Below are 262438 nucleotides of genomic sequence, written 5' to 3'. Positions count from 1 at the left end.
CAATGTCTAGGAAAAAACCCTCTTCCACACACCCCTGCCCTGGGGGACAGGGGCCTCCACAGAGGCAGGGTAGTGCTGAAGGATACCAGTGGCTGTCTGACCGTGTGTGAAGATCAAATCCTTCACTCAGGTCTGGCGTGCAGCTCAGAAGTGGAGCACTTGCCTAGTACATGTGAGCCCTGGGGTTCTTCTGTCTCCAGCACTGCAGCAAATAAATATCTAAAAACCAACTCGTCTGCCAGCTGGGACCTTGAACAAGTCATGCTTCCGTTTTCTCAGCTGAGAAATGGGCTGCTGTGGGTATCAGTGACTGTGTATGTCTAGCCATGGCCCTTGTGCCTGGCTCATGGGAAGCTTTATGTCAGGAGTGTTCATTCTAGTGTTGTTGTGGACTCTGAGACTGTCATTATTGATAATGCTTATGGTCTAGAAGCCCGAGGCTCTGGGGCTAGGTGCTGCTGTTGGCGGGTGCACCCTGACTCATGGGTGACCTTCCCTCACAGGGATGACAGGGCCCCACTCAGCAGCTCCCCTTCCTAGGGCACAGGCCTCGGGTATTGTCTGTCTCCAATGGGAGAAAGTCCGTCTGACAGGAGCCCCAGCTGAGCAGCCCCACATCAGCTGGGGAGCCCCCTCTGCCCCCAGGGTGAAGAGCAGGCTCATCTGTCAGCCGCCCACCAGGCCTCCTCCAAGCCAGGTCTAGAGACTTAAGGAGAGCAGACACAGCCTGCCCTGCTCAGGGCCCCGGGGTGGAGGAGTGCCAGGAGGGAGCAGCTGGGGAGACCTAGTCTTGGCCCTAGAGCAGGCCTCCTGGAGGGACCAGCGACTTGGTCCAGTTTGAAGACAGAGCAGGGCATTCACCAGGAGAAGGAGGAGGGAGTTCTTTGGGCAGGGAACAGCATGGGCAAAGCCTTGGGCAGGCTGGTGCTGGCGAGCCCAAGGCCCCAGAGCGGCTGGAGAAGTGAGAGGGAAGGGAGATGGAGCCCAAACCCTACCTCCAGGTTGAGACCAACTCTCAGGGCTCAGGCCTGGCAGGGCCATCCTGAAAGGGTGGGATGGCAAGTCCCTGTTGGTCTGGACCCCAAGGACCCCTATAGAAGGAAAGGGATCACTGCCCTCCCTACAGCAGGAGTCCCCCTGGTCTGATCTGCACTCTCCACAAATTCGGCCCTTAGAAAACAAGGTCCTTATCTCATTGTCTGGCCCAGCCCTTCTGCTGGGAAGTAGGGGGTGGGGAGCAGGGGCCTCTGTGGGAAGGAAGGGAGGTGGATGGGCTGGAGCAGCCATGCAGCTCTCAGGGGAGCTGGGAGACAAAAGAGTGGGTCCCAGGCATCTCCTAGCCACAGCCGAACCACAGAGTGGCCTCTTGTTTGAAGGTCCTTCCCTGTTTGCAGAACCTTCTGGCTGGCAGTCTCCCTGCTTGCAGGCTTGGGCAAGGGACAGGGCAAGGAGGCAGAGTAATCCTTCCCTGGACAGAGGACAGGGGACAGAACAGCTTCCATCTGCCAGGTCCTCCTGGTCCCCAGGGCACCCACACCAGCCTCACTGTGGCCCAGTGGGGCCTACAGTGTGAAAGGAGCAGCAAGGGTGGATTGTCGTGGGGGAAGGCAGGGGCCTGTGGCTTCCGTGAGGCCTACTGGGGAGGGCTTCCCAGGAGGCCACCTGGGCTCCTGTGGGTGTGTGTATGTGAATGTGTGTGGCGTGCATATCTGTGGGTTCATACGTGTGGGTTGTGTATATGTGCATGAATGTGGGTGTGTTATATGTGTGTGCATGGCATACATGTGTGTATCCCTCTATGTGTGTGTGTGTGTGTTTGTGTGTGTGTGTGTGTGTGTGTCCCTGGCTGCACCTGAGATCTGAGTCAGGTTCTGGTGGCAGTGCTTTTGCTCTGTGCTGACCCCTTCCCCTGTCTCTGTAACTCTGTCCTGTCTTCAGTTCTCAGCAGGAAAATTCCCACCACCAGGTCGAGGGGTCGCCTCCTGCCCCCATGCACCAGCTGTCCCCTTCTCTCCCCACAGCCAATGCTTGGCCAGGCCTCCTTGGGCTCTTGCTGGCCCAGCAGGTTCCTGGCCTCAGGGACTGGCCCTGAAGCCCAGCCCACTCCTGCCACTGTTTCTACCCCTTGAAGTTCCATGCTGTCCCGGGGCCCTGGCCTGTGACATTTCTGTCCCACAGGTCTGCTAGCCTTTCCTCCACACATGGGTCTCTGAACCTGCATTCCTTCTACCCAGAAACCCCTTCTCAGGCTTCAGGTCTCTGAGAGGGCTCTTCTTCCAGGAAGCTCCTGGCCCCAGCCCAGCAGGGGAGGGAGGTGGCCCACCTGGGGAGGCCTGCCGCTCCTTTGATTCCCACTGATGGGACACAGCTGTTGTGGGTTTACTCCGTGAGCTCCAGGCACACAGGGGCCCAGGGCTTCCATCCTTGAACACAGGGCCTGGCTCCAGGATGTGGTAACCATCAGCTGAGTGGTTGACAAGGGAGGGACACAGCGTCTGACATCCCTGACCCTGGGGGCCCTGCAGCATGAGTGGAGAACTGGTGCAGGCCCTGCTTTGGAGGAAGGTTGGGGACCTTGCAGTTGCTCCCTCGCTGGCCGTCTCAACCTGTTCATCAGTCCCAGGGCTGGGGGAGACGGCCCGGGCTCAAGGAGCCTCAAGATAGGAGTCCCCTGGCTCTTCTGGCACCTGCACAGGCGGCCCTGGCTCTGGGGTATGGGCACGCGCAGGCATAGGCGCATGTGCGCGCGCGCACACACACACACACACACACACACACACTCTCACAGGCTGAGTTCAGTGTGCATATTCCTGTAAGGCTGCTGGCAGGAAGTGAGCGGCAGGAGGCTGCTGCTGGGAACCGGGGGCTGGCCCTGTGGAGATAAGGAGGCAGCAGATGGAGCTGGAGATAGCGGGTCCTGGTAAACAGGGCCAGGGAAATGTCCTTTCCATCCCATCCCCTTGGCTCTGAGCCCTCTATAGGGTGCTGGCCTGCACCCAGACCTGATAGCCTGTGAGTCTGGGGACACTGTCTGTACCACTAGCATCACTTCCAGCCTGGGAGACTGGCAGGAGGGCAGGGCGCTGGGCCTGGGGGCATGGCTGGGCATGGCGGTGGCATGTGCTGGTGCATGTGGGGGCCACCCCATGTCAAAGCCATCTGTGCTTTGGGAGGGTGGGAGGGGAAAGGACTGGAGCTCCCCAAGCCCCTGCATCTCCCCGCTGGTCAGGGAAGACTGACAGCAGGTCAGAGCGTCTGCCTTGCGCCACCTGGGGAAGTCCACAGAGAGGTGCTCTAAAGCTGGGGGGACCGCAGGGGGCGAGCAGCTGGGCACAGAGCAGGCAGACTACAGACTGGTCACAGCGGGCTTCTGCTCATGGAGCTGGGGAGCCCCTGCCCCGCTAAGGATGATGACCCCCACCCCATCTGCTGGCAGCAGTGAACTCCAGGCACTGGGCCTGGGCCGGGGAGAGCGCCAGATCCCAGAGTTCTGCACAAACACACTTGTTATTCTTTCTAAATTATGAGATGCAGCACTCCTACAGAAAAGTGCAGGAAGCATTTTTGTACGGTGTTACAAATAAATATAAATATCAGATGAGCTCCTACACGGTGGCCACTCATATCAAGAATAGACCAGGGCCGGGGTTCCAGAAACTTCCCATCCAACCCTCCCTCTGCCAGAGTAGCTGCTTGCTCTGATGGACATTCCCTGCCTTTGTATGGCTCTGCCCCCTGTCTGCATCCCCTTGTGTGTGTGGAGTGTGGCTGGCTTTGAACTCTCTGGGAGCGTGGATTCTTTTAGGTCTGGCTTCTCTGAGCAGACACTACTTCCCCAAGAGCCATCTGCCAGGGCTGAAGTTACTGCTTTGCCACCACATGTACCTTTCCACTGTTGTTTGTGACACTCTATTTCTCCATTCTCTGGGCTGTGTCTACACTGGCTCTTTACAAACAATGCAGCCAGGAGCATTCTTTTTGTTTGTTTTTTTTTTTTATTTTTGTTTTTTGGTACTAGAGATTGAACCCAAGGCCACCTAACCACTGAGCCACATCCCCAGCTCTTTTTATTTTTTATTTGGAGACAGAGTCTCGCTAAGTTGCTTAGGACCTCACTAAATTGCTGAGACTGACCTTGAACTTGCGATCCTCCTGCCTCAGCCTCCCAAATTGCTGGGATTACAGGAGTGCACCACCACACTTGGCCACGTTCTTATTCCTGATTCCTGGGCTCAGGTGCCTCAGCTTCTGCAGGGCACAAGCCTGGGGGTAGAACTGGTGTCACAGGACACCTTGTGAGCCATTTCCCAAGGGTGGTAATGATCTCCTCTCCCACTTCCCCACTGCATGTCTATCTCAGCAACACTTAGCATTGTCAGACTCCTCAGCTTGAGCCATCCTGGTGAGTGTGTGGTCCTTGTTTGTGAAAACCTGTTCATGTCATATCTCTCCTCTCTCCTGTCTTCTCTCTCTGAGGCTGGCCTTGAACTTGCGATCCTCCTGCCTCAGGCTCCAGAGTTACAGGGATTACAGGCATGTGCCAGGGCCTGGCATCTTATTGACAGGCCAGACTGAAATCTGCTTATCCTCACTGCTCACCGCCGCTGGGCTTTGTCTTTTGGCTTCTCCAGCAAGAATAGGAAGCCTTCCTCTCATGTAGTCACAGTGAGCGTGCCCCTGCTCTGTGATCCGAGTCTTGTGAAGGTCGTTCTCCCCACCTCAAGGTCATGGTGATTCTCTCCTGCGTCGTCTCCTGCGCTGGGGAACGTGTGCCCAACACATGGAAGAGCCGTTGCTTGCCCACCTGACACTTCACTGTTGAAGTCTGGCAGCACAGGAGGCAACCCTCTGTTCTGTGCTGCCCTGGTTCAGGCTGGGGTCACGGGGTCAGGGTGGGGATCAAGGGCGGACAGTTGAGGTCGGTCTGAAGAAGCGTCAGAGGCAACAGGGGTCCAGGGAACCAGGGATACCATGACGACACCACCACCAAAGAGCACTCAGAGGTGGCCTCTGGTCGGCCTGGGAGGAGGGCAGGGCCCAGGAAGCCTGTATATGACGGCACTGCCCTGGGCCCTCCTCCCAAGAGGCTGGAGCTCTGCATACTGGGATTGGAGCAACTGGTCAGGCGCCCACACTTTGGGGTCCAGGGATGTAGCCACAGGGAGCTGTAGGCTTTGAGGGCCTGAGGGGTGGGGTGGGGCTGGGGGGCAGATTTGGAGCCTAGGAGCCCAGTCTGAAGGCCTGAGAGCAGGGTGGGCGGAGCAGGTAGAACCCTGGGAAACCCTCTGGGACCACTGCCCCCGGCTCCCCCTGAGCTGCTGGGAAGCAGCCAGCTTCCAGGAACCTGGGCTTTGTGGGGGGGGGGGGAGCAGAGAAGACTTGAGGGAGCCCTGCAAACCCCAGAGCTGGGTCCCTGACTCAAGGGCCTCCCTGGGGGGCTGGGAGGCTGTGATGTGCATGGATCCTGGGGACAGGGACCTGGGAACTGAGTCCCAGGGGTTCCTGCAAAGCTCTGGAACGGACTGAAACCCAGGGAGTGTCTAAGCCCCCTGTCCAGGGCCCAGGCTCCAGCTGAGTCCAGGGCATACAGGAGTCCCTGCACCTCGCCCCACCTGCCCCGCCCCACAGCCTCAGGCCTGCTGCTGTCGGCTGGGGCCTGTGCTCAGTTTGACATTATTTACCGCCGCAGTTTCCTCCTCCTTCCAGTAACTTGTCCTCCAACTTCAGGCAGCTTCTGATTAGGCAGCAAGACCTCTAATCTCTCTCGGATCTCGTTTACCGGCATCAGGGCTCTTGCTTCCTGTTACTGGGCCTGGACCCAGGCACAAGGGTCAGCTCCCTGCCTGCCTATGCCCTTGCCCGTGAGGGGCCCCTGTTCTGGCCCTTCAGCCCGCTGGTCAGGAGGACGGAGGGTCAGATGCTGGCATGGCCTGCGGCAGCCATCTAAGGGTAGATGCAGTTCCACCGGCACTGGGCCAGTGCTGGGCACAGGGGACTGAGGGTGAGTGGGCCACAAGCTCGAGGCCCAGCTCGGGAAAGTGCCTGCTTGGCAGAGTACCCGCGGACAGCACCCTTCCCCTGAGGCCCTCCCCTTCACCCCCTGCTGCTCCTGCAGCCACAGGGCCAGAGTCTTTGTGGGAAAGAACAAGGAAGGTGCCCGAGACAGACATGAGTGGGATTCCTGTGGACAGAAGCCAAGGCTTTGGCTCTGCCCTGGAGATGCAGAATTCCAGGACTCGATCACCTGTCACCCTGGGTGGGCTTCCCTGACTACTGCAGTAGGGTCCTGGCATCTCAGTGACAAGGGGTGTGGACAGGAAGGGTGCCCAGCCCACTGAGGGCCTGAATCCCTGGACGGGCAGTTTCCCGACAGGGAATACAGGTGGTTCCCGACTTAGGAGTTCAGCTTAGGACTTTGGACTTTGCTGTGGTGTGAAAGCACTGGGTAAGAACTGCACTTTGAATTTTACCTTTTCCTAGACTAGCAGTAGGGATGCACACTCTCTTGAGATGCTGGGCAGCGGCAGGGGCTTGAGATGGTGAGAGGAAACCACGGACACCCCAGTGACGCGGTTCCCCTGTGAAGCTCCTTGGACAGAGTGTGTCTGACTCCCAACATTTCTGATCTATGAGGGGCACCACGACCCATTGTAAACCCGGGGGCACTCACGGCGGCTCCGGTGTGCAACCCCGGGGGTGCCCTCCAGCCGCTGGCTCTCTGCTCAGAGAGGCTCTCCGGCTCCAGAGCCAGGATCCAAACCTCAGTTACCCAGCTCTGCAGAGCGTCCTTCCACATCCCAACCCATCTGTCATCCCGTCCCCGCAGGCAGTTCTAGATTATCTTCCCTGGAAGTCCTGCAGGGATGGACCATGCCAGTGTTGGGGGACATCCGGGACATCCCAGGCCTGACCCCAGCAGCCAAAGAACAGCTGAGACCAGGAGAAGAACATCTGCCATCGTGGCGGAGTTTGGGAGGGGACCTCTGGGAAGAAGGAAGGTTGGAACTCGAGGGGCCAGGACCTGCCACGGTGGGGAAGCACAAGGGGTGTCTCCTTCACAGTGTTCTCCAAAACCGGGACGCACAGGGTGGTCCAAGGGGGTGGAGAGGAGTCTACACCTGGTAGCTATCCCTTTTCAAAGGCCTATCTTTTGCGAATAGTTTACAATACAAGTAATCTATACGTACAGCCATGGAAACTTGGGATCTTTAAATAGCTATGCATGTGTTGTCTGTCTGTCTGTAATTTAGTAGCAGGGATGGAACCCAGGGGTGTTTTACCACTGAGCTAAATCCCAGCTCTTTTTATTTTTTCATTTTTAGACAAGCTCTCCCTAACTTGCCCAGGCTGGCCTTGAACTTGGGTCCTCCTGCCTCAGCCTCCTGAGCTTGCTGGATGACAGGTGTGCACCCCACACCTGGTTTGGGTGTGTGTTTCTTGTTGGCAGATGCATGATCCAAACTGTGAAGGCCTGCAGGTTGCTGTTTCCTGGCTCTAGGTTTCTTATCCTGAGCAGCTGCCCACTGAGCTTGCTGTCCAGGGGCAGAGGGAAGGAAGGCCCCTCTCTCAGGAGCCTGGAGGGCTGCCTGGAGGGGGAAGTCCCCAGATGGCTTGACGGAGGGTCAGGTGGAGATGAGGGCATAGAGGTACCATGGATACGTGTCCCCACTGGGAGGAGGGAGAAGTCGGGGCCCTGGGGTGTGAGAGAGGGGCAGCCTAGGGTGCAACTTCTGACCAGGACGCCAAGAGTCCCTTACTGTGGGACAACATGCAGAACCAGCTGTAGCCTGACCCCTCCACCAGCCCAGGGACCCCTTTGGGAAGTTCATCTTTGGAGAGCTGGATTCCATGGACACACACTGTCCCACTCCTGCCAGGGCCCAGAATGTAGATGGTGCTGCCGAGCCTTCCTGACCTGGTGGGCCGTGGAACAAGACAGCAGCAATCCTGGGAGTTCAGGCGCACACCTCGTGTGCCGGGTGAACCGCGGCTGGGGAGGGAGGGCCCGGCCCTCACGGGAGGCTGTGGGCCCTCAGGGTCTTGCCCACCCTTCGGGTGCTAGGGTTGGGATGTTTTGTTTCAGGCCAGGGCAGGATCTTGGACAGACAGCCAGGAGCCAGTATGGCTGGGACCATGACCCCTATTTTACTGGTGAGAAAACTGAGGTCAGGGAGGTAGAGTAACTTGCCAGTAAGCAGCACAGCCCAGATTGGAGCCCATGCTTCAGAGATCCCTGCAGGACCCCTGTGACTGCGAGGGCCCCGGTGCAGAGCCAGGAGGAGGCAGAGCCAGAGGACTGGAGGCAAGCGCAGCCCTCTTTCTCTTCTGCACCTGGAGAAGTCCCATCTAGTTTCCAGCCTCTTCCTCCAGGAAGCCTCCCACTGCAGACCCACCCCTCAGGCAAGATACAACTCCCCTTCCTTTTGTTTTTATTTTGGTACTGGGGATTTAATCCAGGGGCACTTTACCACCCAGCTACATCCCCAGTCCTTTTTTTTTTTTTTAAGTTTTTATTCCAAGATAGGGTCTTGTTAAGTTGCTTAGGGCCTCACTAAATTGCTGTGGCTCACCTCAAACTTAGGATCCTCCAGTCTCAGCCTCCTGAGCACTGGGATTACAGGTGAATGCCATTGGGCCTGACTAACACTCCCCCTTCTTCCTGCCTCCTTGCACCTGCTTACCTTGGAGCAACCTCTGGTCACTTGCCAGAGTCCCTCACTGGGCTTCTGGGTCCTGAGGGCAGAAACTGTGTTTCTTCTCATTTGGGGATCCCTGACAGCATGGGCATTCCGAAAATACCTGAATAAGTGTGATGAAAAATCTGCCCGCAGAGAGTTGGGAGGAGCTCCCTTGAGAAGATGGGCAGGGAGCGTGGAGGGAAGAAGAGGATGGACCCGCAGGGGGCACGCTGGACCACCAGGGGCGGCTCCAGCAAGCCCTGGGACAGTGGGTGCGACAGAGGACCATGAACAGGCAGAACGTGGGATTAGACACTGCTGTCAGCAGGACCCTGCCATGTCCTGGAGCAGGGACATGACAGAGCAAGACTTCCCCCGGCAGGGGCAATCTGGTGCTGACCGCTGACTCCTGCGGTGCTGTGCCCTCATCAAGAGCACAGGACAGCCGTGCCGTGCCGGAGCCTGGAGTTGAGTGTTTATTTGACAGTGCTTACTGGGAACCAACTGGCTGCCTAGGGGCTGTCCGGTGTTGGCTGCAGCAAACCCTGTGGGGGCTGGGCCTGGGGCTGGGCCTGGGGCTGGGCCTGGGTGCCTGAGGCTACCTCAGGTTGGTGCCAGCGTCCTCCGCCCCACCCCTGGGCTGGAAGTCCCTCGGCCACCCTCTATATGCGCTCTCTAGGCCATGCGGGGAGGCAGGCCCCTGTCGCTGGGGAGGACCCGCGCCTCCTCCCCAGGAGCAGGTCGGTGAGGTGGGCCTTAGCAGCCCCGCCCCGGACCACAGTGAGGCGCAGTTCCCGGAATGGGGGTTTTAAACTTTTTGTTGTTGCTGTTGGCGAGTGTGCATGTGGTCTTAATTATTTATACGCAGCACTTATCTCCCCCAAATGTTTTATCGGGCTTCGGCAGACCCGAGAGCGGGAGCGCGGGGCGGGGAGCAGCGGGTGCGGGAGCGACCCCCAGTCAGCCCCGTGGCCAGGACCCGTGGTGAGCGCAGGTTGACTCCGCACCGCGGCCTTGGGAGGCCGCACCTGGGCCCCGGTCACCAGTGCCTCGGTCGCGGGAGTCAGCACGGGGCAGGTTTAGTCCTCTCTCCGGCTCTGGTCTGCGCAGACACAGCCGGTAGGGGGCGCCATGGCCAGAGGCCAGTGCTCGGGGTGCGTCCCTAGGGAACCGGTCCTTCGTGTGCAGCCGCACGTATCAGCAAGAGGCCTAAGACCGGCCGGCTCTTTTCTGGCAGGAGTGGCAAGGAGAGATCGGGGGACTTTGGCATCCTGCGTCCATCGATTTCCCTAGCATCACCTAGTCTCATTTTAGTGACCACTTCCTGGAGACAGGAGTGGCCTTCTCCCGTGCCCATTTGGTAGATGAGGAAACCAACATTCAGAGGCGTTGCCCGTCTGAGGATCTCCAGCAGGGCAGGGGTTGGCGTTCAGGGGCTTTCAGGGATGGGTGGTCATTCCAGGCAACTTCTCAAGAAGCTGAGCACAGTGGACTCTCCCCCGTCACTGCACACCCCCTCCCTGCCTCGTCCCCGCGTTTGGGCACCGCCCCCTGGAGATTCCTGGAAGTGTCTTCCGGACACGGTCACTGACACACACACACACACACACACACACACACACAGGCCTGACCCTCCCACCAGCCTGCCTGGTTTGCAGGGGCCCAAGTCCAGCCTGGGCCTCTCCTGGCAGGGTCTGCTCTGGTGCGTACCATGCACACTTGGCCACGTGCCTGGGTCCCATGCGCCCCACACCCAGTAAGCCTCAGGGGTCCGCGGCTGAATCAGCTGCTCTAGTGGGGTGTTGCAGGAGGTCCAGCCTGGGGGAGCCCACAACCGACAGGGCGCTGGGCAGGGCGACCCCAGGTGCGGACAGCGGGCGTTGGGGTTTGGAGGTGCACCTGAGTCTCTGGTCCTCGTCCCTCACCCCTTCCCGGGCATCTAGAGACCCGGGTCTCGCTCCCTGGGAGGGCTGTGCGTGCTGCTGGGGTGGGAAAGAACTTGCTCCTTGGCTGCCACCTGACCCCTCACCCCAGACCCTCGGGTGGGTCAGGCCGGGGCGGGACTCGGGCGGCATCGGCTGAACTTCACCCAGGCCGCGAGCCCAGCGCGGAGGGAAAGCTCTCCAGGAGGGAGACTCCCGCGGGCCCCGGCGGCCTGGTAATGGGTTCATCGATTGACAGCTCGGTGTAGGGGCTCCGATGGGGGCGGGGCGGCCGAGCCAGGGGCCCAGCCCTGGGGAGCCCTTACCGGGCGGCCGGGCGGGGAGAGCGGCGAGGATCCCCTGGAGGCCTGCGTAGGGTCCCCCGGGCGCCCACGGCCTGCCGGGCCCCCTGGGGCCCCTGGAAGAATTGGTTCCCACTAGCCAACCTGTTCCCACAGCCAGAAGTTGCCATGGTGACCCCCTCCCACCTTCGGCTACAGCTTTTCCAGTAAAACCACTGCAGAAATCCATACTTCCCGACAGGCACGCCCCCGGCCCCCCACCCCCATCGCGGTCGGGAGCGCCGAGTTAACCCTGCGCATGCCGGCCGCGGCTAGTTTGGGGGAGACAGGGGAGCCCCACTGGCGCTGGGGACCTTGGGCAGGAGAGAAGGTGGTCAGGGGACCAGGCCGCCTGCCCAGTCCCTCCGGGCTGTGGCCAAGGGACTTTAGCAACTCCAGGAAGTTGGAGGGGAGAATGGAAGCCGGCTGCACTCCTGCCTGGGAGGAGGCCTTGCTGGGGCGCACAGAGCCTGGGCTCCAGCCTCAGGGAGGAAGAGCAGCGACCCACCGCAGTCTGTGGGGCAGGTGCTGCCCAGCCTGGCCGGGGGCTGCCCAGACTCCCCTGCTCCTCCTTTGCCCCTCCTGCCCAGTTGTCCCCCTTTCCTGGGGGCGGAGTAGACCATGGCCGGGACCTGTGCCCTGGTGGGCCACTCAGGGTTCCCTGTCCTCCCTGACAGGACCTGGGCTGCTCACAAGCCTGGGCAAGAGGCTCCTGGAAGGTGGGATCCCACTGGCCCCCAGGGACAGGCTGCCAGGCTGTCAGGGGAGGGGCCCCTGGGGACACAGAGCAGCCCAGGCGGCTCAGTGCTACTGCGGGTGGAGAGGGGTGTGCTCTAATTGCTTTCTCTGTAGCCAGGATGAATAATTGAGAGGTCTTTGAAGAGAATTAATTAGCTGCTTATTGACTGTAAATGCTTTGCTGAGATGATAAAGGAAGGCGGGTGGCCTGTGGGGTCCAGTTGGGGCACCACTACACATGTTATTCACAGTTCCCTCCGCATGACCTGAGGCTCAGCCTTGGCTTGGCCCCTGGCCCCTGGTCCCGTGGGGAGGGAGGAGCGGGCTGCACCCTGGTCTGGCACCCTGCTGTAGTTCTGCCTGGACTTCTGTTTGGGGACCAGCATCCCTGTTCCCTGCTCAGCCACAGCCTGCTCCATCTATCTTCCAAGAGGCAAGATTGGGCTCCCCGCCCCTAAGGAGTGAGTGGTACAGGACCTGTGTCACCTTTGCCAGACCTTGCCCCAGTAGGTCAGGCTCAAGTCCAGAGGCCTGGCTCTGGCAGGATCCCGGAATCTCAGAGACAGGCAGTCACTCCTGGGGACTCCATCAGTTCCACCCACCTATTGTGCCCCTACTCGTTTGGGGGAACTCAGGAATGACAGGAGAATAAGCAAGCGTTCTGCCCCCCTACCCTGGGCTGGGGGATGGGGTGTGTAAACACCCTGTCTTGGTGGGAGAGGGGTCTGCAGACAGGGCTGGCCGTCTGGACAGGAAGCACTGCCTTGCCGTGGTGGGTGCTAATAATACCAGCCGCTTCTGTCCCCACAGCTCTTCCTCCCTGCCAAGCCCAGCTCTAAGCCTGTCACATGAGCTAACCGGTGGATCCTTCCACCAACCCCCTGTGGACCCCGTGAAGTCAGGCAGGTGGACATGTCTCCAAGCTGGGGCTACAGAGCACCTGGGTCAGGGTTTGTTGAATGAATGAGTGAGCGAGGGAAGGAGTGGGAGAGAGGAAGGCAAGGGCAAGGCTGGGCGCACCCACCTCCTCACCTGGCTCGAGGACCCAGGCTCTGAAGGTCTGCCAGTCCCAAGGAGCGGCAGCATGGAAGTCATGGGGGACTTGGGCCCTGTGGAGGTGGTCCTGAGGGCCATGCTCAAGGTCAGCCCCTGCCTGAGAGAGCGCAGAAACCCCAGGCCTTAGCGGTGGGCGCAGGGGCTAGGGAGGGAATCCTCGCCCAGGAGCCAGTTAGTGACCATTGTCCCCGAGAGCCCTGACGTGGCCCGGGCTGCGACCACTGCACAGGGGGCATAGAGGCCGTGAGGGGTCCGAGGTGTGTGGAGGAAGGGGGATGGAACCACAGTGGAGGGGCAGAGGGAGGGAGCACCGTGCTGGCCTCCTGGCCCCCAGGGTACTCAGGACACCGGCGCTCTGCTCACCCCTCCCTGCTGGTGCTCCAGGTCACTGCACCCGGACCCAGGGAGGGCCGTGGCAGCAGGCTTCCTTGCCCCGTCGGGCTCAGTCGAGCTCGGGCACTGCAGGCGTGGGAGGTGGAGAACAGTCGGGTGCTTATCCCCCCGCCCCTCCCTCCACGACCCACGTTCCTTGGGGGCTAGCCCTCTCCCTGCCTCTCTTCCCAGGTGGCGGTCAGCATCGTGGGCACTCCACGTACCCTGTCCCCAGAGGTCCCGGTGCTCCTATGAGACGGGTCATCACATGCCTGCCTTGGTTCACGGCTGGACTTAAACAGCTACCCCGAGTCGCCAAGTTAATAAACGTCAGGAGGGAGGATCAAACCCATGTCTGCCAGACTCCATGTGGCAGCAGACAGATGCCCGTTGCTGGCCCCTGGGGGCTGCTCCTTCCCTCCCTCTGCACACTTAAGTGGGAACGGACAGGCTCCTCTCCTGTGGGCCTCTGTCTGGCTTCAGAAGTCGGAACTGGAGCTGAGGGAGGGAGGCCAGCCTCTCCAGGTGGTGACTCTAGGCACACAGAGCCTGGGAGTGTTGCAGCCACAGGAGGCACGGACCGGGAGCAGAGGGGGTCTTGTTCCCGAGGTGGGCGAGCCTAGAACTGAAGCCCGGCTTCCTTCCCTCCCTGCATTCCATCTGTCCTGATGGTGCTTGGTGTCCACTTATCTTCCCTCCTCTGGAGGAATCCCCAGAGAGCCGGGAGGCAAGACTCCTGCTCCCTCTGCCCGCTAACTCATGGGCACGTCACCAAAGTGACCAAGCAGATGCTTGCTTCTACCTTGATATATTTGGGGTCTGAAACATCTCCAAAGGCTCGTGTATTGCAGCTTGGTCCCAAGCTGATGGCTCCATTAGGAGGTGGTGGAAATTTTAGGAGGCAGGGCCTAGTTGGAGGAAGTGGGCCACTGGGGGCGTGTCCATGAAGGATATATCTTATAGCTGGCACCTTGCAGCTACCATGGGGTGAGCAGCTCTGCTGCCCCAGGCACTCCCTGTCAGAATGCTCTGTCTTGTCATAGGCTTACAGCAATGGACCACTGACCACAGATTGAGACTTCTGCAACCAAGCCAAAATGAATCTTTCCTCTTTTAAGTAGTTTTCTCAGGTATTTCGTCACAGGAACGAACTAGTACAACCTGAATTTTCAAATCTTGAGTAGAAATGCCAATAATTTAGGGACTAGAGGTACAGCTTGGTGATAGAGTTGTGTTTACCATGTGCAAGGGTGTGGATTCACTTTGTGAATTAGGAGTATTCACAGGGGCTGTGGCAGCAACTCTGAGTGACAATGAAGGTCCAGCAGTGATATCATATTTAGGTCATTCTGGGCTAATTAATATACACTAAATTCTTTTTTCTGCCCAAGTCAACTACAGAATGCCTGTCATTTGCAATACTGACTAGTGACTTCCCTTGGATTCCATGTGAAACTTCCTGTATCAGTCAGCTATTGCCATGATTAGGCTGCATAACAAACATAGCTTTTCCAAAAGGGAGTGAAGAGCAGAATTTAGTCCAATCCCCTCTTTTTTTTTTTTAAACTCTTTTATATTTATTTTTTTAGTCATAGGTGGACACAATATCTTTATTTTATTTTTATGTGGTGCTGAGGATAGAACCCAGTGCCTGTGAGATGAGTGCTATTCCTCTGAGCCACAATCCCAGCCCTCCTTTTTTCTTTTTAATTTTATCATGAAAATATTTTAATAGGCAGAAGAGCTTTTTGAATTCACATAGAACATTGCCTGGATTTCACAATTATTCATGTTATCCCATATTTTTTAATCAGTCTTTTTTTATCCTGGTAAAGTATCTTAAACTTTGTCTATCATGGTAAGATAAACATAACAAAATTTACCATTCTAACCATTTTCAAGTGTACAACAGTAAGTAATTCACACTGTTGAACAACAGTCCATGCATAGCCCGAACATCCTCATCTTCCACACCTGCGACTCTGTCCCCAGTGAGGCGGACTGTCCCCTCTGAGCTCTCTTCACCTGGTGACCACTCTTCTACTTTCTGTTTTATGAGTCTGGCTGCTTGGAGGACCTCCGGTAAGAGGACTCGCACAGTGTCTTTTTCCCGTAGCCACTGGCTTGTTTTGAACAGCATGTCTTCCAGGGTCCCTCCACGTCTTAGTGGACGTCTGGATGTCCTTTCCTTTCTAAGGCTGAATAAAATGCCATGGTGTGGCTGCCCCGTGTGCTGTGTGTCCACCCTCTGTTGATGGACACTGCTTACATGGCCTTGGGCTGTCGTAGATCATGCTGCCGGGGGGTGGCACTCAGCTGTACCTGCCTTAGCTCTTTCTGCTGGGACTGGCCCTGTGGCAATCCTGTGTCTCCCACAGACTCCCCTCTGCCCTCCAGGGCTGGGGCCTGCCCCCCCTCACAGACAGGCTGTTTTGTTTTGCTCTTGAGGTCCCAGCAGCCGGGTGCCAGCGATGGGTTCCTGTGGTTTTGATTTGCAAGTCAGCCTCCTCTTGACCTTGGCGGGTCACAGGGTTTCTGTTTCTCGTAACTGGTACTAGTCAGTGTGGCTGCGCGGCAGGCGCAGATCTGAGGATAGCAGCTGTGGCTTAGGACAAGTCTGTTTCTCTCTGTCCCAGCCCAGGTGGGGGCTCGCGAGACTCTCCTCCCTCTGGGGACCCGGCAGGTGGCTAATCTGACATCTGGACCTGGAGTTTAAGATGGCTCTGCTGGTCACTGCTCAGCCCCCAGGAGGGAGGCCAGGGCCAGGATGGGGCCCAGGGACGGTTCCTCAGCACACCTTCGGGAGGGTCATGCCCACCGCAGAGGGGCTGTGACAGCCAGTCCCTGGCCGGGCAGCTGCACTCCTTCATGCTTCAGTCTCAGAGGAGCCTGGTGGGGGGCCGGCCAGCAGTCCTCTCACAGGACACAGAAGCTCCGGCTGCAGACCAGCGTGGGGTCTTCACTCCCGCCTGCCCCTCCGGCTCCCAGGAGGAGTGAGGACCCACGGCTCAGAGTGGGCCCTCGGTGGAGGGAGACTGTGGCAGGGGTGTGCCTGGAGACCCTCCTCCTGAGGCCCACGTGGCTCTGGGTGGCTGCACCAGGGGGCAGGGGGACAAAGTTGGTGCTGGGCCCTGCCTGGCCTGTGAGCAGGTGCTGGGCGTTTGCATTTCTCTTTGGACATCTTTGTCCCCCTGGAGGGAAGAGCTGCCCTGTCAGGAGGAGAGTAGCCCCTGACAAACCAGGCTTTGGTGGCCCCTTTCCATCAAGGAGGTGTCCTCTGGCTCAGAAGGCTGCAGGGCAGTGTTGGTGGTCAGTAGAGTGACCACGGCCACAACCCTCACAAGCCACTGGGAACGCCAGCTCTGGAGAACTTGGGGCCCAGTTCCTCGGGCCTGAGTCCAGGCCTGCCCCCGGACTTTCAGCAGAGCTTGGAGGCTTTTCTGTCGTGCCCATTCCCCACCTCCAGTGTCTGGGCCCCGACCCCTACAGCGACCACCATGACCTGGACCTTCAGTGGGCTCCCGGGGTGGAGACAGCAGCCCCTCTGCTCTCTCTGGGGTTACCTGTGATCCTGCAGTGGGTGGCCTGTGGTTGAGGTGGGTGGCTGGACCAGCCCCGGCTGACCCTGGGGCTGGCAGGGGCAGAGCAGGGCCACCCTTCTTTTCCCTTCTGTTCATGAAGTGTGTGCGCTTTTGTGCCAGGTCCTGTTCTGGGTGCTGGGGACACAACAGTGAGCCACTCCAGAGGTGGGGTTCTTTGGAGCTTGCGAGATTGGGGGTCGGGCAGGTGGCTGGCCAATAGCACAGGGACTCAGACCACAGTGCTGCCGAGTGACTGCGTCTTGGTTTCCTCTGTTGTTGTGACAAATTGCCACCAGCTTCAAAGGTTAACACAGCACACATTTATCATCACCTCAGGTTGCTGGGGCTCCGGAGCCCAGCAGGGTCTCCCTGCACTAAAATCAGGCTTCAGCAGGGCTGGTCCCTGGGCCCCCATCCTCCCGCCTCCTTGGCTTGCCCGTTTCTGGAGGCCGCCTGCGTTCCTTGGCTTGTGGCCCCTTCTTGCCTCTCCCAGGTAGGAGAGAGGGCAGGAAGACAATAGGTCAAGGAGACGGGAGGGAAAGGAGGTGGTCACCTCGTGTGAGAAGCTGAAGCCTTTCCTGCCTCTTCTCCCCAGGCCTGTCAATCCCAACCTGCTGGGAAGTCTGCAGACGTTCGTTCCCTCACGACCTTAAAGTTACTGGAAATCCACTTCTTATGAAAATCGCCCGAGGCCCATAACATAGGGTGCCATCCTCCGGTATCTACTGATCCGATAATGGAGATGACTTCAAAGATCCTGAGAAGAGCAACCACCAGTGACCACCAGGGTGATGCCCACCCCTCTCCGTTTCCTTGAAAGAGGAGGCCGAGACCCCAGCGCCGTCTCACTCTCCCGATGGCCGGCACCCTCCTTGGACGGGGACTGTGTCCCAGTAAATCCCCGCTGGGCCCTTCCTGACGTGCCTGGAATTCCGTCTTTTCCTTCCTCTCTCTGCAGCTCTAGGGATGGAACCCGGGGGGCACCTAACACATCCAGAGCTTTTCGTTTTTATTTTGAATCAGGGTCTCCCCATGTCCCCCAGGCTGGTCTTGAATTCTCAATCTTCCTGTTGCAGCTTCCCGAGTTGCTGGGATTACAGGGTGGGCCATTGTGCCCAGCTTGGAATTCTTCCCTGTGTCATGTGTCAAGGACCCCGTTGTCCTGAGTTGAGGGACATCTCCATAACTTCCTCTGACCCTGTCCAGTGACATGCAGACCAGGACTGCAGTATCTCCCTGTCCCCTCTGCCTGACCTCTGCCTCCGTCCTCTTCTCTAAGGACACCCGTGCCTGCACTGAGCCCACACTGAAAACCCAGAACACCTCCCCATCAAGATCCTTTTGAAAAAAGGTAAAATTAAAAAAAAAAAATTTTAATTGCAGAGACTGAACCCAGGGCCTTGCACACACCGGGCTCTCCCATCCTGCTCTGTCCCCAGCCCAAGACCTTATTCATCACAGTGGCCCAGTCCCTTAGTCGTGGAGGGGACTGTGGGGCCATCCGTCTGCCTCTCGCGGTTCTAGGGAGAAGTCCCAGGAGTGGGGAGACTGAGTAGGTTGGGGGTGCAGGAGGGAGGTGACCCTAAGTCGTAGGTTCTTGGTGGGGCGGGGTCTTCAGGGGGAGGGAGGGAGGTTTTGGTCAGGCTCAGCCCTCAGGGTCCCCTCCCCTCCCCCTCCCCCGCCTCTCTCTGTTCTTCTTCCACTGACCTTTCTGAGACTCTGCCCTGTGCCAACAGAGGGAGAACCCTTACCTGGCCCTCGTGTTGTCCTGAGAGCACAGGACCCCCGTGACATGCCTGTGGTGGGGACCGGGCTGTCTGACCCCAGCCACCTCTGGGGTCTGGTGGTGAGTGGGAGGAGGGGGCCGCGTCTTGTGGAGGGCAGTGCTGCTCTCCCATCCTGGCCCCCAGGGCCTGGGACCTAACGGAAAGTTCTTAGGATGCGCTTGAGCATGAAGCTGGCAGCTCTGGAAGCCGCTGCCCACTTCCCAAACCTCAATTCCCAGCCCCGAAGGGCCGCCTCTCCTGGGCTGGCTGTCCTCAGCTCCCCTCGGGCAGGGCCCGCCTGAGTCCTGCGCTCCAGGGCCTCCACACCAGCTCCCCAACCAGCCCAGCGGGAGCAGGGGCAGGCGTGTGCCCGCCCCTCTCTGGGTCCCCGTGCCCCACAGGACAGGAGTGCTGCTGGTGCTCCCAAACGCTGTTAGAGTAAGTGAACGTGGGCCCACAGACACGGCTGGCTCTGGGTTGGCAGGTCAGGAGCTGATCAGAGAGGGGAAGCCCCAGCGGCTCCCACCCCCACCTAGCCTCCTGACACCCGTGTCCTGGGGACCCTGGAGGGTCTCGGTTTCCACCACGGGGCTCCAGCCCTCTGGAGGGCTAATAGGCTGGACAAGTCCACCTACCAGCTTCCCTGGGATCCTGCCCCAGCCTGGCCCTGCCTGTGGAGGAACCCTCCAGCTCTGGACGCCAGGTCCCCTCAGTCGGGCTGAGGGGGCTGGAAGGTTGGGAAGGCCCAGCACACTCTGCAGGGGCCCTGAGATGATGGGCCCCCCCGGGGTTGGGTCATGGAGGTCAGAGTGGACAGGTGGCCCGCCCAGAGGTACCTGCCAGGGTCATGTGGGCACTGCCAGCTCACTGCATGGAAAGACCTGTCCCTTCCCTCTGCCCCAGACTGGAATGCTGATGTGGGGAGGAGGGCCCCAATATTCGGCAGCCCTGGACAGGCCAGTTGGGGACAGAGAGCATATTGGAAAGGCTGACTTCTTGCCCCAAAGGGCCACTGTGGCACCCAAGATAGGGCTTCCTCACTTCTGGGAAGGAGTCCCTTCAGCCCCCCCCCCCGCTGTCTCCGACTGTGGGTCCAGGGAGACTTCAGTGAAGCCTGCTCCTGCGCCTGAGCCCGCGCGGGGGCAGGGCCCAGGATGCTGCAGCCGCCAGGCCAGGCTGTCTCCTGGCTTCTTGGACCCTTCTCAGCCAGCACGTGGACAGATTCATGTCCCCTTTCACAGGAAAGGACACTGAGACTCACAGGCTGAGCCACTTCCCAACAGGCCTAGGTGCCATCTGCCCTGGGCTGAGGGAGGCTGGCTGTGGCCCCCACTCCCACCTCCTCCCCTGCACCCCACTTGGAGTCTTGCTCCTCCCCCAGGATCTGGCAAGACTGGGTTTTAGGGCAGGGGTTGGTCATGGAGGAGGCCCTTCCCCCAGGAAGCCCAGGCAGCAGGAGGGCCCTGAGACAGAAGGGCAGAGCTAGCTGGGCATCGGTGCCTCCCTTGCCCACCCCCAGGGCCTCAGGAGGCCACCTGGAACAGGAGCAGGGGTGGGGCCAGGCTGGGCCTGCAGGAGCTGTGGAGGCCGCTGGGGAAGGGACTTACCAGCAGGCAGCTCTGCAGGACCCCAGGAGGCTTCCTCACTTCCAGGAACACAGAAGGGTGGGGGAGGCGCTGCCCGGGGTGCCAGCTGTGCCTGAGCCAGCCCCAGCCCCACCCCTCAGTGCCTCCCACCTGCTGGCTCTCTCCCCAGCACCCCCAGCCCCCTCCCCTTGCAGCCCAGGCCTTGACACCTCTTCTCCCAAAGGGCCTGAGGAGCTGGGCTGATGCAGCTCAGATGCAGAACTGCTGGGGGCCCTCGCACAGCTGGACAGCACAGCAGGCCAATGGTCACTGCCGGCAGGGTTGGTGCGGCCCACAGAGGGGCTGGGGACACCTAATGCCCCCTTCCCAACCTGGCTGCCAGCCCAGACCCCTTTCCAGCTGTCATGAGCATCTGCTGACTGCAGCCTGCTGGCCGGGGTTGTGGCCCAGCCGCCCTGTTGGCTGGTTGGGGGTGGGGAAGCTGCACCCCACTTGCCTGGGTCCTCCAGAGGTCAATCCGGAGTACTGACGGGGCCTCTGGCCTCCATGCTGGGGGCAGGGCGGCCATCTAAGGTGACATCCCCACCCTCCCCCCTGGCTCCTCTCACTGCTGCCACCCAGGGTGGAGGGTGCACTCCAGGGTGTGGGTGGCATGTGTCCCCAACCCCAACCACTTAGATGCAGGGAGCAGGGGCCTGGGCTGGGAGAGGCCTTTGGGCAGGTCCTGGGCCTGCAGGGTGGCCCTGCCTTTCCCAGAAGAAGGATGAGCACATCTGGGGAGTGAAGCCCCCGTCCCCACCCTCTGAGCCAGGACCCCACCCTGCCCTGGCCTCTGCCAGACTCCAAGGTCCCCCAGGGAGGACATCAGCTGTGGGAGGTCAACCCTGCAGGCCCAGGACCTGCCCAAAGGGCTGCAGAAGAAGGCATTTCTCTGATTTCCATGGGCTCCAAGCTCCTGCAGCAAGAGGAGGGGCTAGAGGGACTGCAGGTGGGACCTGGGGGCAAGAGCAACGGTCTTTAAACTCCTACTAGGGGCGTGGACTAGTTGAGTTTATGTAAAGTACATTAGTGAAGTCCCACCCCAACCAGTTAGGGAGGATGAGGAGGATGAGGAGGATGAGGAAGAAGGAGGCTTCAGAGGATTAATTCCCATGGAGAGGTAAAAGCTGAGAGAGCTGCACCTCAGACATGCACAGAAAGGAGAGATGGCGCATGGCAAACCCTACTGGTTCATCTACTCACTCATCCATCCACCTATTCATCCATTCATCCATGCATCATTCATTGGTCCATCCATCCATCATCCATCATCCATCCATCATCCACCCATCACCCATCCACCCATCCATCCATCATCCATCCATCCATCCACCCATCCATCCATCCATCCACCCACCCACCCACCCATCCATCATCCATCCATCACCCATCCACCCATCCATCCATCATCCATCCATCACCCATCCATCCATCCATCCACCCATCCATCCACCCACCCACCCACCCATCCACCCAGTACTTACTTGGCACAAAATCCTTGGCTGGTGCCTGTGATGGGCAGATGCTGTTCTGGGGTCTAAGGTAACAGTGCAGACAAGAGGCCTGCTCACTGGACCTGGAGCCCCCATGGCGGGAGAGCAGAAATGCCGAAGACTCGCTGCCAGAGCAGGAAGAAGGAAGGCGGATGGTGGCAGGTGAGGGCGGGAAGGGTGGCAGCATACACCTGTGGAGGTGAGACTGGAGCCAGCATGGGGAGGTGGAGAGGGGCGAGGCGCAGGGGCGGGCCTCTGGCTGTGCAGGGCCTCTGGTGCTTCCTGAGTGAAGAGGCTGCCGAGGGCCCTGTGGGCGGCCCAGGAGCTGGAGAGGTGATGGGAGGAGTGGGAGACCCTGGCGGGGCTCTGGCCACGGCAGGCCGGGGGGGTGCTGGGAAGTGGTTGGCTTCCAGGTGTGTTTTGGGAATACCGTCACATTTCCATCTTATTTGCATGAAAGGAAGACAATCACCCGTGTGTTCTGTGTTTAGGGACAGGAGCCTGTGGTCACCTGAAAAGGGAGGTGGGAGGTGGTGGGGGAGGACAGAGAGGAGCGTCCCCGGGGCTCTGTGCAGACCCAGAGCTCGCCTGTTCTCCTTCAGTGCTGCAGAGCGACCCTCCCTTGGCCACCACGGGCACCAAGTGACCCCTTGGGGTGGGGCTGTGGTGGGCTCGAGAGGTTGCTGCAGAAGCCATCACCCCCGGCTGGGCCGTGGGGGAGGCCCCTGTTCGGCCGACTCCCCCCGGAGAGCCTCCCTGACCTCCTGGGTCCTTACCTGGTGCTGGGGGGGAGGCCACCCAGCTCTGAGGGGGACTATTTTTGGCAGCTGCAGACAGTCGTTTGCCACTGGGCCCAGTGAATAGTGGGCCATCAAAGCAGGATCATGCAACTTTCACTTCAAGATGAGTCCTTGTTTGAAAGTCCCGAGGCGGAGTTTCTGGGGTCACGGGGAGGCTGGCCAGGAAGCCAGGCCTCCCGCAGAGCAGGGACGCCCCAAAGGCCCAGCCTCCCCAGTTCTGCACTGCAGCGGCCCTGACTGGAAGGCCCTCTGCAAACCTCTGCCTGGCCTCCCCTGCGGACAGGGGGAGAATTTGGACTCTGCAGTTCCCAGGGCCTCTCCTTCGCCTGTGAGGCCCAGGGCCAGCCTTCCACCCCCTTCACACCATCGTGATCCCAGCCCGGCCTCCCGTCACCGTCCAGAGCCTCAGCTGCACTGTGGGCCCCCATCTCGGGAGCCAACACCCAGGCAGCCCCACTGAACAGTGTGCACCAAGGCTGTGCAGCACCCGGGACCCCTTTCCCCTCCTCCTTCAAAGTCCTGATACAGGGTTTGATCTGGAGTGTCCCCGAGGTCCAGTATTAAAGGCTTGGTCCCCAGCGTGGTGCTCCTGGGAGGCTATGGAAGCTTTAAAAGGTGGACCTGGTGGGAAGTCTTCTGGTCCCTGGGGCGGTGGCGGGGGGACAACACCAGCACCTTCCTTTCCCTTTTCCTTTCTTTTTCTTTTTCTTTCTTGCATTCTGGCCATGACTGAAGCAGCATTGCTCCACCTCACATTCTAAAACTATGAGACAAAATAAAATAAACCTTTTCACTCTATAACTTGATGATCTCCGGAGTTTGTTACAGTAATTGAAAGCTGACTAACACACTTGGGGATGTGGTTAAGCTAACTGAGACCACGAGTGCCCTGCCTAGCTGTCTCTGAGCCTGGGAATGTTCCCCAGAGTCCAAGCGGCTCCTCGCTCTGAGTCCTCCTACAGGAGTGGGAGGTTCACCCTGGTCCCTCAGGCCTGCCCAATGTTGCCAAATCTAACAAAACCAACCAACCAATCTAAAACCAAGACACCTAGTCAAATTTGAATTTCAGATAAGCAATGAATAAAGTGTTTAGCATAAGTATGTCCCACTGAAAGAACTTACTCGTTGTCTATCCGAAATTTAAATTTAGCGGAGTATAGTACATTTTGTGGGGCCATCCTAGTCCTGCCCTCCCTGGTTTCCCATTTTTGGGGGGTACCAGGGACTGAGCTCAGAGGCACTTGACCACTGAGCCACATCCCCAGCCCTATTTCCTATTTTATTTAGAGACGGGGTCTCACTGAGTTGTGCCCCACTGTTGCTGAGGCTGGCTTTGAACTCACGATCTTCCTGCCTCAGCCTCCAGAGCCACTGGGAATAGAAGTGTGTGTCACGTGCCTGGCCGAGTTCCCATTTATGAGAACTGCTCTTCTGTCCCAGGTGTGGATGGGACATCTGCTTCTCCCAGATGAGGAGGAGTGTTGATCCTTTCATCTCTCCTGGGCCGGCGGTTCCTCTTCCTCCCACGTCTCCTCGCTATCGTCTGCAGCAGGTTATTCTCTGTCTATGCGGCAGTTCACTTTCCTGGGAACAGGGTGGTTGGAAATGTAACTTCAGAGGTGAGGGTGCAGGTCAGTGGCAGGGCGTTTGCCAGGATGCCAGGGGCCCTGGGTTCAATCCTTCGTCCTACAAAAGAAAAAAAAAAAAACTACAAAGGGAATTATTTGCTTTATTTGTGTCCTCATCAGCCACACAGATGGACTCCCAATAATCCCACTTCAGTTTTTGAGAACTACCTGAGTGTTTTGGAGTTCCTGACACCACCTATTTATGTTCCCCGGGACGGGACCCCTCTGCAGCCGTGAATGGAATGGTCACTCATGTCCTGGGCCTAGCAGGGACATTGATCGTCCACAATCCCGCTGGGGTGGGCTCGTGGGTTCTTGATACTTCACAGTTATTATTGCAGTTAAATTGATACAGAATTACGACAGTATTCAGCTACTAATGGGATTATGGTTCTTGTTTGTGTGTGTTTTAAAGCCATGGAAATAAAATTTGCTTCTAACAATACAGTTGCAATTTTCTGTCCCTAAAACTGACCGTAAATAATGAGCGTAATAACAGAATGCCTGTAAACACACTGGACATCTTTCTCGGAAAAAGTGGGCTCCCCGCTTTCACCCTGACGGGACCAGTGGCAGGGCCCAGCCTAGGAGTCGGGGTTCCTGGGCCGACTTCAAAAGGGTGAAGTAACTTCCGGACAGGCCACCGGAGAGCAAGTTACTTAACCCTCCAGAGCCTCCGCAGTCTGTGACCGACTTGGAAGCCTGGACCTGAGTAGGGAAAGATGGTGGCTGCCATGGTGCCCCCCGTAGATGGTCCCCGTGTCCATCAGCGGGGGCCGCAGCCCAGGTGGCTCCCAACAGCAGAGAGGATTGTCCCACGGATCTGGGGGCAAAGCCTGGAATCCAGGTGTCCTCAGCACTGCGTCCTCTGTGGCTCCAGGAGTTGGGGGCTCCTTCCTGCCTCTTCCAGCGCCTGGTGGCCCCGTGGCCCTCACTCGTGGCCACCTCACTGAGGTCTCTGCCTCTGACCCCAGGTCGGCCTCTCTGGGTGTCCCTCAGCTCTGCTGTCTCCTAAAGGGAACACCCGGGATGTAGGGCCACCCGATCCATCTGCTCTCACTTCAAGACCCTTAACTTGGTTACATCAACAAAGGCCCTGGTCAGGGGTCTGGGGGCCAAGTCAGCCCTCTGTGGCAGCTGGAAGGTGACGCGGAAAAGTCAAGAAGCACAAGCCCCCGGAGGGGACCCACAGGAGATGCCCACAGGGCCCGTCTGCCTCCTGTGGGGCACCGGGGACACTGATAGAGCCTGGACATCTACTGCCCAGTCCCAGGCCTGCTCGCTGGGCCGGAAGAGCTGGTGCTGGACACTTCTCAGAGGGGCCTCGGGATAGGCGTGGCAAGGCAGGGACCATTCCTCCCCCAGGGGCTCCGTGTCCTGACCCCCCCCCCCCATCCAGCGCCTTCTCGAGTCAGCGTTGACTGGGGAGAGGGACAGAATCCTCTGCCTCTTTCCTTGAGCTTGCTTTGTGCTGCCCCCACGTCCACCACGAAGTGAAGAGTGTCGCAACCCTGGAACCAGAAAGACCACTGCGGGCACGTTAGGCAATCTCAGGAGGGACGGCCAGGGAGGGAGGCGCGGCGGTGGCCGCGGAGCACAGAGGAAGCAGGACAGGGAGGCCGCAGTGGCCGCAGGGGGGTCGCCTGGACGGAGCCCCACTGATGGGGACACACCAAGGTAAAGGCAGAGACGCAGCTAGAGTGGCCACCCTAAGGGCTGTATGTGAACCCCGTGTTCAGCTCCCAGCTGGGCGTGGTGGGCGCTGCCAGGGGTGGAGCCGGTGGGTGTGGAGCTGGGATTTGAACCCGGTGCCTTCAACCTCCTGCTGCACTGGGACCCTGGGAGGCAGGTGCTGAGTGACCAGTCAGCAGCCGTGGACGGGAAAGGACCCGGAACTGCTGCGGGCTGAATCGTGTCCCCCAAATGCCTGTGTTCGAGCCCTGAACCCCTGTGGGATGCTAGGAGCTGGGACCACGGGGAGGTGACGGAGTTTAGATGGGGTCGTGAGGGTGGGGCCCTCGGGATGGGGTCAGGGTCCTTCTAAGAAAGACCCAGAGAGCTCAGTGCCCCTCTGTCCTCCCTGTGAGCACCTGGCAAGGAAGCACCTCATGCGCCCAACTCACTGGGTCCCCAACCTTGGACTCCAGCCTCCAAAACTGGGAGAAGTGAGAGTCTGCTGTTCACACCTTGACAGAGCCACTGACTCCGACAGGGGCCTCGGCAGGCCCGTCCCCTATCTGGACCGCACACTCTCCTCTGGAGAGAGGAGTGGGCCAGGTCTGGGGGCCAGTGTTCCAGGAGGACGCCACCCGGGAACCTCTTCCCCCAGGAGGCTCAGTCTGACATCCCGCACCGTGGGCCGGTGGCAGTGTTTAAGGGACAGGGCGTCTGGTTGGGAAGATGGGGTTCTGGAGATGGACGACTGTGATGTTTGCATGTCAACATGAGTGAGCTTAAGGCCACCGGGCAGGACAATTAAAAATGGCTAAAATGGCAAATTTCTGTTCTGTGTATTTACTACGGTTGTTTAAAAATAAAACAGAACATGGACTCTGACAGGCCCACCTGGACGCAGCCCCCCGGCTGCCAGGACTTGTGGCAGCTGTAGGGCAACAGGTGCCACCCAGGCTTCTCTCCAGGCAGCCTGGGGCAGGACGTCCGCTCCGCAGGGAGTGGGGGTCCTCAGTGCAGGCCCTGACGTTCCCCCTGAGCCACACCCAGTGTGCGTATTGCAGAGGGTGGCAGAATCTGGGGTGCTTACTGCACGGGGTCCCGGGGCTCACCGCAGCCCTCCCAGCTGTGTCTGGGGGCCGGGGACCTGTTTTCCAGTCCCAAGGGTGCCACAGGGAGCCCAGGAAGCTTCCAGCCTGGCCCATCTCCAATGCCGCTTGTTAGAATGTAGGTTTCCTGGCTTCCCCCACCTGCGTCCCCTGAACTGGCCGTGGAGGAGCCCCTGGAATCTAGTGTTAGGAAGTGCTGGACATTCCTGCCGTCCCTCCCTGGCCACTTGCCCTGCACGTGGGACACAGCTGAGACTCCCCCCACCCCGCCACTGCACAAGCTGCCTGGGGTTGCCAGCACTTCCGCCCCCACCCCGGCTGCCCTTCTTCCCCGCCTGTGTCCTGCACCGGGCTGCAGGCCTTCCTGGCCCTCCCCGCAGCCCCGGCCAGCCCCTGTCCACCAGGACTCTCAGCTCTTGGGGCTCCAGTCATCTCTGTGGTTTGAGCCTCTGGTTTGGGCTGCCGCAAGCAAGCATCCAGCTCCTGCTGCTCAGGAGTGAGGGGACAAAGGCAGGCGTCCAGGTGCCGCGCAGGGCTGGGGGGACCCCTGGGACGGTGCTGCTGCCCTGGGAGGAGCTCCCCTTGCTGGCTCCCCAGGGTGAGTGGACGGCGGCACGGGGGAGCCACTCCGTGCCTGGGCCGCTAGAGGGCGACCTTGGCAGCTCAGCCCCAGGTTGACGCTTGGCTGAGGCCACAGAAGCCACAGCAGCACCAGGGCTGAGGTGGGTGTGTGCACACGCGCCTTCCTGTCCTGCTGGGCAGGGGGCCGGCCGGGCCCTGCACACACTGCCCGGTGGCCTGGCTTTCTGGGGTGGAGATAACTTGCCAGAACCGTAAGGCCAGGCCAGAGCTAGGATTTGAACCCAAGAAGGGGGAGCCGCTGTGCTGAGGAGCTCTGCGCCCTGGGAGGAGGGGCCACCTGCGCACAGCCAGGGCCTCGGAGGCAGCCTACCTGGGGGTTACAGATGTGTGTCCTCAGGTTCCTTCTCCTCTCTGGCCTCACTTTGTCCTCTGTAAGACAGACCCAATGGCACCTATCACTCCCAGGCCACTTAGAGGCTGAACTGAGACACGCTACAGAAAGAGAGGCAGACTCCAGGGCCTTTTAGGAGCCTGGGCCCGCAGCCACAGGGCCTTTGCATATGTCGTGTGTATGTCAAGGTGCCCGTCACAGAGTTCTTGCTCCCTTTTCCATGCCCATTTCTCCTTTTTCTTCCCTGCTGCAGGGCCAGCTTCAGGGACAGGGGCCCATGGCAGCACTCGATGGCCACACTCAGAAGGAGCCCAGGCTGTGTTGGATGGTCCCCCATCATCACTGTCTGGAAGGTCAGTGCTGGACAATGGGCCCCCATTTTCATTCTCCGCCATGTGCTGAAGGTGTCACAGCAGGGCCCACCACAGGTCTGTCCCAGCCTATCCCACGTCACCAGGGCAGCAGGCAAGGAGCTGCCCGCCTGGGGAAGGAGCCTAGGGGCTGGATGGGCACAGCCGCTGGTGCCAACTCAGAGGGGACAGACAGACCCTCTCCTTCCTCAGGCACCTGCTCGTTTGGCCTCTTGGTCACTCGTTACCCCTAAATAGTGCTGAAGGTCGCAGACCTCTGCGGTTCCCATGCGTCCACCCAGATGGTCGGCAGGATCCCCGAGGCAGGGGCCTCACCCAGGCTGCTCAGCCCCCTCCAACCTGGGCCCCTGCACCCCGTCCTCCTGGGCTGTGGGCGCTCCGAGCACACTTCCTGGACCCCGTCTAAGGGCTGCACCCTGGGAGGGAATCCTTGCACCTCAGAGCAGGAGCCCTTGTCCCCGGCACCCCCCCAGGGACCATCCACTCCTCCATCAGTGGACATTACAGGTGACGGCCCGAGTGGGGGTAGTGGGGGGTGACCTCCAGTTGGCATTTCTCATCCTCGATTCCAGGCTCCGGACTGGCTGATGTGCCCAACCGAGGTGAATGGCCTCTGGGGCAGGCCCTGTTCTGGGAATGGGCTGTGTCCTGGCCAGCAGGGAGGCCAGGGCCAGAGGTGGCTGAACCTCTTCAGGGTCCATCCTGGGTTCACCAAGCTCTCTCCAGGCGGGGACACTATCGCCAGTTACCAGACATATCAAGGTGGCCTGAGAAGGCACCTGGGAAGGATGGCACGGGCTGGTTCCTGCACCTCGTGTCCACCCCCCTGGTCCAGCTGCCTTCCTCCCACCTAGCTCACCCTGGAGACCTCCACTCCTGGCTGCCAGAGCTTGCCACAGCGAGTGTCCACGGGCCTTGGGGCAGCTGCTCTGCATCAGCCCTGAGCAGCCTGCCCGATCCGCCCTGTGCCAGCCTCACCCTCTTCTCTGACCCCTGGCTCAGGGGTCCAAGCGCGGCCTCCTGGGAGCTCGCCCGCTGCTTGTTCCCTTCCCTGACGCGGCCTCTCCCTCCAGGGAACAGTGAGTTGGGCCGCTGCTCTCAGAAGGGCTATTTCCTTGTTGCTGAGACACTTCGCTCCCGACCTGCCCCTGATCCTGCTGGGTGCCTGGGCTCGGCGCCCCTGGACCGGGCTCCTGGACAGTAGGCCGGCTCTCGCCTGTCTCCAGCTTTCTCCTTCCTTCTTGTCCGCTGCGATCGGTTATTAGCAGCCATTCTGGGGGCGCGTGCCGCTGCCGTGGCCAGCTCCGAGCTTCCAAGGTGGCCTTCGGGGCTCTCTCAGGCCATCTCCTGGGGGGACACTTGTACTTTCTTCCCCCCATCCACTCCCCCCAACCACAGCGGCAGGGTGAGCCTGGACTGAGGCCCATCTGCATGCTGACCCCCCTGGCCACCATCCCACAGGACACGTGTCCCACCCTGGGCCACAAACCCTTCAGGTGAAGGTAGTGGTTTTCTGCTGGACGTGGACCCAGAGGCACATGGGGCTGAGCAAGGGCAGCCGGGGACCCTGAGGCAGAGCCTGCCCGGGTTGGAGCAGGTCCCTGGAGGCCGGGTTTCCTCCTGTGTCCCTGGAGGCCGGGATGGTCTGGTCTCCTCCTTCTCTCCCAGCAGAAGAGGCTGCCCAGGACCCCTCAGGAGCAGGGGAGGCCCCTCCATGAGTAAGCCGGCTCACTGGTCTGCTTCACTCGCCAAGCAGAGCCTTCCGCGGACACAGCGCCCTACCTGGCTGGGCTTCCCCCGGGGCCAGACACAGAGGCCCACACCGTGGAGACGGTCCCCTGATGTCTGGAACATTCTGCCTCAAGAGAGACTGACCACCCCTTCCTTCTTGTGTTTCTGCCCTCTCCACCCTCGGGCCTCCTCGGCCTGTTACCCTGGGGCTCACGGCGCTCGAGCCCTGACCACGCGCTCTGCTGTCCCTGCCCAGGAAGACCTCCCCGAGCCCTGGTTTTCAGGAGGTTCCTGTCAGCCTCCTCTGGAGTCCATACACAGTTGTCCTGCTTGATGCTGACCAGGCCTCCATGCCCTGGCAGGGGCTGCGCTGCGCACCGCACCGTGTCTCGAGGGGTCCCCCGGATGCGCCAGGGGCCGGAGGCCTGGCAGGGGTCTGTCCATGAGCAGTGAGTGAGACAGGAAAGGGAACTGGCCACCAAGTCGGAGGAGCTGTCGGCCGGTGGGCGCTGAGCCCTCGCCCTCCCCTGGCTGGTGGGACTCTGCTGGGGACAGGAAGTCCTCGGGCCCGAGAGGCTGAAGGGCCAGGCCTGGGCTCTGCTGGGGACCACAGCCATTGCTGAGGTCTGAATGTCCACATGCGGGAACCTGAGTCCCCACCGTCACGGGTCGGTGGTGTTTGAAGGTGGCCTTTGGGAGGTAACTGGGCTGGATGAGGTCCCGGGGTGGCCCAGGAGGTATTAGCGGCTTTATGAGAGGACAAGAGGCCTGAGACGGCACGGCTTGCTCCGTCTTGCCCCGTGGGAGGCCACATCAGGTGCCGGGCCCTGCTCTTGGACCTCGCAGCTCCAGGACCCTGAGCCAAACACACACTTCTCGAGAAAGCACGAGACACCACAGCCCGCAGGAAGGGTCTTACTGTTAAAATGGAGAGACCATCCCAGAAAGCAGGCCCGTGCAGGCTCCTGGCCTGGAATCCCAGCCAAGGACCCAGACAACGCTGCCCTGACTGTGCCAGGCCCCCGGGGCCCGGTGAATACTGTGGCAGGGGATGAAAGGGAGGTGGTCGCTTCCGGGTACCCTGAGTCGCAACCATCTGCAGAGTGAAGGCTGCTCTGTGTGGCTTTGAGGTGGCCCAGGGACACAGAGTCACCACCTTCGCAGGCCTGGGTTATCAGGCTCACCGGAGCGGCTTAGGTGTCAGAAGAACTCCCAAAATGATCTGCAGGTGTCCCGCCAGGGGCTTGGGGGATGGGCCAACACGGGAGTCGTGATTTTAGATGGACGCTCCCCAGGCCCTGTGTTAGCTAGGAGGTCCCGTGGTTAAGCCTCAGGGAGGGATGACAGCTTGCATTTATTTATTTATTGGTGCTGGAAATTGAACCCAGAGGCATTTAACCCCGGAGTCACATCCCCAGCTCTTTTTATTTCGAGACAGGGTCTCACTAAATTGCTGAGGCTGGCCTTGAACTTGTGATCCTCATACCCCAGCCTCCCAAATTGTTGGTATGCCACCTGGGGATATATTTATTTTCTTTTCTTTCGGTTTTCAGTGCTGGGGATAGAGTCCTGGGCTTCACCCATGCTAGGCACTCTACCACTGAGGTGCCTCCCAACACTTTAATTTATTTCAGAGGCAGGGTCTCCCTCAATTACCAAGGTTGGCCTCCAATTGCGATCTTCCTGCCTGAGCCTCAGCTGGGATTACAAGCACGTGCCACCACACCCACCAAGCACCTAGGGTGATTATTATTTCTAATTCAAGTCACTGAATCTCCCTTTCAAGTTACAAAACCCTCCTTACACGTTAAAAAATCCAAGTGATACAGAAAAGAAAGAGTCCTCTCCCACCGCTGGGCTGTGAGTGCTCTGGAGAAGGAGCTAGATTCCAGCTGGGCCTGGAGACCAACCGGAGGGTCTTCTTGGAGCCCTGAGCAAGCAGCACAGCCCAAACCTGCCCTCCCAGCCCCACCTCTGCTGAGGTGGACGCCTCCGCAGGGGCTCCCAGGCTTCCTGGGTAGGTCCTGAGTGTCTCACTCACCTGGCCCCAGGGCACTAGGGGGTCAACCAACCACAGAGCCCCTGGGGCTCTCCAGGTGCCTGGCCACAGGCTGGGGACTCAGAGCAAAGCCCTGGCCAGCCCTGCCGCCCTCTTTCATTGTTCTCCTGTGGGCTCAAGGCTGACAGGCCCTCCTCCCGGTCCGCTGCAGTCTGGTGCTCAGAGGGCAGGGTGAGGAGGCAGGGCCTCGGGAGGCAGTTAGGTCACCGGGACTCGCACTGTTTCCAGGATGGGAACATTCCGCAAGTGGGTGAAGCCTCAGAAGGCCACGGTGGCCACGCAGGGTTCCCAGCTGCTGGGGAGACGGAGGCAGGAGGACCCCAAGTTCCAGGCCAGCCTGGGCAACGTAGTGAGACCCTGTCTCCAAAAATAAGGGCTGGGATGTGGCTCAGCGGTAGAGCAGCCCTGGGTTCAATGCCCAGTATCCAAAATAAAAAGAGGGGTCACGAGAATAAAATTTCTTCTTTGAGGAGTTTGGTTACCAAGGAGAGCTTGAGGGCTGCGAGCGGAGGTCTCAGGCACCCAGGAAGGGTTTTGAGATGGAGATGGTCCAGCATGTTTGCCTGGTGGCCTGGCCAGCTGTGCAGCCCAGAGGGAGAAATCCAGGAGTGGCCCTGACAGGGAAGGGGTGATCCAGGGGCCCAGAGGACCTGTGAGGAGGGAGCCAGCACATGGCGGACACAGCAGGAGGTGCTGCGGGTGTCGGCTGGTGGGGAGCTGGGTGGGCGGGAGGTGGTGGTGGGAACCTGGGTTGGTGGGAACTGGGTGGTGGGAGCTGGGTGGTGGCTGGATGGTGTGAGTGAGTGGTGGAGGTGAGTGGTGCGAGCTGGGTGGTGGGAGCTGGGTGGAGGGAGGTGGGAGGTGGTTGGAAGGAGGTGGGAGGTGGGGAGCTGAGTGGTTAGGAGCTGAGTGGTTAGGAGGTGGGAGGTGGGAGATGGGTGGTGAGAGGTGGGTGGTGGGAGGTGGGTGGTGGGAGGTGGGAGGTGGGAGGTGGGGAGGTGGGTGGTGGGAGATGGGTGGTGGGAGGTGGGGAGGTGGGTGGTGGGAGGTGGGAGGTAGGAGGTGGGTGGTGGGAGGTGGGAAGTAGGAGGTGGGGAGGTGGGTGGTGGAGGTGGGTGGTGGGAGGTGGGTGGTGGGAGGTAGGAGGTGGGGAGGTGAGTGGTTGGAGATGGGTGGTGGGAGGTGGGGAGGTGGGTGGTGGGAGGTGGGAGGTAGGAGGTGGGGAGGTGGGTGGTGGGAGATGGGTGGTGGGGGGGAGGGGGTGGTGGGAGGTGGGAGGTAGGAGGTGGGAGGTGGGTGGTGGAGGTGGGTGGTGGGAGGTAGGAGGTGGGGAGGTGGGTGGTGGGAGATAGGTGGTGGGAGGTGGGGAGGTGAGTGATGGGAGCTGGGTGGTGGGGAGGTGGGTGGTGGGAGCTGGGTGGTGAGTGGTGGGAGCTGGGTGGTGGGGAGCTGAGTGGTTAGGAGGTGAGTGGTGGGAGGTGGGAGGTGGGCCGTAGGGAGCTGAGTGGTTAGGAGTGGTGGAAGCTGGGTGGTGGGAGCTGGGTGGTGGGGAGGTGGGTGGTGGGAGCTGGGTGGTGGGTGGTGGGAGCTGGGTGGTGGGGAGCTGAGTGGTTAGGAGGTGAGTGGTGGGAGGTGGGAGGTGGGCGGTGGGGAGCTGAGTGGTTAGGAGGTGAGTGGTGGAAGCTGGGTGGTGGGAGGCTGGTTGGTGGGGAGGTGAGTGGTTAGGAGGTGAGTGGTTAGGAGGTGAGTGATGGGAGGTGGGTGGAGGGGTTGGGTGGAGGGAAGTGGGAGGTGGGTGGAGGAGCTGGGTGGTGGGAGGTGGGAGGTGGACGGTGGGAGCTGAGTGGTTAGGAGGTGAGTGGTTAGGAGGTGAGTGATGGGAGGTGGGTGGTGGGAGGTGGGTGGTAGGAGCTGAGTGGTTAGGAGGTGAGTGGTGGGAGGTGGTGGTGGGCGGTGGGGAGGCTGTGGCAGGTGGTAGGCATGGCTGTGGTTTTATATTCCTCAGGGATGAAGGGGCAGGGCCGTGTGGGGAGAGAACATGTCTGCAGGTGGGGGATGGTCACAGGGAGTGAGTTGGTGAGGGAGCAGACATGGAAAGGAATGGGACTCCTGGGGACCTATGGGCCCCAGGTCTATGGGTCAGCCCCGTCAGCAGCCTTAGGCTCTCCCCAAGACAGGTCCAGCTGCTCAGGTGCTGAGGGAGCCCCAGAGGGGCTAGGTCCACCCAGGAAGCACAGCAGTGCTGGCTGTCCCCTGAGCCCAGTGGATCCCTGCAGCTGCCTTGACCTTGCTGGTTAAGGACTGTGAAACTGGTATCTGTCCAGCAGTGGAGTGGACAGCCAGTGCTTGGAACCAGCTGGTCACTGTGGGCCATCAGCACTCACCTGATGGTCCCAGGCATTAGCATCATGCTGGGCCCTGGCTCTGGCTCCAGCTGTCATCAATGCCAGGGCTCCTGGTGGCCCTACCCCCTCCAGAGGCAGGGGGAGCGGGGCTTCTCCTGACTGCGGGCTGCCTGGAGCAGGCAGGAGCTGGGTTCCAAGGACGCCCCCAGCCCCTCACTCCTGCTAGGAGGGTCTTCAACGAACCGTGGGTACTAGTCACCTCTCTCACCAGGCTGGGTCCAGGATGCCGGGATGAACAGCTTCTAGATGATCAGCTCTCTTCCACCGATGATGCGCCCAGGCCTGAGCCCTGGGGCCCTGCTTCTCTCTCTCTCTCTCTCTCTCTCTCTCTCTCTTTCTCTCTCGGCTGGAGATTGAACCCAAGAGCACTTTCCCACTGAGATACACCCCCAGCCCTTTTTGGACAAGGTTTTATGAAGTTGCTGAAGCTGGCTTTGAACTTGCAATTCTCCTGCCTCAGCTCCCAAGTCTCGGGATTACAGGTGTGCACCACTGCACCTGCCCCACTTCAATGTGGGGCATGTTCCAGAAACAGCTGGCTTAGCTATTGACAGTGCTGTTTTGGAACTTCTGTAGAGCCTCTGCCAACGGGGTTGCAAGGCAGCATTCCCGGGGGCTGGGGCCCAGGATCTGTCATTCACCCACTTGCCCGTCGAGCATGCCGAGCGGGGAAGCCTGGTGGATATTTGTAAGTGGTGCTAAAGTCCCCTGAGCCCTCCTGGCTGGTAAGGGAGAAAGGAGGAGGCACGGTGTGAAGAAGACCTTAGCACACAAAAAGTCCACAGTAGATAGAGGAGGACTCCTAACTATCAGGAAGACAGAAGACCCAGACAGAGGGGCAGAAGACTGGAACAGGCACTTTGCAAAAGAGGGTCCTCCAGGGGCCAGTAGCACATAAAAAGGGGCTCATGAATTATGGAGTGTGAAGATAAGGAGCAACCGGAGCTCCCGCCTGTGGGGACAGGATACACCGCTCTCAGACACTGTCAAAGCTGCTGTACAGCCCAACGTGCCTGGGTGGTGATGCGGGATTCGGCTCCGAGGTGTGTACCCAGCAGAAGCTGCACATTCGCCAGAAGTCATGTTCTAGAATGTTCACTGCGACGCTGTCTGGGACAGCCCAATGTGGAAATGGCCCGGGGATCCCTGAAGAGGGAAAGGATGGGCAGAAACCTGTTGGCGTGCACAGCGAGAGAGCAACACAGAGCTGCAGGCACCATGAAGGGACCCAGGCCCCAGAGTGTCCCGCGTGATGTCACCAGCAGAGAAAGGTGTGTTAGCGTCTGTAAACAAGTCAGGATGGCGCCTGGCATTTTGCCAGAGGGGAGTGGTTTGTGAAGTAAGGCCAGCCAGCCATGAAGTGTGGAGATTTCTTATTGGTTGGCTGCTGTATCTAGTTTATGTTAATTAGATAAGCTGTGTGGAATGTATATATACCCCTCCGGTCCTACAATAGACGGCTCCCACTCCTGCTGTATCAATGTACACAAGTTGTTCGTCACCCCCCCCCCCTCTCCCTTTATTTTGCTGCAGCCGGACTGCGGCAAAGGTGCAAACGCAGGGAAACCACGGAGTTAGCAGCCGGGGCGATGCACCTGCGGAAGTTTGCCAGAGGGCTTCGGGTGCTGGCCACGTCCTGCCATGACCTGGGTGCAACCACATGGGACATTACGTTTGTTTCCTGTAGGTGTATTTCAATTAAAACACACACACACACACACACACACACACACACACAAACATCTTCCCTTTGCGCGAGCTCCGGTGGCAAGAGGAATGCTGGCCTTGAACCTGCTCCACACAGCCCTTGCAGTGAGCCACGTGCAGCCCCTCTGGTGTCACCTGATTCACAGACACTGCCCTCCTGTGCTGGTCCTCGGCTCAGGAGAAAGCTCCTTCCCCACAGCAGCAGCACCCCACCCCGCCCTGCTCCGGCTCCTCCCTTCTTGGCACCCAGGTTCCGTCAGCAGTGAAACCCATCGGCTCTGCCTTCCCAGCACCCACAGCGCCCCCCCACACACACCCGTCACACCTCTGCCCTGCCCACCTGGCTTCCCTGCCTCCACTCCCAACAGGGATGGGGGCAGTGACCAGGCTCTCCTGGCCACCCCGCACTTGCCCCTGAGCTCACGTGGGATGTGTGGGAAGGGCCAGCCCCGCCCCCGTCCTGGCCTCACCACCTGGCCTCCAGCCTGGCCCAGCTCAGGTGGCCTCTCCTCTGCCCGCAGCCCCCGCCCCTCGCCTCAGGCAGGTGGCAGCTGAGGCCCCTGAGGGCACCATCCCTCTCCCCGCACCTCCCCAGCCCCACCTCAGACACCCTCAGCACCTCCACTGGGGACCCCACGGGGACCACTCCCAGACCATCAGTCAGGCTGGGCCCTGCAGGGCTGGGGTGAGGCCCCGAACTTGTTTCCCAAAATAGGCGTGGAGGCCACCGAGTCAGGAAACCATTTATTTTTTCAGAGGTCCTTGAATTCAATCCCCAGGACCCAAATAAATGGACAAATGAAAATTAAAATGATGTTTCTTTTTTTATTTTTTTCCAAAAAAGTAGAATGTCAAGTTGGGGCTGTAGCTCAGTGGCAGAGTGAGGCACCGGTTGGATCCTCAGCACCACATAAAAAAGAAGAATATTAATAATTTGTGTCCATCTACAACTAAAAAAGTTGTTTTTTTTTTTAAGTAGAATGTGGTGGGGGGGCTGGAGTTGTGGCTCAGCCGTAGAGCACTTGTCTCACACGTGCTGGGCACTGGGTTCAATTCTCAGCACCACATATAAATAAATGAATAAAATAAAGGTCCATCAACACTAAAAAATATTTTTTAAAAAAGTAGAATGTCATTCAGTGATCTAGACTTTTCTCTCTCTCTCTCTCTCTCTCTCTCTCTCTCTCTCTCTCTCTCTGTCTCTCTCTCTCTCTCTCTCTTTCTCTCTTGGTGGTTGTTGTACCAGGGATTGAACTCAGGGCACTTGACCACTGAGCCACATCCCCAGCTCATGTTTTATTTTTTATTTTGAGGCAGGGTCTCGCTGAGTTGCTGGGATCGCAGGTGTGTGCCCCCATGCAGGCCTGCGATCTTCACTTTTTCTGCGGCTTTGTGTTTTCTGTGTTTCTACAAGGAGCACGTAATACTTACGCAATTCAGATAAAGCACCATTTCAGCCGGGCAGGGTGGTGCAATCCCAGCAACTTGGGAGGCTCAGGCAGGAGGCAGGAGAATTGCAAATTCAAGGCCAGCCTTAGCAACTTAGTGAGACCCTGTTTCAAAATAAAAAATAGAAAGGGCTGGGGATGTGGGTACTTAATCCTGGGTTCAATCCCTAGTACCAAAAAAAAAAAAAAAAAGAGCATATTTTCAAAGTCAAACTCTTTGCTTCAATATTTGCCCTTCTGGAAAAGTGCCCCACAGAAAAGATCCTAAACCCCAGAAAAGAATTGTACAGGGACCAAAGATGACAGGGAGCAGATCTGAGGGTCCCCAAGAGGGCTGTCTGGAGCCACCCTCTGCTGTCGTTTGGATGTGAGATGCCCCTAGCCTCCTGTTAATGCCGGAATGTTTGGAGGAGGAATGGTTGGACTGTGAGAGCTGTGACCTAATTAGTCCACCGGAGTTTGAAGGGACTCACCGGTGGTGCCTGAGGGCAGTTGGGGTGAGGCTGGAGGAGAGGGGTCACTGGGGTGTGCCCCGGAAGCGGGCATCTGTTCCATCTTTTCCTGCAGTTCCTGGGGCCCCTCCCTCCTTCTCCCCCCCCCTCCGCCCCTGCCTCCCAGATGCCAGGAGCTGAGCATCTTTGTCCCCCACATCCTTCTGCGTGATGTTCTACCTCGCTCAGCCAGAGCGATGGTGGTGGTCCCCTGTGGACGGAACCCCTGGAACTGGGAGCCCAAATCAGCTTTCCCTCTGAGTGCTCCCTGCCAGGCATTTGGGTCTCAGTGGTGAAAAGCTGGCCACCGCCCTCCCTGCTGGGAGGCCGAGGCCCCAGGGCTTGGGAGGTCAGCTAAAAACAGTGGTGCCCGGCTGGTCTGCACAGGCACCGTCCCCATCTGCTCTGTGTTGGCGGGACACTGTCCTCTGTGCTTTTCTTCCTGAGAACGTCTGCTCTTAGCCCTCTTACCCCGTTCCAGATGAGGCCTGGACTCCCTCCGCACAGGAAACCCTGCCTCAGCAGGCTGAGCCCCTGTGGTGCGGCCTGCCCAGCCTGGCCTCACTAACGGAGCCCTGGGTCCAGCGGGGAACGCCGTGGGTCTAAGCCGACCCCCAGTTCTTTCACGAGTCAGGTCTCCGGTGACTGTGTGACCCAGTCTTTGGTGGACTTCTGAGAAGTTCAAGAAGAAATCCGATTTGCTTGCATATCATTGCTTCTTGCTCTTGAGGGGCGATGTCTGGAGCTGTGGCAGTTGTTTTATGCCCAGGAAGAGCATGGACCTGTTTCCCTGGATGCAGGGTTTTCAGCACGAGAACTGAGAAATCCAGGGCAAGCAGAACGGTTGGTCAGCCCGAACTGGTGGCCTGGGAACCCAGAGAGGGACTGGGCCCTGGCCAACCACCCAACCTCCAGATGTTTTCTACACAGCAGTGGATGTCCTCATGGTGAAGGTCTCTGTTCTGTCCCTTGAAGCTAAAGTCACAGCTCTGACGGCTGCTCACTCCCTTCCTTTTCCACCTCTTGCTTTCATGCTTTCCAGTCACTGTGTCCCTGTCCCCATATCTGCTGAGTTCACCCAGCCATCAGCCTGGCTAGTGGGCCTCCTTCCCATGGCTGCAGACCGTCTCCCCTGCTGGGGCCAGTGTGCTGCCTCCCCCTCCCCCTCCCCCTCCTCTCCCCTCCTTCCTCCTCCTCTACCTCCCTCCTCCCCCTCCCCTCCATCCTCCCCCTCCTCTCCCTCCTCCTCCTCTACCTCCCTCCTCTCCTCCCTCTCCCCTTCCTCCTCCCCTCCCTCCTCCCCCTCCCCTCCTTCCTCCTCCTCTACCTCCCTCCTCTCCTCCCTCTCCCCTTCCTCCTCCCCTCCCTCCTCCCCCTCCCCTCCTTCCTCCTCCTCTACCTCCCTCCTCTCCTCCCCCTCCCCTTCCTCCTCCCCTCCCTCCTCCCCCTCCCCTCCCTCCTCCACCTCTACCTCCCTCCTCCTCCTCCTCTTCTTCCCTCCTCCCCCTCTCCTCCCTCCTCCTCCTCTTCACCTACCCTCCCCCTCCTACTTTACCTTCCTCCTCCCCCTCCCCTCCCTCCTCCTTCTGCTCCTCATCCTCCTCCTCCTCTACCTCCCTCCTTCTCCTGCTCTTCATCCTTCTCCCTCTCCCCTCTCTCCTCCTCTACCTCCCTCCTCCCCCTCCCCCTCCTCCTCCTGCTCCTCCTCCTCCTTCCCCTCTCCTACTTCCCTCCTCCTCCTCCCCCTCCCTTCCCCCTCCTCCTCCCCCTATCTTCCCCCTCCTCCTCCTCCCCCTCCCCTCCCTCCTCCTCCTCTACCTCTTCCCCTCCCTCCTCCTCCTCCTCCTCCTCCCCCTCTCTCCTCCCCTCCTCCTCCTCCTAGATGTTTCCGAGCTCTGCCTGCAGCTGTGACTGCTGGGCTCCCTGCTTTTCTTCTGGCCTCCCTGCCCAGCCTCCCTGCCCGGCCTCCCTGGTCCAGAAATCTTGACGCCCTGGAGGAAGTGGCCAGTGTGGCCTTCTCCATCTCGCCCTCCTCACAGTCCAGTGGGCCGCACAGCAAGCAGCCCACAGACTTGGTTTGACCAATAAACCCGAGCCGGTGTCTCCCCTGGACCAGGCAGTGAGGTCAGGCCAGACCCGACCCCTTCACTCTGCACCCGCGGGCTCACGTCACCCTCGCCCATGTCTGACAGGGACCCAGGGCTGCCCCAGCTCTGGACTGGCCCGTCCTCTCTGCGTCCTGTGGCTGACTCAGCCCTTACCCGTCCTGCCCCAGGCCCTCTTATGGGAGAGCCCCGCAGGTGGTGGCCCTGGTGGTGGCCCTTCTCCTGGCCCCACTGGGGCTCCAGGCTCTTCAAGCCCTTCCGTCCTGGGGCCTACCTTGTTTACGGCTCACTGTCCCCTCTCTGGACCTCTGTCTCCTCCTCTGGCCTGAGGGGACTCACCTAGAAACTACTGAAACTGCTCTGGCTAGACAGGGACAGGGTGTAGCCTCCTGTGACATGCTCCCTGGACCACACAGTGGGCAGGGAAGGGGAGAGGGCGAGAGGAGAAGAGAGCCGCACTGTCTTGGGCCCAGGCTGGCAGGAGTCCTGAGCCGGGGTCTGGGTCAGGCCGGCCCAGCCGGCTTCCTGGGGCAGCAGCCCTCTCCTAGAGGGTCGATGCCAGGGTACCCGGGGCCCGGAGGCAATGGCTCAGCCTCGCGGGAAGGGAGCCAGTGGGCTTCCAGGAAGGGAGGCTGAGATACCCCTTCCCGTCATGTCCCTGAGAGGACAGGGATCCAGTTCCCTGGTCCTGCTGCCCTGGGGTGGGGGTGGTGACCCTGAGGGCCCTGCAGCAGCTGTGCAGGGCCGGGCACTTCTGGAGGCTGGAGCCTGGGGCTGGGCATCCATTGGACGAGGCCCCTGGCCGGTGGGCTTGGCCAGGGCAGGGCGGGCGCATTACTGGAAGCCAGGCCGGCTGCCTGTCTCTCTGCCAAGCTGCCCACTGCATTCCTGGGCCTCGTATTTCCAGGCAGTCTCTGGGATGGGCCCAGGCCTGGCCTGCCCTGAGCCTGGGTGCCATGTTTGGGGGTCACTTGAGCTGTTGCTTGGGCTAGCGGCTGGGACAGGGGACAGGGCTGCAGGATGATCCAGAGGGAGCTGGGCTCCTCTTCCCTGGCTGTCCCAGGAGCTCAGGTGACGGGGGCTGTGTGTGAGCTCCCGGGTGTGCGGGGTGTGCTCACAGGTGTGCAGGCACAGGTACCGCGTCTCCCGGGAGGCATGGAGGAGCATGGGCGGGGGTGCCCATCTTCTCTGTGGGCTGCCCTGGGGTGGATGGGCTCTGCGTGACTGCCCACCCAGCCCGTCCAGAGGGCCTGTCCCAGGACAGTCGAGGGTCTCAGGTTCCAGCACAGTGGCTGTCCGCAGCCCAGCCGAGCCCCTTCCCCTGCCCAGGACAGGGCCTGCAGGGCCAGCCAGCAGCCTGCTCCATGCACTCTGGACATGGGCACCAAGGTCAGTGCCTGGGGGTTTCTTTTTGTTGTTGTTGATACTCTGGATTGAGCCCAGAGCTGCTCCACCACTGAGCCACATGCCCAGCCTTTTTATTTTTTATTTTGAGACAGGGTCTCACTAAGTTGCTGAGGCTGGCCTTGAACTTGATCCTCCTGCCTCAGCCTCCTGAGTCTGAGTCGCTGGGATTACAGGTGTGACCACTGCACCTGGGTCATTTAATTTTTTTATTGTGCTAAAACACACGTAAGGTGTCCTTCCTAGCCATTGTAGGTGCCCAGTGCTGTGGAGCCACCATCATGCCCACCCCCAGACACCTTCATCTTCCCAAGCTGAAACTGTCCCCATTAAACAATGCCGGGTCCCCTCCCCAGTCACTAGCGACCCAGCTCCCCGTTCCATCTCTGTGAAGTAGACTGCTCCAGGACTGCCTGTGCGTGGAACTCACAGGTGCCTGGCCAACTGCACACAATGGGGTGTCCTCCAGTCCAACCTGCTGCAGCATGGAACGTCCTTCCCGGACAATGCTCCCTGGCAGGGAGGTGCCCGTGCAGGGGCCCCCTGATTCTTGGTTCTTGGTTCCTGGTCTGGAGACGTGGGTGCGGGGTGCTGGGCAGTCCCTGTGGTGCTTCTGAGGTTGCTGTTTCGCTCTGGACGCTGGCAATGGAACCCGGGTGGTGGCCCTGCGCTAGCCCCGGCTCCAGTCCCTGCGTTTAAATGAGGCCAGGGTCTCCCCAGAGGTCAGCCTTGGAGCTGGGTGCTGGGCCCCTGACCAGCAGGAGGGGTGACCTCTCACCCCTGGACCCGGGGCTGTGAGAGGCTGGATGAAGCAGGACACGCGGGGCTCGGGTGCGGGGAGGGCCGTGGATGGCAGCAGCAGTCCCCTCGGGCTCTGTCGGGCGACTCCACTGTGTCGCCTCTGCACCTCTACCATTCCCAGGGCTCCCCACCTGGCCTTCCCGATCCCCTCAGGGTGGACAGGTCTGCCGAGCTCCTGGAGTCACCCGGAGCTCTGGGCCAGCCCGCTCCCCTTCTGCTCACTCTGCCCTCCCCCGAAGCACAAGGGTCTTCCCTCAGGACCCTGACGGGGCCTCCCGGGCCTTTGGCAGAGGGAGAGTCAAGCGTCCAGCTAGCTTCAGGGCACCTGCTACCCCCTGCTCACCTGGGACCTCCCTCTGCCGCCAGGTCAGGCCCCCAAGAGGGAGACAGGAGGAAGGTTCCAGAAGCCTGGGCCAGATCAATGGACGGAAGGCTGGCCGCCAGCAAGCTGGGCAGCAGCCTCAGGGCTGGGTCCTGAGTGGCTCTGAGCAGGGTTTCCAGGCCTGGCCAGCCCTCAGGCCCACGCCCTTCCTGCTGGACGCCGAAACCTCCCCAGACCCTTCCCTCCCTTCTCCTCTCCTGGCTCTGAGCTCAGCTGGGAGGAAGCCCTGGGTGCAGGGGCATTGGTGGCCCCTCTCCTAGTGGTCCAGGGCGCTCCGCTCGAGCCTCAGTCTCCTCACCTGGACAACGTGGGTGGGCGGCACCCAGGGCAGGGTCATCCCAGGCCCACGGGAGGACGGGAGAAGCCTGGCCAACAGCAGCCCGCCAGCGAGCCAGGTGGCTTCCTGTCCCCTCCCCATTCCCGGCCCGACCAGAGGGAGTGGGTCAGCTTCACCACAGCAGGGAGGGGAGACCAAGGCTGGGACAGGGGGAAACCAGACAAACCCGCAGGGGCCAGCGGCCTGCAGAGGTCTGCCCGGCTCCGCCCCCTTCTGCAGGCTCCTGTGTGGAGGGATCCTGTGGGGGGGCTCCCGCGGATCCGCCCACCCACCCCCCTTCCTGCAGACCATGTGCGTCCATCCGTCCAGCGCGTCCATCCTTCCAGCCAGCCCTGCCTTCCTGCTGGTGGTGGGTTGGAAGGGCCCTGTGCCTCCCCACCTAGCCAGCAGCTGGTGGGGAGGCACAGGGACCAGACTCAATGCACATCAGGAGGCAGTGCGGGCCCTTCCCCAGGGCAGGCCCCTCACTGACCCACGAGGACCATGGACTGTGGGGGGGCGTAGGGACGCGTGTTCTAGAGCCTGGCATGCCCTGGCCCAGGGCTGGGTGGACAGCAGGGCTGGGCTCCAGTGCTCTCCAACCTGGTCATCCCTGATCCACTCTCAGGCCGCGGGGTGCTCTGAGGACTTCCCGGTCCCCACCTCCTTCCACAGCCCTCTTCAAGCCCCACCAGCCTTTTGTCCCCACTCCTGTCCCTTGTATGGTGGCCTGTCTCCCAGATGGCCCTGTGACCTTGCCTCTAGTGTGCATGCCTGGGACATGGGCCCTGGCTGCTCTGTGTGACTTTGAGGCTCTGCCATCTTGGTCTGCGGCTCCCTTGCTGTGGGGAAAGCCGGTCACCACTGCCCACGGGGGTCTAAGCCACTCTTGGACAGCCTCGGGTGGAGAAGAGCTGAGGCCGCCAGGCGACATCTCGGAGCCCCCTCGCGGGCAGGGCCTCAGGCCTCCCAATGAAAGCTGCCCCGCCAGCCTCCCATTACAGCCTCCCCAGCAACCCCAGGCTGGCACCACCAGCCAAACCACTCCCGGGTTCTGACCCATGTGATTAATAAACCTCCAAGTCTCGGGGTGCATTGTAATGCAGCCAGAGGATCCTGTGAGCCTCGGGAGGGGTGCCCTGTTTCTGTGGAGGATACCTGGCCTCAGTGTCCTCTGTCACCTCCCCTCGGACGCCTCAGCCTCCCCGCGGTGTGGCTTCCATGCTGTGGAACCCATGGGCCCAGATCCAGGACCTAGCGCCCGGTAACCACCTGGCAGCCCCTGGGCGGGAGCCGGGGCCTGCTCAACCCCACCCACGTGGCCTGGTCCTGGTGGGCAGTGTTCTCATCTGAAGCTCGACCAAGGAGGCCTCTGCTCCACACCCTCCAGTCACCGAGAGCCCCAGGTGCCGGCTACCAGTGGCCGGGCCACTGGGCTCCGAGGGCCACACATCACCTCCCGGGCGCCCCCAGCACAGCTGCTGTCTTGGTGGAGCCAGTGAAGCTCTTGGGCCACTCCGGGCTGCCGAGGGGACCCGGGGCCACGTGGCCTGCTCCAGGTTGTGGGTCCATCCCCTGCCGTGGCCCACTGCTCAGAGTCCTGGCTCTGTCCACGCTCACAGAGGGGGTCACGCAGGCTGGTGTCCTGGTGGCACCCTGGGGCTCTGCCACAGTCCTGCTGGCCCTGCAGGGAACCGCTCTGTGCCCGTGATCTGGGGGCTCGGCTCCTTCCAGCCCGCCGTCAGCCAGGCCCAGGTGGTATGCCCCACGCCCTGCGGCCCCTGGTGTGAGCTATGCTCACGGGTGGGGCCGACTCAGCTCTAACCCAGCTCCTGTGTGTACTCCACACACCACCTGGGCTCGCCAAGTGGGGACCCAGCAAGGGGCTTGGATTTATTACCTCCCGGTCATTCAGCCAGGGGCAGGCAGAGCCCTACAGGGTCAGCTGATTGGCTATTAGTCAGGACTGTTTGAAGCCAATCAAAACTGGCTGAAGCCATGAGAAGGGGTTGTTTTTCTGGTCACGTGACACACACGGGATTAGATCTGAGCCTCAGGCACAGTCAGATCCACATCCGCCTGGGTTGGGCTTGGAAACTGCTCTCTTCCACCTTCCAGGGGAGCTTGCCTCTGCCTTCTGGTGCCAAAATGGCGGCAGGCTGCTCAAGGGGAAGCTCCAGACTGCTGGTCTGGGGTTGCCTGGTCTCACCCCGAGCAGGACCAGTCAGTTCCTCCACTAAGGCAGGTGACCAAGGAAGGGGACTGCTGAGCAGGAAAAGGAATGGCTGGTCATTCTGGGGGCAGAGCCCGGGCCTGTGCAGTAGCCTTCGGGAGGCCACTGGGTCATGAGGGCTGCTCTCGCGGGAATGGGACCGAGGCCTCAGCCCCCTCTTGTGCCCTCCATCCCCCGTCATGTGGGGACACAGCTCCTGTCTCCTCGGAGCACACCACCAGGCGGGGAAGCGGACAGCAGCCTCCCTAGACCCTGAACCTGCCAGCCTCTTGGCCCTGGGCTGGCTGCCTCCGGAGCTGCGGGCAATAGTGACTGTGGCTAAATCACCGCCTCAGAGGCTTTGTTACAGCAGCACACAGGGCCTGGGACTGACCAGCCAGAGGACAGGTGGAGGAGCTGACAGCCAGCTGATAACCAGCGAGATACTGAGACACTGAGGGTTGGGTGTGTGTGTGTGTGTTGCTGGGGAGGGAAGAACCCAGGGCCTCCCACATGCTGGGTAAGCACTCTACCACTGCGCTACATCCTCAGACTGTTTTTAAACTTTTTTAAAAAAGTTGTGCATGGACACAATACCTTTATTTTATTTATTTATTTATTTTTAATGTGGTGCTGAGAATCAATCCCAGGGCCTCACACCTGCGAGGCAAGTGCTCTACCATTGAGCCCCAGCCCCAGCCTAACGCCTTTTCAAAATTTACTTTGAGACGGGGCCGTGCTGCAGCTGGCCTTCAATTTGTGATCCTCCTGCCTTAGACTCCCAAGTAGCTGGGATTACAGGTGTGTGCCACCACACCCACTGATACTGAGCATGTTTATGCCCTTCTAGACACAGAATCAAGAGCAGAAGCAGCTTCCACCTAATGTAATGAAGATTTTCCCCAAATACACATTACCTTCATCCTCAAAAAACAAAACAAAACAAAACAAAAACCTTGATTCTTCTCCATCACTCCTCTTTTGAGCGGAAATCCCACCAGACTAAATGATAAACTCACCCACCTCCAATACACCCAGGGCCCCCCGAGGCACAGCTGCTCTGGTATCATTCACACTCTAGACTTTACAACAGTGCCCTCTTGGAGTTGTTCAGTGTGCAGCCTGCCCAACACCACACGGTATCCCTGAGTCACATACTTTGTGTAGAAGAGTAAGGAAAGGGCTGGGGATGTGGCTCAAGCGGTAGTGCGCTAGCCTGGCATGCATGCGGGCCCAGGTTCGATCCTCAGCACCACATACAAACAAAGATGTTGTATCCGCCGATAACTAAAAAAAATAAATATTAAGGTTCTCTCACTCTCTCTTTTCTTTTTCTTTTTCTTTTTTTTTTTTTTTAAAAAAAAGAAGCGTAAGGAAAGGAAAGATAAGGGATGTAGCTCAGTGGAGAGCCTGCTTTTTGCAGGCACAAGCCCCTGTGTTCAGTCCTCAGCGCTGCAAAAAGGAAGGGGAAGAGGAGGAAATTAGTTGAGAGAAATAAAAATTGAGCAGAATACAGAAGGCCATGGTCCCCTGGTTCTGGGGAAACCTAGTCTGAACCGGCCCCTCCTCCAGCCCCCCCTGCAGGTCCTAAGAGGGGAGAGGGCCCTACCCTGGAGGTAGGTTGAGCTGCTCACACACGGGCCACCAGAGCGGGGAAGCAGGGCTCAGGGGCAAGAGCCACCAGTCCCTCCAGCTGCTCCCAATACACTTCTGGGTGAGGAAGGCCCACAGTGGAGGGCAGTGGGCGTGGCTACCACAGGGCAAGGCCAAGACCCTGCCATTTGGACCTGCTCACCTTCTGCACTGTGGGCACACGGACACCGACCCAGGAAAGGAACCACGTACACCAAACACACCCGGAAGAGTCCAGTAGAGCCCAGCCATCTGAACAAGGCTGTGGGCTCCATCCAGGTCAGCATGCCGGCTGTCACGTTGTGCTAGTTTTGGAGAAAGCTACCACTGCTGTGAACTGAGCCTCGTGTGCGTGAAATCTGTCATTCTTTTCTTTTTATGGTACTGGGATTTGACCCCAGGGCCTCTTGCATGCGCAGCATACACTCTGCCACTGAGCCCGTCCTGTCTCTGTGTTACTTTTCACAACTACACATGGACCCACAATTCTTTTGATAAGAATTTCAGTGGAGCAGGGCACAGCAGTGCACGCCTATAATCCCAGGGGCTCGGGAGATTAAGGCAGGAGGATCGCGGGTTCAAATGCAGCCTCAGCAAAAAGCAAGGCGCTAAGCAATTCAGTGAGACCCTGTCTGTAAATAAAATACAAAGTAGGACTAGGGAGGTGGCTCAGTGGTCAAGTGCCTCCAATGCCCCTGAATTCAATCCCCCGTTCCAAAAAAAAAAGACTTTCAGTGGGAAAAATCATATCCAACGCTGAAGTCCTGCTTAGGGGCTGCTCCCGGGCCCTCCTGACAGCCCAGGTTGGTCCTGGGGCCACCGTCTGCTGCACCTGGGTGCTCTGCAGAGGCAGGACTAGCCACAGAATGAACACAGGAAGGGGCATGCTCGGGGGTGCAGGAGGGCTCTCCCTCAGGACCTTGGAGCAGGACAGCCTCAGGGAGAGCCTGGCCACACGCCTGAGACCTGGGTCCCCCTCAAGGGAACCCTGCCTGGTAGCCAGCACCACCGAGAGCCTCCAGTTCCCACATTCCCACTCGGGTCCCCACATCTTCAGACACCGAGGTGGGTGCTGGGTCCACGGTGCTTCTCAGGGGGTCTTATTCCAAACGCTCCAGAATGTCCCCAAGCACTCGTCGCACCTTTTTCTTCCTCCTGATGCTGCCCCAGGTGTTGGTATCGCCTGTCCCCCTGGGCAAGGATGGGACAGCTGGCCTGCACCTGTCTGGTGAGGCCGGAGGGATATCCAGCATGCTGGGGCTGGCGGGCAACCCCTCAGGTTGTAGGGCCCTGGGGCACCCACCAAGGCTGCCTGCCCTGGGCTGTCCCCTGGGATCCTCCATCCCTGCCCCGAGGAGGAGGACCCTAAGCCCAGAGGGGCAAGGGGCAGGTTTTCTCCCAGAACTCTGGTTCTCCCTCCTCCAGAGAGCAGAGAGCACCTTCGCCAGCCCCTAGGGGAGGGGGGGGGGACCCAGCAGGACAGGGCACCCGTGACTCTGCCACCTCCTCCATGAGAATGCCCCTCTGGCTGGGCTGCAGGTAGGGGCTGCAGGAGGGCTGAGCCCAGTTAACCGCCGCAGGGGGAAGGCCGGTGGCCACCTCCACCTGCCCCCGAGGGATCAGACCTCCCGGGCTGGAGGTGCTACTCCTGCACCTTCCCAAGGGCACCCCCTCCCTGTCCGCCTCTCACTCCTCCCCTCCCTCTCCCCACTTGGGAGAAGTCAGGAGTTAGGGCTGAGGACTGGGGGCAGGGTCCTGGAGCTGGGGAGTCCCTGTTGGCAGGCGGCCTTAGCACTGAGTGGGGCACCCCGACTGGGGCACTTCCCTGCTCCGGCTTCTTTTAGGAGCTCCTTCGCCCATCACCTGAATCCCCACCAGACAGCTGGGGCGGGGCAGACGCTCTCTCAACAGTTCTAGGGACAGAAGAGGTGGCGGTTCCAATTCCAAACCCAGGCCTTTGCAGTCTGACCCTAAGAGCCAGGACTTGGGGGTGGTCTAGAGGCAGGGTCCCCATGCCCCACGATGCCCCTCACAGCCCTTGGAGAGGACTGCCCGGGGGTGACCTGTGCCATAGAACCCGGGCCTGGCGAGGGGGGGCGCGGTGCCCTGCAGGCCCGAGGGCTCCGCCTGGGCCCAGCCCCCGCAGGAGGCGAGCGCGGAGCCGGGGTGGCGGCGCGGGCGCGCATTGATTGCTGGTGTAGACGCAGCCGCGGCGGCGCGGCCCGGGGGCTCTGCGCGCCCGCGCCCGGCCGGGCTGTCGGGAACTCGGCCGGGCTCGGCTCGCTCGCGCTTACTGGAAACGTGCTCCGGCGAGGAGAGGCTGGGTGGCTGCAGCCCGGGGCCGCCCTTGGCGGAGGGCAGGGCCGGACTGGGCACCCGGGCGCCTGCGGGCTGCCCTGGGCGCGTGCCACCTCTGGGGACCGTGCCGCGGTGGGGCGCCCCAGGCCTCCCAGCGTCGCGCTCCCCCCCGGTGGGCGGGAGGGATAGGGAGCTGGGGTTGGCCGGGGAATCCGTGGGGCGGGTTGTCCGCGGCTCCAAAGGGAGCCGCCTCCCTTCCCGGTAGCCTCGAAGCCACGCGGGGGAAGGTGGCGCTGCGCCAAGGCCAGGCGGAGGCGAGAGCCCGGCCCGCAGCCACGCCCTGCCCAGGGTGCAGGTGGCCCCAGCAGGGAATGGTGCTGGGGGTGGGCTGACTCCGGACCTGGGAAGAACCTTCTGCAGGCTGCCTCCCGATCCGAGCAAGGGGCCTGCACGCCTGCAGTCACAAAACGTTTATTGAGCACCTACTGCACCCGGTGCTCTGGGAGCAGCAGGACGCTGAGGGGCGGTTTCTCCCTTTCAGGAAAATGTTTCAGAGCACGTATATTTATTTATTTATAAAGCATAGGCACTTTATTACTGGGTTTATATATTATGTATCCATAAAACTTGAAATTTAAAGAGGATGAGATAAAAAATAGAAATCGAGTCGTGTTTCTTTCCATGTGCCAAGGAGCTGCCTTTCATCCCATCTTGGAGACCTGGGTTCAATTACTGGAGAAAACACCCCCTCCTATTGTGTTTCTATCATCCTACCCGCCCCACAAGCCCAAGGCATAAGGTAGCTGAGAGCAGAAAGTAGTGGGAGGTCCTCCGAGATCTGGGTTCAAGTCTTGCATTGGCTGTTTACTGGTCCAGTGACCTTGGGCCTCTCTGAGCCTCAGTTTCTTCTGCAAGATGGAAGGAGGCACATCTCTCATGCTTGGCAGAGGGACAGGCCATGGGGCTGGCTGGCTCTGGGGGTGACCTGGCGCTGTTGCTGCCCAGTCAACCTGAATGGCACACCCCAAAGGGCCAGGCGGAGTCCTACAGTGGTCATGCCCTTCCAGAAAGAGAGCCCCTTTGTTGTGGCGTGGACAGGGCGGTTGATCAAGTCTGTGTCATGTGCCTGGAGCGCTGCTGGAGGGGGCCTTCCAGGAAGAATTATCAAGAGAGAAGAGCCAGTCAGTCAGTCAGTCGGTTAACAAACGACCAGAGTCAACTCTGCCAGGTGCTGTTTCAGGTAGTGCAGCCAAGAAGCTCCCTTAGGAGCCTGAGGTCGCTTGCAGCCCAGGGTGTCCCCATCAAAGACATGGCATTGTCTCCAAAGACCACCGGGGTCATCCTCAGGCCAGGAATAAGGGGCCCTGGGAACGGGGGAGGCCCTGGCCCAAGCAAGGCCCATAGCCAGGTGGTCACCCCCTGAGGTGTGGTCCCCCCTGGGTGGAGAGTGACTCAGGCCCCGCCCAGCCTCCCGCTGCCTGGGTTTGGTTTGTTTAAGAACAAATTAGTCACAGAGCAGGCAGCTTTCCCGAAAATAAACCGAGAATCCCCAGGAAACAGGGAAAATTGAAGGCAGGCGGGTGAGTCAGCACGTGCGGCCCCCAGGGCTCCGCTTTCCAAACTGCTCCCCCCCCCCTCCTGCTCTCCTCGGCCTCCTGTCCTCTGGGCACCCCTCCCGCTCGCTCCACCCTCCTCTCCCTGCTCCCCTGCTCCCTGGCCCCTTCCCGCCACAGCTGCATTCATTCATCTGTCCTGCAGTGTATGCAGGGCACCCATGGGGCCAGGCCCTGGTGCCAGTGGGCAGAAGAGGGAGGCAGAGAGCCCGGCTCCTCCCGGACCCCCTCCCAGGGCACACACAACCCAAGGGGTGTCACCAGCTGACCACGCCCTGGGCCCTTGCCCCCACCCCCACGCCCACCCTGGGGAAGCAGAGCTCAGGCCCAGAGGATGGTGCTGAGGCCTCCACCAGCTCCTGTGGCCCCTCCCAGGCCACAGCACAGGCCATGGGCTCCAGGGGGCCTTTCTCTGGAACTGGCCCTCTGCTGCCCAGAGCAGGGCCTAAGCGGGGTGAAGCTGGAGACCCTTGTGAGTCTGAGAGCTCTGAAGTCCTTCCCTCTGCGAACCTCTTGTGGGAGAGGCCAGACCCTGCTTTGGGGAGGACTCCAGCCTTCCCATTGACACCCAGATACTGGAGGTCAGCAGGGGAGGTTGTGGGTAGCTCCGTTCTGGGAACCTGGCTTCTCAGCTGCCCATGGCCGGAGCAGGTGGGACCCCTCCTGTCCCGGCTACTCCCTGAGGGGCTGTACCTCTCCTGCCAGGGCCTCCTTCAGCCACCCCCCCATCTGTCCAGCTAGAGGCCATGCTCTGCCACTCTCCCTGGGACCCCCAGACCTCTCACTTCCCAGACCCCTCAGGAGCCAGGGGAGGTGGCCCAGGCCTAGGTCACAGGGCTGGGCTGGGGTCTTCTGTCTCCGGTCACTGTCCAATCTCTGTCTGCAGCTCTCCATGAATAATTTAGTTGTTCGAATTACAGTAAAGAGCTTCAGCTTCCCTTCCCAAATCGTTAAGAGCTGATATAAGACGCCCCAGTTCCTTCTGAGGAAAGTCCCTTTCCCAGCGAAACTGAGCCCTGTGGGTGGGGATTTCTCCCCCTCCACCCCCACCCCAATCATCAACCAATATCCAATACTAGTAGGCAATTGGTATTAAACAAAAAAATGTTGCCTTGAAATATGGATTGAAGCACTAGTGGCCAGCGTTCAGAGAGGGACGCAGAGCTGTCCTGCAGAGAGCCTTGAGGGCGCTCCTGGTGACCCCAGGTGATAACTGCAGGTCCCTGGGGGAGGCCTGGACCTGGGCAGGAGCCTGGTGAAGCTGACCATAGAGGAGCAGTGGGAGCCAGTGTGCGGGGTGCACACGTGTGGGTCGTGCGGCCCAGGAGCGGGCACCGTATGAGGCTGCACACGCGAGTGCCAGGGATGTGCGTGTGTGTAGGAGCTCGGGCACCTGGGGGCGCGGCTGGAACACGTGGGCCGCTCCGAGGGGGGGCTTGCAGAGCAGGATCGGCTCCCTCCGGAGCGGAGAGCGGTGGGGTGAGGACTCTGGGTGGGGCTAGGCTGGGCCTCCCGGTCAGGTGATTTGCAGGCAGGGAGCGAGGGGAGGAGCTTCGGGAGGTTCAGAGAGGGAGGACCGGAGGGAAAGGGCCCGGTGGGGACTTGGCTGGAAGATTCAGTGAGGAGGGAGGCCACACCCAGGGGCTGCAGGATAGGGATCCTGGAGCCATGGTCGATGGAGGCCCTGCACCCCTGGGTGTGGGAGCCCAGAGTCAGCTGTGGAGGAGGGGCCAGGTCCCGACTCTCAGCCCCCCAGCACCTGGAGAGCCCCTGCAGTCTAGGCCATCCGAGGGGCGCTGGGGCTGAGCGGCAGTCTCAGCCTCTGCAGGTGTGGCCCAGAGGAGGCCGAGGGAGGAAGGAGGGAGCCTCCGGAGGCACCGCTGGCTGGAGGCTCAGCCTCCGCTGTGAGGCAGGAGGCCTGGCTCCCGCAGGCTCACCCACTGGCTGAGCAGTCTGTTCTCTGAGCCAGGCCTGGCAGGAACGGGTGTGGTTTCCCATGACCTGTCCCCGCCCCAGAGCTACTGAACCTGCCCGGCACACCTGCTCACTGACTGTACCTGAGCAGGCCCCACTGGCCTCCCACAGCCACTCAGGTGTCCTTCATGTCTGCCCATCCTCCCAACAGGACTCCAAGAGAAGGGCCCCCAACACCCTGCAGGCACACACTCAAGGCCCAAGAGAGCAAGGCCCCCTCAGGCCTTCTGTCCTCCAGGTTGCCACCAGATCCACATCCACACCCTGCCTCTGTTTCTAGTGTCCTTCTAACTGACCCAGATACCCCAGGGGGTGATCCTGGGGGCAAGTCTTCGGGCAGCTCAGAGAAGAAAGTGCAGGCCCAGCTGTGTGGGGTGAAGGAGGGGCTGGGAGGGAGCAGTGTGCATTGGCCTGCCCACAGGAATTTGCCCAGCTAGACAGTAGGATTCGCCTGTGAAGCCCAGGTGTCCCCACCCCCAGAGCCTCCCACAGCAACCCTGTGGGAAGAGCTCCTCCCCCTCACAGAGGCCATGTGGGGCTCAGCTGTGACCCCGGCACCCCTCAACCAGACGTGGGCCTGCCTGGGTCCCCGGGGACCTGCCCTGTCTTCTGTGTCAGCATCTTGCAGCTTCCGCTGCAGGAGCAGAGGCCGCAGAAGGACCCTGCGGTCCAGTCAGGACAGCAGCCCCTGGTAACCCCATCCTTCCCTCCCCAAGCCCATCCTGGCTCCTGGGGGGAAACCAGGCCCCATAGAAGAGGAGAGTTCCTCCATTTCCTTGGAAATAATGGGAAACACCCTGTCTCGGAGCCCTCAAAGCTCCTCTGTGGCTTCTGGCTTCCTGGGATAAGCAGATGGGACACTCTGGTCCCCATGTTCCCTCCTCTCCTTCCCCTGCTGGGGAGGCTTGGGCAGGGTGGTACCTGGCTGGTGGCAACCAAGCAGAGCCCACCTGCCCTCCACGTCTGCCCTCCTGTGGGTGAGAATGACAAGGGCTCTCTGTGGTGTCAGTATTTGGTGGCCTCTGCAGCCCCCCGCCCACTCCCACAGGATACCTCCCCATCTCTGCTGGGTGGCACCTTGAATTTCATATCATTGTAACATGTCATGAAATATCCTTTTCTTTTTGATTTGTTTTCTAACCATTTGAAGCTGTCAAAACCACTGGGCACGGTAGCACACGCCTGTAATCCCAGCGCCACGGGAGACGGAGGCAGGAGAATCCTAAGTTCAAATCCAGCCTCGGCAACTTAGTGAGGCGCTAAGCAACTCAGGGAGACCCTGTCTCTACATAAAATACAAAATAGGGCTGGGGTGTGGCTCGGTGGTCCAGTGCCCCGAGTTCAGTCCCCGGTACCAAAAAATAAATCAATAAAAATGTAAAAACTGCTCTTTGTTTATGGACAGAAGAAAAGCAGGCAGCCGGTGGGATTCAGCCTGAGGGCCCTGGCTTGCTGAGGCCTGGTCCAGGCTGCTTCCTGGGTGAACTCCTCTCAAGGAACAGAGAAGCACCCCCTTGACCGGGTGAGCACAGCGCATAGACCTCATGCCCGCACCGCCGCTTCCCGGTCTGCAGCCTGGCTGGAGTCTGCACACGCCTTCCAGGCAGGGCAGCTGTCCGTTAAACTCGTGCTTCCTCTGCGATGTCTCCTTGATCTTCACAACCTCTGGCAAGGCATCGTTCCTGTCCTCATTGAATAGAGGAGGTAGCAGGAGCCCAGAGAGACTAAGTAACCTGCCCAAGGTCACCCAGCTAGCTGACACACAGGCAGGAATCCAGACTGTGCACACACGATGCCTCTTTCCCCAAAGGCAGCCCTGGTGCTGGGCCTCCATGTGGGGCACTAGGCCTCCAGCGGACATGGCCAGGGTCAGAGAAGCCCAGCCTGCCTCCACCCAGAGGTGCAAGGGCTCCTTCTGTGGATTGATGTTGTTTGTCCTTCATTTCCAGGGCTAGCTTTGGGCCGATGGCCTCCTGGGCTTGGCTCCTGCCTTCTCAGCAATCCAGATGCAGAGCTGATCTGGCGGTTCTGGACCCAGATTCTGCAGCTGCCCACCCCTCCTCCAGCCGTCCATCTGAACCTAAGGCAGGAACAACTGTGTCCACCGCCCCCACCCTGCCTCCAGCTGAGGACACGTCCCCACTGTCCACCGCCTCCGCTCACCGGCTCCACTTAGCCTTCAGCCAGGCCCTTCTTCGCCAAGCGCTGTTCTCCCCATAGGTCTGAGGGGACAGCCACCCTGACACCTTCCCGCTCCCCACGTCAGCCTGGGAATTGGGCCGCTCCTGGGCGGGCCGGGCTGCATAAACATGTGGTTCCGCTGTGGTCTGCCTTCCCATGTGGGGTGTCTGGGGAGGCTTCTGAGGTTGGAGGTGGGAGGCAGCTCCTCCTCTGCACTCACAGGCAGTGACCCCGGCCCAGCGCTGCCCCTGCCACTCAGCCCTCCCTTCTAGCGCTTTCCCATAGAACATCCTGGCTCCAGGGATTCCCATCACCTCGCAGAGTTCAGAGTCCATGGGAAGCTCCCTCCTCCCCGTTCCTGGTGCCCTGGAGGAAGGGGAGGAGAATCTGGGGGTCTGGTGGGGGGCGAGGGAGCAGGGAATCAGGGGAGGTCAGGGTGGGGGTGGCCACAAGGGCAGCATCCAGTAGCACACAGCACAGCCTGGAGGCAAGGAAGTGACAAGTCACCAAGACCTGTGTCATCCAGGGGTTCCAGGAGGCTCTGCCCAGCCACAGGAAGACCACGGGGGCTGTGCTGGGGCAGCCAGTGCAGAGAAGTTCCAAGATGTGGCTCCTCTCCTCTGTCTCCCCACCCCCACCCCCGATGGCAGCCAGCTTCCGAGGGTCTCCAGAGAAAGCTGGGCCTCCCCCCAGGGGCGGAAGCAGCCCTCTGCTGTTAGGCCCAGAAAGATGGTGGACAGGGCTTGGAGGCCAGGGGCAGGGGCAATGTTGAACCCCCAAGAAGCAAGGAGGGAAGAAAGAAAGGAGGGAGGAAAGAGGAGGACGGGAGAGAAGGAGAGAAGAGACGGGAGGGAGGGGAAGGAGGGCAGCTGCGCTGGGCTCAGCGTGGGCAGTGCCTGGCACCTGCAGGGCGCTGGGCTCTGACCTCAGCTCCCCATTAAAAATGAATAAACGAACGACATAACGGCATCTGTCCATCCACAACTACCAAAAGAGTCATAAAAAAAAGATGGAAGGAAGCAGCGGGAGAGGCGGTGGGCCCCCTGGGCGTTTGCCCCCTCCCCTCTCTCCCCTGCTCTCCCCGGGATGCCCCTGCTCTTCCTCGGGTGCTTAGTTATCTCCTTGCCATCTCCCGGCTCTGGCCCTGGATCCAGTGGGAGAGGCCGCCTCTTGCCCCAGCCCGTTGCCCCGGAGACACCCCTTTGTTAGACACCAGCATCTGGAAAGGTCAGACCGTTTTCGTGGGTCAGGCCCAGTCCCTCCCTTTTTTCCCCTTCTCCTTTTTCAATTCCAGTTGATTCTGCCCAAGTCCCAAACTTCCTCTGTCTCCATGGGGACGGAGGAGGGCCTTCTCTCTTTTTCCATCCCAAACATCTGTCTCCATAAACAGTTGTGCGCTGGCTTGGGGCACCTCCTCCTTCTGGCTGGGGCTCCGGAGGAAATGCTTTGTTTATCTGGAGGGGTTCGTTTCCTCGCTCCTCTTGGGGTTGGCCCGTGCTGGATGGCTGCAGCCCTGGACACTGGGAGCCCTGGGCACGTGGCCAGTGCTCTGCTCCTCTGCTGCCGGTGCCCAGTCGTCTGGTAGATCTCAGCTCCACTTTGCTGGTCGGGCTGTATTACACATGCTGCTTAACCTCTCTGAGCCTGCTTCCTCCTCCTGGGTGGGCATTCTAACTGTGCCTCTTTCCTGGATTTGTCCAGCAGGTAAAGAGGCGACCTGCGCAGGTGCCAGGTGTAAGAGCTGGGCTCTCATCAGAATGCTCCTTGTGCCCCTGGGGACTGTGGGTGGTCAGACTCAGGGAGGTTGCTTGGTCCAGGACTGTCCAGGGGCTTGTTGGTGGGGACAAGACTCCACCCCAAGAGGCAAGCCCACCCATTCTGAGAACCGTCAGGACCCCCATCTGAGTCCCAGGACTTTGGATTGCAAGCTAAAGGAGTGAGGGGCCTTCCTTCCCGGCTTGAAGCATCTTTGTTCTATTTCAGGGAAGAAGGTGGGGTAACTAAGAACGTTAGTGGGGGTTTGCTGGGAGCCAAGGATGGGAGTATGTGATGTAGGATAGTCAGGGAGCCAGGGACAGGGACCCTGTGACTCATCCCTGCCTCCCTGGCTGGTGGAATTGGCCACAAGAAGATCACAGGACTGGCCCAGCCCCAGCCCTGGCCCATCCACTGCAGGAGCCTGCTGTGGGCCACCTGACCCAAATGCCAGCACCACTCCCAAGGGCCTCCCATACGGACATCCCCGTCCAAGTCCTAGGCCAGCGCCCTCCCCTAGGTCCTCAGCCCCTGTGTGGGTCAAAGAAAGAGATCAAACTCCCCCATCCCCACCCCCGTTCCCAGATGACCAAAGAGGAGTTCTTAGAAACGTCCATGAACATCTGAGCTGGACGGAGCCCCGGCTCTGGAGCAGGAAGAGGTGCTTCCGAGTCCAGCTCCAGGATTCCTGGCCGACCTTGGGCGGGTTCGTCTTGGAGACTCGCTGAGATCATCTGTGGAATGGAAAGCAGAGTTACGGTCCCAGCTGGGGACTAGTCGCTCGTGGTGGTAACTCTGGTTATGGTGCCCCACAAAGTGCTGGGGGAGCCCCGCGAGCCGCTCCCCACCCCTCCCATGGCGGCTGTGCCCAGGGAGCTGGTGCAAGCAGGGAGGCTCCGGGTGAGCCTGGACCTGCCTTTCTGGGGTGACAGCCTGTGCTTGTGAGGACCCACAGCAGCTGGGCAGGGGCAGCCCTCCAAGGAGCATGCCACCACACCCCCTCCCTCTGGCCCAGACCCCCACACACAATAGGAAGAGAGGGCAGGGTTGGCTGGACCGGACTAGGGAGCGGGAGATGGGGCAGCAGGCTGGACTGTGGTGTGGGAGCCCAGGGCTCCCGTGGACTTGACTTACACAAATCAAATGATTATTGTTTTCTTTCAGCGCCAGGCCTCGTGCGTGCTGGGTAAGGCAAGCTCTGCCACTGAGTGCCCCCAGCCCCCACGTTCACGAATGGAAAATGGAATCCTAGGAATATCCAGGAGACTGCGGAGGTTAAACCAAGCCAGGGCCCCTTTTGGAGTGTGGGGCCCCAAGTGACAGGCCTGTCCCTGTGTCTCTAAGATGACTGATTGCTGTCCCCTTAGTGTCTCCTAAGAGAGGAATAAACTGGGTTTAAGCAGGGATGCCAGGAAGAGGGGAGGGTTCATCCTCGGTTCTCAGCTCCCATTAGCCAAAGTCCAGCCTACCAGGTGTGGCCAGGTGAGCCCCACGGGGCTGGCCGGGCAGGGGAAGCCAGAGCATCTGGGGTGCTGACACACTGTACTTTGCTTGAGCCTGGCCACTCGCTGTGACCCCGTAGGCCAGCCCTTGTGTTTAGGAAACACACTGAGTTCTGTGGGGTAAAGAGACCTGTCTGTGACTTACACTCAAATGTCAGAGGTGAACACATGGGCGGGGGGCAGGGAGGGAGGAGAAACACAGCCGTGGGAAGATGTCCGCTCTGGGGAATCTGTGCAAAGGGTGTCCGGGAACTCTTCGTAGTATTTTTGCATAAGACTGATATTTTTAAAAATAAAAGTGGGTTTCCTTCTAAGTTTTTTTTTTTTTTTTTTTTTTTTTTTAAGAGTATGATATGAGCTGGGCGCAGTGTCACATGCCAGAGGCTCAGGAGGCTGAGACAAGAGGAGGATCGCGAGTTCAAAGCCAGCCTCAGCAATGGCGAGGTGTTAGGCAGCTCAGGGAGACCCTGTCTCTAACAAAATACAGAACAGGGCTGGGGGGGGCTCAGGGGTCGAGTGCCCCTGAGTTCAATCCCTGGTACCAAAAACACCAAAAGAATATGACACAGTTATTGTTCTGGGGAATAATATCATCAAGAGCCAGACCTTCGGTGGGTGGGCAGGTGGGTGGGTGTCTCCTGGAGGCTCCAGGTCCCGCAGGAGGGACCACAGCCCCAGGGCAGGGAGCAGAGTCCCCCAGGGCCAGCAGGTCCCAGCTTTCCGGCCTTGTGGCCAGTCTTTCCCTTTGGGGGGCTGGTGACTCAGCCACGGGTTCCATGTGGCAGGAAGTGGGTACAGTGACTCATGGGGTGGCCCGGCACCCTCCCTCCTGGAGGCCGGGATCGCTGCTGAGGCCTCAGGCCACAGAAGGCCCCTCAGAGAGGGGGTTCTGCGCCCAGAACAGCCCCACAGCGCTGCGGAGGGAGGGCGGCCTGGTCACTGCTGGACCTTCCTCGTGCTGGGGCAGCCAGCTGTGCCCACGGCCCGCAGAGATCTCCAGCCACACGTGGGCATGCACTCTGGGCTGGACGCTCCCTGGGATTCCTCACTGGCTGCCGCCAGTTCTCTGACCTGCTGGCTGCCCCAGCTGGGAGCCGCCACCAGCCTGGTAGCCGCATGCAGAGCTCCGCAGGCCCAGTACCTGTGACGCCTCACCCTCCAGTGTCCGCCTGCCTTGCGGACCTGCTCAGGCTCCTCCGCCACCTCGCAGGCAGGCGCAGTGGTGAACGAGGGCCACCTTGGAGAGCAGGCTTTGTCCTTCCTCCAACAGGTCCTGGCCACTCCAGCTTTCTTTGAATCCTAGGAGCATGGAGGGCTGGGATGTTCACTTTAAAGCTAGGCCATGCTCACACTCATGGGGGCGAAGGTCCCGTGCTCCTGTGTCCAGGGCCTCGTCCTCATCACAGAGGGAATCTGAGGCTCGGGGAGTCTAAGGAGCTTGCCCGAGACCACGGGGCTCCAGGAGGTGAAGTCGGGATTTGAACTCAGGCCTTCCTGACTCCAGGCTGCCCTGCCCTCATCCCGTCTGTGCCTGCCTGGAGCCACGGTGCTGGACGGGGAGTCCAGCGGGTCAGCCAGGAGGGTGGCTCCTCGGCAGGAGGCTCTGACATGTCAGGTGTGAGGGAAGGGACTCAGGACACAGCACCCGCCCTCTGAGCCAGGGCACCTTCCTAGCCCTGTCCCTGGCCTCCCACCTTGGTTCCCTCCCCAGCTGCCGGGCAGCCCCCACCTCAGCCACCTCTCTCCCTGGGCTCCAGTTTCCTCTTCTGTTCACAACGTTCCCACTCCTGTGTGCGTGCCTTAGTGCCTTCGTTCCTCTTTCTCCCTCAGTTCCCTTTCTGTCCCCTCTCCTCCCCCTTCCCTGGCCCCCTCCTCCCCGCGTTGCCATCAGGCTGAAGTCACAGTCCCCAGGGAGCAGAGCCTCCCTCCAGGCCTTCCAGGTGCCTCCACTCACAGGCAGGAGCAGGATAGGGGCCAAGTGACCTACTTGCTTGTCACCTCCCACTTCCTCTGTGCAAACCCAGGGGTGGGTGGGGTGCTTCCAGGAAGTTGGAGGGAGCCTGGGAGCCTGGAGTCCGGGGATTCCATGGTGCCTCCCATGGTCCTGAGTTCCACGTGGACGGCCTGTGGTCTGCAGGGACTCCTGTTGTCTGCTGGGTGTGGTGATACCGGGGTCTCTTTGAGGGCTGGACAGGATGGTGCTCTGAATATCCGGCAGTCGGGGACTATCAATGAGTGGAGTTTCTCCTTTCCTTCCTTGCATTGAGTTAAAATCTGCCTCCTGGAAACTTCTCTCCCCTGTCCTTTGATCTGGGTGGAGCCCATCTTCCTAACCAGCCAACTGTCCCTTGATGGTCAGCTAGCTGGTAGAACCCCTTGTCTGAGTCCATTTGTTTTTTGTTGTTACCATAACAAAACACCTGAAGCAGTTCACTTTATAGAGAAAAGAGGCTCATTTTTGGCTTTTGGTTTTAGAGGCCAAGGGCAAAGTGTTGCATCTAGGGCTGGCCTTCTTGCTGGCGGAGTCTGAGGTGGCTCAGGGCCTCACACGGGGAGAGATGGGAGCTCCTGCGTGTGTCTTCCTATGTGTTTTGGTCTCTTTCCCATCTCCTCCTCTCATAAGGCCACCAGGATGCAATCATCTCTGGAGACTTACCACCACATGGACATTGGTCACTTATCAATGGCTTTTGTTTGGTTTCTGATAACCTTTCTTTCTGCTGTGATCTCGGTGGACTGTTGGGCAGGCTACCTCTCGCTTTCCTGTAGGCCACTTTTCTCGTGCCTTCCACGGCTGTCCTGGGAGGCCTAATGTTTGGGGAGCGTGGGGACATTCTATCCCCTGTGCAGCTCTGTGGTCTCACAGTCCCATCAAAGAAAGGAGCTACTTTGGCCTGTGTTGCTAATGATAAGCATAATTTCTTTTTCCTGGAGAAAAGGATATTCTATCTTTCTATATTCTTTTTATTAAAACTTCAAAATACAAAGAAGTGAAAAATCATTTGAAAACATTCTAAATCCCTCCATGCAGAGATTCAAACATTGGGCATAAACTATGTATACCAAAAGCTCATAAAAATGCCTCTTTCACTACTTATGTGTTGTGCATGTCTTCACATGTGAAGGAATAAATGCACAGCTAAACATGCTGTTTCCCATCAGCTAGGTGGTGTTCCAACACACACATATCCCAGCCAATGGATCCTAGAGTACTGGACCTATTTTTGCCTCTATAAACATTGTTATGTATACCTGCCAGAAACAGGTTTAGTTCAGCTGGGTGTAGTGGTGATACTAGTCACTCGGGAGGCTGAGGCAGGAGGATCGCAAGTTCAAGGCCAGCCTCTGCAACTTAGCAAGACCCTACCTCCAAAAAAAGAAAGAAGAAAAAAAAAAAAGAAAGAGAGAAAGTCCATTTCCTTCTCTGAAATGCATACAGTTGTTACTGTCTGCCCTTCTCCAAACATCTGCAGTTCACCCTCCCTTGGATGCCCTGGCACTTTTAATCTGTGCTTCGCTGGTAAACATATTTTCCATTGCAATAATTTTATCCTGTCATTTTCCTGCCTGTAGCCACTGAGATCACATAGGGAAAAGTCTACCCGACTTCAGCTTTCACCCTCACCCCTTGAAAAACAAACAAAAAAAAAGAAACAAGTAACAACAAAAAAACCTCAAAAAAGTAAAAAAAGATTAAAACAACAACAACACCCCCTGCACCCTGCACACCCCCTGCCCCCCGCGAGGCTCCGTAAACACCCTGGCGGAGGGAGGGCATGAATAAAGGAATCTGCTCAACGATCCGCTGCAGTTTCCTGGAGATGGGCTCACACTCGTGTCCAGCTCCGGGGTCTGGTTTCTGCCCTCCTTCTGAATCCCTGTCTGGGTCTCAGGGATGACTGGGAACACGCGGTTCCGGCTCCGTCCTGGGCGTGCTCACCCTGCCCACCTGGGCTGACCAGGGCCTCCCAGCCCACCTGGAAGCCCTTCCTGCCCTGTGTTGGACTTCAGCACCCTCTTGGCCTCCCCTGCCCCGCTTCCTTCTGAGTCTGAGAGGGCAAGGAGGGAACAGCTGTGCATTTCCTGGGGCTCTTAGAAGTGACAGGGAGAGTGGCCCCTTGACTTGCTTTCTGCTTCCTTGTAGGAGGGCGCCACAGCACCCCCACCGCCTGTCCCGTCCCCACACTGCCAGCTTTGGGGAAAATGACAGACTTTAGGACACACCAGTACACAGTAGGTGTTCAATAAAGGCCATCTCCATTCTCTCTCTCTCTCTCTCTCTCTCTCTTTCTCTCTAGGTACTGGGGATTGAACTCGGGGCACTCAGCCACTGAGTTGCATTTTCTTTAGAGACAGGGTCTCACTGAGCTGCTTAGTGCCTCGCCATTGCTGAGGCTGGCCTTGAACTCTCCATCCTCCTCCTGCCTCAGCCTCCTGGGCCTCTGGGATTACAGGCGTGCCCCCTGCACCAGGCCCACCTCCACTCTCTCTGACCTCCTGTCATCGGGCATGATTCGGCCTTCTAAGAGCTGGACATGTGCTGGACTCCCTGTGGGCCTGCCTGCGACCTTCTGCATCCTCTGTCTCCTTAGAGGTTACATGAGAAGCTGAAGTGTAGCCCCTCCATCCCAGGTTCAAGGCTCCCTCCCCTCCCTCTTCTCTCCTGGTGGCTTGAGCTGTTCCCTAGAGGACACCAGTTCCCTTCTTGGGGATCTCTGCGTCCATGGTTTGAACTGCGGGTCTTTTCTCCCAGTTCTCTCATTTTCACGGGCAGACCTATAGTTTTGTTTTATTTTTTCCAGAGTTCCCCGAACTTTTTGAAAAAAAATTCCCCTCAAGTCCAAGATGCCCGTCTAACAATTTCCAGAATCTCTCTCCTGAAGGAACTCACCTGTGTGAAAGGCAGCCAGGATGAGGTTCCTCCCCGGGAGCTGAGACCACCGACTCACTGAGGGGAAGACGGCCTGGTCCCCTCTGCCAACCAGGTCTCACAGAGCGCCAGGACCCTCAGGGACCCCTCAGCAGAGCAGTGGACCGAAACCCACCCAAGCAGAAGCCTGGCCTCCGAGGACTGACTCTGCCAGGAACCAGGGCACAGGCCTGTAATCCCAGCCACTCAGGAGGCTGAGGCAGGAGGATCAGCCCCTGCCACCCAGCAAGACCTTATCTCAAAACGAAATGAACATAAATACACTAATGGGCTGGGGAAGAGCTCAGAGAGTGCTAGAGAGCCCCTGGTTCATCCCCAGCATGGAAAAGAATCAACAGGCAAGGAAAGACAGGCAGCCCAGCTGGACACAGGACTCGGGCTGGGCCAGGGAAAGGATGCAGGACACCCCATCGGCCCCCAAGAGCTTGGCCTCGAGGATCCTAGTGTTTACCCTCCAAAGACAGAGAAAGATGGAGCTGGGAGGCGGGGCAGGGGGGCAGTTGGGACAGTTTGGGTTTATTTAAAGAAATTTAAAACCGTGTTGTCTTCCTGTTTCTTCATCGGGTCTCAGTAGTTTCCAGTCATCCCATTGATTAAACAAATGTGTATTAAGAAAGAAAAGCCCAGGCCAAGCCTACTGTGTGCCCGGCTGCCACACACAGTGAGGCCTCTCTCAGGAGGCTGAGCCTTACCCCTGGAGAAGGTACCAAATGGGGCAGACGCCAAGGTCGGAGGGCAAATGCCCAGGCTTCACAGCGGGGGCCACCCCAAGCTCCACGCAAGGGGCTCAAAGTTGGGTAATCAAGAGTGGAAATTGCTGGAAAAACCCTAATACCCTGTTGCAACATTCTAGGAAAGCGAACCGTCTATTGAATAAGAGTGAATCACCCAGGGGAGGCGAGGGGCAGTCGACATTGGCCAAGCTGGTCATCCCCACCCTTTGGCTCCCCAGTAAGGTCCAGAGGCCCTCTGGGGCCCTGCGGAGGAGGGATGAACTTCTACCAGAATCCAGACACATGCAAATGGCCCCATGGGCCCTGGAGGAAGTTACCAGATGGGGGAGCACTGGGCAGCTCAGTGCTCATGTCCAAAAAGCAGAAGCGAGAGTGGGTGAGATTCCCCAGGCCCTCCCCTCCCCTCCCTTCTCACTGGACTCCACTCCCCGGGTGGCCCTGGTCCCTTCCCTGTCAGAAATGAGGCCTCTGACTTTACCCAATTACCCAAGTCTGCAAGATACCCATCGTGAAAGGAAACAGCCTGGTGAGCTCCCTTGCTGCCCCTGGACTGCGGAACAGATCTGGGGGCCCCTGGGGGCTGGAGGGCAGATGAGGGGGAGGGGGAGGCTCCTCCCTGCTGAGCCCCACGTGGAGTAAGTCAGGAGTGGGCGGTGAACCTGGGGTCTTCCCCAGCTCTCTTTGGGGTTGGTTAGCATCCTCCTTCAGTAGATGAACTGATGGCACCTCAGTGGGCAAGCAGTGACCCTAGGACCTGACTCAGTCTGGCTACAGGGGTGGCGGCCAGCTGGCTTCCCAGGCCCGGACTCTGAGCCCCCAAAGAACAGGCAGATGCTCGTCTTTTAGGAAAGGAAGACACACCTGTCATATTCCAGGTGCACTTGGGGCCTCCTATCAGACCCTCACCTGATAAGTTCTGCCCTAGCTGCTGGGTTTTGATGGAGCCATTCTATATTTCCAGTAACTTCCACCTTAATTAATCGCCCATTGATTCCCCTTTCACTTACAAGCAAGTGTGAGGCTCCAGCTTCTCTGTCAGGAAGCAAACTATCTATTGATGAATGAGTCAAAGCCGGGCTGTTGCTCATTCACCCAGGAGGGTGTTGGTGCATCTGGGTTTTCCCTCACCTGTTCCAGCGAGCCCCGAAAGATGGGAGGAAAAGCCCTGGGGAGAAAGTGGTTTCCTGGCTCTTCCAGGCCCCGTATTTGAACCACACTTCTCCCTCCCTCTCTCTCTCTCTCTGGCTCCTCTCCTGAGATTTCCATCCCATGCCAGGTTTGGGTGACCATGGCCAGACTTTTTAAAATCCATATTCTACAGTGCTGTGTATCCTTTTTAGTGCACTCCTCACTTTTATTTATTTTCACTGAGGACAACTGGACATTCAGTATGTCAGGACGTTCACAAGCATCACTGCAATGATTGACAAGACAAAGAAAGGAAGCTATGGGCATAAACTGCCCAGGGTGGAGGACAGAGGTGCCAGGCAAGCAAGCTAAGGCTCCAAGGGACCTTCTGTGGGCCAGCAGGGGAAAGGGGGGTGCTGGCTTCCACACTCTGGACCCATCCCTCTGGACCCCAGGCTCTTCATTTGAAGAACAGGAGAATGGGCTCACAGGATGGCCCCGGGGTTCTGGTGCCAGTGCCTAGTGCAGCAGTCCGGCAACATGAAGCCTGACCTGAGGACTCAGCAGTGTGGTAATGAGATCCAGCTGACCGGTACTAACACTCCAGTACAAGAAGCATGGGGCAAAGCCAGGTGACCCAGGTGAGGCACCTGGCAGACAGTGGGTGGGTAAATGGGACCTTCCACTCTCTGAGCATCTGGGAGACCCTCTGCTCTGGAGGGAGTGATCTGGTTTAGGTAATGGTCGCAACTTGCATTCTGATGGCATTACATGTAATTTGTCCCCCTGTGACCACTGATATGAGGCAGACTGTAAATATTCTACTGGTTCTTAGATGGGAAAGAGTGATCAGGAAGGGTCCAGCAAGTGGTCCTCAGGCGATGGAGTGAACCCAAGGGGACCCAGGTCACCTGTGCAGGGCTACCCATAGAAGTGGTCACTTCCTCTAGTGGGAGAAGGGGCCAAGAGGGTAGCTAAAACCCACAACAAGAGTCTGCTGGACAGGATGTCCAAAGACCCCAAGGGGCTGGGGATTGGTGTCCTAAAGTGATCCTAATGTGACCGTTTAGAAGCTTTCATCCAATGACCATCTCAGGGGCACTCATTCTGGAAAGGGGCCCTGGAGATTCAACACTGAACTACAGGGACACAAGGGGAAGGGAATTAGGAAGGGCCTGCAAATAGGACATTTGTGGGCAAAGGCTGTGTCCCCCAAACAGAGGGGGCGTAAGGGCAGAGAGGCCCAGGAGGAGGGAAGCAGTTCTAATGGGCTCTAGTTACTCTGCGTGATCAGCACCAGAGAACGTTCCCGGCCTAGGCAAGGACCTGGGCCCAGCCAAGAAGGGGAGGGAGCTGGGCGCGGCCTGGGAGGAAGGTGGGGTGGTGGGGAAACAGGGGAGCCCTGCCCTAGCGTGCCCTCTGTCCCGGGCACGCACCCTGCCGGGAAGCCCTGGGGTCGCAGCTGCTCTGGCGGCCTGGCCCAGAATAGCCTCCTTCCGGGCAGGGCTGCCCCGGCCGGCCCGCAGCGCCAGCTCCCGAAATAGGTCGCCGCCTGGCCAGGCTGTGAGAGGGGCCGCCCTGGCTTCAGGGCGCACAGGACAGGGACCTGGGCGCACGGACCAGAGGGGGCTGCAGGGCGCAGTCCGGGACTGGACGCGGGGCCCCGGGTGGGGGTGGTTCTGAGGCGGGGACCTGGGCAAAGGGTGGGCACGGGGTCGCAGAGAGGGGGGGGTGCGGGTGGGGGCCCCGGCTCCGGGAGCGCGGCGCAAGCCCGCGGGGCGGGGGCGAGGGGCGGGGACTGGGGAGGCGCGGCGGACCACGGGGGCCAGGGGCGGGGCGTCGGGGTGCGAGGGGCGCGGGCCGCGGGCCGGGATCCCGGGCGCGGGGCCATCCCGAGGCGGCTAGAGCCGAGCGCTGAGCTCATGGCCCGAGAGCAAGCCCGTGGGGCGGCAGGGCTGATGGAAGCCCTGAGGAATGCACAGCTGGCGGCGCGGTCGGGCGTGCGCGTGTTCCCTTTCCTCTTTAAATGTTGCTGGGCGAGCAAGCCACAGCGCCACGGTTGTCATGGCCACGGACCAGGCAGGGGTCCAAAGCTTGCAGGTCAGCGGTCACCGGCTGACCACCTGTCTCAGCCAACACAGGCGACCGGTGAATACCGGGGCTGGGGGTGGAGACCTTCAGGGTCTGGCCCCCAAAGGACACCCCCATTGCCTGATGAAATTCTCAGCCCTGCTTCCTCCTCTCCCTCATTCAGATGCAGTCCTGGGGCCTGGTGGTCGTGAGACTCCAAGAGATGGGCAGAAGTGACTGCAGCTCGCCAAACTATTGACCTAAGCAGACAGAGGTTGAGGGGAACCCTCAAGGGTGCTGACCTCACCTCCTGCCCATCACAGCTACCACCTCCTCGCCTTCCCTCCACCAGCCTCTGTCCTCCTTAACCTCCCCCAGCTCAGTTTTCTCAGCAGTTAGCCAGGGATCCATCACAGCTGTCCAGGCAAGTCTGGTGCCCTGCACCCTGTGGATATGGTGCTCCCTCCCGTGTCCCCACCCTCCTTCCCTCACAATGCAGCCTGGAGGGAGATAGGCTGCCCCCTCACTGCCTGGCCCCTTGCTGGGGTTGTGGGTGCAGCGACATCCCTGCCAGAGCCCTCCCTCTGGGTTACCTTGAGCCCCCTCACTGAGGAGGATGGTCCACTTGCCAGAACCTGCAGAGATCCCCAGCTGAGGTCCAAGAACAGGCAGGGCAGGTGCCTGGCTGGAGTGGGGCAGCCTCTCCCGGGGTTAGCTGCAGCTCCAGCTGCCCTCTCCAACCTGGGCAGGTAGATCCCGAGGACCTTGACTAGGCCCAGGTCCTGGCCTCGGCGGGGAACATTCTCTCCCAGTCCCAGTGCCCACCCTTTGCTCTGGAGATTGCTGCAAAAACCATCCTGCCCTGGGGGTGGGATTAGGAGGACTGGCCTGGGAAGGTCTCCTGAGGCCCCTTCTCTTGCTCTGAGGACCAGGGCTAGGGGACAGGGGAAAAGCAGGACCTCCTGTAAAGAAGGGTGGGTGTGATTTCCCATAACTTCCTGGCCTAAGGCCTGGTGGTCTGGCAGTTGGGCAGGTGAGCCAGAGAGGCCCTGAGTACAGGGAGGTCTCAGGGAGAATGTGGCATTGCCAGGACCCAATATATGTGTCCCAGGGAGTGGACGGGGGTGGGTGCTGTCGCTGATTTCCCAGTGAGGTGAGTGCAGACAGATGGGCTGCCTGGAAGTACCCACTGTGTCCCTAAGCAGGTCAGGTCACTTCTTAAATGCCAGATCATAGGCAAGGAAAAATAAACAGATACAAAGGCTGTGCAGGCGCTCAGTCTCTTCCAGAGGCCTCAGGGTGGCTGGGGTTGACCGAGCACTCAGTAGGTTCTGGGCATTTAGGGTATTCATTCACTGAACTTCACCACCCCCAACTTATTATGCCCATGATACAGATGGGGAGCTCATTTAGAGACCTGCTTAGGTCTCCTTGGTACAAGAAGGCAAACTGGGGTGGAAACCCAGCTCTTAGCTACCGCTCCATCTGGCCTCCTAAGTGTGGGAACCAATGTGGCCCAGCTGACCACCAGGTGCCTGCTCCCTCCGCCTCAGGCACAGCAAGCTGCCTGTCAGTACTCAGCTGACTTCCTGTCCCTGGAAGAGCAGCTGTGGGTATGCTGGGGCAGGGCGGTCCCCTTCCTGTGGTTCAGGTGAGGGTGTAACCCCGTGACCTCTTGGCATCCTCTGTCTCTCCTTTCCCAGGCTCTGTAGTCAGACCTTGGTACCCCCAGCCACCTCCAGGCCAGGTGTTTGTCCAGAGTGCTCAGCTAGTGGTGGGGGCAGAGTGGGAAGGGAGAGGCCTGGTTGAGGAAGGCTTGGGGGACCCAAGGACCATACTTTGTCTATCAAAGACCACATGGAGGGCTCTCTGTCCAGCATAAGTGTGCATTGGTGGAGTGTGCCATGGAAAGCCTCTTCTGCTGTCCACAGCCTGGTCATCTGGATTGGACAGGCGCACCGGAGGGAGAGGCCGGCACCATTAGCTCCTCTACCTCACTGTCAGATTCTCCAGGGCTGTGGACAGAGCTGGCCGACTGCTGGCCAGCCCCTTTTCCCTAGGTGGCATGGCCAAGGAAGTGTGGCGCTGTCTGTATTTCCTGTGCTCAATTCCAAAGCTCCACCTCCCTGTGGAGGCTCCGACTAAGCCTTCTAGAGGACAGTGTTCCTGTGAGGGGTCATCTGAGGCTGCTGAGACCAAAGTGCTTCACCAGAAAAAAGCAGGAAGTGCCTCTGCAGCTCCGTGAGGCAATGTCTAAGCAGCACCAGGCTGGGCGAGGTGGGCTGCAGGTGTGCCCCTCTCAGCCTGCAGCTGGCTGGGCCATCGGCTGGCTCCATCCTTGTGTCTTCTCAGCCTGTCCTGGGTGCCCAAGGTGCCTTTAGTGGAGGGTAAAGGGACATTTTATTTTCTCTGCCCAAGAGGGAGGAGGAGCATATTTCCCAGGTTCTTCCTGGAAGAAAAAAAAAAAAATTTTCTTTTTTTTTTTTTTTTCCTTTTTAGACAGAGATAATCCTCACTATGTTGCTCAGGCAGGCCCCAAACTCCTGTGCTCCAGTCTCCTCCTGTCTTAGCCTCCAGGCTAACTGGGCTAACTGGGAGCTACAAGCATGCACTACCACACCTGTTCTTTTTTTTTTTTTTTTCACTGTTGGAAATTGAACCCAGGGCTTTGCATATGCTAGGCAAGTGCTCTACCGCTGACTGTCCCCAGCCAAAAAAAAAAAAAAATTCTTAATATGGATCCCACAGGACCACTGTAGTAGGTTAAAAAATATCCCTTCCTCCAAAATCATGTCTATAAGGAACTGTAAATGTGACCTTATTTGGAAATAGGGTCTTTGCAGATGTAATTAAGTTAAGATGAGGTCATACTGGATTAATATGGGCCCTAAGCCAATGATCGATGCTCTGATAGGAAGAATGAAATTTGGACACGGACACAGAAAGCCATGACATTGGAATGATATGTCTACAAGCCAATGTCCCTTCAAAACTTCCAGTAGCCTCCAAAAACTGGAAGAGTCAAGGAAAGAGTCTTCCCTACAGCCCTGGAGATAGTGTAGCCATGCAATACCTTGATTTTTGACTTCTGACCTCCAGACTGTGAGAGAATAAATCTCTATTGTCTTAAGCCATTGGGTCTGTGGCAGTCCCAGGACACAGATACAACCATCAAGCAGAGGACTGGTGAAGAACCCAAGGAGGAAATGTATCAAGCCCATAAAGAAAAGACTTTGAAGACCCCAGGGAGAGAACAGGAAGGAGTGCTTCCCCAACTTCCTCCTCTCACCTGGCAGGAAACCATGGACCAAGTGGCAAGCCTGGGAAGAAGTGGTCACTATCCTCCTAGGGAGGGTGTGAGCTTGGTTGGAGGGGGAATGGGAGGGGAGGGGCCAGGAACTTGCTGAGTCCGTGGGAGACTCTGTTTACAATAATGAGCTCCTGCTGGGGCTATCTCAGAGGTGTGAATTCAGACCAAGGCAGGGTGCTCAGGGACATGCCCAAGGTCATCCACCATAAGCAGTGATGTGGGAGGCCAGCCTTTCTCTTTTTTTAAAATATTTATTTATTTTTCGAGGGATACAACATCTTTGTTTGTATATGGTGCTGAGGATTGAACCCGGGCCTAACGCATGCCAGGCAAGCGCGCTACCGCTTGAGCCACATCCCCAGCCCAAGGCCCAGTCTTTCTGACCACCCAAAGCTCACTCCACTTCTGCCACCTACCCTCTGCTAGTCCAGGGCTCCCCCACCCCCCCATGACCAGGGCCTCAGTGGCGTTGGGCTGAGAGTCAGAATAAGCACCTGGCCAGAGGCAGAGGCACTGGAGCCCATGGCTGGGCTTGGGATCTCAGCTCTACTCTAAGTCACCTGATTTGGGGCAAGTTAAACTACATCCCTGTTTCAGTTTTCTCCACTGGAAAAAAAAATGGGAACAATATTAGTACCTAACTCATGGAGCTACTGGAGAATTCAATGAGTTAATATGTTTCTAGTGCTTGGCACTTGGGAAGCTCAGCTATAAAAATGTTTGTGAAATCAATAAAGCATGCTGGGTTAGGAGCAAGAAGAGGGCTGTGGCAGGGCAATCTGTCTTCCTCCGAGGGCCAGGGGGAGACCAAGGATAACAGCGCCTCACTTTGTCCTCATCTGTTTCCAATGGAACCCTCCAGAGACCAGCAAGGAGGCGTCCAAGCCTGAGCTGCTGAGTTCTGCCTACATCCTGAACAAGCTGACTCAGTTGCTTCAATCCTGCCTCTAAGGTCAAGGCCACCTTTTGATCCTGGCCTGGGCAGCTTTCTCCTGCCGGAGAGCTGGGACCCCAGCCACGGCCTTGAATCCTGGTTGCCATCACTGCCTTGCTCACAGCAGGAACCTAGACCGGGGTGATTCACAATCACTCATGGCCCGTGGAAAGACAACGTGCAGGGCATATCCCGGGGAGAGCTGTCCCTCACCTTCACACACTTGGAATGTGCCAGCGAGCAGCAGCTTGTGTACCCTGTGTGCCTCCGGGAAGTTCTCCAGTCATCTCTGGCCACTTCCCCATCTTTCTGTTGGGGGCCTGCAGCCTCCACCCAGCATCTGGCTATAACTGGCTCTCCTCCAGGTGACTCTCCTGTCAGCGCAGAGCCTGGCCTGATGGCCCCAGGGCCTTGCTGTTCTTCCCCACTCAGGACTGTCAGACTCAGTCCCCATCCTGTGTGGGCACCAGGTCTTTGCAGCAGCTGGGCCCCTTGGCTGACCTTCTAGCTCCTTCTCTTAGACTGGAGAGGCCTGGAAGAGGGCCCAAGGGAGGGTCCCGGCTGTGCTCCTGGGCTCCTCCCTTCCACTCCAGGGCTCTGGTTGGAGCCTGCTCAGGGTCCATACTGAATTCTCAGCCAAACCCTGGCCCTGTGATGGCCTGAGGAGTCCAATGGGGAAGCCCCGACATCCAGGGCAGCATTCCAGGGCCATTGACTGCCCCTCCCCCCGCCTTGGGCAATGTGGGCTGGACAGACTTCCTGCCAGACCCCCTTGCCTACTTTCACCAGGTGCCAAGGGACACTGAAAGGGCAGTGAATAGCTGGAGGACCACTCTTGGAAGCCAGCCTGCCTCCCGCCCTGTGCTGGCTCTTCTTCCTCCAGCCTCCTTTTCACAGGAACCTAGGACAGGAAGGAACTTAGAGGTCCCCTCCTCCACTCCCCACCCCTTTTCCAGAAAGGATAGTTTGCAGTGATTTGCAGTTCTCTGAGGCTTCGAGCAAAGCCCTGGACGTTAGGTTGGCCAGAGGTCTTGCTGGGGTTCCCATGGGGACTGTATCCATTGGGGCACCAGCCAGGACATCTGAGGCTCCCCCCACGGGGAGGTGGTCTGACTTAGTGCTTCCTGCAATCATTTAGGCTCTGGGTGGGCAGCAGGGTTGTACAGGATTGTTCACAGGTCTGCCCAGGGCTCTGGTGAGAGCTATCATTTGGCTTGGGAGCTGCTAAGTGGAGGCAATGGGTGGGCATGGGTGGTGGGGCTGTCCCATACAGGTGCAGCAGCAGCAAAAAGGTGCCAGAACAGAGTCAGGGGACAGGTTCCAGTTTCCTCTATAATTATTTATCTGTGATTGGAGACAGGCCTGAGCCCCTCTCCACCTTGGTCTCTCCTCTGGAGAAGGTAGTGTACCTAATTTTACTTTCCCTCCTTCCCTCGGAGGCAGGGAAGGCTGATGGAATTAAGTAACCTAAGCTGTTTTCTTTGCAGTGCTGGGGATGGAACCCAGAGCCTTCCACATTCTAGGCAAGCACTCTGCCACTGAGCCCCATCCCCAACCCTTAAAATGCATTTAAAAAAAGAAAAGCTAGCAGGTGGGTTATAGCTCAGTGGTAGAGCACTTGCCTGGCATATGTAAGACCCTGCTTGATCCCCAGCACTTCATTAAAAAGAACCAAAGTGTCATATATGCAAACATATGGCATTAAAATTTTTCTTAAAATCCTGATCACCTCTGGAAGTAAAAGTTGGATTGAAATGTGACATTTAGGGCTGGGGATGTAGCTCAAGCGGTAGCGCCTGGCATGTGTGCAGCCCAGGTTTGATCCTCAGCACCACATACAAACAAGGATGTTGTGTCTGCTGAAAACTAAAAAATAAATATTAAAAAAAAATTCTTGGGCTGGGGATGTGGCTCAAGCGGTAGCACGCTCGCCTGGCATGCATGCGGCCCGGGTTCGATCCTCAGCACCACATACAAACAAAGATGTTGTGTCCACCAAAAACTAAAAAAGAAAATAAATATTAAAATTCTCAAAAAAAATTCTCTCTCTCTCTCTTTAAAGAAAATATGACATTTTAATTTTTTTTTTTTTTGGTGGGGGGTAACTAAGGATTATATCCAGGCTACTCAACCACTGAGCTGTATTTTTGAGATGGGTACCAAAACGATGTTTACGTTATTGAGACTAGCCTTGAACTTGCAATCCTCCTGCCTCAGCCTCTGAATTCAATGGGATTACAGGCCTATGCCACTTGCCCAGCAATCAATGATTTTTTTAAAAAATTTTTAATTTGTTCTAATTAGTTATGTGTGACAGTAGAATGCATTTTCACACATTGTGCACAAAGGAAGCCCAACCTCTCCTTCTTCTGGTTGTACATGGTCAATGATGTGTTTTTTGTTTGTTTTGGGGGGTACCAGGGATTGAACCCTGAGGCACTCAATCACCAAGCCACATCCCCAGTCCTATTTTATATTTTATTTAGAGACAGAGTCTCACTGAGTTGCTTAGCACCTCGATTTTGCTGGCTTTGAGCTCATGATCCTCCTGTCTCAGACTCCAAGCTGCTGGCATCAATGATGTTTTGATAACTTCTAACATCCCAGTTTTGCCTCCAGTACTAGGAATTGAACCAATTTTTCCTCTGAACTATATCAGAACTTTGTTGTTGCTGTTTTGTTTTGTTAGATAGAACCCTGCTAAGTTGCTGACGGTAGACTTGAATTTGCAATCCTCCTGCTTCAGCCTCCCAGTTCGATGGGATTACAGGTGTGTGCCACCATACCTGGCTAGAAGCCTCAATATTTGCTGGGCACAGTGGCACACAATTATCACCCCACCAGTTTGGAAGGCTGAGGCAGGAAAAGCACAAGAAGAAAGAGAGGAGTGGGGGGTGCAGAAAGAAAGAAAAAGGAAGGGAGGAAGGAAGAAAAAAAAGTAGTCCATTATTTAAAGAGCACTTCTTCCATACAGCCACAGAACAGGCGTTGGGTGACTTTCCCTAGGAACCACCCATTCTGCTGGATTTTCTGAAGAACATAAGAAAGCAAAAGATGTGTCAGGCATGGTGGCACACACCTGTAATCTCAGTGGTTTGGGAGGCTGAGGCAGGAGGATGGCAAGTTCAAAGCCAGCCTCAGCAACTTAGCTGGGCCCTAAACAACTTAGCGAGACTCTGTCTCTAAATAAGAAATAAAAAGGACTGGGGATGTGGCTCAGGGGTTGAATGTTTCTACTAAGTTTATACCTGGTATCAAAAACAAAAACAAAAAACAGCAACAAAAAAGAAATAAAAAGTAGGAAAAATAGGACATATAAGTCCTGGTGCAGAGCAGGCATTATTCAATAAATAAGTTTCTTCACTCTGAGAGTTCACAGTCCAGTTTGGAAACACAATAATGGGACCAAGGAATAGGGGAGTAAATAGTGTGGCTATCTATATGAGATGCTCCTGGAGGAAGAAAGGTCCTGAGGTCTGCAGGGAGGCGGGACCAGAGGCGAGGGAAGGACTGGCTGGGCAGGTGGGATATCCCCAGATGGGCTCACAGGTAGGCAGAGGAGGGTATGTGTTGTGAGGGGTGGGAAGACAGCCCTGATGGGGACAAGTGTGTCTCCCAGTGCAGAGGGGCGGAGGAGTGGAAGAGGCTTCCGTGGTGGCTGGAGCCCGAGGGTCTGGACGCCCCGCTTGGTGGAAAGCACCAAGGAGAACCAGCATCCATCCTCATGATGTGACATGAAGGCAGTGTTTTTAGAAGAGTCTGGCATGAATGTGTCTGATGGGGATGGACCAATTTTCATGAAGTTCCCCAGAGTTTCCCTTTCCCAGGCCATATCCCCATTCATTCCGATATGTAGAAAGCCTGATCTTTCCATCCTGTGAAAGGGACACCTGCTGTTGAGCTCACAGTCTCCCTTTCTGGGAAGCCACTCTCAGTCATTTCCTTCTGGGCACCCCCAGCTGTACCCTGTAAACGGTTTTATTTTTATACCCATTCCTTTTTAGGATACTTCTCAGTTTTCAGTCTGGTTCCCCTTTCACACTGTGAGACTCTGGAAGTCTCGGGCATGTATCCTGGTTGTCATTGCTCTCCAACACCAGGCACAGTGGCCAGAACAGTGTTCCCATCATTACTGATGACATTATGTGTGCTGGTCAGGCACTGCTGATGCTTCCTAACTGGGACCACCGCAGTACCCCCAACTCAACCTCACTCACAGAGGTGGAATCAGAGGCAGCACCCGCTGGAGTTGTGCAGCACGGCACAGTCCAGGTCCTCATGGACTTTCTATTTCACACCTATACTTTCAATATCTTCCACATTATTGATACTACAGAATATTTTCTCTATGAAAAGATCCTATCACTGATGATTTGGGGGAGGGGAGGGGATCGAGAGGAAACACATTTTCTTGTGTAATGTACAAAATGAACTTGCACTCTGGAGCTTTTCTTTTTAAGTCTCCGTGTTCCTAAGGCCCAGCCTGAATATTGCTATGAAGAACAGCAGGCAGGGGGTCAGCGCAGACAGCCCCTAGTGTCGAATACGGATCTCTCAGCTTCTTTTTGGAAAAGAGCCTGGGGCTCTGGTCTCTCTGAAAGCTGCCTTCCAGGCTGCTGCTGCTGTTGCTTAAGGCTGCGCTGCAAACGGAGCACTCAGGAGTGGGAAGTCCAGAGTTCTCCCTGCTTCTGGGAACAGACCCATCCCCCTCCCGGCACTAGCTTCCACAGCCAGCCCTCATGACAGTGGGTCAGGCTCACCCAAGGATTTCACAAACGCCTGGCCTGTTCCCAGCACAGCACAGCTGGGAGGCCTCAGTGCTGGGGGAAGAAGCACCATCCTCCACCCTGGCCCCACTGTCCTTGGGCCCAGGGCCTCCAGGCCCTCCAGGCCCTCCAGGGCCTCCAGGGCTGGAGCCCAGGGAGAAGGGCTGCACTTGCCTGGGCTTGCCATGCAGCACTGAGGGCGGCAGGCGTCAACTCCAGGCCTTCCCTCCCTGTAGATTTCCCAGCTCTGCTTAGTCAGGGTTCAGGAGGAAATTCCGTGACCAGGAAGAGAGGAGAATCCAGGCTTGCCAGGCCCCACAGGCAGCAGCAGGTGGTCCTAGAGTCACCTGGAGAGGAGTCAGTTATTCATATTCCAGGTCTCCCCTCAGGTGTCTGATTCAGAAGAGCTGGAGCTGGAGTCCAGGAATCAGTAATTTCCTCCTCACCCTAAGAGATCAGCTATGGGTGGATGTTGGTGCTTTCAGGGGGCTTGGGGACAGACAGGTGTAGTCACTGGACAAAGAAAAGGGGCCAGTGGAAAGAGCCCTGGATTCTAAGTTAGAACCTTCATCTCTCCCTCTAGCCCTATGATCCTGAAAGAATTGTCCTTGAATTTGGGCCTCAGTTTATCCATCTCTAAAGTGGATGTGTTCTGACCTGAGGATAGAAGGACCCACAGTTCTAGTTCGCCAGAATTTCAAGGCGAACCCTCGCACCCTGGGAAAAGCTAGTTACCCTACCTGAGGGTGGGGCAAAATCCGGCATGTGCCATGTACTACAAACGTGATTTGATGATGCTTCTCCCTGACACAATCGTATTTATTTTATTTACATATCTACTATTTTCTTGCTGGTCCCTCCCACTCACCTCCTGCGAGGTCCTGGGAGCCAGGCCCAGTGGCACCTGGCCTTGTCCGGACCCTGAGTCCACCACAGTCCGGGACACACAGGAGCTGTCAACCCATATTTGCTGAATGAGTGGGGACGAGGATGGTGGGCCTCCAAGGACAGGATCCCTGGATGGAGATGGGGGTGGGCTTGCTCCTCTGGCCTGGACAGGGGTCCCGGGTCCCCGGACAAGAAAAGCTGATCCTCTTGCCGCCGGGAGGAGATGCGGCCTTCAGAGCAGCTGCCGGGGTCAGTGACCCCCGGGACCCACGGCGAGCTCCCTCCTGCCCCCGCCCAGGGAGGTGCGCCTGGCAGCCTCGCGGCCGAATTTCCTGGCACTCGGCTGAGAATAAACAGCGCTCAGCGCCTGTAATCCCGTTGCCCCGGCGACGGCGCTCCGCGGGCGGGGGCGTGGCGGGGGCGTGGCGTGGCGGGGGCGTGGCCTGCCGTGCGCACGCTCCGCGGGGCGCTGCACAGCTCGCGGTGCCACCCCCAGCGCTCCGCGCGGACATTCTTCGCATAGCTCCGCCAGGGCTCCCGCGGTGTCCGGGAAGTGACTCTTCCTGGCAGAGGGCTGCTCGGAGCGACGCGCCCGCCCGCCCGGCGGCCGCCTAAACGGAGGGGGTGGGGCGGGGCGCGGGAAGGGGGCTCCCCAGCCTGGGACTAGGCTCACCCGCTGCTTCCTGGGGACCCGGTCCCCTGGGCACGTCTTTCCCCACGCTGCCCGGTGCTCCAGGGGCCCGAGTCCCACACCTCCACAGGCTGGTGTCTGCCTGCACTCCCTGTTGACTGCTCCTCCTCTGCCTGGTACCCATGCGGTGCCCCCTCTCAAACATCTGTCCTCATTCCTTAGGCTGGGACACTTCGTGCGGGCTTATTTTCCATCGCTGGCTTTCCTGTCCGTGGCCTCTTCCCTCCTTCCCTCCCCCTAGGCAGGCCTTAGATTTCCCATTCTTGGCTCCAAGTCATCTCGGGAGGCCTTGCCCAAAAACAGCACCACCAGAGTGGATGGGGCCTCTTGGGGTGGATTATTAGCACAAGAGCAGGGTATGGGGCACAGGGCAGAGACTAGTCATCTCCCCGCTGTCCTTTGGCGAGGGACACCAGCTGTGCCATGGAATACCTACTCAAGCCACAGGGGATTGTCCCACCCCATGCCCTGCAGGCACTCAGTGCATCTTGGAATCAGGAGTACTCCTCCTCTGGCAACCAGGACAAAGGAACCCCATCAGTCTTTTGGAAAATGGGTGTCTTCCCCTGAAAGGATTGAGAAGCACAGGAGTTGTGTAACAGGAGTGGGACAAAGGAGGGAAGAAAGGAAGAAGCTGCTGACCCACAGATCCACCAAAGGGAGAGATGTGGCCACTAGCTTGCTGTGTGAATTTGAGCAGGTTGTTTCCCATCTCTGGGCCTCAGTTTCCTTGACATAAAGATAGGAGCCATCTGTGATATGAAATGGAGAGACAGAGAAGGCTGGGGTGGGCAGTGAGCTGTGGGTAGGGAAGTGAGTTGGATGTCTTCCTGGCTCTGCACTTACCCCAAGCCAAGGTTCACCATCCAGGAGGTAGGAGAGGGAGTTGCTTCCCCCAGACAGAGAAGGCCAAGTTCTTTTGCTAGTGTCCTTCGAACACAGGCACCCTGGCCAAGGATAGGGGCAAGGTACACCCTGGTTTCCTCAGTTCCAAAGGGACTGTTTGAGTAGAAGGACCATTCTCTGCAGCAGGAGACAGGTGATGGTCAGTCAGCTCTAGTGCAAGGAAGAGCTGCCAGAGGTTTTCCCAGAGTCTGTATTCCTGGGGGGAGGGGAGGGTGGCTGCCCACTGGGTCCCCTCATCTGAACTCTGCTCTGGAAACATCTCTCTACTTGAGTCTGCAGCCTCAGTTACTGAGCTGATGGTCTCTCTGTTGTGGGGCCCACGTATTCTGTCCACTCAGTGGTCTCATGCCTGGCCTGGCCCCTTCTAGTCACTTTAGGTCATTTTCTCCAAAAGTTCAGGAAATGGGAAAGAAAAATGACTTTGTTTATTTACTCTCTCAGTTGCCTTTTGGACACTGATTCCTGGAGCAGCTTATCGCGTTGGCTTGGTAGCGGGGTTGGGGGGAATCTGTGCTGGGGGCCTTGGGACCAGGAAGAGGCCCTGGTATTTTGTTTCAGGCATCTGAAACTCAGATAAGGAGATGGAGCCCCAAATATAATGATAACACTCTTCACCCAGCTGTCACCCAGCTGTCGGGTCTGGGGAGTTAGAGAAGGAAGCAAGGGAGGAGAAAATATCACAGAGGTGTTCCCACCCCAGTACTGGGGACTGTAGAAGTGCTCTATCACTGAGCCACATCCCCAGCCCTTTTTATTTTTAGACAGGGTCTTGCTGAGTTGCCCAGGCTGGCCCTGAACTTGTGATCCTCCTGCCTCAGCGTCCTAAGTAGCTTGGATTATAGGTGCATTCTACCTTACTGGTTTCATTTTTTTTTTTTCTTTTTTTTAGCAGAACACTGGTGCTGAAACCCTAGAATGTGCGTGTTTGTGTTGAGGGATGCTAACCTCTTGTATTTTTAAGGAGTACTTACTTGAGAGCAACCATGGGCATATACTTAGTATATTGGGAGGCAGAGAGGTCACCGGCTTTGAAAATCAAATGCTCCTGGGTTCCATTGCTGTTGTCCTCACATTCCCAGGCGCTGTGTCCTTGGGCAAGTTGGTTAACCTTCCTGAACCTGACTCTGGCCTCACTCAGTTAACAAATATTTACTGAACACCTATCTAGGCACCAGAAGTGACCAGACAAGTCCTGCTCGCACAGCACAGTTGGGTCTGAGAATACCCCCTGTGCTCTACGGGTGCTTGGGAGAGTCCACCCACGTAGCCTCCAAGTGCCTAGGGTGTGGGAGGTACTAAAGATGAGTGAGTAGAAGGCTGCTATTTCTGGGAGGTGCCTGGCTCTGTAGGGGCCCCTAGGAATGTGGGAGGTTGGAGGTATTGGGAACAGTGGCCAGGAAGCTCTTGAATACCTGGTTCTAGTCCCACCTGCACACAAGGGTCTCATCTGGATCACCCTCCCTACCTCCTGTGAACCTGGTGGTACAGAGGTTGGAGGTCAAGGGTCACTGCCAGGACCTCACATCTGGGCATTCTTGGAACACCTCCCTGCCAAGAAGCCTGAGAGCCTCTAATAGCTTGGAGACTCTGAGGGCTCTGACCACAGCTCAGCTTGCTCCCTGCAGGCTCTTTGAAGAGCTTCCTTCGAACTTGCTTTGCATATTCTGGTCAGATCTGAATCAGACTAGCAGGAATTACCCCTCTCAGTAACAGTCTAAGTGCTGCCTTAGCTTGTCAGTGACACACAGGGGCAGGCACACTGACGTGAAGGCACATTTGATTTCACCACAAGGAGCACCTCAGCAGGGATGGGGCACAGCCAGCCCCCTCTGTGGTTCCCTCCCTCTCCTCTGAGTGTGGGTGTGGGTGAAAGAGAAAGCAAGGCATGGTAGGGGTGCTGGGAGAAAAACGCTCAAAGTATGTTTTTCATTAAAAAATAGTGCTCTTTATTATAAATTACTGAAATGTTTCTTTTCTGAGTATAAATATAAATATGTGCAAAGTTTGACTTGGATTGGGATTTGGTTGAGTTCTTCAAGCATCTCCTAACAGCCTCGAAGGCCTGAGTGGGGAGGGGCAAGGACTGGAGGTGGAATCTTTATAAAAGACAGAGTGATCGAGGCAGATTGTAAACATTATTAAAAAACAACAACAAAAAAAGGAAAAAATGACCCCAAAGCACAACTGCCCCGCCCAGCCCAAATACCTGACACAGAAAACTTTTATGTTTAGTTTCCCCCCCAAAAAGAACAGTTCCAGGTTAATTCCGTCGCTGCTACATTCCTGTAAGTTGTCACTGATCAGTGCGCCAGCAGAGCCAGAGCAGTTGGAGTGGCAGGCGCCTGGATGACTTCCTGCCCACCCCACCCCAAGTGAGGAGGGAGGGCTGTGCAGGGCCCGGAGGACGTGGGACCTGGTGGCTCTGCTCTGACCACGAGGTGCCTATGGCTGGCCAACACCAACTGGGCTTCTGGTCTTCTAGCGCTCAGCTGGGAGGCATGGGTCTCCCACCCCCCACCCACTGATCCTGACCAGTGGCTGGCTGGGTGCCCTCCAGCGAATCCCTGGGCCTCTCTGCCTGGATGGCCCAGTGTGTGGCCCAGCATTTAAGGCGAATCTCTTGGCCAGACAGGAGGCATAAAGTTGAATCCCCCATCTTCTCTAGGGGGGGATGGGGTCAGAGATGGCCCATCTCTACCACCATCCCCTAGGTGCTGAAGTCACAGCATGGGCAGGAAAAGGAGACAACCGACCAGCCCATCCATCCTCTCCAAATGCCACTTCCTCCTTATAACAGGGAAGGGCCCTGGGCTCTGGGGCACAAGATGGCTCCCTTCAGGTCACCCCTTGCCTTTCTCCCCAGAGCCAGGGAGTGGAGCATGCAGCCACCCCCCTCACCTGGACTGGCCATTTCCGTGGCCAGCCCGCAGCTCTGGGGCCCCTCAGGCTGCCCTCTCCCTTCCATCCTTTCCAAGGCCCTTCACCTCGCTCAGGTTTAAACCAAATCAGAGCGCAAACAAGTTCCGCTGGAAAGTAAGTTTGAAGATTCCGAGGCAGTTCTTATAAGTTCAACTCTCTGGAGGCATCCCCTGTTGGGAAGCAGCGGAGAGTAGTGCAGGAAGGGGAGAGAAGAGAATCCACTGGTCATTGCTATTGTCCCACCTGGCCAGCTGGCTCCTCCAAAAGCTGGACTGGGGAAGGGGAGCCCAGGTGGCACTCCCCACCCTCAAACATATTCCCAGTCCGCAGGCCCCATTCTGCAGGGGGGAGGGCCACAGGGAGGGGCCTGTCCTCCTGACTCCAGAGCAACAGGACTCTCCTTCGGCTGGATTTTTGTGCTTGTGCCATGTGCCACAGAGAAGAGGGGACCCAAGCCCCTCTCCGGACCCCTGCCCTGTGCTCTTTATAGCGGGGCATCATACTGGTCCAGGAACTCCCGAATAGGCCCAGGCAGCTGGGTTACTTTCTCATAGGAGTCCAGGTGTCCATTGACCGTCTTCCGACAGAGATGCTGAAGGGTGGCCACGTTAGAGGAGAGAGGCCGGCTCAACACCAGAGGGATCTTCTCGCCCCCTGAGTAGATGTAATAGGCTCTCCTGGGGGGGCTCCCTGGGAGGGTCTGGGCAGGCTGAGTTGGCGGCTCCGGGCCCTCTGGGACCTCGGAGGAGGGCGAGGAGGAAGGTTCAGCGGGTGGAGAGGGGCAGGAGGGGGTACCCGGAGGCGGCATGTAGTGGTGCACCAGCTTGAGCACGCAGTCGAAACGGGGCACCGGCTGCGTGCTCCGGGGGTCGCTCTGCAGTGAGAAGCTGCCGCCCTCGCACTGGATGCGCAGGTTCTTGGTTCCAGACTGGGTCTTGACGCTGAGCGTGAAGAAGTGACGCTGGTCCGAGCTGTCGCGGATGAGGAAGGTGCCGGCGGGCTCGGCGCTGAGCAGCAGGTTCGCCTCGCCACCAGTCACGGCGCTCCAGTAGAAACCACTCTCCTGCAGCTTACGCACTGCGTTCACCACCAGCTGGTACTCGCTCTTGGAGCTGAAGGTCTTGAGGCGCAGGCTGGTGTCCAGGGGGCGGCTCATCCCGGCGGCGGGAAACTTGCTGTGGGTGACCATGGCGCACGGAGCCAGCGTGGATCTGCTTGGTGGCGGCTGCAGCTGCTTGGCGGCCTCCGCGCAGCGGCCGCTACCGCATCCCGGGGGGCTGCAGAAAGGAAGGCGCGCGCCTTGTGAGTGCCCGGAACCCTCCAGCGCGCCTGGCCAGCCCTGGCTCCCTGCCTCTACCGAGCGGCTGGGACACTCACTACCGAGGCCCTCGCTGCGACCCAGCACCCCCTGGAGCCCGCCCAGACTCTGCTTCAGGAGTGGGGGCGGCCCCAGGCAGCCCCCTCCCCAGCAGCACACTGGGAGAACGCTGAGTGGAAAACTCTCGCGCGGAAGTTGAATCTCCAGGAGCGCGACCGGGGTGGGAAACGAGAGCAGAGCCCCCGGGACGTTCCGGGCGCCGCGCAGTCCGGTGGCCCCGGCCAGCAAGGACCCAGGGAGAAACCCGAGGAATGGGAGTAGGGAGGGGAGAGAAGCCCGAGGGCCCCAGCCTGAGTATTCCGGGAACCTGGGATCTCCGGCTTTCATTCGCTCTGCCCCCTACTTCGTCCCCTCCCTGCCGGGAATGACCCGAGAAGGGGAGGGGAAACCGGGAAAAGCTCCCGGGACTAAGAGAAGCCCCCACCTTCGCCACACGGCGCCCCTCCTGCCTACCTGGTCCTGAACCGAAGTCTCTGGCCTCGGGGCTGCGCCTTCTACGGTCCCCAAGGCACAGCGGAGGCGCGGCGGCCAGCGGTGGCCCGCGCTGCGCCCAGATGTTGGCTGTCGTGAAGTCCACAAAAGGGCCCTCGCGCGTGCGTCCCTCGGACTTCGCCGTCCCCGGGTTCGACCTAGCAGGGACGAGGCGAGGGGCCCCGGCGAGAGCTGGGCCGGGCGGGCGGCTTGCAGGGCCGGAGCGGCAGCGGCGGCGCGGGGAGTCGGAGTCGGAGCCGCCGCGAAGGCCGCGCTCGCGGGTATATACGCGGCGGCCGCGCCCCGCCCCCTTGGATTCCAGGAACTGCGCGACCGGTCTTCTTGTAATGTTTAGTCACTACTCGCAGCAATGAAAGGCTGCGCGCGGAGGGCGAGGGAGGGGCCGCGGGCGGCCGAGGGCGGGCCTCGAGCAGGGGCAAGGACCGGCCGAGACGCACCGAGACAAAGCGCGACGCGAGGCGGCCAGGGCGGCCGGCGGGCGCGGCGCCAGCCCCGGCGGCGCGTTCCTGGCAGCGGCCCCTCCCCCGCGCGCGCTCCGCCCCCAACTTCTCATTCACACTTTCCCCCCCCCACCCCCTCCCTTCTAAGAAGGCCAGTTTCTGGCAGAGGCGGGGGCGCCGCTCCCGGAGCGCGGGCAGTTCTAGGAGGCCGACCCGAAGAGGCTCCTAGCACCCCTTCCCTTTTTCTTGGACCCTGCGGGGACACCCCCTCGCCCCCACCGAACCGAGCCGGATTACAGTCCCAGGCTGCCGGAGCCAGCCCAAAGGGAAGTGGGGCCATCCCGCAGCCAGGCCGCGGGGCTGGCGTCTGACTTGGAAGTTGGTGGTGGGGAACATGCGACAGTCACCTGTGGGCAGGTCCCAAGACTAGAACGGGAGTCCCAGGGGTGGAGGCGAGCAGCCTGTAAAACAGCTGCTCGGCCACGGCCCATCGGCCCACTGCCAGGTTCTTTGTTGACACTGATATGGGTGCTGGCCTCCCCGCTCCCCCACAAACAAACAAACAAAACACAAAACAACTGCTTTCCAACAGCATCTGGGTCTCTCCATCTGCGTATATGGCGAGGGTCGGGCCAGGTGCTGGGGGAGCAGAAAGGGGAACGATGGTCCCAACCCGCGCCCGCGCCCGTGTCCGCCAGAGGGCGCCCTGGAGTCTCTTCGGGGGAGAGGAGTTTGTACACATCCCAAACCTTGGGGACAGCGGGACCAGATCGCCCAGGAGCTGGAGTGAGGGACAGAGAAGAGGGGAATTCACACAGAGACTGCAGTCAGACCTGGGAATAAAAGTCCAGCAGGAGAGAATTTCCAGAAAGCTGTTGTCCTGGGCTCAGCCCACTGCCAGTTAGCCAGCTCGCCTAGCCTGTGACCTCCCTTGCCTGGGGGGTGGGGGGGGGCAGTATCTGAACTCTCCCTGGAGAGTGAGAAGAGCTGCCGATTGAGGTGAAAGGTTAATTTGCTCTTGGTCACATTGGCACTGATGAAGTGCCAACTTTATGAAGGATGGAAAGTTTTGCAACCTGTCCCCAAACAGGCTGCAGGGTTCTGGAGCCACTGAGAGCCAGCTAAGTGGCATATACATCAGCACCCCTCAGGGCACGGAGGCAGTGAGCCTTGGGCCCTACCCTCTTCTCAGATCTCATAGTTCGAGGATAATGAACTGGTGAAAGGGAGGGCAGAGGTGCCCAGGGCACAGGCACAGTAGCTTGGGAGCATGGAAGGGAGAGCTGGCACCTTGTCGTCACTGTCTTGGCCACTGTGTCTTCCATCTGAACTCTGACCTCTTTCCCCAGATGTTGGAGGACTGAGTGAGATTTGGCCAGAACACAGCCTCTCCGGGCTTCAGTTTTGCCATCTGTAAATAGGAATAAAGACGACCTCCTATCAGAGATCTGAGATGTAAAGAAGTTAAAACAGATTATGTATGTCAAAGTGTGTCCGGTTCTCCCTTCCGTCTCTTAGGAGAGCAGTAGCTGGAGAAATCCTGTTTCCTCTGCAAAGGGGAAACAGTGCATTCCACATGCTTCACAGACACCAGGCTCCAAGGGGTAGGTGTGTGCAGGCACTGAGCATGCGAGAGACTCCCCCACTGCCTTCAGATACCTACAGGCTTCCCAAATGTATTTGTCCTCTCTGTACAATCAGTTCATTCTGTCTCCTTTTGGTACAGGGGATTGAATCCAGGGCTTTGCCAATGCTAGGTTAATTGCTCTGCCATGCAAGCTCCATTCCCGGCCTTTTTTATTTTTATTTCAAGGCAGGGTCTCACAAAGTTGCCCAGCCTGGCTTTGAACTTATAGTCCTCTTGCCTTGGCCTCCTAAGTCTCTGGACAATCCATTCATTCTTGTTCTCATTATGTGACTGCTATGACCACGCTCCTGCGCTGAGCACTGTGGAGGACAAGGAGGACTCACAAAGAAGAGCAGTTAATGGATGGGAAAGTGCTTTGTAAATCATAATGCTCCGACACAGGTCAAGTTCATTCATCCCTTCCACAAGCTCCTTGAGTGCCTTCCTTTGCCAGGCACTGGGTGAAGTGCTGGGAAGACAGCCTGCTGGGTGAATCCTGCAGGGAGTGGAGGCCACAGGCAGGACCCCTTCTCTCCAGGCTCAGTGCTTTGAGAAAGGGATGGCTGCATTTGCCCTTCTGTGAGACTGATGGTACTTGGGGTGGAGTGAGGGCATTGGAAAAGGGAAATAAAGAGGAAGAAACTTCCCTGAGGTTCCGGGAATCCCTAGTGGGAGAGGCCCACCTCTCTGAGGCAGGTAAGTCCTAATGCAGCTGTGTGGTACTCAAGGGAGGCTGGGCTCTGCAGCGGGTGCGGGCAGCATGGGCTGCGTGGCCAGTCAGGAGCTCAGAGTGGGCCCAAGAGAGCAGGGATGATTTGAAGAGGAGAGGTAGGCTCCCTGAGGGACTGTGGCTGGAAAAGATCAGGACAGGAGTTGGGAAGCGGGGCTGGGCTCCCTGCAGGCTGTCTCAGGAAACTGAACTGTGATCCAGGCTCCACTACCCAGTAGCTGTGTGACTTTAAGCAATTTAGTCCACCAGCTGGGCCTCGGTTTCCTTATTTGTGAAATGGGCTGATGAGAGCAACTACTTCATCGTATTGTTGTGAGGACTAATTGAACTAATACATACAAAGTGCTGAGGACCGTACCTTGCACCTAGGAAGCACTTCATTCATGTGAACTATCACTTTTTGTTTGTTTTTAGTTCTGGGGATCAAACCCAGAGCCCCAAGCTTGCTAAGCATGAGCTCTACCACGGGCTGTACCCCAGTCCAACTATCACTGTTTCAAAAGCACTGGGAAGCCAGGTGTCCTGGTGCACACCTGTAATCCTAGCAACTTGGGAGACTCAGGCAGGAGTATGGCAGTTTAAGGCTGGCCTCAGCAATTTAGATCCTGTCTCAAAATAAAAATGTATTTAAAAATGGGGAGTCTGGGATGTAACTCAGTGGTAAAGCAACCCTGGGTTCAATCCCCAGCATGAATGGGGAGCACTGAGGCCTCCTGGACAGAGGAGGAAGGCGGGGGCTCCTGGGGTATGGATGTGGTTGGGAGCTGCTGTGTGCTTTCGGAACTAAACAATCCCATAAGAAGCAATCAACAAACTTGCTTGTCATCCGAGGTCAGCCTACTGCCACGCTTTCCTTTGGCTCTCTGATTTCTCCATGGCTTCAGGATGAACTCAAGCTCCTCGGTGGAGTGTGTACCCCAGGCTGTCTCCTCCATGCCAGGCTGTCTCTGTGAGGGACTGTGTCCCTCAGGCCTGGGTCATCCGCACCTTTGCTCTCATTGGAGTGGAAGAACCCCATGCACTGGCTGATTGCTACATTCCTTTAAGATGGGGCAGACCCTCAGTTGAATCTTCCAGGGTGGCTCTTTCCACACGGCTCAAAATGTTTTGACTACTTGTCCAGTGAAAATCTTGAGGAAGCCGACTATATTTGATTTATTTCTTTGGAACCTGCTATGTAGAAAGTGCTCAAGGAACCTTTAAGCCAGGGACTGATACAGTCTATTTTCATTGTTTTTAGGTGCCCAACCTGCCTTCTTCTAGGGTCGCTCTTGGTTGCTGCTGCGAGACTCAGGCGTTGCTCCCAGATGGGCTCGAGGGTGTGGGTTCTGGGAAGCACCCAGGGTAGTCGTTGGAGATCCTTAGGCCTGCTAATCGGAAGACAAACATGTTGGAAAAGTGGGAGGAGACACTTGGGCCAGTGCACAGCACATTTCCAGGAAGTCACTTCCAGGCAAGGACCCGAGCAGAGAGCGACCCAGGAACATGCTTCTGTCCCTTTATCTGCCGGGTGGCTCAAGGGGAGAGAGCACTACCCGGGTCCAGCCCCTCGGCTCCACCCAGCTGTTTTCCCGTCTAAGGGATTTAGGAGACTCTGGTCTTTTCCTAATCTCTCCATTTGCAGAACTTCTGTGAGGTCAGAATCCCATTTCCAGGCAAAGGTGCTTGCTCATAAAGATAATCATTCACGGTGGAGGGGAAGTACACAGTGGTTTCAGCAGCCTGTGGGGCTCTACTCACTCCTGGTATGTGACAAATGCTAAGCACTTCCCCAAACCTCACAGATGGGAAGGAACCCTGGCGCCCATGGGGGTTGCAGGAAGCAATGGCACAGCCTGTGACAGGGGTGCCACATGAGCTTCCCAGGGGTGACTGTCTTGTCTGTGGCCTCATCTGTCGCTGGGGTAGGGACGGGGGTAGGCCTCAGACCACCACATTGCTAAGTGCCAAGCCCAAGGGCTACTTGTCTCCAAGGCTGTTGGGCTTTGTATGGCACCAGGGGGTGGCCCGGGTGTGACTGCCCTGTGGCCTGACATTGGTACAGTGCTTCAACTGTATGCCAGTTGGCTACGCCCGGGGATGCCCTGGAAGGGGGAGCACACTCTGGCCTCCTCCCCTCTGGAGTTCTAGTCTGGAGTTGGTGGGGGCACTCCTGTCTCTCCTTGGTTCTGACTGGCTGGCGGGGGTCCTGCCTTCCTCTGCTCCCTGCTGCTCCACTGAGGCTCCCTGCTCAGGCAGCCTGGGGCTGGCTTTCACCTTCGCCCTCTCCTCACCTGCTGCAGGGCTATGGCCAGGATGACTGTGGTGGCCAAGATGACCTTTCCCTTGCAGGGGGAGAGGATCGTGGGTCACAGACCAGGTTGACCCTGATCTCTCCCTTTCCTGCTTCAAACAATCCCAAGGGGCGGGCTGCGGGAGGCTGGGACAATGGCCCGCCGCCGGGAAACGGTCTTCCAGTTCGCAGGCTTTTGTTCCCGCCGGGAGGGGCCTGGAGCTAATGAAAAGGTTTGCGGCTCGGGTGTCTCCCAGCGCAGTGGAGGAGTCCTTTCCAGCCTGACATTCCAGGCCCAGCCGGCCTCTGGCATTTCCCAGAAAACTGCTGAGGAGTGGAGGGGAAAGAAAACACTTGGCCATCCCCCACCGGCCCACCCTGTTTCCCTTCCTGGTGCCCTGTGGGGATTGGGCTGGCCTGAGTGTCAGGACCCTGCTCTGGTTGGTGCCCTTGCCCTACTGACAGAGGGGACAGAGGGGGTGCTCGGGTGAGTGAGAGGGGGTGACCTGAGGAGCTGCAGAGAGATGAAGTGGGCAGGGAGGGAGGGATTTCTTCCGCCTGTGGCAGAGGAATCCACATCTGGTCCCAGCTCTGAGTTGGGGGCAGGGGTGCGGAGAGTTAGCTTCCAGTCAGTTCTCTCCCCTGACCCCAGACCAACAAACCCTGCTCTGTCTGGGGCTGGGGTGGGAAGACTTTCTATTTGTCCAGAAGCGGGGTCCAAGCCTGTGCCAGCTCTTGAGACAGACACAACGGTGGCGGTGGCGTGGTTCTGGGAAACCAGTGGTGCGCTATCTGGGTAGCAATGCAAATGAGTCTGGCTTGGGGCCACAGTTGAAGTGGCAGTGCCCAGGAAGGAAAGCCCCACCCAGGAGGGGCTGAGAAGGTGAGGCCTACCCTGGGTCACACCTCAGGATGCTCTGGGCCCCAGGTGGCTTGGGAGGTGCCAGGGATGACAGGGACCAGGTGGACACAGCTCTCTGGCCTGTTCTACCTTGAAATGTCTGTGCTGGCTGCTGGGCCATGAGAAGGTCATCTGCATTTTGATTGTTTGTTGGTGGTGCTGGGGATTGAACCCAGGGCCTGGAGCACAGGAGGCAAGCACTCTACCACTACTGCATGAGCCATATCCCCAGCCTTCACCATCTGCATTTTGAAGCACTCATTGGTATGCGCATCGCTGCCCACTGATTCTTTTTTTTTAAAAAAAAAAAACTTAAATTTTTAAAATTTATTTATTTTTATGTGGCGCTGAGGATCGAACCCAGGGCCTCACACATGAAAGGGGAGCGCTCTACCTCTGAGCCATAACCCCAGCCCTCCCACTGATTCTTAAACAAGTTCAAAGGTCCCAAACCAGCCTCTGCTGTGGAGAAGTGAGTCAGAGGAATGGGGGCTAGGATCTCTGTCAAGGACAGGGAGGAGAGAATTTAGGGGTTGACCTTGACCTTGGTGTACCTCTTTTCATGCCTTTCTTCCCCTCTTGTCCATGCTGCACAAACGGGGCCTCCCTGGGTGTTGTTCAGTGCCTTAATCTAAGGTGCATCCCAGAGTTTTTATAAGCCCCCAACTCCCCTCCGGTAATCACAAAGATCCCGGGAGGAGGCTGGAGTCATTTCTTGCCTCTGCAGCACTTACTTTACAATTATTCTTTCCTTCCTTCCTTGCATGATGTTTATTGAGCACCTACTATGTGTCTAGGTGCCAGAAATCGACCAGTCTGGTTCCTCATGAAGCTTCAATTCTTTCTGGAAGAACCAGATTCTTTCACAATCGATGACTGGAGTCATTCATTTTGGCCATGTTAAGTATAATGAAGAAGAGCCAGAGGGCTGGGGATACAGCTCAGTTAGAGTGCTTGCCTGAGTGCACAAGGCCCTGGGTTTGATCCCAGCACCTCACACAAAAAATAAGACATGCCAGAGCTGTGGGAGCCTGCTGTGGATTACCTCATCTGCTGGGGGGGCGTCTGGGGGGATTCAAGAGAAATGACAGAGGTGGACTGATGGGAAGCTGAGGCCCAGAGAGACCCTGGCCTGGGCCCAGTCTCCCAGATGTGCCTGGCACTTGGGCTGCTTACCTGGCTCTCCGGCTTCCCTAGGACACTGGCTCCTCTGTCCTCTCTCCTCGTTACTTGAGTGCACATTACGAGAGGAGGACTCAGAGCTGGTAGAACCAGGGAAAGCCTGCTGGGGACAGGCCTGCTACCAGCTCCAGAGTGCCCAGGGCTCTGCTGCCCAGTGTGCTCCAAATACTCTGCTTCTGTCTCCCTCCCACCAATGAGGGCCTTGACTTCCTGCTTCCAAGCTCAGGCGGAGGCAGCCTGGACCCGAGATGAGAAGGTTCTTCTTCATTCTACCTGTGGGAGGTGGGTCAAGCACTTCTGGAGCTTTGTCCACTGAAAATGCAGTTTGTGAATTGGCAAAACAACCTCATGTGTCCACCTTCAAAAGGCACATCCCAGTGGCCAGGAGCTTCCTCTACTGTTCCCTGTCTTCCTACCTGAGGCACCTGGGACCCCCCCCCCCGCTTTTTTTTAATAAAAGCAGAAGATGCCAATAAAGTACTGAACCACAGGCTGAATCCAGCCCATAAATGTATTGGCTGGTAGGCCCATACAGAATTATTTTTTTATCCATTTACTTATTTATTTGGTACCAAGGATTGAATTCAGGGACACTTGACCACTGAGCCACATCCTTAGTCCTATTTTTTTTTTTTTGCATTTTATTTAGAGACAGGGTCTCACTGAATTGTTCAGCATCTCACTTTTTGCTGAGGCTGGCTTTAAACTCGCTCCTGTTTTCAGCCTTCTGAGCCTGTGGGATTTCAGCTATGTGCCTCTGAGCCTGGCTCTTTTTAGGTTTTAGTTTTGAGGCAGGGTCTCACTAAATTTCCCAGGCTGGCCTTGAACTTGTGATCCTCCTGCCTCAGGCTCCTGGGTTGCTGGGATTACCGGTGTGTGCCTCTGCACCTGACCCATGCAAAGTCTTCAAAGAGGCTCAGAGGAAGAGCATTTGCCTGGCATGGAGAAGGCCCCCAGTTCCATCTCCAGGGCTGAAAAAAGAACAGAATTTAAAATAATTTTTGAGACAACACTTAAGATCTGGAAATGTCACACCACACCTGAAACTGGGTTTCCTCTGGAAACACTGGACGCTGTCTCGGCAGTGGGCCTGCCTTCTGCTTCTTCCTGTTGGCCCTTTAGATGGGGCCTGGGCTCTCAAGCTCAGCACAGCCCCCACCAGCCTGCCCTTCCCTTCCTCACCTGCCCAGGAGCTGCAGAAATTGGGGCTCAGCCTGGCCTCAGCCTTCCCTAGGTGAAAGGACATGACTTTGGGGGGTTTCTTTGGAGTCGCTCTCCTAAATTCCCAGTCACTATCCTAAATTCTGCAAATCAGTCAGGCTTGGGCCCAAGCAAGAGATCAGATCTTATTCCACCTGCTCAAGCCTGGTTGAATTTGGCCTGGTCTCAAGCCAGATTGTCCTGGGGAGGGGGGGGGGGTGGAACACACTTGCTTCAGCTTCACTGCGGAGGCTGGGCTGTGAAAAGCCAGGAAAGATGGTGGCCAAATGGGCTTTGGCAGGGGAGCCCCCCAGTCACCTGCCCTAGCTCCCCGAGCTGGGCCTGGGGAGCCTGGGATTCCCTGGGACATAACTGGCTGCGAGTTTCCCCACGCTCTAGGCTGCTGCATCACGAGGACTGCAGCTCCTAGCTGGGGTGGCGCTGGCTGCTTGCCACGCCACAAGAGGCTGAGATTCCCCTGAAACCAAGAGCTGCACTTATCCTGACGTTGACAGAGAAACAAACCAGGATGCTCTGCCCGGGAGGCATTTCCAGAAATTTGGGCTCTGGCTTCTTGTTGATCAATGCCAGAAAGTCCTGGTCTTCTTTGTGGTGAGGGAGCCATTGAGCAATAGGTGTTTTGTTTTGCTGATGACAAGATTTTGATATTGAGAAGTTAAAATGTTAAGTGGGAGAATCTAGCCTGGATCCCCACTCCTACCCAGGGAGGCTGCTGATCTGGGCGTCCGTGCTGGGCACATTTCTTCTTTGGAACCTCTGGCTCCTCTGGACCTCTGTCTAGCTCCAAAGGACTCAGGCTTCTGGTGCCAAAAGACCCAATCTCTTGTAGTTTTAGGGCCATACAGACCTGACAGGGCCCATGTCAGGTATGCGGTAACAGCCGCAGGGTGAGCAGACTGCTTTTGTGAATCCAGTGTTATAATGAATGCAGCCAGGTTCGTGGCTGCTTTTACAGAGTTGGTAGTTCTTCTGGCCTAAAGAGTGTACAATATTTTCTATTGGGCCCTTTAAGAAATGCATGGTGACTGGTCCCAGTGGCTGGGGAGGCTGAGACATGAGGATCGCAAGTTCAAGGCCAGCCTCAGGAACTTAGGGAGGGCCTAAGCATCTTAGTGAGATACTGTCTCAAAATAAAACCCAAAGAACTGGGGATGTGTCTGAGAGAGGGAGGGAGAGAAATAGAAGACCTTTGTAGGGGCAGGTGGCATTATTCTAGAACTCAGAAGAATGAGAAGAGCTGGGGAAGGGTCCTCCTGAGCAGAGGGGAAGGACAGACGTAAATAAAGATCCTGTGGAGTTTGAGGTAGCAAGAAAAGGCCAGGAGGGCTCCGTGCATTGCGCACATCTGCAACCCCAGCCGCCTGGGAGGCTAAGACAGGTGAGTCTCGAGTTCAAAGCCAGCCTCAGCAAGAGCGAGGCACTAAGCAACTGTCTTTAAATATAATACAAAATAGGGCTGGGGATGTGGTTCAGTGGTCGAGTGCTCCTGAGTTCAATCCCCGATACGATACCAGAAATATAAACAAATAAATAAAGAAAGAAGGCCAGGCCGGCACTGACCAAGGGAGGGATGGAGGAGAGGCAGGCAGTGGCCCCAGGCAGGCTTCAGCCCATGTGTGGTGCCCAACAGCAGGTGAGCCCCGGGTTGCATTGACCTCAAGGGCTCTGTTCCTGGAGGCAGGCGGGCGGGATGGGGGCTGCTCAGCTTCTTCTTCCCCCTTATTATTTTTGCAGTGCTGGAGATGGGACAGTGCCTTACCTATGCCTTCTGCTTAGCACGTGCTCACCACAGAGCTACAGCCCCTCTGTGTGTGTGTGCGTGCGTACACACACGCGCACACCAGGTTATTAAAAAGAGGCACCTATCTGGGCAGAGTGGCAAGTTCAAGGCCAGCCTAGGCAACTTAGTGAGACCCTGTATCAGAATAAAAAAGGGCTGGAGGTATAGCTCAGTGGTAGAGTGTTTGTCTCACAGACACAATGTCCTGGGCTCAATCCCAATACTGAGGGGGTGGGGAGAGAAAGACACCTGGTCAACCTCAAATACCAAGCTCCTCCTGTTACCTCACCTGCCCTCCTCATCATCTTGGTACTACAAAAATATATAGACATGTCTCTTAGTTTAAAAGTGCTAAGTGTTCTATAAATCAGGGATTCCCAAACTTGATTACACATTGGAATAGTGGGCTTTTTTTTTTTTTTTTTTTGGTACTGGGGATTGAACCCAGGGGCACTTAAGCACTGAGCCACATCCCTACCCTTTTTTTTTTTTTTATATATATATTATTTAGAGATAGAGTGTCGCTGAATTGCTAAGTGCCTCCCTAGCCTCGGCTTCCTGAGCTGCTGGGATTACAAGTGTGCACCACTGTGCCCAGCAGCCCCAGCCCTTCATGTTTTATTTTGCGACAGGGTCTTGCTAAATTACTCAGGGCCTTGCTAATTTGCTGATGCTGGCCTTGAACTTGTGATCCTCCTGCCTCAGCCTCCTGAGAGTTGCTGGGATTACAAAAGAGGGCATTTGTGCACAGCTGAAAAAGAAGCTTGGAGAAGGATTCATCAAGTTGGTCTAATAACACAGAAAGGTCAAGCAATGCTAGAGAGGTCTCAGTAGAACAAGAAATAAAGAGAGAAAACACAGGCCATTCTCTACATTTTCATGGTGCATCAAAGCTGTTGTGCCACAACTTGATCCTTGTGGGAAGAATTACTATCAAACTCACTCAGGTGGTGTTGGCGAAGACTTACCCCTCCTGTGGCATGCTGCCCCCACTTGTGAGTTCCCTGGCACTTGATCTTCCTTCCTCTCGAATTTACCAGCAGCCCTGTGTTGGGGAGATACCCTGCTCACAACAAGTGTTCGGGGGTGCCTTCCTCTGGTCTTGGCATGATTTTCTGTCCAGGGAGTGAATCACAGACAGTGAGGCAGGGTCCCTGGGTTCAGGACCTCCTGGGCTTCCTGCCTGGGAGAGCAGCCTGCTCTTGGGGCAGCGGCCCATCACTCCTGACGTCAAATCTGCTTCAATGAATGGGTTTCCTTTTCCGTTTGGGAACTCAAAGTAACTGTCATCCGTCCCATCAACCTCTCCTTCTCACCCGGGTACCTCCTGTTTGGGAAGGAGCTAGCTGGAATAACGAGAAGGTGGTGGGTGGGGGCAGGAGAATGGGCAGGACTCTGTGGATGGGCCCCCCTGGTTGCGGGGCGGTGGGGGGGAGTGTCAGAAGAAGATGTCTCCTCATCGGGGTCCTCAAGGTGTGCAGCCAGAGCCCTCATCAGTGGCAGTAGTATCTGCCCCAGATCATGAGCCCTCCGTAGCTTTGGGACACAAGAATGCTCCCAGGCAGGCTCTCTGGCCCCTTGTTATCTGGGAGAGTCTTATCTCCTCAACTAACAAGTTGATTAGCCCAGGTGAGAACCTCCCCATAGAAAGAATGTGTGTGCTGTCACCCTGTAAATGGAAGCATTTAAAGATTGCTTAATTTCCAGAAGCCATTGTTTAAGATTTTTGCAAGTTCCTGGACGAAGTCAGGGTGGCTTCCCTCTAGTTGTGGCTCAGCCAGTTTCCGAACAGCCTTGAAGGCCAGGGGCTCTCGGCATGTGGCTTCAGGAGGGACTGTGCCACTCCCCGTTGTTTATCCTTCATGTAAACAGGGATGAGTACAACTTGCCATGCCGTCAATCTCACTGTCTGTTTCTGCAACTTATTTTAGATTGGAAATTCCCAGAGAGATGGTGCTCTGCTTTCAATACCTCACACAGCAAAGAACCACACACAAGAAGCAGCTTTGAGCTCTTTTCAGGATGGGTAGGCGGTTAGGGTGCTCCTGAGGTCCACATGGTGCTCTCTCCTGAGTGGGATGGTGCGGCCATGCGGAAGATGCTTAGGAGTGCCTGCCGGGCACTGTGCAAAGAGGAAACATGCAGTGGATGGTCTCATCCTAGTTACTGGAAGTTAGGAAATTTCATGATTCACCATTTCTTTCTATTTTCTTTTCTTTGGTGATACTTTGGATGGAATCCAGGGCTTCATGCATGCTAGGCAAGCACTATATTCCTGGCCCTTTAAATTTTTTCTTTTATTATTTTTAAAATTAACCAATTATCATTATTTTTTAAAATTTATTTTTTAGTTGTAGTTGGACACTATACCTTTATTTATTTTTATGTGGTGCTGAGGATCGAACCCAGGGCCCCGCATGTGCGAGGCAAGCATTCCACCGCTGAGCCATAACCCCAGCCCCTCATTATTATTATATATTTTTTTGGGGTACTGGGAATGGAACCCAGGGGCACTTCACCACTGAACTACATCCCGAGCCCTTTTAAAATTTTGAGACAGGGTCTCACTAATTTGCTTAGGGCTTTGCTAAATAGCTGAGGCTGGCCTGGAATTTTCGATCCTCCTGCCTTAGCCTCTAGAGTTGCTGGGATTACAAACATGTGCCACTGTGCCTACTTAATAATTTCTTAATAATTTTCCATTTCTTTTCTTTTTTTTTTTTGTGATGCCAGGGATTGAACCCAGGGCCTTGTGCATATGAAGCAAGCACTCTACCAACTGAGCTATGTCCCCAGCCCCTAATTCACCATTTCTAACTTGGAAAAGTTGAATCAAATTCCACCTAGTGTTTGTAAAACTATATAAACTGGAAAGAAAATGAAAATCAATCTGAGATACTCATTTGATTGCAAAAGAATTTAGGAAGTCCTAAACAGCATCAAATAGTTGACATTAATATTTTGGTGTATTTCATATTGTAGTATCTTTGTCTCTCTCAATTTTTAAAAAAATATTTATTTTTTTTTTTTAGTTTTAGGTGGACACAATATCTTTATTTTACATTTATGTGGTGCTGAGGATCGAACCCAGTGCCTCGTGCATGCTAGGTGAGCCCTCTACCACTGAGTCACGATCCCAGCCCAATCTCTCTCAATTTTTAATGAAATTAGATAGTTTCTATGCTACTCGTGGGTAACTGGTTTTTACACATCATGTCACCAGATATTCCTCTGGAACATCACTTTTCATGGAGGTATGGCCTTCCAATGTACCGATGTGCCACTGTGAATTTAACCCCCCCACTCCGCCACTGTAGATGGCTTCCATGACCATATCATAAAAAACACTGAGGTGAACATTCTTGTGGGAATGTGTAATTAACTTCCTTGGGATGATCTGGATGTTGTTTTCAGTGTGATCATATCATTTAATTCTCACAGCACCCTTGGGATAAGTAGGATATGATTACATTTTACAGCTTTTCCAGTTTCCAAGTCCAGCCTTCCTGGATGCTAGCCAGGATTACAGAGCAGAGCTCCCCTCTCCTGCCTTTCAGAGATCTGCAAGCTTTTCCTTTCCTTTGGCAGTGCTGGGGATTGAATTGAGGACTAGGTAAATTCTTTACCACTGACCTATACCCCTGAGCCTCCTCCTACTTAAAATTAGCTGTAGAAAGTGTTCATGGCTTGGGAGGCATGGTGATGAGGCATGATCCCAGTCACCTGGGAGACTGAGGAAGAAGGATCACGAATTCAAAGCCAGCCTCAGCAAAAATGAGGCTCTAAGCAAACTCGGTGAGGCCCTGTCTCCAAATAAAATACAAAATAGGGATGTGGCTCAGTGGTCGAGCGCCCGAGTTCAATCCCCAGTACCAAAAATAAATAAATAAATAAAATAAAATAAAAAGAAAAAAGCCAGCCTTAGCAATTTAGTGAGATCCCTGTCACAAAATATTAAAAAGTGCCGGGGACGTGCTCCAGTGGTGGTTAAGCACCCCTGTGTACCCTGTACCAAAAAAAAAAAAAAAAGTGTTGGTGGCTCATAGGCTTGTGCTGTTTCCGTTTACTGAGGTGCAAACCTGTGCACTTCCAGGCGCCAGGGCTGACCAGGGGACTGGTCACATTAGGAGGGCGGAGGACACCCTATTTATCTCACAGAGGTTTTGTTCCGTCCGCTCAGGTGCAGCCTGACGCTGACCACGACCGTCCGCGGGGAGTCGGCCCCGGTCCCGGGTGGGCGGCTTGGAGGGTCAGCGTCGAACAAGACCAGCGCCTCGGGGGCGCGCACGAGCCCGCCCGCCCGCTCAAGTGCAGCCCGACAGGACCACGCGGCTCCGCGGACAGCCGGCCGGGCCCACCGAGCGCGGGCGGCCCCACGCCTGCGCCCTTCTCCCGGGCTACCGCGGACTCCCGCGCCTGCGCGCTGCCGCCGTGTCCGCGCTCGTGTTTCCAATAAAGTTCGCGCGCGCCGGAAGCGGAAGCGGCGAGTCTCCATGGCGGCGGCGGCGGCGGGGCCGGTGTTCTGGAGGCGGCTGCTGGGTCTGCTGCCGGGCCGGCCCGGGCTGGCCGCGCTCCTGGGGCGCCTGTCCGACCGCCTGGGCAGGAGCCGGGACCGCCGGCGCAGGTGAGGGCGGCCCCCGCCGCGGCCGCGAGCCCTGGAGGCGTCGCTGGGTGCGCTTCGGGCGCCGGCGAGCTGCGGGCCGCGGGCAGAGCCTGGCGGGGGCCGGGGAGCGCGTGGACGGCCCGGTCCGGGTCCCCTGTGGGCCCGGGACGTCTGTGCCTTACGCCGCCGAGGGCCGGCGTGGCGGGAGTGAATCAGCCGGGCCCGCCCGCGGCGGGCGCGCGGCCCTCGCAGCCCGGCTCGAGAGGCTGTTGGGCAATCCTGAGTCAGTGGCGCTCGGGCGAGGGAAGAGGAACCGCCGAGAGCCCTGTCACGCTGTTCAAGGGCCTGCGCTCTGGAAAAGTACTCGAGTGAGTTGTGTCAGTGGTGAAAGAGGCTCGTGGTCTTGGAGAGCAGACACTGGCCAAGAAGGCGCCGGCCTGAGAGGCCTGCTGCTGTCGCTGCTGTTGAAGGAAGGGAAAGGTGATTCTCCTGTGTGCAAATGGATTTCTTATTAGGGACATTTAGCCCTTATGCTCGATCCCCAAGAAAAGGTCTTCCAACTGCATCCTGTAGTTGAGGTTGCACTGTCTTAGGCGGCCCTAGGCTGAGATGGGGCCTCCTTGCTTGTGGGACAGAGACCCGGGTTTCAGTTATGTTCTGATTCTGGGTATGGAGGGGAGCTTGTTCTTATTGAGTAACTGCAAGATTTTCAGCAAAAACTGAAGTTTGATTTAGGGGAACTCTTAGGTGATAGAATCAAGGCAGGAAGGAACTCTTGGAAGCCTACTGATCAGAAGGGCCCAGGTTTCACAATAAGACACCCCCTACCTCCCCACACTCCAGGGGGAGCTGGAGTGTAGAAGAGGTAGTAGCCTCTGTATTTTCCGTAATTGATGCTTAGCCAGAGACCTGTCATTCCATTGGGTCGTGAAGTCAGATGATTTGTCTAGCCCCTGGCATCCAATTACTGAGAAGTTTAGTTTAAAGTTTCAAAACATGTTCTACCATCAAAGACAGGCTGTTTAGGTAGGCCCCTTTGTTATGCCCTTTCATATGTTCAAACTGTGAAAACCGTGTTATTAATCTATGTTGTCTTTGGAACTTATTACTTGGGGCAGTTTCTACAAATTGTTTTAAAAAATATATATAGTTGTAGATGGATACAATGCCTTTTATTTTAATGTGTTGCTGAGGATTGAAGCCAGTGCCTTCCACATGCAAGGCGAGTACTCTATCACTGAGCTACAGGCCCAGCCCCTACAAGTTTTTTTTTTGTTTTTTTTTTTTTTTAAAGAGAGGGAGAGAGAGAATTTCAATATTTATTTATTTATTTTTTAGTTATCGGCGGACACAACATCTTTGTTTTTTGTATGTGGTGCTGAGGATCGAACCCGGGCCGCACGCATGCTAGGCGAGCGTGCTACCGCTTGAGCCACATCCCCAGCCCCCCTGCAAGTTGTTTTTAAAAAGGGATTTCTCTTGAGAGAGAGAGAGAGAGAAAGAGTGTGTGTGTGTGTGTGTGTGTGTGTGTGTGTATGTGTATGTATGTGTGTATTGAGAGGCAGAGCAGGTACGGGTAGAGTCTAAATTAGTTGACTTCCCAAAGTTTTTTGTAACTAGTGTCAATGGGATGTAGTTTGTGTGGCTCCATATTTCTTCATGATTAAGTTGGGAGGGATCCAGTTGTTTCTCTGAGTCAACAATTTAATCAAAAGCTCAGTTTCTTGGGCATTAAGACAGAAGTTCTTGTTTTATACTCCTTGGAAATAATACCTATGGTAGAATTGAGGATAAATACTTTGACCAGTGTTGAGTGATACTGTAGGTTTTTGACCTGTCCTTTGCCTTGTATGGTTTGCAGATTTCTTTTTCTTTTTTCTTTTGGTACTGGGGAGAAGACTCAGGGGTACTTAACTGAGCCATATCCCCACCCCTTTTTGAAACTTTTTTTTTTCCCCAACCCCCCTTAAAACTTTTTTATGTTGAGATTGGGTCTCACTAAGTTGCTGAGGCTGACATTGAACTTGTAGTCTTCCTGCCTAGCCTCTCTGCTTGACTGGGATTACTGGTGTGTGCCACCCTGCTAGGGCTTGCAGACTTTTTTTTCTGGCTCTTTGTGGCCTGGGTGTTTGGAGTTATTCATGTCTGTCATGGCCACTCACCCACTGTTGGCTGCTGACTTTCATTTCTTCTCCATTGTTCTGCTGCACCTCCCAATTCCTCATTCCCCAAATGATGTGGTTTCTTGTAACTTTCTGATCATTGATTCATTGATAATAGTTCTGTGTAGTCATGAGCTCAAGTTATTTTAGATTTCAGCTTGCCAGTCTGACTCAACATTGGGGGTGGGGGTGCTGGTGCATCCTTGTGGCTAGCAAGAGGAACAGTGCTCGTTGCTTTTACTGCCGTGGTTTCCTTTCAGGCTTAGAAATGGCTGTAGAGACCGAGAACTCTACTTAAGGTCATTTCTAATTAGTGATCTCGAAATACTGTTATTTCCTCTTAAGCAAGCATCTGACTCATTACCATTAGGGAACTCTGGATAATTCATTTATTTGTCATGTGTACAGAGCACTGCTGTGCTAGGTACCAGGGGAAGCAATGGTAAAGATATAGCCCTGCCTTCAAGATGGCCAAACCCATGAACAGTGACAGGAAAGTAAGGTAGAAGGGCATGGTGGTACCTTGAGGCTCCTGGAGGCCACGGAAAGCTTCCTGGTGCTGTGATTGAGCTGTTTTGAAGGAGGAGCAGGAGTAGGCAAGGTGAAGAAGAGGGGGAGTGAGTGTTCAAAGAAGGAGTGCAGTGGCAGGCAGTTCCCAAGATTCCATACTCAGTGTCATTTCTAGGAGCTGATGTGAGAACTCTGTAGGCAAGAGGAGAGGACTAGAAGCCAGCCAGCCCTCTGGGCCAAAAGACCCAGGAGGCAAGTTCTATCTCTCAAGTATGATTTCTTTTGCTCATGGTCCAGACCTGAGTGGTCAGGGTTCATGAAGTCAGGAGCAGTGGGAGTAAAAGAGGGTTGGATTTAGTCAGCACTGCTTAGGGGTGTAGGGGATGCTTTAGTGACTGTGGATGGTGGCACTTCATTGAAACAGGGAGTAAGAAAGAGGGCCAGGCCGGGTGAGGTGGCACATGCCTGTAATCCCAGCAGTTTGGGAGGCTGAGGCAGGAGGATCACAAGTTCAAAGCCAGCATAAGCAACTCAGTGAGACCCTGTCTCTAAATAAAATACAAAAAATACAAAAGGCCTGGGGATGTGGCTCAGTAGTTAAGTACCCCTGGGTTCAATCCCTGGTACCAGTTTAAAAAAAAATAATAGGACTAGGTTTGGGGATGGTGAAAAGGTCATTTGGGGCCCATTAATTAGTATCCAGGTGCCTGAGATGGAGATGTTCAGTGGGCTGTGGGAGAACTGAGAACCGGAGCTCAGGGGAGGGAGAGGGAGATGGGAGATAGCTTCAGATAGTTGGAGTCATTGGCTATACTGAATGAACTCCTTGTTTGGAGTAGGTGAGACCTACTGGGAAATGGGTCAGGAGGCCCTCGTTTCTAATTTTTTTCTTTTTTTGGTACTAGGGATTGAACCCAGAGGCACTTAACCATTGAACCATATCCCCGGCCCCTTTTGTATTTTATTTAGAGAAAGGATCTCACTAAGTTGCTTGCCTCTTGAGCCACTGGGATTACAGGCATGTGCCACTGTGCTTAGTCCCAATTCCTAATCTTGACCTTGCTGGCATATATGGAAATATTTTCTCTTTGACCTTTTTCCTCCCCCTTCCCCTTTTAACTGATTTTAGTGTGAACTACATGTGCAATAAAGTCTTTTTTTTTTCCCTGTGGTGTTGGGAATTGAACCCAGGGCCTTGTGCACATGAAGTAAGCACTTTACCAACTGAGCTACATCCCTATCTCTGCAATAAAGTCTTTATTTTTGAATGTAAATCCCATTTTCTCTATTCTACATTCATGAGTGAGTGTGTGTGTATGTGTATGTTGGAGCTGGTGGGGCTTCCTCACCAGTTGTAATGGGAAACAGGTAACCAGTGTACAGTTCTTTTTTTTAATGTGGTTTTGAGGATCGAACCTAGTACCTCACACGTGCTAGGCTGCCCCAGCCCCCAGTGGATACTTCTTTAATTAGGTTTTATTACTGTGAAATTGGCAAGTCCTAGTCAGTTGTTTAACTTGTCAGTAGTTTGTTTTCTAAGGAATCACCAGATTTTCCAAAATTACTTTTGAATTTTCTGATGTTGGGATGCAGTCCTCTGTTATGTATTAAGAGTTTGGATTAGGGCTGGGAGTGTAGCTCAGTGGTAGAGTACTTGCCTCGAACAGGTGAGGCACTGGGTCTGATCCTCAGCACCACATAAAAACAAACGAATAAATAAATATATTGTGTCCATCTACAACTGAAAAAATATTTAAAAAAAGAGTTCAGATAAACCCACTCTTGGTTTACTTATAGCAGAAGAATGGATAGAACAGGGATAATTTGGAATCAAAACATCATTTTCTCAGTAATTCAAATTAGTATTTTTGTTTTTGTTTGTTTGTTCCTGGGGATTGAACCCAAGGGTGCTTTACCATTGAACTACACCGCCAACCCTTTTTAATTTATTTTGAGACAGGGTCTTAATTGCTCAGGGCCTCACTAAATTGCTAAGGCTCACCTGGAACTTGTGATTCTCTTGCCTCAGCCTCCTAAGTGGCTGGGATTACAGATGTGTGCTACCACACCCTGCCCAAATAATTCAGATTTGATCTTGCTGTGCATTGGAGTAAGCTTAGTAGTTGGCTGACTTTCTCAGCTGTAGCTTCATTAAGTTATTATTGACATGAGTGTCCCTGAGCATTGTAGCTGGACTGAATTAGGCCCAGTCAGTTGTGTAGGCTAGGCAGATGGAAGACAGCCGGGATTAAAATGTTCTGATAGGTAATCCTCTTGTAAATAGCGTGATCTGATTAATGTAAAGGAGTCAGTTCACTACTGCGTGTAGTCAGCCTGGCTGCAGCCCTTTGGAGTCGCAGAACATGTGACTGGTTCTACTTGGGCACTTTGATGTGCTGGGTGCACTTGGCTACCCTGGGGCGTATTGTGAGTTATAAATATATTTTAGATCTTTGGGCCCCCAGTGGAATGGACTTCCTTTGGCTGAGCCAGGAGGAGAGTCATCTGGTCAGCCTGTAGCCCAGTGCTGGCAGCCCTGGCCTCTCACGCTGCCTTGCTGGGGGAGTTCAGCAGGCCATCGGTCTTTGGTAACCTACGGGAATCCACATCATTTCCCTTACTTGGGTTCAGGTCTTGCGTTAGTCAGGCAGGGCTGCCCGATGCTAGGGTTGCAGGAAGTACGGGACCTTGGTGTAGTTTTTCAAGTCCTTCTCAGGAAGTGTTATGACTGTTGCTTGTTTCTCATCAGTTCACTTTTTATGTTTAAATGCGTATGGACGAGGTGGGGGTGGGGTTTTCTTAAAAAGTAGTTTCTGAAAATACAGCAGTCCAGAGAGTTCGGTTTCTGTTAAAGACTTCTTTCTTTTTATGTCGTTTTGTACAGATTTGGATGGGATCCAAGCCACAGAGTTTGTCCCACGAATCTTATGGTTTCAGCAGAGCTTGTGGACCCTTAGAGCATGACTCTGAGCTCACTCAGTGGGATGCTTACCTAAAGCCCCATGTGGGGGCAGGGAATACGACCCCTGACTGTCATGGGCTTGTGAGTGGGTCTGAAGACAGTCTTCCAGCTTCACTGTATTCTTTGTTCAAAAACCTACATGTCCTCTTTGGAAAAGACCCTGAGAAATAAGCCTACAACTTGTGTTCCTTTGGTAGTGGGTGCCATTAGGTACTGCAGTTCCATGGGAAGCAGACGTGTGTCCCAAGGTGTACGTCTAGGGCTCAGTGAACCTCCAGGCACATCATTGCACATCTAGAAAAGAGACTAGTTGTGCCAGTGTTTTTCCATGAGACACATGCAGCTTTAGAATGTTTGGTGAGATGAGAAACCCATTTCCTCAGAGAAGGGACAGACATTTTTTCCTGTTTTCCCAGAGGCTTTTGTAAACAGGTGTACTCCATAGCCTCTAGCTGCACAGATTATCCTGAACTCAAGTCTCACTGCTGTCTCCAGGCTTCTCTTAGGGGGTGTTAAGGGAGTGTGTTGTCTTCCTGATGGGCCAGGCAGACTTTACTATCCTCGCTTGGTGGCTGCCCCCATCCAGGAGCTGAGGGATAAGGGCTGTGTACTTGCTTCAGGTGGCTGAGATGTGGGTTTTCCTGGAGACAGAGGGAACTTGGTGTACCGCTCCCTTCAGACTCATCATGTCCACTCGCCAAGGCCCTGTCTGGGTGAAGAAATGGATTCCCAGATAGGGGGATTTATCTGCATTGTTCACGGGAAGCCTTGAATCACATGACTGAACCTTTACACAGGCAGGTGTCCTGTGGGCATGGCTGAGATGGGTGATTCACAGGTGCTGTTTTACCTTTAGGATTCTAGGCAAAGATTGCTTTGTGTTGTTTGTCTGACTTGGTTGTTGTTGAGGTTTACAGGTTGAAGCTACCAGAAGCTGGTGCAGCTTCTGGCCATGGCACCTGGAAGGACCACCTGCTCTTGCCCTGTCCTCCGCGTGCCCCCATCATTCCAGAGAAAAGGAGTGGTCCTTCAGAGAGGCAAGACTGTTAGTCTTGCTATCTGGTGCCTCTGTACCACTTCCTCCTTCTGATAACTAGAATGGGTACTAGATGGTATCTAGAAAGAGAAGACATGGCGGGGGCAGTTCTATATGTGGAAGTCTTGTGTGTGCACTGGTTTAGTTCTCTAAATGGTGACTGTGACACTGGTTTAGTTCTCTAAATGGTGACTAAGACGCAAAGCTTGCCTATTTTGGTGACCACAGCTTCTGCCTCCTCAAATCTCTCAGGACTTAGTTTTTGGTGGGATGTGGTTTCTCAGTAATCCTCCTGGTGTGAGGGGAAATGCATGTGCAGGTGGTCGGCTGAGACTGGAATTACTGTGCATTGGGGCTGCTGCTAGCCTGGGAAAATTCCCAGGAGTTGCCTGTGGGAAGCCAGGAACCTCCTGGGTTCTGATTGAGGTGAGAGGAAAGAACCAGGCCCCTGACAGGCCCTGGAGAAGCTCGTCCTGCAGGCTCAAGAGGAGTCATCTGCCTAGCTGATGCACTTCACTTGGATTTTGAGTGTCACCTGTCCAGGTGGATGTCCTTGGTGTGTGGTGTGGGACTCTTTACAAGACACTTGCTCCCTTTCAGAGCACCTTCCTCTTTGGGGGAATAAAATGGGTGCTTGAAGGCTGAGCCTCCTCCACAGTGAATAGGTGAAACCTAATTGGCTTCCAGCTTCTTCTCCTCTCTAACAAAAATAAACCTGTCAGTACACAGATTAAACAGGAAGCCAACACAAAAAGGCCTTCAACAACTCTTGGACCCAGGCCCTTGTGGAACATTCCCAGGGAGCACTGCCTGGCGGGGAAGAGACCTGCCTGGGCTAGCCAGCCCTTGGGCACTGAGGCTCCTGCTGCCGGGTGCCTGCAGGGGCAGTACTCTTGCTGGCTGTTGGAGATGGTGGTGGACCCTGACACCTGCCTGAGCTCTGTGTGCGCGTATGTGCTCTGGACTGGCTGTTGAAGTGCTCCCTGGTTTTCTGCTGGGAAAACATCCTTGCTTGGAACCTCCTTCCCTCGTGGTCCCTGTTTGAATTCTGCTGGTTTTTCAAGGCCTGGTCGGGGCAGGCTACTGTGAAGCCTCACCAGTAGCTGCTGGCAGCCCTGGCTTCCCTCTTGATCCCTTGAATCATACATTCCACTCACCATGTATTTTGACATTTAATTAATTTTAGTGTCTTTTTTTTTTTTTTTTTTTTTTTTGGTACCAGGGATTTAACTATTACTAATAAACCACATCCCCAGCCCTTTTTATTTTTGAGATAGGGTCTCACTAAATTGCTTAGGGCCTTGCTAAGTTGCTGAAGCTAGCTTGGTCTTGTGATCCTTTTGCCTCAGCCTCTGGAGTTGCTGGGATTACAGGCGTGTGCCACTATGTCTGGCTAATTTTAGCATTTCTGCTTGTGTTGTTCTTAGGTGATTCCAGGTGTATAAGCTAATGGGCCACTGTGACTGTGGAGGTGGAGACTGTTGAGCTCTTCGCGTGCAGTGCATCTCTGCAGTATGTGGCAGGTGTTCTCTGGAGGGCTGGGATTAGGCTTGCACTGTTGCTCACCTCTTCTCTGTGCCTGGGCCAAGGAGTGTGTCCTCTCTTTCCTCTCTAGGAGTTGGTGTGCATCTCTCAGCCCATGTGGAGGCTGTGTGATGCCAGACCACTTGGTGTGGAGTGGCACAAGTGGAGACCTGGCCCTTTCCTGGGTGGTCTGAAAGGTGGGAAGAAGAGCTGTGAGGCAGGGGTGTGCTGATCTTATGCTACTGTGCATTGCTACTGCAAATATATCACATTTCATTCATTAGATTTTAAGCCCCATTGGGGGCTTCAAATTGTTGTTACAAGCTTTCCCATTGTTTCATAGTCTTCTGTTGGGTCATGGGAGCCTTCCTTCTGCTCTCAGGCCTGGCAGGTGTGTGGCCCATATTTTGGGAAGTTGAGGCAGCTTATTTTTGAGCTGATGACAGTAATGTCGCCCTCCCCCAGACCATGGGGGAGAACTGCTGTTTTCCCACCTCTGCAGTGGGTCACCGAGGTCTGTTCCAGTCTTCTCAGGATCTAGAGAGCCGGCACCTTCCTGCATTGACAAAAGTTTTCTTAGCGGTGAGTTGGCCCTGATAGACTGGTGGGATTTCTGGGAAGCACAGCTGTGGGCCATCTGGCATCTGTGCAGGGCCATTAGGAACCCTGGAAGATTCAGTGCCTTATCATGAAGCAAGCAAGTGAAGTCATCTTCCTGGAATTCGTGGCCATTCAAGCCTTGGGGTGTTTGAGCATCTTTTCCCCAGAGTCCCTTTGGAGGTCACAGGCTGAAGAGGATTTTCCTGCTGCTGTTTGTAGGACTGGGATTCAAAACAGGGTGGGATTTGTGTAGGACTCTGGGTGTTCAGGACAGCAGATTTGTAGCTCCATGAGCAACCCCAGTTCTTCCATCTCAGCCCAGGGGAGTGTGGAGTCTGTGCCGGAGGGGCAGTTGGCTCAAGATGGGCATAACCTCCAGGGAGGATGTGTCTGCTGGTGAAGTGGCCTTTGTCATCATGGCCAGCATCTCTTGAGATAGGCCCCCTTTCCTAACCTTTTTCTGCCCCAACCTTTCTCTCCAAATCTGAGTTTTAAAGAGAAACACATATTTTTCTGAGTCCTTCCTGAACAGAAATTCTTGAGTTGTGGGCTGGGGTTGTGGTTGTAACCCTCAGACTTCCATTAGGCTAACCCTTTTAGGTATCTTTTGGCAAATTTTCTTTTCCTTTTTTTGGTGTTGGGGATTGAACCCAGGAGTGCTGTACTACTGAGCTATACCCTCAGTCCTTTTTCTTTTTTATTTTGAGATAGGGTCTTGCTAAATTGCCCAGGCTGGCCTTGAATTTGTGAGTTTGCAGAGCTTCATCTGCACTCACCTTTTTTTTTTGGTACCCGGGATTGAACTCAGGGGCACTCGACCACTGAGCCACATCCACAGCCCTATTTTGTATTTTATTAGAGACAGGGTCTCTCTGAGTTGTTTAGCGCCTCGCCATTGCTGAGGCTGGCTTTGAACTCGCTATTCTCCTTCTTCAGCCTCCTGAGCTGCACCACTGTGCCGCTGCGCCACTGTGCCCGATTATTTAAGCTTTCATTCTGCATTGTCTCCTTTTAGCGTCCCTCCACTCTGCCTCTCAATCTCCTTCCACACTACTGATCTTCCCTATAACTTCATGTTGTCCTTTCCTCCCCCTTTCCTTTATTTTACTCTAGTTTCCACATATGAGAGAAAACATTCCAACCTTTGAATCTCTGAGTTTGGTTTATTTCATTTAGCATATTTTCCATTTGCATCCAATTAATGGCAAATGCTATAATTTTATTCTTTTTATGGTTGAGTAGAACTCCATTATATATATGTACCACAATTTCTTAATTCATTCAGCTATTGACAGGCACCAGGGTTGATTTCATAATTTAGTTATTATCAGTTGTGCTGTTGTAAACATTTAAGAGGCTGTATTGCTATCGTATGCTGATTTTAGATCTTTTGGGAGCATACCAAGGAGTGAGATAGCTGGTCATATGGTGTTTCCATCCCTAGTGTTTTGAGGAATCTCCAAATGCCTTCCAGAGTGGTTGTACTGATCTGCTGTCCCAATCTCAGGGTACAAGTGTACCTTTCTCCCACATCCTCACCAGTATTTGTTATTGTTTGTATTCTTACTCATTGTCATTCTGACTGGAGTAAGATGAAATCTCCAGGGGTTTTTGAGAAGAGTAATCCTTTTGTGTTGTGTTTTCCACCAGGTCACCATGGCTGCTGTTGGCTCCCTTGCTATCTCCAGCTGTCCCCCAGGCCACCTCCCCACCTTGCTGCCTGTGTCCAGAAGGTGTGCACCGGTTTCAGTGGATCAGAAGCCTGGTTCCAGAGTTCGGTGTCTGTAGCTCTCATGTCAGGGTGCTGTCCTCCCCAGCAGAGTTCTTCCAGCTCATGAAGGTGGGTCGTTTCTGAAGGACCCAGAAGGGACAGAAGTTGGAGTTGGGGCCCTCAGGGAATCAGGTTGGGTGAGTCCTCGGTACCCTCCATTCTAGAAGCTTCTTAGGCTATTCAGCCTAGCCTGTTGGGCTTCAGTCTAAGGTGGTTGAGTGGAGCTGCAAGCAGAAGTCTCCCTGCACGGCCAGCGTCTCTAAGTAGGGAGCATTGAGGACAGGGCACATGCTGACTCTTGAGGACTCGCTGATCCCCTTGTTGTTTTGTGGTGCAGATGTGGGCCACTCCTAGGGAGTTTAGTGAGGCTGTGCAGACCCACGGCACGCCTCTGCTAGGTAGCTGGGAGGCCTGTGCTCAGTGGACCCCTGCCTTTGGAAATGTCTTCACGCACAGTATTGTTGTCTTGGTAGATGTCACAATAAGGAGACCTAGGGTGGGGTCTGGTGTGTGGCCGGTGGCCAGTGCCCATTCAGCAAAGAGGCATTTCAAGATAACTGGGAAGGGCTGGGATTGTGGCTCAGTGGTAGAGCACTTGCCTAGCATGTGTGAGGCACTGGATTCAATTCTCAGCACCACATATAAATAAAATAAAGGTATTATGTCCATCTACAATTTAAAAAAAAAAGACCGCTGGGAAACTTGGACACCTGGTTTTAGGTCTCACAGGCCTCAGGGTTCTCTGGGACTCTGAGGTCTGTGCTTTTCCTTTCCTGTTAGTGATGTTATCTTTGCCTTTTGAGTAACTTTCAACATGTTACTCAGGTTTACATGCTGCATTTAGTTATTCATGGTTGAACCACTAATTGGAATGAAGTAATTCAATACTAATGAATGTTTAACAACATGAACTTTGTGAGTTCATATCAGCAATGATGCTAGAATACAGATCTGGTGGACCAGGCAGACAGGAGATTGCTGAGGGTCATAGGAGACAGAGGTGGAGATGCAGCTTGGTGAGGCAGTGGGTGCTCATTCCCCTGAAGGTCTACCCATTTCCTCTCCTTTTGCCCTCTTGTTGCATTGGTCCACACTTAAAGCTTCATTTCTAGGTGGCTCATTCCAGAAAGCTTTCTTTGTGATGCCCTGAGCAGGTCCTCTGGTTCTCCCTCTGCTTTGCTGCACTACCTGTCCCCATCCTGTGCACTGTTGCTTGTGTGGAGTGATGTGCAGTGTGGTCTTGGTTCTCTCCTTGCCTTGAAGAAACAGGTTTTTCTATGATGGTTCTTCTTGGTGTTCTGATTGACTCTCAGCGAATGGCTTACTGTGATTCCCCTGGCCAGGAGGCTGGGCCATGCTGTGCCTCTGCCTGTGGCTGCAGAGCCCAGGAAGGGGAAGAGGGGCATGGCCCAGGAGGTTGAAAAGAAGCCGAGGCCTCTGGACTGGATCGTGGGCAGGTTCTTCTGGCTTGCATCACATGGAGTAGCGTGCGTTTTTTTCCTGAGGCAGACAATAGGGAGGGGGGACAGCAGTGGTTTCTGCCTGGTCCTCATGCCTTCCTTATAGCCAGGTTGTCTTGTGGGACCTGGTGACCTATAGCAGAAAGGTATGCTTTGGTTGCCTGAGCCAAATGGACTTAGACATTATTTGCTTCCCTTTCTTTCTTTTTTCTTTTTCTTTTTTTGGTAACAAGAATTGAACCCAGGGGCACTTAACCACTGAGCCACATCCCCAGCCCTTTTAATTTTTTGAGACTTGGTCTCCCTAAGTTGCTAAGAGCCTTACTAGGTTTTTGAGGCCATCTTTGAACTTGCGATCTTCCTGCCTCAGCCTCCAGAGCCTCTGGGATTATAGGAGTGCGCCACCACATCTGGCTGTTTCTTTTTATTATGATCCTTATAAGCATCTATATTAATAGGTAGCAAAATAAAGGAAATCGCAACCTTGGGGTGTTTTTTTTTTTTTTTTTTTTTTTAATTGTGCCTATGCCTTTCCTAGTGCTGCGTTCATGCATCTGTATAGTACAGAAACCCAACCTCCTGTGTGGGTGATGCGGGCTGGGGGTGACAGGAGAGGGCATGAGCTGTGCTATATACATTCCTCCCTTTTACCTTGCTCTTGTGTTTCCCCTGGTTAACGTTTTGCAGCATTGCTGTTTTTTCTGTCCTTGCCACTACCTTTGGGGCAGGGCTGCCTGGAGTTTTGGAGGCAGGGTCTGTTCTTCTGGGCTGGAGCAGAATCCAGGGAGCGTGCACTGGTTTGGGGGAATCTTGGTGGCATGTTGTCTTTGAGTGTGAGTTTGTTCTGTTTCTGTGTTTGTGTACCTGTCTATATTTTGAAAGTGATACCTGTTCATTGGAACAGCTCAGCTATGCAGGTGGTGAGTAGAAAGCATATAGGTTTCACCTATATCCCTCTTCCTTCCACTCCTTATGGCACATATTCTCCACATTCTTGCAGGTACATAAGTACATGCACATGTGTACAGCTGTGTGCACAGGGTTGGGCATAGGCAGGTGGGAAAATAGTTTGCATTCTGCTCAGTAATTTGCTTTTGCATCTCAGCAATCTATTGTGGACATTCTAGACATTCACACTGTTGGGAACAGATCTCCTTCATTCCCCCCCCCCCCACACATTTTTTTATTGGTGCATTATAGTTGAACACACTGATGGCATGTTTGTACATGCACACGATATATGATATCTTTCATTCTTTTCTCATTCTTTTTTTTATTGGGCGGGGGGAGCTCTTGAGGATTGGCTCCAGGGACACTTTGTTACTGAAATTTACCCCTAGCCCTTTTTATTTTTTATTCTGAGACAGGTCTCACTAAGTTGCTGAGGCTGGCCTTGAACTTGTGATCTCCTGACCTCAGCTTCTGAGCTGCTGGGGTTATAGGCATGGTCATATACTCAATCCTCCTTCATTCTTTTTAATTTTTTAGTTGTAGATGAATATCATACCTTTATTTATTTATTCATTTATTTATTTATTTTTATGTGGTGCTGTGGATTGAACCCAGTGTCTTAGACATGCTAGGCAAGTGCTCTACCATTGAGCCACAATCCCAGCCCTGCTTCATTCTTTTTAATGGTTGCCTTGCATTTTATAGTTGGGTTAGACTTAGGGTTGTGCCTAACTTTACAGGTTTGAGAATTCTGTGTTGAGGATTGTGGGTCCTTATTTGGTAGGTCACAATATATGGTGGGTTTTTTGTTTGTTTTGTTTTGTTTTTTTTTTGAGACAGGGTCTTGCACCTTGAACTCATGCACCTTGAACTCTTCTTACCTCAGCCTCTGAGGTGTGTGCCATCACACCTGGAACTGTATATGTTTTAGTGGAGACATGGGGTAACTCAGCTTGGAGTGTGATTTGCCTCTAAGGTCAAAGGAACATATTTTTCTTGGTGAACTATGAAAATGCTGATTGTGAATTTTGAATGGTTTCTTTTCTCTCAGGGGCAGATAAAAGTAGCCAAGAGGCGGGTCGTGATGGCATCTCTCTACCTGGGGACAGGTCCTTTGGAGCAAGAGCTGGTAAGGTTTATGGGGAGGTGGTCCTTGAGTATCACAGTCCTGAGAGGTGGGTTGGTGCTGTCTTAGTTTCTGTCACAGCAGCTCTTGTTCCTGTTGCTACAGAAGTTGTTTGAGTCAGGAGGGTGTGAGGGGGCTTGAGGAGGCCTAATCAGGGCTGGCCAGTGTCCTCCTCCTGCTCAGGGCTCTTGCTTCTCTGTCTACCAGTTGAGAGCTGCTGGCCAAATCTGGTCCACCACCTGCTTTGGTTGTGGCCTTTGAGCTAAGAATGGCTTCTACATTTTCAAATGATTGGAATAAACCAAAGAAGACTGTTTATTTTTGGCTTATTTAAAGTCTACTAAATTCACATTCTGTGTTCATCAGTTAAGTTTTATTGGAGCACAGCCATGCTCATTGTGCACCCTTCATGGTTACTTCAGTGCAGCAGCAACACAACAGAATGGTTTTGACAGAGGCCATCTGTCACAACTGTGTGGCCCTTTTCAGAAAATATTTTCTGACCTTGTACTGCACAAATGAACCCAAGTGCAGGTCGAGCTGCTGGGTGTACCTAGGCTGGTGTCAGATACCAGGTAGGAGCCAAACACATTCCACCTGGACTCCTGGCATGCTGCACTTGTCACTCAGGCAGGTGGGAATGGGCAGGAGCTGGAAGCCATCCACAGGGTGCTGCTTATGGCAGGTCCAGTATAGGCCGGCAGCCTCTGAGATGGAATTGATGGAACTATGAATGAGGTTATACATGTGTCCTGGGTTGGGGTCGCTTTCTGCTCAGAGGGAGGGGAATGACTCATTGCCTTGGATTGTCCTTGTTCAGAAACTCAGAGATGGGAGCTGAGCAGTGTGTAAGGTCGGATGGGAGTGTGGCAGAGGGAAGGTGGGTCAGGCCTGGCTCTTCTTCCCTGCTTCTGAGGAAGGAGTCTTCTCCTCTTGCCAGGTCACCCTCTTAGCTACAATCTCGGGAGGGCTGTTTGTTCTCATGGGGTAGGAATGAATTGTCCTGGCCATAGAGGAGGGCCAGTGGGCAGCTTGTCTTGGATTCATTCATTCAGCAAATATTTACTGAGCATGCTCCATAAGTAGACCTGTATTTGTTGTGTGTCTGTGAGGACTGTCTGTTGAAACCTGTGTGGGAGATGGTGTCTCAGAGTGTCCCTGAGTGGCCAGGCCAGGCTGCTGAGCAGCATGCCTCTGGCCTTTGTCTCCTGGGGCTCATGTTGGAGCAGCACCGGGCTGTTTTTGATTGTCCCAAGGCCTTGCCCTGAAGTGCTTTCCCAGCAGTGGCTCCCGAGTTCTGGTGGAGTGTGTGCATGTTCAGGAAGGGCATGAGGGTGTGTGCTCACCAGGTGATGAGCTGTTTTAAATGCACAAATATCCTTTTGGTCTTGTTTCTGTTCCTTTGGGTTCTTTTCCCCTGATAGGTGGATTGCCTGGAAAGTACTTTAGAAGAGTCTCTGCAAGCAAAATTTCCATCTGACCTCAAGGTCTCCATTCTCCTGGATTTCACCCGGGGCTCAAGAGGTAGGTTGCACACTTAGCCTTTTCTCTTCCTCTCCCACAGTCTTGGTTTGAGGAGTTACACTGTCACCTCTCCTGGTTCCAGGCAGAGACAAGGCCCAGAACTGCCTCCTTTTCCTAGTCAGGATTCTTTCTCTATCAGGTGACTGAACCCAGCTCTAAACAACTTAGGCAAAAAGTATTTTTTTTTTTTTGCTGGGGATGACGCCTGTAATCCCAGGGTCTCAGGAGACTGAGGCAGGAGGATTGCAAGTTTGAGACCATCCTAGGCAATTTAGTGAGACTGGGCATGTAGCTCAGTGGTAGAACAGCCCTGCGTTCAATCCCTAGTACTGCTTCCCTCCCAAGCAATTTTTTTTTTTTTTTCTTTTCCTCTCTTGTGCCTGACCTCTTTGTGTGCCTCATAATTTGGGGCTTGGATTTATCCCCAAGATGCATCTCCTGGCCCTGCTTTCTTTGGGCTTGCTTCCTTCTCAGAGTCTGTGTGGTGGTCTCTGGTGGCTAAGGCCCTGTGCCCATGGCACCTTGGCCATCATTCTTAGGCTCTGTGTAGTGATCTCTGTGGCTGAGGCCCTGTGCCCAGAACCCCTTTGCTATTAGAAGAAAGTCTCCTTCCTTGACATTCAGGCCAAAACCCCTGAGTGGCTGCCATGGACTGTGGCCCCAGCCCCCAATTAATTGTCATCCTAGGCCTGGAGTGGGCTGAGTGGCTCAACCCAGGCTTGTATGTTCTCTTGGGGACCTTGGGTGAGAGTTCAAGGCAAGTCGTCTTTACCCAGAGCAGGAAGGCTGAGAGTGAGCTGGGTGGTACCTTCCAGAGGAAGTTGAGTACACTTACCAGCAGGAGGGGAAGTGGGTGTCAGGTAGCAAAAACAGTGGATGGCGGCTGTGCAGAGCATGCAGTCCTGCTCGAGGCTGGCCAGAGTCCTCAGGCTGGAAGCAGTGCCTATTGGTGTGGCTGGTTCAAATAAGCAGCCCAGGGGAAGTGAGGCCCATCTGAGAGGTGGTTCCTCCCTGGCAGGTGGGATGTCTCTCCTGGTTTTAGTCACCCACCATTCTCTCTGCTCCCCTCCTGTCTAGGCAAAAAGAACTCTCGCACAATGTTGCTTCCACTCCTGCAGAGGTTTCCAGAACAAGTGCGCGTTTCCCTCTTCCACACGCCCGACCTCCGTGGGCTTCTCCGGCTCCTTGTCCCCGAGCGCTTCAATGAGACCATTGGCCTCCAGCACATCAAAGTATACCTCTTTGATAACAGTGTCATCTTGAGCGGGTGAGTCTGACCTGTCAGCTTCTCCTTAGTGCTGTGGGCTGGGAGTCAGTGGGACAAGGAGGAAGGATAGCTGTCCATTCAAGTCTCAGAGGCCCTACTGTGTCACCTGCAGACACTTCTGTGGCCCTGCTGGAGCCCCTGAAGGTTGCTTGGAAAGCAGCCAGAATTTACTGGGTACTTGTGTGCTCTGGTCACTGTGCTAACCCCCTGCTGTGTGCCACATCACTTATTTCTCACCATGACCCTGTGAAGTTCTCCTTGGTTTATACCTGGAAAAACAGGTCAGAGAGGACAAGTGACTTGTCAGGCAAGGAAGACCTAAGGTGAACCAGCCAGGTAGAAGTCCACATGCGTTTGATCCTCACAGGGACCTGGTAGATGGTCCCATCTAATTCAGCTCTTCTCAGCCAGATGGTTAGCTCCTTGGAGTGGGGGTGGAGTTGGCAGTTTGTTTTGTGTCCCCTGGTGCTAGTCCTTCCCTGGTCTCCTGCTGTTTATTAAATGACTGCTCTTGTTACTTCCTGACTCGAGTTTGTCACTCCTCTCCTGAGGCCTGGGTCACCCAGTCATGCTGATGTACACTCTTACCTGAGTCCTCACCTGCTTCTTCCTTCCTGTAGTGCAAACCTGAGTGACTCCTACTTCACCAACCGCCAGGACCGCTACGTGTTCTTGCAGGACTGTGCAGAGATTGCCGACTTCTTCACGGAACTGGTGGATGCAGTGGGAGATGTGTCCCTACAGCTGCAGGGGGACAACACGGTGCAGGTGGTGGACGGAATGGTGCATCCTTACAAAGGTAGGGCCTGGCTCTGTGCTCCTTGGCTGTGGGGTGCAGAGCAGGGAACACACCTAGGTGGCTTTGCTTCAGGCACAGGAGAGAGGGTGGCAGGGCTGCATTCTGCCTCTGTCTCAAGCCAGATAGGTGTGACTCACCGGCTGAAGGTCATGCTCTGAAGGTGAGACCTGGTTGGAGAAGATGGGAGTGTGGGCTTGGGCTTGTGGGCCCATGCGGGTCAGCCAGGAGCCTGCCCTGCCCTTAAAGGAAGAAGCAGCTTAGCAATTGCCTTTCTCAGCTCATTCCCCTAATCTCCTATCACAGAGGCCTTGTGGCTCTCACTCCATTGAGGTCTGTGGGCTCTCCCCTTGCCTGGAAAGTGCAAGGGGAGAGCTCTCAGCTCTGCTTGCTGGAGGCAGGCAAGTCCTGGCACAGCTTTCCTGGGCATTTGCATTCCTATGATTCCTGTGGCTCTGGCTTCTTGTGGATTTTTAAAGGGCAGCTGCTGAGTTTGCAACCATGTTCACAAGTTGGGGACAACTTGGGGAAGGAGTTAAACACCGACTTTGTAAGAAGAGCTCTCCATGTCCTGTAGTCCAAAGATGGAAGCATCTGAGTGGACCTCCTGGTGGGAGTCCTGCCTTATGCCAGGGGAGGCATGGCCCTCCAGCTAGGCTGCAATTTGTGCCACTGCCCTGTGTGTTACCAGCGGAGGCTTAGTTATTGCCACTAGCCTTTGAATTTCATCAATAAAAACTTGACGTCAATCTGTTTCTTATTATATGAATACCCACACATTAGCCTCAATTTTGTCTTTTGGTCCACAAAGCGTAAAATATGTACATTTGGCCCCTGAAGAAAATGTTTGCAGATGGCTGGTCCATTTTGGTAGGCCAGTCTTGACTGAGAAAGCAACTGTCCTCAGGGGCAGAGCATGCACAGATGTGCTTAGCAGCTTGCTTGCGCCTTCCTGACCATGCAGCCCTTGTGGCAGTGTGCACTGTGCCTGCTCCCCCGATCCAGGCAGTCACTGGCAGCAACAGGATGGATCCCTCCATAGGATGTTCCTTTTCTGTTTGTTAATACAGCTTAGAAAGGCACTCAAGTGTCTGTCCCTGTCCTCTCGGTCTGTGTGAGCAAGTATGAATGACCACTACGGCCATCCTTCTCTGTTGGCTTTCCTTCCCAGCAGCCTTGTCAGAGCCTCGCTGTCTCAGACTCTTCAGAGAATTAATATTGGACAGTGTTCTCCATTTTTGTATTTTCATTCTATTGACTTCTGGTCTTTTTCCCTGTGGTGTAGTTTTATTCTGTTTTCCCCATACTTCTTGGGCAGCTCATTATCATTCAGTCTTTGCTTGTCTAATAATAGCTCTTGTAGTGTATTGTTCCATCTAGTTGTCTGCCCAGTCACTTGCCACCATTGTCCTCTCATAGAGGATAGTTGCTCCCTATACAGCCCAGAGCCTGCCCTCAGAGGATTCCGTGTGTGTCACCACTGGTGGTTAATTATGCTTATGCTTCTCTGCACGCTTGTCATGGTGTGTGCCCACTCTGTTTTAGCTATACTGATTTGGCTTTATATACACAAACTTTCTCATGAAGTTCGCATATGTATTGAACACCAGTCACAGATATAGCTCATGTGCCTGTTCATAGTGGATTGTTCTCCAGAAACTCCCCTCGGCCCTTCCCCAGGTGTTATTCCCCATGGTAACCACTGTCCTGATTTGTCACCCCAAATTCATCTTCTCTGATTTTGAGCTTTTTGCAATTGGAGATCATATAGATGTTCCCTTTAATTTCTATTTGTGGGCAAGGTCCTTATTCTGGGCAGCTGTATCCTTGGAGGAGTCTTGCTCAGGGTTTCATGCCTGGAGCTCACTCAGTACATGTTCTGGCTGGACATGTGTTGCACACCTGTAATCCTAGTGGTCTGGGAGGCTGAGGCAGGAGGATTGCAAGTATAAGGCCAGCTGAGGCAACTTAGTGAGACCCTCTCCCAAATAAATAAAAAGTTGGAGACATAGCTCAGGGGAAGAGCACTTCTGGGTTTAATCCCCAGTACCAGAGGAAAAAGAGGCATGTGTTCTGCTTGCACATCTTTGCATGCCTGTCACATGCTGTGGCTGAGCCAGCAGAGTCCTGACTCCTCATTTCTCCTCCTCTTCCTCTTGTCTCCCTCTAGGTGACCGGGCTGCATACTGCAGGGCCGCCAATAAGCGGGTCATGGATGTGATCCACTCCGCCCGGACTCGCCAGCAGATGCTGCATGCCCAGACCTTCCACAGGGACTCCTTACTGACACAGGAGGAGGCAGCAGCTGCTGGTGATCGCAGACCAACACCCGACACCTGGATTTATCCATTGATACAGATGAAGCCCTTTGAGATCCAGATTGATGAGATTGTCACAGAGACCCTGCTGACTGAGGCTGAGCGAGGTGCTAGGGTCTACCTTACAACGGGCTACTTCAATCTGACCCAGGCCTACATGGACCTGGTCTTGGGCACACGGGCAGAGTACCAGATCCTGCTGGCCTCTCCAGAGGTGAATGGCTTCTTTGGAGCCAAGGGGGTGGCAGGTGCCATCCCTGCAGCCTATGTGCACATTGAGCGGCAGTTCTATAGCGAGGTGTGCAGCCTGGGGCAGCAGGAGCGGGTTCAGCTACAGGAATACTGGAGGAGGGGCTGGACGTTCCATGCCAAAGGTATGTGGTGGCTGGCCTCAGGATTGCTCCAACACGGGGGAGGCTTTTGGTGGTGGGGAGCGGCACACTCTTGGCGTTCTGTTCTGGCAGGGACTGGGGTAGCTGTACTGTGCTGGCCCCTGTGGAACACCAGCCATGCCTGTGGCATTCCATCCTTTCTCCCATGGTGCTCATGGTGCCCTCCCAGGCCCAGTGGGGTGGTCTTGGGTTCTGGGGAGGTGAGGGTTAAAATACTCAAGTCAATTTTTTGGCAAGGGGAGTACTAGGGATTGAACCCTGCGCACTTTACCACTGAACTCCATCCCCAGCCTTTTTAATTTTTTTATTTTGAGACAGGGTTTCACTTAAGTTGTTTAGGGTGCCTTGAACTTTCAATCCTCCTGTTTCAGCCTCCCGAGTTGCTGGGATTACAGACGTGTGCTACTTCAAGCAAATGTTAGTTGTGGGAAATCTCTTTCTTTTACACACCAAAGACTAACAAATGGAAACCATTTTGGTGACTCTTGTAAAAAATGCAGTACATGTAATCTCAGACAGGGACTGAATATGACTTAGTCACATCTCATCATGATGCTTCTGCTTGTTGGCAGAGCAATGATCATCAGGGATCTTGGGTTTGCCATCAACATCCTTTTTCTTTTTTTTTTAAATATTTATTTTTTAGTTTTCGGCGGACACAACATCTTTGTTTGTATGCGGTGCTGAGGATCGAACCCGGGCCGCACGCATGCCAGGCGAGCGCGCTACCGCTTGAGCCACATCCCCAGCCCAATATCCTTTTTCTTTCTTTTTCTCACCATTTCTTCTTCGTTTTCTCCAGTGTGCCAGTCTCCACCTTTTTCTCCCTGTAACTCAGAAAATGGAACCAGTATTCTTCAGTGTTTAGTTCTTATTGATGAATGTCCCATATACTTAACATCTAGGTGGGAAGTGAGTTCTAGTCCAGATCAGTTTTTTATTGTGATCCCTCTCAGGTATCTAGTAACACAGCCCAAGTGGGGGCATATTCTTATGTGTACCTTTTTGAACTGTGATGAATTACATTTAAAACCTCAAGCTTATTGGGCACGGTGGCACACTTCTGTAATTCCATTGGCTCTGGAGGCTGAAGCAAGAGGATCTAGATTCTAAGCCAGCCTCAGCAACTTAGCAAGGCCATAAACAACTGATTGAGACCCTGTCTCTAGACAAAATATGAAGAACGGGCTGGGGATGTGGCTCAGCAGTTAAGTGTCCCTGGGTTCAATCCCCAGTGTTAAGAAAAACCTCAAGCTTATGGTACAGCCCTGTAAATCTCAGCTACTTGGAAGGTCAAGGCAGGAGAATCACATGTTTGAGGTCAACCTCAGCAACTTAGACCCTGTCTGAAAAAAAGGGGTGCAGAGGCAGGGCTGGGCTTGTAGCTCAGTTGTCCAGCATGTGTGAGGCCCTGGGTTTGATCCCCAGGACTGAAAAGACCAAAATTCTTGTGTTTAGCAGTGGGCTTGCCCTTTGACTCCTGGGCGTTGTGAGTATGCCTACCTCTAGAGTGCTGACCTGAGAGTTTAAGAGGAATGGACAGTCCTAGGGACTTGGGCTGGGAATTCCATATGTGGCTCTTCTGGCTTCTCTTTGGGCAGTCCTGAGGCCTCTTTTGCTCACCCTGGCTATTTTGCCCATCCTTAATCTTTTAGAAGAGCTGAGCTAGGGAGGATGGTGCTGTTGCTTTGGCCTCTTTCTTGGGTGCCATGCATATGCCTGTGTCATCGAAGACATCTTTAAATTCCTAGGTCAAACCCTTTTTTCAATCTCCTAAAACTAGCATTTTCAGTGTGGATACATTTTAAGAAGCACTAACATTTAGGCCATCTGAGACCTGAGTCTAGCTTTCTGGGTGAACCTACCCTGGTTATTTATTTATTTATTTGCAGAGCTGGGGGTTGACTCCAGGGTCTTATACATGCTAGGCAGGTGCTTAGCTCCTAACTGCAGCCCCAGCCCTTAACTTGGTGTGTTTATTCCCTTATACCTAGGAGATTTTGCTGCCCAGCCTTAGAAAACATGGTGAGGCTCCTGGCTTGTCCACACTGGCCCCATTGTGTTTTGAGGCCCCACACCTGCCTAGGCAGGTGGCATTGCTTGCTGTGGGAAGTGACTGCCCCATTGTACTGTTGGACTCATCCTAGCATGTCATGGACGGAACTAGCCTGGCGGTCAGGTGTCTCAGGATGGGTAGGGCCGGCAGGGAGGTGTGTGGAAAGTATTTTCAGGTTGGCCTTGTTCCTTCTGGGAATCAACAGTGCCCTGGGGTGGGGCATCAGAGGAAGAGCTGAGCAGCTGGGAGAAGCTTTGAGCTTTGAAGAGGTACCAGGGTGTAGCCCCAGGCCCAGGCTGAGGCACAGCTGTGCAGCGCTCTTCAGCTGCCCTAGCTCCACTTGCAGGAATTGTGGTACTTCAAAGGTACTAGGGAGTCGCCACAGGCGTACCAGTGCAGCTCTGAGGAAGAGACCTCTGCTCCAGGTCTCTTCCTTGGAGCTGCACTGGTACGCCTGTGGCGATTCTCTAGTACCTTTGAAGCAGAAGTACCCAACTGGCTTTTCCAGTGTGCCTCACCTTTTCCCGGATTATGTGCTCCTATTGCTCCCTCCCTTCTATGCTGGTATGGGTGGGGCTCTGCCCTCTGGGAGCACAGAGCTGGTGGGGAGGCATGGAGATCCCAGGGCACATGTGGGTGTGTGTATGGCAGAGGTGGGTGGGTGGGGGGCAGATGGTGCATGGAGGAAGTTCTTGTGAGCAGAGCATCCTTAAGCCAGGAGCTAGTCACTCCATGCTGAAGTGCAAGGCCAGTGTCCCTCCTTGCTTGGTGGCTATGATCCATAGTGGGGTCTCAGTAGCCCTTTCTGGCTCACTTGTTAATGGTCGTTTCCCTAAAGCAGCCTGTGTCAGGAGAGGGTTGTGGTTGTGGATTTGGATTGCTGGTGCGCTGGACCATTTTCTGTAAGGCTCATGCTAGGTACAAGTTGCGGGCCTGTTTGAACCCCAGGAAGTTTCGATCACTGTGTAGCCAGTACCACAATTCCTTTACCCAATTCTCCTGTGGGACGGGCCTGATCTGATCTTGTCTTTTCCTGCTCCCAGAAGCCTTGGAGAGTGAGCCCGGGGCACTAGATTCCAGATCCCTACACACTGGCAGCATCCCTGGGAATCAGACCACAGGAAACTTGGAGGACTGTGTGTTGGACTGCTGATGGCCCTGTAAGGGTGGCTCTGCAGGGAAGGTGGGTTTGGTTCCTGCCCTGGGGAAGCCTGAAGGCGAGGCTGGGACAGACAGTCTTCTGTGGGAAATGACCACACTGGTTAAATGGTGCCAGTGGGTTTCAGTGCAGCTTGATGGCAGGAAATCCAAAGGTCTTTAGTATTTTGTGTTATCAGATGTTGCTGGGAACATCCAGCAGTTGCTCAGATGCCTTGTTGGAGAGATCCTTGTGTGGTGACTAGTGGTGGAAGCGGTATTTATTCTGTTCCCCAGCCCGACTAGAGGTTTACCTCACTTGCAGACTTTGCTCATTTCTTATTTATTTATTTATTTTTTAGCAGTGAGGATTGAACCCAAGACCTGATACATGCTAGGCAAGCATTCTACCACTGAGCTACATCCCCAGCCCTTTTTATATTTTATTTTGAGACAGGTTCTTCCTAAGTTACTGTGTGAGACTGGCCTTGAAGCTGTCATCCTGCCTCAGCCACCTGAGCCCCTGGGATCACAGGCGTGCACCGCTGTGCCCAGGAGCACACTTCACTGGTTTCTTAATAGACTTCAGTTTTGTGGCATATTTTAGTAAACTAGCCAGAGGTGCCTTCTATTTAACATCATGCCCTAGAGACTCCTTTTGCAATATGGATTATCTGTTTAGTCTTGTGTTTCACTTTTGCAAAGGACACCTCTTCAGAAGATCTGGTGTCAGTGTGCTTTAGTATAGACGTTACCGCATGTTGTGCCCTGGACCCTGGTTCTTGGTTCAGTTTTACCCTGGGTAGAAGCTGAAGGAATGGTTCAATTTCCTTTCTGTCAAGTAGGGTGATGGCACTGAATCAACAGGAGAGCAGCGTGGCAGGATGCACATTGACTTTCTTTAGCATGACCAGTGGCACAAGCCAGGAGGGATGCCTCTGGGGTCATGAGACTGGTGCTGTGTTGACATCGAAGGCCTGGGCTAGGAGTGGCTCTGTTAGCTCAGAGCAGATGATTGACAGTTGGACAAAAGTCTCGTTCTCTAGGTGTGGGGTCTCTGGCTTTGTTACCTGTACACATGGGGGTATGTTCTGATAAGTCCATTTTAAGTTGAAGATAATGTAAGTTGAAAGTAACATAAGGAAAATACTGTGAGTTGAAAACACTTGATGCACTTAACCTGCTGACCTCCCAGCTGAGCCCCAGGAACACAGTGGAGTGCCAGTGGTCCCTCATCACTCGAGCCTGTGGGAGCTGCAGCGTGATGCTGCCACCCAGCATCACCAGAATGTATACCTGTACCTCGTATTGCTCCCCTGGAAGAATAAAAAATTGGAGTTTTTCAGTGGTAGAGCACTTGCCTGGTATGTATGAGGCCCTAGGTTCCATTCCTAACACCACACACAAAAAAAATGAAAAATAAGACAAATCAAGTTCCATGGAGTGCGTCGTCTTGCCCACCTTCTTCAAGTTGCTGCCTTGTTGGGAACCATTGGGAGTTGGTCTGTGGAGTTCTGCTGCTGCTCTCCCTGCCTCTGGGTGGTGAAGGACAGCTTGAAGCCAGAGGCCTTCACCTGCAACTCTTGGGTCCCCAAAATGGGAGTCCTCAGGAGCTCCCCTTGGTGTGCGGCTGGGCAGCCCTCCATGTTAGTAGCGGGCTGCCGGCTGCTCCTATGACTCATGGTTTGCCAGTTTCCTGTTGCCTGGCCCTCATTCCTTGCCCTGTAGGTGTGGCAGGACGAGGTTCTGGGAGCCAGGGTAGAATCTGGACTCTGCCCAGAGGCTACTTTAGATGCTGCAGCAGACTCATCTGATTGGGCCCCGGGCCCACCTGCCCCCCCAGCCTGGTCCCTGAAGAGCACTGGGGTGGGGAGGAGAGCCCAGCTGCCTGCCATTTTCAGCCTGTAAGTGTAGTGTGCCACATGCTGGAGACTCACCCTTGAGGTCTGTGACAGCCCACAGTTTCAGCATAGGCTGAGTGTGAGGTTTCAAGCTGTGTTCCAGCCTGTTGGCTTCCTGTCCTGGAGGGGTGAGGCCAGAGCAGCGCTCACACTCAACTCCGGCTTCTTGCTGAGAGCGTGAAATAGGCCAACCATGTCCCAACCCTGTCTTGAGAGCCAGCAGCCCTTTCAACAGGGACCATGCCCACACTGTGCACCTAGGTGCAGGATCTATGTGTGGGCTGAGCTCTGGGCTTGCATTTTAGGGGAGGATCGGAAAATGAGTTTATTGAGTTTAGATCAATGACTTCATTTGTCCTGGATTCAGTACTCTACGTTAACAACACCATGTGTGTGGCCAGGGTGGAGCAGGGCCATAGGATTGAGAGATTTCTGGCTCCTGCTGACAGCGGAATCTGTTAATGATTGTGAGAATTTCACTATTTTTATTGTCTTCCTGATAGGCTGATTGACATGGTGCCCACAAGTGAACTGATGGTGAGAGCCAGAAGCCCCACCCTGTGTGCCTTTGCGGCAGTGGGAAGGCTCTCACCTGGAACCCTTCCGGGGTGCTCCGGCTTAGGGCTGTGCTGGTGTATACTGTCGCCTCAGGCTGAGGTGCACGGGAGGAGTTTCAGAGAGTTGTTCTGACACCAGAGCCAGCAGGTGCTTCTCCCTGGAGCGGAGGCCAGGGTGACTTTTTTCTCCTTGTTTTTTACCAGGGCCTGATTGCAGACTACTGTAGGGGCCTGCAGGGGGGATGCGTACATGTGGGTTTCTGGGCAAGATCCTGAGAGAATGCCCCTGACCTAAAGTATCCTTGAGCTTCTGCTTCCGAACCTTACTTAATCTAATCTTTTGTTGGAAGAATCATCGTTACTCATTTTATTCAAACAGATATTTATTGAGGTCCTACCATGTATCGTACATCATTCAAGGCAGTGGAAGTAGCTCACTGGGCCAAGAGGGACTTCTTGTCTCCCGGGGCTTTCAGTCTAATTGGAAGCAGGAGAGCAGAGGAGTTCGTACCAATACATGTCAGGTGAACAAGAACAAGTTAGGAGAAGGGATCCAGGCTGACGGGCCTAAGAGCCAGGGAGGGCCCCTCTGAGGACCTGACATTTGGGCAGAGCCTAAGTGAAGAGAGAGATAGAGTGGCCCACATCTGCCTTGGGCAGGAGCCACCCAGGCAGGGGGCGGACAATAAAGCCCTATGGGCTTCCTAGGCTTGCAGAACTGCATGGGCTAGGATGGGGCCTGTGCCATCCTGCAGGAGGTGTCTAGGGCCTCTGCAGGAGACAGAAAAGTGCTGTGAACTGGCTTTTGCATCAGATGGACAAGGTGACTGTTGAGAAGGGTAGAGGCTGGTGTCACTTTTTCTGAGAAGGAGGCCCAGAGCTGGGCAGCAGCAGGGGCCTTTGACTTGAGTCCAGCTCTGTCCTCATGTGGCCTTCCACTCACGTGCTTTCTGCTGGGCTTCAGGCGGTCATGGCTGCCTTGGCCTCCCCTGCTCCCTAGGGTCCCAGGTCTGTAGTCCTCCTCTGCCTTGTGAATAGCCTGCACCCCAGTCTGCTCCTGAAGTCACTTTCTCCATAGCAGGGTGCTTCTCCCTACTTCCTGCTGCAGTTCCTGCTGGTTCCTGGAATGGTAGAGATGTTGGGCCCAAAGGTCAGGCCCTGGGGTGAGGAGCTGGGGCTTGATAACATTTTATGGCCCTGCGCCGGAAGCATGTTTCCCGACAGCAAGTCCCTGCGTCTTCCCTGTGCACGCACAGCCAGCATCCTGAGCTGCAGGCCTGACAGGAGCAAAGGAGATGAAACTGCACTTCAGGGGTTTTCTTGATTTCCCCACCCGCTGGAAATTTCCCAGCTGTTCTCAGGGTGCAGACCAGTGATGAACTTGCCTGCCTGGAAGAGTTCAGATGGAGGGAGACCGCTTTCCCAGCAGGGCTCCCTGGGACACAGGTGCCCTGTGCCACCTCTGGTAGTGTGGGCAGTGTCCCTCCTTGGTAGTGCTTTTCACTGTCTCAGTGGATCTCACCAGTGGGGACCAGGCTTGCCATTTTTCTTTTCTTTTGTGGCACTGGGGATTGAATCCAGGGCCTCACATATGCTAGGCAAGTGCTTTACCACTGAGCTGTACCCCAGCCCTTTATATTTTATTTAGGACAGGGTGTCGCTAAGTTGCTGAGGCTGTCCTTGAATTTCGGTCTTCCTGCCTCAGCCTCCTGAGTCACTGGGATTACAGGTGTCCCAGTGTTTATAAGAGGCTGCTGTTGTCATGAGAAGAGTAGGGACTAGCTTCAGCAGGTGGGAGGAATCTCTTGTCTTGGGGCTGAGGCTGCTGGAGTTTCTACCCTGTGTCTCATCTCTCCCAGCTCCAAACTCTGGGAGGGTTGGCGGTGGGGTAAGGCATGTGCATGTGAAGAGCGGCCAGTGCAGAGAACAGCCTTCCCTTAGACCCCAAAGAGGGGCCAGCCTGCCCTGCCTGTGGCCTCTTGAATTATCTGCACAGCCTGAGGCCCCATTGATGAAGTGGGTACAAGGCAAGCAAGTGGCTTTGATGTGGCCCTCTGTAAGGGAGGGGACGAGCCCATTACAGGAACAGGCGGCAGGGCCTCGTCACCTCTTACCCAAGCTGTTCTTGGAAATGCTCCTGCTCTGAGTGAGAATTAGGAAATGGTCTTCTATTTTGGGAACGTGGTGTGTGTTGCAGACTGCCAGCTATGGTCATGCAGGTCTCGGGCCTTTAAGAGCATCCTATTGGTGGAGGAGACGTGGTGGGAAGTTGATCCCGTGCAGTTGCCCACAGGGGCCTACAAGCACGTGGTAACACACTGGGCTGGGTTTTCTGGTGTGAGTGAGGGTGCGGTGAGGAGGAAAGTGTGGAGGCTATGCTGAATCCGTGCTGCCTGGAAGAAGAGGATGTTTTGAGCAGCACACGTCCTTGGGAGGTCAGGTTTTGGGAATCTTCTGTTAGGAGTAGGGTTTTTGGGGGCTGAATTGTGAAAGCAGGTCCTGGGATTTGGGAGGTTATAGAATGAGGACCTGCCTGGTTGTCTTGGACGACAGGTCAGGATTCTGAGAGAGCCCATGACCTTTCTTACAGAAATGTCTCCAGGGTATGGTCAGACACACAGTCTTCCTGCTGATCCTTGACCCATCTGCTAGCAAAAAATGGGAACCAGTGTCTCTCTGAGAGAGACAGAAACTTGCAGGGCCCTCAGGTCCTCTCCTTTGTTGGCCCAGATGGACTTTGCTGGGTGCATTCGAAAGGGAAGTCCTTGAGCCCCACTGCCAGTGAGAGCAGAGGTCTGGCCTGGAGCCCCTCTGGGCTTCCTGGCTTTCTGGTGTGTTAACAGCTTGAAATAGGGAGGCTGGGTAAGGGAGACTGTGTGTCCCCTGTCTGGAGGCAGGAAGGGCGGCTGTGTGTCCTCAGGCAGGCCTGCTCTTTCTTACCCAGTGCCTTGTCTCTCCTTGGTGACAGCACAGTTGGCTGGCCCAAGCAGGGGGATGCTGTTCCTTACCTGCTGCTTCCCGTGCCTCTTCCCTTGCCTCTTGCCCTGGGGTTGGGGATAGCAGCTGCTGCCTGTGCGGGCCTGAGCTTCACCGGCAACTTTTGGCAGGCCCAGAGATGGCAGAGGCAGTTCACAGAGCTGGGATTGAAGCCCTGCTCTCCCTGGGGCACAATTGTGGGCAGCCTGTGAGAGCTAACCTTAGGCCAGCCTTGCTGGGTTCCCCCAAGGAACCCAGCTGCTCATCCTGTGTGGGACCCAAGGCCATAGCACAGAGTGGTGGGGAGTGCAGAGCAGCATTGGCTGGGGTGTCTGTTGCGCCTCAGCACAGGGTGTGGGGGTGGACCTCCTGGCCACCTCTCGACCAGAGAGCCTGGCCAGCTGCTTTTCTCTTAGGTTGACACAGTGCGTGGTGTGGATGTTGGCAGATTCTATGCTCATTTTCTGTCTGCCCATTTCCTTTTCCCTGCAGGCCTCTGGCTGTACCTGGCAGGGAGCAGCCTGCCCTGTCTCACGCTGATTGGCTCTCCTAATTTTGGGTACAGGTCAGTTCACCGGGACCTGGAGGCCCAGATCGCCATCGTGACAGAGAGCCGATCCCTGCAGCAGCAGCTCCACCAGGTTGGTTGAAGCAGTGGGATTCCTGGGTGTGAGGGGGGTGCGGCTGGTACCCAGCCTGGCCCAGGTCACTGGACTGCTCCAGCTGTCTCCTGCCATTGTCTGCCGAGGCAGTGAGACTAGGACTGAGAAAGACTCTTGAGTTCCCCCAGGTCTGCAGTGAGCGGGTAGTGGGGCCTCTCTGAGACCTGCGCCAGAGAAGCCTTGGAAGATCAGGCCCTTGGTCTTGCAGCTGCGGGGCTATATGGACTCGTGTCTTGGGGACTTGTCCTATACTGTTCAGAAGGCCTACCTCTTCGAAGAACAAGGGAAGCTCTTTAAGGGCCAGAAGTGGATTTGGCCTTCTCTAGATGGTAGCAGTGTTTTGTTTTCTCTTTAGATAACTACGTAACCAAGAATTCACGTATGATTTTACATAGACTTTAGTATTTGGTCACCGACAACAATATTGATGGACTTTTGAAAAGGAAGCACAGGCCCCATATGGGTGCGGCCTGCAGGGCTTTGGGTTCTTGAGGGTGTGAGCCTTTCCATGGGCAGCATCAGCTTCCCCTCCTGAGTCACAGGTGTGCAGAAACGTGCTGTAGGCCAGGCTTTGACCTACAGCGTTCACTGCAGCGTTGGGAAGTGCTGCTGAGCTCTTGGATGGGGAGGAGGTGCTGCCTCGTTCCCTGGGCTCCTCCTGCAGTCTCCTGTCTGTGGAAGAGCAGGCCTGGGTGGCCCTGGGACACTGGATTTATCCAGCAGCTTTCTTCTTGCAGGGAGACATAGCAAGCTGTGGAAGAATCCCCCACAAGCTGAGAGATTCCATTGTAAGGGGGCAGCCACTGGCCTCAGATCCCAGCTTATAGGAAAGACAGACTGCAGCTCTTATCCCCGGGATCTCCTGGACTCTGGCCTCTAGGGCAGAGAGAACTGTGTGCACAGACGGCCCAACTATAGAGTTGTTAGTGATTTTGGCTTGGGGTGGGGACGAGTTGTGTGGGGAATCTGGGTTGACTTGAGAAGTAAGTGCCCCAGGCCTGTGCCCAGGGTCTTGGTACTGACCGTTCCCCACTTCCTGAGTCAGGGAACTCAACCCACATCCTGGATCTTGAGAAAAGCTGGGCCAGTTGTGGTTGGGAGCTGCTTTCTCAAATAACATATTTGGGATATTTTCTTCCCAAACCTGAGTCTCAGGGGCTTTGGATTGTGGGAGGGTGGTAAGAGATTGATTCTATGCTTGTGAATTGCAGAAATGCATTTCTAGATTATTCTGCCGGTCTGCCTCTGTGCCAGGACTACAGTGCCTGGTCCTCGAGCGCCAAGTGCTACTGGGGCTGTGCAGCCACACACCAGAAAGTCCCTGCAGCCCCAGCAGCTTGGGTCTGTGCTCTTAGCGGCTGCTGCTGTAGTTCTGCTGGGACACAGGGAAGGGCCCTGGCCAGGTCAGGTGGAGCTCTGGGAATGGGAGATGTCTTTATCAGAATCCGAAGTCCCTCCCTTCACTTAGTGCATACAATAAAAGTGGAAAGCTTCCTGGCTTTGTTCAGAGAACAGTTTTCCACTTGTGACCAAGAAATACTCCCTCGAAAAGCATTGTGACCCCGGCCAGCTGACTTCCTTCTCCATCCCTGTTGTGGAGTCTGAGGACACGGAGGTTGTGCTGGTAATCTCATCGCAGCCTTGGCTGGCTGTTCACTGAGAATGCAGGGCTGCAGTTGCAGATCCGCCCCTGAGACCAGAGCTGACTCCTCCGGCAGGCACTTCCCACCAGGGATTTGGAGCTCAGCAGCAGCAATTGGGAGGCCATAGAATTAGGCTCCCATGTTTGTGACATCTGGAGCTGGGGTAGAACAGCAGCTGAGGGTCTGCGCGCATGGATGTGGCCTCAGGGTGTGCTTCATGACCAGGGCAGCGAGCACAGCCAAGAGGGAGCAGCCGGAAGTGCAGCTGCCGACACCCGAGGTGACCTGGTCTTCCCTCACACAGCGTCCCTCTTGTGTGGCCCTGCATTTGTGGGACTGTGTGCCTGGTCATCCTGACAGGAGCCTCTGGATGGTGTGGACGCAGGCACAGCCTGGAATTCCTAGATAAGGTGCTTGGTCTTGAGGCTCAGTCAGGAGAGGACAGCACCTAAGGGCACATGGCTTAAGAAAGAAAGCCTCCACACACTCGGAGGCAAAGCCTGTGCACGTGTTTCAGACGTGAAAGTAATAAACATTTTGTATAAAAATTAAGAAAAATTAGAAGAAACTAGCCTTTGGTCAGAGCTCCTCATTCCCTTTCATTCTGTGTATGCGTGGAAAGGCGTAACATTTTTTTTTAAAAGGAATTAGGATTACTGCTGGCCCTTCAAACCCACAGGTTTTGAATTCAAGGATTCAACCACCCATGGATCAAAATGGATGGAAAATAATTCCGTCTGTACTGAACATGTGCAGATTTCCCCCAAACAATACAGTGTGGAAAATATTTATACATAGCCAGTACCTTAAATACTACAGGTAAGGTGGAATTCAGAAGTCCCCCATGGGACGTGTCCACGCAGGCTGTGCATTTAGTGCCAGGGACATGAGCATGTTCAGGGTTTGGTGTCTGTGGGGTCCTGGAGCCTGTTTCCCAAGAGTGCCAGGCATATACCCCCACACCCGGCTCCTTCTGTCAGGTGTGCTGCGTGTTCTGCCCTGTTATTAAGCATCCTGGGATGTGCTTGTCTCTTGGTGAATGCTGTCTTGCTGTGTGGATATATTGGTAAGGAGCTTGGGGCGTGTCAGTGGTTTCCAGTCTTTCCTGTCATGGTGCACTGTGATAAGTGTCTGTGTGCAGACATCCTAGTGCTTGGTTCTGGGTGCACAGTTGCTGTTGTGGGAGAAGCTTGCAAGTGGAACGTTTAAGGCTCTTGATACCTGTTGCCAGATTGCCTTCCAGAGAGGTGACTCAGTGCCCCTTTCCACAGCAGTCCATGCCAGCCAGGATAATGACATCAAAAGATGACTTTTTTATACCAATTCGATGGAAAACTTATGTAAAAGGCATTTTTTTCTTGGTGGTGCTGGAATTGAGTGAGGGTGCTCTGCACTGTGTGCCAGGCACTTACTCTGCCCCCTGGGCTGCCTGGCCCAGGGCCTTGTCGTTGTGACAGTGAGTTTTTTTTTTTTTTTTTTGCTGTTCCTTTTAGTCATTCATGACAGTAGGTCTGTTTTGACGTATTCACACAATATGGAGTGTGTCTTATTTTACTTGGCCCTTGGTCATGGACGTAGGTGACGGCAAGACAGCTTTCCACAGTGTTTTTCCCACCAGGTGTGTTTCCTTCACTCCAAGTTGGAGACGTGCAAAGGTGTATCTTGGCATCGTCAGCAATGGGGCTTTGTAGCTTGTCCACAAGCATTGTGCCGCACCACGGTGGGCCTGCCCTGCCCTACTGCTGGGTACCCCCACACTTCTGGCCTGACATGTGTTTTCTGGCCTTGACACAGTGTTTGCCAGGCCAGTCTTAGGGCCGTGTTACCTGGTGCTGGAGGGGACTCTAACTACTTCTGTCTATTCCTCTTCCTCAGGAGCAAGAGCAGCTCTACTTGCGGTCAGGTGTGGTGTCCTCTGCCACCTTTGAGCAGCCCAGTCGGCAGGTGAAGCTGTGGGTGAAGATGGTGACTCCACTGATCAAGAACTTCTTCTGAGGACGCCAGGTGCTGTCTCTCGCACCGCCTCAGCTCAGTGTTGCCAAGAGCTTTGGGTAGGGCAGGGGTGGTCCGACTACCAGAGACCCTCTTAAAGGAACCCTGAGGGCTCTTTCACCACCCCTTCCTTGGTTAAGCACGTGGAGGTTACTGTAGGATTGTGGAAAGCTGTCATCAAAGTTTTTGAAGACTGATGCTAAATTAGGAAGCTGGTTCACTTCTTATCAGGTACCAGTCACACCAAGTGCTGGGCCGCCTGTGTTAGCAGTGTGTAGTCCCCTTCTGCCTTCCCGTGCCAGGGCCATTGGGTGAGAGGGAGGCAGAGCCTGTCCTTCCCTTCCCTTAGCTGAGCAGGACCCTGCAGGAGACAGCTGTGGGAGGAGGACGAGGCCCTCCGGGAATGGGGAGGGCTCTGGCCAGCTGAGCTCAGGACCACATGGTGGCTGAGCTGGACCTTGGGCTGCTGCCTTGCCATCTCCCTGACGTCTGTGTGACGTGCAGTTAGGGAGGTGTGATGTTCTAGGTGTCAAGACATGCTCTGCCTACCAGAAAGCCACCTGCTGGGTCCCACAGGCAGGTGCACCTTAGGGCTCACCCCAGCTACCCCTTGGCTGTCCTGATGCCTGGAGGTTGGACAGGGAGTGGGTGGCTGCCGTGAGAGTGGGCTCTCTCTGGAGTGACCCTCTGTGTTCCAGATTCCTCAGGACCCTGAGCACACTCTGGAGGGCCCCAGATGGGGTTGGTTTCCTGGGTCCTCCGCACATTGGCATGGTTAGGACTTCAGCTTGGGGGTACAGGGGAGTGAGGGAGTATAGTGGCACATGCTTCTCTGTTGGTAGAGTTCCTTGGCTCTTGACAACCTCATCTAAAAAAAAAAAATTGCATGTAATCCTGTAGTTTTTTCTTCATTATTTTAATTGCTTGTGTGTATGTGGAGGTGTCCTGGTGATTGAACCAGGGACATTCTACCACTTAGCTATACCCAGCCCTTTTTATTTTTATTTTTTGAGACAGGATGTTGCTGAGTTGCTGAGGCTGGCCTTGAACTTGCAATCCTCCTGCCTCAGCCTCCTGAGTTGCTGGGATTACAGGTGTGTGCCGCCTCACCCAGCTCATTTTAATGTTTTGTTTGTTTGTCTATTTGACCCAGTGTCCATGTATGCTATACACCTTGTGATTGTTGATAATGCCAGCTCTCGTCTTGTGTTATCTCAAGCAGGGCATTTTGAATCTACCTGTCCTGTGTATTTATAGAAGTCCGTCCGCCCCATCCATTGTCTTGAGCCAGTTTTAGAACTTAATGCGCAGTCTCAGCATGTCAGGATCTTGCACAAAGCATGAGCCTTCTGTAGGTGCCAGGAGTGGCAGCCCGACTTTAGGGGAGCCAGACTGGAGAACTTCCTGTGCCTCGTGCTTTTGGAAGCAGTCGCTCTTGCTGGCCTCCAGGACCACCTTTCCTGGGTTCTGGCTGTGTGGTGGGGGCTCCAGGGCCCTAGCACCACTCTTCTACAAGGATGGCTGCAGTTTAAGCAGTTGGGCCTTGGCCACACTGCCCCGGGTTGTGTCTCGGCCCTCAGACTAGTGCCTGGGGATGAGGAGATGCAGGAATGGCCGGGGTGCTGGGTTTCTGTGTGGAGAGGCCTTCTCCACCCCCGTGCGCAGCCTGGCCCGAAGTTCCTCTGTGCCCCTGCTCCCTCTGTCTCTGCTAATGGGAGTACTGGGCAGGCTCTCCAGAGAGGCAGAGACTGGAGGCCCCTGGTTTCTCTTCCAAACCATGCTTTCCCCTTACTGTGGACAACCCAAAGGTGAATCATCTCTTGGAAAGTTTGGAGAAGATTTTCTCAACTACCCGCAATACGCACATGTGGAATAAATTACTGTTTTATTTTAGGCTCTAAAGGCAAAATTGGAAAAACTTCACATTTTGCGGTTATTACCGGGGAATGGAGATGAGCTGCTGTGGCAGGCCATTGGCGCGGTCTTCTTTCTGTCCCTGCGGCCTGGTTATGAACGGCTGCAGTCACCACTCCTGGCCAGCAGGGGTGGGTGTCCGACAGTCAGGGTCAGCCCCGAGGGGTCGTGTTCCCTTCTGGATTTGAGTCAGACTTCCTGCACCACTTCTTCACCCATGGTTTGGGTGAATAAAAAATGGAGCGCCATTTCTATCTAGAGTGCTTGCTTGCTAACGCTGTCACGCTCCCCTTGGGTTCCATCTTACCTGTGTAGGCTCTACACCTGCTTGCCCTGGCTTCCAGGTTTCTAAGTAGTCATCTTCTCTCTGATCTGCACCCCACTGCCCCAGTCAGCCTGGCTGTGTTGCTGGGATGTCTTGATGTGGCCCCCAACTTCCGTGGACTCAGCCTGCAGCTGCCTATTGCTTGGGCGGGCTTCCTGGGGCTGTGTGCCACCCACCTCTGTGCCCACTCCCTTGGGGCAGACAGGTGCTGGTGGCTGGAGCACACCCAGGTGGTGTGTTGTGGAATAGCTCTCCTAGTTCAGGGGAGTTTTTAGGGTGTCCGAGGTGCTGGTGGCTGGAGCACACCCAGGTGGTGTGTTGTGGACTAGCTCTCCTAGTTCAGGGGAGTTTTTAGGGTGTCCTCACTAGGCCTTGGAATTGGGTAGAGGCCTTGGAATTGGGTAGAGGCCTTGGAATTGGGTAGAGGCCTTGGAATTGGGTAGAGGCTAAAATAGCCACCCCCAGCCTCCTACTTACTGGCCCTGCAGAACGGCGGGGGTGGGGACAGGAGACAGTGTCTTTCCCCCCACCTTTGACCCTCCCCCCTCAGGACATACAGGGACACAACCTCACAGTTAAGGTCCCTGAGGTCCCCACCGTGTCCCGTGGTTTTTAGAAAGCTGAGGGGAGCACCCCAGCCACGTAGAAGTGGCACCTGTGGCACCTGTGTGGAATAAATAGTTTGCCCTTCTAGGTCCTGGGGTGGAGGGTGGGGAGGCCCTCTTGTCCTTGGGAGAGGAGAGGACTCCTGTTTATGATGGCGCACCTATGGGGGCTGTGCGGGGACATCATCAGATCACAGGCTGCACCTGCTGTGCCCAGGCTGCTTGCAACTCTCCAACACCCCACCCTCTCCCCAGGAGTCAGTATTTGGGGGTTGGTCTGTAGGGTACTTGTCCCTGGCTGTGGTGAGCCGGGCCGCAGCTGCACCTGCTCTGGCCGGCCCAAGGTGCTGGGCCCAGCAGGATGAGACAGCCAATGACTGCAGGCCTTTTAATCTGTACGCCTCTCACACTCCAGCCTCCAGCCTCCCCTCGGGCTAGTCCAGGTGCATTCAGTCACAAAGCACCTCGATTATGTAAGAGGAAAATAACCAATGCTTCCCGTAAAGAGCAGGTGACAGTTGCAAGGCGGTGTTTCTGATTGCAGCCTGGTTGACTTGGTTCAGGGTGGGGCCGGGGCACAGGACCAGTGGCTAGTTACACCTGCAGGAGCAGCGCCACCGCCGCCAGGATCCACTTGGCTGCCTTCTCCTTAGTCTTGAGGTTAAAGGTCCAGACATAGGTGGGGCCGCGGATGCGTGTCTTGTACACGGGACACTCATATATGTTCTTGGTCTCCATGCGGTCCACAGGAATGGCTTTGATGAAGATGACGGGCATGGCTGGCGTCAGCTCCTTCAGACGCGCTTCAGCGATGACTCCAGTCTGGGTGTCCCAGCGAGCTCCTGCAGGGACAGCGTGGCCGAGGGGTCAGGGCAGCCCTGGTGCAGCGAACAGGTCTTGTCTGGTGTGCTGGCAGTGAGGGGAGGGGCCCACAGGGAGAGGCCTGGCCTCACAGCCCCCCCCCCCCAACACCCTTTGCAAGGAGGTCAGTGCCCCTGAGACTCCTGAAGAGTTGAGGCCAGGTGCCAAGGACAGGGGGTGCAGGTGTCCACAGAGGACACTGTGGGTGGTGGTGGCATGCTGTGGTGCCCCGGGCATCTTGCTGTGCACTGAGGAACAGCTCCGCACTAATGCTCTTGGGTTCCATCCATTTAAATTTGTGGTGTTTCCAGAGCCTCGTCTGTCGGCCTTCTCACTTTCAGTGGCAAGAAATCATAACTCCAGCTGAAGATCACCAAGTTCCCTGACTCCCTCGTGTGTCACGTCTAGCCTGTGTGTACATATGCAGCATAAATAATCATCTATGTGCATATATAAATATTATTTGCCTTTAACCAGACTGCTGCCGTTTCTACTCATCATATTCAATAATGTTTGTACTTTGTCTGGAATTCCAAAATAAATGTGGGGAACGGCTGCTGCTGTGCTTGTCTTGGTTGCTGTGGGAAATGGGGTACCTGGGCCCCCGCTGGCCTTGCCTGACAGCACGGGTCGGGTGGGGCAGTTGTGGAGCGGGCAGGGTTGGCAGAGGCGGTGCTGCTCCACTCTGGGTCTGAGTGGGTGGCCTGCCTCAGGGATGAGGGGGCCAGTTCTAGAGGGTGCCTCCACCTCTCTCTCCCCCTCTTTTTTCCTGGCCATGTGGATGGTGTGACACACAGGGCTCTGAGACTAGGTGGTGGGCAGGCCTTCTGTCCCTTAGAAGTCCTGACCGTGCAGCTTGGAGACTGGCAGGGGGCTGGGACAGGAATGCAGCAGAGGTGGGCTCCTGGCTGAGGACCAGCCTGCATGCCTGGGAGCCCACTGCTCTACAGCACTCCTGCCCTGTGCCCTGCGCCCTGGCTGGAGGGGCTGGCCTGATAGGCACTGTTGGCTTCGTCCAGGCCAGCCGGCTGCAACGGGTCTGTGGGAAATGGGGTACCTGGGCCCCCGCCCTCCAGCCCTCTTCGGGTTCTCAGAACCCCACTGACTTTAGTGGTCAGCGTGGCTCCAGGCTGTGAGCTCAGGTACCCATCCTGAGAATACCGCTCTCCCAGCTGCCCCCAGCTGCACAGCCTGTCCTGCTGAGACTGAGTGGGCGTGGCCTGTGGGCAGCTGTAGACAGCCCCCCCCCCCCTACCTTCCATGAAGAGTCCATACACATAGGAGCCCTCTCTGGGGGGAGCAGTCATGTCCTCCCGGTTTTTCTTGGTCACTTCCACAGACAAACACATCTTGTCAAGGGGCCACTCATTCTTCCTGGCCATGGACTGCATGATGGCCGTGAGGAATGACTGGGGGTTGAAGAATCCAGCCAGCCACACGGTGGTGGGCAGGACGAAGTCTGTCGTCCAGGCCTCAAGTTCCTGCAGGGAAGCACAGGCTGAGGGTGAGCAGGCAGGGCCAGGGCTTGTCAGTGTCTCAGAGAGTGGCCCTGGAGCCCGCCGCCTTCCTACCCCTTGCTTTGCTGTCTGGTTCCATTTTAAATGAGGGGGGATTAGTGGGAAAAGTGGCATCAAAGACGGAATGGCCGATGCTGGGGGCTGACCTGGCCTGTCACCAGGCTCACCGCAAGGCCTGAGCTCTTGGCGCTTGCTGGGCGGGCGGCTGCTGCTCATGGTGCGCACCGGTGTGACTTCCTCCTCAACAGAAGGCCCCTGCATTGTCAGGTGCTGAGGGGCTGAGCCTGGCCCTTCCACCCTGCTCCTACAGAGGCCTGGTCACCAAGGGCCTCAAGGGCCACCACAGCTCTACTCCTGAAGGCTCTGGGGTGTGGCACAGCCCTGGCATTCTGGTCTCCACATCTGAGTCAGGCACTGCTTACCCTGATGCGGAGCAGCAAGTCCGTGTACCAGGCTGCCAGGCCCATCATGGAGGGGTAGGCCCGGGCCACCCACGTGTCGGGCACAGTGTCGTAAAAGAGAGCCGTGGACAGGTCTTCCATGTCGGTGGTGATGGTCAGTTCCCCCTGAGGGACACAGCAGGTTCAGGGAAGTTTAGGCTCTGCTACTTGGCCTGGGGCAGATGTGCTCAGGTACACCTTAGGCCTGCCCACGAGAGTGGGAGGCCACCCCCAGTGTGCCCAGAGCCATCAGCTCTGGCTCTGTGGGACCCCTGGAGATAGCCTGCACGGGGCCCAGGCCAGCACCTTCTGCCCGGAGCAGTCAAGGTAAGTTCCCGTGGCTTCTGGAACACCCTGGGTCCAGAGCAGGGCAGAACGGGGCAGGCCATGATGTGCCAGTGTCCTGGCTGTGGCTGGGAGCCTGCCTTCTTGGTCAGCCTGCCCCAAGTTCCTCCGGGGCCTGGTGCCCCCGGCTCACCTTCAGCCCCAGGTTCAGCTCCTTCAGTGAGCGGCGCATTTCGTTGGTCAGGATGTTCATCCTTTCACATTCTTGAAAGGCCACCACCACGTAGGGGGTCTTCTCAGCCGCCTTTGCCATGATCTCGGCCATGTTGAACGTCTCTGGAATCTTCTCGAGGATGTCATCCAGCACGGCCTTCACCTGGAAGCCAGCCCCCATTAACCCCCAGCACTCTCCACCCAGAGAGACCCCTCCCTGCTGCTTCAGGGGCAGGGAGCCTGCCCAGATGTTTGGAGGAGAGGGAAGAGCGGGATGCTGTCAGGACCCCAGCACCGCAGGCTTAGACAGTGGCCGGCAGGATCTCCAGCGCTCTGGCCCCGCTGGCAGACCACATGGCTGGCCCACGTGCATCGGGCGCCCGTGGCCTGGTGCCTCCATATATGCCCGAATGTGCTGGTGGGCACAGATGTCACTTTGTCCTCCACGGGGACCGTACTGGTCCCACCCCCTTAGCATGGTCACGCCCACCACTGTCCATAGGAGCTTTCTAATGTCACTTGTTAGGTCAAGCAGGGGTGTGGGTAATAGAGATTAGGTTGTTCACTCTATGTTTGGTCTGTCCACTGTGAAGCCTGGTACTGAGCTGCTCTGCGGTGAGTTAGGTATAGGTGGTGCTGGGCCGTCAGGAGAGGGGCCAGGGGAGCCTGGACAAGCCGAGTTTGTTCAGTGCTGTACTCTGGGCTTTTCTGATCAGTGAGGTCTGCCTGTGGCCGTCTTGAGTGTGTCCAGGCTGTGCTGCCCGAGCATGCCTGCCACTCACCCGGGTTCTGCCTGCCTGACACAGGTGCTTCTGGGGGCCTGCCAGCCAGCTTGCAGACCCTCACCCCAGGTTTCTCATTCTCCCACTGGGACAGTGTGTGCCTGGCTAGCAAGGGCCCAGGCACTTCCTGTGACCTGGGGCTGCACTGTGCTGTGTGACCTGGCCCCGCGTCCTGGGGAAGGACAAAGGGTCCTGCCTTTTCCTCGCGGGATACTCCTGTGCCTGCTCCCGAGTCTGTCTCTTTGGGCTGCATTTCCAGGACAGTGCGGAACAGCTTCTCTGAGGTGACTGTCAGAAAGCCAATCTCTGCATTGGGGTGCAGGCCGTAAAGGTAGGGGCTCTCGGGGGGAAGGTTCTCATCGATGTATTCATGGTAGCCCTGCAAAGAGGAACAGTGTGAGCAGACTGCCAGGTAAGCTGTGTAAGCCAAGCGAGTCCCTGCCTCGCCCCAGAGTCTGCGTGTCCTGCCCTCTGCCCAGTCCTCACTTGGTCCCTGGCCCTGCATGGCTCCCAGCTACATAAGGGAACTCCCAACCCCCTTCCTTGTTTTGTGTGCCTGGGGTTTGGCTCAGTCACTGCCATGTTGGAAGCAGGCCTGGACGGCCACCTTTCTCAGCTACTGGCCACGGTGGCTCTGTGCAGGCCGCTGCTCACCTTGTAGTCCAGGTTGGGGGGGATCTGAAAGCCGGGGGCCAGCATCACCTCTCCCTCCAGCATCTCGCCGCGGACATACTCGGCCAGGTAGGTCCTGCAGAGCCGCCGATCCCAGTCATCCGTGATGTGGCCGCCGTACATGATCTCCCCGAAGAGGTAGCGGAGGTCGTCCCAGGGCACCTGGGGTGGTGGGGAGCAGCCGTTAGGGAAAGGCGCCCGCCCTCCTCTCACACGGTGGTAGGCCTGCGTGGTCAGCCATGCTCGGGGGCTTTCTGTGCTGACCTGGGCTTGCTGGCTAGGCTGGCTGCCAGGCCAAGGGCTGCCTTCCCCTGACCCCGCACCACAGACCTGGTGTCTGCACAGTGGTCAGCACCTCGGAGATGCCCTCTCTTCTCAGGCTGAGCTCTCCCAACCTGTGACTTCCTTTCCCAGTGATGTCCTTGGGCGCCTCTGCTGGTGCCCCAGACGCTGCAGGCCTACAGGGCACTTGTTCCTTCTGCCTGTTCCTCCTGTGACCCGTGTGTGGCTGAGGGCCGGCTGGGCCACGGCCTCCCCCGTGGCCACTGAGTCTAGTCATGTCTTCAGAACACTTCAGGCGCACCTTCCCTTGGGTCCCACAGAACTTGTCTGGTTCCCAGTTCCTTTTTCCATCAGTCCAGTAGCTGTCGCCTCGCTTGCATCAGAGGGCTTGGTGGCAGCACAGAGAACTTTGAGCAAACGACTCACCCCACAAAACCATGGCCTCCCGGGGCCTTGGGGACAAACACCAGGCCCAGCAGTGTGCACACACAACCCTAGTCAGGCCAGGTGCCCTCTAACCCGGGCCTCCATGCTCACTGCCTGCCTCTGCTTGCTGTGTCCCTTATCTCCAGAGCCTAGCCACGAGCACCCCCACCCACAAAGGCCCAGCCCCCCAGCCCTGCTCCTGCTGCTGGGACTGCCACAGAAGTGCAGCAGGAGCCCTGGGTGACCAGAACCTCCTCCCAGCCATTCTACGAAGAGCATCAGGATCACCCCAGTATGGAATCAGTGAAAAGATCATTCCTAAGTTTTTTGGGGGGTACTGGGGGTTGAACCAGGGGCGCTTAAGCACTGAGCCACATTCTCGGCCACATCCCCAATCCTTATGTTTTATTTTGAGATAAGTTCTCACTAAGTTGCTTAGGGCCTCACTAAGTTGCCGAAGCTGGCCTCTAACTTGTGATCTCTGGCCTCAGCCTTCCAAGTAGCTGGGGTTACAGGTGGGCACCACTGCACCCCGCCCTCTAAATGGCCACTTTGACTTCAAAATTATCTTTCTCAGATTATTTGGAGTTAATGCTGAGCTGAGTTGCTTTGGAAGCAGCTTCTGTTTATGCTGTGAGGTGGGGAGCACACCCCCCTTTAGGGACAGTCCTTTCCCACAGCAGGAGGGCTAGTGGGACTGATCACCTGGCAGGCTGTTTCCCACACCTGCCAGGTCCGTCCCAAGGAAGCCAGCCTGTGCAGGGCAGTCGCACCGTGACAAGGCTGCTGGCTGGTCAGGCCTTCGGGCCAGGGTGGGAAGCACTGGGTACCTCCTCCTGGGGGTGGGGAGTAGTCCTGATACAGATGACATTTGCCAGGTGGTCCTGGCAGGCAGTGTGACCTGTGCCTTGAAGGAACAGAGGGCTGGGGACCTGGGCAGGTGGGGGGGGCGGTCCCCAGGAGGAAAGCCAGCCTGCAGTCTGATAATTGCTCCTGGGGAGGGGACCAGGAGGAGGACGAGTCTAGGGAAAGTCTGTAAAACACGTTGGACACAGAGGGACCTGCCCCAGCTGTGGTGGTGCAGGTCCTCCTTATCTGTGACTGTCGAGGACACCCACCTTGGAGGGGTAACACACTGCCAGGACTGTCCCATCCACCTGTGGCTGGAGTCTCCCTGTCCCTTCCCCAGCTCTGGGAGCCCAGGGAGCCCTGTCCTCCCTGCTAGAGGCAGTTCCCGGTTCCTGGAGCATCTGCCTTTGTGTATCGATCCCCATTTGTCCTGAGAGCAGGAGGTGTTGCCCCTTCTTTCCTGAGGAGCTGCCTTGGGTCCCTGCCTCCCCCAGGGCCTGGGTCTGTCTGGGAATTGAGGAGCACAGGGAGCCAGCCCACAGCCGAAGCCCCGCCTGCCCAAGCCCATCCTCCATCGCGCTGCCTAGAGTGCGGGGTTCTGGGCCGATGCAGGAGGGGCAGCTGTGCGAGCAGGATGGTCACATGGCAGGACGACTGGAGGGGGTGTATGGGAGGTTAGTGATGATAGATGAGCATGTTTTTAGATTCTCTTTGGTTTGTGGAGCCCCCTTAATGCCTTTTACATAAGACACAGAAAAGAAAGGGCAGGTGGGAGCAAGGGAAGGGGTCAGTGCAGGCCAGGTGGAGGGCCCGTGTGGCCAGCTGAGTCAGGACAGGGACCGCGCTCCTCACCTTGGTGTTGGCCTCCAGGTAATTGTAGAGCACATTGATGGAGATGGTGAGGTCCCCATTGTTGAAGGGGTATGACCGGTTCCAGCCCTGGGCACCAAACTTGCGCCTCTCGGCCACCACAGCATGGAAGTAGCACAGGGCAAAGAGGATGCACTTGAACTCGATCTCTTTGGTGCACATCTCCATGGTGTCCTGGGGGGGGGGGGGGGACAGGACGACATAGTCTGTGTCACCTGTTAACAAGAGGAAGCAGAAGGGGATGGTTGCATACAGACACCCCGAGCGGGGACAGAGCCCATCTTTGCGACTGCCGAGGAGCAGAGGGGCGTGGGTGGAGGGGACAAGGCCGTTGGCCCATCAGCTCAGGACAGCCCAGCTGGGAAGGCACAGGCGGGGTCTCCTTTCCCTCCGTCCTTTCAGAAATGCACTTTTGTCGCTTTTAAGTGATTATTACAAGTCAAACTGACCCCGCTCTCTATAAGTAAGCCGTGGGCTCAGACCACTGTTTTGACCAAGCATGAACCAGGCACGAGCCTGCGGTCCCACTGGACGGTAACGGAACTGGGCGTCCCCGTCTCCTGTCACCACCCTCACGTGTGGTGGTGCGGGTGCCACACCTGCATGACTAGTTGTGAGCAGGCGTGCACAGCGTGTCTCACCGTAGACCGCACGGGCTGCCAGGGGGCATTAGCTGTTCTGCATGGGGGCCGAGCTGCAGGAGGTGAAGGCCCCCAGGGCAGGGCCTCCTGTGCCAACACCCCAGGGTGTCACCCTGAGACAAATACAGTGAAGGTGAGGTGCTAGGGCAAAGCAGACCAGAGCCCAGTTTCCAGCAGCTCCGGCTGCTGCGGCTCACAGCACTTTCTGGATCGCAGCCCTGAGCTTCTCACGCCTCGCAGCCGCAGCTCTCCGGCCTGCTGCCCGGGCTTTCTGCAGTGCTTACTTAGCACACTGGAGTCCCACTTCTGGGGCACACCATGCCCCTTGCCCGACTCTGCTCACTGGCCGTATGGGTTGTGCCCTACGTATCACCCATCCCTACACCTGCAACGTGCCAGGCACATGGCGATGGCTGTTTAGATGACTCTCAATTCCCCGTCTTCTTTACACTTTGACGATGCTGTTTCCTTTAACTGTAGGTCGGGAACTGTTAGTGGGTGGCTCAGATATTTTCATAGAACTTTTTTTTTTTTTTAATTGTTTTAGACATTTGGGCCTTTATTTTTTTCATTTATTCATATGTGGTACTGGGAAATGAACCCAGTGCCTCACACATGCGAGGCAAGTGTTGTATCACTGAGCCACAGCCCCAGTCCTCTAGAACTCTCTATGTGTTTATTTTGGTACTGGCAATTGCGTCCTGGGGCACTCTACCACTATGCTACTTCCCAGTCATTTTATTTATTTAGAGACAGGGTCTTGCTAAGTTGCTGAGGCTGGCCTCAAACTTTTAATCCTCCTGCCTCAGCCTCCTGAGCTGCTGGGATTACAGGCGTGCACCACTGCACCCAGCATAAGTGGCTTAAATTTGGAAGTGGTCCATTCTGGCACAGTGTCCTCCATAGGCACGCCATCTTCATTAGGTGTTACAGGACAATACAGGGTCTCAAAACCTCCGACAGATGGGAGATGAGTACACGGCAGAGCACGTGACGTGTAGAGGGGAGGCACAGACTCCAGAGATTGGCTGCAGCAGCAACCCAGTGGACAGTGGTAGGAGGCTGCAAGGGAGGTGGGGAGGGGATGGTGCCGAAGCCAAGTCCACTAGCAGTTGGCCTTTGGCTCCGGAATGCAGGAGCAGGGGTCAGGGAAGTGCTGGGTCCCCAGACAACGACTGACCATCCATTGGCCTCCTCTCCTAGGGCCCCGTGAGGAGGCGTTCCCTGTGCCTACGCTTGCCTCTGCTGGCTGCTGGCTGCAGGCCTGGTTTAACTGCTGGGCCGCTGTCTGTGAAGGTGCGAGTGACCGTGGTGCCTGGTCCTTTTTAATTTTGCACAGCCTTCCAGGAGCACACCATGACACGTGTGCAGGCGTGTGCGCATATGTGCACATGTGTGTGTGCAGCGTGTGAGGCCGCGTGCGCCATCCTCCCTACCTGGTTGAAGAGATCCAGGGCCTTGTGCAGGTTGGCGTACATGCCCGTGGGCGGCTCGTTGGTGATCTTGATGGCGTTTTCCAGGATGCCCTGGGGGATGATGTGGGCTTCGGGGCTGGGCGCAGGCTCCGCGCTGATGAACACCCGGTAGTCCTCGTGGCTGCCTGTGCTATAGCGCTCCACCTTCTTATCCAGGGTGCTCAGCCACCGAGCCACCAGGTGGATGTTCTGCAGTCAAGGCCAGGATAGGCCACTTGGCTGTGTCCCCGGGCACAGGCAGGCTCCCCTGATGGCATCCTCACATACCGGGGGCTCCCCCACCCCATCTACCCTGAGCAGGTGCCGGGCATGTGGGGGTGTTTCTAGCAATTCTTAGGCTCAGCTATTTCAAACTTCCAACCTGTGCCGAGTCCCCTGCATCCTTCCCGGCACAAGGCGGAGATTTCATAGTCCCCAGTCCTCTTGGAGCTAGGAGGGGTCCTGGAGGGGCTCCAGGACAAGGCGGGGTGGCCAAATTGTGGAGAGCACACACTGGGTGTGTGGCCTTTGCTATCTGCCCAAGCAAGGGGCCAGGGGATGAGGGGTGCCTTTGTTGACTGTTGGTTTTTCAAATAACGTGTCTTAAAGGGGCAGCCGGTACAAACCCCAGTGTCTGTCCCCCGTCGGGAGGGCTCCCACTTCCCCTCTGCAGTCTGGCCCCCAGGCTCCCACTGACTCCAGCAGAGCTGACTCTGGCTGTACCCCTCCTTAAGGAGTCACGGGATGCCCACCCATGACTGCAGGGTCATCCTGGGCACAACCTCGGGCCCTCCTGCGCTGCCTTGGTGAGGCCTCCTCACCTGCAGGATGACCCAGTGCCCGTTCTCTGCAGCTACGTCCAGAGCATTCTCAGCCACCACCTCTTGTCCCTGCCCCAGGGACACATTATGGAGTTTCCCATTGTCTATGGTAAATCCCAATTTTTTTCCTAAAGAAAGGAAAAACAGGAAAAGCAAAGCGATGAGTCAGTGTAGAGGCTGAGGCCCTGGGTCCACAGCCGGGAATTCCACGCTCCCACCTTGTTTATCATGGGAAATGCTCATCGCGCACATCTGACAGGCTCCACGTCTAGAGAGCACGTTTGGTCTGCTCCCGGTTGTGCAACCCCCTACCTGGTCCAGCATTTCACCCCCAGGAGCCCGCTGCCCACCAAGCAGCCAGCCCCCACCCGCCCCCCGCCCGCCACCCCAATCTGCTTTCTGTCCCTGTGGACTGGCCTATCTGGGACGTTGTGTATCAACGGGGTCAGGCAGTTGGAGACTTTGGGCCTGGCTTTCCACTGAGTGCAGCAGTGCTGTCCAGCCCGCCACCCCTGGCGTGTCCTTCCACGGCAGAGCAGTATTCCACCGCGCGGACACGCCACTCGTGTTTAGCTGACCATCCAGTGATGGATTTTCTGCCTCTCGGTTATCGTACTTGTCTGGATGTGGGTTTGGGGGGTTTGGGTGTGTGCCCAGCAGTGGACGGGCCGGGTCAATTGGTGGTCATTAAGGAGCAGCCGTTTGGCACGGCAGTGGCTGCATTGCCTCAGGCCCCCACCGCGATGCCCAAGGGCTCGTCTCTCCCGTCCCTGCCATCCATCCTGATGGCGAGGGGCGGAGGCTCCCTGGTGACTGAGGACTTCACTGGCCCTCTGCGCTTACCCAGGGACTCCACGTCTTTCAGGGGGTCCACGCCTGGGGAGAGGATGAAGAAGATGGGAGTGGAGGGGCTGCTCTCCTCGTAGGACTTGGAGAACTCCACGCTCCGGCCTTCCACGAACTTGCTGCCCATCTTCTCCTCCACGAAGTTCCTGAGGGCAGCAGGCAGCGTCAGACCCAAGGCGGGAGCTCACTCTGGACCAAGGGCCAGATTCTGGGCTGGGCTGTGGCCCTGAGAGGGGCCATTTCTTGGGCTTCCTTCAGCAGAGAGGCCTCTGGCGGGAAAGCAAAGTCCTTACGGGCACGTCTCTCCATGTGACTTGCTTTCCTCGGGGTTTATTTGTCAGGGTGCCCTTTGTTCTGGGGACTGGTGACCAGCTCTCCCTTCGAGCAGGGCCACCAGGTACAGAGAGATGCGGCCCATTTTTGAAAGCACACGGGGTGGGTGTTTGAGAGGGAAGGAAGTTGAGATCAGTGGTGTTGGTGAGCGTGAAGGACCAGGGGACATGGAAAACCAGAGAAAATGAAGGCAAGGTGGCAGGACCCCTGTGCCTCGTCACCAAGCCCCGGCTCTTTCCCATTGCCCAGCGAGTCCAGGAGGGATCAGGCCTCCATAGCCCTCCTATGGGAAGTCTAGTGTCCAGGGATCCTCTGAGTTCAGTCGCAGGGCATGAGCTGACTGCATTCTGGAGGAATCTTCTGACTGAGGTTGGTAGGGTTCTAATGTCCAGCCCCCCTGAGACCTTGCTCCTGTGGCAATCGAGGCCTGGTGCTCCAGGATCCGGGAAGACCTGCGATGGGTCCCGTCCTAGCCCCGCCCAGCTGCTCCAGCTCCATCCTCCTTGCCGTCCAGCTCTCTGGGCACCTGCTCTGGCCTTAGCTAGGTTCTGCAGTTTCCTGACCAATGCTGACTAAAGGGTGGCTATTCCCCGGATTCTGCCATCCCAGGCCCGGGGAATGGATCAGACCACGGACACTGTGATCCCGGCCCAAGGGTCTTCCAGAGGGTGCTAAGCTCTGTGCCTGGGTGGGGGTGGACCGAGACCACCGTAGCTATTTCCTCAATCAGGACAAGCGGTCCTTCTGTATGGACGATGCCGATTAAGGGCAGACACTTGGAATCCAGTTGGCACTCAGACATGCCAAGCTATCCCAGGCGGGGGTCTTTCCCAAACTGTGGAGTGCAGGCCCCTCTCTGCTCTGGCTGATGGCAACATGGTGACTTTCGTTGTGTTCCGTCCCCGCCCAACTTGTTCCCCACCACTCCTGGCCCCTCTTCTCTTAGTGGAAAACAAAGCAAAACATGAAGGATAATCACAGAGGATGAGTCAGGCCCCTGCTTTGTCCGAGGGGAATTCTGTTAGGGACGTGGGTGTCTTTTGGGAAATCTCCTGGCACTCAGGCTGCTAGGGAAGATGGGAAGGCCAGGAGCGGACCAAGCCGCCTGCTCTGAGTAGGCCGGTCTCCCTCCCCAGCCTCCTCCTTCAACAGCCCTTCTCCTCCCCGAAGGGCTCAGCTCATCAAGGTCAGCCATTCACTTGCAAATGACTGAAACCTGCCTCATTGAGGACTGACTTAAGTGTGCCAGTGGCCACACCTGTGGCCGGTCACAGGGCTGAGGCTGGAGGAGGGCAAGTTAGGGACCAGCCTGGGCAACCTAGCCAGACCCTGTCTCAAAACAAAAAGTCAAGAGGGCTGGGGGTGGGGCTCAGAGGTGGGGCAGCCTGGGGTCAGTCCCCAGGACCAAGCCGATAGCAGACACCCCAGCCGGGAAACAGGCTGGACGGTGGGCCCCCGACACTCACTTGACAGCGTAGGTCATGCGGTCGGGCCGCATGCACCTCACCATGCACAGCTTCTGCAGCGCCGTCTTGTTCTTCCACTCCTTGGGGAAGACCTCCTTCTCCGGGGTCTCCGACTCCACCAGCTTCTTCCACCGCTTGGCGGACCCTTCGATGTCGTTGTCCAGGTTTTTGAACTCGTCCATCTCTGAGAGGGCCTAGGCAGACCAGCGGTCGGGGTGACTGCCCGCCCACCCCGGGTCATCCCTCTGTTCACTGAGGAGCAGCTGTGGCCTTGGGAGGAGCAGGTGGCTCTGGGGAAAGAATGACTTGAAACCAGGGGCTGGAGGGTCTCGGGCAGCGTGTCTGGGCCTCGGAGGAGCAGCCTTAGCTTTTGAGGTGCGGGGGGGAGGGTCCCCGCCCTAGAAGACCTGGGGCCTGTCCTGCCTCGCTGGGTGGGCACCTCTCTGCTGGCTGCAGGTGGGCCCGCAAGGACCTAGTGGATGTCACACCCAAACAGGAATACAGAGCTTTCTGGGCACCGGTGGCCGCCCCCTCTGCTCTCCCTCTCCTTCTCTGGTCCCCAACTTCCCTCAGTGCCTGGTGGCTTGGCCCCACACACCCGCAGCACTGGGCAGAGGGCTCCACACGGAGCTCGGGCCCGAGACCAACCTTGATCCCGCCCCAGCCCTGGTGCTGCAGGAAGTCCACCGGCGAGACCACCCCGGCCTTGAAGGGGAACCGCAGCAGGAAGTCCAGCTCCACTGGGTTCAGCTCTTTCTTCATGGATAAGACCTGCGGGCACGTGAGGGCACAGCCTGAGTGGGGCCGGCCACACGGAGGCATTCCCCAGGCACCAGGCCAGGTCAACAGAGCTCCCAGGGTCTTGCCCCTCGGGTGGGGGACAAACCTGAGTTTTTCAAATTGTGGTAAAATTCACATGACACGAAGGTGTCATGCTAAGGAGTGTCATTCAGTGGCGCTTAGTACCTTCCCAGTGTTGTACTGCCAACGTCACTCCCTAATCCAGAGCCTTCCATCACCCACAAAGCAAGGCCCTCCCCTCCCTCCCCAGCCCCCAGAGAGCCGGCTTCTGTCTCTCTTTGGATTTGCTTCTGGACGCTTCCTGTAAGTGGGCCCATCATGCTTCTTTCCTGCCTGCCTTCTTAGCCTCTTCTGAGGCTCCTTCCTGAGTGTGTGGTATTGGGATTGAACCCCGGGCCTCGTGCCAGCTCGGCAGGTGCCGGACCTCGAGCCACACCTGAGCCCAGCTTCATTCCTTCCTGCGGCTGCAGCGCTCCTCTGTTGGAGGGCTCCCGCTCTCCCGCTCTCCCGCTCTCCCGCTCTCCCGCTGGTGGACGCGGGCCTTGTTGGCTGTTGGCAGTCGTGGCCTCTTGGCTCAGTGACCAGCCTGACCGGGAGAGCTTACAACAATCTGTTCGGACACCAGATTTTAGTCCTCTGGGTGCATGCCCAGGAGTGCAATTTGGAGCCCTATTCTCTGCGACCTCACGCCAGCTCCCTGGGCCTCCAGCGGGCTTGGTCGCACGGCACCCTGTCTCAGCTGGACGGCCCGGGGCTGGGGTCACAGCTTCCAGGCAGGTGTCCAAAGGGCCCCTTTCTCCCCCCAGGTCAGACTCTTTCTTTTGGTTGAACAAAGGCTCCCGGAGCCTGAAGCCAGTGCTTCCCAGCCTAGAAAGGGCCGCAGCCCTGGGGGACCCTCTCCCTGAGGACGGCACAGCTGGAGAGGCTCGGAGCCAACCTGGGGTTCCAGGCGCAGGATGAAAGAGGTCTGCTGGACCCACCTGGAGTTTGGTTTGCCCTGTGCCTCAGCTGTCCGTGAAGCTGTGTTTCCGACCAGTGACAACAGGATCACAGAGGGGCCTTGATTCCCAGGGCACTGGTGAGGAGCTGGGGCTGATGGGAGGGGACTGGGCCACCAGGGTGGAGGGAAGAGACACACTGTGCCGAGGGAGTGCATTCCTTGTAGCGAGGGAGTTCAGTCCCTCTAGCTCTCCAGTGTGGTAAGAAGGCCGGGCCAGAGGCAGCACCTTGATCTTGAACTTCCCAGCCTCCAGGACCACAAGAAATACTTTCTGTTGTCTCAGGCATTCTGTTATAGCAGCACGGGCTGACTAAGACTTCTCATTTTAGTCTGAGTCACACTGTGTTGCCAACCTGGTCTTCCACTCCTGGGCTCAAGCGATCCTCCTGCATTGGCCTCTCAAGTATCTGGGCCACAGGCATGTGCCACCACGCCCAGCTAAGACAGGCCATTTAACCAATATTTAAAAAAAAAAACTTTTTAAAAATTATTTCAGCAGGACTGACTGTACATGCAGGAGTACAAACATTCCTTCTTTAAAGTCATACATTAACTTATTGAGAAATGTCCCCTGCCTACTGCGCAAAGCCCAGGTGGTGCTATCTACTCAGCACCACTTAAATGTAACAAAATGACATTTCTTTATAAAGTTACCTTGTATTGATTTCCCCCTCAGCATCTCCTGTTAGAACACAGGGGCTACTTCCTTGAGGTCCACTAAATAGAGTCCCACGTGTCAGGCTTGGACTCCCGAGGCCTGGGTGCCCCAGGACCTGCATTTCTAACAAGCTCCTTGGAAGGGAGATGCCCGTTATGGTCTGAGGTGTCCCCAAAGAGTGCTCAGAGGTGGGACGACTGGACCGTGAGAGCTGTAGCCTGGTCAGTCCCTAGCTGGAATGGACAGACGGGGTGGTAACTGTGGGCAGGGGGTGTGTGGCTTGGGGAGGGGGGTCACTGGGGTCATGCTCTGGGAGGGGGCATCTGCCCTGGCCCTCCCCTCTCTCTGCTCCCTCGCTGTCCTTCTACATAATGTCCTGCCTTGCTTTGGGCCCAGAGCAATGGACTCGGCCGACCGTAGACTGAGTCTCTGGAACCATGAGCCAAAGTAAACTTTTCCTCCCTCAGTAATTTATTTATTGTAGTACCGGGGGATGGAGCCCGGGGTGCTTAACCACTGAGCCACATCCCCATTCCTTTTTTATAGTTGTATTTAGAGACGGGGTCTTGCTAAGTTGCTGAGGCTGGCCTTGAACTCCCAATTCTCTTGCCTCAGCCTCCTGAGCTGTTGGGATTACAGGCGTGCACCACTCTCCCCTGCTGGTTACCCTGATTTATTCCTTTTTTTTTTTTTTTTTTTGGTACCAGGGATTGAAGTCAGGGGCACTTGACTCCTGAGCCACATCCCCAGCCATTTTTTTATAGTTGCTTAGCACCTCACTTTTTTGCTGAGGCTGGCTTTGAACACAGGATCCTCCTGCCTCAGCCGCTGGGATTACAGGTGTGCACCACTGTGCCTGGCTTTCCCCTCAATTATTCGTGACGGGTATTTTGGTCACCACGACTCAGAGCTAGCTCACACAGTGCCTACGGGGCCAGTCCACAGACCACACTAAGCAGCAAGGCTGGATGTTACCTGAAATGTCACTTGTGCCAGAAAAATGAGCTTGTCTCGCTCAAAGAGCCCGCGGGCGGTGTACATGTAGACGGAGTAGGTGATCTCGTCCGTCAGGTTGATCACGCGCTGCTTCACCTCGTCGGCGGGGGGCGTCTTCTGGATCGCCTTCTCAAACACCACATTGAAGGCCTGGGGGGCCACAGAGGCTCGTGGAGCTGGACTCTGGTCCTCCCACCCCTGTGGTGGCCTCTGGTTTGTTCCGATTGGGGCGCTGGGGTGCAGGGACCCACAAAGACCTCCCTGGGGTGCTGGCACTGGACTGACCCTGCCCTGGCTCCCCCTATCCCATGGGCAGCCTGCACCTGGTCTGCCCCTTGGGTGCACTGTCCCTAGTGCCCCAGGCCCTGCCCTGGAGCCCCACTCCGGAGCCTGAGCAGCCGAGCAGCCGAGAAACCGACCTTGAGCGAGAACTGGTAGATGGGGTCGATCTTGTTGAGGTCATTCAGGATGAAGTAGAGCAGGGAGGCTCGCTCGGCCGCCGGGCGGTAGTTCTCTCTCGCCTCGTTGATTTTGCTTTCTGTGATTTTTGCCTCTTGAACCTCAACACCGACAGGAGGGGCTTGGATGAGACTAGCAGGTGGACCAGCCACAAGGAGCCCCAAGCCACAGCAGGTGCTCCACCCTCTCCAAAGCCCCCTGCTCCCTCGGATGTCCCCACCCCCTGCAGCAGACAGCAGGGTGCTAGGTGCCCTGGTGCTCTTACCCAACCTCCTGGGTGCCCCAGGGCTGCAGGGGAGGGCTCCCTACCTTCTCCTCGATCTCGCTTGCTGTGTGTTTGGTGGTCTCCAGGTTCTCCACCAAGGCCGTGTCTCCCAGAAAGTTCCCGGATGCAGCTGAGAGCCGGGCCAGCAGGGAGTCCTCCAGCTCCTTCAGAACGATCTTGAACTCATTCTGGGACTTGGTGAGGTTGGCCTGCAGGAGGGGCAGAGACCCGGCAGCAACCCAGTTAGGGCCTGTCCTCAGCCCTGCTGGCCCAGTGACTGCCCCAGCCTGGCTACAGCCACTGCCCAGCAAGAGGATTGGCAGCAGGCCTGCAGGGAGGCCGATGGAAGTGGGGTCCCCTGAGTGGAGGCCATGGGGTGGAACAGGGAGATGGGGGCAGGACTCCTCTGAGCCGTGTGTGGCTACACAGAGCAGGGGAGAGGCCAGGGCAGGAGGGCAGCCCTGAGCCTCAGAGCCAGCCAGGGACAGCTGTGACTCCCGCTCCTCTGGGAAGTGCTCCACTGATCTACAACTAAGTGGAGGAGCCAAGTGAGGAGATGCCGTGGTGGAAGGGTGGACGCTACTGGACGAGAAGGCACAATCCAGTATTTTTGGGCAACTTTGGAGAGAAGCAAAGAGACACTTGGGAACCCTGTGCCCTCAAAGCCCTGCGCCCCGCCCCCACCCAGCTCCTGGCCCATCTCTGTGCTGCTGTGTGTGACCAGCCATCGGGGGCTGTTACCTTGAGCTGCTCAAGATCTGGGCGCTCTTTGGCCACCACGGCGGCCAAGAGTTGGTCCTCCAGTCCGTCCCTGGTGACGAGGAAGTTGATGAGGGTGCACTGGGCCTGCATCTCTGGCTTGTAATGAGGGTTGAAGTACTTGGTGTGTAGGATCAGGCGGAAGTTGGGGTGATACTCCACTTCCTTGTCACCGATCTTGATGAATCTGGCAGGGAGTGCAGGCAAGGGTCAACCCAGCCATGGGGACCCAGCTCAGATGGCCTTTCAAACCTGCCCGGAGTTGTGCCCAGGCCAGCTGCTGCCCGAGCGCCCCCCTCTGGTTGCTGGAAAAGTGCTGCAGCTCTGCTTGGCCTGGAACGTGGTTCCGGACACCTCTGTCTTTGCTCAGTGCCTTACGCACCACTGGCTGCACACGGGGCGACCCTGAGCCTTGGCAGAAACACTCAGGCCCAGTTCAGAACACCAGTGCACCCGGCCAGCCCCCTGAGGGGCAGCGGTGCGGGAGCCCCAGGGCTGCTGACCCACTGTGGGGTGGCTTCCCTCTGGCCCCGTCTTTGCTCCCCCTCTTGCTGGTGGAGCTCACTTGGCTCCCTGCCCACCTGCATCGTACCAGGCCCTTCTCAGAGCCTTAGGCCCCAGCCTGTGGACCTGCCTCCTCTGTCTGAGTTCTGCCTACACCCCGGTGTCAACGGGTAGCTTCTGCCAGCCCTGACATGGCACACGTACAGTTGAGTTACTTGTTTGATACTATAAGAGTAGCACAAGCTCAACGCATCAGCCGATGAGTGGGCAGACGGAACGTGAGAGATCCACAGAACAGAATATTATTCAGCCACAAAAAGGAACGGGGTACCGATATGTGCGACAACATGGAAGAACTTGAAAACACAGTGTCGAGGGAACAGAACCAGATCCGAAAAGAACAGCATGCATGGTTCTGTTTCCATGGAGTGCCCACACGGGCAAACCCAGAGACAGGAAGTAGATGAGTGGTTCCTCAGGGCTCGGGAGGCAGGGGACCTGGAGAGACGCCCTGTGGGTATGGCATCTCCTTTTAGGGCACAGCACTGTGGAGCGAGACAGAGGTGATGTCTGCAGAAAACTGCGAGGGTATTAAAGGCCACCGCATTGCACTCTTTACTAGGTCAGATTCTCCAGAGCTCCTAAGAGGGAAGGCATTCTCCAGGTTTGCAAAATGCGTAAGAAAAGAAAGAAGAAGACGTCACTGTTAAGGGCCCCGTCTGGAGGGGCTCCCTAGTCCTGGGGTGCCGACAGTCCTCCCTGGACGGCTGCTCTTTCCAGCCTCCCCAGGCACTGGGCCTCCTTCACCCCGGGCAGTGTCTGTGCAAGCCCCTGTCCACCCGGGGCAGTCCGTGCCTCCCATGGGATGTTCCCCCGGCTGAACCTCAGGAGGGACACCACTTACTTTCCCTTTTTAATCGTGTTCCTGCCCAACAAAGGGTCCAGCACAGGGTCCACGGTCTCGCCAATGTTCTCGATGAGCAAGGTGTCCCCTCCTGAGATGGCCTGCTCAATGATGTCCAGGTAGCTACAGGCACAGCACAGAGGCACGCCAATGGCAGAGGGGCCTGTGAGGGGGCCCTGGGGGAGGGGTGCCCTGAGGCGGCCGAGGAGCCAGCTGCAGCCTCCTCCTCCCAGCAGCTAACTCATCCTTCCCTGGGAGGAGCTGGAGGCCGGGGAGCCGAGGGGAAGGGGCTGCTCAAGGCTGCAGGACCAACGCTGCCCGTCCCTGCCCCTCGCTGCCGAGCACATAGGAGGGTGGACAGGGCACTCATCATCAGCCGACCGTTACAGCCACTGACTCTCATCTGGGACAGGGACATAAACCACGAGATGAGGAATGACCAGCCTGACGCCTCCTCCCCGCAGGGGCAGCAGCAGTGGGCAAGAGGAAGGGGCCCGCGGGTTTTGCTGCTGGTGCTTTCCCCTGGCACTGGACACCAGGGCCTGTGTATCTGCATCCGTGAGGCCCCCCTGTGCATGTGACAAGCACGCCACACCCAGGACGTGTCTGCGGGCGCAGGGAGGGCCAGCCCACGCGGCCCGGCCGGCTCTCGGCTCTCGGCCACACACCTCTTCTGCCCCAGGCGGATGGCTTTCAGCATGCTCCCGTATTTGGTCTTGATCCACTTGATCCCTTGAAGCTGGGCGTCCACAATCAGGGGCCAGCGCTCTGTGTTGCACAGGATGGTGGCATTCTCGGTGGACATGCGGTCGCTGGGAAGGCCCTGGTTGTTCCAGGAGGCCACATCTGCGTCATCTGTCAGCAGACTCAGGGGGTCCAGGCTTTCTGTGATTGGGATGGGGACCTGTGAGGGCGGGGGAATGTGCCCTGTGACTCGCTGGACAGCTCGCTCCGTGGTTAGAGGCTAGTCGCGTCGGGCCAGCTGGAGGAGACGGCCCTTGTGTCACCCTGAAGGAGCAGCTTGGCCCCCTGGCCAGAAGTCACGTCACCACGTCGAAACCCTGAAGGGCTGAGCCTCCGCCCGAAAGTGGGGTGCAGTGTGGCTGCGTCTGCCCGGGGCCTCCCCAGTTCCCCGAGTCACGGACGTGGCTGTGTTTACCTTCAAACTGTTTATAAAAGGGATCCAAAACTTCTCCATCAGCTCATTTCGGTATTTCTTGGTGAAGTAGCCCACGTAGGAGACAAAGGCAGAGATCAGCAGGACGTCCCCACACAGGGTGATCCCTTGGCTCTTGAAGTTCTCCACTGATTCAGCCCAGCGGACATTTTCAGACGCTAATCCACCGACCAGCCTGGAGTGGGGCATGAGAGCCGGTCAGGCAGCGCTGCCAGCCTGGCCCTCGGTGCTGTCCGTCTCCAGTTCAGAAAGCCACAACATTTCCTCCCTCCAAGGCCTCTGAGGGCCGGTCCCTTCTGGGGGACCCAAGGGACAGGTGGGGTGTCCCTGGGGAGCAGCCGCTACCTGTTCGCCAGGGAGATCACTCTGTTGGTGGCGTCAGCCTCCTGCTGACACTGGATTTTCTCCGCGGTTGCTTTCTCGAATGCTGACGTCAAGTTGCTCAAGTTGGCATTGAGTTCCTGCCAAAACCGGTGGAGAGCTCCTGGGACAGGAGGACCACCCCTGAGGGCAAGGGCTGGCTGGAGCCCCCCCCGGAGCACGCGGCCCTGGCATGCACCGTCCCCGCGTCCTGTTCCCAGGCCGTGCCGCCCATCTGAAGCAGGTGCGTTTCCTGCCTGCTGGGGAGGGAGCCCAGGCCTGGCACACACCAGGCACCGCTTTACCCCGAGCTGCACCCCAGTCCCGAAACAGGGCCTGACGGAACGCGTGGGCAGGCGGCGTGGGGCCTCATGGGCCCACGGGGCGCTCACCGCGATCTTGTTTTTGATCCGGGTCAGCTTATCCTGCGCCTCGGCCAGCTCCGCGTTGGCCTCCTCCAGGGCCTGCCTCTTGGGCGCCACGTCGCAGTAGACCTCGTAGAAGCGCACGATGTTGATGCACCAGGAGCACAGACCCGCGGCCGCCGTGGACTTGGAGCGGATGAACTCGGGGTCGAAGGTGGGGTTGCCTTGGTAGGGCCTGCGGGAGCAGAGGGCGCTGGGCAGGGCTGGCCAGGACGGGCCCATGCCTGCTTCCCAACCCTGGTTCTGCAGCGCGGACCGCCCTAGCTGTGTGGGGCGAGGGCACGGGACGGCCACAGGAGGGGGCATTGGTTTTTTTTTTTTGTTGTTCCTTAGTGATTACAGAGAAAAATATGACATCGGATCTGGCCTCTGAAGTAGTTTTTGGGGTGGAGAATGGAGAGAGGTGACTTGAGTCCCATATTCTAGGTGGAAAGGAAACTAGAGTGTCTCAGGTGTCACAGAGTTGATGTCATCTTAATTCTTCAACTGCCCCCACAGGCAAGAATCCTGGGGTTCCGCGAGGACCTGCTGTGTTCACCTCATTTTTCTTTTCTTTTTTTTTTTTTTTTGGTACTGGGGATTAAATCCAGGGGTGCTTAACCGCTAAGCCACATCCCCAGTCCTCTTTATTTTTTGAGACAGGGTCTCACTAAGTTGTTGAGGCTGGCCTTGAATTTGCAATCCTCCTGCCCCAGCCTCCCAAGGGGCTGGAATTACAGGAGTGTGCCACTGTGCCTGGCTGTTTTTCCTTCTTACACTATTTCAGACTGACCCAAGGGTTTACAGCAGCTCAACACCATCCCTCACCAGTGGGGGCTGGGAAACACTGGGGTCCCTTGGGGTCATGGTGGCCTCTTAGGGGGCCCCTGGACAAGGAACATGGGGCATGGGGGGTAGAAAACCAGCCGGAGTGCTCACATAATGGGGCAACTTGTGAGCCTACTGTCTGAAATTATGGGTTTAAAGTGGGGTCCCAGGGCTGGGGCTGGGGTCGGTGGTAGAGCGTTTGCCTTGCATGTGGAAGACACTGGGTTTGATCCTCAGCACAACATGAAAATAAATAAAATATTTATAATTCTAAAATATTATAAATAAATAAGTAAAGTAGGGTCCCCAGGTCCTTGCGCCGCCTGAGGGAGGCCACTGAGCCTGTGGGGGCCTCCCTCCTGACATGGCCTCAATAGGGGACAGTGGAAGGAAAGAGAGACACAGGGCACAGCCCCTGCAAGTGACCACTCATGTGCACCTGCACCTGTGTGCACGTTAGGCAGGTGTGTGTGCTCACACACTCTGAATTTGTGTGTGCATGAGTGTGTGTGCACATGTGTGCATGGGTAATAGGCTTCTCTGGCAGGGACGGGCCTCCGTGGGGCCTGGCAGCCAGCCCCAGGGTCAGGCTGGGCCCCGGGGTTTCCTGCTGAGAGCTCATCAGCCATGTGCTTTGGCCCCGGAGCTGAATGGGGAGGGAACTGCCTCTGCCTCCATCTGCCCCAGCTTCCTCAGGTGAGGGAGACAGGGTGGTGGAGTTCCAAGGAGCCTGGGACCCCAGGACACCCCAGGACCCCAGGACACCCCAGGACCCCAGGACACCCCAGGACACCCCAGGACCCCTAACCCTCAGGGGTGGCCTCATCTGCCCAGAGGTCACCTGAGTCTTTGGGTTCTCCCCGCTCAGCTCACCCCAAGACCCCACCCCCAGATAAGCACATGCCTAGGGGCTGCTGTGCTAGGGCTAGTCTGCCCCCAGGGGGCTGGTCTGGGTCAGGGGCTGGTCTCCCAGGAAGTGGTCCCCCAGGGGCTCATCTCCCTCTCAGGGGCTGCTCTGTCCCCCAGGGGCTGGTCTCCCTCCCAGGGGCTGGTCTCCGAGGGGCCGCCCCCAGGGGGTGGCTTCAGCAGGGAGACGGCAGGCGTCCCTAGCAGGCGGCCAGGAGCTGCAGGGATCTGGGACTCACTTAAACGCCTTCAGGCAGGCCTCGGGGATGTGCTCCTTGTCGAACTTCTTGAGGGAGTCCAGGAAGGTGTCCACTTTGCCCATCATGATCTTCGCTGCCTTCCAGCTCTTGTCCTTGGGGATCTTGCCCCCGGGTGCGGTCAGAATCATGACGGCAGCCGTGACGTTGACCACAGCGTCCGGGGGGGACCCAAAGGACTTCAGCTCTGTCAGGTTGTTCTGCAGAGGACAGATGGGCACGGGCATCGCCACCCAGCTCGGGGCCAAGGTGTCTCCTGCGGGTCCCCTCGCCCCCGCTTCCTTTCCGCTTCCTCCCATACCTTGTTCAGAGTGTCCAGGGCCTCCTGTGCGGCCAGCAGGGCTGGCTCCGCCTTCGCCAGGTCCGTCTCACAAGCCTTCTGTTTCTCGGTGACATTCTAGGAAAAATCGGTGGGGGTCCCACAGGGTCTGCTCCCGCAGGGGGACCAGCCCTGCCTGGCTTGGAGGTCTCGGGACCACAGTGTGATCCCCCAGGACGGCCCCCTCGGAAAGTAGGGCCTCCTCGTTCAGGCCTGAGTCTGTTCACGTGCCTGCGTGTGCGCGCGGGTGCGCGTGTGCGCGTTTGTCTACATTTGATCTCTGGGTCAGCAGGGACCCTCTGGGCCTTCAGATGCCCACTAGAGACCAGAGGAGCTGGGAGAGAACAGGCTGTGAGGTCTGTGTCCTGTCCTGGATCTCAACTAGGCCACCTGCTAGTTTGCGACCTGGGGCCGGTGACTGGCCACCCCGAAGCCTCAGTTTCCTGACTGCCTAATAGGCTTGTGGTTGAGCTATTGACATGAGGAAGGGGCCGAGCTCCTGGCTGCCCTGCCTGGCCTCCTCCCGCTGGGGAAGCAGCCTGTCCCTCCAGGGTGGGCCTGCCGAGGGAGCAGCCTCCGCCAGGTGGAGGGAGTGGCGCTGCTGGAAGACTACGGGAAACCCCTGCGCAGACCGGACCCTGACGACACAAAGGCGTGTGGGGAGGGCCACAAGCCACAGTGCAGGTCCCCGGGGCCGTGAGGGTCTCTGCTGGAGACACCTCGAGCCATAGAGTGGTCCTTGCCTCAGCTGCTGCCAGGCCCGGGACGCCCCAGGCTCCGGGGGTCTTTTCCACATCTTCAAGGAGCAGCAGGTCTGAGTACCAGGCTCCAGGGGCGTCTTCTGCATCTTGTCCAAGTGCAGAGGGGACGCCACCCGGGAAAGCTGGCTGGGGCCAGTGGCCTCTGTCTCGCTCGGGCGCCTGGCAATGCCACCTCAGGGGCCTGGCCTGGCTTCGAGGATCTCAGCTGTGGGGCAGGCGTGTCTCTAAAAGCCCTCCTCTGGGCCAGCTGCCCCTGGCAGAGCTGCCCCCTGCTGTCCCCTGCATGGGGAGCTCTTTCCTTGGCCAGGTCTCAAGGCTTTCCGAGTCTGTGGTGCGGTCTGGCCCCCGGGAGCCCCCGCTGCCCTGCGGCGCCCACCTTGTTGATGATCTCCACCTTGACCTCCTCCTCGTCCGCGATGGCTTTCTCTTTGCTGACCTTCTCCGTCTCCACGCCAACCACCTGGATCAGCTTGTCTGCGTTCTCGTTCTTCAGCTTGAGCTCAGCCTCCTGAATCGCCAGCGTGGCCTTCAAGTCGTCCACCTGGGGAAGGAGAGACCGGGGACGGCGAGCTGGGGCTGGGCCCACCCGCTGGCCTGCGTGGGTGGGCACGGGCGGCAGCCACGGGGCCTGCACAGCAGTGGGTTGGTGGCTTCCGCCTCCCAGGGACTCGTGGGAAGTCTCGGTTCACCAGTCGTGCCCTCGGTGCCACAGGGTCAGAGGCGCGAGGCACCCTGCTTCTCCGGGCTCAGCCGAGGCGCCTGGGGAAAACGTCCCCTAGGTCATGGTGTGGAGGGGCTGTGGGTGAAGGGCCCGGGTGCGTTTTCCCTGGTCATGCTGGCCTTGAGACCCAGCCTCCTGGGCCGCAGGGTGGGCAGCACTGTGGTGGGCCGGGCGCCCACTCGAGACCTCTGCAGCCTGGGCTCTCTGCTGGACCACACGTCTGTCCCGGGTCTCGGTCCTGCAGCACTTAGCCTGTGTGGGACTTCCCGGGGTCGCCCGAGGCCCGCTGCCCACCTGGGAGGCTGTGCTCTGCAGCTTCATGAGGCCATTCTCCAGCCGCTCGATTTTGGCCACCAGCTCCAGCCTCTTCCTGGCCAGCAGGTTCTGGTAGAGTTTGATCTGCTCCAGGAAGGTTTTGGGCGTGGTGTAGTTGTAGCGCCTCTCGGTCGCCAGGTACACCTTGGACATCTCGTTGACCGTGGTGTGCACGTAGGACATGAAGAGGCTGATGGAGGTCTTCACCTCCCGCTGTGGGGAGGAGGGGACAGGCTGGCACCCCCGGGCCCCATCCACATGTCCCCACTCCTGCTGGGGTCCCTCGCCTTGCTCTGAGGGCCCAGGGAAGAGGGACAGCTGCTGGCCACGGCAGATCAGCCAGGTGGGGCTTCCTGAACTCAGCCTGGGCCGTGGACAAGATGCACCAAGTCCCCTCTCAGCCATCAGAAGAGGCTCAGGGGAGCAAGACTCCCACCCAGGGCCACTGCCCTAGAAACGGTCCCAGCAAGACTACTTTTCATTGTGGTCAATTTGGAAACGATCTCTTCAACAAAGGCTCCCTCAGCCCCCACAAGGTGGTCCTGGGGGCTGCTAGAGGCCATTCCTTGCTCCTAGGGGGCCATGTCTTGGGGACTGGAGACCTGAACCTGTGCCCTCCCCGCCTCACCGAAATGCCCTCCGTTTCCTCCAGGAAGCGAGCGCTGACGGACACCAGGGCATCTTCCGGCCACTCGTGGAACCAGTTGATGGCCGTGCAGTTGACCACGGCAGGGAATTTTCTTGCTCGAATACGCAGGATGGAGCCCACGGGGGAGAAGCACAGAATCACCTAGACGTGGGACACAGGCCCGTGGCTCACTGGGGTGGCAGGGCCATGGCTGTCCCGTCGTCTTCCAGCGAGCTCCTCTGGAAAGCGCCCTGGTCAGCAGGCCTGGGTGTCCACAGGCCTGGGGAGCACATCCTGGTTCTGGGTCTGCATGGTGACTGGGCACCACACTGAGAAGCGCTCGGCGGACGTCACGGCACTCACTAGCAACGTGAGGGTGCGGGGCGACCCTGACCCCCCGAGGTCCTCCTCCTTCCGAAGGAGAGGCCAGACAAGGTGGGGACTCCTGGGGCCCCAGCTGGGGAGGGGCCGTCCCCCTCATCCTCTGTCCCTTCTCTCAGGGACGAGGAGGTTGGTTCTCTGGACATGCCGTTGAACACAGCTGGCCACACGCTCCTGACTTCCCAGCTCTCCCTGAGGGAGGGGTGCTCCTGGCCCTGGGACTGGCAGGGCCTGGTCGGGAAGCCCGGAGCCTGCAGCACCTCGGGGACTCCGGCCCCACAGCAGCCTCCGCTGCCGGAGGGACCCAGAGGGGAGCTGAGAACCTGGCTCTATTGCACCAAGCGGGGAGAAGGACCACCAGCAGATGGTGCAGGCTGTGGGTGGACCCTCCGCCGCGGCCCCCCTGAGTTCCCAGGCAGAGGCCCTCCCTGCGCGGTGTTGAAGGCCGCGGAGCGCTTCTCTATGTCTCGGGGGGTCTCCGCCAGCCCCCAGGAAATGAATCTCCGGCTGCAGTTCCTTAGGCTGCCCCCTCCCTGCCACCTGCACATGGCTAACAGCTTCCCGTGACCTGGGGAACAAGGACCCACCCTGGAGGGGACAGGGAGCGGGCGGCTCCTGCCCCAGGCGGGTCCTACCTTGAGCTGCTTGCGCACTTTCTCAATGAAGAACTTCCAGCACGCCTCCCGCGTGTCCATCATGCCCAGGGACTTCACTTGTGGTCGCATGGAGGAGATGATGTTCTCCACTTCATCGTCCGCAAACAGCCCGGGGATCTCCCCAGAGGCCAGCAGGTCATTGATCAGCACCAGGAACTGCTCCTCCGCCACCTGGGAGTCCGTCATCAGGAACACGGAGGGCACGTTCTTCACAGCAGCCTTTATGTACTGGGCGGCCAGGTCCATCTGGGCCAAACAAGGCATGTTGGGAGACCTTGACCGGCTGGGCTAGAAGCTCCCTCCAGAGCCACCCAGAGCTGGACACCTCCAGAGCCACCCAGAGCGTCCTGGGACGGTGCAGGGCTCTGGAGGGACACCTAAAACTATGAGGGGAACACAGCCTGCTGCTGGGACCGCCAGGTGCCCATCCATGGGCAGGGGACACACACCGCATGGTCCTTGGCAAGGAAGGACATTCTGAGACCTGTGACAACACAGTGAGTCCTTAGGAGGTCATGCCAAGGGAGCTGCTTGCGCAAGCCACCCAGGACAGAAGCTGCAGGTCCCTGCACAGAGGTGGAAGCAGAGGAGGCATGGCCAGGAGTCGTGGGGGACGTGGGGTGCAGTGTAACAGGGAGAGGGTCTGATTACACGCCAGAGTCCTGCTGGTGGATGGTGGTGAGGTGACAGTGGGGGTGACTAAAGCCACCAAAGGCCACCGAAGGGTGAGTCATTTGTCACATGTGCAAGGCAGGCGCCCAGCGACACCTCACGGGGAAACCCTGGAGGAGGCCCTCAGCAGGCACACCCCGGCTGGGACTGGGGACCAGCCCTGCGACCGCGGACGGCCCTGAGTGGGCCACGTGTGGCCTGACGCTGTCCGGCCTAGCAGGTGTACAGAAGACCAACAGCTCGAGTCCAGAAGTCTCAGTGAAGAGAAAGCCCAACAGAAAGCAGGTTGCGGGTACGAACAACCTGCCGTCTTTGAGAAAATCTTTGCCCATTGGCCTGTGTGTGCCCACTGAGAAATGCCTGCCGGGAGAACCCAAGCACTGGTGTGAATCTTCAGGGCTCCGCTGACTTGCTTATCTGTCATACCCAATTAACTGATTTTGCTGGTGGGGATGGCCCAGGGAGCTCCACTGCTGAGCTACATCCCCAGACCTTTTTATTTTTTTTTGAGACAGGGCCTCGCTCAGCTCTCGAGCTGCTGGGATCACGGGTGGGCCGCTGCCCCAGCCTTCAGTTTCTTTTTTTTGATGAGACCCACGGGCATCTGTGGTGTTACACGTCCATCACAGGCACCTGAGTGACCCGTCCTCTCCCCCTCCCTCGAGTCTCTGTTCAGAGCTCCTCTCGTGGGGCAGCTGACTGGGGCCCGCCTGGGGTCAAAAGCAAGCCCCGAATTCCACATCTTTTGACAAAGCTAAAAAATTTAAAAGGTCTCCAATAATTGGCATCTCCTTTACATAGAAAGCTGAAGGCCCCCGAAGGTAGAGGGCCAGGAGGTGGGAGCTGGGTCACCCAGACGTGGCTGTCCCAGCACAGCCTGCGCCTCGCCTCCTGTGGTCCTCACTGGGGCTTCAGCCAGCAGACCCTGCACCCCACGTGTGCCTCTGGCTGGGCTCCGACCAGCTCCATGTAGGCCACCTGGCCAGCGCCTGCCCCTGGCACAAGGGCAGGGAGATGGAGTCTAGCTCAGAGCAGTCCTGGGTCTCTTCTTGAGCACATCAGCCATCTGCTCTGGACTGACTGTGTTTGCTGGGGCTCCCTGGGGGAGCAGGCCTGTTCCCACTGGGGTGACACCCCTGGGTTACCCCGTGAAGGGCCCAGCTCATACCTCCTGGCCTTTACTTGTTGAGAGCCACAGTTTAGTCGGAATGACGCCTGGCATTTTGCTAGAGGGAATGGTTGAAAGGTGATCCTGCTCTGGGATTAGGGCAGATCCTGGGGGGGAGGAATAGGGCGGCTCCAGGATTAGGGCAGATCCTGCTGGGATTAGGGCGGGTCCTGCTGCCTGTACCAGAATTGGGGCTTGGAGCCCGGTGGAGGGAGTGTGTTCCCCGGAAGTGTGTGTAAAGTGCCGGTGAGAGTTCAGAAATAAAGAGTTGCTGTTTGAACCTACAAGGCTTTTTGGTGGCTGGGATATTTGTGCCCAGCCAGACTGCGGCATTTACTTCCAAGGAGGACGGGGTGACACCCTGAGGGCAGCCGGCTGCCAAGTGACCCTCACCTTGAGGTCCGGGATGCCATAGCCCTTCTTGAGGGTGATCTGGAACACGTCCAGGGCACTGATGTAGGCGGCCAAGCGCGAGAGGCTCTGCTTCCCGCTGCCGCCCACCCCCACCAGCAGCGCATTGCCGCGGGGCGACTCTAGGATGCGGTTGATCTTGCAGACGTGCGCCACGGCGTCTTCAAACAGCACCTGTGGAGGGGACCAGGCTCATGGAGGGTCCGCCTGGCACACAGACCCTCAGCAGCCCCTGGGTGGCAGGTGCCACACTGGGGTGCCCACTGGGAGTCACGCAGCCCGTGGGATGCTGGTCAGACATTCACAGCTGCGCCCCCCAGCTGTGGGTTCACTTTGCCATGGTGTCAGTTTCCAAAAATATCACGTGGAAAGTTCCAGAAATAATTAATATGTTTTAAATAATTTTTATTACAGTATATGGTCACAGTGATTCTATTTCGTTGTTAGTTGTTATTATTAATCTCTTACTGTGCCTAATTTATTGTTTTCTGGGGCTGGGGATGGAACCCAGGGTGCTTTACCACTGAGCTACACCCCCAGCCCTTTTTACCTCTATTTTGGGACAGAGTGTCCTTCACCTGCCCTCCTCCTGCCTCAGCTCCAGCAGCTGGATTCCAGCGGTGCCACGCTCCCAGCTCTGGCTTACACACAAGGCCTTGTCGTAGGCACGGGGTGCGGGGGGACCGGGGCACACACAGGGACTGGCGCTCTCTGTGGTCTCAGGCAGCCTTGGGCTCATGGCACCTGTGCATGGGGGCGCTGATGTGTGGAGACAGGAAAGCCAGTCTCTGCCCTGCGTCCCTGGCTTGTGCCAACAGCCCTGGCACCACTCACCAAGTTCATGACAGCGTTGACTTCGTTGTAGCTGTCCAAGACGTCCACCAGCAGCTTGTTCAGATGAGCCACGTCGGTCACGTTGAAGTACTTGGGGTCACCAATCCCTTGGACAAAGTGGCAGAAGATATTCGGTTTGGCAAACATGTGTTCCTCACCGAGTTCCTGGAAACCAGAGACCAGACACTTCCGTTTTTGCCTCCGTGGCACAGGTATGAACTGGTGTCCTGAGGACTTTGCTAAGGTGGCCTAGAGGCTTTAGGATGCCAGGGACCCAAACCATGGCTGCCGCTGGCCCTGCAAACCACGGGCATCCCTGGAGGGAGGCTCCAATCCCCCATTCGTGGAAGGAATGGACGGTCCTAAGAAGCTGCACCAGGGACTGACCTTGGCCAGATTATACTGTTGTGTTGTGTGTGTGAGTGTGTAACAGCACTTCTGTCAGTGTGCACAACTAGGGTGCACCCATGAAAACCGGTGGTCCACACGGACACGGAGCAGGGCACGCGGAACGAGGCCAGGGGGGATGTAGGGCGCTCTTCCACCCCAAGTGGTCAGCTCCTTCTCACTGTCCACTGTCACATGACTGAGTCATCTTGTGGGACCACCCGTGGCCATCCCCACCCCAGGGGCCTTCCCAGAGGACTGCAGTCCCCACTGGCCACAGGCACTCCCTGTCCCTCTTGGAGCCTCCCTGGGCTCAGCAGAGGGAGCTGGTGGCTTGACTTACATCAAAGAACTTCTTGGTGGAGGCCACCGTGACCCTGTGCAGGGTTTCCTGGTCTTTCTCGTCCACCATTTTGTCCCCATACACTCGCTCAGCCTCATGCAGCCAAAGGCGGACAAGGTCCAGGGGGACCTTCAGGATCTCTGCTGTGGAGAACAAGAGTCCCTGCCCACAGCAGGGCGGTCAGCGTCTTCTGCTGCCTTGGGAAGGGAAACCTCGTGCTGGACCCAGGTGGACTGTCAGCGTGGCTGCTTCCCGGAGGACGTGCTGAGCTATAGCACAGCTTCTCCCCGGCCCAGGGAAGCAACCTGCCCCTGAGGCCATGTACATCCAGGCCAGCGTGGGTCTGGCCCCTGAAGATGAGGGAGTCTCCTCACCGTCAGCTCAGGGGCTCATTCTCCACTGGGTGCTGATTGACCAGGAGCCAGATTATCAAAGGCACAGTGTTTGGGTCCAGTCCTGGATCAGCCACGCATTGGCCCAGTAGCCTCCGGCAAGCTCAGCCAGGGCTACTCACCAGGCACCCTCTGGGCCCTGGAGCTACAGTGATGGCAGACAGACCCTGTGTTTGTAAAGCTTATGGCCTAGAGAAGACACAGAGGAGGTGAGCTAAATAACAAGGGAGTGACCTGCCACGGTGTGTGCCAGGAATGTCATAGGAGGGCAAGGAGGTGGAGGTGTGGGTCGCAGCGAGCTGGCACAGCGCGAGGAGACAGGCAGGACTTAGCCTCCCTGAGCCTCAGAGGCCCCTCCGTAAACCAGGAACAAGAGTCCCAGCTTTGCGTGTTGCTTGGAGAGAAAATGGAGTGTAAGTGGCTAGTCCTAATGCCTGACTCAGACCAAGCAGCCAATAAATGAGAAGAAACATGATCACCACCATCACCACCATCGTCATCCTCATCACTACTATTGTCCCATCACCACCATCACCACCATCCTCACTGTCCCCATCATTGTCCCCATCACCACTGTCCTCATTGTCACCATCACCACCACCATCACCACCATCCTCACTGTCCCCGTCATTGTCCCCATCACCACTGTCCTCATTGTCACCATCACCACCACCATCACCATCATCCTCATTGTCACCATCATTGTCACCATCACCACTGTCCTCGTTGTCACCATCACCACCACCATCACCACCATCCTCATTGTCACCATCACAATTATTATCACCACCATCCTTACTGTCACCCTCATTGTCACCATCACCACCACCACCACCATCAGCAGCATCATTGTCCCCATCACCACCATCAGCAGCATCAGCACCATCATCAACCCAGTCACTGTCCCCACCCTCACCATCACCGTCACCATCCCCGCCATCAATCTGCACTCACTTTGCCTTGCACCTGGGGTGAAGCCCGTGACCAGTACCTGGAAGATGTTGGAGAGGTCCCTGAGGTTGAAGACATAGTGGAACTTGATGGCCGTGGGAAGAAACGTCGAGGTCACTTTCTGATGCAAGGCTGTTAGGGGAAAAGACATGGGTTGTGACGTGCGCCTCATGGCCTCGGGGGGCACAGAGCTTAACGTTTCTCCAGCAAGTGGACCGTGAAATGGTGACAATTTAAGTGGGAAAGCTGCAAAGCTCCTGAGGAGCGGGGCAGCCTGCTGCTCTACTGGCTCGTGGCCCCATCCTGGACCTCTGTGCTCCGCGTCCCCTGAAGCAGTTTAGTCATCTCCTGCTGCAACGCGGCATCATTTAAGACATACTGATTCCAAGGTAGAGATAAGACATTCACCGGGGGAAATATGAGGAACCGCCAGCCCCACACAGCAGTGAGGGCAGGAGCTGGCAGCTTACCCAGGGCTGCAGCCACCAGCTGGCTGCTCATCCTCTGGACCACCATGGAGGCCGAGCGGTAGGACAGGTGCTGCATCAGGATTGTGCTGTAGATGGTCATGAGGGCGTCCTGGCCAGGGAAGCTCACAGCGAACACGCAGAAGTGGCGCTGTCCCGGGAGAACCAGAGTCTTCTGTCAGGCAGCTCTAGGGGACCAGCTGGTGGCCAGGGCCACCTTCTTGGGAAAGGAGACCCTGTCCTCACTGTCTAACATCATTTAAATTTGGGACATGGTCAGGATGGACAGTTTCCCTCTTTGTGCCTTGCAGGTGAGGTCACATTAACTATTGATTGGATATGAAACAGCCACACTCACTTCCTGCTGTCGAGAAGCATTTGTGGGGGCAGAGATGTGGCTCAGAGCGGGCCCCGGTTTGTAGCTCAGGTCTCCACATGCCTCCATTATTTAGGGGTGAGAGCTGAGCAGGATTGCAGACAGGATGCTGGGTGTCCTACTAAATCCAAGCTTTAGATATGCCACAAATACAAAGGTCTTTTTTAGTTTAACTATGTCTCATGCAATATTTGGGACATATTTATACTAGAAAGGGCATCTGTGGCCTGGCTGGAATTCAGACTTCACTGGGTGTCTGCATGTTTACTTGCTAATTATGGCAGCGCTAGGGGGTCCTAAGGAGGGCTGGCTGGTCGCTTGTCCTCCAGCCTCCCTCAGTCTCCTGACATTCTGAAAGGCTAGGGAGCCCCCGAGAATACCCCGAACCAATGCTTTTATTCTCAAGCCAGCCTCAGGCCCCAGGCCCTGGCCGAGATGAGTTTGGTTCCTGCTCACCTGCAGTCTTGGGTCAATGGTGAAGGATCCAGCGGTGGGGTTCATGCAAGCCACGTACTGACAGTTATGGACATCCTTCAAGGTCAGCTTCTGCCTGTCGTACCTGTGCCAGGGAGACCAGCATGACCACCCGGCCCCCAGGACTGCCGTGAATGTGGTTGGAGAAAGAACCTCAGTAATACCAACTGGATGACAAACAGCCAAGTTCACCTCTTGCTTTCAAGGGAAAAAAATAACATTTTTTTATACTGGGGATTAAACTCAGGGGTGTGCTACCACCGAGACACACCCCCCAACCCTTTTGATTTTTTATTTGGAGGCTGGTTCTCAGTAGGTTGCCCAGGCTGGCCTTGAACTTGCAATCCTCCTGCCTCAGCCTCCCGGGGTGCTGGGATTGCAGGTGTGCGCCTCCACATCTGGCCTTCAAGAAAAAAATCTGAAACAGGCGGCAGAAGAATGCCCCGCAGTACAGGCCTGGGGCCACGTCCTTGCTCCTTCCTTGGGTGCCACAGGGTGCTAGGTAAGTTGGCTAACCTCTGGGGGCCTCGGTATTCTATTTTTGGGTACTGGGGATTGAAGCCAGAGGCGCTCTCCCACTGAGCTACAGCCCCAGACTTTTAAATTTTGAGACAGGGTCTCTCTAAGTTGCTTAGGGTCTCCCTAAGTTGCTGAGGCTGGCCTTGAACTTGCAGTCCTCCTGCCTCAGTCTCCTGCATTGCTAGGATTCAGGAGTGCACCTGGTGCCTGGCAAAGGCCTTGACATTCTTACCTGCGCAGTGGGTCCCTGTGGGGACTGGGAGAGTGAGTGCATGAAAAGACACGGGGGCAGGCCCCTGGGACACAGCCATGAGTGATAAGTGCTTCCTGCCCCTGGACATTTTGGTTACTGACAGCATTGCTGCCCAGCGCTCTCCTTACCCCACCCCACCCTGGCTCTGACGGGTGTGTTCCAGGGCCAGCCCTGGCCGTCTTCCCCGGTCCCTCTTCCTTTTCCCTCTCCTCCATCGTTTATCCCTTTCTGGGGTGGGGGTGCTGCCTCGTGCTGACCTACAGGAAGCCCCTGTGGATCCGATGTGGACCCTCTGGGCCATTCCCTCCTGTCCTGTTGGCCGTCCCACTTGTTCATGGTCTTCCTTGTTGAAGGATTTGGATGTCAATCACAGCATTCACACATTTCCACCATGGGCTCTGCCTGAGCCTTCCCTGCGCCCCCTTCCTAGGGTCAGAGAGGTGTGTTCTTCCGTGAACCTTACACTTGACCTCCCGCCAGGGGGCTCTGCACTCCCTGTTGTCCCCGAGTGTCTTTTCCTGCTGCCTCCTGACACACCCACCCTGTCACCATGGAGCCACCTGGACCTGAAACTCCAGAGGAATCTTGAGAACTCAAGCCTGACTCCCGCCCCCCAGGGTTCTTCAGGTTAAACTCCAGGGAGGCGTGGACCCAGGCGTGGACCCAGGCGTGGCCCATGTGCGGCCGCCTGGGGCCTCCTGAAGAAGAGCAGCGTTTCCTGGAGTGCTTGACCTTGTGGAGCCTCTTCAAGGGCTTTGAAGGGGCCTGGAGCAGGGAGGGCTGAGCCCTCATCAGCCTCATGGAGACCCCCCGAAATCCTGCTGGCCCCATTGTTCCTCCGACTCTCCACTCCTGTCTTGGTGCCCTCAAATTCCCCACCGACACCACCTTCTGTTCGTCAGAGATGTTGTGCTCAGGGTGTGCGTGGAGCGGCCACCTTGGGTGGCTGTGTTGGCTCCCCAGGGCGCCCTCCCTCTTGCTCCCCTTGGCCACACAGGCCAGCCTGCAGCACCCACGGTCTGGGGCATCCCGCCAGGCCTCCAGCGGGTGCTCTGAGAGCCACTGCTGCTCTGCGGGGAAGGCAACCCTGGAATTGGCCCTGGCACTCGGGAGTGCAGGGACGGGAGCCGGCAGCCCAAGCCCGCCGCGGGCTCCTGGACTCCTTTGGCATCAGGCTCCTTTGGCACCTGGGCATGGCCTGGGCCACTTGCCCATTTTGAGAGATAAGATGAACTGAATGTACGGATCTTCCCAAATCGCAAACCTAAGCATGTCACGCTCTGTCCAGTCTGCCCCAAGGTCCTGGGGACCCCTCTGTGGCTTTGTCACTGCACCGTACCCCCTCGTCTTCCATGCCCCTTGGCTGGGGGAGGCCCTCTACCTGTGCCCAGGCTCACAGAGTCCCCCACACGTGGCCTGTAGCTCCGCCCCCGTCACTTGTCTCCGCCCCCTGTACCCCTTGGCTCCACCCATTGCCTCCGCTCCACAGCCCCCCTTACCAATGCCCGTGGTCCATGTGCTGCCGGATGAGGGTGTGCGGGGCCACTGTCCCATACTTGTCCACCTCAGGCATGTTCATGTCGTCGATGAAGTAGATCAGCTTCTTGGTGCCCGGTGGCCCATAGTTCCTCCCCGACTTCTTCTCCAGCGGCTTCTCGAGCACACCTGGGGTGGGCAGAGGGTCAACCACTGCCCCAGTCCTGGGCCTCCCCACCTCCCAGAGGAAACGGGGTGGAAGCTGGCTAGGTCATGATCGCTGAATGCAGCTGCCCAGGGAGTGGCCCTCATAGACCCGAGAGAGGCGGGCAGGGGTCTGCCGTGCAGCCTCGGCTCCCCCAGTCCCAGAGCAGACAGAACCCTGGGAGGCTGGAGTGGCAGGAAGCTGGAGCCACCACCTGGGACTGGCACGGGTGCTCCCAGGGGGACCGGTAGCCTTCCCCTTGACCCCATGCTTGCAGGGAGGTGGGACAGGACACGGGAGGGCAGCATGCAGAGTGCGCCCAGTGGGCACCTCACCCTGCAGCATGGCAGAGGTGGTGTAGAAGTTGAAGGGCACCGACTGCACCAGGTACTCGTCTGTGCTCAGCTTCTCCAGCTTGTCGCCCATCAGCACCGACTTCCCCGTGCCCGCGTTCCCCACCAGCATCACGGGCCAGGACTTCTCCATGAGCAGGTCCATGAAGTAGCGGATGCGGATGGTTTCCGTGGTGTGGACCAGAGAGGCCTGGGGCGGAGAGGCCCAAGAACAGGAGGGAGGGGAGCAGAGCACAGGGGGTTGGGAGCCTGCCTCAGACAACAAACCAATCCAGTTCTACCTCTCACTAGCCTGCAGATCTCAACAGTCTTCTTTCTTCTTCTTTTTGGTACTAGGGACTGAGCCCAGGGTGCTTTACCACTGAGCCCCACTCCCGGCTCTCTTTTTCTTTTGAGACAGGGTCTTGCTAAGTTGCTTAGGGCCTCGATAAGTTGCTGAGGTTGGTTTGGAACTTGTGATCCTCCTGCCTCAGCCTCCTGAGTGGCCGGGATCACAGTAGGGCACCCAGCTCTCAGACCTCTGAACTCCCCGTATCACTTAAGCAGGGCTACTGGGGAAAACTGGCTGCATTTGGACGGGCTGCCTGAGCATGTGGGCTGGGACCCTGCGCCCTGCTCTCGGGCTCTGCGTGGGGTTACCTGCAGCGGGATGTCGGGATCCAGCTCAAAGGCAGGCACTTTGTCTGTCCACGGCAGGAACTTTTTAGTATCAGGATCAATGTAGTAGTCAAAAATTGTTCCCTGAGAGGGTAACTTGATGGTTTTAAACTCATTGATCCACCACCTGCTGAACTCGAGTCGGTAATCTATAAGCTGTTAAAAACCAAAAGCGCAAAAAAAAAAAAAAAAAAAGAAAGACCCAGCTAAGATGGGGGCTGGCTCTGGCTCGGACAGCGGGGTCCCGGCACGCCCATCACCTGGTCCTGGAACATGGCCCCCCCGAAGGCCCAGAAGCAGGCGAAGACGAAGTACAGCTCATAGAGCTCCTTGGGGGAGTCAGGCGGTGCGTTCTTCTCGGTGAGCAGGCACTCCAGCAGGTACAGGATCGTCTGGATGATGGTGATCTCGGGCACCGGCGTGATCCTCTTGAAGCCAAAGCGCAGCTTGTCCAGGCACGTGGGCAGGTACTTGTCGAAGAGGATGGTCAGGTTGGCCTTCTCCGACTGCACCCTGCGCCTCTCGATCCAGCTGCTCACCACCCTGGGGAGACGGGAGGCCTGGGTGTCAGCAGCTACTGCCGGGGGCCCAGCGGGCGGCCTCCCTGTGGGAAGCGCACCACACCCTCCAGCCTGGCTGCTCCTGTGTGGCAGTGGGTCTAATCGGGGTACCACCGAGGCTGCTGCACACCCTGAGGGGGCCTGAGGGGGTGCTAGGCCAGGGGTCTGTGCTCTCCTTGGACTGCTGGCTGGGGGTGCTCAGTAAGCCCATAACAACCGGGAACACACAAAGATGGTACCGAGGGCTGGACAGGGATGGGATGGGAGAAAGATGCCATGACATCCCCTGCAGGGGACGGAGGAGTGGGGATGGGAAGGGAGAGAGAGGAGAGGCGGGTGCAGGGTGGGGGTGGGGGCAGCAGGGACAGCTCATCATGGTGTTTGAACTTCCAGATCCAGCCATGCCTGAAGCGTCCGCTTAGAGACTTGGGCATGTGGCTCTGTGTTTGGCTGCAGTTAGTTCAGAGTCCCCTGAGGAACCAGCGGGTGTCCTGGAACACAGTCCCTCCCTGCCTCAGCGGCGAGGGGCTTGGGTGCTGCAGTCTGCCTGCCTGGGCTTGAACGGTGGGACTGTGGCCAGCTGCAGCTGAGGCAAGTTTCTCCAGGGCCTGGTTCCCGCTTCTCATCTGTGAGCGGGCAATGCTCACACCACCCCCTCTGCGAGGAAGCGAGGAAGTGAGGAAGCGAGGATGCGTGGATGCAAGGACGCGTGGATGCGAGGATGTGGGGATGCGAGGAAGCGAGGATGCGAGGAAGCGAGGAAGCGAGGAAGTGAGGAAGCGAGGATGCGTGGATTCGAGGATGCGGGGATGCGGGGATGCGGGGATGCGAGGAAGCGAGGAAGCGAGGAAGCGAGGAAGCGAGGATGCGTGGATGCGAGGATGCGGGGATGCGAGGAAGCGGGGATTCGAGGAAGCGAGGAAGTGAGGAATCGAGGATGCGGGGATTCGAGGAAGCGAGGAAGCGGGGATGTGAGGAAGCAGGGATGCAGGGATGTGGGGATGTGGGGATGTGAGGAAGTAGGGATGCGGGGATGCGGGGATGTGAGGATGCAGGGATTCGAGGATGCGAGGATGCATGGATGCGAGGAAGTGGGGATGCGGGGATGCGGGGATGCAAGGATGCGAGGATGCGAGGATGCGGGGATGCGGGGATGTGGGGATGCGGGGGATGCGGGGGATGCGGGGATGCGGGGATGCGGGGATGCGGGGGATGCGGGGGATGCGGGGGATGCGTGGGCTGGTCTTTTTAACACAGAAGGGAGCCTGCTCCGTGCAAGTGCTAAATAAGTGTCTGCTAAGAGTGTAAACAGCTTCGGGCTCCCTGAGGTCTGTGAGCTCAGCCGGTGCGTCATATCCAGGATGGTGCCCAGGGCATAAGCAGGAAGCTCACATTACAGAGGGCAGCGCTGCCCTCCGCAGCCCGCACCGAGCGCCTGTCTGTGGTGCGCTCCCGTCCTAGCTGCTCCCCGTCTCCCTGCACCTCGGCCAGACCCAGAACGGAGACCTGGAACCTTCGCCCGCTGCACCTGGGTACCCAGGGCAGCAAGGCAGACATTCACAGGGCTGTGTCCCCAAGCCCACGGTGTCCCCCTGCATTCCTCGTCCAGGTGTCCTCGTGGGGGACACTGCAGCTGCACAGGGTGGCTTGTGCCCGTCACACTGAGTGCCGTTAGTGCTGCTGGTGCGCACACTTGCTTGGGTTCTTGGGGCAGGCCCAGACGGACGTGTGAGCACGGCTCCCCCTCTCAGCTGGGTCCAGGCGCTTCCTGTCTTGCCCTGGGAGCTGCTGGGGCATGCCAGGCCCTGTGGTCAGGCAGCTCCTAGCCTGGAGTCCTGCCTCCCCCGCAGCAGTCTGGGAGGGCTGCCGCCGCCGTCTGGCCCCGTGCCTGCTCCTCGCCCTCCTCAGGGCTCTCCTCCAGCAAGACCGGCTGCTGCCCTGCGCCCTCGGGCCCACTTCTGCCCACGCTGACTCCACTGTCTTCCCTGCCCCCGCCGTCCTGTTGTCCCCCTACCACCTCCTGGTCTCAGCAGCTCCTGCCTCATCATGGTCCTGATGCCCTGTCCACCCTGAGAACTCAAATATGCCACAGGGACAGAATGGCAGTCCCTCCAAGGACACATCCACCAAACCTCAAGCCATGAGCTCGCGTGGAGCGTGTGGTTGGGTGTGGCCATCCAGGATTGGGGCGGGCCCCAGACCTAGCACCTGTGTCCTTGTGAGGAGGAGGGTGGGCACAGACACTGGAGAGGGCGTGGAGGCCAGGCAGGGGTGGAGTGACGGCCTCTAAAGCCAAGGATGCCCAGGGCTGCGGTGGCCCCGGGGGTGGGAAGAGCGGCTGGGCAGAGCTCCGCAGAGCCCGGGAGGTGCCAGGTCTGCCTGCACCTTGCTCTGTGGCCGGCGTCCCATGGATGGACAGATGGAGGGCAGTGACATGGCCTGCTGTCCCATGGATGGACGGATGGAGGGCAGTGACATGGCCTGCTGTCCCATGGATGAACGGATGGAGTGCAGTGACATGGCCTGCTGTCCCATGGATGGACGGATGGAGGGCAGTGACATGGCCTGCTGTCCCATGGATGGACGGATGGAGGGCAGTGACATGGCCTGCTGTCCCATGGATGGAAGGATGGAGGGCAGTGACATGGCCTGCTGTCCCATGGATGGACGGATGGAGGGCAGTGACATGGCCTGCTGTCCCATGGATGGACGGATGGAGGGCAGTGACATGGCCTGCTGTCCCATGGATGGACAGATGGAGGGCAGTGACATGGCCTGCTGTCCCATGGATGGACGGATGGAGGGCAGTGACATGGCCTGCTGTCCCATGGATGGACGGATGGAGGGCAGTGACATGGCCTGCTGTCCCATGGATGGACGGATGGAGGGCAGTGACATGGCCTGCTGTCCCATGGATGGACAGATGGAGGGCAGTGACATGGCCTGCTGTCCCATGGACAGATGGAGGGCAGTGACATGGCCTGCTGTCCCATGGATGGACGGATGGAGGGCAGTGACATGGCCTGCTGTCCCATGGATGGACGGATGGAGGGCAGTGACATGGCCTGCTGTCCCATGGATGGACAGATGGAGGGCAGTGACATGGCCTGCTGTCCCATGAATGGACGGGATGGAGGGCAGTGACATGGCCTGCTGTCCCATGGATGGATGAAGGGCAGTGACATGAACACTGTCCCATGGACGGATGGAGGGCAGTGACATGGCCTGCTGTCCCATGGACGGATGGAGGGCAGTGACATGGACACTGTCCCATGGACGGATGGAGGGCAGTGACATGGCCTGCTGTCCCATGGATGGACAGATGGAGGGCAGTGACATGGCCTGCTGTCCCATGGATGGATGGATGGAGGGCAGTGACATGAACACTGTCCCATGGATGGACAGATGGAGGGCAGTGACATGGCCTGCTGTCCCATGGATGGACAGATGGAGGGCAGTGACATGGCCTCCTGTCCCATGGATGGATGGAGGGCAGTGACATGGCCTGCTGTCCCATGGATGGACGGATGGAGGGCAGTGACATGGCCTGCTGTCCCATGGATGGACGGATGGAGGGCAGTGACATGGCCTGCTGTCCCATGGATGGACAGATGGAGGGCAGTGACATGAACACTGTCCCATGGATGGATGGAGGGCAGTGACATGGCCTGCTGTCCCATGGATGGATGGATGGAGGGCAGTGACATGGCCTGCTGTCCCATGGATGGACGGATGGAGGGCAGTGACATGGCCTGCTGTCCCATGGATGGACGGATGGAGGGCAGTGACATGGCCTGCTGTCCCATGGATGGACAGATGGAGGTCAGTGACATGGCCTGCTGTCCCATGGATGGACAGATGGAGGGCAGTGACATGGCCTGCTGTCCCATGGACGGATGGAGGGCAGTGACATGAACACTGTCCCATGGATGGATGGATGGAGGGCAGTGACATGGCCTGCTGTCCCATGGATGGATGGATGGAGGGCAGTGACATGGCCTGCTGTCCCATGGATGGACGGATGGAGGGCAGTGACATGGCCTGCTGTCCCATGGATGGACGGATGGAGGGCAGTGACATGGCCTGCTGTCCCATGGATGGATGGATGGAGGGCAGTGACATGGCCTGCTGTCCCATGGATGGATGGATGGAGGGCAGTGACATGGCCTGCTGTCCCATGGATGGACGGATGGAGGGCAGTGACATGGCCTGCTGTCCCATGGATGGATGGATGGAGGGCAGTGACATGGCCTGCTGTCCCATGGATGGACGGATGGAGGGCAGTGACATGGCCTGCTGTCCCATGGATGGATGGATGGAGGGCAGTGACATGGCCTGCTGTCCCATGGATGGATGGATGGAGGGCAGTGACATGAACACTGTCCCATGGATGGACGGATGGAGGGCAGTGACATGGCCTGCTGTCCCATGGATGGACGGATGGAGGGCAGTGACATGGCCTGCTGTCCCATGGATGGACGGATGGAGGGCAGTGACATGAACACTGTCCCATGGATGGATGGATGGAGGGCAGTGACATGAACACTGTCCCATGGATGGATGGAGGGCAGTGACATGGCCTGCTGTCCCATGGATGGACGGATGGAGGGCAGTGACATGAACACTGTCCCATGGATGGATGGATGGAGGGCAGTGACATGAACACTGTCCCATGGATGGATGGATGGAGGGCAGTGACATGGCCTGCTGTCCCATGGATGGATGGATGGAGGGCAGTGACATGAACACTGTCCCATGGATGGATGGATGGAGGGCAGTGACATGGCCTGCTGTTCCATGGATGGACGGATGGAGGGCAGTGACATGGCCTGCTGTCCCATGGATGGACGGATGGAGGGCAGTGACATGGCCTGCTGTCCCATGGATGGACGGATGGAGGGCAGTGACATGGCCTGCTGTCCCATGGATGGACGGATGGAGGGCAGTGACATGGCCTGCTGTCCCATGGATGGACGGATGGAGGGCAGTGACATGGCCTGCTGTCCCATGGATGGACGGATGGAGGGCAGTGACATGGCCTGCTGTCCCATGGATGGACCGATGGAGGGCAGTGACATGGCCTGCTGTCCCATGGATGGACGGATGGAGGGCAGTGACATGGCCTGCTGTCCCATGGATGGACGGATGGAGGGCAGTGACATGGCCTGCTGTCCCATGGATGGACGGATGGAGGGCAGTGACATGGCCTGCTGTCCCATGGATGGATGGATGGAGGGCAGTGACATGGCCTGCTGTCCCATGGATGGACAGATGGAGGGCAGTGACATGGCCTGCTGTCCCATGGATGGATGGATGGAGGGCAGTGACATGGCCTGCTGTCCCATGGATGGACGGATGGAGGGCAGTGACATGGCCTGCTGTCCCATGGACGGATGAAGGGCAGTGACATGAACACTGTCCCATGGATGGATGGATGGAGGGCAGTGACATGGCCTGCTGTCCCATGGATGGACGGATGGAGGGCAGTGACATGGCCTGCTGTCCCATGGATGGATGGATGGAGGGCAGTGACATGGCCTGCTGTCCCATGGATGGACGGATGGAGGGCAGTGACATGACCTGCTGTCCCATGGATGGACAGATGGAGGGCAGTGACATGGCCTGCTGTCCCATGGATGGACAGATGGAGGGCAGTGACATGGCCTGCTGTCCCATGGATGGACAGATGGAGGGCAGTGACATGGCCTGCTGTCCCATGGATGGATGGAGGGCAGTGACATGAACACTGTCCTATGGATGGACAGATGGAGGGCAGTGACATGGCCTGCTGTCCCATGGACAGATGGAGGGCAGTGACATGGCCTGCTGTCCCATGGATGGATGGAGGGCAGTGACATGAACACTGTCCCATGGATGGACGGATGGAGGGCAGTGACATGGCCTGCTGTCCCATGGATGGACGGATGGAGGGCAGTGACATGGCCTGCTGTCCCATGGATGGATGGAGGGCAGTGACATGGCCTGCTGTCCCATGGATGGACGGATGGAGGGCAGTGACATGGCCTGCTGTCCCATGGATGGACAGATGGAGGGCAGTGACATGGCCTGCTGTCCCATGCATGGATGGATGGAGGGCAGTGACATGGCCTGCTGTCCCATGGATGGACGGATGGAGGGCAGTGACATGGCCTGCTGTCCCATGGACGGATGGAGGGCAGTGACATGAACACTGTCCCATGGATGGACGGATGGAGGGCAGTGACATGAACACTGTCCCATGGATGGACGGATGGAGGGCAGTGACATGGCCTGCTGTCCCATGGATGGACGGATGGAGGGCAGTGACATGGCCTGCTGTCCCATGGATGGATGGAGGGCAGTGACATGGCCTGCTGTCCCATGGATGGACGGATGGAGGGCAGTGACATGGCCTGCTGTCCCATGGATGGACAGATGGAGGGCAGTGACATGGCCTGCTGTCCCATGGATGGATGGATGGAGGGCAGTGACATGGCCTGCTGTCCCATGGATGGACGGATGGAGGGCAGTGACATGAACACTGTCCCATGGATGGACGGATGGAGGGCAGTGACATGAACACTGTCCCATGGATGGACGGATGGAGGGCAGTGACATGGCCTGCTGTCCCATGGATGGATGGATGGAGGGCAGTGACATGGCCTGCTGTCCCATGGACGGATGGAGGGCAGTGACATGAACACTGTCCCATGGATGGACAGATGGAGGGCAGTGACATGGCCTGCTGTCCCATGGATGGATGGATGGAGGGCAGTGACATGGCCTGCTGTCCCATGGATGGACGGATGGAGGGCAGTGACATGGCCTGCTGTCCCATGGATGGACGGATGGAGGGCAGTGACATGGCCTGCTGTCCCATGGATGGACAGATGGAGGGCAGTGACATGAACACTGTCCTATGGACGGATGGAGGGCAGTGACATGGCCTGCTGTCCCATGGATGGATGGATGGAGGGCAGTGACATGGCCTGCTGTCCCATGGATGGACGGATGGAGGGCAGTGACATGGCCTGCTGTCCCATGGATGGATGGAGGGCAGTGACATGGCCTGCTGTCCCATGGATGGACGGATGGAGGGCAGTGACATGGCCTGCTGTCCCATGGATGGACAGATGGAGGGCAGTGACATGGCCTGCTGTCCCATGGATGGATGGAGGGCAGTGACATGGCCTGCTGTCCCATGGATGGATGGATGGAGGGCAGTGACATGAACACTGTCCTATGGACGGATGGATGGAGGGCAGTGACATGGCCTGCTGTCCCATGGATGGATGGATGGAGGGCAGTGACATGAACACTGTCCTATGGACGGATGGATGGAGGGCAGTGACATGGCCTGCTGTCCCATGGATGGATGGATGGAGGGCAGTGACATGGCCTGCTGTCCCATGGATGGACAGATGGAGGGCAGTGACATGAACACTGTCCTATGGATGGACAGATGGAGGGCAGTGACATGGCCTGCTGTCCCATGGATGGATGGAGGGCAGTGACATGAACACTGTCCCATGGATGGACAGATGGAGGGCAGTGACATGGCCTGCTGTCCCATGGATGGATGGATGGAGGGCAGTGACATGGCCTGCTGTCCCATGGATGGACAGATCGAGGGCAGTGACATGAACACTATCCTATGGACGGATGGAGGGCAGTGACATGGCCTGCTGTCCCATGGATGGATGGATGGAGGGCAGTGACATGGCCTGCTGTCCCATGGATGGATGGATGGAGGGCAGTGACATGAACACTGTCCCATGGATGGACAGATGGAGGGCAGTGACATGGCCTGCTGTCCAATGGATGGATGGATGGAGGGCAGTGACATGGCCTGCTGTCCCATGGATGGACAGATGGAGGGCAGTGACATGAACACTGTCCTATGGACGGATGGAGGGCAGTGACATGGCCTGCTGTCCCATGGATGGATGGATGGAGGGCAGTGACATGGCCTGCTGTCCCATGGATGGACGGATGGAGGGCAGTGACATGGCCTGCTGTCCCATGGATGGACAGATGGAGGGCAGTGACATGAACACTGTCCTATGGACGGATGGAGGGCAGTGACATGGCCTGCTGTCCCATGGATGGATGGATGGAGGGCAGTGACATGGCCTGCTGTCCCATGGATGGACGGATGGAGGGCAGTGACATGGCCTGCTGTCCCATGGATGGACGGATGGAGGGCAGTGACATGGCCTGCTGTCCCATGGATGGACAGATGGAGGGCAGTGACATGAACACTGTCCTATGGACGGATGGAGGGCAGTGACATGGCCTGCTGTCCCATGGATGGACGGATGGAGGGCAGTGACATGGCCTGCTGTCCCATGGATGGACAGATGGAGGGCAGTGACATGAACACTGTCCTATGGACGGATGGAGGGCAGTGACATGGCCTGCTGTCCCATGGATGGATGGATGGAGGGCAGTGACATGGCCTGCTGTCCCATGGATGGACGGATGGAGGGCAGTGACATGAACCGCTGTCCCATGGATGGACAGATGGAGGGCAGTGACATGGCCTGCTGTCCCATGGATGGACGGATGGAGGGCAGTGACATGGCTGTTGTCCTATGGATGGACAGATGGAGGGCAGTGACATGAACACTGTCCCATGGACGGATGGAGGGCAGTGACATGAACACTGTCCCATGGATGGACAGATGGAGGGCAGTGACATGGCCTGCTGTCCCATGGATGGATGGATGGAGGGCAGTGACATGAACACTGTCCTATGGATGGACGGATGGAGGGCAGTGACATGGCCTGCTGTCCCATGAATGGATGGATGGAGGGCAGTGACATGAACACTGTCCCATGGACGGATGGAGGGCAGTGACATGAACACTGTCCTATGGATGGACAGATGGAGGGCAGTGACATGAACACTGTCCCATGGATGGATGGAGGGCAGTGACATGAACACTGTCCCATGGATGGATGGAGGGCAGTGACATGAACACTGTCCTATGGATGGATGGAGGGCAGTGACATGAACACTGTCCTATGGATGGACAGATGGAGGGCAGTGACATGAACACTGTCCCATGGATGGATGGAGGGCAGTGACATGAACACTGTCCCATGGATGGATGGAGGGCAGTGACATGAACACTGTCCCATGGACGGATGGAGGGCAGTGACATGGCCTGCTGTCCCATGGATGGACGGATGGAGGGCAGTGACATGGCCTGCTGTCCCATGGATGGACGGATGGAGGGCAGTGACATGGCCTGCTGTCCCATGGATGGATGGATGGAGGGCAGTGACATGGCCTGCTGTCCCATGGATGGACAGATGGAGGGCAGTGACATGGCCTGCTGTCCCATGGATGGATGGATGGAGGGCAGTGACATGGCCTGCTGTCCCATGGATGGATGGATGGAGGGCAGTGACATGGCCTGCTGTCCCATGGACAAATGGAGGGCAGTGACATGAACACTGTCCCATGGATGGATGGATGGAGGGCAGTGACATAGCCTGCTGTCCCATGGATGGACGGATGGAGGGCAGTGACATGGCCTGCTGTCCCATGGATGGATGGATGGAGGGCAGTGACATGGCCTGCTGTCCCATGGATGGACGGATGGAGGGCAGTGACATGGCCTGCTGTCCCATGGACGGATGGAGGGCAGTGACATGAACACTGTCCCATGGATGGATGGATGGAGGGCAGTGACATGGCCTGCTGTCCCATGGATGGACGGATGGAGGGCAGTGACATGGCCTGCTGTCCCATGGATGGATGGATGGAGGGCAGTGACATGGCCTGCTGTCCCATGGATGGACGGATGGAGGGCAGTGACATGGCCTGCTGTCCCATGGATGGATGGATGGAGGGCAGTGACATGGCCTGCTGTCCCATGGATGGACGGATGGAGGGCAGTGACATGGCCTGCTGTCCCATGGACGGATGGAGGGCAGTGACATGAACACTGTCCCATGGATGGACGGATGGAGGGCAGTGACATGAACACTGTCCCATGGATGGACGGATGGAGGGCAGTGACATGGCCTGCTGTCCCATGGATGGACGGATGGAGGGCAGTGACATGGCCTGCTGACCCATGGATGGATGGAGGGCCGTGACATGGCCTGCTGTCCCATGGATGGACGGATGGAGGGCAGTGACATGGCCTGCTGTCCCATGGATGGACAGATGGAGGGCAGTGACATGACCTGCTGTCCCATGGATGGATGGATGGAGGGCAGTGACATGGCCTGCTGTCCCATGGATGGACGGATGGAGGGCAGTGACATGGCCTGCTGTCCCATGGACGGATGGAGGGCAGTGACATGAACACTGTCCCATGGATGGACGGATGGAGGGCAGTGACATGGCCTGCTGTCCCATGAATGGATGGATGGAGGGCAGTGACATGGCCTGCTGTCCCATGGATGGACAGATGGAGGGCAGTGACATGGCCTGCTGTCCCATGGATGGACGGATGGAGGGCAGTGACATGGCCTGCTGTCCCATGGATGGATGGATGGAGGGCAGTGACATGGCCTGCTGTCCCATGGATGGACGGATGGAGGGCAGTGACATGGCCTGCTGTCCCATGGACGGATGGAGGGCAGTGACATGAACACTGTCCCATGGCTGGATGGATGGAGGGCAGTGACATGGCCTGCTGTCCCATGGATGGACGGATGGAGGGCAGTGACATGGCCTGCTGTCCCATGGATGGATGGATGGAGGGCAGTGACATGGCCTGCTGTCCCATGGATGGACGGATGGAGGGCAGTGACATGGCCTGCTGTCCCATGGATGGATGGATGGAGGGCAGTGACATGGCCTGCTGTCCCATGGATGGACGGATGGAGGGCAGTGACATGACCTGCTGTCCCATGGATGGACAGATGGAGGGCAGTGACATGGCCTGCTGTCCCATGGATGGACAGATGGAGGGCAGTGACATGGCCTGCTGTCCCATGGATGGACAGATGGAGGGCAGTGACATGGCCTGCTGTCCCATGGATGGATGGAGGGCAGTGACATGAACACTGTCCTATGGATGGACAGATGGAGGGCAGTGACATGGCCTGCTGTCCCATGGATGGACAGATGGAGGGCAGTGACATGAACACTGTCCCATGGATGGACGGATGGAGGGCAGTGACATGGCCTGCTGTCCCATGGATGGACGGATGGAGGGCAGTGACATGGCCTGCTGTCCCATGGATGGATGGAGGGCAGTGACATGGCCTGCTGTCCCATGGATGGACAGATGGAGGGCAGTGACATGGCCTGCTGTCCCATGGATGGACAGATGGAGGGCAGTGACATGGCCTGCTGTCCCATGGATGGATGGAGGGCAGTGACATGAACACTGTCCTATGGATGGACAGATGGAGGGCAGTGACATGGCCTGCTGTCCCATGGATGGATGGATGGAGGGCAGTGACATGAACACTGTCCTATGGACGGATGGATGGAGGGCAGTGACATGGCCTGCTGTCCCATGGATGGATGGATGGAGGGCAGTGACATGAACACTGTCCCATGGATGGACAGATGGAGGGCAGTGACATGGCCTGCAGTCCCATGGATGGATGGATGGAGGGCAGTGACATGGCCTGCTGTCCCATGGATGGACAGATGGAGGGCAGTGACATGAACACTGTCCTATGGACGGATGGAGGGCAGTGACATGGCCTGCTGTCCCATGGATGGATGGATGGAGGGCAGTGACATGGCCTGCTGTCCCATGGATGGACGGATGGAGGGCAGTGACATGGCCTGCTGTCCCATGGATGGACGGATGGAGGGCAGTGACATGGCCTGCTGTCCCATGGATGGACAGATGGCGGGCAGTGACATGAACACTGTCCTATGGACGGATGGAGGGCAGTGACATGGCCTGCTGTCCCATGGATGGATGGATGGAGGGCAGTGACATGGCCTGCTGTCCCATGGATGGACGGATGGAGGGCAGTGACATGGCCTGCTGTCCCATGGATGGATGGAGGGCAGTGACATGGCCTGCTGTCCCATGGATGGACGGATGGAGGGCAGTGACATGGCCTGCTGTCCCATGGATGGACAGATGGAGGGCAGTGACATGGCCTGCTGTCCCATGGATGGATGGAGGGCAGTGACATGGCCTGCTGTCCCATGGATGGACAGATGGAGGGCAGTGACATGGCCTGCTGTCCCATGGATGGATGGATGGAGGGCAGTGACATGAACACTGTCCTATGGACGGATGGATGGAGGGCAGTGACATGGCCTGCTGTCCCATGGATGGATGGATGGAGGGCAGTGACATGGCCTGCTGTCCCATGGATGGACAGATGGAGGGCAGTGACATGAACACTGTCCCATGGATGGACAGATGGAGGGCAGTGACATGGCCTGCTGTCCCATGGATGGATGGATGGAGGGCAGTGACATGAACACTGTCCTATGGACGGATGGATGGAGGGCAGTGACATGAACACTGTCCTATGGACGGATGGATGGAGGGCAGTGACATGGCCTGCTGTCCCATGGATGGATGGATGGAGGGCAGTGACATGAACACTGTCCTATGGACGGATGGATGGAGGGCAGTGACATGGCCTGCTGTCCCATGGATGGATGGATGGAGGGCAGTGACATGGCCTGCTGTCCCATGGATGGACAGATGGAGGGCAGTGACATGAACACTGTCCCATGGATGGACAGATGGAGGGCAGTGACATGGCCTGCTGTCCCATGGATGGATGGATGGAGGGCAGTGACATGAACACTGTCCTATGGACGGATGGATGGAGGGCAGTGACATGGCCTGCTGTCCCATGGATGGATGGATGGAGGGCAGTGACATGAACACTGTCCTATGGACGGATGGATGGAGGGCAGTGACATGGCCTGCTGTCCCATGGATGGATGGATGGAGGGCAGTGACATGGCCTGCTGTCCCATGGATGGACAGATGGAGGGCAGTGACATGAACACTGTCCCATGGATGGACAGATGGAGGGCAGTGACATGGCCTGCTGTCCCATGGATGGATGGATGGAGGGCAGTGACATGGCCTGCTGTCCCATGGATGGATGGATGGAGGGCAGTGACATGAACACTGTCCCATGGATGGACAGATGGAGGGCAGTGACATGGCCTGCTGTCCCATGGATGGATGGATGGAGGGCAGTGACATGGCCTGCTGTCCCATGGATGGACGGATGGAGGGCAGTGACATGGCCTGCTGTCCCATGGATGGATGGAGGGCAGTGACATGGCCTGCTGTCCCATGGATGGACAGATGGAGGGCAGTGACATGGCCTGCTGTCCCATGGATGGATGGATGGAGGGCAGTGACATGGCCTGCTGTCCCATGGATGGACAGTGGAGGGCAGTGACATGAACACTGTCCCATGGATGGACAGATGGAGGGCAGTGACATGGACTGCGCTGTCCATGGATGGATGGATGGAGGGCAGTGACATGGCCTGCTGTCCCATGGATGGACAGATGGAGGGCAGTGACATGAACACTGTCCTATGGACGGATGGAGGGCAGTGACATGGCCTGCTGTCCCATGGATGGATGGGATGGAGGGCAGTGACATGGCCTGCTGTCCCATGGATGGATGGATGGAGGGCAGTGACATGAACACTGTCCCATGGATGGACAGATGGAGGGCAGTGACATGGCCTGCTGTCCCATGGATGGATGGATGGAGGGCAGTGACATGGCCTGCTGTCCCATGGATGGACGGATGGAGGGCAGTGACATGGCCTGCTGTCCCATGGATGGACGGATGGAGGGCAGTGACATGGCCTGCTGTCCCATGGATGGACAGATGGCGGGCAGTGACATGAACACTGTCCTATGGACGGATGGAGGGCAGTGACATGGCCTGCTGTCCCATGGATGGACGGATGGAGGGCAGTGACATGGCCTGCTGTCCCATGGATGGACAGATGGAGGGCAGTGACATGAACACTGTCCTATGGACGGATGGAGGGCAGTGATATGGCCTGCTGTCCATGGATGGATGGATGGAGGGCAGTGACATGGCCTGCTGTCCCATGGATGACGGATGGAGGGCAGTGACATGAACCGCTGTCCATGGATGGACAGATGGAGGGCAGTGACATGGCCTGCTGTCCCATGGATGGACGGATGGAGGGCAGTGACATGAACACTGTCCCATGGACGGATGGAGGGCAGTGACATGAACCGCTGTCCCATGGATGGACAGATGGAGGGCAGTGACATGGCCTGCTGTCCCATGGATGGACGGATGGAGGGCAGTGACATGAACACTGTCCCATGGATGGACGGATGGAGGGCAGTGACATGGCCTGCTGTCCCATGGATGGACAGATGGAGGGCAGTGACATGAACACTGTCCCATGGACGGATGGAGGGCAGTGACATGAACACTGTCCCATGGATGGACAGATGGAGGGCAGTGACATGGCCTGCTGTCCCATGGATGGATGGATGGAGGGCAGTGACATGAACACTGTCGTATGGATGGACGGATGGAGGGCAGTGACATGGCCTGCTGTCCCATGAATGGATGGATGGAGGGCAGTGACATGAACACTGTCCCATGGACGGATGGAGGGCAGTGACATGAACACTGTCCTATGGATGGACAGATGGAGGGCAGTGACATGAACACTGTCCCATGGATGGATGGAGGGCAGTGACATGAACACTGTCCCATGGATGGATGGAGGGCAGTGACATGAACACTGTCCCATGGACGGATGGAGGGCAGTGACATGAACACTGTCCTATGGATGGACAGATGGAGGGCAGTGACATGAACACTGTCCCATGGATGGACGGATGGAGGGCAGTGACATGGCTGTTGTCCTATGGATGGACAGATGGAGGGCAGTGACATGAACACTGTCCCATGGACGGATGGAGGGCAGTGACATGAACACTGTCCCATGGATGGACAGATGGAGGGCAGTGACATGGCCTGCTGTCCCATGGATGGATGGATGGAGGGCAGTGACATGAACACTGTCCTATGGATGGACGGATGGAGGGCAGTGACTTGGCCTGCTGTCCCATGGATGGACGGATGGAGGGCAGTGACATGAACACTGTCCCATGCACGGACGGGGTGGGGGCAGGTGGGCTATTCTGACAGCTGGCCGCCTCCCCTTGCTCTGCACAGGGCGGGTGGGACAGCCAACCCCACTCACGGGTTCCACCCCAGGTCCGCGGGGTTGATGTAGAGGATGCCGGCTCTGGAGACGGTGGCCGGGGTGGCGGTCCTCAGGTGGCTGATCTCAAACACCAGCCTCATGGTGCGGTTCAAGGGGATCCGCTCGTTGCTGGCCAGGGTGAGGACCTGGAGGGACATGGAAGCCCACCTGGGGTCAGCGCAGCTGCGTGCCATCCCTACGGGGTCCGCAGGCAGAGCAGCCGCGGGGAAGCAGGCACGCCCACCCTGCACCCGCTCTCCCCGCCCTCTAGCCCTGCCTTGCCTCCACATCCCTCTCCCACCTGGCACGAGGACCCCTGGGCAGCTCTAGACACAGGAGTAGAAATGTCCAGAACTGTGGCCCTTGTGATTCTCATCCCTCCACCGAAGAGAATCATTTCCTCTGTGTGTGTGTGTGTGTGTGTGTGTGCGTGTGTGTGTGTGCTGCTACACGGAACCCAGGGTCTCGTGCCCATTAGGCAAACACCTTTCCACGTAGCTGCACCCCAGCTGCACCCTGTTAGAGACAGGGTCTTGCTTAGTTGCTTAGGGGCCTCGCTAAGCTGCTGAGGCTGGCCTTGAACCAGCCTCAGCCTCCTGAGCTGCTGGGGTCACAGGTGTGTGCCACTGTGCCCGGCCCAGAGGCACCTTAAACTGCTTCAGATAACTCTGAAAACTCCTCCCAGGCTTCGGCTGTCCTTCCCATGTGCTGCCAGGGACGAGCTGGAGAACTGTCCCTGTCCTCACTGCCGCTAAGACATTCGAGGACGAGGGGCGTGTGGAACTGCGTCCAATGTCTGTGCAGTGACTAGGTGGCCTCGGTCCCTCGTGACTTTTGTGCCCATTCTGGGTCCCAGCCTTGGGCAGTGCTCAGTGTGCATGGCTGGCTGTCCTCATGGCCTCTCCTAAGTGGCCTGGGACAGTTCACCTTGTTGTCATCCATGACCGTGTTGAGAGACTCGATCCACATGGGGTCTATGTCCCCATCCAGGACAATCCACTTGGGGCCGTCATGAGTGATGTTGGCCAGGTCCCGCATGACGGTGGAGAACAGGCCTGCGAGGAGGTGGCCGGCTCACTCCCCGTCCCCTGCCCCAGGTGGCCTCCTGTCTGCCCTCCCCACCCCAGGTCCCGCTGTGCTCCCTCCACCTGCCGGGATTGGGAGGGCTTGTGGGGAGCGGGTACAGAGCCCCAGATGGTCCCAGCCCTGTCACTGTAGAGGTGTGGGCAGCACCCGAGGGGCAGAGTGGGCGAGAGGAGGAGGTGGGGAGGGCGCCAGGCCGAGTGGCTCCCAGCCTGGGAAGCAGGTCGAGGCTGAGGCGTGGGCAGTCCCTTTCTCCCTGGCTCTTCCACAGGCGCAGACCCCATGCAGCCGTGTCTGGGAGGAGCCCCTTTCCCAGAGCCCAGGGACAGAGGCATGGCCACCAAACAGCCTGCCTGTCCAGCCTCGGGCCCTCGCCTGGCCTGGGTTCTCTTTCTGCAGCTCCCTCCCCGCCTGGTGGTGGTCCACTGTCCTCACAGGCTCTTTCCCTGCCCCGAGAGTGGGAATCATCCCACTGGGCTCGAGCCTGACAGAGTCTCCGTGAACGGCACTGAGCCTGGTGACCAGCCCAGAGGACCAGGGCCGCCAGGCCGAGCTTCCCACCGCCCGCTGCTGAGGCCACAGCTCCCGTCAGTTACCGTCTTTCCATTCCCTGGTCGCTGGGTTGATGATGCCAAAGAGCTCGTCACAGGTGACGGCCTTGGGGTCCAGGTCCACAGCCACCGGCTTCCTCTTCATGTTCTGGTAGGTTTTGTTGAGGGACTTGAGGACCTGGCAAGGGCAGACGTCACTCAGGTGTGACTCGACACCCACTGCGCCCTCATCGGGGACACACGCAGCCTGTGCAAGGCAGCCTTCCTGTGACCAGAGGGGAGCTCCCTCGCTGCTCCTGGATTGCTCTGGAGTGGGGTGCGGGAGAGTCGGCAGCCCAGACAACGGCCGGGGTGGAGGTGGCCTGCGCACGGGTGCAGACCGCGAGAGCTCTCGGACCCTCGGACCCTGCTCAGGTCCAGAAAAACCCGCTTCATTTCCTCTTCCTTCTACAAGCAGTGCACGCTCACGGGGAAGCTCAGCAGAACAAGCAGCCTCCGGGGAGGAGACCACCCACCTTGGGCCCAGAAAGGAGACTCCGAGGCCCCCTGAGGGCCTCCCCCGTGTGTCCCTGTAGGTGCAGGCCCCGCCCTGAGGTCCCCCCATGTCATCAGTCTTTGGAAATGACTTTTAAATTCATTTTTATTTTTGCGACGCCAGGGATGGCACCCAGGGCCTGTGGGTGCGGAGGCCAGTGCTTTATCACATCCCAGCCCTAGAAACGAGTTTGACAGCCGCACACAGTTCATCCTGTGGGCACCCCGCTGACCACCGGCCTGGGTAGGACTTGCAGGGTCACCGACATTGGTGATGTCACCCTCCCCCTTGCCTGGGCAAGGAACAGGGGGTGGGGTAGGGCTGCGGGGGGGGGGGGGCAGGTGGCTGGAGTCAGCTGGGAGGGGCGGGTCCTCAGGACCAGGGCCGTGACTGTGCCCTCCTCCTTCCTGGCGCAGGCCCCTTGCCTTTGGGGCCGGGACACCACAATGCACTAGGCGGGGTCCCTGACCCTTGGGCCCAGCCCTCCCCGGCTGTGCGGCTGTGTCCCTGCAGGCCACAGGGGCAGACCTGGGACTTGCCGCTGCCCGCGTTCCCGATGACGAACACCGAGTGCCGGACTTGCAGCAGCTCCTCCAGCTGCACCACCTTCAGCACGAAGCTGTCCTCGGCCTGCAGCCGGAGCTCCACCACACTCTGCTTGATGATCTGCGGCGGAGAGCGGCTCAGCAGCCAAGGGGACACCAGAGGGGTGCCCGACCCCCACCGTGGGTGTGTTCGCCAGCTCTGCCGTTGAGGCTGCCGAGCCCCCTGCCCGAACCCCACCCTGCTCCTCCTCGACCTGGGCACTGAGAAAGGTGGGGCCTGCAGGGCCAGAGGGGCCAGGGGGCCACCCAGGGAGGCATGGGAGACACTCGGGCCACCCCCCCCCACCAGGGCTGTCTTTGCCAGGGATCTGCTGGCCAGCGTCCAGCAGGGAGAAGGGCCCGTCCAGGCGGCTCTCCAGGACAGGAGTGCCCAGGAGGGCCTACCTACCTTCTCAAAGTTCAGGTCTCGCTTCCGAGGCACGTCCAGAGCCGGGAAGAGGTCCCCGATCAGCCCCATGAACACGGGAAGGTCGTCGGTCACGATCTTGGGGATGTTGAAGTCCCTCAGCGCCCTCATGAGCACCTGGTCTTCTGCCCGGGCAGGGTCCCCCCTCTTCAGGGAGCCGGCCACCACCAGCACAGACTTGATGGCTCGCAAGCCCCAGTCGTAGTGATCCTGTGGGGGCAGGCGGCTGAGAATGCGCCTCCCCACGTGGCCAGCGGGTGCTGCCAGGCTCAGGGTGGCTCTGGGGCCAGTGTGGGGGGCAGGGCGGGGATGGAGGCCAGTGTGGCCCTGGGACACGTGGAACCCTCCCGGGGCCGTGGGTGAGCCCCAGGACCCCGGGGCACACACCTGCTTGGAGAGCAGCTCTTTGCACAGGGTGTAGAGTGTGATGAACTTCCTGGCCAGCAGGCGGGCCTCCAGGAAGCCCTCGGCCACCAGCATGATCTCACAGATCAGCTCAAAGTCGGGGACCACCATGGCGCAGGGCCTGGGGGGATGGCGTGGGCTTTGGGCTTCTCCTCCCACCCGACTCCTGCCCCACCTGCCCCTTCCCCTGGCAGAGCACACCTCCCCTTCCAGGCGGCCCACTGCGCTGGCCACCTTCTGGTGAGGAGCAGATCCCAGCCCCACCCTACCCACCTCTCCTCCCTGCCATGCCCTCTGCCCTCGCCCGATGCCCCAGGCCCTCACCACCCACTCTCCGGCTTCCTCCCGTAGATGGGCAGGTATCTCCCCTGGGACCTCCCGCCTCGGCAGGACCCACATTGGAGGAGGGCCTTTCCCACTGCCCATCTGCCAGGCCCCGACCTGCAGTCCCCATCGCCTCGCCCCAGCTCAGCCCTGCTCCTCCTCCACTGCCTCCTCAGCCCTGGGACGCTGCTCACCTTTCCCCAGGGTCACACACCTGAACAGGGCCTTCAGGTTCTCGGGCAGCTCTGTGCGTCCCGCGTACCCAGGGTTCATGGTGATGAAGATGCCGACCGAGGGGATCAATCTTATCATCTCTCCCAGGAAGTTAAACGTCTTTTTCTTGGCCCGAATTGCATCCTGGACACATTTTACCTAAATGGTTGGTGCACAGACACGTCAGCATGGCAGTGCCCTAATTTGCCTGTCACTTGGAGAAGTGTCATGCAGAATGTGACCTGAGGCAGCTCCTGTGGCTCAGCAAAGCTCCCTGGGGCGTCCAGGATGCTGTGGTCAGCAGCTTGCTCCTGGCCCTTGCCAAGTTCTGTTCCAGCCCCAGCCCTTCTTGAATCTGTTCCCTTGGGAGGTCCTTCAGTGGCCACCCCCTCTGTGTCACAGAGCCTCTGAGACCATCTGCTGCCGTTTACCAGGTTAAATCCAGAACTCCAGGGATCTGGTCTGCGTTTGGATTTTTGCAGAAACTGGAGAAGGTGGCTGCAAACCTCTGAGTCACCACTGGAGGGCACCCAACACCCATGGCTGAAGCCTCGCTCACCCCAGAGCAGAGAGAGCCTTTGCCAGGGGCACTGGGGCTTCGTCCCTGCGGTCAGCACAGTGGTCTCAGGTCTGGGAACACCTCGCCCAGCACCAAGCCCCTCCTGGCACTCTGTTCTTGTCCCTGCTTCTGTTTGTGCCTCCAAACACTCAGTACCTCAATCAGACTCTGCATAAATATTCTGGGGTTTGTCTGCCAACTTGGGCGAGGGGCGGGAACACTGCTCAATGCCCCGGGGGCCAGGGGAGGGTCCCCATGGAGGTGGCCAACCGTGCCATGGGTCAGGTCTGTGCTGCCCATGTTCTCTGCCGGATGGCCTCCAGCCTCAGAGCTTGGGCAAGTCAGTGTGGACACAGGAGCGGGGAGGAGGGAGCCTCTGCCTGCGTTCGACGGGGTGCAAAGACTTTAAAGGGCCCCTGTGCAGAGAGCTGGGGTCCACTGCCCTGAGTACGAGCCCCGAGCGGCCCGGCCCTCTTGTGCTGGGGTGTGGGGAGGGGTCTCAGCGCCCTGGCCCTCCTTGCTTCCCCATCCTTTTGGAATCTCAGCGTCGATCCTGGGGCTGGGGCTGGCCTCAGGTGGCCTCCTAGGGCGCAGTGGCTCTTGCATCCACAGCCTCAGGATCACTGGGGCTTCTGTTTATAATGTCTGTGGTCCGGAACCTTCCTCCACACTTGGGAGCCGGCCCAGGCAGCTGGGGCCACCCCAGGGACCAAGGCAGACGCACTCCCGCGGCCTTCACTCAAGACTGTTAGACACTAAAGAGCCACAAACATGGCAGGAGCCGAGTCCCCTTGTGCGGGGGGCCTTCGAGGGGCCAGCCCTGCTGACGAGCGCCTCCACCACCCCGCCTGACCACCCACCCAGGTTCTCAGGCGGGCGAGGCGGCTCCTCTGCCTTCCCGCTCGGCTCTGCGCAGGCACGCACCCCACTTAAGGAGGGCCAGTTTACAGTCTCGTGATGTGGCCATCGCCCTGGGTTCTCCCAACCCGCCTCGTCCCTCAGCGCCAAGGACACCAAGGGAAGAGCGCAATGTCCTCGTCCAGACGCCTGGAGAGAGCTAGAGGTCCCCATCACTGCCCCAAACCTGCAGTCACGCCCTCCGGAGACCCCTGAGGCCCAGGACCATCCCCCAGACCCCAGCCACCCAGCCACCCAGCCACCCGGGAAAGGCTGGCCCTCCCCATTGAGGGAGCAGCCTGGCCTCCCATCCTGGGCTGCCTCCTGGAGTGAACCCCCATCGAAGCTCGCCTGTGTGTTCCTGGTCCTTGGCCCGGCTTCATTTCACCGGCCAGAAGTTCTGGTCTCTGGCGTCGCCCTGATCCGAGGACCCTGCTTTCTGCCTCAGGCTCTGCACTTCCATCCTGTGCTTTCCCGGGGCATTCCCAAAACACCTGGCACATTCCTCCCTCCCTCCCTCCCTACTCCTCCTTCCCTGATAGGCTCTCAGCACACTTGTCTAACTAAGAAACTCCTGTGCACCCTTCAAAGCCCAGCTCCCTAATCCATTACTGCACGAAACCCTTTGTTCCTCTCCCGTTAGGTTGAGCTGTTGGCCCACGGCTGCCTCCATGTGCATTTTCAGTTTGGCTCAAAGGTGTCTCCCTGCATAGGTACAGAGAGCAGTGACCCTTAACATGATGCGTGACCATGGTGACCTACTCCCGTGACAGGAAGCAGAGTCTCAGTCAGTCACTGTCCAACTGTTCAAACAAGACAGGTGCCAGCTGTGACCAATGCAGCGTCTCCACCTCCCTTCCTTTTCTCTGGGTATAACCTGCCCATGTGGCAGGCGGGACAGGGACCGCTCTGATCTCAACTGCTGCCCGAGTGCAGAATCACCGGCCAGTTAAGAGCTGTGAACCTAGATTCCTGGCAGCTTCCTCTTCCAGTACCCCCGAGTGAAGGCCCCTGCATGTCCTTGGTCCTCTAGGCCAGGTCTGTTTACTGTGTCCACCTCCGCACGCCTAGGCAGGCTGTGGGTCTGGGGCCCAGGGTGGCCTTGGGCATCTTGCCACACCCGCCCCGAGGGCTGCACATCGGCAGGAGGGTCCCTCTGGCGGCTGAGAGGCCCAGCTGGCAGAGTGGCCAGCTACCCACCTGAGCAGAGCTGGGGCAGGGCCTACCTGCACAGCGATCACGGACAGGACTTCCACCGAGATCCGGTTGAACTCATCGAAGCAGCCCCAGGCTCCGGTCTGGGCCAGGCCCTTGTAGATGTTCCCACAGGACTAGAGGGCAGCAAGAGGCAGAGGGCAGGGCTGCAGGCCCCGCCACCACCACACAGGGCCAGGCTCAGCCTGGGGCCTCTGGAAGGCCACTCCCCACAACAGGCTCACGGGCAGAGGGCTGGGAGCCGCAGGGACATCCTGCACCCCGGCCCCCAGAGAGGGCGGCTTCCTGCGTCCCTCCCCAGAAGTACCACCGACTGGGATTCTGCTCTGCGTTGCCCCTGGTCCTGAGCTTCCTTCACTGTACGCAAGGAGGGGTCCCTCTGAGGCGGAGCAGGGCCCCAGCACTCCCAGGACTTCTCTGGACCTCTGGGTCACTCTGGCCCAGCTGGATCATCAGGGTGACTCTTGGGGACACTCACCCATGGGATTCTCCTCCTGGGGCACTTGACTTTCAATTTCACTTCTCTAGAACCTGGGAGGCTGATGACCACCTTGATGGTCAGCAGGGCCAGTGGACCCCTCCTCAGTCTCTGGATAGGGACTCCCAGAGGTGGGGCTCAGACACAATTGGGCAGGGGAGTCCTGACCACCGCCCACCTCCTCTTGCAAGAGGCTGCTGTGGCTGGGCAAAAACTGAGGCCCCCCTCTCCTGTTTGGCCCTTTGGGCTCTGATGAGACCCTGCAGTCTCCATGACCTATGGTCCTCCCCAGCTGGCCCCTGCTTCCACCCAGCATCCTGCACTGCACACCAAGAATGGGCTGCTCCTCTGGCAGCCTCTAACCTCTGCTAAGGCTGCCTCTGGGGACAGGGGCAGGATATTGGGTTTGTCAGCTCCGGGAGCCTCTTCCAACAGGCCACACAGGGGACGCTGTAGCACACAGGGCCCCCGGGGCCCCTAGGAGCCTCCTCCCAGGTCCTCACAGCTGCTGGGACCTTCAGAGCTGCCTGGGGGGCCGCTGGGACCTGGAGCCCTTCCTCGGCCCTAGTTGGGCACCTGTGGCCACGGCTGCCCACCTTGTAGTCCATCTGCTCGGAGCAGTTGAAGACGTACACCATGGTGCCCAGTGCTCGGCCCAGGTCCTTGGTCGTTTCTGTCTTGCCAGTGCCTGCAGGGCCCGCGGGGGCTCCGCCCATGATCAGATGCAGAGACTGTGTCAGCGTGATGTAGCACCTGCCGAAGACCCCATCCTCTCCTTGGGTGAGCCTGCTGTCCTGCCTCCCCTGGCGTGTGGTTTCAGCCAGCTGAGTGACAGCAGCACCTGCTCAGCCCCCGGGGGATGAAAGGGAGTGGACGGGAAGGACCTCGTGGAGCCGAGGTGCCAGGCCTTCCTGCAGATCTGGGGAGTGCCGTGCCCCGCGGACACCAAGCAGCTTCTGGTCCCAGTGAGTTTGCGAGGTACTCGATCCTCGACCAACTCACAAGGACTCACGGAACACAGCACCCACCTTGCAGGCCCTCAGAGAGGCCAGGTGACTCCCCCAAAGCCACACACCAAGGGTGCAGAGCCACAGTCGGGCACCTGGCAGCTGGTGGGTCTGCCTGAGTCAAGCCCAGCAGTGGGGAGCAGACGAGTGGCCGTGGGGCAGGGTGGTGGCCGCGGGCCCTCACCTGTCTGTGAGGGGGGTGATGACCAGCCGCGGCGTGTTGCCCAGGTACTCGTAGGAATACTGGATCTGGGCGTCGCAGATGTTGGCGAAGCAGTGTTTCTTCTCCTCATCCCAGCGGTGGCGGAGCTGCGATTGCCACGTGAAGGCCTGGGAGCTCTCCACCTGCAGGGAGCCAGCCCTCGGTCGGACCCTCCCGGCCATCTCCCCTCCAGACCCAGCCACCCTTGCCCTCGCTGCCCCGGCCGGCTCCGGCTCCGGTCGGCACTTGTGCTGCTGGCGAGCGAGCGGGCTGGGTGAGTCTCCGAGAGGGCTGGGCAGCAAGGACACCCCAGGAAGGCGCTGGGCCGCCCAGGGCACGGCTGAGCTTGCCTTGGCGACGATCATCTTGGCCACCACGTCCCGGGCGTGCACGTCAATGGTGCAGATGGTCATGATCTTCATCCTGTCGCCGGCGCTGAGGCTCCCGATGAGCAGCGTGATGAGCGCGTTCAGCTGGCTGATCTGCAGGGGGACCGGCACCTTCCCTGAGACCCACGTGGTGCCCACCAGCTGTAGGCAGGGCCACCCAGCCCCGCTAGTGTGTATATTTTTTGCGTATAAATACCACTGTATGCAACCCAGAACAGGAGGAGGCCGTGAGAAAACGTGGACAGTTGTATCGCTGTGACATGGGACTGTGGGTAAATTCCCTGTATTTTATTTTAAAAATCATCTGTAGTTTCTAAGTATCTAACCAAGAATCTTAAAAAAAAAAAAAAGTTGTGGGCTGGGACTGGGGCTCAGTGGCAGAGCGCTCACCTCGCACGTGCGAGGCCCTGGGTTCCTTCCCCAGCACCATGTGAATATAAGTAAACAAAATAAAGATATCATTGCGTCCATCTAGAACTAAAAATATTTTTATTTTTATTTTATTTATCTATTTTTTTAAAGAGAGAGAGTTAGAGAGAGAGAGAGAGAGAGAGAGAGAGAGAGAATTTTTTAATATTTATTTTTTAGTTTCAGCGGATACAACATCTTTGTTTGTATGTGGTGCTGAGGATCGAACCCGGGCCGCACGCATGCCAGGCCAGCTTGCTACCGCTTGAGCCACATCCCCAGCCCCCAAAATATTTTTAAAAAAAAAGTCTGCGGTAGCATCTGGCGATTTCCAGAGGAGCTACTGGGTCCTGCACTTCGGAGGTGGGACCCTGGGAGCTGGCCACTCTGACCCCTGTGTGTGACCTTGGGGGACAGTGGCCCTGGGGGCGGAGCCTGGCCCACCTGCTTCTTGTTGTAGTCTTTGATGGCGTTTTCATAGCCCTCCTCCAGCCTCGAGAACGCCAGGCCCACCTCGGTGGTCCACCAGATCTGGGTGCAGGTCAGCGCAATCTGGAAGCAGAGGGGCGTAGTGGCCCCGGTGAGCGCTGGAGCCTGCAGTTCATCAGGAACCACGCCACCCCCTGCTGGCTCTCTCCCCAGGAGCCGCCATCAGCCCAGGGGCTCAGTGCCTCAGAAACCCAGCCCTTAGGCACAGGCACAGGGCACCCTGCTGGGCCCAGACCTGGGCGGGGTAATCGAAGATCCACTGCTCCCTCGGCTTCTCCTCGTAGGTCACCACGGCTTCTGGAATTTCGTGTCGAAGGGTGGCACACATTCTGTCCAGCACTCGATTCAGCCAGACCTCCACCTGGGGACAGAAGCCACACTGACCTCACAGAGCCTTGAGCACATCAGTTCCAAGGATTTGATTTGGTGTAAAGAAAAAGAAAAACAAAGCCAAAAAGCAGCTGGTGCAGTGTCCTGTGCCTCTAGACCCAGCGGCTCAGGAGGCTGAGGAAGGAGGACTCCAAGTTTAAGGCCAGCCTCAGCAACTGAGTGAGAACCTGCCTCGAAGTGGAAACAGCTGGGGACAGAGCTCATGGTACACATTTGACTCACACACATGAAGCCCAGGTTACACACCCAAGGAAAGCAAAAAGAAAGGGCCATCTGTGCTCCTCCTCGTCCTGGGGTGGAAATGTCAAGGAGGCTACGGAGCACAAAACTGCCCACCTCAACCCCTGGCTGGCAGCCCGGCAGACTCTGACCCTGGCAAGCCCGCTGCACTGGCACCGAGGGCACGCGGACTGTTTCTAAGTCAGAGAACAGGCAGACAGCGAGGCGAAGCTTGCTCAGGGGCTGAGCGGAGCTGAGGTCCCCCGCCAGCCTAGGGGCTCTGCCTTGGTGCTGCTGCCTGCTGCCAAGGGATGTGGGGGCGGGAGGGACGGGCCACAGGACATGCCGTCCACAAGGCCTTTAGCAAGTCTTATTTGTATTTTGAAAGGTAAATGCTGTGGCTGAGGGTGCAGCTCAATGGGGGTGCTCCGCAGGCCTGAGGCCCTGGATTCCATTTCAGCACCAGAAAATCGGAACAGAGAAAGCACAAAATAACCCTTCACCCAACTGCTGCTGCGGGAAGAGTGCCCAAGGGGATCATGGGGCAGGCTTTCTGGTTGAGTGGTCAGTAATGGTCAGGTCCTTGTGGGGAGTAAGTGCCTGTGGGGTCGGGAACCTGCTCTGATTGGGGGATCTCTGCCCCGCCCTGCCCCGCCCAGCACTCCTGTGTCTCTCAGGACAGTGTCCTGCACAGGGGCCTGGGTACCTCATTTGGTCCTCTCCCCCTGGTCTGATGTGCCCCTGCGTTTTCCTAGGCCCGTGTCACAGTGCTCTCTGATTCTGATGGGCAGCTGGCAGGGAGCCTGGGGAAGGGACCAGCCAGCGCGTGGGTGGGAGAGGAGGACGACCCCAGGTTGCTCAGGTCCCCCAAACAGTGCAGCCAGTCCCCTTGGCAGGCGTGTGAACCTGCGATTCCGATGCCGTGTCCCCTTCAGCAGGGTCCCGTGACATTGAGCAGCCTCTCTCCTCACGGCTCTCCTCATGGTGGTGGGAAAGGCTGCGCTGGGAACTCTCAGGAGCCCCCAGCATTTTCCCAGGGGGGCAGGAGAGGGGCAGGAGAGGGGCAGGGCGTCCCTCCTCCAGGTGAGGCGGGGCCTGCTGCCACACTGCAGCCAGGTCCCGCCTTGGAAGCTGTCACTCACCTGCCCCGAGAGGTCACTCTCCTGGTCAAAGTCCACATACTCGTCCTCCTTGCTGTACATCCCTAGGCCCACTTTCAGGGGCTTCTCGTCAGCACCCAGTCGGAACTTGAGCTTACACAGGCTGTCGAAGAGCTTGGACAGGTGGCGGCTCACCTGGGGCGGAGGGGACCTAGACTGGTCAGCGGAGGGGCAGTGCCCCAGGCCCAGACTCTCCTGGGGCAGTTTTAAGGTCTCTACCCCTTCCCCTCCCTCCCCCCTCCCCCCTTCCTCCCTCCCCCCTCCCCCCTTCCTCCCCCTCCCTCCCTCCCCTCCCCCTCTCTCCCTCCCTCCCCTCCCCCTCTCTTCCTTCCTCCCCTCCCCTCTCTTCCTCCCTCCCTCCCCTCTCCCTCCCTCCCCTCCCCCTCTCTTCCTTCCTCCCCTCCCCTCTCTTCCTCCCTCCCTCCCCTCTCCCTCCCTCCCCTCCCCCTCTCTTCCTTCCTCCCCTCCCCCTCTCTTCCTTCTTCCCCTCCCCCTCTCTTCCTTCCTCCCCTCCCCTCTCTTCTTCCCTCCCTCCCCTCTCCCTCTCTTCCTCCCTCCCATCCCTTCTCCCCTACCCTCTCCCTCCCTCCCTCCCTGCCTCCCCTCCCCCTCCCTCCCCTCTCCCTCCCTCCCTCCCTCCCTCCCTCCCCCTCCCTCCCTCCTTCCTCCTTCTTTCCCTCCTCCCCTTCCTTGGGCACACTCCCCCATCCTGGTCAAGGCTAACTAGCCGTGGCATGGCCACCTGGAGGAACCCTATGAAAACAGCTGCCAGGGAGGATGATAAGCCGGGTGGCGCAGTAGGCCCCCTGTGTGTGTCCCCAAACTTCAGGGCTGCGGTCAAGTGTGGTCACTTTTCTTTTGCCTAGTTAACGCCCCTCTCTCTCTCAGAGCCCTGGGAGACCTTCTTCCTGGCTCCCAGGGTGGTTATTAGGGCGGTGACGATGGCCGGTGAGCAGGTATCCTAGGCCACTGGCGTCACCCACTTTGCAGAACAGGCGAAGGAGGCCCCGAGGCAGATCAACTTGCCCAAAGCCACACAGGTGAGTACCGCCCAGGGGCTCCCAGACATTGTGCCCCTGGACGGTGGAGTCCAGGCCCCCTCCAGGCACTGCCTACCTCCACGGGGTCATTGCCGTTGGAGAGGATGTCCAGCAGGTCGGCCGAGGAGACAAAGTAGAACCGCGGGAAAGCCAGCCTTTTCGTCTCCAAGTATTCTGCCAACGCCTTCTCACACATGGCCAAGCTAGAGGAGCGGGGCGGGGACGAGGCTGGTGAGCGCGACTCGTGGGGTCCCACCAGCCCATGCCACGGCAGCTGGACCCATCCTGGAGCCGTGCAGCCTGTGGTTCTCACTTCCCTGCCGGCCCACCTCGGCCTGCCCAGACAGGAGGGCACCACCCCATCGCAGGGCCGTGGGCTCCCCCGGTGAAGGTGCTCACAACCCGTGCCCCTGCACCATCCCGACCGGAGCCTCTGCCACCAGTGCCCCTGGTCTGGCCGCCTGGGGACCCACCTCTTCTTCAGTGCCTCGAGTTTATCGTAGAGACCTGGCTTGTTGGTGGCTTCCACCACATTGGGAGTCTTCACTGCGTCCTCCATCAAGGCCTGGGAGGAGCAGGGACCAGCCAAGGTGTTAGGAGGCCCCGCGTGGCCCAGGTGGCCGCTCCTGGGGATGCCCTGGAGCGGGCAGGCTGGGCTCACCTTGAATTCCTTGTCGATGTCGTCAAAGCGGCTGGAGTCCTCTGGGAGCTGGGCCCGGATGTCTTCCGAGCCTATGAAGATGCTCTCCAGGTGGCTCCAGGTCCTTTGGACCTCAAACCAGATGGAGATGACCGAGTCTGCCGTGGACAGCTTCTGCTGCCAGCTGGTCACCTCCTTGAGGAAGTGGGACAGGTACTTGGACATCATCAGGTTCTGCAGCTGCACCTGGTTGTCCTCCAGCGTCTCCACCAGCACCTCGTCCGCCTTGAGCATCATGGTGCCCGTGCGCGGGTGCGGCTCATGCTCGAATTCCATGGTGGTCCACGTGCTGTCCAGGGCTCTCAGCACCTTTCAGGGGAACAGGACAAAGGGCACTGAGCGTGTGGCACGTGGACTCGTGGTTCCCAGGCCACGGCATGAGGCCAGGCGTTTGTGGTCAAGCCATTCACAGTCGCCATGAGGAGGGAGCACCCCGAGGCCCCCTCCTGCCACGGTGAAGGGACAGAGGCAATGTGGCTGTTCGCACCTGGGTGTCACTCTGCCTTAGGTGGGAAGGAGGAGGTGGACCTGAGGCTGAGTGAGGGAGGCTGGGCACAAGAGGCCACCCATGGTGAGTATGAGGACCCCACATCCAAGGGACGCCCCTCTGGCACTGGGTGATGTTGATTCAAAACCACGTTCAAGCAGGGGGCGCAAGGTCACGCTGACCTTCCCTGTGCTCCTTAAGAGCAGGAGATGAATGCCCAGGTGGAGGGCCCTCCCTGCCTCCTGCCCACGCCACTGCACACGGGGATTTTACGACATTTCTGTCATGACCGGGTGAGAGAGGGCTCCTGGACTCCCCGCGCTGCTGAGGCCTCTGGAGCTGGCGTGAGCGGGTCAGCGCAGGGTGCCAGGCAGAACCGGCGCTGCGGCAGTGGCTGCCCACCTTCTCCATGCCGGACTCCTTCACGGCCTTGTCCACGATGTTGCGGACCTCGTCCTCATAACTGTGCAGGTTCAGCTGCAGGAGGTCGGCCAGGGTCGTCTCTTCCGACATCTCGAACTTCACCTAGGGAAAAGCAGCCGTGCTCCGCCCAGGGGTCTCGCCCTCGGACACGCTTTGCTCAGCCCCTCTGCCCCTCGAGGCTCCAAGCCCCGCCTTCTTTCCGCGCGGAAGCATGTGACAGCAGAGTGCACCTAGGACTCCGAGTGTGACCTTGTCTGGAAACAGGGTCTTTGTGGGTGCGAGGATCCTGGAGACCCTAAGGGAGCTGTTCACCTGCTCCCCGAGCCCTGAGGACACGCATCCTACCGCGAGGATGGCTGCAAAACTTGCAGGGCCCAGTGCAGAACAGACCCGAGGAGCTCGCTGTTGGAAAACCACTGACTTTCAAGATGCTGAGAGCAGAGAGCTGAGTGCAGGGTCCCCAGGACTGCAGGACGCTGCCCTCCCCACAGCTGACCTCGGCAGCATCAGTCCCCAACCCCTTAGCCAAGCAGCTCAGGCCAGCTGCCAGGGGCCGTCCCTCCACCCCATGGCGACAGTGGTACCTGGGTGGCCTGCATGAGCTGCTGCCAGTGGCGATCGCGGATGGCGGGGTTCTGCAGCTCGCTCACAGCGCGCAGGGACGTGATGGTGTTTTTCACAGTGTTGTCCAGCCCCACGAAGGCATCCCAGGTTTTCATCTCCTTGTCCAGAGACCTTATGTCCTTGGCAAACTTCTTGCAGTCAATGTCCATCTGCTCCACGTTGATGTCTTTCCACTTGGTGGTCTTCCAGTCGTCAATGCAGGTGTTCACCTGCAATGGGGGCCTGGCTTCAGCTCCTCTCTCGAGGGACGCCCAGGAGGCACCTCCGTCACCTCCCTGCACTTGCTCTTAAGGAGCAAATTCCAGCAAAGATTTTTTTTTCTTTTTTTTTCTGTCTTTCAGCGTTGGGGATCGAACCAAGGGCCCTGCATCTGCCACAGAGCTGCGTCCCCAGCCTCCAGTAAGGAAAGCTTAGAACTAAAACCAGAGTTCTGAGAAGGACCATGTAACTTGCCTTGGCCAGGAAATGTGAGCCGTCCTGAACTTCAAGGCAGAAGGTCTTAATTGGCCATACTTGGCTTGGCGTTCTGTGCCTGCCTTGGCAATCACCAAAGTGCACCATTGATTCACAGCCTGGAATGCGGAGCCAGCTGGCCCTTGACAGACAGCTGCCCCAGGGACAGCTGCTTGGAATGAGGGTGTGGAGTTCACATGAATGAGAAATGTACTTTTGTTGTTTGATACATAGGGATTGGTAGGGCTGTTTGTTATTGCACAGTAACCTAGCCTATACTGACTGATGAAAATATCTTAGAAGAAAGTTCATTCTTGACAATACGAAACAAAATAAATAAAACCACCTGAAGAAAGCCCTACCAAGAGTGTTAACAGAAGATTATGAACCCTGCCTTCTGAAACTTGGGGTGGGTTGAAGTTGGCTATGAAGCTGGAAACCGCTAGTCAGTGGAATTAGAGATTGCTGACACGGGTGCCTGAGGCGGGAAGGTCCGGCTTGCCCCGCATCCATGTTCCTTGAAGGCCAAACTGGGACTGTCTGCAAGATGCTTGCCCTGAAGGCACCCAGTGCCAGCCCTCCTCCACCCAGGAGTCACGGCCTTCCCAGCGGGTTCAGGCTAGCGCTGCATCCTGTGGCTCATTATCTCTGGAGAACTAGTCTGACCGTTAATATTCACAGTCATCTCCTGGAGAGCGCCCCCTTGCTCTCCCCCTGGGCTGGAGGGCTTCATGATGGGACAGGGCAGTGTCCCTTTCTCGCTGGCAGCAGCGGCTCACGAGGGAGGAAGAGGCTTGAGGTCACTTAGTGGTGAAGGAGGGTCAAGGGGCCTGGATTCGCACCCTCTCTTTAGGCCTGATGGCCACAAAGTCCCTGACTCCAAGGACCCTCCTCTGTGTGCGAGGTATGCCGGCCTGCATGATGAGAATGGAGGCGCCTGCGACCATCGACTGTGGTGTTTGTCAAAAATGAAAGAAAGGAAGAGGCAGGGCAGGAGAGGGGTCTCCCTGGGGGATTCGCAGAGTTGACCCATCTCCTGTCCAGCCGCCTGTCGGAGGAGCGGAGGGTTAGGTGACTGATTCTAAAGCTCATCAGAAGGATGAGAGGAGAGCGCCAATACTTGTGAAAACAGCTGAGCAAAGAGGAAAGAGAATGGCGGAAGCCCACGCGCGTGTACGCGTATACACACGCGGAGAACACGCGGAGGCTAAGAGGCCTCCAGCTGGGCCGACTCCCTCACCTGCTGAGTCTTGCCTCACCGCGGCCTTCCTGCTGCCCATCAGCCCACAGAGCTGTCACAGGAGACCCCGCTTGGACCTGCTCCCGTGGCGGGTTTCCAGGCTCCTGCATGGCCTCTTTCCCCCCAAATACCACCCCTCCCCAGCCGCTCTAAATCCCCACTTCCCTGGCATCACATGAAAAAGGCTGTTTATGGTTTTTAACAAGTTGCCCGTTTCCCCAGTTCTCCCAAGATGGAGCAGCCCTGCGGAGGTCGCTGAGATGGGTTCCCATGGCAGGAGAGGGCAGGCCACTTCCCTGGCTGCTCTGTGGTGTGAGACCCAGAGAGCAGACGGGCAGCTTCTCCGCGGAAGGGCGGGGTGTTGAGAAAAAGGGTGGTGGACTTTACTGGAGTTTAATACGGGGAGCTCCAGGAAGGCTGAGGACGCAGGACATAGCATACAACCAAGTAGGGAAGAAGTCCCCATGCCACCGCCGCTCCTGTGTGGCGGAGTGGCCTCTCGAGCACAGAGGGGTAAGGGAGTTCAGGGAACCACGCTGTTAGGAGGACTGAGGCACGTCTGGGGACAGACACCTAGAGATGAAGCACTCGCCTGGCTATAGATAGACTGTAGGAGAAAAGTCCTACAAGCTCATGAATTGACCCAGAAAGCACATTTGGACGGATCCAGGACCTATTCATGATGAACACTGAAAATACAGGGACCGAGAAGAACTTCCATGACTTAAGAATCACAGCTAAGGCCACACGTGATAGTACCGTGCTTTCCCTAAGGCTGGGAATTATGGAAGAACGTTTGAACCCATGACTCTTCTGCAACACAGCACAGGAAGTTCCAGACGCCACAAAAAGGCAAGAAAAAGAAATAGGAAGACGTGAAAATTGGAAAAGAAAACCAAACTGTCCCTAGGTGCAGACGACATTACTGTCGATGTAGAAAATCCCTGAGGAATCTATCAAAACCCCTGGAACTGCAAAGTGAGTTCAGTAAGTTCCCAAGGTGAAAACAAACACAAAACTTCATCCCATTCGCATAGGGCCAGATCAAAGAAGAGGGAGCAGACACTTGGCACACAGTGCCATTCACAATCCCTTCAAAGAGAACATGAACACTGAGGTAAGGCGTGTAGAGGGTCTCTGTGTCAAAACACAGAGTAAAGAAATCAAACAGGAGCCAAATAAATGGAGAGACATGCAATGCTCAGGGATGGGAAGGCTCGGCACAGCAGACTGATTTCAAAGTTTCCTAGAATATTAAACAGCCTGGGCAGAGAAAGTCAAGTGGGAGGACTGGACGGGTACAGTAATCAACCCTGGGTGGTTCTGCCGAGGAACAGGCATGAAGATGAGCGCCACAGAACAGAGACCCCATCAACAGTCCCACTCCAATCACCCAGCTGAGTCACGACAGAGGAGCCAGCCAGCTCAGGGGAGGGAGGACCCACAGCCTTTCACCAACAGTCCTGGGGCACCAACACGTCCGTACGCCAGTCTGTGAGGGTCCACCTACACCTGGAGCTTCAAGTGTAAGACAGACAACTTCTTGGAAGAAGTCACGGGAGAACGTCTTTGGGATGGAGCCTCGAATCAACCCATTGATCACCGAAGGCACGATCCAGGAAAGGAAAGGCTGATGAAATAGGTTTTGTCACAGTTAAAAGGTGAGCTCAGGACGGAGAGGAATCTTTGCAAACCACACATCGGACCCACGGCCAGTTTCTAGAATAAACAAAAACTCTCAGAACTCAACAGTAAAAGACAAGGACAAAAAGGTCCAATTGGAAAGTGGGAAAACGGATGGCAGTTCATTGCGGAGACAACAGAGATGGCAAGTGAGCGCATGGGAGGGCCATGGTCGTTAGTGGCAGAAACGCAGGTGGAAGTCTCAGGTCTTTCCAATAGACCCAGTGTGCTAGGATCAGGATGCCTATGTCCCGCCGCCCCCCAACCCCAGGTTCAAGTGTTCACCCCAAGGCCATGGTGGGTGGGCTAATTCACCACAGGGTGGAGCCCTCCTGGGTGGATGAGTGCCCTGATAAAGGACTCCTGAGAGACGTGCCAGGCACAGTGACAGTGTGCCATCTGTGAGCCAGGAAGCCACCCTCATCAGACACTGAATCTGCCCCGACCTTGGACTTTCCAGCCTCTGAACAGGAAGAACTGACTGTTGTGCATGAGCACAGCATTCTACCTGGTGTGTGGCTGCTGCAGCTTGAATAAACCAAGACATGCAGTGTTCCTTACCTTTACAACTTTTAAAAAGAGGTGAGACGTGAGGGAGAATGAGAGGAGGAGGAGGGAGGGAGGAGGGAGGGAGGGGGAAGGGGGGAGGAGAAGGGGGAGGGGGAGGAGGAAGGAGGAGGGGGAAGAGGAGGAGGAGGGGGAGGAGGAGGAGAAAGAGGAGGAGGAGGAGGAGGGGGAGGAGGAGGAGGAGGGGGAGGAGGAGGGAGGGAGGGGGAAGGGGGAGGAGAAGGGGGAGGGGGGAGGAGGAGGGGGAGGGGGAAGAGGAGGAGGAGGGAGGGGGAAGGGGGGAGGAGAAGGGGAGGGGGGAGGAGGAAAGGGGGAGGGGGAGGGGGAAGAGGAACGGGGGAGGAGGGGGAGGAGGGGGAAGAGGAGGAGGAGGGGGAGGAGGAGGAGAAAGAGGAGGAGGAGGAGGAGGGGGAGGAGGAGGAGGGAGGGAGGGGGAAGGGGGGAGGAGAAGGGGGAAGGGGGAGGAGGAAAGGGGGAGGGGGAAGAGGAGGGGGGAGGAGGGGGAGGAGGAGGTGGCGGGAGGAGGCACAGCATAGAAGGAGGCCAGAGGATGCCTCACCCATAAGCAGCAGGGTGCCCTGGAGGACAATTTGACCCAGGGACCCGGAGACCAGCTGCCGCCCTCTTGCCACCCGAGGCCCCAGAGCAGCCCCTTGGAGCCGGGCAGCCCCACGTGAAGCCCCCCCTTGGTGTCCCTGGGCCTGCCTCCTCTGCCACTCACCATGACGATCATGTCCCAGAGCTCCTTCAGCAGGCGGACCTCCTTGTGGCAGGCTTTGAGCGGCTTGTAGTCAGGGACAGTGACCTCAAACAGACTCCCGGATTTGCACAGCGCCTCCATGATGTCCTCCATGGCCGCGATGCTCTTTTGTTGCTGGGGAGGGAGGGGCCGGCGGGGCTGTCAGGGGCCACCCAGGCCGGTGCCAGCCCCCTCTCCTGCCACTCTCCTCCACCGTGTCCTGACACTGTCCTCCAGTGTCCTCCAGGACAGCGCTCCACTCAGGGCCCCAGCAGACACTGTGCTCCGCTGTGAGCCCTGGCCCTTGCTCTGGAGTGCGGGGAAGGGGCCACTTGGGCAGGTCTGGCCCAGGCATTAGGCCGTCCGTGCAGGTGCCTGGACTCTTCAGAGGTTCCCCTCTGACTTCCCATACTGTGTTTTTATCTTACTAAAAACGACGCACTGATGCTGGCTGGCAAGGTCCTGATAGGCCAGGGAGGAGAAAGACTGCTCCAGACCTGGCACCAAGTGCCGACTGTCTTCGCCAGCCTCCACGCCCGCAGGTTTTCACCCCGGGATTCAACCAAGTGCAGACTGAAGATATTTGGAAAAAAGAGAGAGAACCTGGACATGCACTGACCGTGTCCAGACTTACTTTTTCCTGGTCAGTTCTCTAACTACTGCAGTGTGACGACTATTTGAAGGCATTTACAACGCATCTGGTTGATCACTAGTCTAGAGGTGACTTACGGGGGTGTGTACACTGCAGGTTCCTACGAGGGACTTGGCCTTGTTGAATCTGTCATCCACAGGCCCTGGAACCCATCCCCCTGGGTACTGAGGGACGATCATGTGTGTGTGTGTGTGTGCTCGCGCGCGTGTGTGTGTCCGCCACACATCTGCACGGTGCACAGCTTCATGGGACAGGTAGGGACAAAGCTGGTTCCTGAACGTGGGCATACCACCTGCACAGCCTTCCTGGCACATGCATGTCAGGGCCCAGCCTGCCCTGTCACTCACTGGAGGCCGTGGCTTTGATCACATGGCTGTCAGTGCCCCCTCCCCCAGATCTCTCCAGTGAGTTCCGCCTGGGCCCTGCAGATGGACCACTCTGGGGATCGGAGGGAAAGAGTGTGAGCAGACGCCAGGAGGAGGGGCAGAGCTGGGCAGCAGAAGAGCAGGGCAGGGGAGGCGAGGTGACCACTAGACATCTTGGTGTTCGTGTCTGTGTAGCTGGAGCTGCTACTGAGCGAAGCGGCCGTCTGGGCCCTGGGCACCAGGCTGGGAGCAGAGGGACTGGCAGGGTTGCTGCTCTGCTCATGGGCACCCCAGGCCCTGTGCACCTGACCTGCTCTTGCCCACAGAGCCCCAGTCTGAGTGGGCAGCCAGCGCCAGGGACCTGTGAACTTCTATAGTGGACACTGACCATGGACTTGGGCAGTGGGAATGCAGTGGGGACATGTAGGAATCCTGGCATCTGGCTGGACATGGTGGGCCAGAGCGAGGAAGGGGTCAGGGATGGATGGTCAAGGATGTTAGGCCCAGGTGACGAGGCCCAGCATGGGACAGACACGGGGACCAGCAAGGTGATGCCAGGCTGAGGGACAGCAGGTCTGTGAGGTGGCCTGGGGCACAGGCCTGAAGAACAGCTGTAGGCACTGCCACCCAGCGTGGAGGCCTGTGGGGGGCCCGCTCGAGTTTGCATGTCCACATGTACATGTATGCACAATCGTGTACACACGCACACACCTACACTCATGTACACCTGCACACTCGTCCTCACGTGCACACTCCTACATACATGTACACATACATGCACACGCATACACACACGTACACCCATGCACACTCATGCACATGCATACACACACGCGTGCATAGCCCCGAGGCAGACCCCGCTGAGGCTCTTTCTGGACGTGCAGGAGTGCCAGGTTGAGGAGGGCCGGGGCTGGTCCAGGTGGCAGCCGGCTCCCCGTGACCTACCTTGTTGAGGGCCTTGTAGGGCTCGGGGCTGCTGAAGGAGAAGGGGGCCTCTCTCCGGAACTTCTCCCTGAACTCCTGCTGCTTGATCTGCAGGAGAGCGGTGCAGACGCGCTGGCCCAGGCCCACCCCAGCCTGGCATCCCCGAGGGGCCACAGCCACTCTGCCCCCACCCCCGCGCGGCCCTGACCCCGTCACCATACCTCGAATTGCTGGCACTTGCGCCGCAGGATGCTGACCTCGTTGGCCTGCAGGGGAGCCACGTTCTGCTTCACCTGGATGGCCAGCTTCTTGGTGTTGGCCCACTGCTCGGGCAGCTCCTGCGGGGCGAGGGCAGGGGGGTCTGTTCCTTTTTCTTTTTTCTAAACTTGCTGTTGTGAAATGATCGCAGACTCATGAGAAGCTGCATAAGTGGCCCCGTGGACACCCTTGGCAATGGCGAGCCAGGGCGCTGGGCCGTGCACTCTGCTGCCCGGGTGTTGGAGCCTCCCCTCCCCTGCCCTTTCCTATCTGAATCACACGCACACGCGCGTGTGTGAGCGTGCGTGTTTGGGGTGTGTGGTCCTCTGCAGTCTTGCCTCAGGTGGCAATCTGGGTGACCGCCACCATCAAGGTAGGCCTTACCCATCCCCTGTCACCTGCCGCCTGGCACCAGGAAGCTGCCTCCTTCAGGACCCCACCCCTCCAGGACGGCTGTTCTCTGTCCTGGGCAAACGCTGCCCTTATAACCACAAAAGGTTTTAAAGGAAGCAAGCAGATTCCTGGCCTGTGAAGTCTCCCTACAAACGGAGGGCCGCCCTGCTTCCCCAGGTGGACCAACTTGGGGTCTGCTGCAGCAGGGGCTCAGGCACCGCCCTCACATCCAGTGGCCCCACGTGTGGCCTAGGAGCCCCGCGGGGCTGACCAAGTGCTCCCGTTCACAAGGTCCCGGAGGGCCTAGGACGTGATGCAGAGCACCACTTGTGGTCCCCACCTGACAGGCCCATGGCAGGCTCTCAGCAGCACAGGGTGGCCCTGGCCACCAACCCCACGGGGCCACAGGGTCCTTCCCCTGTGGCTCCTGGGAGCAGGCCTCGGCACGGCAGAGTTGGTGCCTGGTGGCCGGGACATAGAGAAGAGAGAGAGGAGGCGACACAGGCGGTCTGGGAAGGCTGGTGTCCTTAGTGCCCTCTGAGGAGGCTGGGCAGTGCCAGCCCCTGGCCCAGGCCGCCCACACCTTCTTTGATGCTGACAGCTGACCACCACTCCATTGGCTGTAAAGTGCTGTGTGAGGGCAGCTTCTCCCCGCTCCCTGACCACCTCCTCTCCAGGGGTCCTCTGTGACCTCAGTCTCCCTCCACCTCCTTGATGGTGGACCCAGCGTCAGGAGAAGGTGTGGGACACGAGGACACTTTCAGCCCAACAAGACCTTCAGATGGGACCCCTTGGACCCTGGAGGTTGCCCCAGAGGCCCTGACCTCCAGGAAGCCTCCTCTTTCCCCAGGGGTCTGAGAGCCCCTGCCTGGGGCTCTGGGACGCTGTCTCCACTGAGGCGGGCGCCGCGAGGGCACAGGGCGCCTACCTGCAGCTTCAGGTGGGCCTCCTCGGGCAGCTCCTCCCCGTAGGTCCTGAGCAGCTCGATGGTCTGCTTCAGGGGCTCGAACATGCTGTCGGTGGCCGCCTGCCTCTCCTTGACCTTCATCAGGTGCCCCATCACCTCCACCAGCCCGTCGTAGTCCCCCTCCTTGAGCGGCTTCTTCAAGCCCAACTGGGACACCTTCATGAAGGCTTCCAGGTCCGTGAGGCTGAGGGACCAAGGGGACCTCGGTGACAGGCCCCCAGCTCCGGGGCACCACACTGGACAGGGACTGGAGGCCCTCCAGAGGAGGGGACAGTGGTGAGGGGACCTGGCTGCCACGCCAGGCCCTGCCTGGAGAAGGAGGGCTGCTGGACCCCTTTGGTCCCCTGATGTCACCCAGGCCCTGCCAAAGTAGCTGGAGCTGATGTGGGAGTCCCAGCTGGAGGCCACAGCTCGGGGGCCTTTGCTGGCCACCTGGGCGGGCTGGCTGAGGGACGCCCTCTCTGGGCAGCGTGCCCGTCACAGCCCGACTGCTGCCTGTAGTTCAGTTCCTGGGCGTCTGCTGGGCTCTGGGCCCCAGGGCTTCCCTGGCGTCTGACGAGGACACTATAGTGCTCCATAAACAGGGGTTGATAGCGGGGACACCATCTGCAGGAACCTGCCCTTGCTGGGTGGCTCAGGGCCCCCGGGATGTCCTGGCTTCCTTCCCAGCCTCCCCACGGGGGCGGGCAGCGGAGGGCGGGCCGGGCGCCTGCCCACCTGTTGATGACGTAGTCGCTCAGGTACCGCTTGAACATGAGGCTCCAGCGCTTGATGGTGTTGAGCAGGGCCTGTTTGAAGGGGCGGCAGTCGCACTGCAGCCAGCCGTGGAACACCTTGGCGCTCTCGCACTTGGACACCTCCTCGTACAGCTTCTCGTAGGAGTCGATCTGGAAAACCAGCCGCCGGCCGTCAAGATGCTGGCTGCCCTTGACCTTGGGAGACCGCTGCCTCCTGGTCGGGCTGCAGAGGGCAGCTGCCCGGCTGGTGTGCTCACGGGGGACCCTGGTGACAAGGTGTTTTCTCCCCAGGGGGCCTTCTAGCCCCACGTTCACCCCGAGAAGGGGGTGGCCTGTCGGGGACAGAATCAGATACACCAGGAGCAGGAAGGGCCGGGAGCTGCAGAGGTGGTGACCGGCTCCGAGGGACCCCGGGTCCCCCTTGGGGCTCTCTAACCACACAGCTGCAACCCCCTGAGGGCCAGGAGGCACTTGCTCACAGGCTGTCTCCTCGCTGTGCCTTGGGATGGCACGGGGAGGGGCTCCTTGCTGGGCACGTCCCTGACCTTGTGCCTCTTGGTGCTCTGACCTCTGGGGCCTCGCGTGCTCCCCACACAGGAGGGCGCTGGGCTGCAGGCAGCCATTCCCGGGCTCTCCCAGGGCCTGGCTCTTGGGATGGGTGCCCCTGCCCTGGTGAGGCCTGGGTTGATCCCCAACACTACACAGGCACACTGTCCCCTGCCCTCAGCACCCCAGGGAGGCCCCAGCCCACTCAAGACAGCCACCGAAGCCCTGAGCCTGTGCGGGGATCATGCTGGCCAGCCCTGGGCCTGTGGGGGGGACGATGCTGGCCAGCCCTGGGTCTGCCTGTGGGGGACGATGCTGGCCAGCCCTGGGCCTGTGGGGGGGACGATGCTGGCCAGCCCTGGGTCTGCCTGTGGGGGCTGATGCTGGCCAGCCCTGGGCCTGTGGGGGGACTATGATGGCCACCCCTGGGCCTGCCTGAGGGGGGATGATGTTGGCCAGCCCTGGGTCTGCCTGTGGGGGGATGATGCTGGCCAGCCCTGGGCCTGTGGGGGGGGGGACGATGCTGGCCAGCCCTGGGTCTGCCTGTGGGGGCTGATGCTGGCCAGCCCTGGGCCTGACTGTGGGGGGATAATGCTGGCCAGTCCTGGGTCTGCCTGTGGGGGACGATGCTGGCCAGCCCTGGGCCTGTGGGGGCGACGATGCTGGCCAGCCCTGGGTCTGCCTGTGGGGGCTGATGCTGGCCAGCCCTGGGCCTGTGGGGGGACTATGATGGCCACCCCTGGGCCTGCCTGAGGGGGGATGATGTTGGCCAGCCCTGGGCCTGTCTGTGGGGGGATGATGCTGGCCAGCCCTGGGCCTGTCTGTGGGGGGATGATGCTGGCCAGCCCTGGGCCTGTGGGGGGGGGGATAATGCTGGCCAGCCCTGGGCCTGCCTGTGGGGGAACGATGCTGGCCAGTCCTGGGCCTGTTGGGGGGAAGATGCTGGCCACCCCTGGGCCTGCCTGTGGGGGGATGATGCTGGCCAGCCCTGGGCCTGCCTGTGGGGGAACGATGCTGGCCAGCCCTGGGCCTGTGGGGGGAAGATGCTGGCCAGCCCTGGGCCTGCCGACTGCCGGGTCCTTCCCACAGACTGCACCAGGGCTTCTGCCCACGTGACCCATGCTCCCCCACCTCCTGACCTGCCCTGGGGCCTGGGGCTTGGGGTCTGGGGCCTGCGTGGCACGCCCACCCCTCCTCTGCACACTCCCCTCTTGGTGGTGACTGTCCCCTGATCTAGGGCCTCCGCAGACCTGAACGACAGCAAGACCGTGTCTTCCAGGGTGACCCCAGGCTTCACACCAAGCGCTGGCGTCCTGGACTGGGGGCCTGGGGGCCTGGGCACACCTGCTCCTGGAACTGCGTCAGGGCCGGCGGCGTCTTGGGCATGGTGATGTCCGTCCGAGTGTCCAGCTCCTCCGCCGTGGGCACGTGCCCGAAGATGAGGAAGTTCCGCATGAACTCCTGCAGGTCGTCCGTCCAGAGGTAGGAGTACCTCTCCATGGAGTCCTGGTACTCCTCCGCCTCCTTCATGGCGTTGATGACCAGGCCGGACAGCTCCTCCCGCATCTCGATGAGGTCCGTCTGGTCTTCCAGTTCCGTCTGAAAGCGGGCGGGGGAGGCCGGGGGTGAGCCTCCTGCCCGCCCCGCGGTTCTGACAGATGTCCCCCACTGCCTTGGAAGCAGCTGTGGGTGGGGCAGTGGCGCCCAGCTCCCACGGCTGGGGACTGGTCTCTTGGGAGACTTGCCAGTGTGGTTTCTGCCCCAAGGACCCGGATGACTCGCCCGTCGATTCCCTTGTTCCATCCCACTCAGCCCTCGCTGTGTGCCCTGTGCTAGGGTGGACCCGGGACAAAGGCAGGGCCCACATGTGGTGTGCTGTCCAGGTGCAGGGACAGACTTCCATCAAAGAAGCACAGAAACAACACCTGCTGGTTCTGACCCTTGCTCTAAGGTGTGATGCGGAGGAGGTCAGGGAATGCCCCTGAGAAATGACCGTTGGGAGGAGAGCTGATGGCAGGCAGACAGAGAGCAAGAGAAGCAGCTCTCCAGGCAACCACCCAGCATGTGCCAGGGCCCGGTGGTGGGAAGAAGCAGAGTGGGGAGTGGAAAGCCGTCTACCCCTGGAGCCTGGAGCAGAGCTCAGGAGGCCTGTGCTGGACTGGATCTTTTCAGTTTTAAGTGACAGATCCAACTCAAGTGGTATGCAAAAAGAGAACGCTTGGATCACGTGACTAGTGAGTCCCAAGGTGGTGCGTGTGTGTTCGTGAACCAGGTTTTGTTTTCTGTCTCTTCTGGTGTCCTGCAGTGTCACGGCCTCCCAGTGGAGAGAGGCTTCCTCCAGGAGCATTTCCTACAGCCACCGAGGCACTGCCTGGAGTGTGTCTGTCCTGAGTCCACGGGCCAGTCCTCAGTCTGTCCTCGGGTGTGAAGCTCCACCTGGGCCCCAGGTGGGTATGGGGGCCCCAGGGTGCGTGTCTCAGCTTTGGGGCACCCGTCTTGGGTCTGCTTCTCAGTGACTGTGTTGGTCCCCGGCTGTACCTGAGCCCAACACTTTGGCCGGCACTGTGGACCCCACTGGTCAGCTGGGACAGTGGGAGCTCCCTCTAGCAGCCAGGTGGCGCCAACTCCCCAGACAGACAGGCTTCTCCCTCCTAGCAGTGCCCCTGCAGGGCCACCGTCCCCTAGGTCCCTAGGACTTTAGACTGGCAGCCTGGACCCCACCACGCTCTCAGCTCCAAGGTCTCCTGCTCCGTCCCCTGTCTGCCCTCACCCCAACTCCTCCAGGCTGCCCCATCAGAAGCACCCCTGGGATGGTCCGCCACCCATGCCTGGGTGCCTGGGCCTCTGGCTGCGGGTGCCTGACCCTGCCACCCTCTGTCAACCGTGTGGCACAGGTCAGACTCAGGCTGTCTCTGCCCCTAGCTGGCAGGCTTTGAGAGACCCTTGGCGCCACAGAGCCCTTCAGTTCTGCATCATCCCATCCTGGTGTCCCCAGTGTCTCTGGGATATCCTGTGTTTGGGCGCCGTAAGAGCCCTGGGTGGGGCGGCTAGCTCTGTCCACAGCGGCTACTGGTCTGGGGAAACTCAGGTGGGGGTGGAGGGCAGCCCCCAGGCACCCCACCTCCAAGGGCACTTGCTTGTCTGTGTGTGCCAAACTGTGGCGAGCCATTCTGGACTCTGGGACAGGTTGCTGTGCTCACGGGGCCAGGCATGCCACCTTTCTGTGACCCAGAAGTCACAAGCCCGACTCCGTCTGGAAGATCCTCCCGCCCGTCGGGAAGAGTTCCCAGCTGCACGTGGTAGAAGGTGCCAGAGACCTTCCCCGGGAGTCCGCACTGTCCTCCTGTGTCCCCACTCACCACACCACACAGGCAAAAGTGCACACGCACGTTCACAAACACCAGCACACAGACTGGAAGTGCCCGAGTGCGGAGCGACCCCCGGAGTGGACCCACGAGCAGCGGAGACCACATTCCCCACATCTGGCTGGGAGTGACACCCAGGGGACCAGAGGCCCCTTGGGAAGGACGGATTCAGGGGAGGGAGGGGGAGAGGGAGAGAGAGTTTGCAGTCCCGGGGACCCTTGGGAGAGAAAGCCGGAGCCCCTCCTCAGGGCCACTGCTGTCACTGCGCAGGGGCCCAACCAGACGTCTGCTGAGCTGGGGGCCCATTCTAAACCCCAGAGCAAGGGCGGCCCACACAGGGAGAGGGCAGGCCACAGGAAGCCAGGACTGACCTTGTAGTTCACCTTGCCCTTGGCCAGCCGGGGGATGAGTCTGGCCACGTTGTAGATGTCATTGACCAGGCCCTCGATCAGCGCCAGGAAGCCGCGCTCAGAGCCCACCTCCAGCGACGGGTTGAAGGTCAGCCCTTCATCGTTCAGCTCCATGTGGATCTCAAACAGGGGCGCCACACTCTCCTGAAACAAGGGGTCACGGTCAGGGCCGTGGCTCTCCCAGCGCCGTCCTTGGCTCTGTCCGAGCTGAGGTTGAGGGAATGCCCTTCTCAGTAGGGGACAAGCGCAGGGACCCAACCTCCCAGGAGCAGGCTGTGTGGGGAGGCGGTGCCTGGGGAGACGGTCACTTGGTCCCATGCCCACAGCTGCTGACCATCCGCTGTGTGGCCTCGAGAAGGTCACTTAAGTTTCAGTTTCCATGAATGTATAAAGCAAGGGTCATCAGCGTGGAGGGTGGGCACAGTCGCTGCCCTGTCTCCAGGTTACTGAGACTGAACCAGAGGACACAGCCCTGCTGCCCGCCCTCACGTCCCCCGGCTCCTGTTGCCAAAGCTCCCCGGTGGCCGCAGCCCTGTCTGCTCCTGGAAGCCCTGGTCTGGCATCCTGTCACAGCAGAATGGACCGAGGAAGTCACGGACCAGCCCTTGGGACCTGCGCTTATCCTACTGCCCTCCGTGGCTCGAGCATCTCAGGGCCATGCTATTCCTGTGGGTGATTGGGGTCTCTGACCTGCCTTACTGGCAGTCCTCAGAGTCACGTGGCAGTCACCATAACGCAGGGGAATTGGGTGGGGAGAGGGTCACCCTCTTGGAGGATCCGGGGGCGTCTCTTGGTGGAGTGAACCAGTGCTCCCTCTTGTCTGGCCTGGTTAACACTCCGCCTACAGGGGCTGTGCAGGTTCGTGGCCAGTGTTGCTGGCAGGATCCCCGGTCCCCACCAACACGTGCAGGGGACAGCAGTGCCTGCTCCGCTCCTCCTGGCCACAGGTAGGACCATTCTCTCAGATCCAATTAGGTTTTTTCCAGCTGATTTGTGCTATTGGCAGACTGAGGTGACTGGGTTTTCTGATTTTAATAGGCAGATTTTTATAACTGTGGGTTTTTTTTTTTTTTTTTTTGGTACCAGGGATTGAACCCTGGGGCACTTCACCAGCGAGTCACATCCAAGCCCTTTTAAAATATATTTTATTTAGAGGCAAGTTCTCTTAAAGTTGCTTAGGGCCTCACTAAGTTGCTGAGGCTGGCTTTGAACTCGCGATCCTCCTGCTTTAGCCTCCTGAGATGCTGGGATTACAGGCGTGTGCCGCCACACCTGGCAAATCCGTTTATCTAGATAAAGAAACTGCACACCATGGTCTCCCAGCCAGACCTCACCTGTGTTATAGGGGAGAGCGTGTGCGCACCCCCACCCTCTCACACCCACACCTCGGGCTGGTCCTGCCCTGACCACTTACATCCAAGGCCATGTTGTCCATCAGGTAGTTGAGAGACTTGCGGATGAAGTACTCGAATTCCTTCAGGACCTTGGTGTCGATGTAGGAGATGTAGTCCTTCCAGGGCTGGCTCGACGTGTCTGCTCTGAACAGCTCTGTGTTTTCCTGCACCAGCGTGTTGGTGTCAGCTCACGTTCAGAGGACTCCCTGGGCCACCTCCGTCCTTGTCCTCAGCGTCTCTGAGGAGCCTGACTGTGCCAGGCCGCTCCCTCCCCCTCCAGCCAGGTGTCAGGGATCAGCTTTGACACCCCCCCAAGGCCCTCTTGGAGCACCCCTACCCATCTCTGCTGGGTGTCCCCCCTGTCCCCCACCGGCATCCCTCTAGCCATCTGTTCATTCCCACAGTGGCACAGACGGCCACTCTCAATGGTTCTGTCCTTGGTCGGCATCCACTTTGAGGCCCAACTTGAGAAGAGCAGGGTTGGCTGTCCTCTCCAGTACCACACCCCTGGACCTGGCTGTGTGCGTGGGTCAGCAGGAGCTGAGGGAGGTGGGTGGGCGGGGCTGGGGCTGATGGACAGAAGGACAGGCAGTCCAGCTGAGTCGTTCTCTGGGGCAGCAGCCCTCAGAGCCATGAGGAAGAGACACCAGAAGACCCACATGGGCCATCCTCCCGGGATGGGCGGGGGTCTGCATGTGACCTGCCACCAGAGCCCACACCATTCATCTGCACACGCCCTGGGGAGCTCCAAGCTGCCCCGATACTGTCTGGAGCTCCAGGAGGGAATTCTCTTTTCCAGCTGATGCAAAGCCCCAGTTTTCATGGCTCCCCCCACCTGGTGCCCAGGTGGAGCGTCCCGTGTGCCTGTGTCACCCCCTCGCATGGCTTTAACTGTGCTGGCTGGAAGCACCTCGTGCCTGTTCTGCTGCCCACCCTCTCAGATGGCAAACCCGGGGATGCAGCCTGACCCTGGAGAACAGGCTGGTGCAGAAGGGAGGTCACTTCCCTGTGCCAGTTCTGTGCAGGGCGGGAATGGGTTCCTATCCCCTGGAGAGAGGAGGGCGGACACACCAAGAGTCAGGCTTCCCAGCCCAGAGCCCCAAGGCCGGCTGTCCTAAGGAAAGTCTGTCTTAGGTTAAGGACAAAGGCTGCGGTGGCCCTGACGGCGGGTGCTGCCCGCGTTTTGAGCTCTCCACCTCTGCCTTCTCTCCGCCCTCTGTGAGGGGCAGGCCAGTGGCTCCCCAGGACCTCGCGCTCACCGTGACCATGGCCTGGATCTTGGCGCCGGCCTCCTTGACGGCCGTGTAGCGCTTGTTCAGGTTGACTGTCCTCCCGTCCAGGTCCAGCAGGGCCTCTTTCTTGTTGTCCTTTCTCTCAAACAGGGGGTTGGCCGACCAGTCCTGGAGGGAGGGCGAGAGGGTGCAGGACCTGGAGAGGCTGTGACTCTGGCCCCCTTGGCAGCTCCAGGGGAGCCCAGGTCTCTGCGCCTACTTGGGGCCCTGGGCATCTTGGCCTGACTTCTGACAAGGTCATCCAAATGATAACTGAATCAGACACAAACACGGCAGTGGGCAGGGGTTTTCCCCAGGACTCAGTGGGTCCGTCTGATGGGGGAGGAAGTGACAGAGGTGAATGATAACAGAAAACAAGTCTCACAGCAAACCAACCACGGGAGACTTGGAATGGGAGCTGAGCTCCATGGCCATCCATGGGGATGAGGTGGACGTCCTGAGAGCCGGCCCAGGGCTCACGGCAGGCGGAGTGCTGCGGATGCTGTACTGGGCCGTGGCCTGTTCCCGAGGGCCAGAGCCTGTCCCATCCCTCTCTCTAGTGTCGGCCCACACCCCTGTGCTGAGCTCAGCACTTGGGAACAGAATCCAGTTCTAGGGTGACATGCTGCACGTCCAGGGCGTTCCACGGCAGGGTCCCCCGCTTTCTGCTGCACGCGGCCCTGGCCCTGGGCCTCCCTGCGCGCCCTGTCTCCTTCCCCGGTCCTGCCCTCCGGTCCGCTCACCTTCATGGCCTGGGAAATCCCTTCGATGTTCTGCTTCGCCCTCTGCATCCTGTTCTGCAGGTCGTGAAGAATCTCTCGCATCTCTTGGATGTACTGGAACACATCTGAAGACAAGCAGACCGCAGTGTGACGGGGACGACTCTCCAGGGGCCCTGGGCTACTGCCGGCTCCCCAAGCCCGTCTCCTGCTCGGCAGAGGAGAGCGGCCGACTGCCTTCCCCCCAGAACCCAGGACTCCTGGGTTGCAGCCCGGCCCTGGGCTCCGGCACCTCCAGCCATGAGCAGAATCCCCAGGGACTTGAGCCTCCTTACAGAGCCGCCTGGGCCGGAGCAGCTGGGGAAGAGGTGAGCCCTTCCTCTATCTCCAGGCCGCCTGCCGCCGGCTGAGACGTGTTTGTGGGCTTGCTCTCTCTCCCCCGACAGTCCCCAAGAGGCCTGTGCCCAGTTCTGCGTGTAAGTGACACCCATGGGCCCTTTGGGACAGGGCGGTGGGTAGAGTGACCCTGGGCTCTGGACCCCAGCCTGGCACAGCTGCAGCTGCTGCAGGAGGCCAGGAGGTGCCAGCGCCGCCCCTGGAGTGTCTCAGGACCCGCGTGGCAGCTGGGACCCCGTGGGGCCCGGGCCGTGGGTGGCCTGGGTACCTTCGCTGTTCCAGAACAGCGTGGTCTCAGCGCTGGACAGCCTGTGGTCGATGGCTTCCAGCTCTGACTTGATGAGCGGGTACTCCACGTCCATCACCGTCGCCTTGATCTGCAAGACAAGGGCCTGTTCCTAGCCGAGCGGGACTTGGACCCCGTGAGGGAGAGACAGGCGAGGACTGGGCTTCTCCACACCCGGCTGGTCACGAGCGTGTTGTTTGGAGGGAATTATATGTAACCTATGCTTCAGGAGATTTCGGTTTTCACAGTGATTTTTGTGACAAAGGATTTGCGTCACCGTGGGAAGAGATGTGCCCTGCGGTGTGAAGCCAGAGGCTGGCCTGCCCTGACTTCGCGTAACTGGCTTAAGTCTGGGCTAGGCAGCTTAGCCTCAGTGTGACCAAAACAACCAAGAACAACGACTTGGAGGAAGGAAGGTCTATCTGGGGCTCGGGTTCGCGGGCCTCAGTCCACGGCGGGCCACTCCACTGCTCCGGGCCTGATGTGAGGGGAGGGGCAGCAGAGGAAAGCTGCTCAGTCAGGAAGCAGGGAGAGGGGAAGGGCCCAGGGCAGATGCTCCCTTGCAGGTGACCCGCCTCCCCCAGCCACACCCCAGCTGCCCAGTTACCACCAGCCAGTCCATTCAAACTAGGGTGGACCAACTAGGCTGCAGCCTCACAGTCCATTCACTCCCCTCTGAGGACTCCTGTGGGGACAGGAGCTTTGGGGGACACTTTGCAACCAAAGCTTAACAGAGTCTTAGAAAAGTCCAGAGAAGTGCCCGTGGATGACGGGAGCGTTTCTGGGCTCCGACCACCACCCCCTTCTCGGGGGTCTCAGTCTGGTCATGAACAGGGGATGCGGACCTGCAGAAAAGCTGCTCACATAGTTAGCAGACCCGGGTTCGTGCCAGGTGGGTTCTGTGGTCTTGATTCGGCTCTGCCCTGCTCAAGAAACTACCAAACACTCGAAACCCCAAATCCACAAAACAAAATCAGAACAAGGAAGGAAAGGAAGGCTGAACCCAGTTCTTTTGTTTTGTATCAAAGATTTGTTTTTTAGTTGTAGTTGGACAAATACCTTTATTTTATTTATTTGTACGTGGTGCTGAGGATCAAACCCACATGTGCTAGGCAAGTGCTCTACTGCTGAGCTACAACCCAGGCCTGTACCCAGTTCTTACAAATCATTCCCTTAAATAACCAGCGCCTCCTGAGTTTTGGAATAGCCTTTCATCCTGCAGCATTTTGCTTCACGTGTGGGTCTGAGTGAAGTGAGGGGTCACACAGGGTTAGAACTGGACAGTCAGCAGGGCGCAGCGGAGCACGCCTGTGATCCCAACAACTCCGGAGGTTAAGGCAGGAGATTCGCAAGTTCGAGGCCAGCCTCAGCAACTTAGGAAGGCCCTAAGCAACTTAGCAAAGCTTTGTGTTAAAAATAAAGAGGGGTGGGAAAGTTGCTCAGTGGTTAGTGCCCCTGGGTTCAATCCCTGGTTCCAAAATGAGCAAACAACAAAATACCGAACGCTCGATGCTGACAGTTTGCCTTTCAGAATAGTTTTTGCATAAACATGGAACTTTAAATGGTGATCCCCTTGATGTCCCTAATGTTTTCAGGCCGTGAACTCTTAGAACAGGTGGGTAAGGACAGAGAAGTAAAGCTTCAAGGCTGTTCCCCATGGAAGACCAGGCAGCGCTAAGAGGAGCGTCTGTGGGTGGCAAAGCAGGACTGCTAGCAGGGGCCACTCTTCAGGGCCCAGCTCCACTGCCCTCTGCAAGGACAGTGGCGGAGCTCTCACTGAGAAGATGCGTCCGTGTGGGACAGCTAACACCTCTCCAGGGTTTGTAGCCTCAGCTCTGTGTGTGGCATTCAAGAAGGGGCCCTGATACAGAATTCAACCACTGGCCTGCAGTAACTGGCCCTGGACCAGGGTGGGGGGCTGCTGGCTGATCAGAGTCTGGGGCCCATGGCCTGCAGTGGACCGGTTGGACATCGTGAGCTTGGCTGGCTCTGTTTGGAAATAAAGTAGCAGGTGGTCAGTTTCTTTATTTTAAACACTGGGTTGATTTTCCCCTGATTACACGGTCACTGTAGGAGACCTCTGGCCCTGGGGGAGGGCCGGGAACATTTCTCTGCCCGCTACTTGGCTTCTGTTTTCTCTGCACCTTGGCTGGGAGCTGCTCCAGAGAACCGAGGAAATGGTCCCGGTGAATGTGGATTCAGGGCAGTTCCCTTCACAGCCCACTGCTCCCAAGGACAGTCCGTCCCACTTGACCTTGAAGAGCCGACATCAGCGTGCTTTATGCTCAACACGTGGCAGGTCACCTTTCGGCCGTGGTTCATTCTGTGGTGGTTTCACAGTGGTTGGTATTTTGACCACTCTCTGTGACAGCCATCTGCCAAGCTTCCTTCTGCCCTGGGCTTCCCAACTGCTCCCAAAGGCGCTGCCACCCAACGAGAGCGGCTCCCCGCCTTCCAGCCTCAGCCTCGACCTTCCTGGTTTCTGGGGCACCCAGCTCAGTGCTGGATTGGGGGCACTGTCGAAACCTGGTGGTCTGTGGCCTCCATCTCCTCCGCGTGGCATTTTGTCAGTGAGTCCCCTTGGGAGAGACATCCTTTATCTCACGATGTCACTGTTGCCACTTCTCCGTCACAGAGACATGTGGCTCCGCTCCATTTGTTGCTATGGCTCAGGCAAAGCTTAGCAAGGGACCCCAGGGTGGGACAGGAAGTGGCCACAGCAGAGGGGGCTGGGGCCGAAGTCCACGCAAGCACCCCCTCTCCTGGGCACCTGTTCCTTTCGTCCCTTCCTTCTCTGCTCTTGCGTGTCTCCCAGGTGACAGGACGGGGGCTTGCCTCTCCCCTCCCTGCGCCCCAGCACCCGCAGACAGATTGCTCTCTGGGACTCACTCCAGATCCCCAGGAACCCAAGGGAGGGCATCTGTTTGCTCCTTAGTGGTGAGGTGTGTGGGACCCTAAATGACGGCTCCCCGTGATGCCCAGGCCCCAGTCCCTGGGACTCCTGGAGCTGTGGCCTTGCATGGCGGGAGAGGAATTGCAGGGATCCTGTGGGGGGCTGGGCTGTCGGCGCCATATGCAATCTCGGGAGGGAGGCAGGAGAGCTAAGGAGGAGGCGAGCTGGAATGCAGAGCCTTGAAGCTAGGACGTGGCTGTCACGATCAGTTTACCTGTCACTTGCTGAGCTGCGTGTAGGGGAGGCCCAGGTTAACACTGCATCCGGCCACTTCAGGACGGGATGAGCATTTGAGTGGAGGACTCAGGAAGCAGGGGTCCTCCCCAGCAGGGTGGGCCTTATCTAACTTTTGAAGGCCTGAGTGGTGGTGCAGGGTGGTGGGCTCTGCCCCCTTTTCCTGGCTCTCGGCTCATCTGTGACATCTCCTCTGCTCTCCTGCTGTTGGGCAGGATTGACATCACCTGCCCCCTCTCGCGGGCTCTGGGCTCACACTGAATCACCACACTGGCTTCTGGGCTCACAGCTCCAACAGAGCAGGAGTCGGGAGATCCTGGCCTCTGTCGTGACGGGAGACGATCCCACGCCGTGAATCTCAGGTCCAGCTCCCTGTCCCATTGCCCCGGCTCTCAGGAGAACCCTCCCAGGGGACCACTGGCCAAGCAACGTGGCCGTCCTTCAGTGCTGGAGAAGCCAGGGACACACACTATCTCCAGAGCCACCTCTGGCCAGCACTTGACTCCTGCCGAAGGTACAGGCTGTGGACTCCTGACCTCAGCCCCGGAAGACCAGGGGCCTGTGCTGTTTCAAGCCACCTGGTTTGTGGTGCTGAGCTACAGCAGCCACAGCAGACCCACACTGAGTTTGCACCTGGCCGTCTGCTGGGGGGCGGGGGTCAAACTGGGTTCCCGGGGGCACCTGTGTTAGCTTCCCTCATGGTGACGACGTGCCTGGGGAAAAACCAACTTAAAGAATAATAATATCTATTATTGCCGTTGTTGTTATTGTTGTTGTGATCTTGTGGGACTGGGAATTGAACCCAGGGGTGCTCAACCGTGGGCTACATCCCCAGCCCTCCTGAGTTTTAATTTTGGAACAGGGTTTCCCTGTGTGGCTGAGGCTGGCCCTGAACTTGGGATCTTCCTGCCTCAGCCTCCTGGGCTGCTGGGGTTACCGGTGTGGGCCACTGGGCTCAGAGGAAAGGTGTATTCTAGCTTATGGCTCCTAGGGTTGCAGCCCTGGGTTGACCCAGCTGCTTTGGGCCTGTAGTGAGGCAGGAGGCTGCTCACCTCGTAGCAAGAAGCGAAGGGAGAGTGCAAGAGGCTGGGTCCCACACCCCCTGCTGCAAGGGTACACTCCGTGACCCAGCTTCCTTCCAGTGGGCTCCACCTCCTGAAGGTTCCGTTCCCCCCACCCCCACCCCCACCCCCATAGCGCCATGGGCTGGGGGTATAGCCCATGGTTGAGCAGGGGATGCTAAGATCCAAACCATAATGTCCCTTTGCCACCCTGCGGTCGGGGTCTCTAAGAGAGGGGGTGCCCAGGACAAAGACAGGCGTGTGGCTCTGTGCCCCATCCCCAGGCCTCCCAGGCTCCCTCTGAATCCCTCTGGTCCTTCCGCCAGGAGGAAGGTGCTCTGAGCAAACAGCCTTGTCACAGCCCTGTCACCAGGAGGCACTGTCTGCCAGCCTACCGATTACCACAATGGCAGCCTCTTTGTGCCAGGGACCCAGGTCTGACATCAGGGGTCCAGGAATTCTTGAACACAGACACTGGCCACGTGTCCAGGCACCTCCCCGCTGGCCAAAGCCCCGGGAGACCGACAGTCCAACCTGGGTTCCAGAAGCCCCTGCCTCCCCCAATTTAAGAGAGGAATGGAAGCACGTGGCCTTCACGTTATCCAGGAGATGTTTAGGAAAGCCTCTGGGATGAACTGCGCAGGCCTGCCGAAGCCCAGCGGAGGGACTGTGTCCGCCACCAGCTGCTCCGGGTCCCCACCGTCCTTGCACAAATGACCGTGAGGGCTGGAACCGCGCGTGGTTATTAAGACACACTGTTTGCTCCCTTCTGCGTCCAGAGCTCACCCCCTGCTTGTTCTCCACCAAAGCCGAGACTTGGCAGGAAAAGCACCCGAGGTCGCAGCCTACCTCATTGTACCAGCCCACGATGAGCTCCAGGTTCCCCACGAACTTCCGGAAGGTCTCGTTTTCAGAGAAGAGGTGCTCGGCGCTGCCTGGAATCTCTTTTTGCTGCTGGAAATTCAGATACTTGACTTCTCTCAGGACGGCCACCAACTGAATGGCAAATGAAGACAAGACCGCGTTAGCAGGGAAGCTGGACGCAGCGGGAGCAGAGGTGCCCCGGGGGCGATGGCGGGAGGCCGTGTTGGCTCGCAGGTCAGGATGACTTCACCCCAACCGTGGGTCCCTGCCAGGACGCGCCGACACCTCCCCACCTCCCTTCCTCTGGCCTCTTCCTCCCCCTGGCCCACCCCAGGCTGTTTGGAGAAAGGCCTGGTTGGGGTCTCCACCTGGGTCCTCCTGGGATCCTTCCCCTTCTCTTCCCACCTGGATTTGATGCAGGAGACCAGGGTGACCCTTCCACTACTGCTCTGTCCCCCAAAGCCATCCCCACCAGGGCTGGATAACATCTCCACGCTGCTGATTCCACCCGCCATGTCACATGGCCTCCCGGTAGCGGGTCACTTCCACCATGGCTTCCAGGACACCAGACGGTCCTGGTCACTCTTATCACTCTCTTGAAAAATCTGGGGATGTCCATGTTGGAGAGCCCGAGTGTGGTCCTTCTCCTCTGGTCTCATCTGACCTCATGGCTGAAGATACCGTCCGTGTGTCGGTGAGCCCCTCAGGGACGTCTCCCACCCCAGCTTCTCTCCCCACCTCCAGACTCTCAGACCCACCTGTCAACATCTGCCTCGCATGTCTGACACCTCAGATTCAATGTGCCCCACAGAACAGCCGAGCTTTCCCTGCAGTCTGCTCTGCCTGCCCCTGCTGGTCCAGGTCAGCTGATGGCCTTCCATCCTCTGGTCCCCCAGCCCCAAACTGTGGGCCTGACTCCTCTCTTCCTTCCTACTCTGTATCCAGGCCTTCCAGAACCCCGGGGCACCACCGTGGGATCTAGCCACTCCTCACCGCCTTCCTTGCTGCCATGTGCCCAAGCCACCACACTCTGGGCTGGGCTACCGTCTCTCAGCTGCATTGCAGCAGAGGACTCCCAGTCTCTGTCCAGCCCTCGCGCAGAGGGGTCTTTCACAGATGCAAATCAGGTCAAGCCTCTCTGCCATCTGGCTCAAACCCTAACCCTGTCTTTCAGCGGCCCCTGAGGCTTCTCCATCACCTCTTCTCCTCTTTGTCCACTCTCCCCACCCCACTGCCTCCTTGCTGGTCCTAGAGCATGCGGACACATTCCTGCCTCTGGGCTTGGCTGGGCCCTTGGCTCAGAGACCCTTGGCTGTACCTCTCTTGGCCAGCCCCCGCACCTCTGGCAGACCTGGACCACACCTAAACCTGCACCCCCCAGCCCTCCTGTACCTCCTCCCCAGCCCCCTCCTCCAGCCCTACGGACCCTCTTCACTGCCCTCCCCGTGCACCTGCTGTCACCCGTTGACACGGGGGTGGTATCCCTGCCTCTTTGTGCTACTCCCTCTCTCTCTCTCTTCCCCCACGTTCCCTTCGCCTCTTGCAGATAAGCTCCAGGTGGGCAGGGCAGAGACCTTTGATTCTCTGGTTTGTTAATTTTCCCAAACACATGTACACAGTAGGTGCTTAGTAAATCTTTGTGGAATGAAAGAACCAACGGATGTTAGTGAAGGGGAGTTTCCCTGCCTCCCTGGTATTACCCCCACACCCCGACAGGACGGGCCCCAGGCAGCCCCTGCAGGAGCTCAGCACCCCCGCTTCTGTCCTCTGCACACCCAAGCTGACCAGGTTACAGCTCACTCGGGTGAATTCTCCCCTCCACCCTTTTGTTAAATTTTCAAATTGATGTTTCCTCTTGGGATCAAATGAAAAGTGACCAAGCTTTAAAGAGGGGCATTTTTGGAAGTCTTTTCCAGGACACTACTGTTTTGCCTCGTATCTCAAATATATCCTGGACATACTTAAAAATGCTTTAAAAATAAAGTGGCCACCGCCAATGACATCAACAGCAACCTTCACAAATGAACGCTGTTGGTGGGATGGGCCACCTCAGTGCCACAATGGGCCCTGGGCTCCTCCTGTCCCCCCAGCTGGACCCCTAGCTCCTGGGTGACGGCTTCCTCGCCGCCTGCCCCGGGACCCACCGCCTTGCTGAAGTTGACTTGGAGCAGGCCGGTGGTGGCATGTCGCTGGATGAGCGGCTGGCCCAGGTTGAAGTGGCAGTCCTCGTCCACCTTATCCACCCACTGCTTGTAGACCTTCTCGCGGTAGCTGCGCAGCAGCTCCAACATCTCGTCGTATTTCTGGTAGATCATCTTGGTCTCCATGCTGGACATGACCCTGGAATCAGAGTTGGGTGGAGCTGGAAGTCACCAGGCTTCCCTGGGATGGCCCGTCTCTGCCTGCCTCCGGCTGAAGCACCAGCCAGCCCCCTGCTTCTTCGAGGCTGATGGGCTGAATGTTCAGGTGGACAGTGGCCAGACCCCGGCATACAACCAGAACTCGGACCCACCATCTGTCACGGCCAGCCCGGGGAGCCAGCCCCCCATCTGAAGCCCCAAGTTCAGGAAGACTACGATAGCCCAGGTGGAAATCACCGTGGAGGGCGAGGGTTGGACGGATAACCGCTTCCCTAACCAGAGAAAAGCCGCCCTCAGGTGACTGCTTCTAACCAGCTGTACCCCCACCCTGCGGCCACACTCTACTCCAGCCAGCCTTACAGCCTCTGCCAAGGGCAAGTGGCCCTGGCTTGGTGGCTGCTTTGTCCTGGCCCTCGGCAGAAATAGCCTCAGTCTGTTCCATTTGGGCATTTTGGAAATCTCCCCAGGCTGGTGGTCAAGGGTGAGGACCAACCCGGGAGGGCCTTGGGGACGGGGGAGGCCTGAAGGGGCCTCTCTGGAACTTTGTTTTGGAAGTGAAGGCTGGTGGGCGGGCAGCCTGGGATGGCGTGGGCTCAGGAAGGGCCTGGTCCCCTGCAGTTGGGGCTGCCCGGGGCCTCGCCAGCTGGCACTCACGGGTGGTCGATGTGCTTCAGATGCTTCATGGACACCTCCAGCCTCTCCTGCAGCCCCAGGCTCCACTTGAGCTGCCCGGCCACGGAGGGCATGTTCTTGTGGATGGGCGGGATGTTGCCCTCTGCAGAGGCTGCCATCTGGGCATCGTACAAGAGCTTGGCATTGTCCAGCTCGGTATCAAACATCTCCAGCATGGTGGAGTACCTGGGCACCACCTCAGCCAGGATCAGGGGCCGCTCCAGGAGACTGCCGCACATGTACAGGAGCTGGGGAGACACCAAGAGCACGTCTTCTCCAGAGTTCCCGCGTCTTGCCCTGTCCCCAGCCCTGTCCCCAGCCCAGGGTTGTTGACAAAATAGGCAGGGCCAAGCTTTACGATCAAGAAAACAGGTACTTTCTCCAAGCAAAAAATCCATTTGGACATTTCTCTGCATCTGGTCGTGGTACCTGCATGGCCCCGTGTTTCTGTTTGCGGAGCCCCAACGTGCTCGGCTTATAGACCAGTGTGCCTACTGGCTCTGAGGCCCAGGAACGCTCATCCCAGGCCAGGGGGACAAGGGTGGGGTCAGGGAGATGAGAACAATTAAAAACACAGGTCAACAATGAACATCGGCCCAGGCCTGCACTCCTGTAACCGGGGCTCGCTCTGACAGCCAGAGGAGACAGGCTTTTATCAAGGGTCCTTCCTCTTGGGAAGACCAGGCTCAGGCGAGGAAAACGACATCGACATGGGGAAGTTGGTTTCACTCTGAAAAGCAGCAATGGTGGCGGGCGGGGGAGGGGCGGTGAAGGGGGGAGGGTCCAGAGAGCAGGAGAAAGATGGGCACCCAGGGGCCCCTCCTTTCTGGGCTCACCAAGCTGCCAGCGGCCACCAAGGACCCAGTGGGGCCCTGCAGGCAGGCCTGTGTGAGTCCCCGTCAGTCCCGGATTTGGGCTTGAAAAAAACAACCACCACTGTCCCCAACGTCCTTTTGAACGGAAGACCTTGAGGCTCTCTAAAACGTCAAGTGGAGCAGCCGCGGCTCCTGAGCAGGAGAGGACACTCAGGCCAGCCAGGCCCTGCTCTCCACGGCCACCTGCAGACACAGGTGGGCACCAACTTCATGTTTTAAAGAAGTCGACCTGTGACAGTCGGGGGCAATGCCACTTAGTGGCTCTTCCCCACCCCCTTATTTTCCCATTTCTCTTCCTTCTTTCTTGTGCTTACAGATTTTTTTTTTTTTTTTTTTTTTTTTGCTTCTAGCTTCTGGGAGGGAAGTCCATCGTATTTCCTTCCAGGAGTCACCTGCACCCACAGGTGTTCTTCACAGGAGAACCTGCACCCAGGCCGCGCGGGCACAGGGGAGTGGAGGGGCTGGAGTGGGGGGCCCCAGGCCCACCCTGGCAGGGCAGGGGGCCGTCAAGGGCAGGGAGAGGGCTCTGTGTAAGATGCATGGGGACAGCTGGAGGTCGAGGCGGCTCCCAGAACCCTTTCTCCTTCCCCGTTTCCGACCTAGCATGATGATGGAAACCAGACAGTGCTTCCTATGAGAGCAGGAAGCTGGGTCTGGGCCTCCTGCGGGACCGAGGGGAAGGACAGCTCTCTGGTGGTTCCGGGAACACATCTAGGCCCCTGGGCGCTTCCGAGACCACCTGCTCCACACAGAGAAGGCCAGCCCTCCTGGGTGTTGCTCATAAAGGTGACCCTCCCTTCCTCCCCACCTGCCCACCCCAGGAAAAACGCCCTAGGCAGGGCTCAGCCCCCACCCGGATGTCCTCCCTGTCTGTTGCTCCTCTTGTTCTAAACCACATTTATGGGGGAGAAATCTCCGGGTGCCTTTGGGGCCTGAGAGACTCCCGTCCAGGAGAGCGTCCTGTCTTGGCTGTGTGAGGAGAGCCGGCGGCGCCCTGCTCCGAGTCACTCCACGTTGTGCAGATCAGCAGGGCCTAGCCCTTGGTTACCCCATGTTACAAAGCAACAGTTTCCCATGACATGAGTCCATGCGACTCCCTTTCCAAGCGGAAGGGCTTGGAAACTTGTCGGGGCAAGTAGGTAGCCTCCAGGTATTGGACATAACTCCAGCTGCCCAGCACAACCAGAAGGCACAAACCGAAACAATTTCATTGCCCTGTGAAAGTATCAAATCAGAAGCACCTGGGCGCGTGGCTGTATCAAAGCCACATCAAGAAACGAGGCCCGTGAGCCTATCAAACAAACCAGACCCTCACCTAGGACACAGAAGGAGGGGCACCTAAGTGTGCCAACCCGTCATCCTTCAGACCACCTGGTGAACGCATCCCCAGATACACGGGCCGGGACTCCTGACTGTCCCCAGGACTGCAGCTTAGTCATCTCCTGCGTGACCTGGTCCACCCGGCCTGCTCCCCCGGCCCTGGCCTTGGCCCTGGACGTGCTGGAGTAGCCGGTCCCCCCCATGCCTCTGGAGTTCTCAGGCTGGGTTCGCCTCATCTGGCCAGCCGCAGCGACTCTTTGGCACCTGTCATCAACCCCGTGGCCACGGTGAACACTGGCCCAGTCCTTCTGCATCCGCTGTATCCTTGTGTAAAGTGGGACGTGGGACGTGCGTGTTGCAGATAGAGGAACTGAGATTGGAACGGGCTAACAGAATGTGTGGTTGCTGTGGTCTCGATACCAGGGAACTGCGAGGACTCGGCGAATTAAACCCGGTGAAAGCGACGTAGCTTGTGAATTATCGTTATTCAATAAATTCCAATGTTGTGGAAAGACACAAAGATGTCGAGTCTGTGTTGCTGGCAAAGCTCACGGGGGGGGCGGGGATTTTTTTTTTCCTATTCCCTGAGCCCGTTTCCTCCCCGTACACCCGGGAATAACTACTATAAGAGGGGATGTGCCAGCCACCTGGCCGGCTCAATCTTGCACTCTCCTCCTTGCCCTTTTGTTTTGGAGACCCCGACCTCGGGCTCTCCACGGACTGACTCAGAACCTCTGGGTTAGTAACCTGATGCAGTCTCCACGTTAAAGGACGGACTCAGAACCTCTGGGTTAGTAACCTGATGCAGCTCCACAGCAAAGCTCTACGCTGGAGTGAGCCACCTCCCCAGGCAGCCTGGAGCCACCTCCCCCAGCTGCAGCCCCTGGGTCACATAGCAAAGGCTGCTGTTGTGTGCTAGGCTTGGTCCTAAGTGGCCCTCAATCACACGCCTTCAGCAGGGGGCAGTCGTCCTATCCTGCTTGGGAGGTCAAGATCCCATAAGGACGTCAACACACAACAGAACAGAGTGGGGGGGGGTGCCCCAAGAAGAGAAGCCGGCTCTCAGCCTCAGCCAGGGTTAGGGAGCAAGGAGCCCGGTGGAGGAGGAGGAGGGAGGGGCCAGGTGGTGTTTGGAGGGAAGGAAGGAAATGAGGAGCACTCTAGGGAGAGTCCCAGGACGCGGCACGGTGATGAAGATTCTCTGGTGGCTAAACTCGAGCTGGCTCCTCCTAGGTCATGTGTGCACGTCCCTGTGACGCAGCGTTAGCTAGACCCCATGCGTGGTGAGCAAGTAGCCCCCACCCTGGACATCCGATCAGGCTCTGCATCCTCCACCCGACCCCAGGTGGTGTCTGGTCCCCAGGCCTGAGCAGGAATCCTGCTCAGTTGATTTAGACAGAGTCCCTTTACCGCGATGTTCCTTTTCTTAGTAGCTTTCATTCCTGACTCCTCCTGCTCCTTGGCTATGGGTTCCACTCACCCACGCTGTGCTCAGAGTTGACCCAATTTCTGTCCCCCACTGTCAGATCCTGTTGCAGGGGTCCCTGTAGCAATTGCTATGGGCCCCAGTGGAGTCTGCCTTACTGTGGTTTTAATTTTTTTTCTTTAACCACAGCAAGGAGACAGCACTGATTTGCACTCGGTGGTATTTTGCTTGGGGTGCCCACAATCCAAGACTTAATTGATCATTATATTTGCAGAGCTGCAAATGCCCACGCATCTGCATCTTTACAAAGGATGGTTAAAAGACAAAGGCGCATCCTGGCGTTTGCTAGGAGAGATGCTTGCGCTCAGTCAGGGGCAGGGGGCTTCCTGGGTCCCCAGCCCAGCTCCAGGAAGCCAGCCCTGACATGCCCCAGAAAGATGGCCGGTCCTGGGAGCCCACTCAGCCAAGCTCAGAGCTGTGGCCCTCCCAGGCCTGTCAGGCCCAAACTTAGGGAAGCTGCCTTGTGCAGGGTTAATCAACCTCCAATATGGAGCTCCAGCAAAGAGCAGTGTGATGTTTTGAGGAACCTATGATTTAGGGGGCACGTGAGCCTGAGGATTCTGAGACTGACCAGACTTCCAGAAACCACCTCGAGATCCCCGGGCAGTGTCACCCCACAAGTGACGCCTTGCCAAGGTTCCTTCAGAAGAGGAGCTGGGAACCCCCAAAGCAGGTCCTGGCTCTGAAGTGGCCACATCCTCCTCCAGTGAGTACCCCTGGCTTTTCTAAATGAATCTCTGCGGAGAGGTATTGAGATTCTTCTCTTCATATATATCAAGGACGCCACCAGTCCTCAGTGGAGGCCCCCAAAGGGGACGTGGGGGTGAGGGAACGCTGGCTGGGAACCCCTGGGGACCCTCTTCTGGAGATAACTCTTCTCCATGACAGAGAGCAGAGGAAGACCAATGAGCCCCCTGAGCATAGATCTGAATTAACGCTTCAAACACACAGAGAGAGGGACAGAGACTGGACGTGGGGGAAACCAGACCACAGGCCTTCAAGAGCAAACATCAACACGGTCACCTTTTGTCAGATTCACAGGTCTGGGATGACTCGGTGACCTCAAGTCGGTTCCAGAATCGGCCATTCTCGAGACTAAAGAACTTCCCTGAGACCCACCTGCCTGAGCCAGATAATATCCCCACAAAAGATGCTCTGCAGACTTCAGCGGCCCTGGGCAGGCAGAACCAGGCGCAGGCCTCACCTTGGGACATGCGGCTTGGTGCTGGGTACCCCTCCCTCCCCGTCACACTGCCTTTCGCTGGAGGCAGCAGATCGGCCTCAGATCAGCCCTGAGCCCGGGCTCCTTGCGTGCCCAGCTGGGAGTCTGAAGGAAGGCGTCTGGCTGCGCCTCTGTCCTGCTGGCTGATGTGGCCCAGGCGGGACTCACAGTGGGCAGCGCCCAGCTCCTCACTCACCTTCGCAGAGGACTCAATGGAGCTGCAGTCGTCAAATGCTTGGCAGAAGATTGTGGCCAGCCTCCTGTCCAGATCTTGAATTTTCGTCTCAAAGTCGGCGTAATCATTGTCAAAACTCTAGAAGAAAATGGCGGGTGGTCGGCTCGTGAGGCAGGGCAGTGGGTGGAGCCTGCCCCTGGTGAGAAGGGATCGGGTGAAGTCCAAGCCCGTGTGCCCATTGTTGTGGGTCTGCTCCTTGTGTGGTTTGTGTGACACCTTTTTCTTTTTGGGGGGCAGTACTGGGCACTGAACCCAGGGCCTCCTGCATCCTAGACAAGTGCGCTGCCTCGGACCCATATCCCCAGCATTTTTTTTTTTTTTTTTTAAGTTTATTTGAGACAGGGTCTCACTGATTTGCCCTGGCTGGCCTTGACGCTCGCTCCTCCTGCCTCAGCCTCTGAGTAGGTGGGACTAGAGGTGTGTGCCACCGTGCCCAGTTCCTTGACAACTTTTAAGGTGGTGGGCTGCAGGTGGCCTGCTTCCTTCACACACCTTTCTGCTCCTTGGGCCCAGGCGCCCCAGTCCCTGCCGGAGGACTTACTGGGTCTCCAGGGTCCAAGGGATCGTATTTGCACTCCGCAAAAACCTTCACCAGCTCAAAGACCTCGTCGTAAATCTGAGTCACCATGCTCCCCAGGATGTTCCCCCGCACGCCCCCGAGCTCGATCTTCTCCAGCTTCAGAAACTCGATGGCAGTTTTATAGAGATCCTGGTGGAGAGAGGGAGACCCCCATGAGCTTGGTCCTTCCTCTCTAGCCGAACTCCAGGGTCCTGTTACGAAGCTCACTCTGACCCTAGCAGGGAGGGCCAGGGACCAAAACAAAACACCCTGGTGACAAGACCATCGGGGCCTGTGTCCACCGGTGTGATGGGCTTTGAAGCTGTTTCTGGAACAGAGAGAGAGAGACTCGGAAGGAAGGGGTCTGTGCATCGTCTGCGTGTTAGGGATGTGGACAAGCAGCGGGAGGTGAAGTTGGGTCTGGTCCTGACCATTGCTGGTGGAATAGGTCACTCAGTAAACAGCACTGTACAGAGACCTCCGTCTGCCCAGCCTGGGTGGCTCCTGAGGCTCTCGGCCGCTGAGGCTCTCTGCTCTCTGGAACCGTCCACACAGAGCAGAGCAGGTGGCCCTGGCAGGTGTGCACATCCCACTTCCTCTGCGGACTTCTGTCTGTGGACCTGCCCCTTCCCAGGCCTCCCCACCTGCCCTTCCCCGCAGTCAGCTTCCTTCCTGAGTCTGGTTCCCTCTCTGCTCTCTGCTTTGCATCTCACCAACCCTAACCCTAACCCTAACCCTAACCCTAACCCTAACCTGTTGGCTGGTGCTTCTGCGTGTGATGTTCTTGTTTCCCAAAAGAGGTCCCCAAGGTCCCTAAAGGACAACCAGGTGCCAAGCCCAGGGCCAGGCGGTGTTTAGAACGCAGATGCTCCTGTGAGGTTGGCGTCACTCCCCTGAGGGGTGCTGCAGGTCGCTGGGGCCGCCCTTGACCCTGGGGCCTAGGAAGCACCAACCACAGGGCCACAGGGAACCCAGGTGAGCAGAGAAACAGCCATGTCACCTGCTCTCAGGCTTTGACGGCCAACATGGAGGACAAGGTAGGTGAGGCTGGCCCGACTGGCCTGGACAGTGAATCCCTTTGCCCCACTTCCAAGATCCCCTGACCCCCAGAGCCTTCATCCTGATTCAGAATCTGCGACATAGGAACCCACAGCCACCCGGCCAGCTCTCCGTCTGAATGAACACACGGGGATTTCCATCCCGCGTTCTAAGGGGGCTTCTCCGCTCTGCCTCCCAGAGGCGTGGCTAAGAAAGGTCAGCTCTTTCCTAAAATCCTATAGTTAATGCTCAGTGGTTCCAGGATTATTCCCTTCCCCATTTTTTGAGTCACATGTGCACAGTTAAAAAAAAAAAATCAGCCATGCAGAAGATGGCAAAGCAGACAGCCAGGCCTCCTTACCCCTCCATCTGGACCCTCTCCCCTCTTTCCCAGGGAAAGCCATCCTGACCCACTTTTAGGTTTTAATCTGCTGTGTGTCACTCTGCGGGTCCACCAGGACCTCTCAAGTCTTCCTTTGTGAGAATTTAGTCACTACCTGCCCTTGTCCTCCAGGATTCCTGACTGTGAGTGGCCATTGAACTTGTAGCTACTGGCTCGCAGAGTGAACTAAGGGCAGAAGCAACCCAGTGGGTCATTTCTGACCTTGGCAGACAGATCCGGCTGCCCCCAAGACTGAGTTTCTCCTTTCCCCAGGACACAGACAACTGGTTTTCACTTGTATGCTGGGAGACTTTTCTGGATATTTCATTTTTCATTTTTGCAATTCTGGGGATGGAAGCCAGGTCCCCCCACACTAGGCAGGGGCTCCACCCCTGAGCCACCTGGGGGTCATTCTAGAAAGGCCATGTGGGAAGTCGAGGGGAGGTGCGACAAAGCTTGATTTTTACCTCGATCGTTTGGATGCGGTGGAAGAAAGAGTTCATTCTGGAGAACGCGAGGGAAGATGGGAACTCCCAGGGCACGGGGTCCTTGTCCTTCGGGGGGGAAGGAGAGAGAGAGAAGCCGTGGTGGTTTCAGACGCCCACCTTCCCGACTGCCTGCCTGGGCGCGGACGACGTGGGTGTTCCCAGTGTGACCTGCCGGGGCGGGGGGCGGTACCTTGAAGAAGAGCTTCATGTTGGTGCAGCAGAAGTCGTAGGCCTGGAAGACCTGCTTCAGGACGTGCACAGACAGCGAGATGCCACCCAGGACCTCCTCGATCTCGCCCTGCAAGCCCTTCAGGACCTCCTCGGGGCTCAGGAAGGTCCGCGTCTGGACAGAACAGAAGACAGACTCCCGGAGAGATGCTCGGGATGAGGAGCCCTCCCCACAAGGCCGAGGGTCTGCTTCTTCTGAAGGGGGACTGTTGCTTGGGCACTTGGCCCAACCCAAATGCCAACTGCTGAGCCATTTTCAGGGGGCTGAGTGGCTTCCCATACTTGTCCCCTCAGCCTGTGCCAAAGCTGCAGTCAAAATGGATTTGGGTCACGGATGATTAGGGACCCCCCAGGAGCGAGGACTGCAGGCTGATTTGCATGCACGCAGGCAGCCTAGGGCGGCAGCCTTCAACCCAGTACTGATGACTGCCTAAGGGCATGTGTTGAGGGACACAGGAAGTGCCGGGGTCTTGGGGTGCAGACTCCCTGGGTGAGTCCCCTCCTGCAGGCAAGGTACTTCCCAGGCTCTGGGAGACCTCTAGGCGGCCACCAGAAGGACCCACCCTCAGGATGCTTAAGCCAACATCCCGGCCCTTTCTCAGTGTCTGGGGGACAGAGAGGAAGGGGGCCAGGCCCGGCCGGGCGGGCAGGCGAGGCTCACCATCTCAATGATCTGGTTGCACAACTCCCGCAGGATGACGATGACCCTGGAGGGCGTGTTGTAGTGCTCCGAGGTGGCCCAGATGAAGGCGATGGTGTCCAGCACCTTGGCAATGAAGTTCGGGAGCTGGAGAGAGACAGGCACAGGCACACAGGGACTGGCTTTGTCATACTGCCCCAGCTGGCCCTGGGCACCCAGGGGAGGGTCCCAGAGGACCTGGTACATCTGTGACAGAGAGAAGCCTGCAGCCCCCTGCTCCCCCAGGACACAGCCCCATCATCACACACCACGTGAGCTTCCCCTGCCAACACACCACCGAGAAGTCGGCCTGTTCCATCTCCTCCAGCGAGATGCGCAGGGGCTTCAGGTAGAGAACGATGTCGTTGGCTTCCTTCAGCCCTGAGTGGAACAACAAGCTCTGGTCATGGAGGGGGGGATCCCGTCAAAATGGCACCGTGCCAAAATGGCTGGGCTTCCCGAGACCTGTTCCTTCAAGAAACAGGATCATTCTTGGAAGGAGGGGGCCGGGAAAGCGGCTCGTGGGGGAGATGTATGGCCTCTGGAGTTGGTGGGCAAGGGACCTGTCCCAGCCCCTCCCAGGAGGCACGGATGGCTTCCTTGGGGAATTCACGGGAGGTGTCCTGGGCTCACCTTCGGTGACGTTCATGTAGACATTTTGCAGGGCCGGCCAGTAGCAGCTTTGGGCTTTCTCCAGGATCTCCACTATTTTGTTCACTTTGGGCCTGTTGAGCTGAAAGGAGAGAAGATTTGGGGCCTTCAAGTGAACTTGCAGACCCTAAAATGAGGGCAGCCTGACTTGAGGCGGCTGGAGAGGGGGCGCTTGTGCAGGTCTTGGGAGACCCTGGGCAGTCAGCACTGAGGGGCTGAGCACCAGGCTGAGCCGCCCAGCAGGGACTCGGCCATCGCAGCCGGGCAGAGGCCCTACCTGCTCGTGGATGCACTTGAGGTTCATCAGCCGGGCATCCCAGAACTGGAACTCAACCTGGGGCAGGGGGTTCAGCCCGTCCAGGAGGGCCTGGGCCGAGTCCTTGCTCAGCACGTCCCGGATCTGGTGGGACCAGTCGATGATAATGGTTTCAATGGCGTGCAGGAGGGAGTTGTCCGGGGAGGAGGGGATCCTGCCAGGCACAAGGGAGGACCGTGTTCTTCCGGCCACACACCTGCCACAGCCTCCACCTAGCCTAACATCCACCTGCTGGACCCCCTGCTGCCTCTTCCTGTCCCTCAGCACTGAATCCTAAAGCCGAGCACGCTGGCTCCTGGCCGTGTGGACGCTGAGGCTTCGTTCACGTGCGTGTGCGGATTGCACTGGGGAGCCACAGTGTGTGAAGGGGTGGGGAGGTGGCTGGAGTTGGAATCCCAGGGACTCCTGTGCTCTTCCTTCCCTGCCCTGTGCCATCTACCCGGCTTGGTGCCACCCCAGGTACCCTCCTGTCCTTGGGTGTTTCTACAGCTGCAAAACACAAAACGCATCTGCCATGAAGCCCTTCCCTTGCCCCAGCCCAGGCGCCTCCCGTCCGGCCAGTACCTCTCCATGGACTCCAGAGCGCCGTCCAGGTTCTCCAGGTTCTCTGGGATGGGCAGCAGGGTCTTCCCTTTGATCTTGCCGCCCATCACAAACATCTCGTTCTTGAGCTTGTGGACTTGCTTCACGATGTCTTCGGAGACCACCCGGGGCCAGCCTTCCATGTTCTCGCTCTGGTTGAGCAGAGAGTAGAGGACCTAAACGGAAAAGCTGCTGTCCTTCACCCCAGCTGCCCCAGGAGGCTGGGCCTCAGCCCTGGGGAGACGGAGTCCTCCTCCACACCAGAGGCAGCGGGGGCCATGGGTCATTTGACCTGGCAGTGACAGCCCAGCTGCCTTGACTCTGCTGTGGCAAAGCCACCTCCAAAAAGGGGGGCCCACCTTGAAATGGTAGCCTCTTGCCCAAAGCAGATGTTCCATGTCGTCCAGAGACGGGCTGAGCTGTGTCCCCAAGTCTAAGGCAGAGTCCCACTCCCAGCACTTTGGGATGTGACCGTAGCTGGATATGGGGTCTTTAAAGAGGTAATTAGGGGTAAAATGATGTCGGCAGGGTGGGCCTAAGGTAAGAGGACTGGAGTCCTCACGGGAGGAGATTGGGACGGAGGCAGGCAGAGAAGGATGACGTGAGAAATAGGGCAGAGGTGGCATCTACATGCCAGAAGGCGTCAGGAGCCACCAGCCAGCTCTGCCCGTCAGAGCGCCAGTCTTCAGGACCACGGTGGAGCGCGGCCTGCTGAGGCCCAGCCCAGGTGCGCCATGCGCTGGCCCTGCTGCCTGGGACAGGGACCGTGCACTCCCTTCGGGCCTACTGTGCTCACGACTCTTGGACTCGAGGCTGGGAAGCCCTGTCCATCACCTTGTTCTGGGCCCTGCTGAGTGGCCACTGGGCATCTTATTTTCCCTTGAGTGTACACAAGGTGGGACCCAGGTTCTCATTCTGCAATGACTGTAGCAGATCTGACCCCCAGGCATGTCCCGTCCATATTGCACCTGCTGACAGGGCCAGGGAGGCTGCAGGACGGCGGCAGAGGGGTACAGAAAATGCCCGCCTACCCTCCTAACTCAGAACGGGGGAGACCTTCCTGCTGGTACTTGGTGGCCCACTCTAGGTGTCTGGCAGACTCTAACGTGGCCTGGAGAACCAGGTGGTGGGCAGGGCTTCTCAGACTGCACCACCCAGTCCTGTTAGGATGCAGGTCTGTCTGCATTTCTGACCAGTTTCCAGGTGCGGCAGCAGTGTCTCTGGGCTCCTCACTGTGAGTGTGAGGGACAGACTGTCCCTCCTGAGCGTGGGACCCAGCCCCTCCCGGCCTCCTGGACACACGCACCTCTTCTACCACCGCGATCAGCTGGTCCACGGGCAGAGGGCTTATGTCCCCGTAGAGCAGGTTCGTCTTGTAGTTGAGCTTGTTGATACTCTCTGGCTTCGTCTTGATAAAGTAAACCCCCTTGGTCTTGAGGGACTCTGGGAAGCCCAGGCAGGGGACGATCGTGCCGGTGGCATTGAGCGTCAACACCAGCACAGTGACTTCTGGCTTTTCAAAGAACTCTGTGAACAAGGCCAAGGTCTCCTCGGCTCCGATCAGCTTGCTCCACTTGTCCGGCTTGAACTTGAGGATGAGGGAGGCGATTTCCTCCAAGTACTCGAATCTGACGTCGGGTGTAATGGTCATCTTGGTCCTGGCTCACGCCTCTGACCTCTGCGCGGTGAACAGACAGGTGTCAGATGCGCTCCTAGGCCCCCTTTGCCCGCCCCTCGCTGGGCCAGCGGAGTTCTCCCACCAGCCCACGGAGCCTTGTTTAGCTGTGGATGGGCTGTGGCGGGGGACGGGCCAGGAAGTGGTGTCCGGGTGCTGTGGCTGGACACCGGCCCTGGCCCTGCTGTGGGGTGTCACCAATGGGTAGTGTGTGCTTGAGTCACTTGTGGCCATCAAGTTAGTTGGTTAAGAAAGACAGAGAAGAACACAGGAGGCAGACAGAGGAGGTGACCTCCCCAGACATTCTGAAGGCTCCGGGGGAGGAGAGGACAGAGGGTGGTAGAAAGGGCCTAAAGAAGGGACAAAAGACACCTCGCCCCAGTGCTTGTGAGAAGCAGAGGGGGAGGGGCGGCAGACCACATGCGAGGTGCGAAGTCCAACTGTCCCCATTGGACCCCAGCCACCGTGGGCCCAGCTGCGCCCTGTTCTGCACCCTGTCCCTTTGGACCCTGGAGCCACTGCTCAGATGCCCAGGGGTGACTCCCCTGTGGCTCTTCCTTTAAGAGAATACTAGAGAATCGGGGTGAGGGAGGCCCAAAGGTGAGACATCCAGGGCCTCGCTGTGAGCACAGTGTTTAAGGAAAGGCCAAAGCTCTCGGACATCAATATATTTAGTATGAAAATATTTTTAAATATCAAAATTAGTGCAAACCAATTCATTTAAAAATATCAAAATTTCCCATAAAGGGGCTGGGTTGGGGGTGCAGGGAGGTGAGGTCTGCAAGGGCAGAGTGGGGTCTGCCCTGCACTTGTTGACGGACAAGGAAGTCTAGCACAGTCTTTCCACAGCAGTGAGGGGCCGTGAGCCCCTCGGGGGCCCTGGGGCCTGTGTTTGCTCTCTTGCAATTGCCACAGTGCAGCTCTGACAGATGGTGGTGGATCACTCAGATCCGGGCCTTTTGTTTGCCCAACGCTATTGGTTTCGAGACCGTTACTGTCTGCAGGTCCCGACAGGCCCACGCTATGGAAAAGGTGGTATTTCGCTCAGCTCCTGCCTCGCAGAAGACAACAGTGTGGTAAGGGGCAGGAGTGTGTTGCAGGCTCTTCAAATGGCCTGGGGTTTGCATCACTGTGAGAGAGCGCAGAGCCATACCCAGAAGAAACTTACCGCGGCCCACAAGCAAAGCCCATCTGATTCAGGCCCACCCATGACCAACAAGGGGACTCTCGAGGCACCTCGGCTGCGTAGGAAGAGCCACACGTGGCACTAACGGGTCACCTGCCATTTGTCCGAGGCCAGGAGGGCTTCGGGCACGTTGCTGAATTCATCTCCACTGGCCTTGGAGACAGAGTGGCAAAGGGAAGTTGGGGGAGGCCCTTCCCATAAGTCCGGCCACGTTGGTGGTGCTACTGGGGTTGGAGGAATGTCCTCTTGCTTTCTGATTTCATGGACTTGGACTTTGACAAAATCAACTTTTCTTCCAAGAATGGGGTCAGAATGGGTCCCTCTCCAGCTCTTCTCTGTGGGGTCCCCCAGGTCCCTCTCCCAGTCAGCTGGCCTCAGCCCAGACTGCTGGCCTGCCGTCCCCTGGGGCGCCAACCCACAGATGGCGGTCAGCAAGTGGTGCTGTCTCCCCTCCCGGTACCGACGCTTTGGGAGGCAGGGCAGATGGGGCCACCTTTGGGGCGGGAACCACTGGCGGGCATTAGGGATCCAGAAAGGGACCGGGCAGGTCGTAGGCAGCCTGCGGGTGGAGCCAGACCCCTGACCAGCTCCAAACAGGAGCAGGGCCTCTGCTGGCTGAGTGGGGTCTGCTGCCCTCGAGGGCCTGGGCTCCCACCCTGTGCCCTGGGCTCCCTCAGCTCTCCTAGACCACCTAACTGTCCGTGGTGCTCACCAGCTTCTCACAAACGTTTGCTCCTGTCACAAGCAGGACGAGCCTTTCCCCAAACCGGGAAAGAAAATGGCTCCCATTCCTGGAGGGGCTTCAACTGCCACAGAACTTCTGGAAGTCTCCGGTCACCTGGGGCTCCTGGAACTTTCTCTTTAGGACCAAATAACCAGTGGCAGTGCAGCAGATGAGTCACCAACCCCAGCTCACCTGGCCCCCAAACAGCTCCCTCAAGCCCACATGGGAGACAGTGGTACCACGAAATGACCCACTCAAGGTCCGAGCTTCAGCTGGCTCAGATAAACCCCCAGTGTGCACCCCGACAGGACCACCAACACAGACCATCGGCCATTCCCAATTATCTGATTTCTCTCCCCATTAGGCAAGTTTGGGAGTCCAGTCTGCAGTGGGAAGGAATGGAATAGGTCCCCTGGACTCCGCAGGTCTCTGGACAGCTGTGAGACATTCCCTGATGTTGCGGCCGCAGGATGGGCTCATTGTGAGAGCATCTCAACTGTGTTTCTGTGCGCCAGGATGGACAACCTTCTCCCGGCCCCTGCAGGACCCTGCTCCGTGCACACGCGCACCTGCTCGCTTCTGCCCCTCAGGATGGAAGCTGCATCTCTCCCTGCAGCACCACGTGCTCCCGTGCAGCACCCAGCACAGCTGCTCGCGTCCACCACACAACTGTTAGGGGTGCCCACCTCCCGTGTTAGGCACCTGAGAGGACGAGTGCGCTGGCAGAGCTTGGGCACCTGGCCCCTGGCTGTGGGGCCGTGGAGGAAGGATCAGAGCTGCTCACCTCGTGGCAGCCAGGAAGCTTAGGGACAAGATATAGGCCCAAGGGCCCCTTCCCTTAGATGAAGTCCCACTCCCACAATTTCCACCACCTCCCAATGACCCGTTCAAATGACGACTCCATCCGTGGTGAATCCAGCAGTGAGGTCGGAGCCTCACCCCGTCACCACCCAAAGCTCCACCTGGAACCTTGATGTTCTGGGGACCAAGCCTTCAACACACGAGCCTCGGGCACGTCAAGACCCCAACCCTGACACTCCCTCATTCCCGGTGCCCACCCCTTTTGATGAGCATGGTCCCTCCAGAGTCGGCCACTGTGGCTGACCAGTGCAGGCCTTCAATGAAGGCCACTGAAAGAGCAAAGGCTAGACGTCCTGCTGAAGGGAGTCCGGTACAGCGCCTCCCACGCAGCGTCTCCCCTCAAGGTGTGTGGCCTTGGAAGCCTGCCTCCCTCAGAGCCCGTCACTGTTACAGGGAAGAGGGACACATGGGACCACGGTCGGTGCTGGTCCCGCTTCCACCCAAACTGCACTTCCCCACACTTCTAAGTCCAAGAGCCCCAGACGCCAAGGACTGGACCCCTAATGGTGAAGTGGCAGACCCGGGAGGGAGCGGGCAGGGCCCTGCACCTTCGTCCTGAGGTAGGAGTTGGGGATACACAAAGAGAAAGGCAGAGCGAGTCTCAGGAGGAGTGGCCACAGCTGCCGGGCTGCAGGGAATGCCCATGAACCCACCAAGTGCAGAGCACGCCTTCCTCAGCCACCTGCTGGCCCCTTAGCCTGTGCCCTTGACCCTGACCCTTGGCTACAAAAGGTCACAGGAGGGCAGTGCCCCAGCACTAGGGAAACCAGCCCCACGCTCTCAGCTCTGCCTGACTCCTCTGGCCCGGGCCCCTCACTGCCCTCTACAAATATCAACAGCCAGACCATCCCCTGGCCGCCTCCCGCCTCTGGACATGGGCCACACCCCCCCTTGAGTGTGTGCTGCTGACTCTGCCCCCAGAGATGCCTCTGCTGACCTCTGCTTCCCCCACACCATGCTCCAAGATGCAGAAGCACCCCCTTTTCTAGGGCTCCTCAACCTCTCCTTAGGGACACACCATCCACACCCTGGCAGAAACCCCAGGCCCCAGGAAGAGGCCAGAGCTGCGTGTAGGGAGCTGGGCCATTTACCTCCTAACTGGGTGACCAGCGGGGGCAGAGTGATGGCTCCCTGCAGGGTCACAGCTGGGCGGTCATTCACTCCCTTCTTTGGTCTGTCATCATGGCCACATGGGGGAGAGCAGCTGAAAGGGCCCCCTGCCTGCAGCCCAGTGGCTCCCCTGTGCCGAGAGGACTTAGAGGGCGAGTTCCATAAAAGACATCCCCGTCATTAAGGAGGATGGCAGGACAATCTTCCCCTGCAGCGTCTGCTCGCGGTCAGCGGGGGCCGGGCCATCTGGGTCTCCTTGGCTCCTTCTGCAGCTTCCCTCTGTCGGTGTTGGCCGGGCCACATGTCCTCGTGCTGAGTTCCCAGCAGAGGGACGAGTTGGAGACCTTTGTCCTGTCCTTGCCCTTGGCCTTGGGCTGAAACGGGGGCAGAGCTAAAGCAGCCGGCAGGTCCTCCTCCCTTCACGAAGGCGGTCAGGGAGAGTCAGCAGACAGTGAAGGCCTCACAGCTTCGTGGGCACTGCTGCCCCGGGGAGGCCCAGCTCAGGTCCAGAACAGGCGACGTACAAGGCGCGGAGGGAGAGTCAGTGACGGGAAGTGATGAAGGAGACACGGGTCCTCCCTCGCGGCAGGCCCAGGAGTCTGGGGTCGGGTGACTTGGCAGGATTCTAGCTAGACAGGCAGGGCAAGACGAAGCCCGAGGACGGGCCTGGTCAAAGCGGCCCAAAGGAGCGAGCCTCTGTCCAGTTCAGCCTCAAGGGGGCAGGAAGGGCTGTCCCCCAGGCCGGGGGTGCCCCCTCCCCAGGGTGTGATCTGCTGGGGTGGGGGCTGGCACCTGCATCCTCAGGCGTCCGTGGGACCCTGTGCGTCACGCTGGGCCACTGTGGTGAGAGAAGAGGTCGTCCTGGTGCATGTCCCTCCTGCCAGCTCCCCGTGTCCATCAGACCCAGCAGAGGGAAGAACCTCTGACCACTGAGGCCTGCAGCCCAGCACTCAGGGCCTGCCGTCTTTGGTCCCCAAACCTTCCTACATCTCAGCCACACACTCGACTTGAGCTGGGTCTGTTCGGGACGGTGCTGCCGGCCACCTGCCTCTTTATTAAACACAGGTCCAACTCTCCATCACGCTCACGCATTTCTTCATTTCAGTGCAGGGGCTCGCACTCGGGCCTCCCGCGGTCACGCCAGCGCTTTACCCCTGAGCTCCACCCCAGCCCTCGTGTTCCTCCGCCTGAGCACAGCGGTTCTCGGAGCAGGGCCCTGGGACCAGAGGCTGGGCATCTCCTGGGAGGTGTCACAGTGAGGAGCCTCGGGCCCAGGTCTGCGAGGCAGATTCAGGGACGGGGACACCAATCCCATTTTCATAAGCCCCGGGAGGGTTAGTACCGGCCTCAAGCTTGAGAGCCACGGAGAGAACTTTTTCTGTTTTAAGTAAATTCACTCAAGTTTCCAGGTGTCCTCAGCTGGTGAGACCCTCCTGCCTCTCCCTTCCGGACGGCTGCTCACACAGAGGAAACCAGCCAGTCCCGAGTCCACTTCTGCAAGCCCACTGTCTACCTGAGGAGCAGCTGTGGTCTAGTCAGATGGTTTGCTCCTGTGACTACAAGACCTGACAAGAACAATGTCAGAGGAGGAAAAGTTCATGTGGGATCCCGCGGTTTCAGAGGTCTCAGCCTGTGGGCAGCAGGCTCCATTCCCCGGGGCTGGAGGTGAGGCTGGACAACGTGGTGGAAGAGTGTGGTGGAGGGAAGCTGCTCTCATGGTGATCAGGGAGTGAGAGAGAGGTCTCACTCACCAGACACCCCAGTGGCCGGCGTCCAGTGTCCCTTCCTCTGGCCACAGCCCACCTGCCTCCAGCCGCCACCCAGTTAATCCCTCAGGGAGTAAGTCACCAACTGGGTGAAGGCTTCACAACCTGATCGTTCTCCTCTGAGCCTTCTCCATCGTCTCACACGTGAGCTTTGGGGGGACACCTCACCTCCAAACCGTAACCAGGGGCAACGTAAAGCTGGGTTTCTTTGCTTGCCAGCAGTGGAACCACCTGAGAAGCTTCCAGAACTAACAGGGCCCGGGGTCAGAGCCGGGTGTCAGGTTTCCCGAGCTCCCGCTGGGGTCTGAGTACCAGTGGGATGGGCATTGCTGGTCCAGGGGTCAGTGCCTCTCCAGGGTGAGCTTTGCTGTCCTTGGCCTATTTAGGTAAGAAATCGCTGATAAAAGGAATTAGACATTTGGAGGGTTTAACTCAGAGACAGACACTCTTCCGTGTGCTGCTGGGTGCCCACCAGGTGGCTTCCAAGGAACTCAGAATGCAGAGCACCTCTGCCCAAGCCCTTGCCGTGTGGGCTGGAGTCCTGGCTGAAGGACTCAGGAGGGTCCCCACAGACCAGGCCGGCCACTCACCCCGAAAGAAAACCAGATGGTAAAGGAAAAAAGAGCTCATTTTCAGGGTGGCCGCCCTAGGAGGACAGGTCTAAGGACAGATTTGGGGGGTCAACAATAGCCTGGAGTCACCTGGGGAAGGCAGAGCCATGGCCAGCAGCCTGGGTCGGTGGATCTGGCTCATCCCTATCCCGAGACTGGCCGTGTGGGTCTGATCCTGGAAACGGCCCGTGCCTGGGGTGGTTTTGACTTCTGGGCCAGGACATTTGTCTACCGGACCTGTGGCCCTGGACTATAAGACAAACTGAGAATGACTCAGAGAAGGGCAGGTCAAAGAGACAAAGGGAGTCCGTCCGTTGGCGTTGGGGTCCTGCTGTAATTGGGCTTGTTCGTGGTGGCTGGTCGCTAAGGGAACAGCCTTGCCATGGCCTCCAGTCCTAGCCCATGTGGCCTGATTCTGCTGCGGGAGGAAGGGCCACCCACTCCTGGCCTCTCCCTCCACGCCAGCTGTCCAGCTCACCGCCAGCTCCTGCACCCTTGCCATCTCGGGGCACACACAGGCTTCAGATCAATGCCCCTCGCAGGCTTCACCCCACGTTACAGCTCAGCTCCCCCAGAGCTGAAAAGATCGAGTATTTCTTTCTCAAAAGCATAGACCCTGGGGCTGGGGTTGTGGCTCAGTGGCAGAGTGCTTGCCTAGCATGTGTGAGGCACTGGGTTCAACTCTCAGCACCACATAAAAATAAATAAAAACATAGAGGTGAAAAAAAAAGAAAGCAAAGACCCTGTTTCAGTGTGGTGGCACTGGGGACCGAACCCAGGGCCCTGTGCATGCAGAGTAAGCACCCTACCAAGTGGGCTGTATCCCCAGCCCAAGGCCCTGTCTCTTGGGAATATTCTTTAAAGACCTACATTGTCATAGAATAATCTCATCTCAGGGACTTAATCCATAGTACCCCATAGTGCTGAGAATCAGTGCTCCATGGTATCCCAGTGGGAACCCTGGGTTTCCCAGCTCCCTCCTGCCCCTGCCCTGCTACTGACTTCAGACCCATTTTCAGGGGGAAATTCAAGTTTAATTCTGAATTTCAGAGAAGGGAGAGCAGGAGCTACGAGGCCTGGGGGCTGCCCCCCGACACAAGGCCTTCTTAATTTGTTTGCAAAACTAAATGTGCCTTGAATGTGATGAGCCAGGAGAAACGGATCTGAACAAGGTCTGGGAATGAAATTTCCTGCCTGTGGTTTGACTCATGACTGTCTGTCTCTAAATCCTCCCCAAGGACATTCATTCCACTGGGACAGAGCCCCAACCTCATCCAGGGGGAGGGAAGATTGTCGGAGGCAGGCAGGAGGCCGGTGGGGCCGCACAGCCGGGGCTGCTGACCATGTCCCCTCACCACCCGATACAATGGCACAATCCAGGTTCAGGGACTCCTTACCCAAGTCAGGGTCCCACCCAGCCTGGCCTCCTTCTCCAAAGGCCTCTTTAGAAATGAGGGACCTGGGTCTCAAGGTTCTCCCTGTCTCTGGTGTCTGTCTTTGGCGATGGGGCAGACTAGTGCAGGCTGAGCCGCGGGCAGGACGGAGCCATGCCTGGCGGGGGCTCAGGGTGAAGCTGGTGGGTGGACGGTTGGTTGCTAGCCCTGTGCTGAGTGGGGGCAGGGGAGGGGAGACAGGGGCTGGCTGTTTCCTGGGGACCTGTCAGCAGATAAGACTGATTCCCCTTTGAGCTCTGAGAGGGAACTTCCTGCGACCTGGTAACTGATGGGGTTGGTTTTGGGACCAACCAAAATGCCTCCATTCAGCCCTCAAGGGTCACTTGGAGGGCAAAGTCTTTCTTTTTTTAATATTTATTATTTAGTTGTAGTTGAACACAATACCTTTATTTTTTAATTTACTTTTATGTGGTGCTGAGGATGGAATCCAGGGCCTCCCGTGTGCTAGGTGAGCGCTCTCCTGCTGAGCCCCAGCCCAGCCCCAGAACCAGCCCGGCCCCGCAGTCTTACTTTGAGGTGCTCCAGTTTCTGGGTCTCCAGCCCTGCCTGGCCCCTGGGTGGGGCCCACATTGTGTCTGCTCCCAGGAGAGTCGCAGGAGCGGTGGGAGCTGGAATGCTGAGGAGCTTTGTAGGAGCCGCAGACACGTGGTTGATTTACCGGCCGGAGCTCTAACAGAACTAGCTCGGTTCTGGGCCCGGCAGGTTGTATAAGTGTCTTTGGATGCACGGGAGGACAGCAAGTATTTAGTACATGAAAAATATCTTTGAAAACAATCTGTTTTTTAAAAGCCACAGCCACATGGTATATGGTTCCATTTCTAGGAAATGTCCCCCAGGTGTCCCACAGAGACAGAGAGCAAAGGGGTGGGGACTGCTGTGTAACAGGGTCCCCCGGGGCCGTGGAAAGCTCTGGCCCTGAGAAGGACAAGGTAAGGCTGCGATGCCCACGAGAAGCGGGGAAGAGTGGGTCTGCCCTCGTGTGCTCCGTCCCAGTCCTCTGAAGGAAGGGAGAGCGGCCTTAGTCGAGGGCGTGCGGAACCCTGACCCTGAGTCCTGGAGCTCAGGAGGCAGAGTGAGGGCCTCGCAAAGAGGGCTGAAGCCTGACCCTGGCCCCGGTGCTGGGGACGGAACCCGGGACTCCACCCCCAGCCAGATCTCCAGCCCTGGGCGCCTCCTTAGCAGGCCAGTGTCCTTGTGCTTAAAAAGGCTTGCAGGTGGCTGTCCCCCAAGGAGGGGAAAGAGGCCAGATGTCCACTCTCCACTTCCGCTTGACATTGTGCCCGAGTTGCCATCGACCATTAAGAAAGAGAGGCCAAAGCCATCCAGGGGCTTTGACAATGACAAAGTGTCACTGGGGGTGTGAAAGAGGGGAGTGTCGTGTCCCACTGGTGACCAGGAGCACAGAGTGGTGACACCACCCTGGAGAAGAGCTGGCAGCCCCTGCAGACCCAGAGCTATTGCAGGAGCCCGCAAGGCCACTCTCAGGTGCACAGCCCAGATGCGTGGGGATAGACCCCAGGTTCAGAGACGCATTCTGCCCGGCCACCCCAAGTGGATGAACTGGTGTCCGTCCAGGGACGAGCCGGTAGATCAGAGGCGCTGCAGCTGTGACGGACCATTATTCAGCCACACGAGGAAGAAGTTCACCCACAGATGAACACAGAGACACTCTGCTAAGCCAGTGCCAAACGTTGATGTCTGTTGACTCCCTTTACAGGGAGCATCTGGAATAGGCCACTCTATGAATTATGGCTTCTCAGGACTGGGGAGTTGGGGACTGTGTGGAGCAAAGGCTTGGGGGCAGCAGGAATGTTTGAGGGATGAGGGAAATGTTTTTTGTTGGTTGGTGGGTTGGTTGGTGCTGGGGATGGAACCCAAGAGCACTTTACCTTTGAGCTACATCCCCAGTCCTTTTGAAAAATCTGAGTTTGAGTGAGGGTCTCACTAAGTTGCTGAGGCTGGCCTCCAACATGCTATCCTCTTGCCTCAGCCTCCCAAGTAGCTGGATCTCAGGTGTGCACCACAGCACCCAGTGAAATGTCTTAATATGATTATGGTGATGAGTTCATGACTGTTCATATGCTCAAAACCATCGAGTATACACTTTCATTGGGTGACTTATGTGGTATGTGAACTCCAGCTCAATAAGACTGGCTATGGGGGCTGGGCTGTGGCTCAGTGGTGGGGTGCTTGCTTAGCAGGTGTGAGGCACTGGGTTCAATCCTTAGCATCACATAAAATAAGATAAAATAAAATAAAGGTCTTGTGTTCATCTACAAATAATAATAATAAAAAGAGTGATCACTGAGGCACCCACATTGGAAAGGGGAAAATAAAACTGCTTTTATTCACAGATGACGTAATCCTGTCCCTAGGAAACGTGCAGGAATCCGCCAAAAGGCTCTAAGAACTATTGGATAAATTTAGTCAATAAGTCAATATACAAAAATCAGTTACTTCTCTATATGTAACAATGAGCAGAGGGGATGTAGACTTAAAAATTCCATCAATGCCAATGTTTCTTAAAAAGATGATAAAATATGTTGAGAGCCACAGCCGAAGGGGCCCCCGGCAAACTTCCAGCTGCCAGCTGATTGGCTCCTCTGCGGTGATGCTCATTGGGCTGTTTCCCTGCCCTTTCAGACCATGGAGCTGTTCATTGGGGGACTTTTCTGACTCATTGGGGGACTTTTTTGACTCTGCCCACGTGACCCAGCCAATCGGCCTCAAGAGCAGGAGGGGTGGGGGAGGTGGAGAGGCTGTGGGAAGCCGGTGGTGGCAGTTGGGCTCTGAGGGGATTCCTGAGGAGCTGTGTGGTGTGGTGTGTGTGTGTTCTAAAAATGAAGTTCGTTTCTGCTTGATAAGTGGCTCGTGAACTGTGCCCAGCCAGACTGTGGCAAAAATATCTATGGATGTACGTAACAAAATATCTGCAAACCTCTGTACCAGCATCCCTCGACCTTGCCAAGGTGGGCCCTTCTAGCAGGACGGTCCTGGGCACGGTGGGGTCTTGGCAGCATCTTGGACTCCACCCACCAGCTCCTAGTAGCCCCCGCCCCCAGTTCCAGTTGACAACCAGGGATATCTTCAGACAGGGGCATAATCACCCTCGCTCGGAAGCACCGTCCTCGAAACTACAGAACAGTGCTGAGAGGGAGGGAGACCACGGAGACAGGTGGGGTGCTGAGCTCGTGGGCTGGGGGGCGCCACGGTGTCCCGAGCTCAGCTCTCCCCAGATCTGGTGCCGTCAGACATGCCCGTGGGAGCTGCTGAGTGTGAGGCTGGCCTCACCTGGGTGCTCCCATGCTAAATGGCCCAGGGCGCTGGACTGGGAGCTGAGAGGAGCCAGCCCAGCCTGAGACCTGGGGGCCCTGCGTGGGCTCTCTGGCACCCTCCGGCTCTCCACGGGGCATCTGTGCAGGGAGAGGCCTCAGGGGCTCCCGTCGGCCCCCCACCTGGCCTGGCCACAGAGCCGGGCACCACCACCCCACCCACACCTGCTCTCCAGGGTCCCCCTCAGCCTCGGCGCCTGAGCGGGGAGAGGGAGGCTCGGCTTCTACCTAGAAAATGGCTAAAACTGGAATTCCACCTTTAAGAGTTCTCGAAAAACCAAAGAAGTCCAAGTCGAAATGCTGCTTTCATGAGGCAGAAGTTGAAAGGCGAGCGTGGACTGGTCCTCACTAGTCCCCTCCATGACCAGCACCCTGGGGACGGGCTCACAGTCCCCTCTCACAGACAGCGCTGCTGAGGGCCGGGGGTGGGGGGTGCCGCCTGGGCCAGCCCTGGACAGGCGTGGCGACCTCCGCACCCCGAGCCCCAGCCCTTCCTTCCGGCCCTTCCTTCCGGCGTAAGCTGGCCAACGACGCCGGGTCCTACCCCCGCCCAGGCTGTGGGCCACCCCCGCAGTGCCCTGTTCCTCTCCTACTTCCCCACTGTGGAGGGTGTGGTCAGGGTCCCTGTGGGGACAGAGCCCGCTGCGTCACTGTGACTCACAGGCCTTCTGGTCACATCTGCTCTCAAGCAAATGAGAGGGGGACGCGCCCGCAGCGATGGCAACAGCTGTGGCTGACAGAAACCCTGAGCACAGGCTGCCCGCAGCCCCTCGGGGACTTCACAGGGGCACCTGGCTGGCCTGCCTTTGGGTCACAGGGGGCGCCAGAGTTTCTGTCAAGGGCCAGAAGGTGTGTCAGACTGTGTGACCACCGTGGGACACTGCACTGTGGTCAGCAGCGTCCACAGGCAGTGTGTCAACAAACAGGCTGTGTCAGACAGGACTTCACCTAGAGAAGTGGGCAGAGGCCAGATTCGGGGCTACGTCGTCCCTCACCCTAATTAGAGACAGCGGCCATTCTAACCCACTCCTCCCCTCCGCTGCTCAGAATTTCTTTTCTATAATTACCCTCCCTCTGCTAGCCGGTCCCACCAAGGTGCAAACATACCAGAGACTCTGCCGCCTCAAAAACAGAACAGAGCCACTCTCTCTAGAGGCCACCTTGTCCGGCTGCCACCTTCTTCCTCCCTCCAAATTGCTGACTCGATGAGGCACCTCCCCTTCTCTCCCCAGCCCCTGCCAGGGGTCCCCATCCATCCTCACCTGCTCCAAGCCCCTCTGCCTGGGCAGCTGTGGAGCCAAGCCAGGGGCCAGGGGTTCTGAGCACAAGGAAACGCGAGGAGGAAAACCTGCCCAGCGTCCACTGCCCTGCCCTGGGCCAGCTCCCCAGCCCGCGTCTGACACCAGGCACTCCTCTCTCCTGCCGGGTCTTCAGCCCCGGGGCCTAGAGAGCCTCGTTCCCCATCTTGCCGGTGGCAGGACTTCAGACTCTCAGCAGATGCGTGGCTCATGTCTCCCAGTCCGTGGGTCTGCACAGCGGAGGTATCCTCCACCCCAGCCCCGTGGGGGAATGTGTCCTCATCCAGCAGGGAGCCCTCCGGCCTCAGCCCTCCCCACCTCAGCACCCCCTTTGGCCAGGACTCTGACAGAGCAGGGGCTGCAGGGACGCTCGGCCGGGCTCTGGGCCACCTCTCAATGAAGGAGACCCAGCAGCTGCCCACAGGTTTGTAAATGTGAATCATCTTTGTGTTCTGAAGTAGACTGATGAAACACACAGTGGAAAGTTCAAAAAGGTGATTAAACAGCACCTCCTGATTTTAAGATCTAATCTGCTGCAGGGCAGGGGACTTTGTCATTAGGTGGGGGGCTGGGGTCCTGGCTCAGTGGCAGAGCTCTTGCCTGGCCTGTGGGAGGCCCTGGCTTCAAGTCTCAGCACTGCGTATAAATAAATAGAGCAAAGGTCCACCAACAACTAATATGTGTATATATATATATATATAGAGAGAGAGAGAGAGAGAGAGCGCTGAGCCCTTTCCGACTGCAAAGCCTAAGTTGGTTTGGGCCTTTTAGTTTAGGTGCTCTGAGGTACAGGCTGCACAAAGGAGCCTTTACCCAGTTCGGGGAGAGGACACATGCGTGCAGTGGCCACTTGCCGTGCCTGTGCCCCACTCCGCCAAGCCATCAGTACTGGCACCTCCCCAACTCCCTTCTGCTCTCTCTGTCCCCTCCCTCACCCACATCCCCTGACCACCACTGACCTGCTCTCTGTCCCTAAAGCGTGGCCTTTTCCAGGATGACATGTAAGAGGACCTTGCAGCGGGCGGCCCCTGGAGTCCACCTTCCTTCATGGGACAAAGCCCACGGGGGCTGCCTGGCATAGAATCCCAGCCCAGTGCCTGGAACAAGAAGTACCTATGCAACAAATTACTGATTAATTAACAAACACAAGCAGAAACCATGAATGAAACATAAAAATTCATTAAAAAATGTGTCGGGCTGCTTTCCCAATCAGGGACGGGAGGGGCAAGGGGCTTTGGTGAGGCACGGAGATCCTGGCCTCGGGGCTGAAATTCATGCTCATCAACCAAGATAAATCACGCCGCTTTAATGCAGTGTTTGAAGAAAATAGAGTTCATGCAAAAGATTCATCCCAAGAAAAGATCCAAATTTTACATAAAGAGAGGATGAGCAAGGGTCCCACGACGAGCCATGTCAGAGCCAGGGGCCAAAGAGGATTCAGAATCTGCACTTCAGACCCTCCCCCACGCCAGTTTTTCATCCAAGGAGAACAGCACCCCGCCTCGCCCTGGCCCTGATGGAAGGGGCTCTGAGGCCAAGAGGAAAGGCACCCCACCTCCCTCGCATGGCAGGTGGTAGCCAGGGACCCCCTAGGCCCAGAGGTGGTGCTGGACCCCAGGACTTCCATAGAGGTGAGAATAGAGGAGGGCAGGAGACAGGGTGTGTGCCGCGTATCCGTCAGCTTTAGAAGTTCAGGTCAGAGAAGGGAGGAGTTCATTCGTAAAGCCTGACGGTGAGCCCCGTGGACCAGCTCAGCCTCGCCCGGGCACAGTCTCAGGGCACAGTCTCAGGGCAGTCATTTTCTGGCCGTTCTTTATGGTGTTTTCTAGGTCTCTGTCCCACAATGGGTTGAAATTAAAACAAAACAAAACTGGTTCTTCAGCAGACGGTTGGAGAAGTACCAGGGCTACAAATAAAAGTCAAAATCACCAGAAAAGCACGTTTCTAAGTCAGGCAAAATCCTGGGTGCAGGGTGCTGTGTGGGGCCAGGGTGGAAGGGTCCAGAGGGGAGCGGACCAGGTAAGCAGGGGTGCCTTGTCCTCCCACAGGGGATGGTACCTGCTCTTTCCGGACCAGGCCTCTCTGCACCACTGGCCGAGGGCATTGACCTCAGATGGACGTCTTCTTTCCCAGGGAAACCTTCACTGGCCATTGGCCAGCACCCAGGACTCCCAGCTGCCCCTCCTGACGGCCTGTCTGTGACTTCTGCCTGGCCCAGCCAGCCCTGCAGTCATGTCACCAGGTCTTTGCCGTCAGTCTACACAGGGTCCTTGTACTTGAGTCCAGAAGTGGCTTCAGGTGGTGTTGACGAGCCGGAGTCATCCTCAGGGGTAGGAAACCAGGTGCTCACCAGCCAGAGAGCCGTTGGTCGGCCTGGTGGGAATTTCAGAAAACCATCGAGAGCTTGAACTTTTTTGGTCCAAATGTCACTGTGGGCAGGACCCCTCCCTGTGGACACAGCGGCTAAGTGTCTGCTTCCTTGACCCCTGGCAGCTGAGCCTGGTCTTCCTCTGATCCCAGGACACATCCTGTGCGGGGGTCCCACAGCTGGCAGCCAGGCTGGTCCACGCCACAGGTGGTACCTGGACCTGTGCGTGGGCTGGAAGCCTAGGTCAAGGGGCCCTGAGGCCGCGACTCAGCAGCTCGGTGAAAAGAGATGCCCAGATGCAAGGAGCCAGGGACCCTGGCCTTTCCCTTCTTCTCAAGACAAACCCCCTCTTGTCCCTCTTGTGGTGAAGAGACCAGGGCGCACATGGGCAAGAGGACGCAGGAGACGCTGGCACCAGCCCAACGCTGCCAGAGCAGGACAGTGTCCCAGCTGAGGCTCGCCCAGTGCCCTTCACTCTGCCTTAGTTTTCTGTGAAGTAAAGTGACTGGGTGACCCCCAATTTCCTCCCACCCGTGCATCCTGTGGCTTAATCTGTGAGACGCCAGGTTCCACCCCACCTAGCAGCTGTCCGGGCCCCGTGTCTTGTTCTGTGAGCTGTATTCCTGTGACCTGCCTCCTCTGGGATTACTAATGGGCTTTGAGGACTCTCAGTCCCTGGCTTGGGGTGGGCCTACGGCCACCTTCCTACCATGACCGGCAAGGTAAAAAGCAGCCCTGGACTCCGTCTGATGCTTGGACACCTGAGGCCCCATCCATGGGCCTCTCTGGGTTTGTCTAACACACAGGGGAGAAATTCCACTCAACCTTGGCATCTGGCACTCCACCAGTCTGTGCCCAGGGTCATGTGAGAGTGTGTGTGTATGTGTGTGTGTGTGTGTTGCAATAACAAAAGGCCACAGATCAGGTGATTTGTAAGCAATGGAAATGTATTTCTCACAGTTCCAGAAGATGGAGAGGCTGAGATCACGGTGCCAGCAGGATGGGGGGGGGGGTCAGGGAGGGCTGCCCTCTACTTCCAGAAGGGCATCTTGTTGCTGTGTCTTCTGGAGGGACAAAGGCTGTATCCTCACATGGCAGGAATGATGGAGGGGTGAACCCGCCCTCCCGGGCCCTTTATAAGTGTTCTAATCCCATCCAGGACTTGCCCTCCCCACGTAATCACCCCGGGAAGTCCCCACCTGTTCAGACTATCACATCAACAACTAGGTTTCAACATGAATTTTGGGGACACATTCAAGTCAAGGCGTCCAAGAAACACTGGGAAATGTCTACCCACCAAAAGGCTTGGGGAAACTTGCCAACGGCCAGTAGGGTTTCCCTGACCTGCAGAACCGCAGACCAGAGACGTCTCGGAGAGCCACGGGCACTGCCCAGGACTCCCGCGAACTTCCCCAGGACTCCCAGGTAGGCCTCCATGGTGTCCTGGGTGGAAGGTGTCTGGGGCCGTGGCCTTGCCCCACCTCCTCATTGGCTTGGGAACTGGTTTTTGAGGGTCTTAAGTAATCGCTGCACCGACATCAAGATCAGGTCCATCAGGGCTGGGGTGGCGGGCGCTCAGGGGTGCAGCGCTTGCCCAGCAGGCAAAGGCCCTGGGTTCCACCTCCAGCATCACTGAAAACATCGGGGAATTCAAGCTAGACAGGGAGTGTCGACGTGGCCCAGGCTATCCCCTGGCTTTAAATGGACCAGGCTATCCCCTGGCTTTAAGTGGACCAGGCTATCTATCCCCCAGCTTTAAGGTGGACAGACCCTTGACACAGACCATGAAATGCAGAGGAAATCTCCAGAGCTGAGGAAGGAGGTCCAGGGAGGCGCCAGCCCAGCACCACACAATGCCTAGGAGGGCGCTGGGCCTTCCAGGTGAAGGTAAAGGAAACCAAATGCCTGGGCCCTGGAATACTCCAGACAGAGGTCAGGTGGGAGGGACGGGAGGCAGGACCGACAGAGGGTGCTGGATTGCGTCCCTGAGCCTGGAGGTGCCTCCTGGTCTGTTTCAGTGAGGAGTCACCTTGAGGGCAGGAAGACAGGCGTTTGTCCACCCAGAGGACAGGGGAGGGCAAACCACACAGCGGGGCCTTTACAACAAGAGCCGGTTCTTTCCCACCCGGGGTCAGGCTTGGGCCAAGGGTCTGGGGAAGCCCCAGGTAAGATCTGGAAACCTAATCCCTGCCCCGTGGTTTCCTGGCCTGGTCTTGCCTGACACTCTTAGGGCCCCGAGCTTCGAGGTCGCCTCCCCCAGGCTCTGAGCCCTCCTTTGTGAGGCGGGGATTGCGGGGAGAAGCAGAGCAGAACACAGCTGTCTGCCAAGCCAGGAGGAGGGGCGCCTCTGGCTGTCAACCAGGGCCTGCGGGACAGTCATCATGGTGGAGCGTATCAGGGCGCCCTCCTCCAATGAGCCCCGGGCTCTTGGTTCCGAATCACCCATGGGCCCTCTAAAAGGAAGCAGTAGACCGCGATGGCGCCCACCAGGGTATCTCAAGACTCTGTAGTCGAGCTTTGCTTGCCAGAGCCTACGCCAGCCAGGTCCCGGGCTACAGCCGTGTCTCTGTGACAGGTGTCAGGGCCCCCACTTCAAGGGAGGTGCTAAGAGAGGTCACACACCCACCACAGGTCACACAGCACTGGCTGAGCCCGGGTCAGTGGCTGGCTCCTCTGACTCCAAAACCGAACCTGCACGACTCCCCTAAAGCTGTGCGACTCTTCCTGTCCTCCATGTGTGTCTGAGACCAGAGCTGCAGTGTGGTCACCCAGAGAAAGAACCAGTGTCCCCTGGTTTCCTGAAAGGCAGGGCTCTCCGGGTGGCCGGAGACACCAGGGACTGGCTGGTGGGGACTCCACACCAAGGAGGAAGCAGCGTGTGAGCACAGGACTTGACCGGGGCTGGGGACCAAGGCTCATCCTGCCCAAGAGGCCAACGGAGACGGCTGGAGGGCTACGGGGCCCTCCTGGAGGTGGGCAGAGAGCGTGCAGTGATTGCCAGGCTCCTATTAGGGGAATGGCTGTTGTGACCCTGATCCTTACACGGGTCCTGTAAGATGCGTGCTCCATTTTGTGGGTGAGGAGAGGGAGGCCCCGGTGGCAGTCACAGGGCTGTTGACAGAGACTGCGTTCCTCCTTCCTGGGTATCTGTGAACATCACACCCCCACAGCCCCCAGGCAGGTGTGGTCACGTGACTCATTTTGTCAGTGAAATGTGATTCAGCGTGTGCGTCACTTCTGGGTGGAAGCCTTCAGAATCAGGTGTGATCCGCCACATCCCTCGTGGCCAGGAAAGTCGTGGAAGCACACGCCACGTTGAGCTCAAGTCTGGTTTTGTTTGTTACTGGGGCAGACCTCGCCTATCCTGACTGCCACCTGCAGCAGAGTGCCACGGCCCCCATGCAGCTGAGCTGGGTCCCGTCCCGTCCCGACCCCCTGCCAGGTTTATCCATTTACTATCCAGAAAGCAAACGTGAAAAGCTAACATGACAGTAGAGGGCAGAACGCCAAAGTGGGTGGGGGAGAGGTGGCCTTCCTCCGGAAGATGAGGGCTTCCTCCGGAAGATGAGGGGCGCACAGGGCAGGGAGGAGAAGGAAGCCCTCAGGGCCGTGTGATGGAAGGGCAGCAACAAGAGCAGACTCAGGAAGGACAGGGCACAGTGTCCTGTGGCACCTAGAAAGCCGGCCTTGGGCAGCGGCAGTGGACATACGGTGGGAGGGAGGGGTCGGGAGGAACAGGACAGGCAGGTCTGGATATTGAGGTCAAGAATGTGCCTGCCAAGGGCTCAGGGCCCCGTGTCTGAGATGCCCATGTACAGCAGGTTTTCCAGCGGGAAGCAGGACTTGACAAGTAGGGTGAAGAAACAGGTCCCCCGCATCAGGGTTCGGCTGCCCCTCCCAACAAGACGCGGCATCCGCGTTCCCAGACCTTGACGCAGCCCAGCCTGTGTGACAGGAAGCCTCGCGGGCAGATTCACAGCCAGGTCTCTGGCTCTCATGGCCCTCTCCAGGAATTCTCTCCAGCCTCGCTCTCTGTCCCACGCTGGGGTAGGATGTTGGAAAAGATGAGATGACGTGTCTCGTTGCACTCTGTGATTGCTTACCTAGACAGGCTATCACAGAAATGCTCAGGGATAGGTATATAAAAATCAGTGGCCTTCCTCTATACTCACAAAACCCTGTTACAAATGGGGGATGCCCCCATGACAGCAGGTGTAAAAACATAACGGGGAAATCAACTCCAGCACTTCTGTGCAGGTCTGCAGACGGTGTGCCAGATAGCTACAGCTTGTCCCAGTTAGAGAGGTGATGCTGTGCTGGACTTGGCTCACATGTGGCACAAAACAGCTTTGGTGGTTAAGGTGTTCAAGCAAGTCTGGACCCAAAACTTCAGACTCATCTTGGCTTGGTTTGGAGATCCCTCCCCAGAATCAGGGGGACACACTCTCCATGCTCCCTCAGCTGAATCTGATACATAGTAACTGATCTTGTGCAAACACCTCTTACAGGGTGGAATTGAGTCACAAAAGCAAGGATGTCTTGGAGCTTGTAATCTATAGCAAGTATACGTCACCATTTCAGAGTACATCCTGCCCAGTGTTTTGATGTAGCCTTTTCCTTGAGGTCAAAATTCTATACATATTCATGACTCACGTACTTGATGGTTGGGTCAAATAGCCTCCGAAAGGTTCTGTGTCTCCAAGTCATGCCTACTGACTTGAACCTCTTCCTAGTCTTTAAGTCTAAGAGTCAGAGAGGGCCCTGTAATATCATATGTGAGGCTGAATACTTCACAAAGAGAAGAGTTTTATCTATCTGTCAGTTTGGGAGGACCGGAAGTCTAAAAACATGGCACCTGCTCCGGCGGGGGCCACCCCCAGCTGTCGCATCAAGGCCGATGACACCGTGGCCGGCTTGTGCCACATCGACAAGCACATGGGGAGCCTGGAGCTGGAGACAGGGAGGGGCCAGGTGCTGTCTTTGGCAACAGAGTTCACCCTGAGAATGAGCCCGGGGTCCCAAGAGAACAAACTTAACCCCTTCTGAGGCGGACCCCCGACAACCCAAAGATTCCCCACTAGGCCCCTCCACATCGCCATCCTGGGGATCACACTCCACCACCTGACCCTTGGGGGACACGCTGAAGTCTTATCCCAACCACAGCAAGCCCTGAGGGGACGTGGCCCAGTGGTAGTGGTTTGTGAGCATGCACCAGGCCCTGGGCTCCACCCAGTACAAGGCAAGGAGAAGAGCACAGGGCCGCCAGCACCCGTGGGCGAAAGCCGGAGGCCCGCCTGGCTTCTCCTTCCACAGTGCTCCTAAGGCTGCAGCGGTAAGATTCAGGGAGGCCTTTGGCTTCCTGTGGGCTGAGGATGTCTCTGGAGGATCCGCCACAGGGACAGGCTCTTGCTGAGTGGGGCGCCCAGGCAGCGGCTTCTCGTGCTGGGCTGGGAATCCAGTGTTCTCTGCCTCATCTCTCAGACGTCGCCCAGTCTCTCGCTGCTGGAGAAAGGAGGGTGACGTACGCCCCTCTAGAGGAGACGGAGAGCAGAGCGTGGTCTTGGATACCCTGGCCTTTGCCTGTGTTCCCGCGGGTCCTCCTGCTCACCAGGGCAGACCTCAGCTGGGGGTCAAACTGCACGCTGAGGCTCCCCAGTCCTGTGGTGAGTCACTGAAGTGTGGCTGCTCTTGGGGGCCTGACCAACCTGCTGTTGGAGGGAACGGCACAGGTGTCCAGAGGGTGCAAACCAGCTCGTATGTAGCAGCAAGAGCTGGAGAACACCATGGGATGAGGCTGAGGGGTGTGGGGCCTGGCACAGGCTGAACCGGGGGGCCGCCTCACCTCCGAGGCCGGGCAGAGGTGCCCCGGAGCAGGCTGGAGCTGTCTCTGCACAGCAGGGTGGCTCCGTGAGCACCCCAGCCTGAGGCCTCCAGTGAAGTAGGCAGAGGCACAGCATGGAGGCCAGCCAGCAGGTTCAGGTCGGTGGGTCAGGGAAGTCAGCACCTGACGGTGTTCCCCAGGAAGGTCCCTAGGTCGCCCCTTACCGTCTTGGTGAGAGGAACATCAATGCATCTAAGATGCTCAGGGTGGTTGTCCACTGTGGCTTGGGGTTGACATGAGGAGGGACAGCCATGCAACTGGGCTCCCCAGGGTCCCTGAAGGTGACAGAGTAACAGAATGGAGAGGGCAGGTGCCAGTGGACCGGCAGGCATAATTAGTACCATGATATTTCACCAGTGTTCTTCGGGATGAGCAGAGAATTAGGGTGGTCTGACCTGCGTAAATAAATAAAAACATCCAGAGCTGGCGAGCGGGAAGCGGACACCTGCCTGGGGAACATCATGTCGGGCCAGTTTCACAGACAGACCCCATCATGGGAGTGGTGATAGGCATCAAGGTTTTCCATGGCCCCATGGCTGGGGTGGGCTGTTTGCTCTGGGAACCCCCTGTGCAAAGTCCAGGTTAAGATTGCCCAGTTGCTATGGTGACGACCTACCCATGGAAAGTCTGTGCAAAGGCTCAGAATCATGAGTCAACCCTGAAAGGCAGACACGAGCTCCCAAGGACGGGGGATTCTGAGCAGTGCAAGATAAGTCCAGTCAGTGCTGCTACCTCCAAGCCTGCCTGCTTTGCAGAAATTTCCCTACAAATAACCTTTTGATGACAAAACCTATATAGTAAACATGTGCAGCCAGCTCTGGGTCACTGTTCTCAACCAGAGATCTCAAAACTCTGATCCCAGAGTTTTCTCTCAATGTTTGTGTGTGTTTTTAATTCCCCACCCGCTATCGCTGATATCTGAATTAACGGCATTCATTGATTGAAGGAGACCTTGGGTGTCCTTGAGAAAGAGCCCTTCAGTGACCCTGCAAGACAGAGTCCCCACTCCTGCCCCATGGGACTGACAGATGTTCATTAGAGTCTCCTGGGTAAAAAGGGACCCACCTGGCCTTAGTCCCCTGGGCTCTGAGCAAAACAACTTAGACAAGGCAATTTATAGAAAAACAAAATTTAAAAAATCATATCTGACAGTTCTGGAGCTGGAAGTCCAAGATGGAATTCCTGGCTGCTCATGTGGAAGGGGCAGAAAGGACAGAAAGGATGCACCCTGTCCAGCAGAAGGCCAGAAACACTCACTGTCCAAGAGGACAGAGCCCTCAGGGCCTGAGGATTTCCCGGAGGCCCCACCTCCCAACACCATCACCCCACAGCAAGCCCAGCTCCTGAGGATGGAGGGTCTGAGGGGACCTGACACAGGAGACCTGACATCAGGCTCGTAACCATGAATTGACCACGAAAACGGCAAGCAAAACCGTGACCTGAAGTGCAGTCAGAGTACAGGTTTGCTTCAGCTGAAACGTACCAGGACCACAGCCCAGAGGACGTAAGTAGATTCCATAAAATTCCACCTAGTGAAGGGTGGGGAGGGGCTGGACCCGGGAAGGTGCGAACCCTGGCCCAGTGTGACTCCCCATCCATGCCTCTTCCTGCCTTGGCTGGGACACGCATCTGCTATCCAGTTCCTGTGAACTTTGATGGACTCACGGGGTCGCAAGGTCCTCAAGCAGGCACATGACCCTAAGCAGAGTCAGGTTAGGAAACGTGGGGAGAGCGCCGGCGGGAGTGAACCCCTCCTCTCTCCTCTCACAATAATGGTGTTGACCTCCTCTGAAGGTCCCACCCCTGACACGGTTATAACAGGGACCCAGAGGCTGCTTTTGCTAAAAGCGCTGACCCTTCACTGGGACCTACAAATGCCTGAGGGGTTGCCAAACACGACGAAGCTCAGCATCTCTGCCTTCACACTGCCTCTGTCTCCTTTTACCACCCTGAACTTTGGGCCCGATTCCTGCCCCACTCTGCACGTTGCCATGTCAGTCATTTAAGAAGTGTCTGTCTACACTGGTGTGCCTCCCCCAAGGCCAAAAACAAGGCCAAGTAGATATTGTCAAGGTCTGCAGGGACATTCTAATCAACAGACTGTCAACTGGCAGCTTTGACAACTCTGTCGTCAGACTTCTCTGGAGGGGCAGAACCACAGGATGTGTGTGTGTGTGGTTGTAAGAAGGGGACTCATCACACCGGCTTGCAGGGTCAGAGGCTGGATGGCCCCATATGGCTGTCTGCAGGCTGGACAGCTGGAGGACACAGTAGCTGCTCCGCCCAGGGAGTGAGACCCCAGGAAGGGCCAGCGATGTGGCCTCAGTGCAGGAGGCTTTTCTGCCTGGAGGAGTGAAGGAGCTGGAGACCAGTGTCCTCAGGCCACGGCTGCGGCCGTCCAAGCACCCGCTCAGGAAGAATTGAGCTGGCATCTGCCTGGGCTGCCTCAGTTGTCCCATCCAGACCCCCGGCCTGTTAGACTGAGCCACCATGTTCTGTGTTTGGCAGCTTCGTGTCCCTGTGACCAAAATACCTGGCCACAAAACTTAGAGGGGATGTTGACTTGGGGCTTACGGCTCCAGAGGTTCCGTCCCTGGTTGGCCGACCGCGTGCGTGGCTCTGGGCCCGAGGTGAGGCAGGGTATTACTGCCGAGGACACAGCAGAGGGGGGCTATGTGGCTCATGGCCCTGGGGAAGCAGAGAGCTGAGCAAGAGGCCAGGAAAACAGAGTACCCAAGGCATGTCCCCAGTGGTCACAGCACCCCCAGTTACCACCCAGTGATCCATTCAAAGATTAACTCACAAATGGAGTGGCCCACCGATTAGGTTATGGGACCCAGCGTCGAATCATTTCACCTCTGAACATGGCTACGTTTCCACCATATGAGCTTTTGGGGGACAATTCCCACCCAAACCGTAACACGCGTTCTGCTCCAGACTGCTGGAGGGGCACCTACAACGGCCCTCCACCTAATAGAGGCTTCCCTAATTAGCTCCGTGTTGTGCTTCCGAGTCGTCCCTTCTCCGAGTCATTCCCTCCTGCCATCACCTTGGGTTCCAAGAACAACCGGTCAGACTGACATGCTCTTTGATCACCTCTGACAAGG

The 262438-nt window shown here is 57.6% G+C and overlaps 3 protein-coding genes across 5 annotated transcripts; 1 reads left to right on the top strand and 2 right to left on the bottom strand.

Annotated features, from left to right (window-relative positions):
- Positions 1-80417: 80417 nt before the first annotated feature.
- Socs3 (suppressor of cytokine signaling 3) lies at positions 80418-83510 on the bottom strand. Its single transcript, XM_076870065.1, has 2 exons — positions 83248-83510; positions 80418-82693 (listed from the first exon to the last, which is right to left on the bottom strand). The coding sequence occupies exon 2, from the start codon at positions 82603-82605 to the stop codon at positions 81901-81903; it is 705 nt and encodes a 234-aa protein (XP_076726180.1). The 5' UTR covers positions 82606-82693; positions 83248-83510; the 3' UTR covers positions 80418-81900.
- Positions 83511-97919: 14409 nt separating this feature from the next.
- On the top strand, positions 97920-135619 carry Pgs1 (phosphatidylglycerophosphate synthase 1). 3 transcript variants are annotated; one of them, XR_013092731.1, is made up of 11 exons: positions 97920-98063; positions 108487-108676; positions 112070-112147; positions 113569-113668; positions 114746-114935; positions 115556-115734; positions 117902-118423; positions 127561-127709; positions 131249-131377; positions 134959-135103; positions 135382-135619. XR_013092731.1 is itself a non-coding variant. In XM_076871593.1 (10 exons), the coding sequence occupies exons 1-9, from the start codon at positions 97933-97935 to the stop codon at positions 131366-131368; spliced, it is 1659 nt and encodes a 552-aa protein (XP_076727708.1). In that variant the 5' UTR covers positions 97920-97932; the 3' UTR covers positions 131369-131377; positions 134959-135619. The 3 variants fall into 3 exon arrangements, 1 of the variants encoding a protein (XP_076727708.1); XR_013092730.1 differs by adding an exon at positions 132383-132459 and having other exon boundaries at positions 134959-135619; XM_076871593.1 differs by having other exon boundaries at positions 134959-135619.
- Positions 134215-238716, bottom strand: Dnah17 (dynein axonemal heavy chain 17). Its single transcript, XM_076871592.2, has 80 exons — positions 238372-238716; positions 237048-237241; positions 236445-236637; positions 236150-236249; positions 235812-235897; positions 235499-235624; positions 234800-234952; positions 234589-234675; positions 232684-232851; positions 232104-232220; positions 226987-227252; positions 226117-226312; positions 223958-224104; positions 218843-218951; positions 218203-218306; positions 217448-217588; positions 216209-216352; positions 214756-214938; positions 212364-212618; positions 210454-210623; positions 209698-209920; positions 208340-208456; positions 208140-208226; positions 206160-206312; positions 201456-201704; positions 200851-200973; positions 199923-200270; positions 199735-199826; positions 199338-199464; positions 198204-198356; positions 196688-196813; positions 196408-196515; positions 195517-195648; positions 195149-195309; positions 194554-194710; positions 193491-193595; positions 190810-190967; positions 190254-190392; positions 189849-190076; positions 189384-189521; positions 188366-188498; positions 187614-187741; positions 186684-186832; positions 171225-171507; positions 170947-171120; positions 170290-170497; positions 169773-169938; positions 167484-167586; positions 166655-166802; positions 166225-166316; positions 164842-165003; positions 164112-164276; positions 163260-163451; positions 161006-161272; positions 159990-160151; positions 159341-159574; positions 158702-158866; positions 157547-157642; positions 157228-157445; positions 155243-155450; positions 154836-154951; positions 154473-154665; positions 153982-154217; positions 153314-153436; positions 151888-152092; positions 151191-151355; positions 150842-150982; positions 150402-150572; positions 147616-147738; positions 146968-147161; positions 145166-145314; positions 144323-144450; positions 143484-143711; positions 141389-141580; positions 138962-139141; positions 138504-138686; positions 137506-137688; positions 137010-137153; positions 136326-136551; positions 134215-135051 (listed from the first exon to the last, which is right to left on the bottom strand). Exons 1-80 carry the CDS (start codon positions 238714-238716, stop codon positions 134804-134806), a joined length of 13389 nt encoding a protein of 4462 aa, XP_076727707.2. The 3' UTR covers positions 134215-134803.
- Positions 238717-262438: the final 23722 nt, after the last annotated feature.

This window comes from Callospermophilus lateralis, chromosome 11 (assembly GCF_048772815.1).
Source record: "Callospermophilus lateralis isolate mCalLat2 chromosome 11, mCalLat2.hap1, whole genome shotgun sequence".
NCBI lineage: Eukaryota > Metazoa > Chordata > Mammalia > Rodentia > Sciuridae > Callospermophilus > Callospermophilus lateralis.
Note: the sequence above shows the minus strand (reverse complement) of the source record. Positions and strands in the feature narration are given on the sequence as shown.

Excerpts from the sequence above, each read along its gene's own strand:
- Socs3 (XM_076870065.1), bottom strand. The coding sequence starts at position 82,605 with ATGGTCACCCACAGCAAGTTTCCCGCCGCCGGGATGAGCCGCCCCCTG.
- Pgs1 (XM_076871593.1), top strand. The coding sequence starts at position 97,933 with ATGGCGGCGGCGGCGGCGGGGCCGGTGTTCTGGAGGCGGCTGCTGGGT. Across the intron at positions 114,936-115,555 it reads AACAGTGTCATCTTGAGCGG|TGCAAACCTGAGTGACTCCT; the intron begins GTGAGTCTGACC and ends TCCTTCCTGTAG. Across the intron at positions 127,710-131,248 it reads TGCAGCAGCAGCTCCACCAG|GAGCAAGAGCAGCTCTACTT; the intron begins GTTGGTTGAAGC and ends CCTCTTCCTCAG.
- Dnah17 (XM_076871592.2), bottom strand. The coding sequence starts at position 238,716 with ATGACCATTACACCCGACGTCAGATTCGAGTACTTGGAGGAAATCGCC. Across the intron at positions 217,589-218,202 it reads GGATTTCCCAGGCCATGAAG|GACTGGTCGGCCAACCCCCT; the intron begins GTGAGCGGACCG and ends CCCTCCCTCCAG. Across the intron at positions 143,712-144,322 it reads GGCACTGGGTCATCCTGCAG|AACATCCACCTGGTGGCTCG; the intron begins GTGAGGAGGCCT and ends CCTTGACTGCAG.